The sequence below is a fragment of the Phragmites australis genome, chromosome 17 (genome assembly GCF_958298935.1).
Source record: "Phragmites australis chromosome 17, lpPhrAust1.1, whole genome shotgun sequence".
Classification (NCBI taxonomy): Eukaryota; Viridiplantae; Streptophyta; class Magnoliopsida; order Poales; family Poaceae; genus Phragmites; species Phragmites australis.
Window position 1 is genome coordinate 27,468,061 of NC_084937.1, and position 251,426 is coordinate 27,719,486.

Genomic DNA, 251,426 nt, shown 5'->3' on the forward strand with positions numbered 1-251,426 from the left:
CGTCTCCTTTATGGCAGTTAAGACAAGAATCGTAACCGCCTAAAAAAATGGCGCCTCGAGATTTGAACCGTTACGAAGAAGTTAAACCCTCTGGGCGTGCAAGGGGGGCTCCTTGGTCGAAGGTAAACCGCAGAGCGCGAGTCCTTCGACGGGCCGAAGGGGACGGCGTTTGTTGGTACCATCTAGTTCACGGGTTCGGCCCATCGAAGAAGAGTCTTGCCCGTGGGGGGGGGGCTGCTGTTGGGGCATGGTCTCACAGGCCCCTTCGGATGCAGGGTCGAAGGCCTCTGCGGCCACTGATTACTGACAAAGCTTACAGCTGTCGTGGATTTGTCATGATGCAGGAACCCTTCGGACATGCCGAAGGTACCTTACGGGCGCTCGGCGCAACCGGAGCGTGTGTGGGCGCCGGGATCTGCGAAGCCATTGTCGAGCCTTCGGAATTTGACCGAAGGCTTTCGTTGGGCTTCGCGAGGGAGTTAACTGAAGGGACGCCGGAGGTGTCGTCGCAGGCGAAGCATTTGGCGGGCCTTCGGAAGCCAGACGAAGACTATTGCACGGTGTCGCGAGAAAGTCGACCGAAGGTGCGCCGAAGGAGCCACGGTGTCGCGAGAAAGTCGACCGAAGGTGCGCCGAAGGAGCCATCGGTCGTTTACCTTCGTGATCCCAGGCGAAGGGAGTACCATCGCTGGTGACTGAAGACTGAGAAGGGCATGATTGTAAATAGGACAGATGTATCTAGAATAATACCGTATTGCCCCCGAATATACCGGGAATGTGGCAGTTAGAGGGGTATTACTGTACATTGTAACATATAACTGTTAGGTATGGTCTATAAATATGGTGGCACTGTAATAAAAAAAACAGATAACATTAATAGCAGTGCTCTATTCCCTAAACCATATGTGTTTTTCACTAAGCCTTCGGATCACCTTAAGGATCCGAAGGCCCACCATTTTATTCGGTTACACAAGTTTCCAACACATGTACCACCAGGATGTATATGATTGCCATCTCATGCTTATTTAAGGAGGAGCCTATTAGAGACAGAAACCCTTCTAAAGCAGTTTGAAAAACACAAACAAAATATATTGTCTACATACACTATAAATGGTAAAGTAAAAAAGCACATATGTAAAGAACGGGTGGCAAGCCTAGGATCCAAAAGGAGGGGTGAAGCCTGCTCCTAACTCACAGAATAAGTAAAATAATGGTAAAAGTAAAGGCACTTCACAGGCACTCCAAGGCTCCCATTTACCCTACAGACATTTGTGGCCATTAAGGTCATACAGGAAACTACTTCCAGAAAATGAATTTTATGCTCCTGCAGAAGTATCTACTCGTAACGGAATTTCAGGTGTCAAAGTGCGGATCTTATAAGAACACAACAACAACAAAGCCTTTTAGTCCCAAGGAAGTTGGGTAGTAAACTACTTAGAACAAAGGAAGTTGGGGTAGTAAACTACTTAGAACAGCGAAATAGAGTAGTGTGGATTAAAACATTCTGCATGCATGTCTTTGAGAAGAACGGGAACCTATGTAACCCCAGTACTTCAGTTTACAGAGACATCGAGATTTTGGGGCAATGTCATATCACTGTGTCAGCATAACCATATAGCGTATGAAGGCAACTTAGATGGGAACAATAACTCCATTTAGGATATGCTTCATGTTCATTACAACATACTCCATAGGAAGCAAGAGTAGTTCTGTAACGTGCATGCAAACTGTGTCCCCTTTGTTTGATATATATCTATATATATACATATTGTATGTATATTCTGCAGGTATGCTCATTGTAATTCATATCTGCGCACACCTCACAAGTTGTAACTCACAGTGTTTCGAGTTGTAACTCACAGTGTTAGCTTCTTGTGTTGCAATTATACATTTTTGGACGTGAAGTTGTAACTGGTCTACGGACGTGAAGTTGTAACTGGTCTACCTAACAAGTTGTAACTCACAGTGTTTCGGGTTATAACTGGGGATGTGCGTAGTGTGAATAATAAGTTGTAACTCATAGTGTTAGCTTCTCGTGTTGCAATTATGTATTTCTGGACGTGAAGCTGTAATTGGTCTACCTAACAAGTTATAACTCACAATGTTTCAGGTTGTAACTGGGGGATGTGTGCAGTGCGAATAACAAGTTGTAACTCACATTGTTAGCTTCTTGTGTTGCAATTATATATTTCTGGACGTGAAGCTGTAACTGGTCTACCTAACAAGTTGTAATTGGTCTACCTAACAAGTTGTAACTCACAGTGTTTCGGGTTGTAACTGGAGGATGTGCGCAGTGCGAATAGCAACTGCGCATAGGCGCAGAAATATGTGTGTGTGTGTGTATATATATATATTGTATATCAGATCAAATCATTAGCAAGCAAAGATCGAAACATATGATCAATGTGCAAAAGTTCAGGAGGAAATGACTAGACAATTAATATTGGCCTATAACATAATCGCAGGATAAGACATAATGTCTACTAAATCAGTGCATGAGTCGATAATTTATGTTCTCTACAAGGTTCGCGTTACCGACCGGAGGTCGGTTACCGACCTCCGGCGGTAACCGAAAAACCGCGGTAACCGCGATTACCGGTCAAAAATTTAAAAAAATTCGGAGAAAATTCATTCGGCAAATTTTAAATTTTTGCGAAAAAATCATGTTTTTGCCCTCTCGGTAACCGAGCGGTTTGGGTCGGTTACCGAGCGGTTTGGGTCGGTTACCGAGCGATTTTCTCGCATTTTCGATTCGGTCGGTTACCGAGCGGTTTGGCTCGGTAACCGCTCGGTTTTCTCGATTTATCGAGCGGTTTTATCGAATTTCAGCGCAGTTCAACAAAAAATCTAAAAAAGGGTTCAATCTTGTAAAATCAATAACTAATTCATCCGAGCTTCAAATCAAGTGAAACAAATTTTGTTGGATTCCTTGTAACATGATCTACATGATAAAAGTATTTATATTCATAAAAAAGTTCAAAATTTTCTGTGAGAAATTTTATTTGTTAAACCAAGGTAAATGCATAGTTTACTCTTTGCTAATCCAAAAATCATGAAACTAATTTTGTTAGTCTTCTTACATGATCCTATATCTTTTAAAAATATATGAACTCATGAATTAGTTATTGTAACATGCATGATTGTGTAAATGTGTTGCGACTAGATTAATTCATAACTGACCCATCACACCTTAAAAATTAGTGAAACCACTTTCATTAGCTTATTTATATTATGATTTACGTAGAAAAAATAATAGTAGACATGAAAAAATTAATTACAGTGATTTTTCTTAACATATTCACTTTATGCTTGTGAACTTTGTAAAAATCATAGAGAATTTAATAAAACTCTAAATAAAGTGAAATCAATTTTAAAGGTTCTCTTAAAATACGTTTTATACAAGAAAAATATGTGTTTGCATGTTACACTTTTCCTTAACGTGAGTTAATAATTGAGCCGCACGCTTCAATTTTTTTCATTTTTTTCAAACTTTCTCCCTATAGAATATGATGCAAACGACATTATTTTTGAAATTTTTTTTCACAGAAGTTCTTAGAATTGTGTCTAGTTTTTTTTAAGATTTTTTTTGATTTTTTTTTAAATTTTTTTATTTTTTCGAATTTTTCGAATTCAAATTTCGGTTACCGAGCGGTTTTTGAAATCGGACCGGACCGGGAAGGTCGGTAACCGCGATTTTTGAGCGGTTACCGACGGTTTTTTGAACCCTGGTTCTCTACCCCATAATTTACAAATGCACGATGCGTGGCACCAAAACACAAAGCTGAAAAAGAGTAGGAGTGTCCAAACAGTTGGTTCAAATCATAATCAAAAGCCATCATGTAGCACCAATCCAACCCGCCTGCCAATTCAGTTCACACAAGACCAAGACCAAACCCCTCCCAAATCTACTGTCCTCAACACCAAAAGACTTCTGCCCCAAATCACCAACCACCATTGCCCAGACCCTCCAGATTTCTGAAAGCTATAGAATAAATCAAAAAGTACCGTGAGATTAGATCATTACAACACTACCCCTAATACCATTAGCCCCAAATACTCCTAGATTCAACCAGCCACGAGTCTGCGTCACCAACCAGTAAAGGGTGCGCAGTCCCATCAAACGACACAAACAATTATTCTGCCAAAAATTCTTCAAAAAAAAAACATCAAAAGAAAAATATCTCGAATTTTCATTTACCTCAGGTATTTGTCTTTGGCCGGTCGCAAACTGCCGCCATTGTACCACATGGAAACCACTGTCACCAGCATGCAAAATGAGCCGCCGTCTAATCCATTTCTTTCCTCTCACCTCAAAACGGTCCATTGCAACCCCCTTACACTGAAATGCAATATAAGAACATTTCAGGAATAAAATATTTTGAATAATAAATTTTTTTGAGCAAATTATAAAACTAGACTCGAGCAACCTCACTAACCTTCATGTCGCCAAGTTGGTTTTCAACCGATTCCTCATTTGGTGCTACTTTGTACCCCTTAAGTCTTTGAGGCAAAGAACATATTCTTGAGTCGATCACACACACCAAGCTGTCTGCTTTGTCCTCTTCGCGGACTACACCAATCGAAAAAATTTGTGGATTGGAAATCAAAGCATAAGCTTCCTTTCTCGTGATCCATCTTGCAGGCCCCCTATTTATTTCAGCTCTCAGCTGATATGAAGTTTTGAATCCGTGAAGATTCGCTTCTAAGATATTTTGGTCTGCAGTAAGTGTACAAAGCTAAGTTATATGTAGACAAACTAAGTGAAGATAGATTGGTCATTTCTGCACCGAAGTTAGATTTGTGCACAGTGTGCACCTTATAAAATTCTCAAACAGTTCATACATGTGCAATGATGAACTATCCAACTCTTAGCCTAACCGGACAGAATACTATCATAACAGTCCAAGCTAACTTAAGGCTTAAAAATTAACTAATAGCTAACGTAGCTAAATTACTCGGCCTGAGCCTAAGGTCCTTGTGATGCTTGCTATAGGTGTGAAGGATCTCAAGGGAAAAAAAACAGAAGGGAAGCACAAGTGAAGGAGGCCCACGTGACAGTGCGAAGGATATAAGAAAATTGTATATGTAAACACAAGTAGAAAATGCACAAGCGTATAATGTAAACACATGCAACATGATAGTTCATTACCAGAGAAATTTGATGGGACCAAAAGTCTTTGGGGGAAATCTGGTGCCACAGAAGTTGATGTCTCAGCTATGTCTGCTGTGACAACCAAAACAATTGAATTGAGTATACAGCAGCATCATTTGCTATTGCAAAAGTATTTATGGGTTATGGGAGTATACCTGAAGCATTTGCTGCTTGTGGTGGAGTAGCAGGAATTCTTTCTGTAGGAGCTGCTGAGGTTAACACTTCGCATACATCAGGTTGGTTCTCTAAACCAAACTGGACCTGGTCTACATTGGAGCAAATAACTTGTCAGATTTGATGCATAACTGAGCTAAGAGCTATGGCTTCAGGAATTCAGCGTACTAAAAAGTTTTCAATCCGGAAAATTTGAACACAAGCAATGATTTGACTAGTAGGTCATACCTTCTAGGTTGGTATTTTCTGTAGGAGCTGTTGAAGTTAACACTTCGCACACATCATGTTGGTTCTCTAAATCAATAAGGCTCTGGTCTACATTGGAGCAAATAACTTGTCAGATTTGATGCATAACTGAGCTAAGAGTAATGGCGTCAGGAATTCAGCGTACTAAAAAGTTTCGACCAGAAAATTTGAACACAAGCAATGATTGACTAGTAGGTCATACCTCCTGGGTTGGATATGACATTTGTGCTTTCAGGAGCCTCAAGAAAATCGCTGAATTCTATAAATGGAAGTTCCCAGATACCGTAACTGTCTGGAAAATCCTGATTTGCAAGCAATAAAAGCATAAGGTTAAGTATATGATGTAAATAAAAAATTGTAAACAGTGAGAACTGTTATCTATAATTTCTTCACCTCTTCAGCAGCATCGACATCTAAGGCATGATGCATGGGCTTAGTGAAAATCTGCAAAAGAAACGTCAACATAAGTGCAAATGCATGCCTACCTATGAACATTAATATAACAGTTTCACCTCATCTGTCAAATTTTCCTGAAAAGCTGGTAAATTTGAGCTGGGTATAACTCTTTCCTGCCAAAAAAAAAAAACCAGAAACAACAGGTTACTTCATAAGAACATACGCATATTTATCCTGTAAGTGATGAAAGCTTTGTGGCAGAAAAACTACCTGTGGCTCTAGTGTAGCTATTATTGACACTGACATGCCAAGATCAAGATCCTTAAGCCATGCTGCATTTGCGAGTGTTAAGCCATTTTGCGACGCAACCAACTTTCTTATCGGGTACACATCACTTCCTTTGAGCCGTTCAAAGAAGATTTTCAGATCATACAGCTGTCAAGATGACAGGTAGTAATATGCTTATGCTCGCAAACTTATGCAAGAAAAATAAAGTGGCTGTGGACACAAAGCCTTGAATAGCTTGATGAGAAGAATTTGAACTGCTTTTGCACGGATCATTTTCACAAAATTTGAAACGCTTTTGCACGGACCATTTTCACTTTAGCTGCAAAAATACGTCAATACCGATGCTACCATTTACTGATCTAGTAAGTTCCTCCCCTAATTATCAAAACTTCCTCCTCACCCCTAACATGCTCGAGGAGAGAAACAAGACAACAAGCAGGGCTTGTGTAGCATCATCATTTCTGATTTGTTGTGCACTAATTTATACAGGGCTGCTTATGCAGTCTAGCTGTCAGATTCTCATGGCTGTGCTCATTCATATTGATATAGGTACAAAATAATAAATTTAGAATGATAATCAGACTGATATATTGTTACGACTATAGTTTCATATCCAAATCGACTTCTATTCCAACTCTTGCACTTCAGGATATTAACGTGAAATTATGTTTTTCCCTTTAGAATTACTGTGCAAAGAGGGAGATGCTATATTTTAAGAGTCCTCGTGATATAATTTCACTCACTAAATGACACTGACATGAATCAGCAGCCGCCCAAAATCTAGCTGAAGGCGGTGACTAGGAATCGTTTGTACTTTAAACAAATATGGGTGAAGAAATTACAGAAAATATTTCAATAAGATCATCTATTGGCTGTACTTTACATGGTTTGTTATGATGGTACTCAGTGTCGCTTTCCTTGATAACCAAGTATGTAAGGATTTGTTTTATCATACTGAATCCAAAGCTAATATAAAAGCATTATATTTGAGAACCCACAGGCATATTATCATTTTACAATCAGAAATGTCCTTGACAGATATGATTAAAACCTACCAAAGCTACATATAAAAGAAAGAACCTGCATATGTTAAAAGAGGAAATATAGTTTCAAGTGTCAACCATAACAGGCCTCTTTCCCCGTTACAAAGAACAATTTTCTATTTTTGATATGTTAAAAGTAGTTCCAGATTGGCAAGATGGTCTTTTAGTGGACCTACACTTGCATCGAAATAATGGAAGTAGGATAATACCGAGCTCCAAAGGGTCAAATACTTTTAATTCAGTCAATGAAATTTAACACAATGGGTTTAATGATACAATTCCTATGTCATTTATAACACTAAACTAAATGCTGAACTACCTCGCATAGCAGAAGAGAAGCAGTCTGACCTAAATCTGCATGTTAACGGCCATAAGAGCCATAATTCAATCTATCAAAAAGCACTGATGTAGAGACATTTCCTGTTTTCCTTACATAACAGATAATGTCTCGACTTTAGAATATAATTCTAAAATGCAATAGTTGTGGCTGTGGCTAACACATGAGCATAGTACAGTAATGAAAGGTACACTAGTAAACTATAATGTCAATCGGCAACCCTCTACAATATACAATTTTGTGTGTATGCCATTTGAAAACTCTGAAGAAGCATTGCATATGTGGCTATGCACAAGGGCAGGAACAAGTACCGTATGCTCGGAACTTGCATCAACCTCATAAACCTCGACTTCATCCCAACCAACTAAATCAACCTTTATCTTCAGCGCCGCCGACTCTAGGGTTGCACAAACACATTAGAATCACACATTAGAATCAAATGCACCACATAAATGGTAAGGTGACCGAGGGAGGAGTTGCATTTACCACAGCTGTTTCGAGTGCAGGGCAGCGATACAGCGATCGGCGGCGGATGGGAGCGGCCGGCGGAGGCCTCGGCGGGGTATGGACCCATCACGTGCGGCGGTGTGGTGGAGCGGTCGGCGAAGGCATTGGCGGGGGAGGAATCCATCACGTGAGGTGGCGGCAGCGGGTAAGAGCGGTCGGCGGAGGCCTCGACGGAGTATGGACCCATCACGTGCGGCGGTGGGGTGGAGCGATCGGCGGAGGCATTGGCGGGGGAGGAATCCATCAAGTGAGGCGGCGGCAGGGCGGGCAAGTGCGGCGGCGGCGGCGCCGAGGAGGGCTCCACGGCTCCGAGCCCGTCCGAGGCGGGGCATCCACTCGCTTCCATTGGGGAGAATTTGGGAACGTGTTGCATCCCTTCCCCGTGCCCTGATCAGAATTTGGGGGTAAAATTGCGTACAGAACTGAGACGGAGAAAAGCAACGAGAAAGGATTATACTTACTTGGGGAGGAAGAAATTTTTTCACTTATTCGTTAAACCTCCGTTAAGCCCTTCCCCGTTACACTGGCCTCCTGGGCCCAGCCTCAGCTAATTGGGTCCACCTCACTTACGATTACGCCTTCAAATGCTTCCGCCTTCTCCTTTAGGCAGCGCCGGTGCTTTAAGCGTAAAGGTATCCTCCCCTGACATCAGCTTGTCCATAAATGGTGTGCTTGATTTGAGTGATGTGATCATGGATCATCCCATCTATGATCAATTGACTCCTGAAACCGAACACACCAAAACTGTTGCATCTAAAAATATTTGGCCGAGAATGACAGTCTTCCTGCCATTTCAAGAGGCATGTTCGTCCAATTGACAAGGATTTGGGTAACTGCTGTGCTATAGTTCTTAACCAAATGGTGATCCAGAATTGCTTCAGGAGAAACCACCTCATCTTCAAGATCATGATCAGAAAGTGCAAGAATTAATGCCCAGAAACACTGGTATGTGATCCGGAACAGATGGTTTCAGCAGGATGAATGTGACTCGATGAATGTAGCTTTAATGTATATGCTGTTGAACCAAGCTTCTCCATAGTCTTATATGTGCCAAAGTACGTACTTAATAGCAAGCTTAGGAAAGGGATGGTTTTTTAGCACACTGTTGCAATTTGAGATAAACCATTTCACCAACCTAACATTGGCGATCCGATCGCCCTAATCAGCATAGTGCTTCATTTTGTTTTGAGCCTCGGACAAATATGCTGTTTAGGAATTCCGAGAAGAGTTACTTCTCATGTAGCCAGTATGACATCCAAATTATTGATAGTATTGACACGAGAGGTAACCAAGCCATAGTTAGGATCAACACCATATGGAGAGCATTTGAGAGCCGAATGGTACAATGTGTTTTAGCATAACTCGGTGTTCATGTTTTGCACTCCTTGACAAATTGCTCCACTTTTTGCCTGTGTGGCAAGTAGAAAGAATGCCAAAATGCCCTTCAAAAGGGCATGCAAAGCTGTGATGACTCTAGTTTGAAAACTTTGGAGTGCAGCATTGGAGCCCATCCAAATTTGATTGCTTTGATCGATCAAACCATCCTATAAGAAATTTGGTCTATAAAAGAAATCTACTTTGGAGGTTTGGGACTTTGGACAACTAAGTCAACAAGTAGTTCTTGAGCTTTTATCATCAGCGTGATATATAAGAATTAATGACTTATCTAGAGAGTAAAGAATTGGCCCACCATATATAAGACATCCGCCACTTTAATGTCACTTCCTTTCTTTTACTGAAACCTAAATTATGGTACGGTCACCTAGTTGATGAGAATATTGGCCCGATCTTCTGAATGGTAGCGATATGTCGGTAGTGGAGAACTCGACGTTGACGATTCAAAGGCTTCGACCGAACAGATCGTCTCCTTTGCAATCACTACACCACGGCTCTGATGGTTATCAACTGTGCGCACGACGTGGTTGACCTCACCAAGAAGGCTCAATCCCTGCAAGCGTACCAAGAACACAAATAAGAACATAGTTGTCAGAGGATGAACTCCTCAAGCGGGGATCTGAAGGGACTCCCTTTGAGATTCGGTCAGGGGGATGATTCTAAATCTACCTCGTACGTGAATTAAATGAGAGTATATGGGAGATGCAGGCGGGACGGATGATCGGATGCTAGTGAAGTAAATGCTCGAGGGATTTTAGACAGGTTTGGGCCGCACGGAGCGTAATACCCTACTTCTGTGTGTATGCTATAAATGCTCTGGAAATGTCTCTCTATGGATCTCTTGCGTTACAAGGATTTTTGTCTAAGTCTAGATCTTCGTGTGTCCTGTCTTCGTTAGCTTTTCTGCGTCTGTTGAACTTCTTGAGCTTGTCTCGGTCTAGCAAAACTTGTCCTCATCGTCAGGGTGCATCCCCTCCTTTTATACCGTCGGGGAGGCTTGGTGTGCCTAGAAAGGAGGCCGCGAGTCTCCATGAACCATAAATGGAAAGCAATTATCATGGGCTGCAGCTCGGCGTTACAGGGGTTGAAAAGTGTGTCCCCGGCCGGTCTTGTCGCCCATTACGCACGGCTTTAGCCATTTGCAGGAGGGGGGCCCACCGGGCAGCCGCCGAACCACCCCGCATGCCCGCTCGGTCAGAGCGGGTCTGACACAGCAGGGGAGGCAGGTGATAAGCCTCGAGCCCAGCGACGATATCCCCAAGCCGTGCCGGATGATGCGCGATGGGACCCGTCACAATAAATATCCCCACGCCTCCCTGTCAGGCAGTGGCAGGGACTGACAGCAGGCGTGGGGGGAGTGGTTGGAAGTGATAGGTCACGCTCACTCTTAAATGCAGCATCGGGCCTCTCACCAATTGACATCTCACCGCTGAGCCCTTGTGGGGTCCACCGGCAAGGGGCTTCTCAGGTCCTCGGGGAACTCTGGGTGCTCGGGGACTACTGTTCATAGCCCCGAGCGTCCTCTCCCAGATATGTCTCTTCTCGGTCCTCGGGGAACTCGAGTACTCAGGGACCACTGTTCATGGCCCCGAACGCCCTCTCTCGGAACTGTGTCTTCTCGGATCCTCGGGGAACTCGAGTACTCGGGGACCACTGTTCATGGCCCCGAGCGCCCTCTCCCGGAACTGCCTTCTCGGATCGTCGGGGAACTTGGGTACTCGGGGACCACTGTTCATGGCCCCGAGCGCCCTCTCCCGGAACTGCCTTCTCGGGTTGTCGGGGAACTCGGTTACTCGGGGACCACTGTTCATGGCCCCGAGCACACCTTCTGGAACTGGGTCTTCTCGGACCTCGGGGAGATAGTCCCCGAAGGAAAGCGCCACGTGGCATTCTGTTGTCCTGGCCTCGGGACTCGGGGACCCCTGGTTCACATGTCAACGACAATAGTAAATGCAATCTGAAAATATTACGAATTGAAATTAAGCACTTGAAGTTGAGATTCCACAAACAATTGTAGTAGTCTAGTTGTCGGTCCAGTACAAGAACAAATATCTCACAAATTGTGTATAGATCTAATCTAAACAAAACCCCAAACCCCAACATATGGCGGTGGAGAATATTTATAAGCAGTATGGAAACGATGGGTGGCGGCCAGGAGGTGGTGCACGACCTAGGGCAGCAACACGTCGGCCCTTGATGTCCTACTTGACTTACATGGCTATAGGCGCAGCCTGTAAAGTGACGAAGCACATGAAAACTCCTTTAAATTAATATAGCAGCTAGAGATAACATGCTGATCCTTCCTTTAATTCTGCATGTCTTCCTTGTGTACGTCAAGGTAAAAAGGGTGCTAGCTGGACTTTTGGTTGTGTGTACAGGTTGATCTTAGTCTCTTGTAGACTTGGCTCGGTGGAGACTTGGTGCTGCTCGTGCCTGAGTTGGTGTAGGAAAAGAACTGGTGGCGCCCATGTAAAGCTTCAGCTCCTTAAATCCTGAGTAGCAAAAGATCATAAGATTTAGGTAGTAAACTATTCTCTTCAATATTAATATTATGGTCAGCAAGAAACAAGCTCATCTTATAATTAAGTTTAAAAGGACACGAGCTCTTATCATGGGGCCTCGTAAAGGAGCAACAACAATCGGTTCTTTAGTACATATATCTGACGGAGTGATGTCTTCATTACTGATCATCCTCTTTAATATTACCAGTAAGACGCACGTGGAATCCACACGAAATGAAGAAAGTACAAAACAACAGAGATCAGTGATAATATGCATATATCCTCAGGCCAATCTTGTTTAAGCGTTAAAAGAAAACTTCTTGTCATCTATTGTGTAATCTGTCACCTCACAGTTTTAGGATTTATATTATTACTATGCCATATATATTAAAAAGAAGCTATTAGTTCCGTTAACACTAATGTTCCGTGAACTACTTTCCCTATAATGAACTAATAGTCAAATACCATTTTACGCTCTAGTTTGTGACTAGGATTTTTTTTAAACTCTCCTCAAATTTGCCTGAGATTCACGTTTCTAGAACTAAATATAAATGCTAGAAAAATTAGTAAACATATGGTTCATATTTACGCATACACAAGTTGTACTTCATACTTTTTTCTTAAAAATAAAATAATTGCATTGTGGAATCCACATTGCTAGCACAATCCTAATAAGCCATTGCTTTCTTTACATTTGAAATTCCTCTTATTAATTTATTAATAATCAGTTTGACAAACATGAACAACTTTGAATGTTTCTCATGTAAGTTCTTCAGTAGTTTATGGCATTTTTGGCTGTCATGGTCAATCTCATCATGTTCTAATGTTTGGATGTATTTCGTCATAGAGGTTACCTCACCTTCCATCTCTACTACTTCGGAAAAAACATTCCACATACAGCTAGCTACCGTACAATCAAAGAACTCTGCAGAGGCATGCTTGAGAAGCAGAAACACCAAGAACCCGTCCACGTCCTAGTCACCCAAGAAAGACGGCAACCCACAACAGGTAGGCTCTAGATGGGATCTTGCCCACCTCTCCCCTCTGAGTGCAGAGCCTCAAGATGGCGCCGAGGCATAGTCGCTGCCTAGCGTCGTTGCAAGTCCATCGTGTAACTTGGGCCTTGAAGTCCGCCATTACCCAAATGCCCATTGGGGATCACCACTGGTTCCCAGCTCTCTTCCATAGTAGGTCAGCATATCTTAGTAGGCTTACAATCACTAAGAGTAATTCCTTGTTTGCTTAGTGGATATTAAACAAATTTCTACAAAGTTATGACATAGTTGCACTTGCAATCATTTCTGTAATGCTTTGTATGTTAGTTTGCATCTCAATTGTGGTTGGTTTAGATGTAGGCTTTGATACACTTACGGTGTTTGCTGAAATGCCCAATTGGATGTGGAGGAGTCAAAGCAACAGAGGCCACCCACTAATATAGATTAAAAAAGGATCGAAATCGATCATTTTTCAGGCAATTGGCTCCTTCGTTAATTTTTGGTTGTATGTAGAGTGTTTTCACAATTTGCATTGCTGAAATCTAAATTATATATTAGCAGCCTCTAATTTTGATGAGAAAATAATTGTTATGCACCAAAAATTTGCCGTTTCTTTTTTTTGTTGGAGAATTGCCTTTTCATTCTTTACCATTTCAGCTTGTGAGACTTCTCAGCATAGTGGTTTGATCAGGTGCGTGAATTACCAGTGTTCGTTACAATATGTATGTGTTAAATTATTATTTTTTGCACTTTTCATGAATCTTTTTTTAGTGACTTTTCATGAATCTTTGGAAGTGAATGGTTGTTTGGCAATCAAATTTATGCACTACAAGATAGTCCGCAGCACCTTCAGCAATTTGTGCTGGTATAAAAAATAGTGGATGTTACATTACTATATCATTTGATATAATCAGCTTGCAAGTCATTTATTTCAACTACACCTTTTGTCCTTCTGCCATGCAGTTTTTTGGTCATCAGTTGTAAACTTGATGTTAAAGTAGGAGTTAGCTGAAAAAAGCAAAGCCACTGGGAAAAAAATGCTGTGAGATCTAGCCTTCTGGGTGCTTATCTTGACAGAGATAGATGAGAGGATACATGTACAGCACAGTAGGGAGAGAGGACGACTGTTGGGGGAGAGGTTGCTGCCAAGAGGATACATGTGCAGTAACAGTACTGTATCCCTCTCGCAAACAAAGGTGCTTCAAGGTCAAGTTTTCAGTGCTTCTTAGTTTATAATGAGAGACATCCGTTGAAGAAAGCGTAATAGCTTCATGGCACCGAAAATGTCTCAGGGCTCAAGTGATTCACCGGAACAACAAGACCTTGAAAGCTGCCTTTTCAAGTTTCAGTAGCGGGACGTTTAGGAATCTCTTTACATCAATGTATTCTTTCATCACTGATACCGCTGCGGGGTGAGTGGGAACTGTAGAAGTTTATCTGTAGCATCCCCTTTCCGCATACCATAGAGCAGATGGTCAACTAGCATCGGTGCAGAATGTAAGGATTTCCCCCTTTATATTTGCTAAGGGAATTACTGAATATTTGTGAATGCACATCCTTCAAGTACCTAGCATTTTGCCAAGCATGCTTTTGTAGGTATTGCTTCTCAACAGCACATCTACTATGATTTGATTGCTTCCACTGCCATGGATGAATTGTTGTGCTACCCCTTGGAAAGAAATTCCTTATGAGTTTTTGTCCTTGCTAAATAGAAATGCTTTCCCTCTGTTATTTACCCTTTGCACATGCTCCTCGAATGTTGCACAGATATCGCTTGTGTGAGAGGGGTTGTTAGACTATATGTCATGTTTAGTGTTTTCTGGCCATGCTGAAACACGCTTCGGAAGTAAGCTCAAATTCAGTTGTATGTTAGACTTGGCAATAACTCTGTAAGTAATGAATAATCCTGTTGCTTTAGCTAAATCCCATTGTCATTATCTGTAAATACTTGCCTAACTTTAGCTTCCAAACCGCATATACATGATGAATGATTACTCTGATTTGTTATTGTAAGCTGTACCAATCAGGAGTAAAAAGAGTATATATATGAAGAATATGATCACCATATATAGCCTGCATAATGAATAAATTGCCGAAATGGTTTTCGAGATTCAACTGTATACGTGATCAAATGCCCATTTTGTTTTCTGAAAAGCTTAGTTAACATTCAAATTAGTATTTTTTATTTTCCTCTACAAGTTGTTCCCAGTCTTCCAACACTGTGTAATACGGTAAGAAATTCTACTCATTAATTTCAAGAAAGAAAACATGTTGTACTTGCATATATAGTGACAAGTAATCTAATTGTCGTGTGCTTCTTTGCTCAAGCTAGATTGTATTTGTGTACGTGTTTATACGAATTACATGTTCCTTTCTCTTTGTAAGGTCCTGGTCTGAAATAGTTACTATGGATTTCTTCAGGGATTTCCTTGTCGTATGACAACAAGCTTACATGTATATCTGGTTAGAGCTTCATAATTTAGTTTCAGTTAAAACAAGGTTTTTCCCTTCTTGCCTGTTAGATAAATAGCTTTAAAATATTGCTGTCAGAGAATAATGGAGCTGCTTCTGCTTCCTGGACAAACTATTGTGTTTTGCTCATCAATTGTTATGTGCCTTTGGAGTGTCAGTCACAAGGGTTGAGAGTATTAAGAGAGGCGTTGAGAAGCTGCTTCGCGAAACAAGAGAAGTAAATCAAATTGAGCTTGCAGTTCAGCGATCAATGCTGCTGCTTTCATACCATTTTGCTCGAGTAAGATAGAATTGGAAGTGGCTGCAGCATCTGCTCCTCAGAAGCATATTGACCTACTGACCCACTGTATGCTCAGTTCCTTCGGACGATAGAACTTGCTTTGGCTGGCAGCTAACTGTGAGAAACCTTTGATGGAGAAAGGACCTGGGTAATCTGAAAGCAATACATCAGTACAACCATTGTCTTATACCTTCAAAACATAGTGATGATTATTACAAAGACCCAGATAAAGACTGGAAGTTCAGTATTGGAAAATAAAAGATAGAAAACAAATTCATCTCTACAGGAATACACAATAACACAGAATCTTGGCCCAATCACCATTCACCAGTAACCATATCATTCAATTTATTGAATGAGAACAAAGAGTTACTACATGGCACAAAAAAAGACACGGATAACGAAAATAATGCAAATGGTCTAGTACATTGGGTAGCTTAACAGATAAATAAGTAAACACAAGCATATGCTCAGTTCATTCGGTAAGGCATGCCACCTTCAGCAACTATGTCACTGTATGTCTAATCTGCTCACAACGTTGGAGGAAGTATCCAGGATGCACCAACCGTACCACGCCATCCCAAAATGATTCACTATGTTGTAAGCCTTAATCTGTTGCCACGATTCGTCCCCAAGGAAAGTGCAAATCTCAACAGGTCAGGTATCTCTAGCCTCTTCAGCTGGTCAACCGTTCCTCGCAGCCTCGGAACCACGACTTCAGAATCCTGTACAGCGATCCTCTTCCTTAGCTTGTCCCAATAATTGGGTATGGAGTAGAATTCATGGAACATGAGCCCTCTTGTCCACTCACGATGGTGGCAGTAGGTGATCAGATGATCAGCAAGTGTGAAGGGCTGCACAGAAGTCTGAGTCAGCACCGACTGGTCGTGTTCCAGGCACGACATCGGTAAGCTCTCAAACGAGCCATCGTTGAGCGAGTGCACCATAATGGGTTTACAAGCGTTGGACAAGGTGAAGTAGATGCAATTGCCGCTAATGGAAGGGAGGTCCCTGGCTGAGACAGAGAGGCACCGGTCGTCGCTGAGGAACAGAGCCCGGTCGCCTAGGCTAGGCACCCGAGTCAGCTCCGGCCTGCAGAGGTCCACCTTGAAGAGTGCAAAAGCATTGGAGCACTCGCCTGAGACCTTGTGCAGGACGGCGAGAAGCATAGCTCCCGTGGACTCCACAAGGTAGTAGCAGCAGCTCTGAGGGAGGCCAAGTTCCTTTGGCACTTCAGCGACCACTGGATCAACGTGTTTGTACAGAGGGTAGATCTGCACCAGCTGCCTCCCGACCCGTGTCACGCCGTAGAGCCGGCCATTGAAGGGCAAGGTGTTGGTGAACTGGATATTGATGTGGAGGATGACCCAATCCTTCATGCTCGGCTCCGCGCAGATCACCACAGGCATGTTGGGAAACCAGACAACGACGGCGATGGAGCTGGGGCTGGCAGCACAGACAGCAGCGTTAAGCCAGACGAAGGAGTCCATCTTGAAAGCCGCCTGCTTGCTGAGCACGCAGTGGAAGAAGCCGGCGAGGTAGGGCAGCTGGACGATGACGCGTGTGAAGGGGTGGAGGACACGGACGACGGTGGTGCCTGTGTCGAGCAGGAGGATGAGGCCGTCCGTGAACCCGACGATCCGCTGACCCTGGAGCTCCCACAGGTGCACCCGCCGGACCTTGCCGGAGGCGGCGTGGAAGAAGGTGATCGCCTCGTCGTCGACCGGACGGACTCCGGTGCCCTCACAGAGCGCAACCCAGCCACGCGGGTGGAAGCGGCGGTCGGCCAGCGAGGTGTCCCGCGGGCTCGGCGTGGACGCGCGCCAGTGCGTGCACACGGCGCGGAACACAATGTACTCCGTCACGTCCTCCTCCAGCAGCCGATCGGCGATGAGTTTATTGATGTCCGGGTGGAGCGAAGTCCAGTCCCGCTCCTCGGCCGCCGCCGCCGCCGGGCGACGCTTGCGGCCGCCACGGGGAAACGCGTCCCAGGCGGCGGCCTTGCGCTTGGATTTCGACGCATCTTCCATCCCTCAAAGGAAATCCGACAAAAAGGCGAGATTTTTTTCCCTTAAACAAGACACAAAGGCGAGATTTTTTACCCCTGCAAACGGGGACTAGATCTTGAGGGAGCGGATGATGAGTATGGATTGCCACCCTTTACCTCACCTTGGCTGCCGGTTCCGCTCTGCCGCCGGCGCCCAGACATATATAGAGCCACTAGCCAGAAATCCTCACCGCCATTAGGCTCCGGCTCCAATTCGACGCTGCTTCGAACTCGGAGGAGCAGATCAAGCGGCGAATCCCCACCAAGTCGAACTCGCGGAGATTCCGGCACCGAGAAGGAGGCAGGGTTTGAAAATTGGTTGAAAACCGTTCGGTATTCGTGAATACAGGTCAATTCGATCGGCACCGAAAAATCGATTGGTTTTTAAATTTAAATTCAAAAAATCGTAAAATTTTTAAGAATACTATAGATAATTCTAAGACCTTATGTGAAAAATATTTTAAAAATAATATCGCTTGCATCATATTTCATGAAGAGAAAGTTTGAAAAAAAAATATGCTGAAATAGGCTGTATAAATATGGTGATTTGACCTATCATATTAAGAAAAAGCTTAACATGTAAATACATTTTTTTAAATGTAAAGTGTATGTTTAGAGAATCTTTAAAATTGATTTCATTTCATTTAAAGTTTTATTAATTTCTCTATAATTTTTACAAAGTCCACAAGTATAAAATTAACATGTTAAGAAACAACATTATAATTAACTTTTTCATGTCTATCATTATTTTTACTGTATAAAGCATAGTATAAGTAAACTAATAAAAGTTATTTTACTAATTTTGGAGATGTGATAGATCAGTTATGAATTAATCTAGTTACAACACATTTACACAATAATGCATGTTACAATAAATAATTCATAAGGTCATGTATTTTTAAGAGTAAATTTCATAAACTTACAACTATTTGCATTAAAGTATCACAAAACTATAACTTTTGAGTCATATTTCACAAAACTACTTTAGCATAAGGATAAATATAGCGGTGAAGGATAAAACATTCGGCATATGAGGGATAAGCCTCATCCCGTGAAGATTAAAAATTCTTGCATATGAGCAATAAGAGCTTTCTCATGCGAAGGGTAAAACCTGTGTATGAGGAATAAATATTCCCTCTAGCGAAGGATAAGAACCTGCACTTCATCTTACGAATTTTTATTGCCGCGAAGGTGCGCTGCCTCTTATTGAGGTCAACCGTCACTTCGTCTTACAATTTTTGTAAAGGCGATGCCTCGGTTTTGAGGTCGATCGACGCTTCGTCTTTTCATTGTCGCGAATGCGCGTTGCCTCTTATTGAGGTCAACCGTCACTTCGTCTTACAATTTTTGCAAAAACAAGTGTTATTCGTCTTGTGCACTATGCAATCAGTGTTTCAACATAACAATATAGATAGAAGCGATGGATTATCAGCAAATGATTATTAGCTTCATCCTGCAAAGAGTATAGATTTTGGCAAGTGATTTGTGTTATGCTTTACAAGCGAAGGTTAAAACTTGTATATGGTCTTCAACAAAGGATAACAATCCTGCATATGCAAAGACTGCTCTAATTTTTTTAAACAATATAGGCACATCAAGTAAGCCTTTTGTCAATTAGCGAAGCATAGACACTTCGACGTTTTTATAGTGAAGGATAAAACCTTCTCGCGTTGATAGCCTTGTGATTTGCAAAAAACAAACGCTCCAATGCATTTATGCCATACAAATGCACAGAAGATAAATACTTCGACGTTCATACAAAAAGTACGTGCATCGGTGCAAATGTAATGAGAGCACGTGAAAAAAGCTTCAATACAAGAGCAAAGGGTAAATATCTTGATGCATATGTAATACCAGCGCGTGAAGAACACTTGCGTCGCACGAATGGAGGATAAGAATAGTTGCTTAGATGCACATGAGTAATGTAAGCGTAAAGAAAATGAGTACTTCGGCAATTGTGCGAAGGATAAACGCTTTGATACATACGCGAGCGTTCGAAAAAGTAAACATATGCGGAGAATAAATATCTCGATACACTTACCCAATGCAAAACATGCGAAAAGTATGCATTCCCGAGTGATAATGCTATGCACATATATGAGAAGTATGCGCTTCATCGCAAAGGAGTAATGAAGATATACACACATGTGAAGCGTATATATGCGTGAAGTATGCATTCATGCAGATGCAAAAAAAAACACACGTAAATGTGATGTATGAAATGTATTTTTCGCCATATGAAAAATAAAATACATATGAATGATGGATGCTTCGCTAAATCGAAGAATTAAAACTCTCAAGCGAAGGGTAAAGACTCTTTACGAAGGGTCAAAACCTGCAAGCGAGGACTGAAGTTTCTCGAGCGAAGGGTTAGTACACGTATTCGAAAGAGTAAATGCTTTGGCACGCGTGTAATACGAGTACATGTGATGCGAGTATACGAAGAGTAGACACTTCGGCATGTAATATTGAGTAATATTGAGCAATATCATGAGTATACGACTCGTTTATGCTATGCAAATGTATAGAAGGTGAATACTGCAGTATTCAAGTGAAAAATATGTGTTTCGATGTAAATGTAACACAAACACGTGAAAAATAAGCGCTTTGACATACCAGCAATGGACAGATGCGATGCACACATATGAAGATAAATACTTCGATAAAAAGCTCATTCATTCAGTCATGCATATAAGGATAGATTCATTCATTTGGAAGACGATCTGATGCACATATGAAGCACAACTACGCCGGCATGAAGCACGCCCGCTGCGGAATACTTGAGTGAAGTCATACAATCACGTTGAAAAACCTATTGCTTTGCACAATACAATGTACGTATAAAAATAAATGCTTCGGTACGCATATGACAGGTGATTAATTCGATGCGCAGACGCCATGCACACGTGCGGAAATCAACATCCTTGACATGCGATTGCTAGCGCAAAAAATATGAGGAAAGCGAAGGGTTACTCGGCCCAAAACCCGGCCGCACGCCTCGTACAAAATCATGAAGCAGGCCGAGGAGCGCATGCATGCTTTGAAGATTGAGCCGAAAGGTCTGGTGGTAGAACATTGTCCTGCCCTATAGCAGGCCGGGGCGTGACCTTTTTTGCACACATAGCTGGTGGGATGGCCGTATGGGCTTACCTCATGAGCCTTGCCCTTCGCCATCCGCCGAAGGCCGGGCGCGCATCCGCCCGCCAGCCGAAGTTTGGCTGGGCCTGGCCGCACTTCAAAAGCCGGATGGGCTCGCCAGTCAAAGGGCGGGCCTCCTTCACTCGAAGGCCGGCTGGCCCTTCACGCACCAAAGAGGGGACGGTGCGAAGGCCCACGCACGTGCTCCGTTTGGGAGTTTCTTTTTTCTTTTTATATTTTTTGATTAAAAATTTAAATAAATAGATTCATCGAAGCAACATTTGTAAAATAATGAGGATACCACCCTCTCAGCCTTTTCAGAGGACGGTAAGTAGTACTACGGTAGCGGGGCCACTCTTACCGCCCTCTGAAAGGGTGGGTGCGCCTAGTCGCCCTCTCAGAGGGTAGGTAGGGCGTAACCGCCAACTGAGAGGGTGGGTATGTTCCAACCGCCCTCTCACAGGACGGGTAGGCCTCACTTTGGTTTTTTTAATTGTACTTTTGTATATTGCTTAATATTTGAAATTGATATATTACAAAATTTGGAATTAATAAAAGGGAAAAAGGGGGAGAGTAGCTAGGTTGAGCTGAACAAAGTGGAAAACGAATTTGGCCCAGGAAGGTTTTGAGGATTAGAAATGTTTGAACATTTCTGGGAAATGAAGAAGTTCAATTTTGAACTGACATCAAATTTGAACTCAAAATCAGAAATGAAACAAAATTCATAAAACTCCTAAATGTATAACAACTTGGTCTGAGCGTTTTTTAAAAAACAAAATTTAAATTTGATGTAAATTTGTGATACTTTGCCCAATTTAACTCTCATTTGATTTGATGTGTTGATTTTTTTTAAAAAAAAACATCAAATTTTAGTGATATTTATTAAATGGAAAAAACACATGTGTTACAATTGGTGCATAAAAAATCGAATTTATGAACTTTTTGGGCTTCGATGTTGCACCCTCCTATTGCAAATGTTGCTTTCGCTCGTTATGGATGTTGTAGCGTGAGATCTAAAAGACTTTGGTTGCTCATGCCCTTTGTAGCGATTTATGCAATTTGTGTGGATACGTCCTTCCATATGAAACAAGATCTCCGACTTCTCTTCCTTTGAGGACGGGCGTTCGATTTCTTCTGCTGGGGTTGGAGAGTCGAGGTCGTCGTTCTTCCTATTGGCAAGTGAAGCTGAGTAGCAGGGAGAAGCGGAGATGTGGCAGCGACAAAGCGTCTTTTTGCGGTGGGATTTTCTCCTTTCGCGATGGATCCAACGCAGCGAGTTCGTTAAGTCGAATCGGACAACCGCAGGACGTCCGATGCTTAGCGCCCGGATCGGACGCTAGCAACGCCCTAAAACAAAACACACGTTCGGTGTTCTTTGGTCCCCACCCCACTATATCATACTAATGTAATCCTATGATAATCAAGAGCTGATTAATCTATGTACCACACGTTCGGTATTATTCTATTAATCTATCATCTCCAAAAAAAACTATATTATCCTATGCTAATCAAGAGCTGATTAACAACGACGTCCCCGAATGACTTTTCTTTTCTTTTTATTCGTGAAACGACGTCCCGGTGTGAATTTTTTATATTTTGACTTTTTAAAAAATATTTCTCACAAATAGACCCCTGAGAAATTATTTATAAAAATAGACATTTTAGCACGACGCCGTGATTAATAGCACGGCATTATGGCATTTGCCGACGTGACAACTGTCACATAGGATCCTGTTAGTTTAACACAGAAGATCATACATTCATACGTTACCGCTACCACGACGTCAAATATTATGATACCGTGCTATTCAACTATGGTCTGAAATTTCATGGTGCCGTGAAAAAAAATATCTATTTAAAAAAATATTTCTTTAAGAATCTATTTGTAAAAAAATGTTTCGAAAAAGATAAAATTGTAAAAAAAAAACTCCGACCCGGTCGCTACACAATGTGACACCAACCGCCCGAGCCACTTGTTGCGTGTGCACAGCACGGCGCAGGGGCCATGGAGGCTCACGGTGCCCGGCGAGACAGCGAGAGGGAGAAACATACCTACCGCGAATCGGAGCCTCGACACGTGCGCAGGGCAGCGGACGCAGGTTTCTCACTGCTCCGCGGCGTATTAGCCAGGGTTAAAAAACCGTCGGTAACCGCCAAAAATCACAGTTACCGACCTTCTCAGTCCGGTCCGGTTTCAGAAACCGAACGGTAACCGAAATTTGAATTCAAAAATTTCAAACAAATAAAAAAAATCAAAAAACATCTTACAAAAAAATTAGACACAATTCTAAGACCTTCTGTGAATTATTTTTCAAAAATAATGTCGTTTGCATCATATTTTATAGGGAGAAAGTTTGAAAAAAAATGAAAAAAATTGAAACGTGCGGCTCAGTTATTAACTCACGTTAAGGAAAAGTGTAACATGCAAACATATATTTTTCTTGTATAAAACGTATTTTAAGAGAATCTTTAAAATTGATTTCACTTTATTTAGAATTTTATTAAATTTCTCTATGATTTTTACAAAGTTCACTAGCATAAAGTGAATATGTTAAGAAACAGCACTGTAATTAACTTTTTCATATCTACTATTATTTTTTCTACGTAAATCATAGTATAAATAAGCTAATGAAAGTGGTTTCACTAATTTTTAAGGTGTGATGGGTCAGTTATGAATTAATCTAGTCGCAACACATTTACACAATCATGCATGTTACAATAACTAACTCATGAGTTCATGTATTTTTAAAATACATAGGATCATGTAAGAAGACTAACAAAATTAGTTTCATGATTTTTGGATTAGCAAAGAGTAAACTATGCATTTAACTCGGTTTAACAAATAAAATTTCTCATAGAAAATTTTGAACTTTTTTATGAGTATAAATACTTTTATCATGTAGATCATGTTACAAGGAAACCAACAAAATTTGTTTCACTTGATTTGAAGCTCAGATGAATTAGTTATTGTTACAAGGTTGAGCCTTTTTTTTTTAGGTTTTTTGTTGAACTGCGCTTAAAATCGATAAAATCGTTCGATAAATCGAGAAAATCGAACGGTTACCGACCCAAATCACTCGGTAACCGACCAATTCAAAAATGCGAGAAAACCGCTCGGTAACCGACCCAAACCGCTCGGTAACCTACCAAAACCGAGCGGTTACTGAACAGCTAAAATCGCAATTTTTTTTTCCAAAATTCAAATTTTACCAAATAAATTTTCTTCGAATTTTTTAAATTTTTGATCGGTAACTACGATTATCGTGTATTTTTGGTACCGCTGGAGCCCGGTCGATAACGTGAACCTTGGTATCAGCCGCGGCAGCGCCCGTGCACACCATCGTCAAACCAGAGACAGACCAGACCCTCTGCCGCCGCGCAGCGGCAGCGGCACAGCCGAGGCGAGAGAGATCTAGCAGGCAGGCAGGCAGGCAGGCAGGCCGTCCGCGCATCGCGATCGAGTACGCACGCACGTACCCCGCGCGCCCGTCCGGGTGTACGTCGCGGCTTGGGCGTCCGACACGTTAAATATTCTGCTTTCTTGTGATGGACTTCCGGCCTGCCCTGCTGGGGCCGCGGTACGTGCTCATGCATGGCACGCTGTACCTGCCGAGTCCGCGATGCCTGCCCCACCTTCGCAAGCTCACCCTCGCGGCCTCACCTCACCTCACCTCACCTGGATCGCCAGTCCCCAGCTACGACGCTACTGTAATCCTTCGAGCCAACAAGGAGTCAAGGACAGCTTGCTGTGCTCCAAGTATCTCTATCAGTACAAGATTCTCAATGGCGGACAAGCACACTGTACTTGATGCAAATACAGAAATACACTTCTTTTAGACCACAGCTGGATCCAAACATGCATCACTTTAGAATAAAGGTTTACTGGCTACGCTCTTACTATCAATATAACAAATATACATTTTGTTTTTTTAAAGACTATGTGTGAGTATGTGCGTGTACATGGTGGTGTGAGTGTGTATGTACATCTACGTGTTGTATTGATTTTTTTTAAAAAAAATGCATATAGTTTTCTTTGGCAAAGACAAATGATTCGGTGTAGTTTCATGCTGCAATATGCTTAGCCATGGCGGCATAAGTTAGGTGAGGATAAAGCTAGTCAAATAGGTCATATCTATGGGTCAGTCTGAGGCTCATCATTGTAGACATGATTCAAGCACGATACAGATCGGGTTGGCATGACACGTGACGATAGGCTGTGCCTGGACCGAGCATGCGACATCTGTGCCAATCTGACGTGTGGGCCGGCACAGGCACGACTCGACACGACAGCGGCCTAGCGAAGCACGACCAACTCAGCACGCTAACAGCCCGGCTAGGCACCCGAAGGAATGATCGGCTCGGCACACTTGGCCCGGTTACTAGTCGTTGGCGCATGGGGCTAGCCCGTCTGGGCACGAGCGGGCATGTTTAGGTTAACAGGTTGAATGGGCTATGCTCGCCGTTTAACATATTATTTTTCAATTTTTCTAATCGTTTTGTGACCGTTTTAGTTTAAAAAATTAAAAAAATTGCAAAACTCGTCATTTTTATCTGTAAATATAGCACCACCCTACCCTTTCATTTCACACCAGCAAAAATATTTGCTCTCTTGTTTGTTACTCTCATTCTTAATAATTTGGTAAAATTAGTTTGAATTATTGCCAAAAACTGAGAAATTTTAACACCATCATCCTGGTGTCTTGAAGAAATCTTGGTGATTTTTTTCATCGTTGTTCTTTCTTATTTCTTCCATTCTTTATTTTATTATTTGATTATTTCTAACTCTGAATATTTAATTTTTTTTAGTGCAATTCGGGATTGATCATGGACACCAGTGATTATGATCATGATATATATCTATCGATCATGATTTTTTCTTCAAGGACTCGTATGAGACTACGACCCCTTTGATAGCAGTGTTGTAGGTGAAGAAGGACCCGATGATGAACCTCCAGTTAGTTCACATGCAGTAGCACCTCTATCGTCATACTATATAAGTACACACACATTAGCAAGCAAACATGGTCAAATGGGCCATTCGGGCCGACCCAGCACGGGCCCGGCTCGGCTACGGCACAGCCCGAACGGCCCATCTACTGTAGCGGACCGTGCCGTACCGGCCCGCGTGCCTCCCCCTCGGCCCACGACACGGCCCGTCAGTGACCCGACGGGCCGAAATAGATATATATATATATATATATATATAATATATAGAAAATAGATAAAAATATAAAAATAGATAAAAAAAATAGCTACAAAATTAAAAAAATATATAAAAATAGAAAATAACTCGGTCGGGCTGTGCCGTGCCAGCCCGTCGTGCCGCGCACTCGGCCCAGGCACGGCCCGTGGTCTCGTGCCGTGCCGACCCGGCCCGTCGGTGATCGGGCCGTGCCGTGCCTGGGTCGTGCCTACAGTGCCGTACCTCGGGCTGGCCCAGTAGGTACGGCCCATTTGGACGTCTTTATTAGCAAGCACCAGCTCTAAAACACCAAGAGCCGCTACTTCCAAAGTTTTGCAAGACTTCAAAAGGATTTATAAAGAGGAAGACAAAGTAAGTGTCTGGTATGCTATGTGTTATATTTGCATACATGAATTATATGTAAAGTCCTCAGGTAGAACGAGACACTTGATGAGGTATGCCAGAACTTCCAAGTGAAAGATTGAAGCAGGCATGAAGCAGACGGTATTACAGTATAACCTCGATAACTCTATTTGTCATTAGAAGTATGACTTCGTCAATGTTCGAAAAGAGCTATGACACTTTATTACAAGAGCGGATCTATCACTCAATATCAATGAGTCTGTTGTACTTGAATATTATATTATGCAAGCTCATAATTCTAGGTTCACGTATATTTCTAGACAGATAACTACGATGGATATGGTAAAATACTACAATATGTGTCATAACAAGTTTAAAGAGATGTTGAAATATGTATATTTTTAGTTGCTTTGACCTGAAACATATGATCAAGTACGGCTAGAGAGGATTATCTCAGTGTGGTTGCTCATTTTGTTAATAATGACTGGAAACTAGAAAAGAGAATAATAGGCTTCCAGTTGGTTGACAATACGCATACCTGTGAAAATATTGCTGAAAAAATATCTCAAGTAATTAATGACTTTGGGCTCACAAATAAATAATTTTCTACCACTTAAGATAATACGGGTGCAAATTCTAGAGCAATGAATATTCTTACTCTGTTATTTTGTACCTATGTTCAATCTTTCTTGTTACAATAACATTATACTTGTCATATTATTAATTTTGTAGTAAAAATATGGTTTAAAGAAGTTGTTGCAATACCTAGATGTCTTTTACTGTAATAAATTTTGTGAACTTCTCTAACAAACGAATGCAACATATAAATAGTATTGCGTTCCAATGGATATCCGTCCATGTAAATTTGCTATGGATATATTGTACTCTTTTTTCTTTCTAGTAGAGAAGTTTTTTAACGAAGCAACCAATCAATAAAACTTTTTTTTATCTATTTTCTAAAAAAATAATTTTTAATTTGTAACTATTTTTTAAATTTTCTATTTTTAAGTGCTATCGGTCAGCCGTGCCTGTTGTAAGGGACGGGGTTAGAAGCCAAATAGGAAGAGTTGAATGTTAGGGATGCCAAATAGATTTTTTTTCCTACTTTGCATGGAAAAAATCTAGTAACATATAGGAGAAATCAGCAACTGTAGAAGGTATAAGTGCTCCCCTAGTCCCTTTTTGGTTTCGTCCCTACCCCTTGTGCTGCCTGGCCGATCATACCCGTTGTGTTGCAACTATACCCAGGCTGACTCGGCATGACTCGATGGCTGATGGGCTATGCCATAAACTAAAGATGTGACACACAAACCAATATAGCACGACCTATTAACCTGCATGACCTATTAACCTTACCCTACCCAACCTGTTAGGTTGTACCTATCTAAGCCATGCCAGCCCAGCGCGACGTACCCATTTGGACCACTCGTAAGATAACACAAATCCGGCTCGAGGCTTCTTCCATTTTTAAACCTTATGGTCAAAATCTGAAAAATCGCCACGAAGCAAATCGAGCATACGTTCTATTTGGAACATGTATTTCTGAACATGATCTGTGCGATCCTAATTTTTTTTTTGACTAATCAATGACAAGTTCGCGATACTAATTCAAAGGCCACTTTTTCCCCAGGAAATTCTAAGACCTACTTGAGGGTGAGTCTTGAACGTTGTCATCCATTTCTTTTTTGTACTAAAGTGCTGATTGCTTCAACGGTACTACTACTACACAAAACAAGATTCTCCACCCTAGATTTTTTTTCATGAAATTATATTTTTAGGAAATCCAGCTTAGATTTATTGGTCCCTATTTATGTATTGAAATTTTAAGCTAAACTAGTTTGCGTCTGTTCATTCACTTGGCACTTGCTCAGTAGCCAATCAGCTGTGTTGTCACATCTCAAAAACCCTTTTCAACAGTGATAGGGCATTTAAAATGTGTTCTTAACAGAAGTACTTTACTAGTAGCACATTTATTCGGCAAAAATATGATTTTGTACAACATACGTTACCGTATTTGCTGAAATGGACAACTATTTTCGGCACACCGTACGCCAAATACATGTGCTAAATTCGAAAATTCGGAAAATAGTTGTCCATTTTAGCAAATACGATCACGTATGTTGTACAAAATCGTATTTACCAAATACATTTATTCCCATTGGTAGAAAAAGAAAATATAGCTCTTTTAAGAGTACATGAGAAAAAAAAGAAGAAGAAAAGCAGGGACCGGACCGGGGCGGACACATGTAAAAAGACCACGGCGTCTTTGTGTGGTATGTGGTGCCAGATTTCAGATTTGCCACTGTTTTTCTTTCTTCGAGGCAAAGGTGGAACCTTTACTGGTACACTCTAGTACAGTGGTGAATATATTACACTTGCTGCATCAAATGTCTCCGATATAAGATCATATTTAAAATTCATATCGATCCAAAATTTATATAATAAAATAAACTGATTTAAATTTTTATTTTTAGTCTAAAATAAAAATTAGATGGTTCAGCTAAATACGCTCTATCCATCTATAATTTCAGATCTAAATTTTTTTAAAGTTAAGTTTGACTGGCGCACAAAAATCAGACGTGAAATTATGCTAAACAAACCGTAGTTTCACAAGATATCTTGCCGGCTGAAAGGATCATGATCAGGACGAACGCAGAGGAAATTATGGCTTTTTTGGATCTTGGGCTATCTATCTTGTACCCTGATGGCTTAATTTTTGAGAATGGGGTCCCTGGCCGGGCTTCTATAGGAGGACCTGAACTTTATCACAGTAGAAACTAGAAACCTGCTTCTTTTTTAAAGAAAAAGAGGAGTGTGTGTATATACATAGATTTTATTGGGGCGATGTTACTTATGCCATATACTATTTTGGAGTTTCTTGACGCTCAAAGCAAAAGTATTGGGATCTAAGGTGATGTGATAACATATACTGACCACCCTTATTTTTGGCGCGCGGTTTTAGCGATTCTTATAATTCGGTTTTCTTTTGCAAAAAAAGGAAAAAAATACTGACCAGCAGAAATGAGTGAAAAAACACAGGGGAGGGAAACTGACTTCTGCTGCAGTTCTGCCTGGGGTCCTGACTGGTGTAACACTATCCTATCTAGATAGGGAAAAAATTAAAGAAAGGCCCACCAAGTTATAAGCTCCTTCTCTGATGATCATGATTTGCAACAGATAGTCAACAATTTGGCATCACGAGATGTGAGCCACAGAGCTCGGTTCAGCTTCACAACCTTTTCTTTCAGAAAAAAAAAAGTGTCGGAGAATATGACCCGATTTACGAACATTTCGCAGAATTTCGCCATAAATGAAACGGCCCTTTCAAATGTATAATCTTTTCTCTACCAAAGTTGAGTGGCAAAAGGATCGTAACTTCTTACGAACATAGGAACTAACAGTGGTCCTCTCCAATGAAGGACCAGCGAAGGAGGCAGGGTGTTCAAAAAAATAAATAGCAGTGGTCCTCTCCTATCTGTTTTAGCAGAGATAGCATGAAAACACAGTATATGCTCCTTCAAGCTCAGGACCACTGATAGAACAAGAAACGCACCGAGATGATAAGGAAAAAAACAGCTAAAAATTATTCTGAAATAATGCCCGCATGTCCCTTTCTGAAATCGACAGGCGAACAAACGCACCGAGACGATAAGAAAAAGAAAAAGAAAAACATTCGCGCACCCATCAGAGAAGATGGAGAAAAAAACAGAACAAGAGGCCTGCTTCATGGGTTGTTCTTTCTTGCGCCCCAAAATGTCATTGTTCTAGGAAGCAATAGTTACCGCATTTGTACAAGCAGCCTCATCATCCCTCTGCCCAATCCCATGCGACAAGCTACACACAGACATATACTATATAGCAGCAGCCAGCAGGACATCACCATGGTACTGATGACAGGCAGGCAGCCTCGTCTAGCTAGGCAGCTGCCACTGTACAGATCCGATTAAGGCAAAGCTTACTACATGCCCTAGATGCAATTGAACATGAGACTCAATCTATGTACATGGACGGCAAAGCTTAGTAGATTACTACTGCGACGCATCTATAAGCTATGTGAGTAATTGTAGCAGCAGCAGCAGCAGCAGTACTCACTAATCAGTCGCTTGCAATCATGGTTGATTACCGCCAAAAGAACTCGGCGACCTGCTAAGGTCTTCGTCTCCTCCCTCAAAATGGCGCGGAGGGCGTCCTCTGCAGCGTCTTCTTCATCGGCACCGGCACCTCCACGGACACCCTCAGCTGCCGAATCAAGAAAGGCACGAGCTGTGAGGATAGATGGGTGTGCGGGAAGGTTTTTCGATCGCGTACCTGCTCGTACTTGACGCGGAGGCTCTCGTTCTCCTGCTGCAGGAGCTGCACCTCCCTCTCGAGCTCGAGGATGTAGGCCTGCTTGCGCGCGCGGGAGCGCGCCGCGGACTCGCGGTTCTTGATCATGCGCTTCTTGCGGCGGTCGTCGCCCCCGACGCCAGCTCCGGCCCAGGTGGCGGACGCGTCGGGGCCGAGGCACATCTCGTCCTCGAGCGCGCTGCGGGCGGCGGCAGCGTTGAGGCTGTAGGAGAAGAAGGACACCGGGAACGCGGCGGCATTGCGGAAGCCGCCGCCGAGGCCCATGTGGTGGCGGATGCCTCCGGCGGCACAGATGCCGTCGGCGCCGCTGGAGTGGGGCGGGGAGCAGTGCGCGCCGGCCGCGGCCGCGGCCGCGGAGGAGAGTAGGTGGATGTGGGAGTTGAGGCTGTGCTGCGTGGAGATGGAGCTGCAGCTGGAGGCCGCCGCCGCGGCCGTGGCGGGCTGTGTTCGCGAGGCGATTGGGCTGGGGCTGGTGGTGTTGACCCATATGTCCTCGCCGTCCTCCATGTCCATGGCCGCCATCCCCTCGCCGCGCCTGCCCGTAGGCGCGGCCGCGGGCGCGTTCTTTGCTTGTTTTGGGCACGCACCGGCGCCCCCACAGAGCCACAGGGGTGGGTGGGTGGGTGGCTTTAGTAGCCTCGGACTTGCCGAGGAGAGCTCACTATGTGACTGTGACAGGGAGCCGGGCAGCCGGCCAATGACCAAGCGAGCACTGTTGACTGGGGAGCGAGACGTGGCACTGGTCAAATGGAGCCAGATCACCCCAAGGACTCCTCCAATGGACTCACACAAGGTTTCGGCTCCCATTGGCCAGCGCCTCCTTTTCTCCTCCTAGATTGATCGATCAGACTAAACGGCCTCTCCTGGATTGCACGAGTCCACGGGACCCAGTTGTTAGTGACAGCTTGTATTCGTACAACTAGGGACCCTTAGGAGTTCCATGGAGGTGATCACGATGAAAAGCACGGCACAGCAACGGAAAACAAGGAAGCAGTACTGTACAAACGAGATTGACTACGAAAGGACGATGTTTTTGGATCACTAATATATCTTAAAATATAAGCGAAAGTAAAAGTTAAAAGAAATTATAATAAAAAAAAATTAAGACAATACGACTCTATAGATAATATATGAACTGTAAGTTTTATTTAAAACAATTTTATATGCCTTAGCACTCGAAAGATCATAACTAATAAAGAAATAAGAAAAGATAAATACCGAGTAATAAAACTCTCCAAATTGATTGTCTAGAGGTAAAGGAATTCAAGACTCTTACTTCCACGAGAAGTGCTCCGATGATGACGTGTATCATTCATCTTGCAATCTTGACCGCCGTCAAGTTTCTCTCGCTCCCGATCCCTCAGACCACCTTATCACTTGCATCGACATTCCATTCGCTTGACTTTATCAACACGTCATCTCTGTCCTCGGTTTCATACTTTGCTTGACCTTCATATGTACAGCTAGGATCACTCTTGACTCCGTCCGAACCTCTTTGATCATTTGGCGCCAAGCACCCGCTTAGCCTCGATCAACCGACGTCGATCGTCAATTTGCACATGTCACTTGCACACCTTAAAACAAGCAAACATATTTTTTCACACTCTTAAACATCTTCAGGTTAGCATTAAATCAAAAATTTCAGCTCAAAGCAAATAATGTAGAAAACGTAAACACCAGATATTCCGGTGTGTTCTGCTCTGAATATCAGACCATTCGGTGAGTGTAACACTATCTGTTCTAGGAAAACTTTGCTCTCTGCAAGAAAAAGTCCAGTGAAAACTTCTGATGATCTCATGTCCATCACTGGATAATCCGTTGTATACCAATCCACCGAACCAACCTTCTACGACCTCTCTGTAACAAAAGGTCCAGTGCATTCTTCAGTGTTCACAATCTCATCACCGGACTATCCGGCGTACATAATCAAACTTGGCACCAAAAATCTCATCTCTACAGAAAATACTCCGGCACTCAAAGTCTATCACTGAACTATCCGGTGTTTGCTTTTATTTCTGCTTTAGCACCAAAAATGCTCCAATGATATCCTCTGGTATAGCCACCACACTCATCAGACCTTCCGGTTTATTGATCTCTAATTTCGCTCAAAAAATTGCTCTATGTAAGAAATAGTCCAGTGAGTATATACTGCCCACACATAAACTTCCGATGAATACCGGAACATCCGATGTTCACCAGCACTATTGGTGTGTGTAATTTTCTGCATATAGAGAAGAATTCACCAATTCAAACAACACCAACTCGAGATAGATATGAATAAGAATAAACATCCACAAACACATGCTAACCAAGCTCAAGACACATCAACTGTTGTCGATACCTCATCACATATAAATCAAGACACCTCTCCACTTGGTTTCTCAGTCTCCCCTTTAATAAGTGCATTGACAACCCTCAAAGCACAAAGATTTGAGATAGAAGAAGTGAAACACATTCAAGTGATAAAAACTCGAGAAAGAGTAAACACAAATAACTTGGCATAAGACAGATTGCAAAAGGCCGAAGATAGGAAAAGACAAGCTAAAACCTTAAAAGAACAAGAAAAGCTCAAAAACTCAAACAAATGCTCCCCTTGATGAATGCATATTTTTCATTTTTCTTTGAGATTTGTTTCAAATTTTCTCATTTCTCCTCCTTTGTAGCATATTCTCTTCTTTGTGCATATACTCTCTCCCTTCAGCAATGCAAACATCAAAGATAAAATATTATGCAATGCATGAACGTGCAATCCTAGTGAGCTTTTACAAGTATACCATAAAGTATTTGTAAGTGCTAGAAATGTCAAAAGGGCTAGCTTTGACAAGTATACTATAAAGTATTTGTAAGTGCTAGAAATATCAAAAGGGCTCTAGAAAGGAGAGGATGGAGATCACAATTGCACAGAGGGTAAAAAGAGACAGTGACAGAAAACATGAAGCTTGACAAGCTAAACTCAAAGAGTTGGTTGGTGTATTTAATTTCACATAGCTGAATCATATGCAATATGACCATCACATAAGCATCCACTCGTGCCAAGTCAATACAAGCATAAAAACTAGCCAACTTCAATCTCAAACTAAGCAAACAAGTATTCATCACAATAAGCTTTGCAAACGCTCACATATGAAGCAAAGACTTAGATTGATTAAGTGATTAAAAAAATTAAACAATTAAGCATATTTCTTTGATTTTATTTTATCCTCAAGTTGACTCTTATCTAAACAAAGTGTCACGTGACTGGGTATGGCAAACAACTTAAGGCCTCAAGACAACTATATTTTTCATGATTATTCTATTCACACAAGTTATTAAGATGAACATAAGATCAAGTTAAGTAGTACCTTTACAACACAAGAAACATATATTCTTCTAAGGTTCTATCATGAGCTGAACATTTAACAAAGACAGAAAATATAGTGTAATATTCCCTAATCCACTGTCATAAACCAAGAAAACCTAGAGCAAGATATTCATCAGACTAGCCTTAACACAAGCATTGACTAAGCCTAAGCAATTACGAATATGGTGATCAAAAATGTAGCATTTTATAGCCTATATGATGCATAAAATTGCTAAATTTCATCTTAAGAAAAGCAAACTTACTTGAAATATATCATGTCAAAGTATCAAGAAGAGCCTAAGATTAAAAGATTGCTCCACACAATTACTCAGCTTAGTCAAGTTCAAGTCTAGCAATCGAAAATGCTAAAGACATACAAGTCAAAGCTCAACTGCTATAATTATCTTACATAATGAACAATAATACAAAGCAACAAAAGTAAGATAGGGTACGTACAAAAGATAACTCCCTCTCATACAATGCCATAGAGATGGCACACACTAACCTCTCCTCTCAAATAGGTAAATCTTGTAGCATCTAGAGGCTTGGTGAATATATCAGCTAGCTGGTGTCGAGTATCTATGTAGCTCTCAATGTCTCCCTTCTCATTGTGATATCTTAGAAAGTAGAATCTTATATCTATGTGTTTCGTTCTGGAGTGTTGAGCTGAGTTGTTGGCTAAGCTTATAACACTGATGTTATCATATAAAAGTGGCACACTCCTAAAATTTAACCCAAAATCTCTCAAATTAGTAACCATCCATAAAATCTGTGAGCAACAACTACATATTCAGCTTTAGCAGTAGACTACGCAACGCTAGACTATTTACGAGAAAACCAACACACAAGAGAAGTACTCAAAAAGTGAAAAAAATACTAGATGTACTTTTCTTGTCAATTATACAACCAGTAAAATCCGCATGCAGAAAACCTCAAAGAAAAAACAAAGAGGAACCAGAAAACCAAAGCCCGTACTCGAGAATGTACTTAAGGTACCTCAGAATGTGTTTCACCGCTTGGCAAAACCTGGAAGCGAGCACATAAGCAGACGATGAAGTGGATGTCGAGTCTTGTCGCTATCAAGTACATAAGAGAGCCGATCATACTCCTGTACTCCCGCTGGTCCACCTCCTCACCATCTTCATCTGTATCAAGCATGGTTGAGGTAGCCATCGGTGTTGTTAAGGACTTCATATCACTCATATCGAACTTTTTCAGGAAATCTTTGGTGTACTTCATCTAGTGGACGAATGTATCTTTCTTGCGTTGCTTGATTTGCAGCCCAAGGAAGAAATTGAGCTAGATCATCATCAACATCTCGAACTCTCTGCTCATAGTTTCTGCAAACTTGACCACAAGTGCATAATAAGAGCAACAAAAATGATATCATCCCCATATATGTGAACAAGTAAGAAATCATTGCTATGCCTGAAAGTGAACAAAGTTCTATTAGCTGACCCTACCATATACCCATACTCTAGTAAGAAAGACATAAGCCTATTATACCAAGCTCTAAGTGCCTCTTAAGCCCATACAAAACCTTTCGAAGCTTGTAAACTCTATGTGGGTAATGGTTCTCAAAACCTGGAGGTTGCCTTACATAGACCTTTTCCTAAATGAAAATATTTAGGAAAATACTCTTGACATCCATTTGATACAACTTGAAAACCTTTAGATGTTGCGAATGTAAGAAGGATTCTAATGGCTTCTAGCCTAGATACGGATGCAAAGGTCTCTTAAAAGTCTATCCTCTCAACCTGAGTGAAACCATGAGCCACTAGTCTAGCCTTGTTTCTCACTACAGACTCATCCTCCCCCTGTTTGTTTTTGAAAACCTATTTTGTGCCCATGGTGTGAACATTAGGGGGTGACTCTACAAGGAACCAAACTTGGTTTCTCTTAAAAAAAATTAAGATCTTCATCCATGGCATTGACCCAACTTGAAACAGTTAAAGCATATCCAATATCATAAGACTCAAAAGAAACAATGAATGCAGAATCAGTAAAATGAGCATGAGAAGCAGATTTGAACATCGTTACCCTTTCATTGATGTCACCGATCATCGTTTGTGGAGGGTGTCACCACTGAATGTGTTGAGGGGCCTCACGCTGTGAGTGTACCTCCCTGAAATACTGATGATGCAGGCTCAAAAGCAGCTGAAGTGGAAGTAGATGCTGCAGGATTCTCTACTGGAGTAGAAGGAGCAGGAGCTAGCTCTAAAGCAGGTGTGGTGGAGGGAAGTAGTGGATCATTCTTGTCATCATCAAGAGCTGGAAGATCACCATCTACAAAGATGTTCTTGCTCATCTCCTGATCACATATACACTCACTAACAGACCTAACACAGGGGGTTACTCATCAAAAGTCACATCATAAGATTCTATGATTGTGTTAGTATCAAGATTGTAAACCCTGTAAGCATGAGTATGAAGAGAATACCTTAAGAAAAAGTCATCGGAAGAACACGACTCGAACTTATCAAGATTACCACGTTTTAGGATGAAGCACCAACACCCAAAAACTCTCAAATATGAAATATTTGGCTTCCTCCCAAAACACAACTCATAAGAAGTCAAATTAAAGATCGAGCGTAAGAAAATTTGATTAAAGATATAGCACGCCATGCTAATAGCCTCAACCCAAAACTTCCTATGAGACATATGCTCATCGAGCATCGTCCTAGCTATCTCTACCAAAATTCTAAAAGTGTGAGAACACTTCATCCTTACTCACTAGAAAGAAGATGTAAGACCCCCCCCCTTACCAGGATCTCCTGTGCCTCATGTATCAGTCCCTGGATTACGTAGCTGATATGCACAATATAACAGTTGTAGTATCACAGTCAAACTTAGTATGCAAATAGTAAGGTTCTGAGTATAAAAGGCTTACAATCCATACCGAATATTACAAGTTTGGCCTAGCGGCTACCAAAACATATAATAGAAACAAAAGCCTAAGCCATAAGTAGCGAGGGTGCGAACACGACTTCAGAGACTACTTGTCATCCCCGGCTTCATCTCCGGCAAAGTCGGCATTGGCTTCTTCATCTGAATGATAGCAAGAATGAGTATAGAAGGTACTCATCGAGCCTTATACTACTTTAAGGTGTTGATAGATGTATAAAATGTTTATTCAATGATAAGCTTTACGGTTTAGATTTAAGCGTAAAACAGTTTATACAGATATCCAATTGTATTGACTATGATCGACTTCAAAACATTTTAAGTAGTTTAAAAACCAGTGACAAGCTGTTTCTGGGGTTTCTCGATCCTGGTACAGGCTACATCTCACTCCGCAGTTCCTATTATCACATCTGGTGTACCACTAGTACTACATAGTTTCTGGTGGATTGAGCCAAGAACCTCATCACACGGACATCTAGTCTACACACTCACTCATCAAGATGCACGCACCCAAAGTCTAGTAAAAAAGGTTCTGCCTTCGTATGTCCATGACCGTGGACACTGCTATTCGAATAGATTTACACTCTGCAGAGGTTGTACAGCTTTACCCACACAATATGCTCAGCCTCCAACCGTAGCTAGCGGAGGAGCGAATCATACCAAGATTCTCCAAACACCTTTCATGTCAGGATTTTGCACGAGACACGCCAAGTCCGAGAGCTACATGTTTCGAAGGCCAGCATCCCTTTTTAAGCCTAAGCCGGTCCCTGAAACCTCCAAATAGCAGGACATATGAACCCTTGGCTGCTCGTTGCTCTCATCCTCCTGGTATGATGCCTAACTCAGTCCAGTGAATGAAAGTCAAGTCATGTCCATACAGGACGTATGGTAGCACGGGGTCGCTAAGGTATGGCTGCGAAATGACTCGGTCCTTAAACGGTCGGGCAAATCATCTTCATGGGTAATGAATACCATCATGTAACTCAAGCCCCCAAGAGCATCCTCCCCGGAGGACCACTCTACCTGCCCGGGCCAAAACAGTTTTCACCCATTTTTACACATCATTATCCATATCCCACATGACATTAAGTATTTCACAACCATCACGAAATTTATAACCATCAAGGATTCATGGTATATAAGTTATCATTGATAACAGTAAACCTTGTCTCCGAGGAGACGCGTTTTAAAAGTGACGTCTCCGAGGAGACGTATTCAATCATAAGCATGCTAGATATCATGGCGTCGTCCGAAGTTAATATAGATAACGACATACAATTCTAGGGTGATATGTATTCTGGATGATAATATTCAAGACATGACATGTGTTTGATAGGATTAACTATTACCAATAGTTTGTAAAAGCGTAATATACATCACATGAGATAATAAGTCTGATTTTAGTTGATCATGTATATTATTTGAAAACATAGGTTTAATATGATCAAGGAGATAGGACTTGCCTTCTCCGGATTTTTCTTCGTAGTCTTGATTGTAATTAGGATCCTCCTCACCCCTAATGCTTCCTGCACAGCACTCGCGAAACTCTGGTTGCCCTGAAATCGCGACTACGATAAAAAACAACGATGCTAAAGAAGAATCAATTAACACAAAATGGAAAGCCAAATGAGCCCTAATGGATATCATAATGTGACAGATGAGTATCTCGATTTTAGTTGAATTTCGGCAAAAATATTGCCAAAATCGGAGTCAAAACGGAGAAGTTATGGCTCCCGAAAGATTTAATCAGAATTTTAATTAAAAAAATAAAAATTGATACTATTCATAGGTGGGGCCCATAGGTGGAGCCTATTGAACAGTAACTGGACCCCACATGAACAGTGACAGGTGGGATCCACATGAACAGTACATGTTTAGGCGGAATGGGTTTGGATGGGTCGGATTCGAGCCTAAATGGGCCTGGATAGGCCGGATCTGAGCCTAAATGGGTCCAGGCCGAGCTTGGTATACATAGTACTAGGTCGCACAGTGTTAGCCCACACGGGTCTTGGGATGGCGGTTCCTGGGCTAAGGAAGTTGAGCCAGAACTCAGAACACATCTTGTAGAAAACGTGAACACTAGATGTTCCAGTGCCTTCTGCTCCTGAACACCGAAATATCCGGTGAGTGTAACACTATCTGTTCTATAAAAACTTTGCTCTCTACAAGAAAATATATGGTGAAAACTTTCGGTGATCTCATGTCTATTACCAGATAATCCGGTGTGTGCCAATCTATCGAACTACCCTTCTACAACCTCTTTGCAACAAAGGTCCACTGCATTCTCCGGTGTTTACAATCTCAGCACCAGACTATCCGGCGTACATAATCAAACTTGGCGCCAAAAATCTCGTCTTTGCAGAAAATACTCCGACGCTCTCAAAGTCCACTACGAACTATCCAATGTTTGCTTTTATTTCTGCTTCAGCACTGAAATTGCTCCGGTGATACCCTCCGTTGTAGCCACCACACTTACTAGACTTTCCGGTGTATTGATCTCTAATTTTGCTTGAAAAATTGCTCTCTGTAAGAAATAGCCCGGTGAGTATACACTATCCACACCGAAATTTTTGTTGAACAACAGAACATCTGATGTTCACTTCGGAACTTCCGGTGTGTATAATTTTTCTGCGTACAGAGAAGAATTCGTCAATTTAAATACCACCAACTCGAGTTAGACATGAATAAGAACAAACATCCATAAACACATGCTAATCAAGTCCCGACACATCAACTGTTGTTAATGCATCATCACATACAAACTAAGAAACTTCTCCATTTGATTTCTCAAATACCCTCGGTATGGGAACACAAACAATTAATGTGCTTTGATTGAAAAATAGATGTTCAACCATAACATAGCCAATTAATAAGTCTACACCATAATATTGTCTCCAATCATAAATATTTTTTTTTCACGATCTTCGATGTACAACTTTGATCGTAATTTTCTATTAAAAATATATTTATAATATCTAATAAAAATATAGTATTATAAAATTATTTTTCAAGACAAATATACACATGTGATTTTTATATTTTTAAACTAAATATTTTAAAAACTATTGATGATCAAAAATTTAAAATTTTGATTAGATCTTTTTCAAAATAACAAATATTTATAACGAGATGAAGTAATCTAAACCCCAAAATGTGACAAGTGTTAATATTCCCCATGCCTTGCACCTAAGACGAAAAGATTAAGCTTCACAGAACCCATAGCTCGTATGATCGTACGAGTGCGTGTGTATTTACGAGTTATACCGTTGTTTCTTTTTTTTAAAAAAGATAGCTATTCCTACCCGAACCTAGGTAGCAACCATTTTCAAACCGAAAGAAGCCCGATTTTCCCCTGCCGGGCTAGCCAACCCTTGAATCGTACCACTAGTTTTGTATATAAGATCCCATTAAGCCTCCAATTTTCAAGGAATGGAAGAGATGCATTTTCACTGGACTAGTTGGCCAATTTCTACTAGCCTTAGACAAAATATGTTGAACTAAACGGGCCCTGTACCTCTCAGGTAGGGATGATAATTGAGTCCGGTAACTTCCAATCTACAGGCAAATACTCTAATATAGCCGGGTATGTTCTACTAGCCTTAGACAAAATATGTTGAACGAGCAGTTTTGTTTGATGGACAGACAAGCAAGGATATGAGTAACGCTTACACATGTGCTCCTACCACCCGTTTACCCGTATATTTATATGTTTCATCTATTTTAGTTTGCTTGTCACTGTTTTTCTATGTAGCAAATTTAATCGTGCGTTTTTTAAAAGAATTTATAGTACTTAAACTTTATATTATTGGATTATCATAAAACAAACTTTACTAGTATTATATATTTTTAAATATCTATAAATCGTTTAATAAAACGTTTAATTAAATTTGCTAGGGTAAAAATGAGTGATAAATAAACTGAAATGTAGGGAGTACCGAGTAGGCTCAAAAGTGAAGCCCGTAGTCCCTGACATCTGCCCCCCTACCCATGCCCGCGGGAGACGGACATGGTTTCAGTTTTTGCCCATCCCTGTTACCAGTCATGTCCGCGGTCAAGAAATATATGGTGGACATGAGTAATTGCCGTCCCTACTCTCGGCTGTCGGACTCTCAGGCGCCGTACCATTGTTTTGGTCTCCGGGCACAGAGCACAACGAGCAAGCAACCACACAAGCATTTTTTCCATCGGAATCCGGGACTGGCCGCAAGCCGTACTGATCAGACGGAGTAAATTAACCGGGGGAGGTTCCTTGACGACCTGCAGGAAATCTATGTGTGGACTGCAGTGCAGACTCGGCCCCAAAAGGGGGTTGCGCTGTGCTAGCGTCTCTTCTCCTTTTCGTGCGGTAAAAAAGTACAGCGACATGAGCGGCAGTGCCCAAGTGTCCAGGGTACAACCGTACAAGGCATCATGTGGGGAGGCATTATCTGGGAATGGCAACGGATCGGGTCACCGCCGTAAGAATAAAATCCCGCTTAATCCGAAACCGTCAGTCTTAATTCGATCCGATCATAAAATAATAAGATAGTAAAAATTGACACTCAAACACGTATCCATCAGGTGCCCATTAATATTCTGATGCCCTCGAGCGTCACTGTCTAGAACACATTTAGGTGCTGCTTCGCGTAGAACGGCCACAACACCATAGGCACCTTGGACGACAGGCTTTCCAGGCACAAGTTCTACCCGCCGAGCCTCATGAACACATCCACCACCGCGTGTGCCAGGATCTCCTGCTACAGTGTCCATTGTCATTCGTTCCAAGGACCCCTCCGGAACAAAGGCAGACCGATCTATAGAGTAAGATAGGGCGGCCCTACCTCTTTCTGACGGTGAGATCCCTTCCTTTTCATTTTATTGAGTTTTTCACAGTCGAATCCCCGATGTCCTGGCGGAATGGGTGGACGGCGGCCATGGCATCCGGTCTGTCGCGCAGGAGGAAGATGATGATCGATGAAGGGGATCAAATCGATTTGGGCCAGCCAGTGGCTCATGTGTCCCTCCATTACTCTGTTCGACACTTCATCCAACAGGACATATGCCCAAATCGAATCACTTTGTACTCTCCAGACAAATCGAATCGCTCTCCTCTCGCCTCGCTTATTCCTACGACTGTTCCTCATGCGGACACGAAGGGCGGAGCGAGGGCCCTAGCTAGCTGCCTGGCCATGCGTCGCCGCTCAGGGAGGCCGAAGTCGCACGCCTCCTCGACTCCCCGTCACGGCCAGCAGCTCTTCGACTGTCCTTTCGGCCTTACGCGGTTCCCCCTTCCGCTGGGCGGCTATGCCTATGCAAGAGGCGGTGGTGCGGCAGCGGGCTGCGGGCTGGGGCTCCAGCCTCCGAGCTTCCCTGAGCTCTAGTACCAGCTAGCATAGAGAGGAGCCGGGTGTCAGCACTTCTTCACTTGTCCGGTTGTGAGTTGTCCAGTTGTCCCCTATCCACCCCCTTTGCTGTACTGCTCATTTCTTGAGTGCTCAAATTTGTCACTGATTGGTACCAATTATAACGCCGGGCAAGGAGGAAGGCCGAAGCCAGCCATCTGGAAGCGCCAGAACTACCCTGCCAAGCAAGAAGCGCTACAAAATGCTAGGTATATTAAATTATACACTGTGGTTTGATTCCTTTAGAAAATGGGTAGATAGATGTGGGCAAGTAGTTTGAATACTGATTAATCAACAAAAATTAAATGATTTTGTAGATTTGAAGTCCTTTAGTAGTAATTTGTCGAGTGGCTCGGGTCCAAGTACCTATGAAAGTGGAAATGCTCTTGAATCTGAAGAAGGGCAAGGGGAGGTGGGTGACCTGGGATTGGGACTGGGAGATTCAGAACATGAAGTTGCAGATTCTGTGGCATAAGTTGTTGTTGAAGATGCACTATTACCAAATTTGCCATCATAAGATGTTGAAGGTGTTAAGGTTTTCAACTTGGATGCCCATCTTGTTTCTGATCCAGGACTTTGTATTCCTATTGAGGGATTTCATCCAAACATTAGAGATGATGTTAAGATGGCTTATTTGTTGAAGGGCCCGACACAACCTTTTGGTCATGATTTCCCTCGCAAGTTATGTTACAGTAAGGTATTTTTAGAAAGTTGGTTAAGGCAAAACGATTGGCTAGAGTAATAGTGTTGATGCTGAAATGAAATATGAAGTTCGTGTGACAACTTCTTTAGATGTTGCAAGCTTTCTCATTGCGCAAGCTCATCCATTTCGTGAACATGATGAATCTCCCTCTTCCTTAAATAGAGGGAATTTCTTAGAGATGCTTGAGTAGTAAAAAAAGGATTGAGGGTGTAAAGGTTGCATTTGAGGAGTTGTGTCCATTAAATACCCAAATGAATTCTCACAAGATTCAAAATGATCTTACTGAAAGTTGTGCGATAGAGTCTAGGGAAGTGATAAAAGAAGAGATTGGTGATAAACATTTCTTAGTTCTAATTGATGAATCTCGTGATATCTCAATAGCAGAGTAGATGGCTATGATTGTGAGGTTAGTTATTATTTATTTATGCACTCTATTGATTATTTGGGTCTTGCAACAAGGTAGTCACCTAATTGCATCATGTGTCTCGTAGGTTTGTGAACTATAAAGGAATGGTTGTGGAAAGATTTTTGGGTCTCAAACATGTGGAGGATACAACATCAAATGCATTAAAGAAAGCAAATAGATGTTTGCTGACTATGGTTTATCTGTTGCTAAATTTCGAGGGCAAGGATATGATGGAGCTTCAAATATAAGAGGTTAATTCAATGGTTTGTAAAAAAAAATTGTGATGAGAACCCTTATGCTTTCTATGTTCAATGCTTTGCTCATCAATTGCAATTGTTCATTATTTCTGTTACAACTTGTTGTTCATCTTTCTCTGATTTTTTCAACTATGTGAGTTTGATTGTGACTAGTGCTAGTTCATCTTGTCGAAGGAAAGATAAGTTAATTGCACATAATCGCAATACCATTTTGCAAAAGTTGGATAGTGGTTATATTTTTTTCAGGAAAGGGGAAGAATCAAAGAACAAACTTGATTAGACTTGGTGATACAAGATGGGGTTCTCATTTCACAACATTACTTCATATTGAGTCAATGTGGGATTCTGTAGTCAGAGTGTTGTCCATGATTCATGGTGATGAGCGTAATCCTGGTCGAGCAGCTGGTTTGGTACGTAAATTGGAGAGCTTTTCCTTTGTTTTAAATATAAAGTTGATGTTGCAAGTTCTTCGCATTACAAATGAGTTGTCTCTCTTGATGCAAAGAAAGGATCAAAATATTGTTCAAGCTATGTTATTACTTGTTGATGTCAAAACATGTTTGGTCACCTTGCGAAATGAAGGTTGGGAGCCGTTATTTAAAGAAGTCAAATCATTTTGTGTTGCCAAAAAGATTCTGCTACCAAATATGAATAAGCCCATACTAAGATAGGATCGCTCAAGGCTTGATGGAGACTTGATAACTCAAGAGCATCATTATCGTGTTGATAATTTCTTTAGTGCTCATGATGCTATTACCACAGAGATGGATAATCGCTTTAATGAGGTATCATCAGAGTTACTTGTTTACTTATCTTGTCTTCATCCAAAAGACTCATTCTCTAAGTCTGATATTGATAAGATTGTTCGTCTAACAGAGATCTATGATCATGATTTCTCAATTGTTGAGCGTTCACTTATAAGGGATCAACTTGAGACATTCATTCTTCACATGCGAAGAGTTGATGATTTTAAAGCTTGTCATGATCTTGAAAGCTTAGCCATGAAATTGATAGAAACTGAAAAATATCTTGCTTTTTCTCTAGTCTTTCGCATCATAGAGTTAGCATTGCTCATTCCAGTGGCAACAACATCAGTTGAAATATCTTTCTCGGCTATGAATATCGAGACAGATTTGCGTAATAGGATGTCCTATGAGTGGATCAATAACTTGATTTTGTGCTACATTGAGAAGGATATTTTTAGATGACTTCATTCGGATAAAATTAAGAAAACATTTCAGGTTATGAAAGATCGGAAAATGAGCTTGCCTAAACCTCCTAAAGGCCTAGACATTCTTAGTGTTTTAGGAGTGGTATGTCTTCTCGTAATATTCACTACATTTTGCAATATATGATCACATAATTATCACTCACTAATTGATTAATTTTTGAAATTGACTGGTTTGTACTATATCTTTTGATGTATGTTGATTTATATGGTGTAATAATTGTTGTTTACTCGTTATTTGAGAGGTACCATCTTGATTCTTCTTCTATACCATTTATATTCTATTTTGATGTTGCTCCAATTTAAATATGGTATGCGTATGTGGTTCGTTTTTTATTGGCTAAGTCTCCCATGCGACTTTGCCCTACCTTTATTTTTTGGCTGGGTCCGCCACTGCTCCGTGATCCGTGTTGCTATTTGTCGGATGGTGCGACCCCGCCACTGGCAGGCCACGCAGCACCCATAGGAACTGGTGCTTGTTACGCTCTAGCCCTGCCATGAGCTCTTGCGCGTGTAGGCCTGGCACAGAGGGGGTCACGTGTAAGGGCCAGCGCGGAGGAGGCCATTGTGGAGGGGGTGGCGCGAAGGGGTCGCCGATTGTGTCAAGGCCAATAGGGCGATTGGGTGAGACGAATGGATAAGGTGGGCTGAGTAGGGAGTGGCTTTTGGCTGGTGGGAGAATGAATAAGGTGGGCGAGTCAGATGCCCATGGGGAAATACTAAACCTGTGGCCGCACTCGCTATAGATCAGTTACCCAACCTACTAGACCCGTGGACATGATTTTGAACCCAAACCCACACCCGACAACGGAAACTCAAACCCACAGGTCTAACTACCATCACTACCGTCCTTTGTGTCATGTCGATTTACAAGCCATGTCTCCTCTCCTCCTACGGGGATGGGTTCATAAGGTCATGGGTACTGGTACCGAGCTGGGCTAGACAAACTTGGAGCACCGCCTTCTGTGTTAGATATATTGGCATAGCTCATTATGTTTAGAATTTCAAATAAATCTCAAAGTTCTAACTAAGTAGAAGTGGAGTGTATCTTTTAGTCCCATCTTACTGGTGGAGGTAGAGGGAGACCAATCTTTTAAAAAATCTCTTAGTCATCCACTTAGCATATATCGATGAGATGACTAGGAGAACACACGCATATGCACACTCGTCTCACCGGGCTGTGGTCGTGGCAGAGACCGAGGTGGGGGCGAAGGGTGTGGGCGCACGTCATCTGCATGAATGATCTGTCAAAATCGGGTCTAATAGTTTGCGTAGGTGTGGCCTTCTCTTTGTAGTTTTATTCTTTTTGCTACATGAGCAATTATATATATATATATATGTGTGTGTGTGTGTGTGTGTGTGTGTGTGTGTGTGTGTGTGTGTGTGTGTGTGTGTGTGTGTGTCAGCCACCGCTACAAATCATATACGTAATTAGGGTTTTGCCTATTTTCTCTCGACTGCTCTATTGCACATAGTCTACTTCATCTTACTGTGCCGACGTGCACCAACAATCAGTAAAGTAGATTTTTAGAACCTGTTGCTTTTGGGATCCTACCAGAAGAGGATGAATAACGTTGTTAGGAAGCACTCATCGCGACCGCTCACGATATGCTTTCTCTGCATCATCTTCGACGTCGTTTTCTGCATCGCCATCACGAGGACTTGTGTATTTTATATTGTCATCGGGTACGTACATTATGATCTACTATATATTAGATAACCTTGTCGGAGCTTGTTGAAAGTTTGTCGGGCTTGCTCTGACCTTACTAGGGATTCATTGTCAAAAAATTAATTAGATCTAGTCGGGATAAGTCGGAGCTAGTCGTGGCTTGTTGTTTGCATCTATTGCTATTCGTATTATATTTAGATATTAAATTAAATATGAAAGTGTTATTTTTCTAACTATGTTCCAGAGGTATGTAGGGGTACGTTCGTAGCATCATCACATGCTCTCAAAGAAACTTCAGTTTATTTCACCGTTCTTGCCACCGTTCATGCTCTCAAAGAAACTTCGAAAGAAGAAATTGCCTTCGAACGCACGAGGCAATGTTCTTTAGGAATCTCATGAAAATTCGTGCTCTAAACAGCTCTTAAACTGGAAATGACGAGGGCAATACGGCTAATTCTTTGTCATGGATCGGAGAAGGTACTTATACTACCCTGGGGTTGTTCGTATCCAGAGTTGGAAAGCAGCAGGCAGCAGCGACCAGAAATGGAGCACCAGCAGAAGCATGCTATGCAGGCAGCAGCCCCCAGATACCTATCACGTGAAGGCCGGCTGAGTCGTAAAGCCACCGGTGCCGCCGGTGGCCGTGGCCGTTGCCGTGGCACAAGCTTGCCGGTGCGTGGCCACGCCTGCCTCCCTCGTTTGGGCGTCCCGTTTTCGACAGTACACTGCCAATTAAAGAGCGGCACATACTCGACTGATTTGATTGATGCGACGTGAGGCATGCAGGAATTGGGGCAGATGCTGGTGGAGCACGACAGTCTCCGTCCCACCGCCGTACACTGCGACACGAGTAGCTATAGCTGGCCTCTATACCTCTAGCTCTAGGAGTATCTATCTGTGCATGTGTAGCCTTCGCGTTTCCCAACAGCAGCGCAGCGTTGCACACTGGCACGGGCATGGCTGGTGATTGCAGGGCGGGGCACGCGCGGTGATTGACTGCGACCACGAGTGTGACCACACGGGGCAGCTGAGCTCAGCTCGGCTCGGCGAGCAAAGCGTCCGGTTCGTACGTACGCCGTACGCGCGCGGCCGCGGAAACCGAGTCCTCCTGCTCACGCGCAGCGCGAAGGCCACATGCGCGGGGAGGCAAGCGGCACCGGCGAGGCGAGCGCAAGTTTGAAAATGGACGGTTATTAAGTGATTATTGAGTTTATCGAGTCGTACCCTTTTTATAATACGATTAGTTATTAAATTTGAATTAAAAAATTGAAATCTGATTTGAGAAAAATAAAAAATATCTAAAAAACTATAAAAAACTAGAGGCAAATCTGGCGGAGATAGCACACATATTGGGAGAGAAGGGTTGGTTATCGACCGCATTGAAGCGGTTACTGACTGCTTAAGCGAGCGCCTGACGACCGACGATTTTCGACGTGATTCGTTCGGTCACCACACAAAACCTAGCGATTTTTCGCGTGATTCGTTCAGTATGCGATCTTAGGAGGTTGGTAACTTGATGAGTGGTTGATTCGGCCAAGCCAGACGAATTAGTGCTTGATTCCCTGGGTTATCGGCCTTATGGCGTCGGTTTTGGGCTCGATACGTTGGGTTAATACCTTGTACTGGTAAGGGTAGTTAATATTGATGAAGTTTGTTTCTTGAGACATTTATGCATAACTAGTAACATGATAGTACATGTTTATCAGGTTAACATGTATGGATATAATTAATTTCACTTGAAGTTTCTTTCAAAATAGATTGATATATTCCGTTCACCGAGTATTATTAGTAGGCTAACCATTGAACTTTCTTCTTTCAACAGAGGCAATACAAACTAGTTATTGTCGGTTATGATTCGTTTTAGGTTGTTAGGGTTTGTTAGTCTAGTAGTTGGTTTTATTCAATGTATAATCGATGTTGGAATTTAAGGAGTGCTAATAGATATATGTTGTTTTATAGTAATCGATGGCGGGTAGAGATGTGGTGTGGTAACACGGTGACAACTTAGCCCCGGGATTTAGATGCCACAAGGTTGAAAAGAAAGACGGTGGTGCCACAAGGTTAAAAGAATATTTGGCAGGACGTGGAACGAATGTTATAAGTTGTGATATGGTGCCTCCAGATATGCGTGATTCCTTCACGCGCGAGCTTAATAGGGCAAGAGATAAGAGGAAGGGAAGATCTAAGGAGAGGCTTCAAACACAAGAGGTAGTTGCTCACATAGATTTGACAAGCGATAATGATGAGGCAGAAGAGGAACAGGTGCAGCGTGCTATACTTTGTCTAGGGAGGATGAACAGTTCAGGAGGTGGGAAGGTGATTCTTACGAGCATGGAGGTAGTAGTGGAAGTGAGGAGGCAATGTTTAAATAGAATGCTTAGGAGCGTATCTTCAAACAGGGAGCCACCAAGTGTTAGGGATTACAATGTTGCTATAGCAAAGGCCATTATGCAGCAGAGGATTGACATCGGGTCATGGAAGGGAAGAATTCAAAGGTAGCTATTTGTTTTGTATGCTCCAAATTTTTCTACACTTTAGGTATTCCTAGTAGAAGGGCAGATGACACATTCTTTGTTGCTGCAGTGAAATAAACACAGAAATGGGGTGAGCGATGAAGTTTGTAATGAATTTTATTGTTGTCATATTTCTTTCTTTTGACTTATGACATCTGCTCTATAACAGGAGAGGGTGTCGCATCTTTAACTGGTCGCGATACAGATGGTAAGTAACTGGACGAGAATGAGAGTGCATTGAAGAAGATATTTTACAAGTGGAAGTTAGAATGGCTAGAGTATGGTGTGACTATCATGTGTGATTCTTGGACTCAACCGACACATATGAGTATTATTAATTTCCTTTTATATTGCAATGGTCATATATTTTTCCACAAGCCCATAGATGCGACTAGCTATAGCCAAGATGCCAAGTATCTGAACAAGGTAATTATTTTACTGAGTTTGTAACTTAGTATTGCAATTGTTGTATATTTAGTTGTTCCATCTCGTAGGTTGCACGTGATGTAGATACTATGTAAACTACATTTTAAGCATTTATCATCACTTTGGTAAGTATTGATGTTATGGCATATGATTGTGTTTCTAGTTTTTTACAGACAATTTGACATATTTGTTAATTTGAAGTGTTACTTATGTAATATATGCATATATTTGTTTCCTTGGAAATGTCCAAAATATAGCAAATGTCATGCCAAAATTGTCTCCGATTAAACAAAACATAGAAAATCTCATGCCATATTTATTTCTATTTTTTCTAAATTCTTTGTGATTTTTATGATTTTTTATTTTTCTTTAACTTCATAGGGATTCAAATAATTCGGTCGGTTACCTTTGTAATTTGGTCGGTTAACGACAAATGCAATCGATTTTTCTAGTTTCAGTTATCGAGAAAACCGTTCGATAAATCGCTTAATGCGGTTGGTAAATGGTCCAATTCGAGCGGTTACCGAACATCGATTCAGACGATTTTCTCCAAATTACAAATTTGATCAAGTGAATTTTGAAAAAATTCTCACCGAATTTTGAGTGGTTTTCATGATAACCGCGAATTTTTGGTTACCGCCAGGGACCGGTTTATAGGCCTCAAATGATATTGTGGACCTTGGGTGCGACATAGAGACTGGTTCATTTGCGGCTTGCACTGCCACGCTTGTTGGGCGGAAGCCAGGGTTTAAAAAATCATTGAAAATCGCTTGTTATTTGTGAATATTAGCCAATTCGATCTGCACTGTATTTAGAAATCGATCGATTTTTAATTTTGAATTCAGAAAATTCAAAAAATAAAAAATCTAAAAATAATAGAGATAATTCTAAGACCTTATGTGAATTTTCTTTTTATAAATAATATCGGTTTGCATCATATTTCATGGAGATGAAGTTTTAAAAAAATGTTAAAATGGGTCGTTTGAACATGATGACTTAGCCTTAAGAAAAAACTTAACATGCAAACATATATTTTTTTTATGTAGGACGTATCTTAAGATGATCTTTAAAATTAGTTTTACTTCATTTAGAGTTTTATTAATTTCCCTATTATTTTTACAAAGTTCACAAACATAAAGTGAACATATTAACAAACAACACTGTAATTAATCTTTTCATGGCTACCATTATCTTTACTACATAAAGCATAGTATAAATAAACTAATAAAAGTGGTTTTACTAATTTTAGAGATGTGATGGGTTAGTTATGAATTAATCTAGTTGCAACATATTTACATAATTATGCATGTTACAATAACTATTTCATGAGTTCATGTATTTTTAAAAGATATGCGATCATGTAAGAAAACTAAAAAAATGGTTTCATGATTTTTTTATTAGCAAAGAATTAATTATGCATTTAACTAGGTTTAGAAAATATATTTTCTCATAGAAATATACAAATTTTTTTACAAGTATAAATACTTTTATCATGTATATCATGTTAGAAGGAAACCAACAAAATTTGTTTAACTTGATTTGAAGCGCAGATGAATTAGTTATCTATTTTACAAGATTGAGTTATTTTTTGTTTTTTCTAAATTTGAGTGGTTTTCGATAAAACTGAGCGGTTTTTGATCACAAACGGAATGCAGAAAATGTGGTCGGTTTTTTATGCAATTCAAGAGGTTTTCAGTTCAAATCGAGCGATTACCAAATCGTCAATTTGGTCGTATTTTTCCTCCAATTTACAAAATTGACTAAATGAATTTGAGTGAATTCTCACCGAATTTTGAGCGGTTTTCGTGATATTCGCGAATTTTGGAAAATTACTGGATAGCGATTTCTGGATCTCAAATGATTTTATTAACCTTGCTTCCACCCCGCGTGTACGGCGGGAGGTGGCTATTGCTTTTCTACCGTATCGGGTCTATTTGGTGTAGAATCCTCAAGGATGAGATCGTGCAAGATGAGGGCTCGTCCACACATTTGGATGTCTGAATCGTCCATAGTTCAAGATGAAGCCTCGTACAGATTCCAAATATATTCTCCTCGTATGCCGAACCAAACGGTACTCAAAATGGGTCGCACCAGATCCAAGTCACAACTGTGTAGTGGATACAAATTTCTCCCCTTCTTCTCGAGAGCTCCTAAATAGCAACTCGACCTAGTTTTCTTCCTCACTGGCTAAATCCGGCCCCTCCCCTCCTTCTCCGGCTAGTCGCCGGTGTTGTGACGGGTGAGGGACCCACCCATGTACAGTATTACTAGTAGATCTATAGTTTTTAGGTTCCTTGATGCTCATGCCCCGGCCCTAGCCATTCCTCGCTGCTGCCTATGGCGATTTGCTCATCGTTGGCCAAGTTTGTTGGTAACTAGTAAGCCTGCTTGTCCGGTTCTCCTATATGGATGTAGGCGTGATGCCTTTTGATTCCGCCATCGGATTCCTCCCTGGCATGTGTGGTTCCCCCCTTTCTTCTTCCTCCATTACTTTGGATCGGTACTGGGGAGGGACGGTTCTTGCTGGATTCATGTTGTTCCAGCATTCATCTCAATCATGGCTAAGACTTCTTCAACCTTTGGTGCTGCTTTTGAGGCGATCACCGGGTGGACCGCCAGCGTGCCAATCAGGCTGCACAACAAGGCTCTTTGCCCATCCTAGCTATGGTGTTTCATCGACCTCTAGTCATGCACACCGTCTGGTCCCAGCGAGGGTGGAGGTTCCTTCATTTGAAGCGCTAGAGCCGGAGCACAGGTAGTCCTCTCTTTCTATGGACGACAGTCTTCCATGGCTGCAGCGTTCTTGACTCCGTCGTTAGAGGAGGCTCTCCTCTAAGGACCAGTTTGTAATTTTCCTTTTCCTTTGTGTCCTCTTTTTAATGCTCAATGACCTCAGCGGAAATCTTGATTCTTGTAAGGGTCTTTGTGCTAATGCACCAAAGTTTCCATGGAGATAAACCTAGTCCTCTCGGGCGTATTTCGTTAAAAAAAAAAGGAGAAAGGGGCTGCACCACATGCTGTCCTGAAGAGTCACCTGTATAAACAGTAGCTCCAATTTCCTTCTGTTTAAAATATTTTCAGCCTTAGGTTAAATGAACTAATTTTTATCATTTGTAGTTAGCGATGATTAGTGACGATCAGTGGTTATTAAAGATTTTTAGTTAAACAATAGTTACAATTAGATGTTATTAATTATAACTAATTGTAGGTATTTAGTGATGATGATTGACAACTTAAGTTATGATTAACTAAAATTGTAATGATTAGTGCTGATTAACCCAGTTAGTTGATAATAACAAATATAAAAGTTATTATTTCTATAAAATAATTAAGTTATATACGGATATAATACATGACTTTTAAGCAACTAAATACATTCTCATACCATCCCATATATGCAACCAAAATACATTCTCGTAGCATCCCAAACATCTAGCTAAACAATCATTTACTTCACCTCATCCATAACTATTCCATCCAAAACCATATCATCAAGAATCATCCTATCACATTCAACTTTATTTAACCAATCAAACACTTACTCAAGCGACTCCGACGCGGCTGTGGCGGTGAAGTTTCTTTGCCTTGCTGGTTTCGCGTGCTTGCGATCAGGGCTTTTTAACGGCACCAACTTGCATGGTTGCAGTTGAGATTAGTAGCCAGTTTGCAGTTACAGAAATTTAGCCGGGACTGGGAAATGCCTGCCCTCCAATGCCAACGTTGCGTGGGCTGGTGGATGGATGGATGCGTTTAGAATTTCTTTCCTTTCCTACGTAGTACTCCTGCCAAGTAGCACGATGGCTCTCCGAAAAACAAAGAGTTGCATGATGGCCTCAGCGGGGGCAGGGCGCGCGCGGCGCGATGGACGTCGGTCAGCGGTGCATCTCGCGAAGGCGCGACGGCGACATATCGGAATTCGCCCTTTTCCTTTCTCCTTTCGCGTTGGAACGTGACGGCCAGATTGACAGGGCGCAGCGAATGATTGAGATGTGGTGGAGCAGCATGTTTGTACGAGCTCAGCCAGGCCAAGGGTTTGTAGGAGCATTAGTTCCTAACACCATCAACGCATATGCAGATCAGATGCACCAGTGCCCACGTACCAGTGATCAAGTGAGCACTGGAAGAGAACCGATCAGGATTCAGGACTGACAAAAGCTCAATCAGACAAGAATCAGACTTAGGGTAAAATAGAGACAGGGATAATATTTGTTAGGAGTCGCTACTTATATAGATATCAAAATTTGGAGGTAAACACAAGTATCTCGAATCCTACAAGTTAACTGCATAAAATCCCTCCAAAGACACCACAGAACAGGTGGGTATCTCTTATGCGGTGGGACACAAGTCATTATCGTGCGGATTTTAGTCATCACCGTAGATGCTTTCTGCCATTTCCCAGATCTGCAGGATGTTATCTTCAGCCACGCTGGCAAGGACCCATTTCTCACTAGGATTCCACGACAGCTCTGATATCTTGGCTGTGTGGCCTCCATGAACGAACAGCAGCTCCGGTGGCCCGTCATTTGCATCTTCCTCTGACTGCTCATCTCCAATCCTGAATGACAGGAGACAGAGAGAATCAGAGAACCAAAAAAGAAAAAGGCAAGACGGTCAGTAAAGAGGCGAGCAAAAGAAATTGTTACTAATAAGACCCGAAGCTTTACTTCAACTGTATAGGAGTCTATCATGCCGATGGAACATACCAAGCATAAAAAAACACTACGGGTTCGATTCAACGAGTATGAAAATTTAGCAAATCAAATGAGCTCATACTCCTAAAAAGCTCTCAAAGGTAACTCCTATAATAACTAGATTTAGCCCTTGTACAGTTAGCAATTGTTGATGTGTTGACCATGTACTCCTAGAGCCCCTGATCCAAGCTATTGTCTTGGGTAAATCTCATACCATCTATTCTGTCTCTGTTGAAAATGACATATTGGTAGTTAACAATGTCACAGGACTAAAAATGAAACATTGACTGCAAATGTAAGATAGAACATCAGAGCTGATTTGACTCGACGTACCTATTAACATCCCATATCATCACTCTTTTGTCTGCGGCAGATGAAGCTAATACAGTAGCCAAATTTGGATTCCACTCAACCTGAAACACCTCCCCCCTGCATGTGCAAATTGCACAATGTAAAATTTCATACTCAACAAAAAAAATAAGCTGCATGTATCAGTAAAGTTAAAGAATCGCAGATAAGACTGACTATACAGCGTGATTCATGCCAACAAGTTGATTACTTTCTGAAGGGAACCTTTTGAACCAAGAATTTTGCGCATTCAAAAAATAAATGTTGTAGATCAGCTATAAGTAATGACAAACAGTGCCATAAATAGTGGACTTTTTTGTAAGTGGAAGGCTGCCACTGCCCCATTAAGATACTTATTATTTCCAACACATTGATTTCCAGTGTTACATGAGATATAATACCAAACCATACCATAACAATACAGAGAGTAAAATAACAGCATACATGCACCTGAAGCATTCTATGACTAAGAAAGTAAATTGGATAGGGTACATTCTATGACTAAGGGGACTGAAGCACACAGGCCACAGGCCACAGCAAGAAAATACGTACTCATGGCTGTCGAAAGTGTGCAAGCTTCTTGATAATATTCGCAAGTCAAATAGTTTAATAGTAGCATCACCAGATGCTGTAGCCAAGATCCATTCATTAAATGGATTGAATGACAAAGAGTTGACCTGGAAAAGTGAACCACGCACAATATGAACAATAAACAACCCATGAAATATGACAAGAATGAAATAATGAACAAATAATAATTTTACAAAAGCAAACACGGCATAAGAATGTGCGTTATTTATTATTGCCTTTCAGCTCAGATATAAATGAATCATGTGTGTTATTTCTTATTGCCTTTCAGCTCAGAATTCCACAAAATGTGAAATCATCACACCAGCAAAATTTAGTAACATGTGTAGGAAAGGCGAATACATAATATCCAACTATCTATCTGATGGAGATGACTCATGACAGAAGCAAGACATCAGGAGTGAGCATATCTTATAGCTTTAGAAAACTTGTTTCACATACAATTCCTATGTACAAAACAAATGGTGTTGGTTAATGAAAATGTAAGGGTACTGTGCAACTGCAACAATGTGATCCTCAAGACCTCAACATTAAAAACATACGGTTTGATAATCCTTGATAAAGAATGCCTACCTCCTTTTGGTGTGCAGCGATAGATTGTTCTGGTTTATTCGTACGCAAGTCCCACATCATCAACTTGCAGTCATCCCCAACAGATCCAAATATATTTCCATCTTTCACATGCCAAGCAACATCTTCAACAAAATCCTCATGAGCCTGCAAAATCATAAATCTATTATTCATGAGATTCTCTGAATAGCAACGAGATAACACTGTCAGGAACAAGATGATTAACATTGATAGCAAAGTTAAAGGGACAGCTTATGCACTTCCTTATGTTGGATATATGAAATAATGCTCATGCCATTCCAGATTTGAACTTCTGACATCTTTTAAACAAATGTTATCTCACAGCAGTACTTATTACTTACTAGATAAGTGTGCTAGGAATAAAAGTACAAACATGATATGGCAAATCTATACTAACAATAATTATCCTGATATCTACATTGGAAACAAAACAGATACAACAAACATAGTCACATTTTGACAGGAGCTCTGTTCACAATTCTTTTACATGAGAAGAAACATGGTACAAAACCAGTACCACACTAACAACGCAATGAATACTCCTCAGATATCCAAAAACAGACAGAAATGCTCAATTTCAGTAAGTTGGTACCAATTAATACGAAAAATAATTTCGTCTGAATCGATTTTTTAAGTAAAAAACAAATGCAAACAGCACATAAATTCCTTTTGTCAAGTAAAAGGTTCAATTTGCTGGTACCACATTTCAATTGCTTAAGAAGGCCAATGAGGGTTTTGTTGAGACTCAACTTTCTCATTTAATCAAGAAGGTTCATTAATCTGGTTTATTAAGATGGTGCTTTCTTGTTCTTAATTATTGCCGAGTGACTAACAGGTTGAAGTGCATATCCTCCGACTCTGAGCAAATTACTATTTCAAGACTAAAAAATAACAGAAACACTTTGTTCTCAAAAAGGTCTGAAATGGAGGAGAATAGCATACAGAGCCATTCTGTGGCACGATTGATGCGTTCTCTACCTTGATTTACCAATTGATATGAAAAGAGTAAAACGTATTAGATTGGCAGCTAGTGAATAAAGTAAAAGAACAAAGTGGAGATTTGAAAGGTAAATAATAAAGTCTACTGTATTCTTTTAAACCTATGTGATTCTTGAACGAGGACTAGATACGATTGTTGCTATTCTCTTCTTCGTTTATCTCTTTTACCTTTTCTCATATAGAGGTGTGGTTAACACACAAAAGAAAGAACACAAAAATCCAAGGTTAATTTCCTTGGCAACATAAAAAGGAAATCATAAAACTCACTTAAGTATGCATATAAGATATGTCAGAAGGTGATATGAATTGGGTTGGGGGGTAAGGGTCCGAGGACCAAGGTGGAGTCGAATTCGCCCTCCAAGCTCGCTGGACCTGTTCCAGAACCAGGAGGCTCTAAACAGCTGGCGGAACGAGATAACGGCGAGATCGACACTGACAGGGTTTGTCCCTACAGCAGGAAACTCTAATCACGCCGAGGACTAACTTGCTTATTTCTTTGCTTGATGCCAGAGGATGTGACGTGCTCTTTATATAGAGAAGTCCCTAACAGATACGTACTAACCAATTAGTGCATGGATATGCAACTAACAAATAGATAAAGCAACTAGCATGCAACTAACAAAATATCCACGTGTCTGTGTAGCTAACTGATGCATACATGCAGCTAACTTAAGTCGTGCTGCTTGTTGGCCATGCGCCATGCTGCTACGCCTTGCCGTTCGTCCACCTCGCAGCCGCTACTCCTAGGCCATAGGCCCATAGCAGGAGAGAGGAGTTGGAAAGTTTTTGTGTGGCAAGCATGATCATATGAACCACAGATCATAGTTCTTGGAAATCATCACAAGGAACCTAAGCTACAAAGTATATTACTGGAAATAGGAATATCCTTAATTGTATACAACGAGGCAAGCTCTTGTATTTGCCGGGATCAGGGGCAGCCGGACAGGGCCTCATGATTACCCAAGTGACAATTACTTTTGCTTCAAACAGAGATATGGGAAAACTGCACTTGGGCTTCAAATGGACCTGCAGGAACAGAGAAAATATTCTCTCCTGGATTGATTAGTGTGAGGAACCGTCCAAATAGTATTCTAATTAATCATCAGGAGGATCATTATTCATAATCACAACCTCGACGATTAACCAGAATACCATTCCGGTAGTCCCGGCACGTGTTTTGTGCCCAGGATCGGAACACATGCCTTCCAACTCAAATATCACAACACAGTTTAATAGAGAGCAAATAATTAAACTGGATTACCATTGTTAAACAAGCAACTGCTTCCACAATTTACAACAAAAGAGGAACAACAACAACTATGCAGCGGAAGAAAAACCTATACAACAAAAGAGTATGGAGCCGTATGCCCTTAGGCTCCATACCCAAAAGCGCCGGAGTTCGGAGTAGAAGGTGCTACTCCTGCCCGCCACCCTGATCGGCAGGCACAAAGTAGCCGAACACTGCCTCTTCTTCGCCAACCTGCGAACCTGAAAGCAACTTAAGGGCAGCACCCTTAGTACGAAGGTACTAGCAAGTCTTACACAGTATGAGTATATATATTCTCGACTCCAAGGATCATGCATTTAAAGCTGTAGCAAGGATTAAGACATGTTTAAGTTCATTAAGCGGTAAGCAACCTAGACTCTAGGTGTAAGCAACTGACTTAACCAACCACCAACTCAAACCCTGCCAACCAACTGATCAAAACAGATATATAACAACAAGTGTATAAAAGCAAACCATTCCCACCAAACCACCAACCACATACCGACCAAGCCACCCCAATCCAACCATGCCACAACCCACATCGAAACTCTACGACCAAAACATGGTCGCTCGGTGGAGATAAGCGATAGCGATGCTCATGACCGAGAGCGCGGCAGCTCGAACTGATTATACACCCTGCAGGGGGATACTCCTGGACCCACACGACACAGGGACCATACGGCTTGTGCCACCCGCTAAGATGCGCACAAGGGGGTACCCGTGACAACCTTTCCCAACCAGGCCCAACCATGTGGATCAACCATAGCTCGGCACGGCGGTATTAGAACTACTCCCCGAGCAAACTAATACCGCTAAAAGCCCGGACTCAAACCGGACTCACACCGTCTATGACGAGGCCCACATGACCACGTCTGCGAAGGTAATCAGCTCGCCTACCATTATATCAGCATGTGGTGAGTAAGGTATGTGCTAAAGCCGACTACACCGATGATCGGTGCTTAACCGGTGCAAGCGGTCTACGGTGTCCGGGTTCCCTCCCCGAACTGCCTGAGGACTCCTCGTGAGCAGATGACACCCCTAACACCGCCCACACCTCGTCTCAACTCACCACTCACCAAACCGACTCATCATCAACACAACCATAAGTGCGAACAAGTAATAAGTCCTAGGCTCGCGACAACGGTGGACGCCGTCGTCGACTTCTACCGGAAAGCCTAAGTACCACTAAGCATAGCGAACTAAAATTAGACCTCGATGACACCACTAGGCTCCTAGGAACAACACATGACACGTGACCGAAATGGGATAATGCATCGGCATAGGTTCTACCCAACTCAGTACCCGACACATGCAATGTATACATAAGCGTAGATAACATATTGAAATTTCAAGTAGACACGGTGCAATATGAACGATGCTTGCCTTGCTGCCCTGAATCAGAAAGGTGGGACACCTCACGATCGCCCACGGCCTCCGGGATCGACGGATCGGCGTTCACTACAGAGAGCAACACGTGCAATGTAATGAGCATGTATGAAATGCGATCATGTAAGAAAAATATGCTCCACAATACATGACAACATTATTCCAAGATCGTACTGTCCAAACCAGAATTTTCCAAGTGGTCTCAAAAGTTTGGAGTTTCTACGAATTAACTACGAATTTTACAAGCTATCAGCTATCAGGAAAGCCTGATAAACCGTGCTCGGGGTGCCCGGGATGAACAGTACTCACGGGTACCCGGGGTGAACAGTACCCGGGGGTCCTCGGGATCGACCGTGCTCGGGTGCTCGGGGTGAACAGTATAGGGGTGCTCGGGTCGTCGGGTGAACAGTACCCGGGGGCTCGGGAGTGCTCGGGTGACTGTACTCGTGCTCGGTGAACAGTACCAGGGGGTGCTCGGGTGAACAGTACCAGGGGGGTCGTCGGGTGAATAGTACCCGGGGGTCGTCGGGAGTGCTCGGGGTGACCGCGCTCGTGCTCGGGTGAACAGTATCAGGGGGTGCTCGGGTGAACAGTACCGGGGTCGTCGGGGTGAACAGTACCCGGGGTGCTCGGGAGTGCTCGCGGTGACTGAGCTCGTGCTCGGGTGAACAGTACCCGGGGGTCGTCGGGTGAACAGTACCCGGGGTGCTCGGGAGTGCTCGGGGGTGAACAGTACCCGGGGGTCGTCGGCGAACAGTATCAGGGGTGCTCGGTGAACAGTACCCCGGGTGCTCGGGTGAACAGTACTCGGCGCTACAGTAAAATCAGCCTCGCGCAGCTCCAGAACAGCAGCCATTACGAAGGGAAAAATTGGGCTAAACTAACCTGGGAGTCTCTCTAAATCAAAAGTAAAAATGCCTAGAAGGGTGTACAGGGTCTAGACTTTGCTCAACCGCCTAGCAACATGACTCCTAACTCAAATCCACATAAATCCTCATTTGTTCCCAGACTGCAGAACTTTAAGAACTTTGCAACCCTAGTTCCAGATTCAAGATCTATCCAACCAAAAATGAGCATACTTGCCATGGGAGCCTAGCAGACTCACCTAAGGTCCTTTGCTGAGGTTGGTGACCGCCAGTTGAAGGAGGAAACGACGGAAAATGGCTTGGAGAAGAGAGGAAAAAACTGCTGCTTCCTTGCTTCTCCCAAAGAACACCAAACAAGTTCAGAACCAGCTCGAATTCCTTCGGGGAAACTGAAAATGAATTGGATGGACGAGTAGTCCTTGAGCTGGTGGTCTCGTGAGTACCACATACGTACCTTGATCTTGCTCCCGGAGGTAGGGATCCAAAGGGGAAAAAGGGAGCCTAAGAGAGAGAGTGAGAGAGACAGCCAACTCCAACTTGCTTCCTCAAAAAGCCTTATGTGGTGGAGTGGGTGAGGAGTACGTATGGGCAAGTTTGAGGGGAGAGAGAGCTGTTGCCCACTTATAGAGAGATATTTTCCACCCAAGTGGGCCCCATTTACCTAGAGGAAAGTTCAGACTTGCTTCCAGCTCCTTTATTTCTCTTAGTTTTTCCTTCTCCCACCTCATTGACTCAAAGTGAAGTGCTCCAGTGACCCAAACTGGAACATGAAGCTGAAATTGCATGTTTTAGGATTAAAACACACAATTATGGATTTCGGGACGTGACAATTAGTCACTGGGCATGGCCCTTCTCTGTGCAGCACAGAGACCGCCAACCAATTAAATAAATTAAATAAGGGAAAGAGAGAAGCAATGACATGTCCGGGGATAGGTGCATCGCTGTGAGTCACTAGCGAAACGGAGGAACCAAACAATTGGTTGATTTCTAATACTGTACCATCTTTGAGCACTTAAAAAGAAATGACACGGAAGGTTCTTTCTTTTCCGTTTGTCAGACAGCACAAGGTGAACGAGTATCCTACTGAGAATGTAACCGATCGGTCTAGTGAATAACGTAAACATCAACAGTATGAGTTACGCTCTAATTTCCTCGTATGTACTTAAACTCGATACTTTTCTTAAATTATATCTCAATTTTATCAATACATATAATGAAAAAAGCTAGCATCCTGGGTAAAACAATAGATGCCATACAATCAAATTGCTCCACTGCATCATATTGTACAATTATCAAATGACTGTAAATATATAACACAAAAAATGCTCGTGGTAGTGAATAAAAGAACACGGGAATTGAATTGAAGAAAAGGAAACAGCGCAGGAGCATCCAACGGGGCATTACCTCAAACACCTGTTGCGCATCCAGAACAGGAGCTCCACTCCCAGCGCCAAGATCCCATAGGCAAACCTTCTTATCATACGAGCCACTCAGCAACCACCCCTCCTTCATCGGGCTCCACGCCAATCCATACCCCTCCGCCTCATGACCCCTGAGAACGAGATCGGAGCCGCTCTTCTCGCCGCTGTCGCCGTCGCCGAGATGGTACACGTGCACCTCGTCCACGCAAGTCTTGGTGGCCACCCTATAAGGCCGCTGCGGCATGCACCGCGCGCGGTTGACCTCGCCCCGGTGCGGCGCCACGCGGGAGACGGACACGGACGGGGCCGGAACGGCGCCGCCTGCGGCTGCGGCGGCCGCTGCGAGGCGGGGCGGGAGCGGGAGGACCGCATCCAAGAGCATGAGGTGGTTGGGGGACTCATCGGAGGTGTGGGTGCCCACGACGAGTCGGTGGCTGCGGCCTGGGGATTCGGAGGGGAGCCACTGGACGGTGAGCGACGGCCACTCGAGCGGGTGGGAGATGACGAGGTCGTAGAGCACCGCCGCGTTCTTCTTCCAGTTCTGGTACTCCTCCATCTCCTCTGCAGACGCAGCCGGCGGTGGAGGGCTCGCTGGCGAGGAGGAGCCGCCGGCCATGGCTGCTTTACTTTGCGCGGGAAGTGGAGGCGGCGGCGCGGCGCAATGGTGGTTTCCCGCCAAAGGATTGGAACGAAGCGGCGAGATGGTAGACGAGGGATTTTTAACGCGGACTTGATGGGCTTCTGAGCCCAATTGAAATCTCAATTGGGCTCAGTAAGAGGAAGGCCTCACGCCTAGACCTTGTCGAGCGCAAGCTTCTTCTCGACCTCGCGTCCGCTTGCTGCGTCCACCGCGCCGCCGCCGAGATGATGCAATCGCACCTGCCGTCCCCGGCGAGGCTGGGTCTCACCGCCTCGTCGCCGTCGCTCCCGCCAAACCCGACTCCCCTGAACCCCACCTCCTCGCCGCCACACGGCAACCTGGCCGCTAACGCAGCCGCAACCGCTGCCCCAACCCTAACCACCTCACCGTCGCTCCTGCCGCTCCTGCCGCCGCTCCCGCGCGCGCAGTCGCTGCTCCACCTCATATCGTCGCTCGCCTCCAACCTCTTCGAGCTCTCGCCCAACCGCGCCGCGTGGATCTCCGCGTACCGGGGGTCACTCCCCGCATTCCTCCCCTCGGCGTCGTCCTCCGCGCCGCTCCCGTCCCCGATCTCCTCCACCAAGGACGCGATGCCGCTGCTCACCACCCTCCAGACGCAGCTCTTTGAGGCCGTCGCCGAGCTGCAGGAGACCCTCGACCTGAAGGACGCGCGCGCACGCCTGGCCCACGAGGCGCGTGCTAAGGACGCTGCACTCCTCGCCTTCGCGAAGAAGCTGCGCGAGGCCCACCACGTGCTCGACCGCCTCGTCGACGACTACGCCGACTACCGCCGCGACCCCAAGCGCCCTCGCGGCGCCGCAGCGGCTGACGACCCCGAGCCGGTGTCGGAGGGCGACTTCGGCGCGTCCCTCCACTCCAGGCTCAACCTGGACGACGTTCTGACCTACGCGCACCGCATAAGTTACACTACTTTCGCTCCACCGGAGCATGGTGCTGGCCTGCCTCTGCGCGGGGCTTTGCCACCTGCACCGCAGGAAAATGAAATGCGGATGTCGCAGCTGTATCAGTTTGCGGATTTGGATGTTGGGGTGCCCAAGAAGCCCTTGGAGGCGAAGGAGGGGATCACGGCAGAGGTGGAGGCCGCGCCACTGTTTGAGCCTACACCTCCACTGGAGGAGCCCCCACAACCACTGATGCTACCGATCACTCTGCCACCTGGGTTGCTGAAGGAGATGCCTAAGCCACCGCCTGGATGGAAGCCTGGGGATCCAATCACGCTGCCGCTGGATGGGATACTACCTGGTATCAGGGGTGAAGAGCCGCAAGCTACTGTGCTACAGCCGCTTATCGCGGTTAAGCCAGTGGCACCAACGGGCCCAGAGCCGATACAGGTCAAGCCTGTTCAGCTTGACTTTGAGAGTAGCAGCAGCGATGAATACAGTAGTGATGTCGGGAGCTCAGAAGAAGATGATGAGGATTAGTGCTTGGTAAGCTCCAACGTTTCATCATTCATGTGTTTTCATGCCATTGTAGCCATGCAATAGCAAAACTACGTAACAAGATCATTAGCTAATATTGTTTGTGCCTGTCTGTTCTAGTTATTTCGGCACTAGATTTACTGCTGAATACATATGGTTTAAATCTGTTCTAGTTTAGTTGCCGGGTCACAAGTTCATTTGTTCTCATAAATGTAACATAAATCCTCGTGGGGTTCAATTGCCTTGGCTTTTGTAGTCAAGATGACTGAATGTTGTATTAATCTGAATCTTGGCTTCTTTTATGGCTGCTGAATGTCACGAGTTTAGTGATTGATGGCTGATGCTCCTCTTTGTAGGGTTTCAGTTATGTTGCCTTGCCTGCTAACATATCTTTTGTGTTCTTGATTAGTCTTCCATGTTCGTGTTTTGTCTGCTCAGATCTCAAGAGTTTAGTGTTTGATGGCTGATGCTCCTCTTTGTAGGGTTTCAGTTATGTTGCCTTGCCTGCTAGCATATCTTTTGGGTTTTTGAGTAGTCTTCCATGTTCGTGATTTGTCTGCTCAAATCTTTCTGACCACTTATGCACTATGTAGCTTGTAACACCCACGAAAAATTATGGAGATATAATGTGAAAATTATGAAAGTAAGACGTTGACAGCTCAAAATTCAAATGTCTGAAAATTTGACTTTTAGATTTGTTGCTAGGATGAACGACTACGGAAGTTTGACTCCATACTTTTTGGACCAAATCAGTTAAAATGGATTGCTTATGAATTATACTCCCACCACAAAAATTTCTAGAATTTTTTGAGCTCGAGAAGGTCTCCGTTTGAACTAGCAAAGAGAAAAAAAATTAATTGAGGCTCGGCACTGTTCGTGACGGCACTGTTCATCCGAGTGTGTCTGCCTCTCGATAACTATCCAGACTGTGGGCGTGTTTAGTTGGTGATCTCTGAGAAGCTATGCTAAAATTTGGTCATGTTAGAGCAATTTCATCAGGATATTTATATTTTATTTTTATAGATTGTTATCTATTAAGATTCTTTCTTTATATTACTTCATCACTTTAACAGTACATCTATATTTTATTCTCTATATTCCCTCTTTTATTTTTTAATAGTATTTTATAACTAACATTATATTCGTAATGACTATTTTTATAACGATATATTTCTAACGAATTTTTTTAACAGATATTTTTTAATGGCTATATTTTAACGGATATTTTCTTAATGGCTATATTTCTAATGGATATTTTTTAATAATTATTTTTTTAACTGTTATTTTTTCAATAGCTATTTTTGTAATGGCTATTTTCTAACGACTATTTTTCAGATCTATATATACAATTTCATTTGCCATTCCTAAGTTGTCTCCTCTCTCAGCTCTCTATATTTTCTCCTATATTTCTTTGTCTCCTCTTCAACATCACAATGAGGCATCGCAACATCTTCAAGTAAATTCTCATGGATTCATCGTCGATCTCATCCGATGATGACAAACTCATTGTTGTTATAGTATTTCAAGTGCATGGTGAAGATCAACATTTGAATGCTCGATGTCATAGCGGTTCTGTGCCAAGACAACGAGTAATTCATCGCGATAGAGAAGTCGGAGATGCGAGACTAACTAAGACTACTTTTCATAGGCTTCCACCTACAGCTCGGCTATCTTTCGACGCAGGTGTAATTAGTGAATATGTATTTGTTCATGCTTATTTTTATCCTTCTGTGTTATTTTATTATTATTTGTGCACAGATTTAGAATGACTTATCCTCTGTTTCTTTGTATAGTGCAATCTGTAGTAGGAGCATTATAGCTATTTCGTGCAGAAAAAAAATAGTATTGGGGTTATTTGGTTTTCTCCTTTGCAGAAGATTATCATTGCATTTCGTATGCTAGCTTATAGAGTACTAGCAGATGCTACTGATGAATTTATTCGGATTAGAGGAAGTACTGCTATAGAGTCTTAAAAGGTTTGTACAAGCTGATGTAGAAGTCTCTGGAGATGAGTACCTGATATCTCTAAATAATATTGATACTGTTAAGTTACTTGAAATGGAAGGTGCAAAAGGTTTTTGTTCTATGCTAGGAAGCATAAATTGTATGCATTGGAAATGAAAAAATGTCATACGACATGGCAAGGAATGTATATTAGTCATGTGTATGAGCTCACAATTATTTTAGAAGCTATTGTTTCACAAGATCTTTGGATTTGGTATTTTTTTTTTTAACTGGGAGTCTCACAATGATATTAATGTTCTTCATCATTCCATTACATTTGCAAAGCTAGCCGAAGGACAAACTCCATAAGTGAATTGCACCATCAATAGTCATAACTATACAATGGACTATTATCTGTCAAATGACATATATCCACCATAAGCAACATTCGTGAAGACAATATCATCTCGGCAAGGGAATACGAAAAAAATTTCTCGCATGCTCAAGAAAGTGCTACGAAGGTTGTCAAACGAGCATTTGGAGTTCTACATACTCGCTTTGCCATTGTCCGTGGACCAGCATGGTTTTAGGATCAAGAGACACTCGAACAAATCGTGACGGCTTGCATCATCATGTATAATATGATAATTGAAGATAAGCAGGAAGACTTCGATTATGATCATGAGCCAGAAGAGTTCTATTACGATCACGAGGGAGAAATGGTGATAATTGAAGATGAGTACACCCCTGAGTTGTCTCGGTTTATAGAGTTTATTAAAAGCAATTATCATATTGAGGACCGACAAACTCACTCTCAGTTTCAAGATGATCTACTATAGTATATATGGCAACTGTATGTATAGTTATAGTTCTTATAGTGTAAATAGTTATAGTTCTTATAGTGTAAATATTTATAATAATATAGTCGGAACTTATCAAGTAGTGTTTTCATTATAGAAGGGTGTAGTGTTTTCAAATTATGTATGATGATGTATATAGTTCTTTCTGAATTAATGTACCATGTTCTTTTGATATAACTTATAGTTCACAAAACAAATAGCTCATACAACAAATGACAATATGGTTTGGTATGTCATAAGATCATAAGATAAACATCTTTATAGTTTGCAAATACAATTGTCATGTGTGATTTCAAGAGACAGCTAAAACTATTGTAGTCAGAACCTGGAGTTACAAATACAATAACACATATCAACTAAGTCGTGCTGTGGAATACCGCTAAGAACAAGTTCATGTGTCCTTGCTATGTATCTTAGTACAACAACCAGAGAATATGCTTGTTGTCACATACAAATCCATTTATTTCCTCTGACTGAATGACATGCGTTGCTGAACTAATTTCATGTTTGGCTACTAAGATGAACTAATCTGTATTGCCATCCAACTTATGCAACAAAAATGCACAAAGTTTGTCTTCCTCGGATCATCAGAAGCAAAGTGGATACTTTACATGCTATTTCAAGATCAAAATCATCAGGAGATATCACTGGCTCAATGAAGATCAGCAGAAGAGAATTGGAGATCAACCACGAATCGACGATCATACAAACTCAGTACCAACACAAACAAATGAAGTCATCAAATCAATGATGCAAACAGGCTAAACATGATCTCTATGATCAAAGATAGAGACAATTCAACGATTTAGCACACCACTCAACACAAGTTGGGAACTCAAGTTATCTAAAATTCAGTAAACCACTCATCAGAAATTAAGGCTCTACAAAACACTCGAATGACAAGTAAACAAACATTGTGCAGCACATATTTGCTTAGAACATTCACCCAACATCCAGGTTATGTAATAAAATGTCAAAAAATTGCCTTCCAGAACCACATAGAATATATGAATCTACATTACATTAACTTGCTACTAATCACACAACATACTATACTCTCATAACTACATTTCACGAATATATTTTACTCGATGAAAATTGCGATATCCTTCCATCATCCACATCCCTCGTCTATACACCAACCTACCCACAAGAACCAGATGAAATGATAAAAATTTACCAGGCACGCAACAATGTAAAATTCCTTAGCTTGGGCATCATAGCAATCATCAGAACCAACCATGCTCTAGGCAGGCAGGCCTACGAAGAGTGGGCCACATCTTCCGACGGCGGCTTCCCTTCGGCCGTGTAGACGATCGCGCATGTGGCGCATACATCATCTGTGGGTACGACTGCACGGGGTGCGGGACGTCGTAGACACCGCCCATGTCGCCAGGTGCCTCGCTTCCTCGATGGTGGGTCGTCGGTCGCCCCAGCCGCCAATTCGATCGAACCCCGGGGAGGTCCGCCGCAGTTGTTGTGGCCGCTTCCTAGCCGAGATCTCGAGTAGGCCGCCGCTGGTGAGGTCGAGCCGAGGCGCCCATGGCGCTCCCCTGCCTCGGGTGGTTGCTGCTCCCCACCAGGAAGTCGATTTGGTTGGGGGCGAGCTCAATCTGAGGACCAGGAACTCGATTTGGGTAGACAAGAACTTAATCCGGCGACGATGAACCCGATCTGTGTAGGGCCGAGCTCAACCCGGTGTCGAGGAACTCGATTTCTATGGGGGCTTAGGCTCCAATTTTGGAATCTGGATGGTGGCGCGAGCGCACGGGAGGAGCGGCAGTTGGGGGATGGCATGAGGAGAGAGACACGCTAGATTTAGTGTGCTAGAGCCTGGCGATGGAGAGTGCGCTGTTTTAGCGGGGAATGATAGCGGTTCTACTAGAGGTCGTCTTTAGTCGAGCTAGTTAAAAACTAGATAGCGTATGTGATAGTATTTTTCTTATAGATGCTTTTAAGATTACAATCATATCAAATTAGGGGCAATAAATTACGTTTGACTTAGGCCAAGCTAAAAATTTGACTATGCCAAAATGGTAGAAGAAAATATGGAGTTTGGATTGCAGCTACGTCAAAATTGATTAAAACTCTATATATGACATAGGGTCTATATGCTGTTAAATTTATTTTTTTGTCAAAATATAGTCAAATGAAATCTTTTTTATAGATTTAATGGCAAGGAATATTTGGATGCAAACAGTTCACAAATTTGATACATGGTTTAAGATATATTTTCATTTTAAGATACTTAATCTCAAAATCTTGGATTACGTAAGACTACTGAAGTGCTGTGGCGTTAGCTCTGCCCATCATAAATTTCCATGGGCAGGACAAACTTCGGCCTTGAAGCAAACAGCGTCCAATTTTTACGGGCAGAACAAATTTCAGGTAAGGCTTCCGTAAACACGCCCTGAGTACAGGACGAAGTCGCCGCGCGCCGAGCACCCTGCCACGTTGCCCAACAGGTGTCGGGACGCTGACCAAATTTTATCTCGTGGCCGCCCTCCTGCTCCTCTCGGAGTCTCTCGAGTTCTTCTCCCTGTCCCTCCTTTCTCTCTACGTGCCTGGGTCTTCGCCGAGAAGTACAACACAGAGAGGAGCAGCAGCTCACTGCCTCCATTAGTTCGGCCGAGCAGCAAACACAGCACAGCTGCAGCCTTTTTCCCCACTTTGTTGCAGTCAGGAACGGCAGGAAGGTCCGCGTCAAGCTCCTGCGTTTTTCTCGCGCCGTCTGAGCTCGCGCGCCACCTTCTTCCCCGAGACCGGCAGCTACCTCATCGAGTTTGTGGTCGCTTCGTCCATCATCCGACCAGGCCAGCCGCTCGGTAAGCTCCCTCCTGCCACGGCGAGGCTCGCAGCTACCTTCTTTTTCTCCTTCCTGTGCCTTTTTCCTCTCTGTGCGCCGGCTACTGCCACCATGAACAGAACGCCGCCGTCGCTGCTCCTCACCGCCAGCCAAGCTCTGGCCATCGCCGACGGCTACAAGTGCCTCAAATAGAACCCCGGAGGCTCTCTGATACCTCTGCTGCCCTTAGTGAGCCGCGCCGCGCCGCCGTTCGTCGTCGGCAAGACCGCGCAGGCCGCTAGCGGCTAGCCATGGCTTTCCTGTGTGCAGTGCAGCCATGGCCATGGGTCAACAGGCTTGGCTCACTTTCATTTCTATGACTAGCTAACTGGTGATGAAAAAGGTTAGAGCCTTTAATATTCGGTGTATTTAAGGAAATGCGAAATCCTTTATTGATGAACTATCAAATGGGCTGAATCTTTTAAAATGTATAGAAAAATGATTATAGCTCCCAAAATTATGAAACCAGTCCGGTTAGCTTTGTATTGTCATACCCTACTTGTTAAAAATACTAGAAAACCATGAAAATACCCGCTGAAGTTCCTGTAATTAGTTAAATGTGCTTAAACTTCAATAATTCATATCTAAACCCTGACATGTCCAAAATTGGTGAAACCAGTTCCGTTAGTTTCTTATATTCTGGACTAACTGGGAAAATACTTACTCTCATGATAATGTTGTTTATCATGCCTTTGGATTTTTATTATCCATTCAAAGCTCGTTTAAATTCGAAAATTCATAAAGAAATAAATAAGAATATAAATTAAATAATTCTTGATGCAATGCACTTGTAACATGTTGCACTACATCTCCATAAAATGTCATGTCATTTGGAGCATTTCTCAGGGCATTGCATCATGTTAAATACAACCCATCTTTCGTTCTTTTAGTGAACCACGAACTGGAAAGTGATGAGGGGATTATCGAGGTTGAGCCAGAGCTCGAGATTGATTGTGAAGCATCTGATTATCAAGATTTTGGAAACTTTGGTGTAGAGCGAGTGGCGATGGTTTCTCATCACGGTTAAGGCAAGTGCATGATGAATCTATTAGTGTGTGTTATATGGTTTGGCCTTCTCTTTATTTTGCTATTGATTCCTTCATGATTAATGTGTTCGTATCATTTTATAATTTAAGTTTTGATGTGATGTTTCATGTTCCAGATTCCTGTTTCCGTGATGAAGCTTTCATATGGTTCATGTTCCATGGAGTGTTCCAATCCATAAATCTGACGCTAATACTTATTGTGCGATGGCATGATTTGTTGTTGTTGGATGCACTTTCTTAATAATTTCAATTATATGTATTCAATATTCGTATTTTCAAGTTCTTATTGGTTGAATTGTCACGAACACTTTCTATCTAAAGATTTAAGTTTCAAGTGGCTCATTTACAATTCATTCAAGTGACAGTGATACCGGAGGTGCAATTTGACTATTATGTTCAAGATCCTATGAGTGAGTGCTACCCCACTTACTCGGTTTTACGGGTAAATGCAAGGATATATTCACGTCTGTCTTTCTCAGACGGAAATTACTGTCTCATCGTTGTTTTCAAGAAAAAGAAAATCTTTGTTATTTCTCGTTGTTCATTTATTTCAATGTTATATGTTCTTTCAGGTTTTAAACTGAATTTGCTTAGTATTTTTACTCACTATTGTGTTTTATTTGGTTTTTAGGTGTCAAATAGCTATGGCATGCAGGGAAGGGTTAGCATCACGTCAGCACATTTACACCAACATTTGGTCCTTTCAGTAATGTCATAAAGTGGTAGTTACCAACTTGGACCGTTAAGCGGCTTGCGGGTGCGTTGGTCAAATTTACCAGGTCCCATCTTTGGTTGTGAGGCTTTCTTTTTGCTTGTATAATGCCTGTGGAATTTTATGGGTTTTGATTGTCCAGGCAAGAGGTAGTTTCAGTGGAGATTCTTCCAAAAAATTTGAAAGTTCCATATTTAGTGGGATTTAGGTGTTAGGTAGTGATTTCCGGGTATGTGGATACCCAGGGCGTTACATAGCCGATTCGAAGAACAACGTGATTGCTTTTTGCTGAACTTCATGAGCCATTGTATTGTACTATTTATCTTTTTACCTGATTTCATTATGTTCCTCTAGTAGAGTGGTGAGCCATTGTACTATTATTTGCACAAATTGTTCCTTTTCTTAGCAAATAGTGATAACTGAGAATGATCTTTGTATAAGTGATATGACAAGGGAGGGGTTTTTTTTTAACCATATATGACAAGGGACTTACAGAGTGTTGTGAACTTGTAACTTTGCGCTTGGGATGCATGTTACAGTTTTTTTTTTTTAATCCTGGAAGTATCATGTAACCTTCCATGTTCAAGCATTAGTTTACATCTTCTTTTCTACATTTCCAAGCTCATCGTTCATGTTGTAAAGTAGAAATAAACTCTTTAAGTATAATAGAACAACCTGGCAGCAGAAGTCTTTCTCCTTTTGTAATCTAGCAATGTCGTGATCGTGTTTCATTCAGTTGTGATCTTTCTAGCTGTCATGAGAGGCAGGACAAGTTAGATTAACATGATTGTTTTTCTTTTTGTAGCTTTTTGCAAAGAAGTTTACATCATGCAGAGTTTCTATTGATGCATCAAAACTCAAAAGAGTTTTGAGTTTTATTGGTCAGTGTGCTGCTGTTACTCTGTTATTATGTATTCTATAATAGTACTACATTACTGCATAATCTCTAACAATCTAAACTCTGTCGCATTCCCGGCTTGTGAGCTACTCCATGTCATCATTTTTTTCTATGGTCCGTCAGATACAAAATAAACGGTCAGGTTATCACCTGCCCTGGCTCTGACACGTTCTCTAGATTTCTCTCTCTCTCTCAGGGCCTGCCTCCTCTTCGTCGCCTATCTACACCGCAGGACGACGTTGGTCGCAGGGATAACACGCGACACCTGCGCGCTCGCTGTGGGACAGGGACAAAATAAGGCAGCACACGGATGTGGCACAGACCTCGTGCGGCGGAGCACGCAGGCGATTTACATGCACATGCCGGAGGAAAAAAAGAAGAAGCACCAGTACTCTCGCATCCCCTTCGACGTTGTCGCCACATCCATGTCAATCCGGTGACCACGCTAGAGAAGTTCACCGCCGTGTAGGAGCTTGCCCCGTGCTGGTAGCACTCAACCCCGTCGCGCCGTGGAGGAGGTGGCCCCTGCACTGCTGGCACTTTATGTCGTCGCGCCATAGAGGAGGTTGCCCCCGCGCTGGTAGCGCTCGATCCCGTGGAGGATCTCGCTACCTTGGAGGAGGTCGCCCCCACTGCTCATGACCATCATGTCCCCTCCGTGGCCCGACCACTCCCACTGCCGACAATCCAACTCAACGGATCGACGCACGTACAGATAGCGGTGATGCCACCCCTCCTCCCGGCCACTCTTCAGACACTAAAGGCACGGTGGCACAACTGTACGCGAGCACGACAGAAAACAGTCGGCGTGAGAAGGCGGATGGAGGTTTTAAGACAAGTCATCCACGAGCGGCGCCCGATCATGTAGAGGATAGCCTCGTGGAGGGTCTCCTCACATCTGGGTGGGTTGAGCGCTGGCGACGACGTCGACGCCTCAATAAGAAGCTGGTAGATCTGAGGAGGGCGACCCCCACGGTGGCGGCAGGCGGAGGATCACCTCCCACATAAGATGTTGCCTATATCTGGCCGATGCCCTCACCACCCTCCTTCCCACCGACGAGGGCGATGCCGTCGCCATCTTCTGCTATCGGGACAACACTGCCTTCCCGTCCATCACGCTGACGCATGTTCCCGGAACGGCGTTCGCGGTGCTCAGCCTCCCCTCCAACATGATCCATCGCACTGTGTACGTTGCTGGCGGCCACGACACTCAACTTAGCAAAATGGACTCGCAGGCAGAGTGACGACGGTTACCACCTATGGCAGCACGCTGCTGCGGTGACTACAAGCTTGCGATAGTTGGCTCAGAGGCAATGACAGTGGGCCGAAAGGAGGGGGCACAACCCTAACCCAAACCACCTTCGCCCTCTCGCCTTTATATGGGGCTCCCCTCTCAACCTGGGGATGGACCAAAAAGGCCACCTCGGCCAAAGCCCAGGTTGTCTCAACCTTAGGCGCCACCTGCTTGCGCGGATCATCTGAAAGGCCTAAAAGGCCGTAGCCCAAGTCCCATAACCGTCGAGTGCTTTTATTGGCCGAACCCTGCCAGAGCCACCTGGGCCTCAAAGGCTGAATACGCCTTGGCCCAAGATGCCTAAACCCAGTGACCGAAACTGGACCCCACCTGGGCCAAAAGGCCAGCCAGGCCTCAGCCAGCAAAATTGCAACATGCCTCCAACATTTTTTTACAAAAAAACCCTTTGTGTTTTTATAAAATGGCAAAACAGTCATAAGAAAATTAATACAACATTCTTCTATTATCTCACATTTCAACACTCGGCTTTTCTCTAAATTATGTTACTCATGATTTATTCAAAATACTTAATTATATGCCAGATATCTCTACTGATTTGCATTGTAATTACAAATTCATTTGTTATTTCATCTATTGTATACACCTGATGCCTAAAACATGTATATATAAGTGCCAAAGAAGCAAAGATACCAGCTCCTCAGATTTTAACCAACTCTTCGGACTTGACCAGCCCCTCGGACTTGACCGGATCTTCGGTCTTGACCAGCTCCTCGGACTTGACCAGCTCCTCAGAATAGACCAATTGCCTGGTTCAACCACGTGGTCAGAGATCACCTGGTCAGAGATCAACGTGGTCGAAGATCACCTGATCGGGAATAACTTTAGCTAGAGACCACCTTAGTTAGAGAACACCTTAGCCAAAGACCACTTGGACGGAGACATGGTCAGAGGCCATCTAGACGGAGGCCACCTGATCGGAGACCACCTGGCCGGAGACATGGTCGGAAGCCATCTAGACGAAGACCACTTGATCAGAAACCACCTAAATGGAGACTACCCAACCGAAGACCTAGTCGGAAACCACCTAGATACCTTTGACAAGCTTTGAGCTCCATTGTTGTACCTTGTCATCATCCGTAGTTACCCCTCAATCTCATATAGCATTTATTGATCAGAGCACTCTGCCTTCTGATTCAAAACCGAATAGTAATTGAATCAATAGCAGCCTTAAATTCTTATTGTTAAGGTAATCAACACTGCAATGACGATCATAGATTTCAAATCCTATCATCAACACATGCCCCTTGTTTGTCGGTAAAGCTTGAGTGCCAAAAAATAAACCTAACTCTCAAGCATGACTACAAGCCCAAGATGATTACTACTCAAACATCGGCTCTTATTCCCTCGGGCGACCAAAACAATTCATATTTCTAGTTTAGATATCCCTTTGAGCATACTAATATAACCAAAATAAAAATTTCTAACAAATGTTTCAGCTTTTAATACACAATAACAATGTTCTAGATGCGATAGTAACAACCTATCACATACCTTCCCTTTTGGATGATATCCAACTAGAATATGAAGACTGATAACGGCATACAAGGACCATACCCAGTCCATAATGGATATTCAAACATATATGGATAAGGAATCAATGGCATCTGCATTGGCAGAATAGATGATAAAAAGTGATGATATGTGTTGGCGTATAGAATAAGAGGGTCCCCTGTCAGGGAGAGTCCACACAAGGGAGTGCTAGCTGGCGTAGATATTTTTTTCAAAGAGCGTGGCCCTATCTCGCGACCAGGCAAGGCTCTCGTGACCAGCCCTTGGTTGTGGAGGTAAGCCCTATGACCAGCCTCACTGATCGCAGGGTAGATATTTTATCTTAACCTATCAAGTCACATTAAATGCTATTTACTTAAGTGTTTTTCTTCCTCTGACACCCCCTCCAGCGAACGAAGTCTTGGCTGACGCAGATGGACAGTGTCCCATCCTGTAGCTTTTACAGGCAGGCGTGGCGCCACACGGCAGATGGGATGGCGCCGCATGCAGGCATGCGGCGTGGGGCAAAGAGATAGGGCAGGCCGATCGACTAGTGCAGGGTCTGCATACCTACCATAGCTAGGGGTAGTTGGTTTCGTCAGGGTTAGATCGGTCACATTGTTGGCACGATCTGTTTATATGTACACTATTGCAGCTATATAAATAGAGAAGGATCGGGCTTGTAAGGAGGGAGAAACACATCTGTAAATGGTTTTATACTATCCATAAAAGAATACACATAGCGTAGGGTTGTTATCCTACGGGAGACATGAAACTAGATAACCCTGGTGTTCTTGAGTTCATACACACTCACACCGAACACATCGATCACACACCCATTGTTCGGTATACCCCAGAAGTATTGTTAGAGATCAACTCTTGGTAGTTAGCGCACTAGTTAAGGGGCGCGTTTTCGTGTTTTGGTAAGTGCTAATAACTTGATTGGGCTACCCATGGCTAGATCCACGGCAACCTGCTGAGTCCCTCTCTGAGGACTCCGATCGCCGTGAGGTGTTCGTTATGGGGTATGACCTAGATGAGCCCGGTATGCTCTAAGCATAGGACATCGAATCGGAGTTTGAAGGCTCTGAGACTCAACGTGAAGTTTGCATGGCTGACCATGCAGTAGGAGGCAGTGGAAGCCCTCATGCTCTGGGTATTGTCAATGAGCCCTAGGCCTTGCGCCTAAAGGGAAACTAGCTCAACACCGAACAGGGAGGTGCTCGGGTACAGCCCCATCAACTACAGTGCCATCCAAAAGAACTCCCACATAGGGCGCATTCTGTGGCAGCGTCATCACCTAAGCCGTCACACCATGTGGGCACTGGGGGCTCCCTTCCTCACGATATGTCGCCGCTCTACGCTCAGTAGCTTGACTACGAGGCCATGACAATAGCACAGAATTATAGCATCATGCTATGTACATATTTACTCTATAAACAAATTGTTGAATGTGTATTATTTCTTTTACTACACACTTTATGGTCTGCAAATAAATGCAACTAGTTATTATTTTTAATTAATAACTAGTTATTATTTTTAATTAATAGTAACTAGATTTATAATTGATATAAATTATGAAGGATAAATTATTTTTTTCTCACAACTACATAAAACATTGATGAGTTGATGGGATAATACAGATAATATTTCATTAAATTGATTGACTAATACATGTAATGATTGAATAATTAAAATTCCTTCCTCTGCTCTGTTGCATGAAACTGGTCATTAGTGATGGGTTGAAACTTGATCCGTTACTAATGACTCTCTAGGACGACCCGTCACTGATGAGTTATTCATTGATGATAGATAACAAATTGACCTGTCACTTATGACTTGCCCAGGATGACCCGTCACAACTTGATCCTCACTTATATCTGACCTGAGATAACCCGTCACTTATTTCGTATCTCATTTGTCTGTTTTTCACGTCGTGACAAAACTTATAATAAGAGGTAAGTTCACTAAAAGATCATCATAACCAACTCAGCTCGTACAATCCATCCAAATAAACAGAAAATTGACTCATTCTATTCACTTTAATCTCACCAACCAAACAAAAAGTTGGCTCATCTTATCCATCCATACAACTAAACAGAAAATTGGATTATTCCAGCCTAAAAAAAAAGATAACCTTACCCCATTCAACCTTGCCCTCGAGCCTAATACACTCTAAATCTAACCGTCCGGTATTATCCTGCCATTATTTGGTTGCTGGACTGCATCCTCGGATGTGTTGCATGCCAAATGATGCATTGTAGCATCGCAAAAATCCACATGAATGTTTAAGTCAGCATGCATTGAAGTAGTTGTGTTTCAACATAAACACCTGTGGAAATGAAACCATTATCATCTCGGGTTCATGGTTCAGCCAATTGTCCAACTGTTGCTTACTTGCATTTTTAAGGCTCGTGTTTGCCTTTTGGCTGAGATAGATTCATTTATCGGCTTCGGTCGTACTCCATTTTCCTATTCCGGGTGCTGGAATATGACGATGTTTCTTGGCAGGACTGGCGCAGATACAGAAGGCTTGGCACATCTGACCCGTGACTTGAACATGATTGATTGTGTTTGTAGTACTCTGCAAAGCAGATTGGAGCAAATGGCCTCCAACCTTCCATGTGCTCCCCTCCTATTATTGGAGCATGCCACAGATTGTGTCAAACCGTGCCGGTTCGTCAGACCAATCAGGCATCGGTTCTTCTCAGTCGGCCTCTGTATGTCTTGTGTACCTGTGTAGTTTGCTCTGGTGCTGCTTCATCTCGTTTTCACGGGTCATTTGCTAAGCTACATGTATTACCCTATTCGTTCGTTCTTTGTTCAGCTGAACCTTCAGAACGATGCCGCATGTTTGAACTGATTCTTTCTTTCTTGTATAGCTGAACCTTCAGAATGATGCTTGTACATGCGAACTGCATCTTCATAGGAACTATGGCGCATGTAATCTGAATAATACATTTCTGTTTTGTCCAGAAACGGTATGGTCCCATGGGCAGGTTGTCCAAATGTTATGCACTTCGTCACGGACGTTTTTGCTGTCCCAGATCGACGCACATGATTTGGAATGATTGGTGGCTAGATGATCTGGAACGATTGGTGTCTGGAGTTCATCAAACGGCTATTACCGATGAGGAGATAGAACCTCCCTTGCTCTGTTGCCGACGCCCACTTGTGTATCTTGCGAGCTTGTCATGCGCCGAAAGGCATCTTATGCCAACCGATCTCAGCGGCGCGAATGGAAGCCAGAGAAAGCAACAAACTGCGGTAGTTACAGTACAGCTCATGGAGCATGGAAGCGCCACATTGTTGCTGCTGCTCGTGCTCGCCGTGTCGTCATGGCAGGTCGGCGGCGGCAGGCCGCGGGTGCCGGCCATCCTGGTGTTCGGCGACTCCATCGTCGACACGGGAAACAACAACGCCGTCCTCACGCTCACCAAGTCTGACTTCAGGCCCTACGGGAAGGACCTCAACGGCGGCGTCCCCACCGGCCGCTTCTCCAACGGCCGGATTCCCCCGGACTTCTTAGGTTCGTGTGTACTGCCCACTCCAACTCAAGCATGCGGCTAACGAACAATCAATAGAGGAACGGCTGTAATTCACAATCTTGCCATGACTGCACGCTTGGCAGCTTCACGGCTCGGCTTGAAAGACCTGGTTCCGGCGTACCTTGGCACTGACCTCACCGACGACGACCTCCTCACCGGCGTCAGCTTCGCTTCAGGGGGCACCGGGTACGACCCCCTCACTTCCACTCTCGTGGTAAACAACCAAACAACCCACTCATCTCCCGCTCTAACATCATATCACCTCATGTCACGCACCATGATATCGAGATGCTCAAGTGCTGTGCCATGCGTTCCTCGTTTCAGGCTGTCCTGCCGATGCAGGAGGAGCTCAACATGTTTGCCGAGTACAAGGAGAAGCTCGCAGGGGTCGTCGGAGATGAGGCCGCCGCAAGGATCATAGCCGAGAGCCTGTTCCTTGTCTGCGCCGGGACCGACGACATTGCCAATAACTACTACCTCGCTCCTGTCAGACAACTGCAGTACGACATCTCGGCTTACGTAGACTTCCTAGTCCAACAGGCTTCCGATTTCATGAAGGTGAATTTTTTCCCCGCTCACATTCTCATTCGATTCAATCGTTCGAGGTACCGACTTCGTTGATCGATTTGCATTTCTCGTATCCGCTCACTGTAAATACTGAAGATTTCAGGCTATCGAAACAACGCTACCTTCTTGTTTGGTCATGCGTGTTGTTGTTGTTGGCGCTGCAGCAATTGTACCAGCAAGGGGCCAGGAGGATTGCAATCCTGGGGCTGCCGCCGATCGGATGCGTGCCGTCGCAGCGAACCGTCGCAGGTGGCCTCGCCAGGAGCTGCGACCCGGCTCGCAACCGCGCGGCGCAGCAGTTCAACTCCAAGCTGAAGGAGGAGATCAGGCGGCTTCAGAAGGAGCTGCAGTGCCAGAGAATAGGCTACGTCGACATCTACGACGTCTTGCAGGACATGATCACCGACCCCTGCAAATACGGTGCCGCGAACTTCTCACGTCTCTTGGCTGCCATTGCGTACTGATGATGCTCATGGAATGCAATGTGTTTGCAGGGTTTGACGTTTCCTCGAGAGGATGCTGCGGCACCGGAGATTTCGAGGTGTCCCTTCTGTGCAACCAGGTGACGGCGACGACATGCCCGGATGACCGGAAATATGTCTTTTGGGACAGCTTCCATCCTACTGAGAGAGCTTATGAAATTATGGTGGACTATCTGTACCCAAGATACGTAGAGAAGCTACTGTGACTATGAAGGTTTCTGCTTATGATGGCATCTCTTGCTGATTTCTTGTCCCAGTTCGTTAATTGCATTGGCTCTGAAATTTCGTTTCAACTACTGCTATCTCTTCAGCTGTTATGTCTGTATGATTATGAAGTGTCAAAAGAGAAAAAGAAATTTGTTTGTGTCAGTAAAAGTACGTTACAAACTGTATGTCTGTATCCATCGTTTGAAAATACAGAGCACCAAATCAAACAGGTCTTGTTTGGTTAAGAGCACGCGTGGCGGTAGCGGCAGATGACAAAGCCGGCTGACACGACGGAGATGCAGAGCAGTGTCACGGCCCGTTTCCAAAAGAATAATTAGGTAAATTTTACACGTGTGTCAGGATCAATTTTATCATATATACGATAATAATATAAATGATATATTGTTCTATATCGAAGAAAACAACTTTATTGAAATAAATACCAGAGTTTTTAAATAGCAGCGGAAGAATAAGAGGGAACTCCAACGAAAGTTTCAGGGCATACCACAGGCAATCGATTAAGGGCAACGCGACCTAGGATTTTCTGTCTTCCTTATAGTCTTCAGCTTCATTGATCTTCGTGTAGCCTTCTCTAACTGAGTAGCATTTATTATTGAAGATAGCAAGTGTGAATACATATCGTACTTCGCAAATGTGGGAGAGCATGACATGAGGGATTAAGACAAAAACGACTTGACTTAGGTTTACTGCAACTAAGCCATAACAACCTAAGACTCAAAGAAGATCTAGCAGTCCTATTTACTATATGTGACGACACTGACTCCACAAGAACAGCTCATCGAATTCCATTCGACTACCAAACTCACCAGATATTCCATACCTAGCTACCAACTCATCAGGTTACCACCTCCCGACTACCTAAAACCAATCATCCAAGATCCCCACTAATCATGAAGAATTCCAAGCCCACTCTTTACCGTGAGCACGGTTGATCGATCATTTTTATACTCTGTAGAATCTGCATACCCACAAGTCATAATTTCATCACCCGCATTACCAGGTGACAGCCTCCATGTTACCGTACCGATCAAACACTTACACACTTCCAATGTGTGCGCCGGGAGATCACTACAAGACCGTTACAAAACTCTCGCTGAACTGTAAGCACCCACTGGGGTTTCACCGCTAACAGTTATTCCACCACTACTGAAGCTTCCTTTTGTGTCACTCAACCGTCCAATGGTGCCCATAGAACCGAATGAGTGGCTAATTAATTGGCTAGATTGTACCCATAATGGCCTCGTGGTTGTGTTGTTATGCCGGGTTACATGTCCATGAACCGTTACTTAGGATCTCAAGCAGGTACTCGCATGTCACCCAATGCGTACACAACAACCATACTGATCAAACAACATGCCTAGATCCCTATGTTCCATGTTGGTAAAAAAATTACCAAACATGTTCATGTTGCATAGACCATTAATCAAATTAACATTTATCTCACCTGACTTGACAGCACAACTAAGTATTTCTACCCTTGATACCTAACTACAACACATGCGACAAGGATAATCATGAAAAGTACTAATAAACCATAAACATGGGATTCATATTGACAAAACATGCAATTAGAAAGTAAAAGACACACTATTCGACATCAGGTTCAACGTGATCAAAGACACTTGCCTTATCCGAAGTACTGCTCAATGTCTCCAAAGTCTTGATCTTGTAGATCATGGATTCTTCTAGACACATCGTACTCTACTCGTGGAAATATAAAAATAAAAGCAAAAGTAAATAAATACAAAATAAGACCTAATTTGCAAATAAAAAGGGGAAGAACAATAGATTGGGGCTTTTCGACGAAGAAAGAACTGGATTTAACATGAAGACGACGGAAACTAAGGTCTTATCGGAGAAGAACGTACAAGGATGTCTAAGAATATTGATATATGATATCTTATATAAATTTATAAATATTATTTTAATATTGAATTTATATCCGATGTGCAACGATATGTGAGCTCTTACACATCGAAGTCATATTATATGCATCTAACTATTAAAATAATACTTAAAAATTATATAGTGCTACGCAACAAAAATTAATTATCGGACATGAAAGAGTACGAACCGCTGAAATATGATGAGTAAGATGAATATCTAGAGTGGTGTTTGAATTTGGATGAAATTCGAGAGAGAGAGAGAGAGAGAGAGAGAGAGAGAGAGAGAGAGAGAGAGAGAGAGAGAGTAGAGCAAGAGCTCGGCCGTGCTTTCCCTGGCGACGGTTGCCGGTGATTGGGAGCTCGGGAATGACGAGGAGGGGTGCTGGCGAGGTCACCATGCTGTGGTGAGACCGTGGGGCTGTGGCTCGACCGAAATCACAGCAAGGCGCGTGCTCGATGGAGGAAGGCGGTGGGAAGGCAGCTCGATTGACGGCGGTGGAGATGCGAGGCACGAGACCGATATGGGGCTGACTCCATGGCACCACGCCTATGTGACGGCGCCGCAGGTGGGCTTAGCTCTGTCGGAGATGGGGCAAGGTGCGAAGAGGCGGTGCAACGTCAAGATGTGGTCATCGATAAAGATGCTTAACTGGGAGACGGTTCCAGTGGCAGAGGTGCATCGGGAAGCACTGAGGGTGGCTCCTCATGGTCCTGTGGTGCCAGAGAGCCACTCGGGGAGGACGAAGGCGGCTTGTCGGCAGAGATCGAGCGTGGTGGCGCTTGGAGAGGGTCATGCTGATGAGGATGGCGAGCGATGGCGCACTGGAGGTGGAGGCGGGGCAAAAGACGGCAGATGGGTTGCAGAATTGAAGGGGGAAGGCTCGGTTGTGGCTTAAATGGAGAGGGAGGTAGCGGGTGACGTGGGCATGACGTGGAGGTCGTGCGTGGCGATAGTTGTGAGCGAGGTGGCAGGTGAAGGATGATGAGAGGGTACGGCATGGCACTGAGAGGAGGGGGTGACAGCTGCCAGTTGGGCCTCGGGCCGGTTGCGCCCAGCTTCGGAGAGCGCGCGGATAGGAAGCTGGGCTTCGGTCGGCTCGGCCCAAGCTTAGAGAGGGGCCAGGGAGTGAGGCTGGGTTGGGTTAGATTTAGGTGGACTAAGTTTAGAGTTCGGGCTAGGTTTAGAATTTGGGTTCGGGTTCGAGAGGATTTTAGGATTTTAGGAATCAAAGTATTTTCAGAAAAACAAAGCAAAAAATAGGGTTCGAATCCTCTCCGGTGACCCCGCAAAGGCACTGCCAGCAAGGTCTGGCGATCTAACCACCGCTAGGGCTGGTCTAACTGCTAGTTGGGGATCAGAGAATCCTAGCTAAAAACTTATACAAGAGTCTGACCGTCACTTGGGCTGGTCTGACCTCCACTATGCCTACGGTCAGACCACCAAAGGCCAAAACTATCTGCTAGCCATCGGTCAGACCGCCACCTCTACGTCGGTCTGACCGCCAGCCTGTTAAAGCTAGGTATCCTTAGATTAGCTTATCTAGGGTTTCAAACTTCAAAACCCTAATCCTTTAGCGATCCTTTGCAGATGTTTTTGAGTCATAGCGCTCTACTATTACTTGAGCATGCATTTTGCATTCTTTTTGCATTGTACGTTTAATTATGCATTGCACCCGTGTTTCTTTAAGAGAGCGTCGATCCGACAGTTCAAGCAAGCAAAGACGACACTGATCTACCGCACTTCTGTGAGTTTTTTGCGGGTAGTATCAAGCAACCGATAGAGCAGCAAGGCAAGCATCTAAGCATATTGCACCCTTGGTTCAATTGAAGGGAGTCTAAATTGATAAACTATGCTTTATGTATGTTTGCATGTATTGAGTCAAGTGTCAAGCTTATTCAGGTAAACCTATGTTGAATTGCATATCCTCTACCTTGAGTTGTTAATTATCCTCATCCTTGTCGTCTCGGTAATGTTGTTGATGTCTAGCTTAAGAGTTGTTCAACATGCTTAGCTATTCATAGGTCCTCTATAGAAGTCGAGCGACAGTGATGCCGTTGTTAGTGAGCATAGTGCTCACTTATGGTTTACGAATACATTTATGATGTTGAGATGGTTGGATGAGTGGTGAGTATGAGATGAGATGTGGGCGGTATTAGAGGTGTTTTCTGCTTAGGAGAAGTCCTCGGGGCAGTTCGGGAGAGAAACCCGAACACCGTAGACCGTCTGCATCATTTAAGGCCATCCATCGATGCAGTTGTCTTTAGCACGTACCTTACTCACCACATGCTGATCTAATGATAAGGCGGGCCGAATACCTCTATAGCTATGATTATTTAGGACTGAACATCGATGGTGTGAGCGGGTGGGCTTGTAGAGATATCTAGTTTACTCCGGGAGTAGTTCTAGATACCTTCGTATTGAGCGATGCACAATTTAAATGGTTATAGTTTATTAGAAAAGGTTGACACGAGTACCCTTCTTTCATCTTCCTCTCTCCTGTAGCAGCACATTTCTTCCATGCCGATGTCCCACCTCGCTCCCTCCCACCGCCCCTCCTCCCACAGTCTCTGATAGTGCCCTACTATTGGATCCGCGCTCATAGCATGTCACCGCCCTAACCTCTCCATTTCGAAACTCCCCCGTCCTGGATCCTCCGCTCCCGCCGCCTTATCATTATGGCCCCGCGCACGCCTCCTAAATCATGCCAACCTTCTTCTCTAAAAACTCTTCTAAACCCGGCGATAAAATAAACCTTCCTCCCAAATCAACCCCTCTCCAAACTTTACCGCATCTTCACTCTTGATCGTCTGATAGGTTGAGACATCGATCTTGTTCTCAGACGCGTGATATTCAGAGGTGTGTTTTTCAAAACCACTTCCACATTTCGCGACGACTTCGGGCAGGTGGGCCCGGTCGAGGCGGAGCAGCCCATGCATTTCGCGTCACGGGCTGGGCCTCGTGAGCTCCGCCCCCGCCGTGCCTCGATACGACCGATGCCCAGCTCCGCTTGTGTCCCCACCCCGATATAAAGGACGCCCGCCACATCCCCCACCCTCCCGTCATCTAGTCAATTTCTCACGACGCGCACTGCACTCTCGTCGCGCCGCCACCGCCGCTCAAGCTCCGCCCCATGGCCTCCATCGTCGGATCCGCCGTCTCCTTCGCGAGGCCCGTCAAGGTATCGCGCCGGATAGCCCCTTGCGTTACATCGTCTGATCCGTTGGCTGGTCCGAGTAGGGTTTTAGCGGCGCGGGGTTTCGGTTGGTCACCTCTTGCGATTTCTCTGTTTTGTGTTTGCGTGCTCAAGCGTTGATCTGCCGGCCTGTGGTAGTTGGAGTTGGTGTGTTGGCTCTTGATAGGAGACGCCGTTTTGGTGAGTATTTGAGGGGCCATTTCGGCTATCGCGTCGCTCATACAGTTGATCTCCATAGATCTGCGCTTTTAGTACCTGATTTTACCTTTTTTTTCCCTTCTAATTTCATCCGTTAGATTGTTACTGCAGCGTTCGTGGTGTATAGCTGCGTATGTGTATGAACTTGTATGCAAATGAGTCAGTTCTGTCATGGGGCGTAGAGTCAGCAGCTTGGTAACCGTACAATTAGAGATTTGGGTTTTCCTAATTTGGACTTTGGAGTCAAGTCAGTCAACTATAATACTGTCTCACATAGCTCAACCATTGTAGTAGTATATTGGTGACAGATTTAGTATACCTTTTCATTTTTATTACCTCCTAAGTATGCACCTCCACCTTCATGCTTATTTGTGGCTCTTAACTAGGAAAAGTTAATTATATAAATCGTGTCTAATGAGGCTATCCTCGTGTATTATTAGGCAATTATCTGTGCATTCATGATTTAAGACATGCTCCTTTTGTGTGGACCTAAGTGTCACCGATACTTGGCGGAGGCCGACGTACCCATATCTGATACGGCGGGATACGCCGATACAGCGTGATATGGCGCAATATGGGTATCGGAGAGTATCGGGAAATTACGATCTAAAAACAAAAAAAATCGTGATACCTCCTTCTGATACTTGCGGCGAGGTACTCGAGGACGTCAAAGAGGTAGACGGGCGCCCCGCCACAGACGCGCTTGGCGTACTTGCCGGTCTTGAGGTAGCGCGTGATGCGGATCGCGAGACCGGGACGCTGTCGAGACGAAGCTACTGTCGCCCGCCGGGAGAGGATGGAGCGTCAAGCCGTTGGGATGCCGCAGAAACGAAGCCACCGGGACGAAGTTGTCGTTGCCTCCTGCCGTTGGATAGCTTGCTCGTCATGGGATGCTCCACTGCTGTAGAGAGAGAGAGAGAGAGAGAGAGAGAGAGAGAGAGAGAGAGAGTTGCTACGGGAGGGAGGGAGAGAGAAAGTTGCTACGGGAGAGGACTTGCACAGGAGAGAAGAGAGGGCTATTATGTGTGGTGGAAGGAAAGGAGTAGATAAGGTTTTGAGTGGGCTTGTGGAGATGTTAAGCAGTGTTTGGTTCGTAGGATGGGATGAGACGGAGCGGATCTATCCCGTTTTTGAGATGTTTAGATGGAGAGTAGCGGAATTGAATGGTTCGGAATCAGGGAATATTCTTAAAAGATTCGGGACGGAGCTGTTCCAAAAAAACGGTGGAACGCAGCTGTCTCACTTCAAACGTGACACTGAAGGGGGGCTCAAGGTACTAAAATAGACTCGTTCCATCCCACCCACCAAACAAATATATATATATATGAATGAAATCATCCCATCCTCAAATATATGAATGGAATCATTCCATCCCACCTCGCTCTCCAACCAAACACTACCCTAATGGGCCACTCAATGTATTTTATTATCGGTCTATTATCATCTCTGTACAACATGATTCATAAAAAATATATACATCAGTCCACACCTAACAATGGAGTCAGTATTTACTTAGGTGTAAATACTTAGGTGTGGACTGATGTCTACATTGCTTGGTTCTAGTATGAAAAAAAAAATAAGCTTGATCCAGTATTTAATAACTTAGAGGTTAGTTTGGTTTATGCAATCTGACCTTAACTTTTGCATATCTAAATATTTTATTTTTTGTGTTTCACAGGCAATCAACTTCAACCCGGTCTCTTTCTCTGGTTTGAGGAAGGATAATGTAGCCTTCCGATTGCAGCCAGTGCCACAAAGATTTGCAGTTTGCTGTTCTGTAAGTAACTAAGTATTGCCATCTGGATTTGGAATCACATAGAGTAACCATTGCATGATGCTTATGCATCTCCATTTAATTTCTGTTATATTTCATATTCCGGATGTTTCAACTCAACTAGCACTCTTTTTATTTGGCTCCTAAAAGAGATTTTATTTGCCTTTTGCCATGATCGTGCTTCCATAATATACTTCAATTTTGTTACTATGTGCATACGTCTCTGATGGATCATGCTTCGTTTTTTGCATTTAGCGTCCCTGGATTTGTCGTTGATGTAAGTTAGCTGCTAATATAGCTGTAAAACATGCTGTAACCATTGTGTGGCTTATGGTTTAAGCTGGTAGAGCATACCGGTGCAATGATCTTACCCTTTGCTATTGGTGATGTAAAATATGCACTTGACCAGGCTAAAAAGGAGACGGTGGACAAGGTTTGTGATATTGTCAAGAAGCAGCTTGCACTTGCTGATGACACTGAAGTTTGTGGCTCCTCAAAGTTCCAGGATCTTGGTGCTGATTCATTAGATACTGTAAGTCATCTGGATACCATGTGTTATGTTTTATCTTTTTTAACAAACAAATTCAACTCTGTATAAGTTTTCAGTATGATTCTTGGATTGCAGAACAACATTTGGCCGTCGTTTCCTTGTAGTCTGTACCTATACCATTCATAATACCTTTTGGAGAATACCTTGTAGGGAGCAATCCGCTGGCTCTCTGTGCAGTCTTGAAGTTCACTGTCCTTCTAGCAATAGATCTAGTCTCTTTTGTAGATGTGCCATGTTCTTCTTGTTGTTCCTCTGGAACAGTTTTTTGTTTCAGTACTTCTGGACTGAAGTTTATGCCAACCTCAATTGCCAGTTATGTGTTTTGAAGTAAACACTATATTGCTAAACTGGGTTTGCTGTCTCATGTTGTATTTTCTTCAGGTCGCCCATATTTCCAAAGAGACTAAAGCTTCCTGTGGATCTGTTTTGTAGGTTGAGATTGTTATGGGTCTTGAGGAGGCTTTCGGGATCAGTGTAGAGGAGTCTAGTGCGCAGTCAATTGCGACGGTGGAAGATGCTGCTAATCTCATTGACGAGCTTGTTACTGTAAAATCGTCCTAAACTCGTGGCCCCCAATGCTTTGGGTGCTTAGACTGGTACTGTACCAGGGCATTCCTTGTTCTATGCCCCTTCTCTGCTAGACTTTACTCTAGAGAGCTGATTACTTTGTTACGACAATCATTCCGGATCTTGCGATATTATTACATTGAAGCTTCTGCACTTGCGGAAGGGAAATTTTGTTGCTGCTGAATACTAAAGGGATTTAAATTTCAGGATGGGGGTAATGGGAGTTTCCTTTTGCGACTTTCATTTGGGCCTTATAGTTCTAGAAACCCGGATTCCTGGAAGCTTATGTGTCTTGGGGGTAGATGCTAAACTTTTGTGTTTTGTGGGGGAGACGCTAAGTTTGTGTCAACGAAATGCACATGGACCATGCCTGGTTATATTCAGAGATCCGGACTGTTCATTGGTGAATCGCCACTTGTAAATGAAGTAACTTTTCTGCGTTGCTTTACCATCTATATACTTTACGATGGTTGTATGAAACACATATCGACTTCATTTCAATCGATCACTTATTTCCTGTGCTCTACTTTCTGATGGTATATAAGTTATTTCCTAAGACTATCTCTAACTATATTCTCTTCTCATTTTGTCTTTTTTTTATTCCTTTTTCTGTTTCTATTCTTTTTATTTTGTCTCATCTTTAACAGCTTCTCTTCGAGAGGAATCGTGAAGGAAAAGAAGAGATAATTTTGTTCTGAAAAGAATGATCTTGTAAATCCCTTCATGATAAGAACCGTGAAAGGAAACTATAGAAACACTAAAGAGAACGAAAATTCCTTCAGATGGAATTTTCGTCTTCGAAAGAAAGCCATTGGGAGTGGCCTAAAAGCTCCAGGAATCGATTAGCTCTTCGGGTGTTGAGCTCCTATAGCACGTCGGTCCCCAGCTCCCGCCCACGTAAGTCCAGAAGAATCCAGCGATCCCCTTCGCAAACTCCAGTCATTGGCCCAAGAATCCCTGTTACCTCCTTCTACCGCGTTTCCCACGCTCGCCGAGGTCCAGCCCAGTAAGCCGCCTGAGCTCCTCTACCGGATCCCCGTCCTCCCGAGCCGCTTGACCTCCCGAGCCCTCGCGCGCTTGTCTCCCTTCACACCAGCCGAGCACCACTTCCACCTCGCTGATTAACTATGTACTACGAGCTCTCCCCGCCCCCGACTGAGCCACGATAAGCTTTGCCGTGCTCTCTTGAGCATCGCGCGCCACTCCCCCCCCCCCTATTTGCTGACCAGTAAATCGAAATTTGATGCCTCGCCTCTTTCTTCTTCCTCTTGCCGCAGCTGCTTTCTCTGGACCACAACCTCGCCCCTGCCGCCGCTCTGCTTCGGCGGGGTAGGGTATCGTGGAGCACTGGGCGATACTTTACCCCACTGAGGCAGCCTCCTTGCTGCCCCTCCTCCCCCTGCAGCCCCCGACCACTGCCGTCGTCATCCTCGCCCCCGCCCTGACACTCCCTTACAGGCCGTTCTCCACCACCCCGGCCGGCAACGCCCTCGCCCCTCATCGCCCTGCCCACAAACCGCCTCCACCGTCGGGCCATCGTTCCTCCTCCGGCCCTTCCTCTAAGGCCGCCGGACTCCGGTGAGCCACCAACCCCGAACCCTAATCCTAATCCCAACAATAACCTCGCCGGAGTCAGGAATGGAGCTCCTTGATGCGCCAGAGTCGGGGATGAAACTCCTCAACACAAATCGTTGCGCACATCGGTCGGCCTCAAATTTGGGTGAACAAGGCCTATGTTTTTGCCTGGGAAAATTATAGAAATAGCGTAAAAGAAAGGTATTTTTTTTCTCTTGGCACAATAAGATAAGAAAAGGAGAACAAATCTACTTTAGCACAGCTACTGAGTTGGTCATTTGGAGGAAAAGCAAACTTTTGGACTTGACAATTTACTTTCTGATTCAGCAAAGTGGAATTTAAATTTCCTTTCCATTGAGGATTAATGCTTTTTTTTCTTCTATAGGTGCCATGTAGCAGATTTATTGGTCCAAAAGAGCATCTTCCAATGGATTGCCATCTTTCAGTTGATAAAACAGAATCTTCAGAGCTACAGATTATGATGAGGAGCTCGAGCTCAGTGAATTACAAGCAGGACCTTATCCATTATGATGTTCAGGCTTCAGCTCATCTTTCTTTAACTGGGATACATGGCTGCTCCCTTTGTAAAGGTTTGCAGTGCCATCTCATATCTCTATGTTCCCATGTTCTGTAGCAATTTACGCAAGTATTAACACCTTTGTCTTGCAGATTTACTTGGCAATTTCCTCCACAAAGTGTCAAAGATGAAACAGTTATTCTCTGGGAAACTTTGGGTTCCTTTCGTCACCTGAAATAATCCATTTCGTTTCGTACACAATTTTCAGCTGTTCATCTAATTAATTCAGCTCTTACACCTTAGTGAATGGTCTGGAGTAATTGTTGAGTGGTTTGCAAAAAAAAATGAATAATTTTGACTCATCTGATTAGAAACAAGATTGCTTAATTCCCACATGTTCTATATCAGCATATAATTAAGACTAGATGGATTTATCGATATAGCCATGGTTATTTAGTGCAAAAAGAATAGCACTTCTTTACAAAGATCATGTATTTCTTAGTGCTCGCTGCCTGAAGGAGGTATATGTAAATTCTACATTTATTTGCTCACAATGTTATTTACTCACAAATGTTTCATCCTGCTTTTCTTAGTGCCGCTGCATAAAGGAGGTATATGTAATTTCAGCATGGGCGAGAAGCTGTAGTTTATTTATCTATTTGCCCCCTTCTTAAATATCGTTTGATTTATTCTGTATTTCTGTTATGTTCCTGTCAGAGCAGTGCTAATTTATAGGATGATGTTGAAACTTCCCTTCCAAAGCACGATCTTGCCCTGCTGAGTGCTGAATCAACTCCAGCTGAACATCAAGTGGGAGCCCAAATCCTCAGGTGGCAGATGCTTACTGATCTTACGATCCATATTGCGAGAAATTTTGTTTGGTATATGCCAAATGTTTACACTTTAATTGTCAAAAACTGTAATAGTATCCTCTCCAACAATCCATATTGCAAGAAACCTAGTTTGGTATGTGCCAAATGCTATATTCTTCCCTTTGTATACATGTTCTTCTTATGCAATGAAACCAAACACTGTTTTCTCATAGCATCTCCGTGATATAACCCACCCTGCCCGGTTTGTCTCATCTATGTTCACCATACATGCACCACAAAAAACATCGCTACTTGGGAACGGGTGCGGTGTAGGGCGCCAATCTGTCTAGTGATTAACTAACTCATTCTAAGTCTGCAAACCGAGGAAAAGATTATCATTTTGTTCATAGGCGGTCAAGCATGTGCACGGGACAAACGAAAACGCATGGGCCTCAGCCGTGCTTCCCTAGCTCTACTCATAGGCAACACAAAAACTATACACCTCTCACGATGTGCGCATGCTAGATTAAGGCAGCTATTTCATACAGGTCAATGGAAAACATAAATAGTAATATAGTATTATCCCAGTTTGTTTTTGCCTTGGACTGTCATAATCTAGATTTTATAGAGAAACTTTAAATAGTAATATGTGATTTCGTAGTATGATTTATCTCGTGAATTGTGACAATCAGTTTTTAGATTAAGATTATTTTTTTTCTTTTGTTTTTACTTTTGGAGTGAAATCTATAATCAAGTAAGACCTTATAAAAAGATAAGCCACGTTTAGACATGCTAGGAATATCTTTTTGTTCATCCGATTCCACTGTCATCAGAGATGTTAGACCATGAGTGATCCTGGTGCCGTCCTGCAGCGGTGCTGGCGCCGGCCATGGCAATGGTCGTCGTCAGGCCGAGTGGTGGCTCTGCAGCAACAAAAACATTACTTGTCGGAGGAAATTCCTCGACAGCTAATTTATAACTTGTCGGAGGCCATTGCCATTCGCACGGACTGGATGGCTGTCGGCGCGGGCGCGACACCCACTGCGCTCAACTCATCAATCGATTAGCTGGTTTGAAGAGAACGAGCTTGCGACCGAACGGTTGGCCGCGCTCAAGTAGCACTCAGTTCTTGCAGCCATTCAGGTCTCGGATTCGAGCTCCGTGGGAGACGAATGACTTCAGACTAAGGTCTGTTTGTTTGAGTTTTTGTTTTTAGTTTTTTTAAAATCTTAATTTTAGTTTATTTTTCTCGGAAGCAGTTTTCTAATATTTTCATAATCCCGTTTTTTCTTACTTCTGTCAGTAGCAGAAGTAGAATCAGATGTAGGAAACAAACAGAACCTAAAAGTCAGCTACTCTCTCAGTTTCATAATATTTGTTAGTTTTTATTTTTACCGTATTTTTTTACTCGATTTTAGTATTTCTTAATTTGTATATAATGATAGATATGGATAAATATTGTGAAACAAAGAGAGTAATTTATAGTCTTTAATGAAAACAGAACTGTTCTTTTGAAAAAATAATTTATAGTTTTTAATAAAGATCGGGATAGTGATTAATAATTAAGCCTTTTAAAAAGATAACTGGTCTGAACCTTTTAGCTCCCGAACAACTAGCATATAACTAGCTCGGACTCGGTAGCTCCACCGCAAAGCCGAGCAGAGTGGCGAGAAGTGGCAAAGGCGAGCTGAGCTGAGTGTGTCAGATGGCGGAGGGCAAGAAGGCCCGGCCGAGGGAGGAGGAGCTCGTGGAGGCCGCGCTGGCAGCGGCGGCGGCGGCGCTGCTCGTGTCGGGCGTCAAGAAGCTGGTGGCGCCGGCCGTGCTCGTGGCTCCCTGGTTGTGGCCCGCGTCGCTGTCGATACCGTCGCCCGCCCTGTTCCTGCTCCTCAACGTCGTCATCGCGTCCATCGTCGTGGCGTCCGTGCAGCCGCGGCAAGCGGCAGCGGCTTCGTCGGCGGGCACCGTCGTCCGGGAGGCGTCGGCGCGGGGAGACGGCGCGAAGAGGATGAAGAGGAGGCGGAGCAAGAAGCAGGAGTGTGCGGAGCCGGCGGCAGCCCACTCCGTTGCGGATGGCTGCTGCATGGCGCTGGTGATCACTGACGGGCCGGTAGAGACGGCGGCGGCGAAAGAGGTGGAGGCTGAGGACGAAGCGGCCGGCAACGCGGAGGAGGTGAACAAGCGGGCGGAGGAGTTCATCTCAGCGTTCCGGCACCACCTCAGGGTCGAGTGGTCGAATCCTCCTCGTCCGGAAGTAGCCGGCGAGGCAGCGCTGGAATTAGAATGGCAGCTTGCTCTTGAATGGCGCTGTGGTTGCATACATTCGTGATGCGAACTTGCAACCATTTTTTATTTACGGTTTTAAACATGTTTATTTTGCTTTACCTGTGTTTCTTTTTCATTTGAGTTGTAGTTACTCTCTTGATATCAGTCTGATGGAAATTAGCTGACTTGGTTTTCTCGGAAGACTGAGAAATAAGAATCTGTCATCTTCATTTCTGGTCCATAGGAATTTGACACTTTTGTCTTCCAAAAAATTATTTTTAGGTAATAGAAGTTCGTCTTCCAAAAACTTTGGGTTATCCCATTATTGGACAACAAGACTAGAATCTATTTGAAAGGTCGAATTCATCCAAATCGACGAATGATTGGTTCGCCCAGTCAGCTCGCAGATCTGCTCTGAGATTTCTTTAGGGTTTCGTTCAAATCTGTATCAAATTGCAAGGATTTGGATCCAAATCCCTTTTACAAACAGGCTTGTTGTAAGCATCTATTATATTATTATTTGAGAAGAAAAAAATATATTATGTTCGCTAAAGTTAAAAAATTATCACGTTAATAAAAAAAAATCTAGATCACTCATTGTTACGACTTACGAACATCTAACGGTTTAAATTAAACCAAAGAATTCATATCAAATACTATTAATAAATAGCTAAATTTAGAGAAAAAAAAAAGTCCATATCAAATATGATTAGAAAAATACATAAATTCTGAATGAAAATTATAAAAAAGTAGGAGTTCATTTTCATACGGTTTGAGAAGAAAAATATCTAAATAAAAAGTCCAGATAAAATAAAATTAATAATAATTAAATTTGGTATTAGAATAAAAATAGGGATCCATAGCAAATATAGTCTTATAAAAAAATCAAATACCTAAATAAAGAGTCCTGATCAACAGCTAAAATTAATAATAAAAATAATAATTTTTTTTCAAATTTCTTACTAATATAATAGATTAAGAAGCATCGTGTATCTCAAGATCATCACATTAATGAATCAGCATGCAAGACAAACATATTCTTATTTTGGTTGGGCTACCTATATTTGACGCATAATTTTAACAGTTAATCAAAATATATACGAATCGAACCAATATGTATATAGAATTTGGTATTTGGAGTATAAATAATTTTCTTTTTCACTAATATAAGTTTTGTTTCTTCTTATAATTTTATACATTTTGTAACTAAATAACACTAACCTCGAAAAAAACTAAAGAGACTAGCTTTTAATCAAATATTATCATAATAAAATATTACAGAAAGGATAGGCACACTATTAACGTGAGCCACTCTACTAGTTTATATTAAAGAGAAGGAAAAATGTCATATTTAGTATGCAGGAGAAAAGAAATGGTGGAATAAAAGAGGACCCATTCAGTCCTACTATCATAGTTCACCGAAAGGCTAGCCTCATCCTACGCGACTTTACGGCCCATAGAACCCACCACTCCTCACTGTCCAAAGCCCAAATTACGGCCCAGCCTAGATTCCGCAGCCCCCTTGACCTTTTTTATTTTTATTTTTAAATCCGAAAATTGCAAATATATGTGTTGGTTTAAAATTGTGCAGCTCTATACTCATATTGCTCGTTGGTAGGATTATTGTTGCCCTTCCAATGAGTGTCAACTTTAAAAAATAAAAATACTGTGTTCCAATACTCTTAAAATTCAAGACACTATCTAATTTTTTTATGTAAAATTCTAAAAAATGATGTAGAGGATATTATCATCTAGTTAAAAAAAATTAGATAAAATATGAGATGAGAAAAGGATAAATTTTAGCATCTGGATGTAAACGCATCTTAAGATGATTAGGGGTGAGTGGAGTCGAGATGACAGCGATGGCAGGTGGGTGGCGCGATGAGGCAGCGAGGATGGCCTCCGGTGATGTAGGAAGCACGGGTGGGATAAGGGAGAAGATGCATGATCCAATATTGTTGGGTCGCTCACCACCATGTATAGGAGTCTAGCACCCAGATCGCTGGTGTTGTTGTATTTTATTGGGCTCAATCGTTCGTTTGGAGGCATTCAGGGCCATACCGGACATTTGGGGGCCATGTGCTGGAAATGTAAAAAGCTCTTAATATTATTACCCCAAGCATACGGTGGTTAATCATGCATTTTGCATTTCCTTTTGATAACCTTAATACTTGCTCTTCAAAACTTATGTAGCTATCTACTGTTCGTACACTTTTTTTCCTGACCTGATAAATGTTTGGAACACAAGGATTTCAAAGGGATCTGGTAGGAATTTTATATGAAACAGTTTAATTCCCTCACGAGTTCCAAATTTCCTATGTTCCAAACAGGGAATAATGAGTGAAAAAATCATTAGAAAAGGTGAAAAAAAGTTTTGGCCTCATCATGAACGCCAGAATTTCATAGTAACTTGGCAAGTCAAGAACCATTACAAATCCCTTACAATCCTATGAAAATCTTGCATTGCAAACGAGACTTACACTATTTGTTTTAGAATGTTACACACACACACACACACACATCACATAGCCACTGTGTTTTATTTTTTTAATATCTTTTTTTAGTATTTTCGTCTCTCATTCTCAAAGATAAAAGAATTATTTTTAAATGGATAAAAAGATTTCAAGTCAATGAAAGGGTGAAAATGGAGTAAGTAAGACTGATACTGAATCTTTATTTTTGGGGGGGGGGGGGGCTAAGCATTTTGGGGGCAAAAAAGACCTGTAACCGCGCGCCGGCTTCTAGACCCTTCTCCCCTCTGCAACACCGGGAATAAAGTCGTACCCGTCCCCTTCCCCTTGAACCACGGTCACTTCTCTCTTAGGCTTTGTTTGGAAGCAAAGTAAGGTAAATTCAGGGTAGGAAATCCCTAAGAGGGATTTAGAGTGCACTTCATTTTCCTAGGGCGATTCCCTTCCTTCCCTGCCACTATTTGAGGTGGAAGGGATAAATCCCTAGAACAAAAAGAAAGAACGAGCACTACATTGGATTCCAGTTGTGATTCCAGATTCTAATTCAGTAACATTACCACCAATTTCCAAGTCTCTATCGGATTTCGTGAGCAAAAGGAGCAATCTTTCTATCAAATCATGCTGATGCTAGACATGCTCGCTGGCGCACACACCATCGCCTCCAGCTCCAGAAGCACCAACGAGTCGTCCTCCCCTTCTATAGCAGCGACAGCCATTGCGGTCGGCACGCCTCCGCTTGTGCCCTGGCCCCGGCATTGTCATGGAGCGGTCGAGTAGGAATGCGGACGTGTCCAGTGTCGGGAGCACGCACGCGGGGAGCGCCATCCAGCTGGGAGTCGTGGCGGAGACATGCTCCGAGACAGAAGGGTCGGGGCCGGGGAAGCCGGTGGTCTCCTACACCATGCAGCGAAAGTTGGTCGGGTCAGCGCTCATGTAGGTGGTCGGAGTGCGGCGGGATAGCTGCGGCTTGGGCTTACCGACGCGGCCGGCCTTGGGCCACCCCAGGGCCATCGGGTCAGGCCTGCTCGTCAGTGTAGGAGCGTTGTGGCTTCCAGAGAGGGGCTTGGATGCCGAGGAGGTTGAGGACAAGGACAGGGTGGCTAGGTACGAGGCGACGGCGGTGGGCGACATGGATGCCCAGAGCGCGAAGGTGAGCGCCTCGTTCTCGAAGGTGGCAGCGGGGGTGAGCCAGGCAGAAGAGGAGTAGTAGTGGCTGGCGATGACGTGAGCCGTGTGAGTCATTGCGAGCATGGCAAGGAAAGGAGGTGAAGACGATCACTCGCATCAGGGGCGATAGAGGCGGAGGCAGTTGAGCATCGGGGCTGAGAGAGAGGCGGAGGCAGTCGTGACTCGACGGGGGAAAATTCCCGATCTGCCGAGGTGTGGGTGCTTCTCTCGTGCAAACGAAGGGGATTGAACCGTGGAACCTATGTTAGCCAAGTATCCAAACAGCGAGGTCAACTGACCTGGGAGAGCTCGCCCAGGGGGCCACTGGAAAATGGCTAGGATCCCCACTGGAATTAGGGTTTCCAAACAAAACCCTAGGGTTTTTGCCTTGCATCCTCACCAAGCTACCACCAGAACCCATTCCTACCGGAGATCGGATTGATGATGTGGGGCGTGGTAGTGGAGGTGGGGAAGGAGAAGGTGCTGATGCTGCATAGCTGCGATGGCGAGGAGTTCGAGGTGAAGTCGGTGGCGAGGGAGTCATAGACCATCATGCACATGATCGAGGATGGCTGCGCCGACAACAGCATCCCGCTCCCCAATGTCTCCTCCAAGATCCTCTCCAAGGTCATCGAGTTCTGCAGGAAGCACGTCCTCCCGCACAAATATCTTTGCTTGCTCGCCGGTGTTGCCGTGTTTATTTGGGTTCAAGCGTTCTGGTGTGCCACATCTGTTTGGTGGCAAGTAACAGAGTATCACGATTGATTTTGATTGCTGGCTGTTTCGGTGCCAGAACTCCAGAAGCCTGGCAAGCGTGGGACACCGGATAGCCAAAGTTAGGACCGGCCGTGGCGCGTAACTGAAGCACCATATGTCCGTATGCAACAAAACACGAGATACAGATGCTCACCGGGAACCACGTCTTGGTGCGCTGGTGGAGACATGTGACTCCCTGCACCAGGTTTTAAATCTTAATGCTCACAATTTACACACACCAAGTGCTTTTAGCGATATTATATATAAGCATGTGGTAAGAGCATACTCTGCGTGTAAGAGTGTGGTGTGTATTAAAAAAAATTCAGATGCTCACCGCCTCAGTAACAACAAAACTTGTTTATCCTCGGATACAGCATGTATACAGGAACCAAAAATGATGGCTATCTGATAATCACTTGTCAATCCTCAGATACAGCATGTGACAAAGGGTGTGACACAAAACTATCCTAAATACATAGTGAAAGGCGCTGAAAACAAGGGCCTTCAAACACACCCTTGTTTACTCGTTTTTGAGTACATTCACAATTCACAGTATATCACTCCACTATCAGCGTCGAAGTACTATATTGATCTCATCATCGTCTGAGCTGACAGCATCAAGCTCAATTGTATTTTCTGGAGGATTATTCACCTTTCGTCTCTTGATATCTTGCTCTGATTTCTGCAATCCCTGCTTGGGTAGTGCTTTAGCGCCAGATGATGCCGAACTACAAAGAGAAGCTTGCTCACTGATAATAGAAAAGTAAAGAACCATTCTAAGCAAACCGCGGTGTATTGTGACTGACCTTTTGTTTAAGCTGACCTTCGATTTCTGTTGGTTCATAGAACCATTGCTTGGGACACTTGGTTTCATATTTTCCATATTAGCTGATTAAATAATGTAGACGGGAATTTATCAATCAGTGATAGGAGCCAACCTCGTAATGTTTTCTTTCAGGCAGTTGGTGCTACATCATTTAAGTAGTGCAGCTACTTACGAAAGGGGGAAATAGGTTACCTGTAACATGGGAAAGAAATCTGATACCCTGAGACTGGTTCTTAGTAGTCACTCTATCTGCATTGCTGCACAGTAAAATAAGAGTTTAAACATGACAACACCAATCATTTCATCCTATCCCAAAGGCTACTACCTAATTTTAAACAGAAGCCGGTCTACATTCAGTAAAGAATCCTTCTGGATATCACAATTTGAGGCAAAACGTTTGTGGGGCAATTCAATAGACAGTACCATTATATGACACGGGTAACCTCTGAAAGGTGTAACTACAAAATTGGATTCTGTTTATGCTTTCTCTAGAATGACAGGTTCTAAACCATATACTATAAGCCATGTGCAAATAACCTTGAAAGAAAATCTCAGAGCTACTAATTGTGAGAACTACCAACAGTGCAATACCCATGGTGGAACGGTGGCAAACGGTTCTTTTTTTAAAACACACACACACACACACAACACCATTTTTTTTGTGATCATACACCAAACATAATTTAAAAGAACAGTAAATGCAGACTGGTCAGATATCATGTCAGTTAAATATTACATTATAATCTGCATATTTCACATTATTGTTTGATTCAACGTTAAAGCTTATTTTTATCAAAGAAAAAGGGAGAAAGGGTGAACAAAAGGCTACCCAAACATGGCAGCTGAGATCAAATAGTGCTTTACCAACCTTAAAGCCCTTTTTAGGCCATCAATTGACATTACTTTAGCTGGTTGGGATGGCGTTCTTGAATTGGGTCGCTCTGAGGAAGGATTGACCATGTAAATCCGTTCTGACCGAAGTTTGGAAGCAAACTGGAAGTTTCTGTGGGGAACATCATTCGCATAGAATCAAGCATGGCCCGAAAAGATATTGTAGAATTATATCAAGACCAACAAAAGAACATAAGATGTGGAATCGTTAAGGAAAGGTCTAGAGTACTCTTTTGGGGCTTTACTTACCCGCCCTTAAGCTCCACCCTGCCAGTAGTGTACTTCTGTGACGTTTTCTGCAAAAAGGAAGCATAATGAATCATGTCGCGTGCATCATCTCAACTGCAGAGTGTTGACAGTTATATATCCTTACCGACGAATGGAACTTGCAGTATGATCCTTTACTCCTGAAAAGAGACAAGGAAAACTCAGTATCGAACGCCATCTATGATACATTCTTGTGGTTTAGACACAGGGGATGTCTTAGGCAGTCTAAAATAGCCATAATATAATTACCCCATCTTGATAAGGGTCTGACTCTAGCAGCAGGAAGGCAAGCACACAGCCACATAAATTAAAACGTACCGCATTAGCATTACCTCACTGCACTTCATGCTGATATTTTCGAAGTGATGTGGTGATCACTGATCACAAAAGCTTCTCACCACTTTTGTGTGCAATGTAGTTTCATAATTTTCCTCGGCTACTGGCTTAATGGTAATGAAGCTACAACTACAATGTCAAAACAAAGTCTCATAGGGTGGAGATGCATACTTATTTATCGCCATGGTGCAAGCCATCCCGTCTTTCCTCTTCCCTTTGCAGAGACCAAAGTCTGCTGCGACTCCCATCTTCAACATCTGGCCCACTGAAGCAACACTCACAGAGAACCCTCTGCCCTGCACAAACAACATAACCAACACACAATCAAATCAGCATCAGAATCACCCGAGGCACAATTTGCTCAAGCGCTCAAAAAATCAAAATGCCAGAGCAAAGTACCCCATTGTCCATGCGGACGTTGCCGTTGAGCAGCGCGAACACCGCGCCGACGGCCGCGCCGGAGTAGTGGGCGTGCGCGTCCCCGAACAGAAACACGGACATCTCGGCTTCGTCCAGCGCGCCCATCTTCCAGATGCTGTAGGCGTTCCCCTGCGCACTAACCCGCGGCACGCCCTTGTCCAGCACCACGCCCGCCGTCGCCCAGCAGCCGGAGAACCTGTCGCTCCCCACCAAGTTCCTGCGCACCAAGAAGAAAAATTCCCCAAATTCGATGAGCTATAAACCTATTGGCCCATCGTAGAAAAAAAAGAGAGCTCAGTTGGAGGAAAGATCCTCACTTTATCGCGGAGATGCGCACGAATCGGATGTCGGCGAAGCGGTTGCTGATCTCGAGCGGTGAGAGCGCCAGGTGCTTAATGCGGAGGCCGGAGTATTTGTCGAGGAGGGTTTCGGAGGGCTTGGGGCGCTTGGGGCGCTTGGGGAGCGGGGAGGTGGCGGTCGGGGCGGCCTCGAGGTAGTCCTTGACGGCGTCGCGGAAGATGGACATGTCAGTGCCGCCGGGGCGCGCCGTCCTTGGAGGGGTGATGGCGCCGTCGGACTCGGAGACGCCAGTGGGGCGCGGGGAGGAGGGAGGGGTCTCGGGGACCGCCTCGCCCAGGGAGAGGAGGAGGTCCAGGTCGTCGCCGGCGGTAGCCATGGCTGCTGCGAGGTGTGCGGGGCACTGGGGAATCTGCGTGTGCGAGGAGAGAGAGAAGAGAGAGAGAGAGAGAGATGTAGATGGAGGAAGCGAGGGAAACCAGAATTTGGGTGGGAAGAGGGGAACTTTTGGAGGGAAGAGAGAGACAAATTCGTAGTTCGCTCAAGTACTGAGAAATAATGTTATTAGTCGACAAATGATATCAAAGTTTGTGTGGTCTAGTGTTACGAAAATCCTTTTCAGCGAGCGCGCGCTAGGAGCTTAAGTTGTACGTCCGAGTGAGACGGTTTATAGAATCCATTAGTGCTCTGATATAAAACTTTTTTCGTTAATTTTCTTAAAACTTTTCTCGTTTAATTTTTTTTAAAAAGTTTTGAGTTAAACTTTTTCTTAAAAAGGTTTTTTTTTAAGTTTGAGCTAAACTCTTTCTCAAAAAATTTGGTGGAAAATTTTTTAGAAAAGTTTTAAAAATAGAAAGATAGGGAGGGGAAAAAATTTCAAAAAAGAAAATGAGGGAGGCTGTCGAGGGGGGTGCTAATCAGTAGCGTCCCTAGTGGTATAATTCTCGCAACGCCCTCTATTTATTTGTACTGTATTTTCCTTCTGTTGATGATAGAAATTGATATTTTTTTAAAGTCTCGGATCTAGAAATTTTAATATATCGGACCTTCCGATGTAAAGATCGAAACTTCCAATGAAATATTTTTGTCCAATCAGGCATTCCAATAGGATTGGAACATCTGATATTAGAATCAGAACTTTCAATTAAATATTTTTTGTCTAATCCGAAAGTCCTATGTTTGGAAAAGTCAAACATTCTGATATGATCAGAACATCCGGTCAAGGAATCGAAACATCTGATCCAAGTCGAATCATGATTTTTAGAAAGAGATCGAGTCATATTTGAAGACATAGTTTAATAGATTCCGACTTAAACGGGACAAGACCCACCCATCCTATAAATATAAGGGACTATGACCGATTGAGAACATCCAACAAACAATCGATTAAATACAATTTAATTTATCTTTCGTTTTTATCCTAATTCTCTTTCCAACCTCCATTGCTTCATATTCTTGATCTCGACGACCAAGGGCAACCATCAGCCACCTGCGTTATGACGGGACCCTCCTAAACGTGGATGATGACAAAAATCTAACAACATAGCATCACAACTAGGGTTTACTAGGTGCTGCCCATTGAATACATAGATCGGAACATCCGATCTTAACAGGAAGTTCTGGTCAAATTTTACACAAGAGATGTTCAGTGTTTGATGTGTGACACCTTAACACTTCACGTGTCAACACCTTTTCTTTTTGCACCCATCCTAGTTTGATCTTCATGTTTCTACATGAACAGATTCCTTCGCTTTGTGTTGTATGGAAATCAAGTGCTAACCCTTAATTAGCTCATTGGTTCTTAATTGAACTGTACAAATCAAGCAGGAGTAAGTTCGAGAATAACCCCATGAACATCAAGCTGGAAACACGGGAACAACTCATACACAAACATACTGAAAATCTCCATTGGATTAATTTTTTAGTCATCTCCATGTTTTTGGAACTGAATACTCATCTCCATGTTGCAGGAAGGAATCATTCGGTTAGTCCAACTCCAACAGTCTTTTGCTCAGAAGCTGGAATGCTCTAAATCTATACTGTCAATCATGATTAGTCGACATCTATACATCGTGATGGTTACATGAAACAACAGAGCACAGAGGAAAGAGGGAGAAACGCATCTTCGGTCTGATCAGCATCTACCCTTCACTCATTTCATCTTAGTTCCCACGGTCCCGATCAAGCATGTTCCAATCATATCTCAATCACAATGGGCCAATGGGGGCACAAATGCATAAACACGAGTGCCGAACCGAAGGGATGAACAAACAAACAAGTTGAGGACTCAATCAGCAGCATCTATCACGTTATTCCGAATCACTCTTCTTTCTTCCCTGATCTGTTGCATCTCACCTGCACTGCCAGTGTGGCAGTCGTTGATGGGCAGTTGATGTCCGCGCCGTACACCGTGTGCACCACGGGCAGCACGCAAGACGGATTGCCGAGGCATTCCTGTCCATTCCATTCCACACAGGTCAATATCAAACAAGAAGGAGCGAAACGTGATGCATGCGTCATGAGTAGGTTACCAACATGGCAGATAGTAATACTCATCTGCAGGAGGAAGGGTCTACGTACCTTCTCCACGACCTGCTTTGCGTTAGGAGTATGGCAAGTACCCACGGTGAAGTTGCCGCACGGGCCCTCCGGGTTGCCAAAGCTGGCGAAGACGACCTCCTGGATGGTCTTCTTCGGCGGGCAGGTCAAGATGCCCCGTGTGCTATGATCTTCGGCGATGAGCTTGATCTGGTCACCCTCCGTTAGCCACGTCTTGATCTGCGCCGGGTTGTGCTCCGAGAGGAGCACGCAAATGTCGTCTTTTGTCACCGTCTGGATGTGGATGCCGTCCGGCTTGCCCAACTCCTCCTCGAACACAACCAAGAGGTTGTCCTTGGATTTCAAGAATGGACGCGGAATATGGTATCTGAAGGGAGGGTGGGAAAGGAAAATGAAATGACTTTGGAGTGCAAGTTTGCAGGGCAAGAACAGAAGGCCTTCTTCGACAATGGTGAACTTGCTTACTGTGCTTGAGAAGGAATTCCAGCAAGAGTTCTGTATGAGGTCCAGTAGCGACCAATGCCTTCACCATACACAAACATCATGCCCTTGCTCATTGAGCTCATGTCGAGAACAACGGGATCATCTCCGTCTGGCTCGTCAAAGTATCTCTAGCATGGCATCGAGCAGATAGTGACACTGAGAGTTGCAACCAAAGTTGAAATGGATGTATGATGTTTCCAAAATCTCAAGTGTTCCTATTTGTGGTTCAACCTACCTTATACCAAGTAGCTGCCCGGTCATTCTGGGCCGGTTTCCACTGAACTTTGCCCACACCTTTCTCCGTGTAGATCTCCTTGTCCTCACCTTCCAGTGCGGCCTGTTTGAAACCAAGTGTAGAAGTGATCAGGTCTTAATACACCATCGCATTATGCTTCCATGCTGCAAGGAAATGCGTATCCTTTCATCAACTTAAGGGCAACAGCCTTACCTTATGGCCCCAGCCATTGACTTGTAAATCCAACGTGCCAGTGTTGAGACCCTGGATTCTGCATTCCTGAATGCCACCTTTTAGTTCAGCAAGTTCACCGCCACTGTCCTGCAGACAACAGCGAAATATGAAAATTTTGATCTGATATAATTAGATTCTTACATTAACTGACGCATCCACCACACTACCAGATATGATATGAATCAGGTATTAAAATTTTGCGAAATCCGGTTATTCCGGAGGTGAATGAAAAAACAAATTTCTGTTAAAAAAATTCGGATGCGTTTGAATTTTATCCCGATAATATATGTGAAGGCCCCTACAGAAGCACGTCATTGCGTTTAGAACAGTGGTCATTAATCATTATCTTTTACTGCATAAAGGGCGTCATGAGATCAAATCCCAGTTTCCAATCTGCTTTTTCCTCAATTTACTCTCACTGACAAGTGGGGCCCATACCTGCAAAGGAAGGAAAAAATTGCAGATCGTGGTGCTGGGCATCTAACCGGGGACGTCATCTATCGAGCACCAGAGCAGAACCGCTAGGAGCCTAGGATACAGGCTTTGTTGTGTAAACAAAACAGATAGCACAATATATAATCGTCAAAAAAATTAAAATTTCAAATTTGATCAAATCATCTGACGGAGTTCGGAACGAAAATTACAAAATTCGCAAATTCCAGTGATTCCGCTGGTGAACGAAAAGAATGGAAAACAGAATTGAAATCCCTTATATAAACTATATAAAGCCATATTTTTATCACTTGGTTATTGCCTTTTAGAAGACGGTAAATTCAGTCATCTCATGTTCCAAACACATTTTACAGCTTAACAGACTTTTACCTTCATCCCCATCGTCGACGACAGCATTGTGAGATGGTTCGCACCTACTTTCAGATCAATGGGGTTTTCGAACATGAAACCCTTTACCTGCTTGCTTCCGCGCCCACTTCCTACATAGACAGTGATTTTGATTCGTACAAGTGTTTGTACTTGTAACAGGTAAGTGGCTTAGAAGGAACACGATTGTTATAGAGTTGGTCCAAGTTACCTACGAAAGCATCGTTGGCAAATCCAATCATTGAGTGTGCAGTACTTTTGACCTGAAGCACAGGCCGGATGTCACTTCTAAAGGGCAAATCGTCCGACTCCAAGCGAAAGCTGCACGTGATTCTAACAAAAATACAGTCAGGTGATTTTTTTCTGCTTGTGAAAAATTAAAGAGAAGAGGTGATTATATTGAGCTAAAACTATAAGGTGTGATAGACGAAGCAATACCTTGTGGTGTACCACAAATAGTCACTAGCGTCCTTGGTTTGGTTATATTGCTCCAGGGGTTCCTTTGTCCTGACTTTAGTCTTGCGAAACCTCGGAATCGATTCTGAGTACATCTCCCACAGATTATTCTTGTTCGTCACATCTGCGGTATGGAATGACCTTTCACTGTGTTGTACAAACACCTGCCATAGCATATGTAACACAAGTCAGGGAAGTATGTTCTTTGTCACCTTGAAGCTAGGTCCTAATTCAGTTGTGGTAAAGTGTATCCAAACATACTCTCTTGGTATTGTAAACCACGTTCTTACACCCTGCAAGGATGGAGACAGAGCGGCTAGGCACAAAGTACTTCTCCCCTCGGAAGATCACTGTTCCATCTTCCCCCGTGTTGTTGTTGGAGAGGAAACATAGGCATAGCTTTTCATCAGGTAACTCAAAGTTGTGTGCCTGCAGGTATAGAAAAATAATCACTACATGGAAGATTGAATTGTAAGTTAGAGAACACTGTCAAACAAAGATATAAGTTTTCAGGTGCTGAAATGATGGAAGAAGTTGTTCCCAACCTCGTACCCATGACCCAATATCTCAAATGATTGTTGCCCCAAGAGGAAAGCTTTTTGGTAAGACCTTATTAAATTGTGCAAGTCCCTAAGATGCCCAAATTTGGGCTCCTTGTACATACCTATAAAGTACATGGACCAGATTAGATGCTCCTTAAGTCAAGAGAAGCATAGATGCAGGGCTGCAGGCATGCAGCAGACAAAAACTAATACAGAAATATAATGGTCAACTGAGGCGATCTAACCGTATTCATCAATGGGAGCTTCATCGTAGTAACCGGTCAGCACATAAGAAGCACCAGTCCTCCCAAAATTTGTTCCACCGTGATACTGTTCACACCAAGTTAAAGCGTAATTCCATAATAAATCCTCATATCTTCCCTGTAAATTTATATTAACGTATTTCATTGCAGAAATAAAAGTAAATTGATGTACGTACCATGTAATAGTTAACCAATGACCCACCCTTTGCAAAAAATCGTAACACAGAATATGCTATGTCCTCAGCTAAACGCTGAGCTACTTGATCACCAAATGCTCTGAATCTGTTTATTTTTAAGGAAAAATAGAAGAGGAAATTACTTCATTGTGTATGAAGCTTTCGTGTAGGCAAGGATGGGGTCTGATTGTTTAAAGAACGGAGACTGGCTTCTTGATTTAGGCTCCGTTTGGCATTGCAGTGGCTTTTAAAAAGCACTTATTTGTTCCTAATTTTTAATGCAATTGTTAGTTAAGAGCATCTTTTGTGGAGATTAACAACGAAATCTTACTAGAGTTAGTAAATATTACCCTAACTAGCTAGATTCTTCAGCGATCTAAAAAAACTAGATTCTTCAGCGATCTAAAAAAACTAGATTCTTCAGCGCAGCAGAGCATAGCAACCGCAGGCTGGCCCTTAGCTTTCAAGTTACGGGTTTTGGTTTTGTTGGCGCACTGCCAGTTTGCTCTGTTGTTTCTATGTTGTCCATGTTAGAACCTAGCCTGAGGATCGCTATCTCTCTCTCGCCGGACGGAGGTTGAAGACGATGAACAGTAGATACGATTTTGGCGACGACCGCCGTACGGCCTGTATCTTGGCTGTTATTTCACTCAAGGACTAGAACACAGAACACAACGATTACATCCGGCTTTATAGCCATGGCAACGCACCACCCACGCAACTACCAAGCCGATCACCATGCGCACGAACGCTTCTTCTTGGCGCCCCCGAACTCCTCGCCAAGCCGCTGCTCTCCACGGGACTCGGTCTCCAGCTTGACTGCGCCCCTTGTGCATGCCGCATCCCGCCTCCGTCGCCACACGCCGAAGACTTGGCCATCAACCGAACCGACCTCAACTACCTAGATGACGGACTCGAATGCGAGCACGAACTCACGCGTCGTCGAACACGCAGACACACACACTCACGTCCATGGCGCCGGCACACACACATGCCCCATGGCGTGGTTTATTCTAACAAACTCCCCCTAAACCACGACACCGCCGCACGTCCCGCGCTACAGGAGCGACGGCTCATCGTTGGCGTCGGCGAGCAACGCCTCCTCCTTCCTTAGCTTGGGGCACTCCCTCGAGAAGTGGCCGCGGACACCACAGTTGAAGCACTTGCCCTTGCCGGAGCTGCGTCGGCGCCTGCTTGCGCCCGAACTGACGCTGCTCCCCCCATCATCGTCGTCGTCGTCTTCATGGCCGCTGTTATGGCCTCCCTTCCTGTCGCCATCGCCATGACGCGCGCCGCCGCTGCGCGCGCTCTCCTTCCCACGACGCTGACACCAGCGCGCCTCCCACTGCTTCTCGGTGAGATACAGTTTGCCATCCGCCCGTGCCGGGGGCGGCTCGTCGTCCTCCGTGGCGCGGTCCTCCGCCGCGCGCAGCCGTCCGCCGACGTCCTCCAGCGTTAGCGTGCTGAGGTCGGCGGTGACTTCAATGGCGACGGCCACCTGGGAGAGGCGCTTGGGGACGACGCGCAGCAGCTTCTCCACAGCCTTCACGGGCTCGATCGTCTCCCCGACCGTGCCGAGCGCCGCGACCAGATTAGACAGGCGTAGCGTGAAGTCGTCGACAGCCTCGCCGTCGTTGAAGCGGATGAACTCGAACTCGCGTCGCAGTTGCTGTGCCTTGGTCTTGCGCACCGATTCACTGCCGATGCGCATCAACTTCACCGCCTCCCACGCCTCCTGCGCGGTGTCCTTCACCGCCAGAGACGACACCATCTCCGACGGCACGGCGCTGGTGATCGCGTCCAGTGCCAGGCGGTCCACCTGTAGGCTGACGCGGCCAGGCTGGATGGCGTCCCACAGGTTTCGTGCTTGCATCTTGATCTTCATCAGCAAAGACCAGTCGGTGTAGTTTGTCTTGGTGAGGAGTGGCCAATTCGCCGGTCCGCCGATCTCCCGCACGACGCGCATGACCTCCTCCTTGCCGCTACCACCAGCACCATTGCCACCCTTGCTGTGGGCGCTCTTGCCGGGAGAACTGGGAGGGGTCTTCTTGCCGTCGTCGCCTGCCATGAGCGCAAATCGGATAGCACAATCTCGATTCCAGCGGCGGTACCGCGCCGCGATCGAGTCCAGTCCCTGCCGACGTGGCTCTGGTACCAATTGTTAGAACCTAGCCCGAGGATCGCTATCTCTCTCTCGCCGGACGGAGGTTGAAGACGATGAACAGTAGATGCGATTTTGGCGACGAACGCCGCGGCCGCCGTACGGCCTGTATCTTGGCTGTTATTTCACTCAAGGACTAGAACACAGAACACAACGATTACATCCGGCTTTATAGCCATGGCAACGCACCACCCACGCAACTACCAAGCCGATCACCATGCGCACGAACGCTTCTTCTTGGCGCCCCCGAACTCCTCGCCGAGCCGCTGCTCTCCACGGGACTCAGTCTCCAGCTTGACTGCGCCCCTTGTGCATGCCGCATCCCGCCTCCGTCGCCACACGCCGAAGACTTGGCCATCAACCGAACCGACCTCAACTACCTAGATGACGGACTCGAACGCGAGCACGAACTCACGCGCCGTCGAACACGCAGACACACACACACTCACGTCCATGGCGCCGGCGCACACACATGCCCCATGGCGTGGTTTATTCTAACAGTCCATCTGCTAAGTCGGATGAGACCTAATATTGCTTTACTATTGCAATTCGAGGTGTTACGTTTTTATGTTCTAGTATGTAAGTAAGAACATGTTGGCTTCCTTAATGAAATAGGGGGTGGAACCCCTTATTCGAAAATAAAATATAAAGTGCCACTTCTAAAACAAAAAAGTGAACATGGCTCATGGTTAGAGTGCTGCAAGAACTAATATAAGGTAACCACACACATGCAATGTTCATCAGATCATTAGATTTTTTATTAGCAGTGCCACATGTTCCATCCCACTCCATTCTTCCTATCGTGTACTTCTATAAGTAGTAATGTTGGCGCAATTGGTGAATAAGAAGAATGTTGAGTGTGAATTACTTGAACTTACTGTGCAGTCCAATTCTCAGTCCAAAGGCGAGGCTTATTGTTGTCACGTAGAGTCCATGTGTCTCCACAATGCCTTCCGTTGCAAGTAGGGATCTAGTGAGAGCGAGACATAAATTAAAAGATCGAAATAACGTAATTCATCCATTTTTTTTAGAAAGGAGCATGTCACTTCAAAGAGATGTAGTGTTATTCCAGTTCTGAATAACATTTTATTTCAACTTTCAAGATAGCACTGTGATAAAAAAAACCTTGCGAGCCATTAAATAATTTATGATATTCACCACAGATCAGAAAGTTACCACTTCACCAGGAGCTGAAGATTGCTTACACATTATCCACGGAACTCCAGTATGTGTGCTAAGTGCCATTTGAGCTGCCCATTCGAGGTATTTGTCACCTTCTGTTACACGATCTTTTTTTATGTTCCCGTATTCATTCTCGATCTGAAGCATCCATGCAAAGAGTGAATCGTCAGCGTGTGTTAAATGCATATGTAAGGGTGACAATAAACAGATTTAACAAATGGCATATGGCACAATTAAATTGGAAGTTAATAGACCTGTGTTAGAATGATGGGTCCTCCTTGAGATGCAAATAGCTCAGCATCCTTCAACTTCTGCACTATGAATCTCACGAATTTCTCCATTTCTTTCTGCGTGAGAAATCCAAGTACCATTAGTCCAAAACTCTTCAGCACATATCCTTACCAGACATGAAAATCTATTATTACCTTGAAAGGGTCATTATTCGCCCGGAATATTATGCGGTCGATCTCTCTCAGCCAATAAGGCAAACCACTGGGAAAAGAGTAGAGAAAATAGAAGAAACATGAAACAACCGGATGAACGAGCATACGAGATATCTAAGAGACAATTAGTTGGCCGCACGAACCCATGGTTCCATTCTGCCTGGATAAAGGGCCCAATGCGCACAATGGCGTCCATGTCGTGCTCCTGGATCATCTTGATAAACTTGATCAAGTCGAACCGGCCTTCGAAATTGTACTGCATCGCATGCAACAGATGAGCTGCATTAACATCTATCTATCTGTCTAGTATCTATACAGCACAACCAAAATTAAGGACGGCACGCTCCTTAATTTTGCAGTGATGGATTACCAAAGCGTCCGTGAGGACAGTGGTCCTATACCTTGCCCGGCTCAGGCTCGTGTGCATTCCAGAATACGTATGTCTCGATGGTGTTGAGCCCGCCCTCCTTGGCCAGCTTCATCAGCTTCGGCCACATCTGCGTAACAGCAACACATTCCCAGGATCAACCAGCCAGCCGGCACGAGCACAAGCACTAGCGGCAGCGGCACGCCGCGACACCAATCGGTTCGGTTCGTCGGCAGGAGAGGCGCGCGCGCGAAATGTACCTCGGGCGGGCTCCTGGGGTAGTGGATGGCGCCGGAGAAGAAGAGATCCCGCTTGCCGTCGATCATGAGGGAGCGCTCGTCGTAGGAGACGACGGTGCCCTTCTTCGTGAGGCTCCACTCCGCCGCCGCCCATCCCGGGAGGAGGAGCGCGAGCGCGGCGGCCACGAGCGCGGCCGCAGCCCGGACGGTCATGTGAGCCGGAATTGCGGGGAGGGGGAATGGGAGGGGGATGGCGACGCTAGCGAGGGTTCAGGGGAGGAGGTGACCGCTTTGAAGGGGGTGAGCAGCGAGCCCGCGGCGCGGGGCGTTGCCGGGGAGCGGACGAGCGGAAATGGAGGGTCTGCGAGTGGAGGTGGTGGACGGCCGCGGGGCGCTGCTGCCTCGGGGGATCGCGGCGAAGGACAGCTTTGCGACGACAGGTTCGTGCAACGGCACCCCGGTGTTCATTCCGTCCGTGCGCTGCTGTTGAACCGAACGTGCCCATCATGGCCCAGCTGATCAGGTTGTCATGGACTTAGGACTGTGAACCGGGCTGCAACGGGTAAAGTGGCTCAGCTGGTTGGTTCGGCAAGGAGTGGCTCCTTTTTTTGTCAAGCTCTGATCTTCCATCATGCTAGTTTCTCTATTCTCATATATGCTTCTTCTTAGTCTAGACTGCTCTTCCTAGTCTTTGCTTCCATTTCCCCAATTTATATCCTAAATCACCATGTATCCAGTTGGGATTTTAGCAATACAACTATTATATTTGCGTTGATCGGTGCTTGATTATCAAGTACGTGACACAGGTGTCGGAGACCATCGTAACTATACTGAGCCTCACGATCCATGTGAAGATAAACGTGCGAAGCTTGAGCCCAGTATCCACAAAGGGTGGGGCTAACATGTCTGGAGGTAACATGACTACTTTTAGTTTTTTTGGCTGGTGTTTTCTTAACTACAGATGGCAACCCGTGATGAACATAAATTCCCACTACAATTCCCATACACCTCGTACGAGTAACATGCATCCAACAAGTTCTCCACACCCAATGACTTGATCAGAGGCGACGACTCGGATGAGAGGTAGCGGTGGAAGGGTTGGAGGAGCAGGTGTGTGTGCGTCCTTGTCTTTTGTCGACCCTTCCATTGTAGAACATCGATTCCCATCGTCGATGATGTCCTTGCCTATTGTCTACCTCAATTCACACCATCACGGGGATCGTTGTGGTAGTTTGCACTACCAGCGAGCTTCGATTCACACCATCAACAAGCACATCGTCGCCATGCCCATCTACCAATGCCCGATTGGGGATCTTGCCGCAATTTGCGTCTGGCGGCTAGTGGTGCGGCATGCAAGGTTACCAGTGATGCGGTGTGTGGTGCTAGCAGCCGAGCAAAGTGGGAATGGAAGGGGACGAAGTGGTGGTCGAGTGGAGTGGTTGAGTGGATAAGGGCCAATGTAGGGGTGACCACGTGAGGCTAGGGTTTGCTATTTGGGCTTGGGCCTCAACAATTTTTAGGTCAAGGGATTAACTAGTGGCCTGCTGGGAGGTCTACATATGCATAAGTAGTAAGAGAAAGAACCCACGCCTGCTCCAGCCAATGAGTGATGATTTTGCCCGTTAACACACCTATGGGAATGAAAAGTGACCCACAACTAGCTCATAATGGAATAATTATCCACTGGGTTCCAAGTTTCAGGGCGTGCGATACTAATTTGGCTTGTAACATTTCAAATTGTCCAGCTAGATCTTCAAAATTTGTCTTTTAGTTCAAGTATGTCTCTGGACCAACGTAGAGCGCTTGAACAAGCTAAAATAGCAGTTAGGAAAAGTTCACTTTACCTCTTTGCTTAACAACAAGAAGAAAGTGTATGGACCGACTATATCTGCTTGGGCTTGTCCCCCTCCCCCCTCCCCCCCCCCCTTCACACACACACACAAAAACTATCACCATTCAATCGAGCAAGCATAAAAAACATAAGGTTCGATGGTGTTGTGGGTGGGCAGGGGTGCTAAAGAGTCAGCTTGTGCGCTCGTGGGTGAAGTTGTGTGTGGGTGAAGCTTTTTGGACAATATTGGTATTGGACGGAGAGCATACTCACATTGCCATCTAAGGCCATCAGCTTCCAGTAGATAACTTGATGTCGCCATCCGAATTAGGAGTTACCATTCCTCTCTTTCATTTCTCCATTTCCTCTTGTAAGTCTCGAGATTGATGACATACATACTAAAAGCGACAAATATTAACACAGTGCGCCTCAAATCAAAATCCAAAACACTCCAGGCTTCATGACATAATGAAGTAGAGGGAAGGAAAGTTTTTTCGCATACATGCAGGCAATCCTAACATGATGTTGAGTTAGTTCTAATTCGATGTCCATGCGATGCTTCACGTTGATCCAAGGACACATTTAATTCAAAAGACAACTTTGAATGTTTGAGGACCTAGGTAGGGATGAAAATGGGTGGGAGAAATCCCGGTCCCGTCCCGTCCCGTTTTCTACATTTATCTTGACCGTTTTCAGATTTTTGGGACTTACGCAGAAACGGGAAACTAAATTCATAAATGGGGCCAAAAATGGTTTTGGTGTTTTCCCGACCATATTTTTGAAACCCTATTTTTAATCAAGAATTTCCCGTGAGATTCATGTTTTTCATTTGAGCCCACAACCCAAACTAGTCCACAGCTCCCGTCAGCCGATCGGCCTAAACTTGAGCCCTGTGCGTCGCTGGCCATCACCCGCTCCGCCCATTCACCATCTTCGGCTTGCTACCTAGGCGCCCGCTCCAGCAAGGTCGCTCAGTTGATGCCCGTCTCCTGTCATGGTGTCTAGTTGCTACTTTTCCTACCCACCGACCTGTCATGGATGCTGGTGAGGGACCCCAAATCGAGCACAAGCATACAGTCGTTCTTCTTCTTGCCGTCGATGAAGTATGAGTGTGAGAAACCGTCCAAATTGTATTAAAATAAATCAAATCGGACAATCATCCATTAAGATGAGAGCTAGCCCACACCCTCCTCTCAATATGCCACATGGTAACCCACATCTCAAAACAACAATCGCAGTCATAAATGATTAGGTGAATTCAATCCCATTAGTCCCGTTATGTGTTTTATGTCCAAAATCGGAACACACACCTTTAAAAAAATATCATTATACCAAGGTGTAATAAAGAGCGAGTAATGTAAATATATTGCAAGCCTTTAAGTCATTACAAGTTCAAAAATTTAAAATACTATCTGATAAAAATTAAAGAATGAGAGCTATTTAAATAAGTTTGGGCTCTCAACATAACATCAACAAGTGCTAGAAGAAATCAATACTACAAGTTTAGATCTTAGCCAAAGATCAAACTACGGAGTGGGAAAACTTCTATAAACAACAAAAGATGTGGCACCATTTGGCCTAAGGCACCATCGAGTCACCATGAGTAGCCCACCACTACTCTTGACTGTCACCGACATCGGTGGGCATTAAGTAACCATATACTATTTCATCCTCACTGCAAAAGCTCAACGATAGTAATGTGAGTGCGAAAATACTCGCAAGACTTACTCATAGTGGTTACATATAATAACCTGACTCAAGGATAATGTATTTGGATTGAGTATCAAGAAATCGGCCACAAGGTTAAATAAATTTATACACAAAAATAATTTATTGACTCAAGAGTGTGAGCACCTAACATATCTCAAAACCTTTGCTATCCTATCATGAGAATATAAATATAAATATAACCAACTCAAGAACCTTCTCATCTCATCATACACATACTCTAGTTACTTCCTAACATCTCATGTACAACCACATTAACCTAACATTGGAGACTCTACAATTGATGCGGATGGACATAAGTATGCTCATAACCAAGAGTGTATCAATTCGAATTGATTTTACACCATGCAGATGGGTACATCTTTACTCATATCATATGAGTCAGGTCCATCCACTTGGCCCCCGAGACAACATTTCTCATACCTGTAATTACCCACTTAAGCTTGCCCATATGGCATCGGGGTTACCGCGAGTATGCCTCGGACACCTCCAGCTCACTACCACCTTGCTTCTCCTCATCATTTTCCTCTTGCACGTCAAAGGCGACAAATCAAGTGTTAGCATGGTGTATGATAATCGGCTCATTCTTACATTTATTAAATATGTGAAAATACGAACAGTGCTTAAGCCAATAGCAAATAACATTTAGTGCTTAATTGATGCAAGCGGTTTATGGCATTCGGGTTCCTCTTTCGATATGTCCCTAACACCACACATATCTCGTATCCTCACAAACTCGTCATCCAAACTTATCAAAATTTGTAACCAATAAATAAGTCATATAGCTCATGAACGATGGAACGTTCCACCGCTCGACTTCTACCGGTGATCTGAGCTTGCTAAGCACAACACATTAATTTTAAGTTGGACAATTACATAATGACACCCTGGGTTACAATGGATCAAGATATACACAATGTCAAGGTAAGGAAATGCAACAAGGTAGGTTATACCCACAAAACCCGACATCGACTTGCTAAACATCTATGACAAACATAAATGATAATTTATCAAAATTAAATGCACATAGATCCAAAGTAGAGGTGAAATATGCATAGATGCTTGCCTTGATCTCCGCTAATTCGCTCACGTACACGTCCAGTTCGATATCGACCTCAACCTTGTGAACTGTTAATGCGTCACTCTCTAACCAATGGAACAACACATCGAATGAAACCCTACTCGCCTCTCCTATCACTGTCCAAGCCCTAGCACCATTGTAACATTATGAGTTTTAGCATTTTAGAAAATAACAAAATTCACTCTTTTAAAAAAATTCCTAATTATTTAAACCACATAAAATCAAGGAAGTATATATTTGAATATAAATATACTTGTGTGTACATATTCAAATATATTATCTTAGCTAAGTAATCCAGAGAGCACCAGGTTAATATCTAAATTAATCCAAGTGATAATTTGAATCATATGCATTTTGGTTTATTTTATTTTTCATGGTTCTTTGAGTAGAGTTTTGAATTTGAATGTCTCCCAAATTCAAATCTAATTCTTACTTTCAATTAAACAGAAATCTAATCAAATTCAATTCTTTTGAATTGGAACCCCTCTCAAATCTTGAGGTTTCAAGTCCAAATCTTTTTCAAACCCAACTTCAAATATTCTTTTTGAATCAATCTCAAATCCTATCCAAATCTAGATTCATTCAAATCATCGTAGATTTGATATTCGAATGTGAATTCGGATCGTCTGAGATATATTCAAATGCTTCCGAGTTTAATCGCTTCGCCAATTCAATTCAAACCAAATCCAGTTTGAATTGCCACCAAATCAATTCAAATTCAAGTTATTCATTTATTTGAATTATCATACAGCTCATTTCTAAATTCAAATACATTCAACTTGAATTATTGTACATCAAATTACAATCTCAATTACATGCATTTGAATTTAACATCCAAATGTTCTCTTTCTCAAGATCTTTTCACCTCTTTCATCTCTCTTTGTTCTATCTCACTCTCACCCAAGCACAACCACCAGCCCATCTCCCTCCCTCTCTACTCTCTCCTCTCTCTAATCTTCAAGAGAGCAGCGAAAAGGCAAATTGTCTTCCTTTACTTCCTCGAAACAAAGCACCGGCCAGCTGCTCCTCTCTCTCGCTCCCTCCACCTGCAAAAGGCTCCCCCACGCCATATACAAACACATCAGCAGCATCTCCTCCGCTCTTCCTCTCCCTCCCCCCTGCACAAGCACAACCACACCCACTGCCCAAGCCTCACACACAGCAGTAGAGCCAAGGCCGTCCAGCAGCCTTGGACCTTCACTACATCGTCCCACGTCACTTCCCTGAGCTGCTCCGCCGATTCCTCACTGGATCGAGCCACCCCGAGCTCACCTTCCACGACGTCGTTCCCGCGTGCGCTGCTCCCACCACCACCACCAGCTCATCATGCACATCATGCTCCCTGCCGCGCTCTGCTCCTTGCCATACGTGCCACCGTTATGCGTACCATCGCTCGCACCGTCATCGTCTGCCCACAGTGAGCACCACCTCTTATCCCTCCTTTGTTCCATCCCGCATGCACGACCACCACACGATCACCACGATCATCGCCATCCACCACTGGGCGTGCTCCACGATGTAGCCCTAACTGCACCACCAGCGCGTGCTACCAGCAGCTCTGATGGGCTTTTGCCGCCCAACCTCAAGCCGAGCCGTCACTGTCACACCGCATTATTGCTCGCATGCAGTCGCTTGTGCACATCCTCCCTTGCTGCCACCATCGCTGCTCACAGCATGCAGCCACAGTCGCACTCCTCTATGCTGCCAGCTTGGCCCCCTCTTTGCACCGTTGGGCTGAGCCCTGCTCAACCTAAGGCCGCTGCTACCGGGAACCCTCCTTATCCTTAGCCAACCTCCCTCCTCTCCTGGCCCCTCCTCCGACCATATTTGCCTTTCCCTTCCCTCTATAAATAGCATGCCCAGTCTCTCTCTCTCACCCCTTCCCCGTTTCGCCATCCATGCCATTACCATCGTCGCGACCTCGCTGTCACCAATCCGCTGACCACGTACTGCCGAGGAGCTTCAGGACCTTGCCGCCGTCCTTGTACCATCGTCCAATAGTTGGAAGCCCGATGGGAGCCCGCCCGAGCCAGTAGCCGAGCGGCGCTGCCATCGCCCCTTCGACAAATCTTCAGCCGCCACCCTGCCCATCGCCGTTCCTGCGCTTGGTGAGCCTCCCAGTTCCACTTGCATTTGCATAAGTGCCGTGTAGGTGTCCCCGGGGCTCCCTCGTAGCTTATCGACCCGTGCTGCCATGTGACTGGCTCCACCGCCGTCACCATTATCGCCATTGACGTGCTTCCTCTCTATAAGTGTGGACGGTCGTCGCACCGCGATACTTAGAGGCGCTAGGCCTCTCTACTGTGCAGGTTGGCCCCTTCTCGTGTAGGGGAGGTGCTGCCCAGCTTTGGCTGCGCCATTGCCCCTCTTCGGCCACCGTCTGGTGGCGCTCTCACCGCCGATCGCCGTCGACGTGCTCCCCGCCGCATCCGCTGTCCCGCGTACAAGCCCGACGTCAACTTCCCGTCATGAAACCACGATTGAATCCTAACGCCGGCAAGCTTCCATGTGCGTGCCGCCATGAATTTCTCGCCGCCAGCCATTCCTTCCCCTCCTCTCCATCACTCGCGCTGCGCCGGCGCGCCGGCGCGCTCACGTAGCTCGGCCTGGCTGGCCCAGCCGCTAATAGGCTGTGCCCATGGGCCAGCCCAGCTCCCTTAGCCCATTAACCACCAGCCCAAGACCTGAGTGGGCTAGCACTGTGCGACCTAGTATTGTGTATACCAAGCCCATCCCAGGCCCATTTAGACCCAGATTCGGCCCATCCAAACCCATTCGGCCCAAACCCAGTTCATGTGGGTCCCACCGGTCACTGTTCATGTGAGGCCATATTACTGTTCAGTGGGCCCCACCTATGAACAGTATCATTTCTTAATTTTCCGATTTTAATTCTGATTAAATCTTTCGGGAGCCATAACTTGTCTGTTCTGGCTCCGATTTTGGCGATTCTTTCGCCGAAATTCATCTAAAATCAAGATCTACTCATTTGTCATATTATGGTATTCATTAGGGCTCATTGGCTTTTCATTTGGTGTTAATTGATTCTTTTTTAGTATCGTCGTTATTGATCGTAGTCGCGATTTCAGGGCAACCAGAGTTCTGCGTGTGCTGCGCAGGAAGCATCAGAAGCGAGGAGGATCTCGACTACAATCAAGACTTCGAAGAAAATTCTGTAGAAGGCAAGTCCTATCTTCTTGATCATATTGAACCTATTTTTTCAAATAATATACATGATCAATTAAAACCGGACTTATTATCGCATGTGCTATGTTTTACGCTTTTACAAAACTACTTGTAATAGTTAATCCTATCAAACACATGCCATGTCTTGAATATTATCACCAAGAATACATATCACCTTAGGATTACCTATCATTATTTATATTAACGCCGGACGACGTCATGATATCTAGCATGCTTAGGATTGAATATGTCTCCTCGGAGATGTCACTTTTAAAACACCTCTCCTTGGAGACGAGATTTACTGTTATCAATGACAACTCATATACTATGAATCCGTGATGGTTGTGAAATCCTTGATGTTGTGTGGGATATAGAGGGTGATGTGTAAAAATGAGTGAAAATTGTTTTGGCGCGGGCAAGTAGAGTGGTCCTCCAGGGAGGATGCTCTTGGGGGGCATGAGTTACATGATGATATTCATTGCCCATGAAGATGCCTCGTCCGGTCGCTTAAGGATCGAGTCTTGCGCTGGCATATTTAGCCACCCCGTGCAACCATGCATCATGTATGGGCAGGACTTGACTTTCTTTTACTGGACTGAGTTGGACATCATACCAGGAGGCTAAGAGCAACGAGCATCCAAGGGTCTATCTGTCCCGCTGTTTGGAGGTTTTAGGGACCAGCTTAGGCTTAAAAAGGGATGCTGGCCTTCGAAACATGCAGCTCTGAGACTTAGCGTGTCTCGTGAAAAAGCCCGGCTGGAAAGGTGTTGGGAGAGTCTCGTATGATTCACTCCTCCGCTAGCTACGGATGGAGACTGAACATATCACGTGGGTAAAGTTGTACAACCTCTGCAGAGTGTAAATCTATTCGAATAGTCGTGTCCACGGCCATAGACGTGCGAAGGCATAGTCATGCTTGAATAGACTCTGGGTGCATGAGTTTTGATGAGTGAGTGTGTGGACTAGATGTCCGTGTGAGGTTCCTGGCTCACTACGCCAAAAGCTGTGTGGTACTAGAGGTACTCCAGATGTGATAAAAGTGATTGCGGAGTGGGGTATAGCCTCTCTCAGGACTGAGAAACCCCAGATACAGCTCGTTGCGGATTTTTGAACTAGTTAAAATATTTTGAAGTCGAACATAGTTGATATAATTGGTAATCTGCATAAACTGCTTTACGCTTAAATCTAAATTGTAAAGCTTATCCTCGAATAAACCCTTTATGCATCTATCAACACCTTGAAGTAGTATAGAGCTCATTGAGTACCTTTCGTACTCACTCTTACTGTCATTCAGATGAAGATCCGATGCCAACTTCGCCGCAGGTGAAGTCGGGGATGAAGAATAGTCTTTGAAGTCGTGTTTGCACCCACGCTGCTTATGACTTAGGCTTTTGCTTCCGTGATGTGTTTTGATGGCCGCTAGACCAGGCTTGTAATATTTGGTGTGGTTTATAAGCCTTTTGTACTCAGAACCTTACTATTTACATATGAAGTTTGATTGTGATACTACAACTAGTATACCGTGCGTATCAGCTACGTAATTCAGGGACTGATACATGAGGCACAAGAGGTCTCGGTAGTGGGGGTCTTCCATCTATTGTGGGTCCTTGTCCACAAGACCCTCTTTTGCCACCTTCAAGTAATCATTTTTATTCAAAATATGTATTTGATATCATTCTGTTAAATTCTGTGCGTATCAACTACTTGATCAAGGGACTGATACATGAGTCAGAGGGGAACTTGAGGTCAAGGTCCTGGCAACCGCCATCCTCCAAGCCTGAGTACGAGGAGAGAGAGAGAGAACGAGAGAAGCAAGGAAGGGAAAAAAGGAAGAAAGAGAAAGGAAGGGAGGAGAAAAGGGAAAGAAGAAAGAAAAGGAAAGGAAAGGAAAAAGAAAGGAAAGAAAAAGAAAAGGAAAGGAAAGAAATAAAGGAAAAGAGAGAAAAGGAGAAGAAGGGATTTGTTTAAGAATTTTGTTAGTTTTGTTTAAGAATTTCGTTAGTTTTGATGTCAATCCGAGATCTTCTCACTTAAGGTAACATCTTCGTAACCCCTATTTGTTCGAAAATAGAATTTCGATGACTAGACTGGTCACCAAAATTAGGGATTATTAAACCAATTCATATATAACAGTTTGGTATGAAATCTAGGGTTAGTTGAGGTCAAATTCAACCATGTGATTAAGAGCAACCCAGATTATTGGTCCAATTTTCCGAAAAATGATAGAATCAGTGATTTTGGGATTCAGATAGCAAGCGTAGCTCAAACACTTAATGTATAGTCATGTTGATTTTCTCGAATAAATTCTGAGTATAATATGTTCCTTGGATTTAGGAAGTGTCGGTGCTAATGGTGCGAAGCTGGATCCTGGCCACGATTAAGGCAAGTACATAATGAACTTGTGTTATGGCATGATTTTCTCATTGAATGTTTTATTGATACACCTTAATTGTGTTCGTTCAATATTCATATTTCTTTTGTATTTCTTTGTGTTCATGTGATTTAAGTTCATGGTTGTGTTCATTTCAAATGATCCAGTTTTAAGTTGTTCCTTTACATTTCATTCAAGTGCCGGTGATACCGGAGGTACAATTTGATTCTTATTTTCAGGTTCCTGTGAGTGAGTGCTGGACCCACTTACTCTGCTTTACCGATAAATATAAGGATATATTCATGTCTATCCATTTCAGACGAAAACTACTGTTTCATTGTTGTTTTCAAGAAAAGAAGAACTTTGTTGATTCTCTTCTTCACTGATTGTGGTGTTGTATTGTTCTTCCAAGTTCTAAATTGTACTTGCTGAGTATTTTCACTTATTATTGTGCTTCGTTTGGTTTTTAGGTTACCCTATCATTATAGCATGATTTGTGTATTGTTTTTGGTTAGCTTATCGGATCATTATCCTAGGCAGTGATGTTTACTTTCTGCTATATATATCATGCCTGTGAATGTAGTGTGTTTATTTGTTTGGAAAAAAGAGCAGATACAGAGGAAACTCTACCAAAATATGTCAATAAACTATTGCTTTGGCTAGAAATAAGTGTTAGTTGATAACCTCCAAGTATGTCGATATCTTGGGCATTACAAGTGATGTCTTCCTCATTTTTTTTTTCTACCAATTCTTTTCCCCTATCTTCCTAAGTGGTTTTGAGTTATCTAAACTATTTTGAAACAATTCCTACTCATAAGTATATGGTGGGAATACGAGTCACTTATCGACGCACATTTTCAAAATGTTTGAGCACTTAAAATAAAATCAAAAGCAGGAAACATGAAATCATGATGCATGTGCGTGCTTGGTGACTAGATTAGGGTATTTTGGGTGTGACAATGAGAGCCCATGAGCCTATGCACATGGACAAAAAGGGAGAACACATGAGCATGTTGTTGTTGTGGCATTTCAGCGAACACCCACCACCCCGCCTAGAAAGAGTCCTTACCCCCTTTCCGAAGCCGAAGATACTATGGACGAGGACGATGGGCTACAACGATCCGTGGAGCACGATGGGCGTGGCGCCCCTCCTCTAGTCATCCTCCCCGATTGCTGTTTTCATCCTAGGCATGGAGGTAGTGCAGGATTTGGCCGCCAGTTGGCACCCAGCACGGCGTGTTGTTATTGGTCTCGTGACCTGTTGGGTGGGGCATTGGTGGTCGTGAGGGCTGCAAGTTTGGCCATTCACCGAGGGTTGTTTCATGTGGCTGGTAATTTTGTGGTGGATGGTGTGTTCTAGATGGCAACAGTTGAGCACCTCCTAATCCAAAATACTACTCCTAATAGTAAAAAGGCAGATTAAGCTCAAACCAAAGCAACGCCACAATATTCCAACGCAAGATGGGTATGTGCTATTATCTTTCAGAAGTTTCTACGAGCATAAAGACAGCTACTGCCTTGAGCGACCATTTAACATCTCTTCACACCTCACAACCCATCGCATCATAAATTTCCTCCGGTTAGGGTTTTACAGGTCGGTGTTCTTGATTTGAATTATCGGTTCCCGACCGTTACCGATGTTTTTCCATTCGGATTGATTCGTTTTTATATCCCAATATTCCCGAGTTCATACCTATTTCTAGCTTTCTAATTTTCAATTCTATTTTTAAGAGAAAATGTGAAAGTGAAAATGAAAATAGTTAGAAGGTTTTTTCTGACAGTTTTCATTCGTAAACCTAGGTGGTTAGTTTAAAAGAATCAATGATCAACTTGAGTATTGGATTAACGTCGAGTACCAAATTGCTATTGACCCCAAATTTCTCCAAACTGAAAGGAGCTCAGTTGGTGAGATGGATTTTCTCGACGCCGACAGCCCAAAGCCGCCATCCTTCAAGCCGACACCTTCGCCAACCATCCCCAGCCACGTCAACTCACCTTCCCCCATGGCCGCGCCATCCCCACCTACCAAGTGCAGATCCATCTCATCCGTCCACCCCCTCGATCCAACCGTCCAGATCGACTCCTCTCACTCCTCCCGTGCTCCTCCCCCCAGACCTACCGCGCTCCACCAGCCTCAAATCCCCGCTCCGTCAGACACAATCAGACAACCGCCGCCTACCACCCTCCGCCGTCGCCGTCGCCGTCGCCACCACTTCGCAAGCCATCCCATGGCGGCCTCCCACTCCTCCCTCCTCGCCGCCGCCTCGTCTTCCTCCTGTGCGACTATCGCTCCCCGCCTTCCCCGCGCAACTCGAGTCGCCGCTTCCCTCCCCTCGCCGGCTCGCGCCTCCTGCCCTTCTCTCCGCGCCGCTGGGAGGCCCCTTCGGGGCCGCTTCGTCGCCAGCGCCGCTCCCACGATTCAGCCACCGGCGGAGTCCAGGGTCTCTACTGTGGTCGACGTCGACCTCGGCGACCGTAGCTACCCGATCTACATCGACTCCGGCCTCCTCAACGAGCACGACCTGCTGCAGAGGTAGTCAAGAGCTCCGAACTTTACTCGATCGTTGAATCGGTGTGGTCGCTTTGTGATATTGATTTCAATTTGCGCAGGCATGTTCATGGGAAGAAAGTTCTGGTGGTGACCAACACAACCGTCGCGCCGCTGTACTTGGAGAAGGTGACCTGGGCACTCACCCACAACAACCCGAACGTGTCAGTGGAGAGCGTGATCCTACCCGACGGCGAGGAGTACAAAGACATGGTGCGTGTGTGATTCAGCATTCTGGGAGACTATTACATTTGTTTCAGCTCATTTAGATGGAATTAACTGGTTGTGATTGGCAGGACACGTTGATGAAGGTGTTTGATAAGTCAGTTGAATCTCGGCTGGACCGCCGGTGCACATTCATTGCTCTCGGGGGTGGTGTCATTGGGGACATGTGTGGATTTGCAGCTGCCGCATTCCTCCGTGGCGTCAATTTCATACAGATACCAACTACTCTGATGGCCCAGGTCATAAGCTCGATTTAGATTTGCACTATAGTTGGGTACATACGGTTTGGTGCTAACTGTGAGCTGGATGACTTGCTTTAGGTGGACTCGTCTGTTGGAGGGAAGACCGGGATTAACCATCCACTTGGGAAGAACTTAATTGGGGCATTCTACCAACCACAATGTGTGCTAATAGACACGGACACACTGAATACGTTGCCCGACAGGGAGCTGGCTTCAGGCATAGCTGAGGTCGTGAAGTATGGGCTCATAAGAGATGCACCGTTCTTTGAGTGGCAAGAGAAGAATATGTCGGCATTGTTAGCAAGGTATCATCTGGTTCCAGAGTTGATATTCGCATTACTGCTGTCATTGTTTCTTTTATTCAATATGTAGTAGGACCAGACAGCAGTTTGCAATTGCATTAGATTTGTGGTTCTTGCAGACAAATTACTCAGGTGCAAGGAATGTGTAGTCGCTTCAAGATTCCAATTATTTGTTCAATCTAATACCGTTTGGTGTTTTGTACCATATACCTTGCCAAGCCTTATTTTCCTTTTCCACTCTTGAAATATCAAATATTCAGACACTAGAAGTTCTCAGCATCTTGGCTATTTGAATCATGGCCTTTTTCGTATGTATATTTCCTAAAATGGATAACTGTTAAGTGCTGTGACCAAATGAAAGAACATTATCCAATTTTTGGGAAGTTCTTCAATGGTTGAATAACCATTATCTGAGATGCTTGCCATCCTTTTAGTTTGGCTGAATAGAGTGATAAAACTATTGTTTAACCCTGTTAACTTGAATCAACTCATCACTGTTGTACATGACATTTTTAGGTCAGGTTTGCCATAGAGTTGTTCCATTCTTCTATTATTCTTGTTAGCCGAGAGAATGTTCTGTGAACTGTAATTTGGTAGAAGGTTTGCAGACTCTAGTTTAGCTCTTATGGTATTAGATATAGCATAATTGAAACTTATCTTTTGCTCAAATATGCAGAAAAGCTTTCTGCCACGAATCGAGTATAACTATTAATTTTTCATGTTGCTGTCAATCTCTAATTTTGAAATTCATATTTGCAGAGAACCAAGCGCTTTGGCCTATGCTATTAAGAGATCATGTGAAAACAAAGCTGAAGTGGTTTCGCAAGATGAGAAGGAAAGTGGTCTTCGAGCGACACTAAACCTGGGTCACACATTTGGTCATGTAAGTATTGTCATTAATTACTTTTGGTTTTTATGTTAAAGTAATTTATACTGACATAGATGAGTTTCGGGTACCGCAACCCAAAATGCCTTACCGCAATAGCATTCATCGGATTTTCATAGGAACCTTATGTTTTTCATGAATCAACTATTATTTACTGATCATTGCATTCAATTGCCAGGCTATTGAAACCGGGACCGGATATGGAGCATGGCTCCATGGGGAGGCTGTTGCAGCTGGAACAGTAAGTTTTCTTAATATTTCTATACAGCCTCTTAGTAATAATTTTAATTTCGTTTGCTTATCTTTTGCCTCTGTTTTTGGAATTCCACTGCCCTAAGGTTATGGCAGCTGACATGTCTCACCGCCTAGGGTGGATAGATGAGTCAATCAAAAAGCGGACAGTTGACATACTAGAGCAAGCCAACCTTCCCATTGCACCTCCGGAGACCATGACAGTGGAGAAGTTCAAAAACATTATGGCTGTAAGTAGCTTGAGACTGCCAGTAGCACTTGATTCAGCACTAAGTTAGCTTCTGCCGTCGCACAAAATAATATTGTTCTTATAGCACTTGCACATTGCTATTTGCTGTATTTTAATGCATTGCTGTGGCACACTTGGACATCTCTAGATTGCATTGTTTCTCTTAGAAACAATCTTACCGGATTCCTGATAACACATCAGGTTGACAAGAAGGTTGCTGATGGATTGCTGAGGCTCATCCTCCTAAAAGGACCTCTTGGAAGCTGTGTTTTTACTGGAGATTATGACAGGAAAGCTCTCGATGAAACCCTCCATGCATTCTGCGCCAGCTGATGTTTCTCGATTTTGGATTTTAGTGATTCTGTATACTAATAGCTACATTTCATTTGAGAGAATAAAACACACTGTATATTATCCTCATCGATATCCTTTTGTCAGGAATAACGGGGTATGGTTAGGGGTTAGTTTGAGGTTGCAGATGATCGTTTCTGATAAACTGTGAGCAGCTATCGTTGAATAATGAAGCTTTACTGCATCCTTTTCCCTGTCACCTGTTCTTGTGTCAATTCTTGTTTATCTCTAGAAAAGAATTGCAATTTTATGGAAACTGTACAGCAATGCACGTTGTTCAACACAGTATGTTGTTGCATGTTATCAGAATCCAGAATGAAGCAACACTTCATGTATGATGTCAAGTTGTAATGTGCTTTGATACGTTCCATATGGACCGAGTCACTAAGATCTTACGTTCCTGTTTCTTGTTGCAAGCTTGCAGTTTTTAAAAATCACTGGAGACTCTGCCACTTGGTGGTTCCATCTTGTGAGCGGTTCAGAATTCACAACGAATTCCAGCCAGGTCTAGAAATGCTTTGCTTGGCCCAGTCAGGAAAGACCTGAAGCCAGCATGGCAGCATCTTCAGCGGTTCAGCCCAACGACGAACAATTTTCAAGGAAGCAAGAAAAGCAGAGACGGAAAAAAAAAACCAAACTGCAACAATCTCATACAATAATGCATGGCTCGGAACACAACACATGGAACATATTGGATTACCAAATTATACTACAACTTGGGTGACGACCTCATTATGCTTTGTTATCTCGGGCATCGGGGCATGTTAAAACTACCCATGAACGCAGCTCGCTAGCTTTGCCGTTGCATACGCCAGCAGTGAAAGAAACCGAATACAGATCACATCCTATTGCCATTATCCGAGTACAGTGGCTAAAGCCGGAGCAGCCGCCGGAGCTCGTCAGTCGCACCGATATCCACGCCACCGCCGGCGCCGGCCGCCACTTCCACGGCGCACGCGGTCGGCGCCTTCCTGCCTGCCGTGACAGTGACCAGCAGGGACGTCGGCATCGGCACGCTGCTCGGCGGCGGCGACACTGAGTACAGCGAGTCCGTCTGCGTCCACTCCACCTCCTCCAGTTCAGTTGGCGGCGTTACCTTCTTGGACGGCGGCACGACAGTGATCGGCGCTGAGGCAGTCCTGGGTTTGAGGAAGGTGACGTCTTAAGAGGTCCTAAATTAGGATATCTAGAAATTTAAATCAAAATAGCTATAAAAATTTAATAAGATAAGACTATGTTAATTTCTATCTATATATCTTTTAATTTATTTAGTGTGTTTACTTTACCGTTCAAAAATATTGTAAACTACTTAGCAAAATAAATTACAAATATGTAAATACGGAAACGTAAATAAAATAGAGAGACAAACTCGACACAGGTGATTTTTATCTCATAGTATCGATAACATGAATATCAACCCTAATTCACGTTAGAGGTTCACAAATAATGTGCTCCTAGTCGTCAAGTCTTTTCCAGTCACGACTCTTGAGCTATCAAGTCACCAAGATAATGTCTCAAGCACGATGAGCTATCAAGTCAAGGTGTCACCACTAGTCTCTCTTCCAATTACTTGTCGTCGCGATCACTTCGAAGCTTGAATCATCAAGGTAAGAGTCTTCACGTCCCTATACACGTATCTTGCCGCTGCTTCACACCAAGTCGGAGGGTCAACAAGTTTGAGCCATTAAGACTCAAGATGCCGATGAGTCACTAAGACTCCAAGGTACCGATGTACCACTCGACACAAACTAGGATCACTCATTGATCCCTTCTTCAAGCTGCAGCACCTAGTTACAACTCACTCTATGCCTATAAGCATTAAGCACTCTCTAATCTTGTAATTAATCGTCTTGAATGATCACTTTAAGTATTTTGGTGATTTGGATGTCTTTTCAAGTGTGTATGAGCTTCCTCTAGACTCTAGTAGCATACTACACCTTTAAATGACTAAATAAAGGAGTATTTATAGTCTCAAACCCGTCAACTAGCCGATTTTCCAACAACTTAGAAAAGCTATTAACAACAGATAATCTGGTGAGAATAATAGTACTAACGCTGGATCATCCAATAAGTATAATCTCAGAAACAACCATTAAAACTCCTCGTAATACCTCTGTGAACACTGGACACTCCATTGTACCTTCAAATTCACTACTGGACCTTCCAGTTAGTTATCTTGAGCCATCCGAGCCTTTACAGTCTCTTCGTGTAAAATGCTCTGGTGCATTTATCCTCAGAGCACCGAACCTTCTGATGGGTTATTCTTCATTCTTCAACACTTGTAGTCGTCTCTACAAGAAATACTTCGGTGCTATAATCTAGTGTGCACAAACCAAACACTAGACCATCAGGTGGGTTGATCTTCAGTTTTTTGTACTTACATTCTCTCTGCAAGAAATACTTTGGTGTTACCCAGTGCAGATCACAGGACTATCCCGTGAGATCCTCAGCCTTCTCCCCTTTGTCAGAACTACTCTGGTGAGTTTAACACACAGAGCACCAGATATTTTGGTGAAATCATCAGTCTTCACTTTGCCTCTGGACAAAATACTCCGGTGAATTCATGGGCTATCAGCCTTTGTGCATAATGCTCCGGTGGGTGCAAACTCCTCGGCACCGGACCTTCCGGTGGAGCAAATCTTCCTATGACTTTTCCAGTTTAATCAAACTTTGTCTCGGCTGCGGTGACTTCTTAGTATATTGCATCCATGACACCTACTATTATATATTCTTGACAAACATGTTAGTCCTAATGATTATATTATCATTAATAATCAAAATCATAATCATAAATCTAATATGCCATTTTCGCTATAATCTCCCCTTTTTGATGATTGATGACAACAAAACCAAAACAAATGATAAATAATAAATGATATCAATCGTAAAGAGTATAAAACCTTACCATATTGCTTGGATGCATGTTCTTACTATTTAGTCCCCTTTTGTTGTAGCTCTCTCTTTTTCCATTGCAACTATCTCCCTTTATTAACCCACGCAAGAATTTCTCACATTTGTCAACCTAGGTGCCTTATGTTGCTTCTTGTATCTTTTTCTTCTCATTCTTTATTAACTTTGACATTCCTAGATATCTTGTATCTTATTTTTTGCTTTGGTCATCAAATTTCTCCTTCTTTATTAATAATCTCAAAAGGGTTATAAATATATATTGAACTCGAGGGAAAACGTTAGAGCATAGGGGGGGGGGGGGAGATTCATAAAACATGATTCATATAAAATGATACTAATTGAAAAGATAAATCAATTGTAAGGATGTGATATTGATATCAATTGAAAACAAACAAACAAGGATCATAAAACATGAAACTCACAGGATGTAATCTGAACTCCCTCTTTATGTGTGTATACATATAATGAGACTCATATGTAAATATCATATGTAAAAATGTAGCAATATATGCATATCTAGACATTAAATAGAGGTAGAAAGTTTAAGTCATATCATGCATGAAGGTAGCTTAAATATAGAAATGAATTGACAATAATACCAATTGAAGCATTTAAGTATTGCATATCTTACTTGCAATACATATGTACTTGTTTTTTTAACAATAGAGATGATACCCTATAAATTAGTTCATGACACATGAAAGATACCAATTGTGAAACTAGTTCTATAAAAAAAAGTTATAACTAATAAACCATGTAGGTTGCTCATAAGAAAGAGAGAAACACAAGCAACCTACCATATGAAAACCTACACTATGTATTACAATAAATTAGAATATGCATATGCAATTCTAGACAAAGCAAATAAGCTACAATAATTAAAAGTTTTCACATCTAGCTTTATTACCCTTTTTTACCTTTAGATAGGGATTTGGGCATATGATGATCGTAATCTTCATCAAAGCATCCAATCTTATATACTTGGCTTCTTTGCTTAAACTTTCACTTTATTTTATGAGCTAAGTCTTCAAATTCTCATAGCTGCCTCGGGATTCAAGTCTTCTTTGAAACCTAAATCTATTTAAGCCCCTTCATATTGGTGATGACTTCCTTAGATACCCAAACGAGTCGGTTCCACCCTGGTCATTTCTCTCAACCATATGTGCAACCATCTTGTCATTTTTCTTTTTCTTAAGATTGTAGTGGTTGCTATTTATCTTGTTCTTGTAGTTGGGCTTGGTGTAGATATTGAAGGTTTTTTTGAGGTTCATTATTTTCTTCTTCTCTATCTCCTTATTGACTTGCTTGTATTGGAAGAACTTATGATCTTCTTGATGATATTTGAAGCATATCACGGTGGATAATTATCTTGAGGATGTCAGATATGGTTTTTTCTCTTTAATCTTGTCAAATCCTTCTTGAGTTTTTCCACTTCTTATTTGAGCTTATCATTTTCTCGTGTAATGAGTTCATTAGATGGTTCTACGAAACATTCTCAACATATATCTCATTGCAAATAGGTGAGCTAGATAGATCGATCAAATCATCATAATAAGTGCACACATCTATCTTAAGGATTAAAATTAAATAGAGAGGTAGATTTATTCAAAAAGACATTAATTTGAGATTCAATACACCAAAATTTAGCCTTAAGCTCATCATGTTTCTTGTTTAGTAAATTAAATTTGTTAAATAATTATTCATAATTAGAAATAAAAGGTAGCATGAATGTCATTAAATACATTAAATTTTTTAAGTTTTTTTTATTTTTTTTAAAGACTCTTTGTTGCTCATTGTTCAAATGAAGAAATTCATCGTAGAAGGAAGAATCCTTATCGAATTTGTCATCACCTACATCACCGGTGTCAAGAGCCTCGAATGTGGATGGTGCGGATGCAACAACACGTATTGCTCAACTTCGCTAGATGCATCTTCTCCAGGATATACACCATTGTTGAGCCCTCCGAATGTAGGAAGTGATGTGTTCTACATGATCGTTTCCCCTTCCACGAAAAGCATCATCTATGACAATGGTGAAGTTAATAAATACGTAATTTGCAAATCGGGTATTCAGAATATCTTGAGTACTGGCATTTGCCTGCGCTTTGCACTGAATTGGCTGCGACGTCGCACAACGAACTACTTCAAAGCCCCAAAAGATGTCCATGTCTGTGGTTTTAGCATTTCGGCAGAACGTCCACATTGCCTATACCTTGCAGATATGCTCAACCTTTCTATCGCCAGACAGTTCGCATCCGACGTCATTTTCGAAGAAGAGGCAATCACGTCCAACATTGCCGTTTGCCGACACTGGACGGACGACTTGAACTGTTTGCATGATTGGAGGGAGAAACACACCGAGAGCCATTTCTGTCTTGCGTGAACCGATGCAGACAAGCGGAGCTTCCGACCAGGAACCATGGAGAACAGAGAACCCAGTACAGTTCGGATGTCAGTGGAGGTAGTTTCTTCTTGATCTATTAAAAATTAAATTATATGTCTAGTTTTCTTATATCTAATTAAAGTGATTTTTTTTTGTATGCAACATTTTCGTCTGACAGTAAGCTGTTTATAATAATTTCATTAATCTTCAAACTTTGTAGCTTTGGTCTTTAGCCGTTGCTGAGTAAATACGTATATGTGGTTATACGTGTGTGCGGGTTGTAAAAGTATTTAAAAAATAAGATATCATGCAGACCAGGCAGCGAGCAGATGATCAGCACTTCAGCAGAGATCAAAGGAGAGCGTTAGTTTCGTTGGGAGGAGGCATTCAGGACTTGAAGCATCCACCTGTCCCTGGCATGTCGCGCGAGGTGACACGACACACGAGTGGCCATGCGTTGTCAGCGGTGGCGACAAAATAACGCCTCGATATTACAAACCGATCTGTCAGCACAGGTCTCCTGAGTCCCCTCACTCGCAACTCATGACGCACACGGAGTTGCCAAGTCCAGCGGACACGCCTGTCCGACGGATGGACATGGATGGATCACGGTGGATAAGGATGAATAGTAATAATAATTAAATTATTTAAATTTTAGAGATTTTACTTTAGATGGTAGAAGGGCAAAAGAAAATATAATTTTAAAAACAACTCGTATTTTATATCGTAAAAATTTAACTTAATCAATGAATCGATAGGGACCTTAATTAGGCACTTGCCCCCCTAGAATTATTGTTAACCCCACCTTGGATCGCGCCTGTGTCCGCGACTCCGCGTGCGCGAGCAGCAACGTGCCGGCCCTGAGGAGCAGGCCTCCTCCCGCTGCGCTCCCCCCAAACCCATTCGACTCCGCCCCGCCCCAACTCCGGAAAAAGTTTCTCCACCGCCCACCAGAGCCCCGACCCCGAACGTTCCATGGACTCGACCTCCGAATCATCGAGGGATTAGCCAGCCTCGCCTCGCCGCCCCGCCCCAGTCATCGAGGGATCAGCAAGACTCGCCGCGCCGCCCCAACGCCCCGCCGGTTCGTGTCTCATTCCTCGTTCGTTTCGGTTCCCCACCCTCAGCGTTCGGGTGATCCGGGTCTCTCCGTCGTTCGGATTTGTACCTCGGTTCGATCGTAGGGTCGACGGCTTGAATCCGTGGGGTTTTGCTCCGGGAGTTGCTTCCGTAGATTTCACTTGGTTTTCTCGCGCTAGTGATTTTGATCCGCCCCGCCTCGCCTCGCGAGAACAAGACGCAGGAGGGCCGGCCGATGAAGCCTGTGGTTCGTTGGTTTGATAGAGCATTTCTCTGCTTTTTTTTTTAATTTCTGATGCGTCGATGGGATTACACAAGCCTGTGGTTCGTCTGCTAAGTGGTGTGTTTCTCTGCGATTTTTTTTCAGAGGCGTCCTCACTTGATTTTCAACGCAGCGATCAAATCATATTTGGCCATGATAAACATGATCAAATGTATGCGCTACCACTGTTTTGTTGTCCATTTGAACGATTGTTTCTTAACAGTACGGATTTTCTCTTGGGGAGCGCATGAGACCTGTAATTTGTGAATCTAGCCGCTTAAAAATGATGTAATCTGATTCACGTTTCCGGTCCAACTCGATCGAGTCCAATTTTTTTTTTACGAAACATAGTCCTTTCGGTTTTTATTGACCCCCCCCCCCCCCTGAAGAATTACACCCTTCTTCACCAGATCACCACTCTTGATTTGATCCAATCTGAAACCTGCCTCAAAAGCAAAACCAACCCGACCCTCAAGCAAGAACAACCCATAAAGATGCCAGTATGCCACCCTTGATGTTCTTTTCCTCCACTATATGTATCCACCTTTTGTCTTCTCAGTTAATTATTTAATAGCGTACAGTAACGTGGTGGCACTATATTATTCTAAAATCCGCGTGATCAACTCAAAAGTTACAAGTATCCTCCGTGCCCCCAAGGTCCTTATACTCGTGTTATCGAACCAATTTGGCATTAGCTTTGCTATGATTTGTTATTGTCGTAGTTTATTTACCAGCTACCTGCCTGTCACTTTCACGAAATTTTTGAACCTTTTTAACGCTATTCTTTTGTGATGTGGGCTAAAACATTACTTTCATAATTGGGGAGAACCTTGATTGATGAGTCCCTCCAGTTTCTAATGTGAGAAATTGCCTTTTGTTGCTTGGGAGATTTGTTACAAATATGTTTGCCCTAAGGATCTTGGTGTTGTTTCGTCCCGTGAGTGCAGCAAATTGAATAGGATCTTTGCACAAGAAAGAGGGGTACTAGCTAGTGTTAGGAGGTCAGATCACTCTGAGTGTTCCCTCGCAATTTAGCAGGGTGAAATGTTTTCAGTTTATTGTTTTTGTTGAGTGCAAAGTTTAATTGAGTATATCCTTTTTATGTTTGTTTTGCGACTTTTGGTTGAAAGCTGGTATTTTGTCTGAAGGTTTTGGTAGGAATCCGAGATGGGTCTGGTCAGCACAGTGCTGGGTTTCTCTGGATTTGGCTTTGGATTCTCGGCTGGCATTGTTATTGGGTACTTCCTCTTCATCTACGTCCAGCCAACTGATGTCAAGGTGAGTTATCTTTTTTCTTTGGTTCATCTTTCTTTCGTACTGTATATAATTTCACCTCATTGCTATATAATGAATAGTTGAATACTTGAATTATGGATAACAATTTTGCCAATATACGTCGAAATAGTTTAACCAAACTATCTGGGGACAATTTGAGATCTTTCAGTTAAGAAGAAACAAAGAGGCGTGCAGCCACTGCTGGACAAATCAGTTCCTTCTGACCAGCATTGTTGGCATAAGCCATGAGCCAAGTAGTATGTTGTTTTGTTGCTTATCTTTCCTTGTGTTGTATTCCATCCTGTTTGAACTCTACATGTGCATGTGCAATGTGCACTTCATACCTTGTGTACTGAAATACTCTCGGAGGGTTGGGACCATGGTGTTTGCCTCCCAAACTTATGCATTGCTTGGCGGTGGCACATGTTGCACCCATGCAGGAAAGGGCCATTTTATGAAGGAGATGCAGACCTACTGACCTAGAGAAATCATATGATCCAGTCTTCGAGAAATCATCTGCTTTTAAGTTCATATAGTCATTTGGACAATAACTAGTTCAGTGCTTCTTTAGTTCATGCAGCATAGTTGTATCATTATTTTGCGGCATTCAGGTTTGAGTAATACCTGCAAGGATTTGAATCTTTGTTCTTTGAACAAAAGATGTTTCTTCTGCTGAGTTCTGCTATACACCATCTGTTTTTCTCTTGCTTCTACTTGCAAGTTGCAACGGATGAGCTATGTTTAGGGTCAAACTCAATAATAGTGTATGGGGTCATGGGGATAATTCTTTTTCTTCCTACTTGCCTTTCAGGATGTCAAAGTTCGCCCACTTGTGGAATATGATTCAAAATCTTTGGATGGCATCCTTCCCGAAATTCCTTTGTGGGTTAAGAATCCAGACTATGATAGAGTATGTTCCTCCTCCAATAAGCTAGCAAGAAACTATATTAATGCTAGTTGTACTTTTAGATCCTCATTTTCCTTCTCTTCTCTAGATTGATTGGCTGAACAGATTTTTGGAGTTGATGTGGCCTTATCTTAACAAGGTACTCTATCTTGTGATTTGCTCTTGAGCATGAGATGATTATGTCTGATTGACATCAAATTTGATGAGCTATGTGATCTTTATCCTGTAGGCTATCTGCAGAACTGCACGGGATATCGCAAAGCCAATTATTGCCGAGAATACTGCAAAGTATAAGATAGACTCTGTTGAGTTTGAATCACTTACATTGGGTAGCTTACCACCCACCTTTCAAGGTTAGTAGTGCTGCATTCTTATGTTTTCTTTACATGCATGCATATGTATTTCACATGGTTTTAAGCCTTACTTTGAATTAGAACATTTATTGGATGCAGCATATTTTGCATGACTTTTAAGCCCCTATTGGTAACATCGCTGCACCTCAAAACTTTGCATCGCTGCTGATATGGGATATGGAGACATTGTTACAACTTTGTTCCAGATAAGGTGCTATATATTAAGTTTATAATTGGACATTGCATTAACTAGTGATACATCACCGTTGGCATGTCTTCTGCCTGGTTATGTACAACTGGTGACGTTTATAATTCAACTTTTCCATGTATATCTGATAGTAATTTGAGTGAACTCTCTTCGAACACTGGCTTTACGTTACATTTGACTTTATGTGATGCTAATTCTTTTACTGCTGATGTTGTAAAAATGAATTTTGAAACAATCCATGTTTTTCCTCCCAGGGATGAAAGTCTATGTCACAGAGGAGCAAGAGTTGATAATGGAACCATCTCTTAAATGGGCTGCAAATCCAAATGTCACTGTTATTGTAAAAGCTTATGGGTTGAAAGCTACTATCCAGGTATACATTTTTCTGTCATAGGTTGGATTCTTAAATTGATGTCTGCTTAATGATCTGCTTAATCTGAGCCAAGTGAGATTGTCGAGATATTTCAGATTGTGGATCTACAAGTCTTTGCATCACCTCGTATTACTCTGAAGCCATTGGTGCCTACATTTCCTTGCTTTGCAAAAATCCTTGTCTCTCTCATGGAGAAGGTATGGCAACTGATTACTGTGTTTGAATCCTGGTGGACATTTCTTTACTAATTATGATTTGTTTTGCAGCCACATGTTGACTTTGGGCTAAAACTTCTCGGAGCAGATGTAATGGCTATTCCTGGTCTTTACAGATTTGTTCAGGTATTCCCACCTATTCCGGTCCTTCTCATGTGAAGGTTGGTTCATTTGTCTCACTTCATTGTGAACTAAATGTTGAAGTCTCAATTTTCTAAACTTAGTAATGGCTTAAGTTTCACTGTCATGTTTCTTTTTTGAAAAGAAACCATGAAAGAATTATTGCATCCCTTTTGATATTCACAACAAACTTTTTATGTAATTCTTTAGCTTGTTCCTGTTATTGGCCTCCATGTGTTAAATGCATATGCATCTGTGTACCCAAAACATCCTTGCTATAATTTGATGGTTGATGGATTTAGTGTTATTCTTCTGTAGTGCCTAGCTTGGTCCCTACAATGGATGTCTCGTGTGGTATCTAATTCACTCCTTTCAGTACAATTAGCTCACTTTGCCATGCTATCTTTCCTGCCTTTGCAGGAGACAATCAAGAAGCAAGTTGCGAGCATGTATTTGTGGCCGAAGACACTAGAAGTACCTATAATGGATCCCTCAAAGTAAATTCTTTAGCACTTTGTCTGTTATGGTTGTATACATCAAGCCATAGGGTTGATTAGAAATGAGTATGCTAATGGTTTTCACATTCCCAGAGCATCAAAAAAGCCTGTTGGAATTCTACTTGTGAAGATTGTAAGAGCTCAAAATCTGCGAAAGAAGGATTTGCTGGGTAAATCAGACCCATATGTGAAACTTAAGATGTCAGATAACAAGCTTCCATCCAAGAAAACAAGTGTAAAGCGCAGCAATCTCAATCCGGAGTGGAATGAAGATTTCAAATTTGTTGTGACAGATCCAGAAACTCAGGCTCTTGAAATTAATGTCTTCGACTGGGAACAGGCATGCCTCGCTTTCTTATTTAAATCTACTGTAGTTTTTCTGCTGAAATATTACCAAAGAATATGCAGTTGTCTTTTTATTGATATATATAGGTTGGAAAGCATGAAAAGATGGGCATGAACAGGATCTCGTTGAAAGAACTTCCACCAGCGGAGACTATAGTTACCACCCTTAACTTGCTTAAGACCATGGATCCAAATGATATACAAAATGAGAAGTCTCGTGGTCAGCTTACTCTAGAGCTTACTTACAAGCCTTTCAAGGAAGAAGATATGGAGAATGAAAGCACTGAGGGTACTGATGTGACAGAGAAAGCTCCAGATGGTACTCCAGCTGGTGGTGGGTTGCTTTATGTTATTGTTCATGAAGCTCAAGATCTTGAAGGGAAGCACCACACAAACCCGTATGCGAAAATAATTTTCAAAGGCGAGGAGAAGAAAACAAAGGTATTATGTATACAAATTATGCATTCAAGTGTAACTTTATGGAGTGGTTATGATTTATCTCACTCTGTATTTCTACGTCATCCCCTATACTAGGTGATCAAGAAGAATAGGGATCCACGATGGGAGGACGAATTTGAGTTTGTGTGTGAGGAACCACCTGAAAATGATAAACTACATGTTGAGGTCCTAAGTAAAGCTCCAAAGAAAGGACTGATTCATGGCAAGGTACACATGGCATTCTGACCCTCTATTTAATTTAGTAATTCACTGCAGCCTTTTGGTTGCTCTGCTACTAGTTGATGGGAAAATGGTGACAGTAATACCTGGCAGTATGACTGCACCTGTTCACTGTTTGGTATAAGATCACTAGTGTCGGTGACTTGGGACCAGGGGTCTTTGAGTCCCGAGACCAGGATAGCAGAGTGTCACGTGACGCTTTCCCTCAGAGACTTTTCCCCGAGGTCCGAGAAGACCAAGTTCCGGAAGAGAGTGCTCAGGGCTATGAACAGTGGTTCCCGAGTACCCGAGTTCCTCGAGAACCTGAGAAGTACAAATCTGAGAGAGGACACTCGGGGCCATGAACAGTGGTCCTGAGCACCCGAGTTCCCTGATGACCCGAGCAGGCACAGTTCTAGGAGAGGGCGCTTGGGGCTATGAACAGTGGTTCTCGAGTTCCCCAAGGACAAGAAAAGGTATATCCGAGAGAGCACTCACAGTTCCCCGAGGATTTGAGAAGCTCCTTACCGGTGGACCGCACAAGGGCTCAGCGGTGAGGTGTCAATTGGTGAGAGACCCGATGCTGTATTTAAGAGGGAGCGTGGCCTGTCACTTCTAACCACTCCCCTCGCGCCTGCTGTCAGTCCCTGCTACCGCCTGGCAGGGAGGCGTAGGGACATTTAATACGGCGGGTCCCATCGCGCGTCATCCGGCGCGCCTCGGGATATCGTCGCAGGGCTCGAGGCATATCGCCTGCCGCTCTGCTATGTCAGGCTCGCTCTGACCGGGCGGGCACGCGGGGTTGCTCGGTGGCTGTTCGGTGGGCCCTCCCCGCTGCACCTGCTGAAAAGCGGGATGATGACGACAGGACCGGATGGGGGCGCGTTTTCAACCCCCGTAGCATTAAACTGCAGCCCATGATGGTTGCTTTTCATTTATAACGTTTTGGAACTCGCGCTCTCTTTTCTAAGCACGATAGGCCACCCCGATGGGGTATAAGAAGGAGCTTGAGGTCAACAGAGGAAAAACAAGTTCTTTAGGACCGAGACAAGCTGACGAAGAATAAGAAGCACGAAGCTCTAGACTTAGATAAAAACTTTTGTAACACAAGAGATCCCCAAAGAGGTATTTTCAGAGCATTTATAGTATACACACAGGAGTAGGGTATTACGCTCTGTGCGGCTGGAACCTGTCTAAAATCCCTGTAGCATTTCCACTAGCATCCGATCATCCATTCCACCTGCATCTCGTTTTCTCTCATTTATTTCACGTACGAGGTAGATTCAGAATCATCCCGACCGAATCTCAAAGGAGTCCCTCCGATCCCCGCCTGTGGAGTTCATCCTCCGACAACTAGTTGTTGCATTATCTCCTTTTGGAACCTCTGCTCTCCAGTAGTATGTAGAATTCCTAATGATGGAATATTTGAAGAGACCGTATCAAATGTCTTCTATACTGATGCCTGTATTTTCTTGATCCAGGAAACTTTGGGCTACATTGATATCAGCCTTGCAGACGTGATCAGCAACAGGCGGATAAATGAAAAGTTCCATCTCATAGACTCAAAGAATGGTCAGATCCAAATTGAGTTGCGGTGGAGAACTTCATAGACGCCGAGGAAAGAGCCAAAATGCTTGAATGTAGTACAGGAAACATATGAATGTTCCTATACTCGTTTGCGAATATCTGTAATTGAGCTCATGTAGATATTTCCTTTGTTTCTAGACATCTGTTGATCTTGTTGATATTGTTTTTCTTAATTGCTCAAATTTACCGGAAGAACTATGTAAGCATTCTGGCAGATCGAGAATTGAAAACATGCTCCAAATATTTGTTTCGTTGGAATCTTACCCCGTTCTTACATAGTTGCTTAAAATGCTTGAATTCTAACGTTGAATTTGCAAAGTTGCAATGGCTAATTCGAATTCACTGATCATAATCTGAATTGCACGGGGGGAGCCACAATCACGACGGAGACGGCCTATTTCTGAATTACACAGAAACAGCTGTTATCGGTCACCATCCAAGTCTCTTGACAGTTGACATAACCAGTAAACGTTCTGATTAAAAAACCAGAGCTTTTCGAACCTGCTTCGATTCGATTCCTACAACCGACCAACACCACATCGCTACCAAAAAAGAAAGAACGAGGCCTTAAAGTTCATTCACAGCAAGTAAATGAACTCAACGGCATTTTTGCGCCTACTATAGTGCCATTAGAACCTGATACCACCCACATAAATTTTGTAAGTTGACCTCTCTTCCACTCTACTATTGTACTAGAAGTCTAGAACTGTATACATTTTATGCAGTGGCCTACGAAGTACCAACTGGAGGCAATATTGCTTCAGGTCAGGAGCCTCTTCATGTCAAGGATCCGGTCTGAGCTGCTCTTGAAGTTGTACACCGACTCAAACGCCTCCATGCAGACGCTGGCGAAGCCTGTCATCGCCTGGAAAACATTAGGGAAGCCTGTCTGCAGATTATTCAAGGTCATTGCTCTTGTGACCCCAACGCTCTTCTCATACTTGCTCTTCTCCTCATCTGCGCGGCTCCTCAGAGCCTCCACCTTTGCCCGCTTGTCAGCTACCGGTGATTTCCGCAATAATTCGGGGTCACCTTCAGCACCAAAATACAGCTCATATTTTGCCTCTAGGGATCTCAGTTCCTCTGTCTTCTTCTCGAATTCCTTGAATGCAGACTCAGACCTCTTCTTTTGCTTTTGTTCCTCAGCTTGTTGAATGACAACAGCGTGGATCACTGTCAGGAGAGTTTTGATCCCTTCTGAGGCCACCTTGTCAGGGATTCGATCAATGGCTAGCTGCCATTCCTCACACAAGCTGTAAATATCAGAGTTCTGATGAGCTTTGGTCAGCGGGTCGTGGTGGCAGAAGAGCGATAGGCGAAGCCAGCCGGTCAGGGAGTAGACATAATCTCTCTGGGACTTGACCAGACTGCAGAAGGCTGAATACCACCTGTCGACCTCTATCTCAAGTTGGAGAGCTGCTTGCCGGTGGACATTGGAAGTTGGGTTAGTACTCAGAGCATTATTGAGGTACTCGAGCTGCTGCACGATGTGGGTCTGAACTTGATGACACTCATACATGCCCCTCCACATGCTCATCAAGCTGAAATTCACAACAAAAAAAGTGCGCATGAGAACGGCAAAAGCACAAATTTCTGAAGAAAGGGAAGGTACTGACAGAAAATAACGATGCATTAGACATTTTGATGATATAGCGCTGATATTTACAGGGAAGACCCTTCAAACTGCCACAGGGACTAGTTTGAAACAATCAGCACCACCGCTGATAAACGACGAAGACAAACCACACAACTAGCATTTGAAGGTTCTAGTGTCACCAATATGCCCAGGCTGATCAGGTATCATTGCCTGAGATCTCCGGGACAGATCTAGTTTGACCATATCAATGGTCAGAAGATTCAGTCAGAAGAGTCAAAACTCCAAGATCCCACTAGCTCTGCCGTACTGTATTGCTTCCCCCAAACTCCACTACTTTAAAGGTGAGCTCCAATCAGTTAAAGGTGCCTTGTACAGTGACAAAGTTCAAAGTTGCTTTACATGGCTAAAAAAAAACAAAACAGGAACATGACGTGCAGTAATGGCTGGCAGAACCAAAGAGTAAAGAACAAACGCCACTAGTGTTCTCGATAGCTACCTTACACTTAAGCATGGGTAGAAGTCCGTACCATGGCCATACGTCCAGCCTTACTCTCAGGCTTATATGCAAGTATGCAAAACGACAGGTACAGGTGGATGTGGAAGTAGAGAGCATGTGAATCGCCCTAGAATATTGCTACTAGATGCAGATGGGAAGGATGATGAAGGGAGCATCGTACTCACCCAGCAACCAGCTCAAGAAGCTGAGGAAATAGCTCGGATTCTCTCAGCCTGATTATCTCAGAAGTGGTGGTCTCGATGGACTGGGTGGCAACTAGCATCTTGGACTCCAAGCTCTCAATCTCCATCCTGTTCTTCTCCATCTTCAAGTAGTCCACACCCTTCACCTCCTGCTTCCTCAGCAGACTCACCTTCCTATCATGCTCATGCTTATACCCCTCGTAACTCTGCTTGCAGTGAAAGAAGAGTCAAATCCTATTAAAGGAGCACAAAGATGCTATCTTTAAAGCTGAAGATAAAGCTACCATTTCATGATTGATCACTCTAACTAGATGTAATCAAAGGAGCATAAAAGTCCTATCTTACCATGGCAAAGAAATTAAACAATCAGAAATCAGAACTAATTTGGTCAAGGATTATGGATAGTGACATGGTTATCGACAAAATACAGTTGAACATAAAATCCAATCTTTACAGCTCAATTCAGACTAAGCCTTTCATGGTTACACAATTAGGATAAAATAAGCATGACGGTGATCTACTGATCTTTCTACTTGGAAGACTCCGAAAGCATGGTGCGTTTCAATTTTACAGAAGCTCCTGACAGAGCGGAGAAATAAACTAGGGACAATGCAAGCAGTATCCATGTGCATTACGCACTACTCGTCCTTGTGCCCACTACCTTTTTTCAGACAAAACCAATTGCCACCCCACTGAATCCTTGCTAGTATATCCAACCCCCATCACAGCACAACAGATCAATCTACGAGCAACACAACAAAAGGAAGGACTCTCAAAAGCACCACGCCACTCACTAACACAGTCACACTCCGTACGCTCATGCTAATACTAATTGAGAAAGCAAAGTTAAATCCACTGTCACTGCTAAAGTTAAAGATCAAGGAAACACTACCCACCTTGACCTCAAGAAACAGCTTCTTCTCCCAGGCATAGAGCTTCTCCACGGTGGATGAATGGCTAAGCATCCCACCGCCTCCGCCATTGCCCATGGCCATCCCTTCGTCTCCTCTACCAAACCTTGAGAACCCATTGCTACCTTTTCCATACCCTCCGCCGCCGCCGCTCCACGACCATCCCGTGGGCTTCAAGCTCTTGCTGTAACTCAGCACCTTCCCTGCAGCGTTAGTCAATCCCATCGAATGTAAAAAAATGATTCTTCAGAAATAAGCAAAATGCGGGCAAGATCAAACAATCAATTGATTAGTTAACTGATTTGTTGAAGAAATGGCTTGCCTGGGAGGCTGTGGTTTGTGGTCTCGGGGGGCTCGCAGATGGGGGCCTCGAGCAACGCGGCGACGCGGGCCCCGGCGTCGGCCGCCTTGAGGAAGTACTCGTCCAGCTCGGTGGCGATCTCGGCGAGGTCCTTCTTCCCGGCACCGCCGCGGGGCACCGCGACGACGGTGAGCTCACTGGGGGTGGTGGAGGTGGTGGTGGCGGTGACGATGGACAGGGGCGCGGCCACCGCGGCGGCGGCTGTGACCACGGGCGGCGCGGCGTTGGGGGCTTCGACGACGGTGGCGGCGGCGTCGTCCCAGTCGGCATCCTCGGTGGGGGAGCGGGAGGAGGAGGGCGCGAAGGGGTCCCAGAAGTCCCAGCTCGACGGCATTGGAGGCGGCGGCGGAGGGGGCAAGATCGCGGACGCGGAGGTCAAGGAGGAGTTGATCGTCCAGGACCTTGTGGTCGGGGTGGGGCTGAGCGGCGGCGGCGGCGGGAGAGGCGGAGGCAGCGTCGGAGGCGGCGGCGGGGAGGGCGGCGGGTGGTGGTGGGCGGAGGAATGGAGATGCGGGTGGTCGGCCTCGGCGCTGGCAAAGTGCAGCATGGAGGCGCCCGTGGCCCGGAGCGCGCGCAGGTAGAGCGCGTGCGCGGCCGCCATGTCCCGCCGCGCCTGCACCAGCTGCTTCGTGTAGCGCCTCCGCGCCTTGCACCGCGACACCGCCTCCAGCCGCTCCAGCCGCGACTGGCAGCAGCCCATCGCCGCTCAGCTCCGGCGGCCGCTGATCACGCACCACACCAGCTCTTCTTCCTCTCACTCCCAACCCAACGCCGCAGCAACCCAGCTAGTAACCGTTGCTTGCTTCACTGCCTTTGTACTCCCAGAGCAAGAGCCTAGCAGTGCAGCACACTCCTCACTCCTTTTACCGTGCTTGCCATTTCTGCTGTGCAGATAGAGAGACAGAGAGAGACCGAGATCCTTTGTACGCTTGTTGCCTGTGACAAACAGGTGTCCAGCAGCCCTGCACGGCACCGGTCACCACCGGCTCGCGTCGCATGCAACACGACGGCGCAGCGGAGCGTAAAAACGGAGGGGCATGAGGTTTCGGGCAGCGTGCGCGACCTCGGTCTTTCTCGGGCTCCCCAAATCCCCGAACCAACCCCTCCTTTGCCTCGCAGCCGGCGGCCAGAGCGAGGGCAGCGTGGGAAAATCCGCGGCTCCAACGGTCGCGCGGCGCGGCTGGGGGTTTCGGGCGTGCGGCAGGAGGGGCCGGGCGGTCTCCGCTCGGCGTTGGGCAGGGATTAACACATTTCACTAAAATTTGGAGAAAATTTCATGAGTTTTAGAAGGAACATATCTAATTTTGAAATTTTCTCATTGATATATGGGTTCCACAGAACTGAGAAAAAAGACCAAAATTTTATAAATTTTGGCCTTTTCACGTGAAAAAAATTGTAAAATAAAATTGAAATCCCTACCTTTTGGTTTGGTGCTAGTCGAGCTCTGTCGTTCTCGGCTCAGCGGAAGTGGAGCAGGCATTTTGGTGGGTTTGAGACTTTTGGTAGGCTGTGAGGCGTTTTGGGCTCATTTTTGCTGGTTTTCAGTCACGTCTTTTGGAGTTTTTTATATTTTAGAATTTTTTATGACAATATCGATAGTGTTTAATTTTGAAAGCGATGGAACGTGACATTTTTTATTTTTAAATATGTTGCATGTTGAAAGGGTGACAAGTTTATTTTTTAAACCTTTCGCCATTATAAGGATGACAGGCACATATTTTTACATTTTTTTCAAACGAATGTAAATAGTCTAGTTTTACAATTTTTCAAACAGATAATTTTTATAATTTTTTTATTTTTAAAATATAAAAATAAAAAGCTATCTTTCGTTATAGAAACTAGAAAGCGTTTCGAAATGGACTTGGCGCAGAGGCCATGGAGTGGGAGTATTCAATGCCCTCCCTCCCCTGGTCATAATTGGCAGTTTCTTATGTGGGGCTGCACGCTCTGATTTGGCAATGACATCTAGAAGGCTACTCTCAATACAAGTAATGTCTTAGTTTTTTTATATCATTTAGATATTAATGTAAATATAAACTATCATAATATTTAGATCGATTAGTGGGACTGGTCAATAAATATATATAGACATTACTGTAGAAATTACGTTTACTCTAATGCATTGCGTTACTTATGTGCTCAAGCTCCAATGTATTTCTTAGCTATTTATTCACATTGGATTTTGTGCTCACCTTGTTTCTTACAAAACTCTCTTTTCTTTTTAATCAATTGCCACATCATTTTTTATCTTAGACATTCGCACTGAGAGTAGCCTGATGATCGACCGGTTCGGTTGGGATTTGAACTTGGGGACGTGCTGGTGATTTTGGTTCGAGTTCGGGAGGATTTCGTGGCGTCCGAGTGAGTGAATGCGTTGGGCTCCGCATGGTACCCGTGTAGGTGTAGCCGAGCATGCATGCGTGCCTCGGCTTTTATCTCTCCTTTCCCAAAGGCAGGCTGAACGCTGCTATCATTTGCTTTCTTTCGTGACCGGTATGGGAGGTACGCAGTGCTCCGTGCGTTTCCAATTCTCAAACTCCTGCGGTCCTACAATACACGCTCAAGCTACAGAGACCGACGCCCAAACATTTACTCTCTGCTCTGGTTTCCACTAGGTTTCATGGTAGGGTCACTCCTTGGCTTCGATATGGAGAAATCCATGAAGTATTGTAATTTTCTCTTTTATAAAGGGTTTTTCCTATACGGTACGGTGTGTATCAAAATTCGTAGCCGCCAGAGGCTAGAATCAATTTCTCTTTTATAAATATAGTTTTTGGAGATATCTCATTAATTGTATGGTACTAGCACCTCGCGCTGCCTTCAATCTCCAACCCACCAAAACCACAGTTGACATAGTCATTTGTGTTAGCCCCTATGCTCTTGCCGTTACTCGTGCTCACATCAGCACTTTGCTACCTCTTCCCCGCCTAAGCCTGCTACTATCCCGCACGACCTAACCATTGGTCTCCTCTCCCGTCATGCCGCTTGAGCCCTTATACCCTTAGGCTAATTCCCGGTAAACCCTAACCCTAAAACTAGGACATGAGTTGATTGTTGACAATTTAAGTGGGACATAGATTGTTACAAGTAGCGCGTAAGACTTGTTTATCATTTGTATCATATGGCACACTACAATCATATATATCCCGATCAGGTTACCTATGAAACAACTCAGATAACAAAAAGAGAAGATGCCGATCACAAAGCAAGTTTTAAGACATGCACAGATCCCAAAACCATGATGCAAAGCACCATCTGTTCTGCATGAATCATGATACTGACTTTAGATGGAGGAGTAATTGTGAAGGCTGTCCTAGACTTATGTACCTTAGCCATTCTGACTGGGTCTACCAGGGTTACATAAAGCCATATATAGGCCATAGCCCATAGAATGAAAAAAAAAACGGCCAGAGCTCTTCTCTTCTCTTCTCCGCACATCCACCTGGGCTCTGAACTGAGCCCAAGATAAAGAAGGCTCGAGCCCCGCGATGACAGGACAGGGCGTAGCAGTTCTGTGGGCCTTCAGGACATGAACGAGCAGCCCAACAACCAAAGCCTATCGACCCACACGTTAGCTCGCCGCCGTTGCCTCCGCCGCCGCCGCTGCCGAGCTGCTGTGTTCTCTCGCACACGCCATCTGCGTCAAGGGCATGGCATCCAAGAGCTGCGCCCGTACGGAGTTCGTGATCGTGTGGCTCATGTACAGGGAGTTTGTGAGGTTTGTTATCGTGGCAATTTGTAATTGCGGAGGCTGCATTTCCAATTTGGTTGACTGAACGTTTCAATCAAACGAACGAGCTTAGTTTGAAAAACGAAACTTGGTGCTGTAAATCAACACATCTCCCTCCAGTTATCATCGTTTGCAGGAAGAAATAGAATGAAAGAACACTGCAGTCAGCTGTGGAACTCGGCAGTAGTCAGCAACTCAGCGCATACACGAATGCAGTGAACAAGTTTAAAACATAAAACAGGATGCACCAGATAAAAAAAATGAGACACTTTTGTTATTCAAGTGTAAACGAACTTAGGACAGGAAGAGCCTCGTGGCAAGGAAGCAGGAAACACGCTAGTTGCTAAAGTGTCAAGCTGAAGAAGTGAACAAAAGAATCAGCTGTTATTTGAGTATGTTAAATTAAATCGAATCGAATCCCTGGTTAACTTAGTTGCCAGGCAGGAGCTACCAGGGGAACAAGACCATCTCCTTCGTGGTGTTGCCACCTCAACTCCTCAAGCCTGCCTGCTGTGAGTAAAGAAAACCAAAACGAATCAGAAAGTGTTCACTGTCTGTGTGATGTCCTGGAAAATCCTCAGCCTCTTCCCGATCTTCTCCTTCATCGCGGGGCTCGTGTTGCAGCTTGCCTGCTGCTTGCCATTGCCGTTCCCTTCGGTGGCTGTTGGTTCCTCGTCGAGGACCGGGGCAAGAACCGCCGCGACCGGAGCTGTGGTCGGGCAGCTCCGGCCATCTTGCCTCGGCCGAGAGCGAATTCCTCCTGCCGCTGTTCTCGTCGGTGCCCTGCTTTTTCTCCACTGCTCCTGCTGGTGAAGGATCGGTAACATTTTAAAAGAGAAGTGAATTACAATATTTAGAATCTATTTGACTCTAAAAACTATATAAATTAAACACATATTAGTTTTTATTTAAATGTGTTTTAGATTTATCTAGTGAGTCTACTCTATTGATAAAAAAAATTACAACTTATCTACGAAGGTAAATTATAAAAAAGTAAATACGGAAACGTAAATAAGGTAAAGAGAGTAAATTTAGCATAAAAGATTTTTATCATGTAGTGTTGATGACATAAATGTCACTCATACTTTATGTTAGAACTTCATAAATGATATGTTCCCGATCGGTAATCAGTCACGGCTCTTGAGTCAGCAAGTCATAATGACAATACCTCTACTCAGATGAGCCACCAAACCACTACGGTAAGTTCTCACCACTAGTCTCTCTTCTAGTTTCTTATCGCCGTGATCATTTTGGAGCTACCACCAAGGCAAGAGTCTTCACGTCCCCGTACACGCTTATCGTCACCGCTCCACATCAAGTCGGAGGGTTAACAAATTTATCGGTGAGTCACCAAGACTCTAAGATACTGACGTATCACTTGGTACAAGGTTGAATCACTCCTTAATCCACTCTCTAGGCAGCAATCACCTAGCAACACATTCTCTAGACCTATAAGCACTAATCAATCTCTAATAATATGCTTAATCACTTTGGATTATCACTTTAAACATTTTGGTGGTTTGGATGTCTTCTCAGATGTACATGAACTTTTCAGGACTCTAGCAGTATACCACACCTTCAAATAACTAAGTAGAGGGGTATTTATAGTCTTAAACCCGCGCACTAACCGTTAACCGAACGACTAAGAAAAGTTGTTAACACTGGATGATCCGGTGAGAACAATAGTACTAACATTGGATCATCCAGTGAGTACACTCTCATAAACTAACCGTTGGAACCTCACTCAAGCCTTTGTGAACATCAGACACTCTAGTATATACTTTATCTCCATCACCGGTCTATCCGGTGAATATATATTTAGCATTCGAGTCAACTGTATTATCTCTGTGTAAATTGCTCCAGTGTAAGCATCCGGTGCACATCACTTCATAATCGGACTATTTGATGTCTTGAACTCTGTTCTGCCTCTTTGCTCATTATCTAGTGTAGCTTGCTTCATCACCGGACCTTCGACATGTTGATCTTCGATCTTCTATGAATGTAACCTTCTCTAATAGAAATACTCCGGTGTGTATCTTTATTTGAAAAAAATTATGTTATGGAGAATACTATCATCCGGCTCTTAAAAAAAATTTAGGCAAAAATATAACATGTACAATAAGAGAAAAAAAAAACAGGATTCTGTTACGCGTTAGAAGGGCAAAACAGAAGCATATATTTATAATTTTTGGATTTAAAAAATATAAAGAATGTCGTGTATTCACGTGTCTCCTTATCTTGTCCCTCCTCGTGGCGCTCGCGCCTAGAAGTAAACCATTTCCTGCGCTGAATCGCCCCGCGCAGCCACGTTTCGCGCCGAAAGTCTTGACGGTGTGGAGTGGACAGTGCGGATGTGTGTCACCACTCACCAGGCGATGTTTCTTCTCTCGCGTGGCAGCGCGGTCGGCCGTGGCTAGGCCTCACGGGGTGTTCGACAAAATGCCGGAGAGCTGGGGGACGAAGCGCTTGCAGATTTGGCAAGGTGTTCACTGTCCTCTGTTATCGATATGGGGCTATGGTGCTGTGTCAGGAGAACGCATCATCAGATGGGCATTGGTGCCGGCCGGAAGGGATTGATCACGTGTTTTGTGCAAAATTAGAATGGGGACGATTGGTAAAAGGGCACCCACACGAAGGCATTAGGTTCACAACATTGTAAATGGTCCAAATTCACATCCCAGTGATGCTTACGATTGGTAAAAGGGCACCCACACTTCCATTAAAGATGTAGTTCTTATGCTGCTTTCCTGTATATTTGCTAACTTGTCAGGTCGGATGAAGTGGGTTTGTCTTTGCAAGTCTGCATTATTTACGCCGTTTTACATGTCCTACTTGATCGAATATGCCAGTGTTATAATCTGTTGTCCTAGTGTATAATGGATCCCCGTGATAATCTACTGTAGCTATATAGAAGATAAGAGTATCCCTGTTCTATACAAAACGTTTTATGATACAATAGTAGTTCTAGAGTCATATATGTGTGAACCAAACTTCTGAGCAAGTTGCATGCATTGTGGTTATCTTGCAGTTGTATGTCGACATAACTCATCTGCTATAGATGACAACTCTAATAGTATGATGCTAAATAACCTAGATAGCTTATCCTAAAAGCCTTTTCGAAAAAGCTTGTGGCTAAAAGTTCATCTGCAGGTAAGTATAGCGTGCTTTTTCTTATTTGACTCTGTAGGGTTGCATTTACTGATAATACCATTGTACCTTCACTGAACATTGTAACAAGCTGTAAGAACAAGTAACAATGTTTTATGTATTCTATTTTACCAATCTCCTTATATATTTTTTTTAGAAAATTTGCTTATTTACTTTCCCCAGGACCGCTATATGATATGTAAGCTCTTGAGACTCGGTATTAACAGCACATCTGATTCCCAGACTCACTGCTGCTGTCCCTCAGAGAAATTTTAGAGACATGCCTTAAACGGAAATTCCTGACACCAGAAAGATATTTCAAGTTTATTAAAGCCGCTTCAGATGTAATGCTTCCATTATTGAGATCATATGAGCATTGGTGCCGGTCCAAAGGGATTGATCATTCGTTCGCGTGCAAAATTAGAACAAGGATGATTGGTAAAAAGGCACCAACACGGAAGCGTTCGGTTCACAGAATTGTAAGTGGTCCAAATTCAAATCTCAGTGATGCTTACATCTCTCGTTCAATTAGACATGTAGTTCTTATGCTGCTTTCATGTATATTGTGGCCTTATGGGTGCAGATTCTGTGCATGTATGGATAATTAACAAAGATTTTCAGTAAAAGTCTGCAACAAAAGTTCATCTGCAGGTAAGTATAGCGTGTTTTTTCTTATTTGACTCTGTAGGGTTGCATTTACTGATAATACTACACTATGATAATACCACTGTACCTTCACTGAACATTGTACCAAGCTATAAGAACAAGTAACAAAGTTTCATGTATTCTATTTTACCAATCTCCTTATTTTTTTTAGAAAACTTGCTTATTTACTTTCCCCAGGACCGCTATCCGATATATAAGCTCTTGAGACTCGATATTAACAGGACATCTAATTCCCAGACTCACTACCGCTGTCCCTCAGAGAAGTTTTAGAGAGATGCATTAAACGGAAATTCCTGACACCAGAAAGATATTTCAAGTTTATTAAAGGCACTTCATATGTAATGCTTCCATTATTGAGATCATATGAGCATTGGTGCCGGTCCAAAGGGATTGATCATTCATTCACGTGCAAAATTGGAACATGGACGATTGGCAAAAAGGCACCAACACGAAAGCGTTCAGTTCATAGCATGTAAGTGGTCCAAATTCAAATCTCAGTGATGCTTACATCTCTCATTCAATTAGAGATGGAGTTCTGTAGGATCGAATATGGTAAAAGACCCAATCAGAGGGGGGGGGGGGGGTGAATGATTGCGGAAGCTAAATTCAAAATTTAAATTATCCTAAACAAATATTCGATTTATTCACGAAATTCAGTTCGGGACAGACTGGTATCTTATCACTAAACGTGATGTACAGAAAGATCCAACCGTTGGATTGTCCTCAAATTTTTACTGTAGAAATTAGATAATCATACGAAACTATTTCCACAAGAATCAGGTCAATCGGACTTCTGGATCTAGAGATATTAACGAAACAAGATCGCTGTCACAGATGGTGACGCAAATTGATTAAGCCCTAATTTCGCGATTAAGCAAAAACCGTAAGGAATTAACCAACTAAACTTTGCAGATCACTAACTTGATGTCCTAGCACAGTTTTAAATGAATCAAACCAAGACTAAACTTGAAAACAAGAAATTAATCTAGAAATAACACCAAGCACACAAACGCAAAGATCAAGAATTGCACGAGATTGCCAACACATTGATTTGCAAACCTTGACCTTTATTGCGTAGATGTGCTTACAAGATGCTTCTCCAAAGCATCTAAAATTTCCTCACGAAACCCTAATTTTTCTCTGTTATAATCTCTCTCTCAAAATTGTCTAGCGGCTGTTCTGTTCTGCTCAGTCCCGCACGCTACGGAACACGACTCTTTTTATAAGCCAGCCGACCGACTCCGGATCGAACTCAACTGGGCCAACACAGCAAACGCCTGCGAGCGTGTTGGACTACATCAGCCAGCCCAATCCCTTCTTGTCCACGTGGTCTCCTCAGCACTACGCGCTAACCAACTGGCCTGCTACCACTGCAGCTGGGCTGCCCTGCCTCAGGTCGCAGCGCCTGGCCTCCAGCTCACCTGGCCGCAGTCTCCACTAGCGCGCCCGCACCTCCTTGTAGCAGCCTCCTCAGCCTGCCACGCTCGACAACGTGCCTGTGACCGCTCCACGTGAGCCTCTCTAGTAGCCCACATGCAAGCATCAACTGCCCACACATCATTGAGCCTCAGGATGCATGCCGTTCCCTGCACACACACAAATAACCACACGCGTACATGCACATGCACACAAAACAATTTTCTTTTTCTTTCACTAAAATTTATATTTCAATGTTCCAATATTTTTAAGCACAAAACCAATGTTCCAATATTTTAATCACACATGATCTCACAATCTCCCCCTTGATGAAAACATTGGCAACACCACATAAATAATGAACATTGGCATTCACATTCACAAGAAAATTGTTGTTGAATCAAAAAAAAATCTCCTGCTAGAAAAGAAGAAAATAAAAACACAAATAATGTATGCGTGTGAATACCCAATGTGTGTACAAAATTCTCCCCCTTTGACAATGGAGTCATCAAGATCATAAAAGAGAAAAAAAAACTTTTTGTTGTTTTCTATGTTTATCAATTTTTATGTAATGAGCATCATAGATAATTCACATATGAGCAAGTTCGCACCCAAGCCATGCTAGAAAATATGTGCACCCTCACATCCATACATATATAATGTAATTTAAGCACAACTAGAAATCAAGTACAATTAACAATTTATTGCATGACATGGTCTCCCTTACTTGACTACCTCAATACATGAAATCATTGAATTTTTTCACTTAATTGGTGCTGGAAAAACTGATGTATTGATTTATTGCAACGAGATAAAAATTGCAAGGAATTATATGCATCATCAGCCTTATTCTATCCGACCAAGCCAAACCTATGTCAACAATTAGACAATCAGAAGCTTAAGGACAAGGTCACAGTCATACACAACTTCTTCCAAGTTCATATCAAAGTACAATGATAAGCCGTCTCAAAAGAAGAAGTGCGATAATGCATATTTCCTTGATCTTGTATCTATCATTTATCACTTTTGCACTTAACATTGATATTCAGTTAGCACTTATTTTAAAATAAGATCAAAGCAATCAAGTAAGTTCAACCATGACAAGATTTAATTCAAGTTGTCATTCCATTTAGACAGTTATGACATAAATGACATCATACATGCAAGATATGAAGTTGCATTTACCTTGTAGCATAAATATGGCTTCAAATGTCATATATGTATCACATACAATGCTCATTACTTTTTCACATTTTTCTACAAAAGAAAAATATTTTACAAGAACACAAACTCCCCTTCAAACCAATCCAGTTGGATGAATAACCCCAAGTTCTCCCCGAAGAAAAGCAAAACGAGAAGAATCCAAAGGTTTTGTAAAAATGTCTGCCAACTGATGTTCAGTATCTATATGATGAAGCACAATATTTCCTTTATCCACATGATCTCTAAGAAAATGAAATCTTATATCAATATGCTTAGTTCTAGAATGTTGCACTGGGTTCTTAGCAATACATATAGCACTAGTATTATCACAGAAAAGTGGAACACTATCCAAATTTACCCCATAATCTTTAAGTGTAGCTATTATCCAAAGAATTTATGAACAACAACTAGCAGCAGCTACATATTCAGATTCAGCAGTAGATTGTGCAACAAAAGATTGTTTTCTAGATGACCATGTAATAAGTGAATTACCCAAAAAGTGACATGAGCCAGATGTACTTTTTCTATCAATTCTACAACCTCCAAAATCAGCATCAGAAAAAGCTCTTAAGCTAATACATGAGGAAGCAAGAAGCCATATGCCAAAATTTTGAGTACCATGTAAATACCTGAGAATTCTTTTGACAGCTTGTCGATGTGAAGCACGTGGGGAAGCTTGAAAATGAGCACATAAACACACAGCAAAATGTATATCTGGCCTCGAAGCAGCAAGATATAAAAGTGAACCAATCATACTCCTATACTCCTTTTGATCAACAGGCTCACCATCTTCATCAAGATCAAGTGTCGAAGTAGCTCCCATAGGTGTCATAATAGGCTTGCAGTTTTCCATCCCAAAACGACGTAGAAGATCCTTTGTATACTTACTTTGATGCACAAAAGTACCATCATTTATTTGTTTGATTTGCAATCCCAAAAAGTAAGTCAACTCGCCCATCATACTCATCTCAAATTCTTTACTCATTGTAGCTGAAAACTCAGTCACCAAAGCATGAGAAGCACACCCAAAAATGATATCATCAACATAAATCTGAACGAATAATTGATCATTGCCTTGCTTAAGTACAAAGAGAGTTTTATCAACTTTTCCCATGGAAAACCCCTTTTCAATTAAAAAGTTTTTCAACCTATCATACCATGCTCTAGGGGCTTGTTTCAAACCATATAAAGCTTTTGACAATTTGTAAACATGATTAGGAAACTGTGGATTTTCAAAACCGGGCGGTTGCTTAACATAAACCTCCTCATTTATGTAACCGTTTAGAAATGCACTTTTTACATCCATTTGATATAATTTAAAACCTTTAGATGCAGCAAAGGCTAACAAAATTCTAATAGCTTCCAATCTAGCAACAGGAGCAAAAGTTTCATCAAAATCTAAACCTTCTATTTGTGTAAAACCTTGAGCAACCAACCTAGCTTTGTTTCTGACAACAACACCATCCTCACTTTGTTTGTTTTTAAAAACCCATTTAGTGCCAATTAAAGAATGACCAGGAGGAGGTGGAACAAGCTTCCAAACCTTATTACGTTCAAAATTCTCTAATTCCTCATGCATGGCATTGACCCAAGATTCATCAGTTAATGCATGAGATACATCTTTGGGTTCAAAAGAAGCAACAAAAGCTGAATGAGCATGAGAATCAAAATCATTAAACCTGGATCGTGTGACTCGCTCATGAAGATTTCCAATCATTTGTTTAGGTGGATGTCTCCTCTGAATGTGTAATGGAGCAGTAACCTCAGGAGCACTTTCTTGTTCATTTTCAGCAAGTGTAGATGATGCAGTAGGTTGAGGATGACCAGCTGTAGCCGAAGTAGTTGAAGGTGTCAAAGACGCTACAGGTGGTTGTGTAACAGGAGCCAAAACCTCATCATCATCATCGTCGTCATCATCATCTACAAAGATGCTCTCCCCCTGAACATGTGCACTTGTACCTGCATCACATAGACTAGTGCAAGGACTAGTCTCATCAAAAGTAACTTCACAGGTTTCTATTATTTTGTTAGTCTCCAAAATAAGCACACGATAGCCACGTGAATGAGCAGGGTATCCAAGAAAAATACCATCAGTTGATCTCGCTTCAAATTTATCTAAGTTTCCAGATTTTAATACAAAGCATTTGCACCCAAAAACTCTAAAATGAGATATACTAGGCCTATGTCCAAACCGAAGCTCATATGGAGTTTTACAAAGTTTAGATCTCAAAAACACACGGTTTGAAATATAACATGCCGTAGATATAGCTTCAGCCCAAAACTTCCTAGGAGTATGATATTCATCAAGCATTGTCCTAGCCATCTCAACCAAAGTTCTATTTTTTTTCTCAACTACACCGTTTTGTTGTGGAACATATGGTGATGAAAATTGATGTTCAATTCCTTTTTCAGAACAAAAGTGATCAAAAAATGAATTTTTAAATTCAGTTCCATTATCACTTCTAATAGCTCTAAGAGATCCTGGGTGATCAAGAGATAATCTAAGAACAAGACTTCTAAAATGACTAAAAGCCTCATCTTTAGATGCCATAAAGTAAACCCAAGAATATCTAGAGAGATCATCAACAATCACAAGCACATACCATTTACCTCCAAAATATTGAACACGAGAAGGTCCAATCGTGTCAAGGTGTAATAGTTGTCCCGGTGCATTTGTCATCACCATGGTAAGAGGTGGATGTGAACCTGCATGCATCTTACCATGTCTACAAGAAGAACATACCAACTCGCAATCACCCTTAAGCTTAGGCAACCCACGTATAAGATCTAAACCACTAACACGAGTGAGATGATCAAAACCAATATGACCAAGTCTACGATGCCAAAAATATAAAACTTTAGAAACATTTGCAACTAGACACCTATGCTTAGAAAAAGGTGATGCATCAAAAAGCTTTAAAAACTCTTCCAAAGCTTGTAATCCTAAACACAAGATCACCTGAAGCATCTAACACTTTGCATTCATCTTTCTTAAAGCATACCTCAAGATCTTCATCAATCATTTGTGAGACAGAAAGCAAGTTATATTTCAAGTTCTCAACAAGAGCCACATCCTTGAACATAAACTTGTCATTTACCTTCACTATACCTTTTGCCACAATAATAGAAGTAGAAGCATCTCCAAATGTAACAATTCCAGCACGAGATGCACGTGTGAGGGAGGAGAACCAATTTTTATTACCGGACATGTGACGTGAGCATCCGGAATCCACTAACCATATGTTCTCGTTCCTCGCTCTAGAAGCCTACATAGAAACAAAAGATGTCGAGGTCTCAGTACTGGGGTTAGAAATAAAACATTTAGGAATCCAGTACTGAAACACACGACGAGCAACAGTAGGCACAACACGAGTATTCTTAAAAGCAAAATCAGATTTAGCATATCTCGTGTTTCTAGCAACAAAAGGTGTTTGCTTCACACTAGGCACATAATGAGAAGTCAAAAAATTATGAGGAATAACACGTGCCTTTTTCAAATTAGACAAAGCTTTAACCCTTTCTTTCCTTTGTTGCTTAGCTAGTCTAAAGCAAAAATCTACTAGATGTCCATCTCTACCACAATGAGTGCAAGTGTACTTAACATGATGTTTAGATCTAGAAGTAGAAGCTATATTTGCATTCATAACAGTAGAAGATAAAGTTTCAGCAGACTTAAAAACAACCTTCTTAGGCTCATCAACAGTTTCAAATTTTCCACTACCAAGAGCCTTAACAACAGTGGGAGCATGTGTTTTATTATGAGTATAAGGATCAAAACCTAAACCTTTCTTATGTGTGCTAACCTTTGATTGATCTAAAATCATATTCAAGTTTTTCTTTCCTTTAGTGAAACGCACTAAAGCCCCATTCAAGTAGTCTACCTTTTGAGAAAGAACTAAACAATTATCACTAGTAGCATCTACTTTTCCCTTTTGTTTGCGACAATTAGAGCAAGAAAGAACCTCATGTGTGAGCAAAGCATTTGTCAATTGAGAAACTCTAACATTAGCATCATGTAACTTCAATTCAAGAATTGAGCATTTATCACAAGAAGTTGAATCATGCAAATCAACAGTGGAGCAACTAGCATCTTTAATAAGTTTCTCATTTTTATCATGTGTAACTTTAACTTGCTCTAACAGGGAAACATGCTCTTTTCTAAGAGAAGTAAGCTCATCATAAATCAATTCACATGATTTGCAAGTATCATCATCAGGAATCAATAATCTAAGTCTAGCAATTTCAGCATTCAAAGATTCAACAACAATATCATGTTTTTTGATTTTCTTATCACGTTTCTCAAGCAATGTACCAAGTTTAGCAACAGCTTTAGCTAAATCATCATAAGTAGGTTCTACCTCATTGTAGTCGCTGTCAAAATCATCCTCGGTGGAGCTTTCTTTGTTGCTTGCCATGAGACATAACCCCGTCAAGTCACGCACCGTCTTGCCCTTGGGAGTTGCATCATCCTCGCTGCTCTCTGAGTCCACATCGCTCATGTTGATTTGCTCAAGTGCCGAAAGTACACGATGCACAACCTTTCGGTTCACAAAGCTCTTCTTCTTTTTATTGTCCTTGAGTGTGCGTTTCTTACTTTCTTTTTCATTCTCTTCTTCATTCTCCTTCTTTGATGATTTACCTGAGAGCTTAGGACAATTATAACAAAAATAATTAGTTTCACCACATTCATAGCATCTTTGAGGACCTCCACTTCCTCTCCTTCTCATTCTCACATTCTGCAGAGCTTTAGAAAAATGAGTAGAGAGTAGTGCCAAATTATCTTCTGGAATTTGCTCTAGCTATTCATCAGTCAGTGAAGACAAAGAAGACAAAGTATAGCTAAATGAAGAAGTATCGTTATTAGACATGCTAGGTTGTGAGACTAAAGCAATTGATTTACCTCCATGCTTCCTAGCAAGAACATCTAATTCATGAGTTTTCAATTTAGAATAAAGCACATCTAAAGTAAGAGTACTCATGACAGTAGATTCTCTAATAGATGTTACTTTCATCTCCCAAATAGACATGTCTAAAGCTCCAAGTAATTGACGTGCATTTTCAGCATTAGTAAAATTAACATCAACAGCATGTAAATTGCTAAGGATTTTATTAAACCTAGCAAAAAATTCATCAATAGATTCACCAGATTTCATCTCAAATTTCATGTAATCTTTCTTATATAAATCCTGCCGTACTTCCTTAATAGTAGATGAACCTTCATGATAATCACAAAGAGCTTTCCATACCTAGTACGCTGATTTGAGATGAACAACCTTATCAAAGTCACTTCGTCCAAGACCTTGGATGATCAAGTTTCTCACCTTGCTATTTAGCTCAACATCTGCCAAGTTTAAATTTGTTACTTGTACCGGTACCTCAAAAGGAGTGCACACCTTCTCCCAAATAGCATAGCCTTGTGCTTGAATGTAGGCCTCCATCTTAGCTTTCCAATACTGAAAATCAACACCATCGAAAACACAAGGTTTCGTAGAATAACGTTCCATTGCTGCTAAATCTAATCACCAGTTAAGATTAATTAGATTAAAAAGCTAGCTCTGGTACCACTTGTAGGATCGAATATGGTAAAAGACCCAATCAGAGGGGGGGTGAATGATTGCGGAAGCTAAATTCAAAATTTAAATTATCCTAAACAAATATTCGATTTATTCACGAAATTCAGTTCGGGACAGACTGGTATCTTATCACTAAACGTGATGTACAGAAAGATCCAACCGTTGGATTGTCCTCAAATTTTTACTGTAGAAACTAGATAATCATACGAAACTATTTCCACAAGAATCAGGTCAATCGGACTTCTGGATCTAGAGATATTAACGAAACAAGATCGCTGTCACAGATGGTGACGCAAATTGATTAAGCCCTAATTTCGCGATTAAGCAAAAACCGTAAGGAATTAACCAACCAAACTTTGCAGATCACTAACTTGATGTCCTAGCACAGTTTTAAATGAATCAAACCAAGACTAAACTTGAAAACAAGAAATTAATCTAGAAATAACACCAAGCACACAATCGCAAAGATCAAGAATTGAACGAGATTGCCAACATATTGATTTGCAAACCTTGACCTTTATTGCGTAGATGTGCTTACAAGATGCTTCTCCAAAGCATCTAAAATTTCCTCACGAAACCCTAATTTTTCTCTGTTATAATCTCTCTCTCAAAATTGTCTAGCAGCTGTTCTGTTCTGCTCAGTCCCGCACGCTACGGAACACGACTCTTTTTATAAGCCAGCCGACCGACTCCGGATCGAACTCAACTGGGCCAACACAGCAAACGCCTGCGAGCGCGTTGGACTACATCAGCCAGCCCAATCCCTTCTTGTCCACGTGGTCTCCTCAGCACTACGCGCTAACCAACTGGCCTGCTACCACTGCAGCTGGGCTGCCCTGCCTCAGGTCGCAGCGCCTGGCCTCCAGCTCACCTGGCCGCAGTCTCCACTAGCGCGCCCGCACCTCCTTGTAGCAGCCTCCTCAGCCTGCCACGCTCGACAACGTGCCTGTGACCGCTCCACGTGAGCCTCTCTAGTAGCCCACATGCAAGCATCAACTGCCCACACATCATTGAGCCTCAGGATGCATGCCGTTCCCTGCACACACAAATAACCACACGCGTACATGCACATGCACACAAAACAATTTTCTTTTTCTTTCACTAAAATTTATATTTCAATGTTCCAATATTTTTAAGCACAAAACCAATGTTCCAATATTTTAATCACACATGATCTCACAAGTTCTTATGTTGCTTTCATGTATTATGGGCAGAGGTGACCAAATGGGCGGCCCGGCCCGATGCAGCACGGGCTCATTGAGGCACAACCCATTTAGACACAACCCGTTTAGGCCAGTTAGCTAAATGGGCCGTGCCGTGCCGACACACGTGCTGTGACTCCAGCCTAGTCATGGCCCATTTAAGACCGGGTCGTGCCCCGCGGCACGGTAGGCACGATGACTTTTTTTAGCCCGTTAGCCCATCAGCCCACAGAAAATTGGAAAAAATCATAAAAACTTGCTTTCACCCGAAATTGAACACATGACCTTCTGCTTGGGAATCAAACACACTACCATTGCACCACATATCCTATATTGTATTAGATCTAAATAAATTATATAAGATATTACAAAAATAGAAACAGTTAAATGGGTCGTGTCGTGCCGGCCTATCGTGCCGCGGCTCCGGCCCAGGCACGACCTAAGGCATCATGCAGTGTCTGGGCCGGGCTGAAATGGCCGTGCCTCGTGCCAGCCCATTTAGCCCGGCCCACTGGCCACCTTTACTTATGGGTGCAGATTCTGTGCATTTATGGATAATTAACAAAGATTTACAGCAAAAGTATGAAGAGTAGTGTTTTGGGTTCATAGTCATTGTTCATTTGCTCTCTTATGTGCCTCAAGTACTGCTTTGTAGACCTTACGCTTTCATGATAGATATGGGTTCAATTGTTCAAGTGACAACCTTTGACCTTCCATTAATAGGGTGGGATATTAGGGAAGCCCAAACAAGAATAAATAATTACACTTGCCTCTGGCTTGAATTTAGATCATAAATGTTCTAGGATCGGTTGTAGCTGAGCCTGAGAAGGTTGTTCAGGAATGACATTTGTTATTCTAAGCATGACTCTTTGCCTGTCCATCTTGTTGGTGTAGGAAAACTGTTTGATGACAACAATTTCGTTGGAGGATATTTTTAGGCGAATGTGGTAGATGTTATGCGGGAAAAAAACTTATTGCCCATCATGTTGGTTGGATCAATATAGGCACTCTAGTCAAGTTGGATAGTAAATCATTTGTGCTTCTGCGTTCCTGGGGGTTTCCTTTGGCTATACTTGGGGCATTCCATTGTTCAACTAATCATACGATGCAGATGCAGTTGAAGGAAATTCTGTGCATTTTGTTTTATTTGAACATGCATTTGTAAACTTATAAGAATCTTGCCTGGTGGTAGTTAAAAGAGGACCACTTACAGGCAAAATAATGGTATATGTGATTGGTATTAGCTTGCCGATGGACCAACCTGACCAAACATCTATATGTAGATAAATTTGTATACTGGGCTTTATTTCAGCTTTGGTGGGTTATGATAATCTATTAAGTTGATGTAGTTGTAAAACTTGACGTTCTTCAGCAAACCATATAATTTCACATTCCATTAGTCGGTATCAGGCGAGGGTGATATATTTACAGATTACATCTCTTGGTAAACTAAATACTCCATTAGTCAGTATGTCCCGACCGGAAGGAGGCATTTTTTTAGTTTTCATTTGAAGCTAATTCTGTAGGAGACAAATGGAATTAGGGTACATGGTGAAATTTTGATTATTTCTTTCTCTATAGAAATCCACTGTTTCAGACACAGTCAAAGGAGCACTTGAAGCTTTTTATGTCATCTTTATGATGGTTGCACTGGAAAAATGAACTCATGGGACACGGTAAGCATGATATTGTGTTGGATGCAAGCACTAGGTTACTTTAAACCTTGTGTTTTATCTGCTAGCTATGTAGACTTTGTACACGAAGTGCTTTGAATACGGCAAACTAGAAATAGTTAGTGATCAAGAGCAAGAAGCGTTCTGGCACCTAGGATGTTAAAAATATATAGTAACTGTTGAAGTATGAAAAGATTACCCACCTTTACTCAAACAAATTAAGCTTTTGATTGTTTTCGAAAACAGGTTATTGGAAGTCAAGTTTGTAAAACATTATCATTTCTTTCAGGAGTCCAAGTTCATGCAGTTTTTGGTCTATTTGTCTTCATTCTAGTGGCGAAGTATTATGTGTGTATTGACTTCTGTTTGACCTCTGATTTGGAAATTATGAACAGACATCTAGGACGCATGTTTTTTCCTTCATCTTTTTTGACCTATTTTAAGACAGTCAAAGTCTCTCTGGTTGTCAGGTAGTGTACTAATGTTGAAAGTTTTCTAGTCAATTAAGTGACCTAGAATCGACATGAAGACTGAAACAATGTCCGTTGAAGCCAGAACAACACAAATTTGATGATTCTGACTTCTGAGGCCAAACGTAGAACTAGCCAGTAAATTCTTAAATTCGAACTGTCAAACCTGTTTCTTGCATTTCGGTATCTTATATTTACATTACTCCAAAAGCAACAGTGGGATTTGGTAAGATTTGAATTCATGGTCAGCAAATGGAAACTGTTAATTCGGGTTGAAGTCCTGGAGACCAACACCACACCTAACCCAATAGTAGCCAATGGCTTGGAAGAATACGAGGACTGGTAGGTAGAGAGAAGATTATGGATTAAAAGGATTATGCCTGCTGGGAGTTTGGAGCTTTATACATGCCTATATAGAGGGAGTTGGGACAGAGGAGTTATGGATAAGTGCTGTTCGTGCTTATGCTATGTGGTGGGGACGACGAGTTTGCGCATGACCCCCTTGCAGAGACGACAACAAAAGAGCGACCTAATCTACATCTCTCCTTACCTTCTTTCCCTTCCCCCTAACCCAAAACAGCCCACCTTGCACAAGGAGGCTTGCACCACAAGTGTGTGGCAAGAAGTGGAAGGTAGAACTAATGCACATAACTGACACCGCCTCTCAACTACAAACCATTTCCCTACCCTCCTCTTGCCTGACTTCATGCTTTTCAGAACTAGTGCCTACCATTTAACAACTAAAAGGTCTGATGCTAATGCGTTTTGTTCAGTGATTGCAACCCTTTTGCTAGTGAAGTAGTAACGGTGGTGATCAGGGTACAACCGGAATGGTTTACTTTATAAAACTAAATGCACCAAAAAGGGAGATATTAGAAGTGTATTGAATCAGTGGGTAACAAACTTTTTTTGAAAGCCAGTGGGTAACAAACTGACAGGATTGTAAACTCGATTTATGGCTAACTAGCTTGTTGCTACTTAAACTGAACAATTGATACTAGCTATTGACAGCTAATTAGATATGGAATAAAGCAGTTTGGTGGCTAACACTCTGACTCGCGATTGCATGGTAGGCAAATTGGTAGGTTCACCCTTGCTTGCACTTTGTTGAAATGCTTAGTTTTCAAATACACCTCTTGTTATAGATATTTTATAGCCTTAGGCTGCTTGCCAAATGATACAAATTGCTCATCGATCTGTTGTGAAATGTTCCTTAGTTTTGCCTTAGTAAACCCATATCCATAGATCCTCAAATCAGCAAGAAATCTCAGGTATAAAATCAAGTCAGCCTACCCATCCACTAAAAAGAACAAAATTTAGAGTTATATCTATAGCTATGATCACTCAATGACAACAAAAAAGAAATAAGGGAGAGACACCAGAAACTTAAACAGTGCATATGGAGGACCATTATGGAGTGTGGAGTCCCAATCATTCTGGCCCCAACTGAAGCTAATGGTTTGGGATATTTCCTCTCCTTACACTCAACCAACCATGGTCCATAGTTGGGTAACCATCCCAAAAAGAATATATTAGGTAGACAAATATTATGCAAGCCCATCTGGATTTTGTCATGGATATGTAAGTTCCTCCTAACAAGTAACAATTAATGGTACACATCACCAAGTCATAATTTCATCTGCTTCCAGCCTTCCACACAATGTGATGCCCACAGCCTTTAGTGATGCAGAGTAGATTCTAATTTTGTAGAAAATTCTGTGTCCTGATAAATTCAATATTCATATTACTTTTCTTCTGTGACGAGCAATAGAAATACACAAATGTTAAAGAAGTGGAAGAGGTCCTGATCATTATTGATGTATTATTAAAGGATCACAGATAATGTTTAACTATTGCCATGTTGATTGGCCTATATAAATATGATATACGCATGATCTGCCTTATTATGGAAAGATGGATGATACAGATGCTGGAGTAATGCGTTTGGTGAATTTTTAATTTATGGTTGACCAAACAGATGAACTAATCTATATGAGATTATAAGCAAATGTTCCACAGGAAAGTAGGTGATCTTTCCGTGACGTTATCTATGATTCTGGAAACAAAATTATACTAGACATAATAAAATTAAAAAAAATGGTGGGTGGCCAATAACATTTATTTAGGCAGTGCCAGATGCCAATTCTGATTCATCCTATTTTATTCAAGAATAAACTAGGAATTGTTTTGGACTGTGTCCTGTTTCTTTAGTGCTCATATCAGCATATGGGTTTGTGGGTACACCAAAACAGTGGCCTTGTTAAAGAAAGAGGTGTCAAGATGAGTAGAGCTGGTGAGATCAGACCTTTTTTTATACATGATTTTTTTAGTACATGAGTGACTCGTATCCAACTGCTACTCTGCCGTAGTATACGGCAGAAATCATTTTCATGTTGACATAATCGTGCCCTAGGACAGAAACTGCCTGCATGGACTCCATCTGATCCGATCTGATAAAACTGCACTGAATCTGGTTCAGGTTATCTCACAAGAGTCGACATAATCTTACCCCTCTTGTTCTAAAGTTACCTCCTGTGCAGGGCGCCTGTGTTTCACGGGGTGGGAGCCATGCAAATCGGCATCAGCAACAGGGAAAGGGAGGTGAACCTAATCCATCTCCATAACCATTTTATCCCCTGGAAAGGATCCCATAACCAAATCAGAAACAGGTTTGCATCAGAGGTGGTGGAGGTGTGGTTAGTTAGCTGTTAAAACCGAGCGCGCCAAGGGGCAGGCATCCATCCATCCATCAGCACCGTCACCACAAGCCCACACCCACACACACCGTTGGCGCGCGCGTCGCGTAGCTCACTTTACACCTACCTTGAGGTTCCGTTCCACGGCCGTGGCGCTGTGCCCGGCGCGGGGTGGCTGCCGCCATGGCTTTTGCTTTGTAAAACTGGTGGTGAACCAGTGGCAGTGATGAAGTCATGACCAGGGGAAGAGGGAGGCCTGCCAGCCTAAACCTTTTTCCCACCAACTCAGCCCTCTAGAAGGCCTCCCCGATCCAGTCAAGTGCCTATAAAATCCAGCCCCTTCACCCACCCTTCGCTCGCAGCAGCAACAACCTCCACTGCTGCAACTCACCGAGAGGGAAGGGAAAGAAAGCGGCGGCAAAAGGGAGGAGGAACAGCGGAGGAAAAGGATCAAGAAATCATCGGCTGGTCGGCGTCGGTCGTCATGGGGAGGTCGCCGTGCTGCGAGAAGGCGCACACCAACAAGGGCGCCTGGACCAAGGAGGAGGACGACCGGCTCGTTGCGTACATCAAGGCGCACGGCGAGGGGTGCTGGCGCTCGCTGCCCAAGGCCGCCGGTCTCCTGCGATGCGGCAAGAGCTGCCGACTCCGGTGGATCAACTACCTCCGGCCCGACCTCAAGCGCGGCAACTTCATGGAGGAGGAGGACGAACTCATCATCAAGCTCCACAGTCTCCTCGGCAACAAGTACGTCACGTCTTCTTCACCAATACTTCATCACTCATCACCAACAACATTTGCATCATTATTACACGCATGCATATGGCTAAAAATCCTAGCTTTGACGCTATTTACTGAACGGTTTGTTGCTGTGTCTCTGTTCCACACAGATGGTCCCTGATTGCTGGGAGGCTGCCGGGAAGGACAGACAACGAGATCAAGAACTACTGGAACACGCACATCAGGAGGAAGCTGCTGAGCCGGGGGATCGATCCAGTAACCCACCGGCCGATCAACGAGCACGCATCCAACATAACCATATCGTTCGAGGCTGCGGCGGCGGCGGCGGCGGCGGCGCTGGAGGAGAAGGGCGCCGTGTTCCGGCTAGAGGAGGCGAAGGCGACGTCGATCAGCCGCGACCAGAACCTCGCCGACTGGGGCCAGGGGAAGCCGCTCAAGTGCCCCGACCTGAACCTGGACCTCTGCATCAGCCCCCCGTGCCAGGAGGAGCCCATGAAGCCGGTGAAGAGGGAGACCGACCTCTGCTTCAGCTGCAGCCTGGGGCTCCCCAAGAGCACCGAGTGCAAGTGCAGCAACTTCCTGGGGCTCAGGTCCGCCATGCTAGACTTCAGAAGCCTTGAGATGAAATGAGCATCTCCTTCCTCTCTTCGTTGTCACTTGGATATGTGGTTAGCCTGTAGGTGAAATTGTAGTGAGTGAAAGGGCGATAAGGAAAAAAAAAAAGGTGAGGATTTGTGCCTTGTGTCGCCAACATCGTCCCTGCTCGATCTCGATCTCGATCTCGATACTCCATTGTCTCTCTGTAATTACCATCAACAACTGATCATGGGCAATAATACTTGCTGCTTAACAATCCAATTCCCAGTAGGCAAGGTTCGTGTGGCCGTGTGGGTATTGTAAAAAATACTGGACCCGCATGTGACCATTGCCCAACCCTGCAGTTTTGGTAAAGCGCCTCGTGAGTTGGACCCTCCTTTTCTAATCTGACCTACTTTACATACAAAGACACAACACAAAAAAGATAGATCATAGGTGTACACTCATTATGCCTCTTTCTACCGGTCTGTAGTCTGTTCCTGTTCGACTTACCCACAAAGAGAAAAGAAAAAGGAAAAGTGAGCCTCATTCTTTCCTTGCTGCTTCTTATCCTCACCAAGTCACCAAAAGGGCGTTTACCACTGTTGGTAATGGACGAGTAACCAAGCGTAGAAGGAAGGCAATGAGATCATACAAAGGACACGGAAACGATCATCTATGGGGCTTGTTAGGTAAGAGGAGGCTGCAACGCCTTTTTGCAGCCCCCGGCGAGGCGACGGGGGGCGGCGTGGCCAGCGGAAAAAAAGCAGCGGCTTCTGGACGGATTCCGCGCAACTTGTCCGTGCGCGGCGCGGGTATACGCTCGGCCTCGGCGTCATGAATGCCATCGGTGGCAACGTTGGTAGCGGTGACTCGGTTGGGTTCGTTTTGGTTGCGGCGAACGAGGGACGGACCGGAGGAAGGGAAATCTACGTGGACATGCGGACCTAATGTTTATGAGGACGATTTATTTACGCGGGAGAGATAGATAAAAAAATTATAAAGTATATAAGAGAATAAACGAATAAATAAGTATTTTATTAGAAATGAATCGTGCGTTTAACAAGTAGTAGTATAAACGAATAAGAAATTATATTCGGTGGAGCCTTACCTGTTACCGTGGATTTAAACCCCGACGTTTGCATGCGGGGTACTATCCCTTCGTGGTGCATCTCTGTGTCCCTGATGAGTATCGCCCACCCTAAGTATCCATAGGCCTATGAAGCTAAAGGTGCGATCTAGTTCGTGAAAAAAAAAACGAATAAGAAGTTACTTCCGAGCGACCGTGCGTTTGCTGCTTTTTCGCGGAGATTGCGGTGGGCGACGCGGCTCCGCCGGTTGCTTCTGCTCGGTGTGTGTAGCGCACGTGAGAGCGTCTGATGGCAAAAGCGTCTGTGACGTCTAACAAGTAGTAGTATATAAGTGTATAACCATCGCAAGACGTGTTGTCGCTTCCAAAATCACACTACGTACGTCCACAGGAATAAACAGCCACGGAACTCTAGCCGCTGCCGGCCACAAAACACTGGGGCCACGCTGGCCGAAGTACCATATACTGCTAGTAATTTTGGTTCTAGTCTTCTGTGATATCTAACCTCACATCACGTATCGATTAACGATTGGATTGTTACAGAGAAGAAAGCAGAGCCGACACATGCTGAGGCCAATACACAATAGTGTTTGCTTCTTACTGTTGACTTTAAAAGATTATCGCCTGTTTTCATCTAACCTATGATGATCCCATACATGCACGGAAGTCTAAGATGTGATTGGTTATTTGTATTTAGAAACTTTACATGATAAATATATATAATTTTATAAAAAAATGTGTTTGTTAGTTCACATCTATTATTCTATTCTAATCTAACGAATGTAAATATAAATATTCAGCCTGACTCAATGGATGCAAGCTCCTGCATCCACTCATATATGTGGGCTCACTTATTAGTGCTATAAAATCATCTTCACGCAATTAGTCAATCACAATCTTAACTCTTACATCCATCCATATAGCCTCAGATCAACCAAACAGAAACTTGTTTTTGCTGAAATTGTACGCGTCGAATATTCTGACATTCACAAAGAAAAAGCTCTGACGTTCGAAATGAAAAATACTCCGGTGTTCACAAAAATTCTGCAGTGAAGTCCAGCGTTCACAAGAAAGAAAGTGAAATTCCAATAGCTAATTTGTAGAGAGTACATGCCGGATGTTCCAACACTTGTAATGTTAGACACGTCGGACCATCCGGTGAGTACAACAAAATGTGACTGTTAGGGCAACGGCTAGTCCGCGAGGTTGAGATTATAAATACCCCTCCACTTGATCATCTTAAGGTGTTAGAGTACAGAGAAGCTCACATACACTTAAGAAGACATCCAAGCTACCAAAGTGTTTAAAATGATAATCCAATGTAATTAGGCACAAGATTAGATAGTGATTAGCGCTAATAGGCATAGAGAGAGTTATTTCTAGGTGTTGCTGCATAGAGAGTGGATCAAGGAGTGATCCTAGAGTGTACCAAGTGGTACGCTTACACCTTGAAGTCTTGGTGACTCGTCGGCACATTAGGTCTTATTGGCTCAAGCTTGTTGACCCATCGACTTGGTGTGGAGCGGCAACAAGACTTATACGAGGACGCGAAGACTTTTGCCTTTGTGGCTCAAGCTCTGAAACGAAGATAGCGGCAAATGACTGTAAGGGAGGCTTATGGTTAAGTCTTGCCTTGGTGGTTTGGTGGCTCTACCCACTTAAGGTCTTAGTGACTCAAGGGTTGTGACCGGGTGCCATCCGAGAGCTATAGCCTAGATGGCTATTCCAACGTGAACTTAGGTGGCATTTTATGCCATCGACACCACAAGATAAAATCCCTTACACCGAGTTTGCTTTCTCTACCTTATTTATATTTTCATATTTTCATATTTACATATTTACAATTTACCTTTCTAGATAGGTTGTAATCTCTTTTGAACAATAGAGTAGGCATACTAGATAAATCTATAGTATATTTAGATAGAAATTGATATAGATTTATTTTAAGAAGTTTTTGGAGCTAATTAATTTTAAATATCCTAATTCACCGCCCCTCTTAGGACGTCATCGATCTCTATAATTGGTATCAGAGTCTCGTGCTCTTGATAGGTTGAACCGCCTAGACTTGTGACATTCAGGGTTGGGATGGATACCCATAACTCTCCACACTTTGACAGCACAAATATTCTCCAATAGAACTTCCTAATGACTTGTTATTTGTAAGTCAAAGGTTTAGATGTTTAGAGAGTCACTGAGGAGGGAATGAGGCCACGTCTCACAAACAAGGAGAGACAATGTGATGCATTGGCAAAGAGTACCCTTTTATTATCTTTAAATATTGATGCATTCAATTGTGTTTATTCTCTCACTAATACACATGATATTTGGACTGATCTCATTGAAATACATGAAGACACAAAGGATATGCGCAATGAAAAATATCATATGCTAGTCTCTAAGCTCAATAGTATCAAACAATTTGCTCATGAAAGTACTACTGACATGTACTTACATTTGAATATTTTGTCAATGAGATCAATGGGTTAAGTTTGACGCCAATTCGAGACGATCAAGTGGTAAGAAGAATACTTCAACCTCTTTTTTCAATGTACAAGTTAATAGTCTCCATCATCTACGACAACAACAACATCGCCAAGATGACTCCAAGCTAAGTACTCGGTAAGATAACACCTATGAGATGACTATGAACATGGGGTGAAAGTTTCTTTCTCGTCCGATACCAAGAATCTTGCTCTCACAAGCAAGCAAGCACCATACTCATAGATGAAGGTAAAGACGAGGAGACAAGAGCAAGAGTCAAGCTTAAGCAAAGATGATGGTTATGAAGATGAACATAGCAATGAAAAAGACGAGCAAAGCACTTCAAGTGATGAAGAGATTGATCCTAAGGTCGCCAAGCTCATCTCACAAGTAGAGAAGAACATCAAGAAGATTAATACCAAAATTGATCATCGAATCTCTATGAAAGATTAGGTCGACATAATTGATCATATCAAGAAGGAGAAGAATATCAAGAACAAGAGAGAGACAACGGAAAGAGGCAAAACATTTGCAAGCATAGAAAGATGTGTGAGTGAAGATGAAGATGCAAGCTAAGTGATGAGAGTTTCATCATACACTCCTCCAAAAGAAGCTCTTCCTCAAGGTTATCATCATGTAAGTCATCATTGCATAAATTATCACATAAGTGCCTTATGGCCAAATGTTTGAAAAGCGATGTAAGTGATGATGAGTTCAATGAGGATTCACCATCTCAAGAAAAACTTCTTGAATTGATCAATGGGCAACAATGGGTCTTAAAGAAATAATCTAAAGAACTTAAGAAAATCAATGCCCTTAATGATATTTATGTTACCTCTGTGTCTAATTATAAACAATTATTGAGCAAATTTGAATTACTAAACAAGGAGTATGAAGAGATTAAGGCAAAATTTAAGTGTATTGAATCTCAACCTAATGTCTCTTTGAAGCAATCTACCTCTCTCTTTAATTTCAATACTAAGGTAGACGTTTCTAACTCTTGTGATGATTTAATTGATTTATATAGTCCACTCATTTATAATGAGACATGTATTGAAAATATTATTATAGAGCCATCTAACAAACTCATTGCATAAGAAAATGATGAGCTCAAATAAGAAGTGAAAAGGCTCATGAAGGATTTGGCAAGATTAAAGTACAAAGAACATGTTCAACCACCTCAAGATAGCCGTGAAAATATGGTGAACAAGCTTACAGAGGTGTAAGACCCTAAAACCGGGATCTCCTATACCTCCAGTATCAATCCTTGGATCAAGTAGTTGATACACATAATATAACAATTGTAACATCACAGTCAAACTTCATATATAAGGTATTAAGGTTTCAGAGCACAAAGGGGTACAAACTGTACTATATTACAAACCTAACGGAACAGCCAACAAAAACACAGCGGAAAGCAATGACTCAAAGCCACAAGCAGTTAGGGTGCAAATATGACTTCTAACACTACTCCTCATCCTCGCCTTCATCTCTAGCGAAGTTGGCTTCAATTTTCTAATCTGAATGACAGCAAGAGTGAGTACGGAAGGTACTCAGCAAGTCATATGCTACTTCAAGGTGTTGATAGATACATAAAGGGTAATTCAAGGATAAGGCTTTACGATTTAGTTTTAGCGTAAAGCAGTTTTATACATGTATTCACTTGTATGTTCTACTCACTTTAAAATAGTTTTAACAATAAAACCAAGTAGCAAGTATATCTAGGAGGTTTTCGGTCCTGGAAGGGGCTACACCTTATTTCGCAGTCCTGTCATCATATCTAGTGTACCTCTAGTACTACACAGCTTCTGACGAAGTGAGCCAACAACCTCATCATACAGACATATAGTCCACACTCACTCATCAAGACGCACACACCTTGAGTCTAATCAAGACAGTTACTACTTTCACATGTCCATGGCTATGAACATGACTATTCGAATAGGTTTACACTTTGCAGAGGTTGTACACTATACCCACATGATATGCTCTGCCTCTATCTGTTGCGAGCGGAGGAGAAAATCATACCGAGACACTTCAAACACTTTTCCAGCCGGACTTTTCTACGTGATCCATCAAGTGCTTCAGGTCTTGTATAAATAGCAAACCCCTCTGAGATCAGCTGGGGTGGAAACTCCTTCACGACAACATGAAGACATTTGGCTTAGCGTTGCCTCCCAGGTCTCCTAGTATGATGCCCAACTCAGTCCTGTGAAATAAAGTCAAGTCCTGCCCATATAGGTACGCATGGTTGCACAGGGGTGGCTTAGCATGACAGCGCAATGACTTGGTCCTTAAGTGGCCAGGGTGGACATCTTCAACATTGGCAAGGACTATCACCTCAAGCCCTCAACGTATGAGATAGTCTCCAACTTTCAGAGTACTATCCCGCTTGCCCCTGTCAAAACAATTTTCACCTATTTTACACATGTCCTACCATTATCCCACATGACATCAAGGATTTCACAATCATCACGGAATTCACAAGGATTCATGGAATACGAGTTTAACATTGATAATAGTAAATCGATGTCTCCGAAGAGATATATTTTAAAAGCGACATCTCGAAAGAGGTGTACTCCATCCAAAGCATGTTAGATATCAAGGCGTATTTCATCCGATGTTAATATACATAATGAGATGAGACATTTAAGGCATGGCAAATGTTTGATAGGATTAACTACGATAAGCAGTTTGAAAAAAAACGCGATACATAGTACATACGATAATAAGTACAGTTTTAGTTGATCATGTAGATTATATGAAAACATAGGTTCAATATGATAGTCTACTTCAAGGCCTTGGTCGAAGTCAGGATCCTCCGGGCCTCTAATGCTTCCTGCGCAGTGCTCACAAAACTCTTTTGGCTCTACAAACGTGACTCTGATCAATAACGAACTATACAATAGAAGAATCAAATAACATTAAATGGAAAGTCAAATGAGCCCTAATGGATATCACATTGTGATAGATAGGCAAATCTCGAATTTAGATGAATTTTAGCAAAAGAATCACCGAAATCGGAGCAAGAATGGAGAAGTTATGATGCTCGGAAGATCTGCCAAAAAGATAAATTTGGAAGAAAAAAAAGATGTCACTATTTTGGTGGACTCGGTCCGGTGAAATTTGTGAACCAAAGGGGACTGTTAGGGCGGTGCATGGTGAATCGGATCCATGGGTTGGTGGGCTGCACTGCTTTGTGAACTCGGCTCATGGGCTGGTGGACCGGGGGCAGCTCGGGTGTGTAGTCCACCATGGATCATGGCTGGTGGACAGGGGAGTGGTGGGGCCCATGTGTTAGAGAGGGAGGCAGGGGATAAGGGAGGTGTCTGGCGTTTTCATGGGCGGCCCACAGAGATAGATGGAGAGGCAGAGGGAGCTCAGGGAGGGGCAACTAGAAGAGAGGGAGTCAGAGAGGGTTGAGGGGGCCCCGGAGAGAGACATAAGATAGCCGGAGAGAGCAGGAGTAGAGGGAGGCTCTGGTGGGACGGCGTGGCGGTGCGGTGGTTATGCGTGCTGCGAGGGAAGGGTGAGACGACGTCGTATGTAGTGACAGCATGGGGAAGGATCGGGTTGGCACGACGGCCTGGCTACGCTGTGGCGTGGTGGCTCGGCAGCAGCGCGAGGGAAGGCACATCAGAGCGAGACAGTGACGTGAGCCAGCAGTGGAATGGCATGGTGGCTCATGCACAGCAACGGCACATACAGCGGGAAGTCCAGGATGGCATCAATAGAAGTCAACAAGGCTACGCGGCTCGAGATTAGGAAGGAGGCGAATGGCGGTGGCTAGGGTGAAGGGGATTCTCGATGCCTCGATGTGCTTGTGTCGTGGGAAGTTGAACAAAGGAGGATTAGGGGAGCGATGCTCACCGAGGAAGGTCAATGACAGCGCTAAGGTCGGGGTGGCTTGGTGCCGTGGCGGGCTCTCGGGACGACGTGTGCAAGCGGTGCAGCGCGCACATTTGTGCACAATGGCGAAAGGACACGGCGCAACTGAAGGACACTTGCTACTACGCGAGCGATGATGACACGTGCAGGAGGACCAGTTGTGGTGCGGAGGAGCGCATGACGGCTCGAGCCAGTGGGGTGGATGAATAGCACGTAGGCGGGGTCGGCTAGCTCGGCCAACCGAGCAGCGGTGATGTGACACGTGTGGTGATGACGCACAGGCAAGATGACAGGACGAGCCGATGGGCTAAGCGGCCAACTACGTGGGCGATGGCTCCGTGTTTATTAATATTTGTGTGTGAGGATGACCTTCTGCATGGAGAATGGAGAGCAAAGGACATGGAGTTCTATGTGTATGTATGTATGGATGATTTCTTGCAGGTGAAGGAAAAGAGGAGGTGGAAGGCAAGTTGGCTTTTGCAGCTCTGAGAATGCGGCAGCGTGATCCATTTTGGCTGCTCGGTGAGAAAGATCAGGGAGAGGAAGGCCGGTGTTGTGGGTGTGATCTTTTGTAGGTGAAGATCAAAGAGTGAGAGAGATGAGAGATTTGTAATAGCTCAAATTGAATAATTTGAATTTGAAATTGGACTTTGAATAATTCAATAAATGTATATGAATTAGAACTTGGATGTATGATGATTCAAATGAATAATTTGAATTAGATTGGATTGGGATAAATCAATTTAGATTTGAATTAGAATTCATTTTGGAACAAGGATTTGAATATGAGATTTGAAATTCGGATCAAAAGAAACTAAGAAATAGATTTGAATTGAGAGACCCTCAAAATCAAATATCCACTCGAAGAACCATAAAAATAATTAAACCAAAATGCACATGATCAATTTATTGCATAGATTAATTTAGAAATTAATTTGATGCTCTCTGGAATACTTAGCCAAAATAATATATTTGAATACACACTTACAAGCAAGTCACTGGTTTAATTAATTACAAAATTTTAAATTTGAAGTGAAACTTGGTATTATTTATAAGTTAAAGCTCAGGATGTTACAAGAAGGGTCCATCGTGACATGCTTCAAGTGTCATCAAGAAGACTACAAGTCTTTCCAATGCAAGCAAGTCAAGAAGGAGACCAAGAAGAAGAAGAAGATGATGAATCTCTTCAACAAGACCTTCAACCTCTATACCAAGCCTAATTACAAGATCAAGATCAAGAGCAATCACTACATGCTCAAGAAGAAGAACAATTGTTGGCAACATAGGAACCGGGGGCTCCCAAGTCCCGAGGCCAGGACAGCGTAGTGCCACATGGCGTCATCCCTCGGGGACCATCTCCCCGAAGGCCCGAGAAAAGCCAAGTCCAGGAGGGGGTGCTCGGGGCCAAGAACAGTTGGTCCCCGAGTACCCAGAGTTCTCCAAGGACCCAAGAAGAGACAAATCCGGGAGGAGATGCTCAGGGCCAGGAACAGTTGGTCACCGAGTACCTAGAGTTCCCCGAGGACCTGAGAAAGCCCCTTGACGGTGGACCCCACAAGGACTCCACGATGAGGTGTCGCTCGGTGGGAGGCCCGATGCTGCATTTAAGGGAGAGCGTAACCAGTCACATCCAACCACTCCCCCCCCCACGCCTGTCATACTGAGTACGTCAGCCCCTGCCACCGCCTGGTAGGGAGGCGTGGACACAATTAATGCGACGGGTCCCATCGCACGTCCCCCCGCGGGGCCCATAAAGGAAGACGGCTTGAGGATATCGTCGATGGGCTCGAGGCGTATCGTCTGTCGCCCTGCTGCGTCAGACCGTGTTAGATCTACTCTGACCGGACGGGCATGCGAGGATATTCAGTGGCTGGCCGGTGGGCCCCCCTACACCTGCTAAGGTTGGGGTGTAAAGACCGACGGACCGTCCAAGGGACGCATTTTCAACCCTTGTAACATCAAACTGTAGACCCATAATGGTTATTTTCCATTTATGATTTATAGGAACTTGTGCCCCCGATCTGAGCACGCCGAGCCTCCCCCCGATAGGATAAAAGGGGGGGGGGAGCACTTCGTAGAAAGACAAGTTGAAGTTCAACAAGTTCAGAGAGACCGACACTTGAAGATCGAAGCTCAAGACTTGATAAATAGACAAAAAACCTTGTAACACAAAGATCCAGAGAAAGGCATTCCAAGACCATTAATAACACACCAGACACACAGAAGTAGGATATTACGCCTCCATGCGGTCTGAACCTGTCTAAATCTCTTATGCATTTACTCCTACTAGCCGACGATCATCTGTCCCGCCTAGGTCCCATACATTCGCATTAACCCCACGTACGAGGTAGATCCAGAATCAGCCCCCCGGCAGAATCTCAAAGGGGGTCCCTTAGGATCCCCGCTTGCAGTGTTCATCTACCGACAACAATGCAAAGTGGTTCCACATATGGTTTGAAAAAAAGAACCAGAGGTGGAACTAATCCATTTGGGTGGCTAAGGAAGTCATCACCAATACGAAGGGCCCTAATCGGTTTGAATTCTAAAGAAGACTTGAAGGCCCCAAGTCGGCATTAGGGATTTGAAGACTTGGCTCATAAAATAAAGTGAAAATTAAAGTAAAGAAGGCAAGTATACAAGATTGAGCGTGCTGATCATGAACATCATATACTCAAATCTCCATCAAAGGTAAAAGAAGTAATGGTACTAGATACAAAATCCTTTCAATTGATGTATACCTTTGCCTTGTCTAGGATTGCATGTGCATATTTTAATATATTGTAATGCCTAGTGTAGGTCTTTCATATGGTAAGTTGCTTGTGTTTCTCTCTAACCCATGAGCAATCTATATGGTTTATTAGTTGTATGTTCTTTATATGGTATATTTTTTTAATTAATATTTTTTATATGGTATGATATCAATCTATGGGATGAATTCTCTATTGTTATCAATGATAAGTACATATCTCTCATAAGTATTTAATACTTATATGTACTTATTTAGAGGGAACATATCCTATGGGTTGTGATTTTAAAACTAACATGTATTGCAAGTGATACCTTTTGTAGTCTTATGGAGTAATCTATAAGTCTCTGGAGGTATGCAATGATTATTTGTCAACTGGTATCATTGTCAAATTCATTTGTACGTTTAAGCTACCTCCATGTATAATATGACTTAAATTTCATATCTCTTCGTATTATCTAAGTTGTGCATATGTTTCACCCTTATCATATGTATGCACACATATAGATAGAGTTTAGACTATTTTGTGATCTTTATAAATTGTTATCCATGTGATTTCATTTCAAATGGTATCCATATAGCTCATTTCAACTCAATTGGTATCATATCTTTAAATTGAATCCCTACAATTGGTATCATTTTATTAGATCATAATTCATGAAGATCTTTCACATGTGCTCTAACATTTTTTCTTTAGTTCAACATGTGTTTGTATCTTTTTTGAGATTGTTGATAAAGGGGGAGAATTTTAGTGACCGAAGCAAGTTCAAGTTATATGAACCAAGATGGCATGCCTAGAGGAAGAACAAGCAAGGAAGCAAAATGCCTAGGGATGTTAAGGTTGACAAAGGGGGAGAAGAAGCAACAAGCTCTTGCATAGGTCGGTCAAGGGAGATAGTGATGATAGAGCAAGGAGGAGAATTGTCTTCATGACAACCACAATAAAAGGGGGACAAAGTGAAGGTAATAACAATAAATGATAAGATGAGATATTTTTCTTACATTTGGTATCAATTAGTTGTTCTTACCTACATCTAAGCAAAGAGGTAAGGCCTTCTGTCCTTTACAATTGGTATCATTTATGATTTGCTTCTTGCTTTAGTTGTATTGTCATCAGTCATCAAAAAAGTGAAATTATAGCGAACATGACCCTCTTAGAGCATGCATGTAATTTTGGTGATTAATGACAACATAGTCAATAAGACTAACATGTTTGTCAAGTATATGCTTTAGTAGCTCTCATGGATACAACAAAAGAGAAGTCACCGAAACTGGAACAAAGAGAAGAATGAATTGAACTTGTTCCATGAATTTTGATGTGATCAAATAGGATGTATTTCTGTAAAATCTTGTAGATCTCTTCACAAGATTTACATAGAGTCCAAGTTCATCAAAATCGGAGTTCAGACTGAAAAGTTATACCTCAAATACAAATTATTGTTTCTACTGAAATTGTACACGCCGGATATTCTGGCACTCACAAAGAAAAAGCTCCGACATTCTCAAAAAAATACTTTGACGTTCACGATGGAAAATACTTCGGCATTCAGAAAAAGTATGCAGCGAAGTTTAAAACATGCAGGATGTTTTGCGTTTATAAAATGAACACGTCAAACTATTTTTTTAGAGAGGTTGCAAATGGCTCGGTTGGCATCGTATGCACGTTGGATGTTCCAGCATTAAAAAAGGACATTACGCCGAACCTTCTAGCTTTCACAAGAAATGAACTAGAGTTCCAACGGCTAGTTCATAGAGAGTACACTCTAGATATTCTGACGCTTGTAATGTTGCACATGTCTAACCATCCGGTTAGTACAACGAAATGTGACTGTTAGGGCAACAACTAGTTCGCGAGCTTAAGGCCATAAATACTCATCCACTCAGGCATTTGAAGGTATTGGAGTACAGAGAAACTCATATACATTTGAGAAGACATCCAGGTCACCAACGTGTTTAAAGTGATCATCCAATGCAATTAAGCATAAGATTAGAGGGTGTTTAGTGTTAATAGGCACAGAGAGATTTATTGCTAGATGTTGCAGTCTAAAGAGTGGATCACAGAGTGATTCTAATGTGTACCAAGTGGTACGTTAACACCTTGAAGTCTTGATGACTCGCCGGCACTTTGAGTCTTAGTGGCTCAAGCTTGTTGTTCCTCCGACTTGGTATGTAACGGCGACAAAACTCTTGTACGAGGACGCAGAGACCCTTGCCTTGGTGGCTCAGCTCTGAAGTGAAAACGGCGACGAGTGATTGGAAGAGAGGCTTGTGATGACGCCTTACCTTGGTGGCTTTATGCCTTTACCCACTTGAGGTCTTGGTGGCTCAAGAGTCGTGATCAGGTGTCGTTCGGGAGCTATAGCCTAAGTAGCTACTCCAACATGAACTAGGAGTTACGTTTATACCATTGATACCACAGGATAAAAATCCTTTGCGCCAAGTTTGCTCTCTCTACCTTAGTTACATTTTCGCATTTACATACTTACAATTTAGCTTTATAGATATATTGTAATCTCTTTTGAACAGTAGAGTAGACACATAAGATAAACCTATAACACATTTAGATAGAAATTGATATAAGTTTATCTTGAGAAATTTTAGAGCTAATTAGTTTTTAGTGTCATAATTCACCGTCCTCTTAAGACGTCACCGATCCATACAAGTTTAATATATCTAACTAAATAAATATAGCCAATTAAATATTTTTTCAACGAGTATGATTCGCTTAGCTTACATATAGATCTATATATGTAAGACCTACACAAATAACCAATCACATACTACTGTCTGCCATTGTAAAACATTAGTGTCACCATATATAGTTACCGCAGCATCTGTTTTACTCAACACTGATGTACAGCGACACTATTTTGTCATATTCTCAGTGTAAGCTTCCACTTACGCATCACAGTCGTCCAAACTGGTAGAAAAAAGAATATTGAGTTACCTTGGTAAAAAAAAAAATGAAATTTCAATACCCCCCACCTTATCTATGGACCCTAGCTAGCATCTATCTAATCGCTATCACATTCCACCGAAAGCAAACCGCCAATGCCTATCCAAGTTAAAACTCGGCTAGTATATGCAGTTACTGTGGCCGCGTTCTTGTTCTCTTGCTGCCGCTACATGCCAAGCAAGATTAAACGACACGATCAAATCAGAAATGCATATGCACGCCACTCTTGCACCCGCTCCTGGCACCCCTTGTCCCTGGCCGCACCGCTTCCACTCATAATTCTAGCAATAGACTGTCTGTTAGCATGTAAGATTTATTATATGTGGTCTGGTGACATATAACGTTATACTGTCAGTCAGCAATAGACTCACTAGTTGGTTCTTCCTATTCTAATTCCTTCTTTAAAGTAAAATGTGTTATAGAATATGATGTGTTGTATGTGGTCTAGTGATATATTCATGCGTCCTGATTTTTTCTATTTTCTATTTTTTTTATTTTTTAAAAAAACTAATTTTTTTCTTGATTTCCCTAATTTTTATGATTTTTTCTATTTTTCTAATTTTTTTAAAAAATCAGATTTTTTTTCTTGAATTATAATATATTTTTTATTTTCTGATTTTTTCAATTTTATTATTTTTCTCTAATTTTTATGATTTTTCTTTACTTTTTTTAATTTTTCTGTATGTTTTTGCCATATATGTATTATATGGTATGCCATGTCAGCCGTCTGCGCTATGTAGTCACTACCTGATATGTCAGGTCGGCGTCAAAATCTCCTCTGAAACAGTATAAATTTGATGGATACGGATTGACAATATAAATAATCTAAAAATATAATTTCAAAATTTACGGATCTAAATGACATGTCAAGATAAGTCGGAGAACTGATGGTTCATTTACCTCTAAATCTTACACTTGATTTGGTGCAGAAAACCTGACAAATCACGGGGAGAGAGATAGCTGCGCAACGAAGAACTGAGCTAGATAGTACTGCAAGTGCCAACACTGTCGGACCATGCATGCTTTCATCACATCACGAGCATCAGCTGCAGTTCCAACAAGGAGTACAACATGGCGCTGTGGACCGGACGTACGGGAGATTGCAGGGTAGGTAGCAATCCCCAATTATTAATTGCCGACATGGATGCATGATGCATCCTCCTGGCTCGGAGAGGGGCAGCAGGCATGCATGCCATCATGATCCGTTTTACTACCAACTACTCCTAATCAAATGATTATCCTGATCAAGTTGTATGGCTGGGACACTAAGTCTTTATGAGATTAGGTAAGTTTAGTTCTCTATTAAACAAAGAATCCAGTAACGGATACGGATGAGCTAAATAGGAACTTCATTCACCTCTCTCACTCTTCCTTTTCCTCAATCTCTTTTTCTTCCTCTTTCATCATGACAAAAAAAAAATTGTTAGGAAGAAGACTCGGAGGGACTTCCATTGATGTGGTAGGACCCTGATCCGCCCCTGACACCACCATCACCGAGCTGATGTATTTGCTGTATAATGGTAACTGTTCATGAGCCCCCCTACCAAGGCCTGTTTAGATAATGCATTTGTAATTTCCTTTTCCGTCTAAAAATTCCTAGAACAATCCCCAGGCCTGATAGTATTTGTTTTCGAGAACCTAGGCTTGATAGATAATATTGGACAAACTAATTTATGAGTATCTGTTCCATGGGGTCATCGCAGCTTCAATCTTATGTGAGGATGTAAGATTTACGAACTAGTACAAAGTTATCGCGACTTTTGCACTTGTGTGATTATCTCCACCAAAATTCATATCTGGTCAATACCAATATTCTCGTCCATAAATCATAATCCTATGAGCATATGACCTTTAAACAGTGGATGAATAAACTCATTTATTGATATTTATGGATGGAATGGGAAAAAGCGAAATTTATACTGTAGCTGCAATATTCTCTCAAACTTGAAAGCGGTTGGCGAGTAGACCAACTAAAACTTTTCATTTTTGCACTGAGACATAGTTTGTGTGGTATTTGATCATAAAATTTCTCGGCGTGTGGTTGGTCATTTATTGTTTGATCCAAAGGAGCATATCATTATTATTCCTGCAAATACAAAATTGCAAGAGTAGTGCATGTAAACGTGCACTGTACTCATACAAAATTCGACTAGCAAGAATTCATTTTTCATGGACACAAAAATCCTGATTTTTTGTTAAGTGTACAATGCTCACACTAATACAGAATGTCGGTTCAAAAACGATATCATCGATGTCATTTTTGAACTGACAGTGATACCCAGTATTATAACTGTCGGTTTTGGAACCAACAGTAATAAAATTATCAATATTGGTACACAAACCTATAGTGATATTCGGTTCCATTTCTGATGTTTTTTAGACCTATTTTTTGCACTCGACAAACGAAACCCGTGGCTTTTCTAACATGTGACGACACCCGTGGCTTCTAAGGGAGTCGAACACATAAATATAGCAATTTACGCGCCCGAGTAGTTTGTGAGATTCAAACCCGTGACCCCTATCTCGCGCGAAGCTTTTTTACCATCTCACCTCACGGTCTTACCTGATGGTTATGTGGTAATTTATTGTTTTGACCTTTGCTGCTAAATATTTAGATGATTATTTGGGCATATATATGACTTTAAATGAACATGTTATCAACTACAAAGTTATGCATCTCGTTGAGAGCTACAATTTTCATATAAAGTTTGTCTCTATCCGACTCTGTATGAAAAAGTTTGTCTCCAATCTACGTATTGTCCAGTAAAACAACAATAACATTTGCATATAGAGCCCGATTTTGATGTTCAACCCTATATTCAAAGCTAACAAGAAGACGCATCTGAAAAAATACATATATTTACACATGTCCCTTTCTTGACCCCATAAAAGGCTCAGAAAACCATCGATATGACATTTGAAGTTTTTGGTCAAAAATTTACCTTCTCCAATTTACCTTAAATTTTTAGAGACATAGCTCTACATCTGAAAGTCATTGCTGCACAAATGTTTTATCAATCTGAGGTACCAAACTCATGATAAAAATCTTTGAAGTTACAATTTTCAACTTTGTGGCCATATGTGTGGTTTTTTCAATCATTTCTATTAGTGTTGCACTAGATCTGTCAATTTAATTTGTGATCAAGTGCGTGATTTTTCCTTGAATAATCTTTAGATAATTATTTGATCATCTATATTGCTTTAATTAAAAAAGTTATCAAATATAAAGTTGCAGATATCATCGAGATCTATAGTTTTCTATAAAGTTTGTCTACATCTGACTCTGTATGAAAAAGTTATGAATTTTCGAAGATGAGCTACATTTTATTATCGCTGTCGATTAATATAATAAACTGGCAGTGATAATACCTCTATTATCACTGTCGTTTCATGACTAGAACCGATAATAATATTTGATTATCACTGCCAGTTTTTATCATATGAACTATTATTGTCAGTTTTTGGTAAAAATCAATATTGATATTTTATCATTACTGGTTATTTTTGAATCGGCAATGAAAGAGGGGCACATATGATATTTTCTGTAGTAGCGTAAAAAAAATAGAGAACAATTTCTGGAAGGCTTTGACCTGATCAGTCTCCCCCCCCCCCCCCCTCTCTCTCTGTTTTCTTGCTTCATAGTTGGTGTTTATTGGACTCGAGGCAGCTCCAAATAATTACATTGTACATTGATACATTGTAAAATGGTTATGGTCTATGAGTCTAAGCAGATCCAAATTAAAAAGACCATGTGTACATGTTGCTTTGTAATATGATACCCCCAAGAATTGCTTAGTTATCTATCCATTCATCTATTTATTTAGCTTGGTATGTCCAAACAAAGATATGTATCATCATGCATATCAAATAATGTAGTGTTCAAACCCCAAAAAAATTATTGGAGCTGAGTACAAAGTACTATATGGAGAAATAAAGAAAAAATGTACAAGCGACAAGTCATTTTCTTGTGGCTACCTACCAATACATCACTCCAAGCCGTCGATTTTGGGCAAGTTCGGTAGGTAGCAGATCAAAAGCAACACCCACGTTGCCTTGCGCTGTTTTCAATTCGATTTCTCAGTTACTTCTATATTATCTTTGTCTGTGGTACTCAATCGCAACTGAACTAAAATACATGTACACATGCATGCGTCACAGTATTTCTGGTAGCTGATCCGTATGAAACTACATGAATAGACAGAAAGATATATATATATATATACACACACGTATATACATAGCTGCGGAATCGCTGTCATGACATAACGGTGAAATAATCAAGTGTTGATACCTGCCTTCGTGTCAAGTACTACTCAAGTTGTTAGGCGAAAAACAAATCAACTAATAGGGTCATTGATTTGAAGAGATTTATTCCATTTCCCTCTGATGCGTGCATTGTATTTTGGTGGTTGCAGAAATTGAATGGAAACAATAATTCTGTGCCTGACCTGACCTGACCTGTGAGCAAGTGTGGCGATGGCAACACCAGGCCTCCTTGATTCCTTTTCTGGTTGGTACCAACAAGGCTCCCAACTGTTAGTACCGTTCGGTTTTATTGCCGTGCTTGGTTTTTGGTGTTTGTTGTGGCCGTTGTTGGAGTTATTCCTCTCCTCTCTACGTCCAGTCCACCGAACGGCAGGGGCGGACAAGGGGAGGCCCGGCCAGTGAGGGCATACGTCTCATTCAGATTCTTGTTTTTTTATGGATTTTAGTGAATTTGTTTTTTTAAGTTGCACAGGTTCTGTCACTATTATACTCCTGCTAAAATGTTAGGCTAGATCTCATTCATACATGTCCAATTTTATGACGGTTTAGGATGTGAAAATTTAGCCAACCGACCGCCGGATAATCCATCCGGTGTATCTCTTATTGGCAGAAATGGTACGAAATGTTTGTCATGACAGTACACCAACCACAATTTCTTTTTTCGAAACCAATACCAACCATAAAATGAAGTGACGAAACAAGGGCGCTGCTATTGCACTTAAATTGTGCCTGCAGCCCTGCAGGGAAACGGATAGGGAGGTCGAATCAGATAGGGGGCCGTCAGGGCATCAGCCATGGCCATGGATGCAGCTGCTTGGAAAGAGAGCAAAAGTACAGGGCTCCAGGCCTCATGGCCTTCCCTTTTCTTCTTCAAATATTTCAGGTTGGTGGAAAAAGTACTGCTATGTAATAATGATCTGCTAGTTTGTCCAACAACGTGTGCAGTACCGGGTGAAAACTGATCGATCACTTCACCACGGTTAATTTTTCAACGCGTCAGAATCTTCAGAGATCCAATGAAACTAACACCCTTCGTTCCCATCAAGAACCAACTGATTCTTCCTCTCCATACAGCAAAAACCACCAAGTTGTTGGTACAAATCTACACCACGACTACTAGGTACAAAGTAAATAAAACAACGCTGCGCAGTGCAAAAAAAAAAAAAAAAAAAAAAAAAAACTGTCACCATTAGATCACGACATTGTTCAAAGATAATGTGTGTAACTTAAAAGTGGGGAGCTCTCACATCTCACCTCACCGACTAGTTTTTATGGTGTAGAGAGCTATTTCGATCCTACAGCTGCGCACACGGCGCATGTTGGAGTTTGCCTTGCCTGCCCTGCCACCCTTATCCCTTTCTACACGGAACGGCCGGGGCCGGCGGAAAACGACTCAGCTGCGGCCGCAACGGAGCCAAGCTTATCTGCTGCACTCTCCCCCCGTGCCCGGCCGCCAACCTTGTCGCGGCCGCAAAGGTGGCCGTGGTCGCTGTTGCCCGGCCCTGCCCCGCCGTGGTTTTCTTTCTCCCCCGTTCTGCAAGGATTCGCGCGCAGCAAGCGATCGAGCGGCCGGCTGGGAATCTTGACGAAATCTGCGAGATATTTGCCTGGAGTGTGCTTATGGAAGTTCGTTTCTCCCCTTGTCAAGTAGGCGCTCGATCCGTAGCGAGACTGCGAGAGTGATCCGACAGGACGAGGTTCAGATCCCTGGTGAATTCTAAGAACTTTTAAACGCTTCCTCATACGATTTTCCAACACTAATTAGCTGACTTCATGCGATCATGTCCTGAAACCCAAGGTTACGAGAGGTATACACACATGACATACATACGTCTAGTGCGACCATGGCCTTTGCCAGACTTGCGGGCAAGTGCAACTACCCATATCATATCACTATCTTCTCCAGGTAGACGATAGCAAAGCGCGGTTGGGTATTGGGGAAAATCCAAAAATACACTCACAAGTCTACAGGTTTCAATTAACCACCAAAGTTTACTCTTCTTTTATTTCCCCACATCCACCTAGTTTTCTACCTTTCCTTTCCCTTTTTCTTTTTCCATTCCATCTGATGTCTGTCAGATCGTTTCCGTCTCCACTCCTATAAGGTACCTCAGTATTTGGTTATTAGTCAAAATACATATTTTACAACTACTATAATACATTAGTATTTGGTCATTAGTCAAAATTACCACCAACAGTCAAAAGTTGATAGGTGGAGGTGGGGAAACTCGACCGGACATGCGCCAAATGGAAATGAAAAGGGAAAAGAGAGAAAGCTGTGTAGAGGTGAGGAATAAAAGAAGAGTGAATTTCTGGATGAGTAATTGAGGTAGTGTTTGGTTCGTGAGATGGGGTGGGACGGAGCGGATCCATTTTATTTTTGAGCTGTTTGGTTGGAGTTCAGTGGGATGGGATGATTTTGAATCAGAGAATATTCTTCAAAAATTCGGGACGGATCCATTCCAGAAAAAAGACTGAACGCAGCCATCCCACTTGGGCCCAAAATCTAAAGTGGGATGGTCACTGACGGTGGGCCCAAAATCTAAAATGGAGTCGTTCCATCCCACCCAACAAACAAACATCTGATTCTGGACCATCACATCCCATCCTTAAATATATGAATAGAATCATCACATCCCACCTCGCTCTCCACCAAACACTACCTAAAATATATTGACTTATAGGTGTGTTTTTAAAAATAGAGTTTACTTATAGAAGTATTTTTGGACTCTCCCCTGGATATTTGGATCGGGGTGCCTAGATTGGTACTGCCCACAATTTTCCCTTTCTGTCCTTGTCCTGTTCTTGGAACAGCGGGGCCCACGTGACATGGAGAAAGGCAGTGGTTGGTTAGGTTGCCATGCCAGCATGGGCCCTCCAGCTCACCGAAGCCTCTTCCTGTTCCCTACTCCTCAGTCTTATCCGAAACAATGGGTTCCTCCTTTTTCCTGATTTGGCAAAACTGTCAATCAGTAATCGACATGGATTAACCTGAAGCGATAAAAAATTAAGGTTCCCTACCTATCTGTGGACATAGTGGCCATGTAATTCTTCATCAAGAATGAGTGGTAATTTAATATTAAACTATCGGTCCATGATTTACATTCACATGGTTTTTTACAATTTTATTTCCTTTAAACTTTTAACTATATGCTGAGATAGTGTAATAATATATCAAAGTTGTATATATCACACGATAGGAAGAACCAAAACTTTTTTTATTATTAAAAAAGCTATCTACAGGAGACATAATGGAACACACCTCCTTCCCCACTGGCCACTGCTTCCATCGATCCATTGCAGTTTTTTTTGGAAAAAAAAAAGATGCATTGCAGGCTCTGGTCAACTCTAGTTGCCTCCAACGTGTGAACGCTTAAGAGTGCTCGATCTTTTCCAAGTGCTCTGTAGCTAATTGGCCAGGCTAAGAATGTTGTGTGTGATGTCACAAATGGCAAAAGGTCTACCGAGATATCCAATCAGTGTTGGTATTTGTTCATTTGTTTCTAGAAAAGTAGTGCCAGGGTTAAATCGTGCATGGTTAGTAGGTGATCGTACAAAGTGCTAGAGGAGCCGGTGCCGGTCATGTCGATATCGATATGATAGTGTACAGCCCGAGTGCCCAACAGATAGCTACGCCTCAACCTCGCCAACCGTCCTAACTAGAGAAAACATATATGGTGTGTTGCTTTCATATCATGCATATGCTAATCTTCTAGTCTTTAACAACCAAATGTTCCATGATTACAACTTGTGATCCGGAACGCAGCTATTTCACAAACCAAAATAATATTACAGTGACGGTGGGAATCAGGAGAAATTCCTACGTTACAAACGGGCCGTAATTCTTTGTTCTTTCGTTCTTGCACGCGCATTTTAATTGGTCTAGATATTATCACTGAGACGTCCTAAGAATTAGAACCACAATTTTTCATCCCAACGACATCCGGAATTCTTTTTTTTTTGGTGGAAATCGGCAGGAGTTCTGCCTTAATTAAGAAAAGACAAGGTGTTCACAATATTTACAAGACTCGGCGCCAGGAAGACGGCGGTTGCTCTCTCTCTTTCTCTCTCTCTCTCTCTCTCTAGAAAAACTCACCCCTCCATAAACTATAGTGAGCGATGCCACCTTGCCTGGCTGGACATCCGGAATTCAGGAGCTTCATATCCAGTGGTCAGGTCTCTCTGCTGGTTCAGAGATTTAACGGCTTGCTCTTAGCATATGCACTTTGAGTCTTTGAGCGAGCTGTAGCTTGCACGTCAAAGAGTTTCAGGTCTTCATCCGTTCATCGTCGACTGGATGATGAGCAGGTGACAATCAAAACATTTGTGGTCAACCCACAGAAACGAGGTTAAAATTATGCATGCATACATCAGTAAATCGATGACGCTTCACTAGTGCTTGTGTGCAAGCTTGGTGTACATAACACGATACGGCGCCGTATGTGCATACATGCTGTTTTTTCAAAGTAGTTAGCTGCTCATGTATTCGAGCACGTCAGGTTACTCTTCTTTTCAATTCAACCGGCCACATGTGACAGCAAAAGGATAAGGCAGCTGGTGATGCATTCACGCTAGACGTGAGCTGGCTCCCAGATTCACCCTCATATATGATGTTTATAGGTGAATATAAGTATATATTTTTAATCTAAAATATAAATAAGCGACTCACATAAATACTCTCAATGTATATTTAGCTTCAACTCCATAAATTTCTCAAACTGCTACGGATACCTTGCTTTGGGAATTACTGAAGCTGCATCTATGTCAAACAGGCCATAAGAAAAAGTTCCATGGCCTGACGAAGCATAGCAGTTCTGAATTCGTTGGTTCCTGCATCATAACAAGTAGAGAAAGAGTCTGCAAACAATTTTATTCTTTTTCTTGTTTCTCGAATCAATAACGATGTGACCTGAAAGAAGAATAGGATCTGTGACTACAGTTTGCAACTTGTATGTTGACTCGTAAGGGCAAACACGACAGGTAGAAAGCAGCAGCCTTATCAACAAAGAATATTGTGAACCTCCGTGACATACCAAGAAAGCACCATCCTTATCATCTGACATTATTGTGAACCGAAATGACATAACCTAGCACTAGAGAAAATATATGGTATGTCAGCCTGTTTAAATATTGATTTGCCAGATGCGTAAGGCTCAGTAGATGAATAAACCTGCTCCAATTGAAACCGTGGAATCACAGCACCGCTGAAAGGCACAAAGTAATCCCCAGCCCACAAGACAAGATGAACATTCTCTGGCTGCGAGATTTTAAAACCTGCTGCCCACTGACCCAACAAAGCTATCGCGACATTGTCAAATGCAAAACCAGCATACTGCCAGAGAATCAGGTAAAAGGGGTTTGTACTATCCAGATAATATAGTAAACGAAATCGAAGGCATGTAGATTAGCACATTACACGGCATTTGAGTGTACAGGGACCTTAACGTGCGGCTTACAAGCATACAGTTTCGCCTAACAATCTAGCATTCCTCTAAAACAGTTAAAATAGTGCTATGGAACATAAAAGGTGACATGCTAAAAGTGTTGATGGAAGGACGGCATAGCACAAGCCAAGAATTAGGTGTCCCTCGGGGCACCCTTCTTTGCAGCCTCAGCGGCAGCCTTCTCAGCCTCAATCTCGGCAACATATTCATCAATCTCGGCCTCCTCAAGTTCACGAAGGCCATCCTTCTTTGTCATTACAGCAACCTCGATGTTCCTCCCACCACTTTCAACAACCTAAAACGGTTGTCAGTGTCTTAATAATTGCTGAACAAAAACTGAATTAAGAAGATGAACTGAAGATACAAATCACAGCATAATGACGAGAAAAGGCTTAACCAAATTTGAAGAAAGATCAAGCAGTTCCCTTTGGAATTTGGATACTGCAAAGAAATACTATCCAAGTATAAAATCAGGTAGCAACTAAATACAATCCCAGTAAAGAATATGGGTTTGAAAATGCTCTACTCGTTGAACATTGAAATCGGTTGTGATGAATTGGTTGGTAATAAATCTCCTTGACCTGGTACTGACACTAGCATCATTACATCAGTTCAACCCACAACTTCACTTTTCGAAATAAATAAATAAATAAATAATAACACACAACTTAACATGCACAAAAGCACTTGCTACTTATTGCATTTATAAAGCTCCGCTTATACTACCCAGGAAGCACAGCCATTCTCTGAGCTCATCAAAAAATTTCAGAAAACTACCTATTTGACATTATCTAAGTGTAAACACTATAGGTGTAAATACTATAGCATCCTGAATATTTCAGGCCCCCATCCTACACACCCACCCCCTGCTGCACCATGTATATGGTGTAAAATCATATGTAGTAAGCAGTTCAGGTATTTTGACAAAGGTTCTGAATGAGGTTTTCATTCACCACGAAAACAATAAAACAATCCATCATTACCTAGATAACGGAAATTTTCCTAGCTTTTCCAATCAAATCTAAAATTACGGTGTGGTACTAATTAAGATAGCTTTTAACAGTTAAAAGATAGTCGAAGTAATTCAAGAAAATTCTTACAGAAGACATAAAGCTGAATTTGTTCACAAATCAGCTCAGTACACCCCAAATCACTTTTTTCTATCAATATGGTAAAGTTATACCAGTAAATGCTAGATTTTCAAGAAAATCAAACATCATGCTACCTAACTTGCCAAAAGAAGGTCAAATAGATGAACACAAGCTGTCACAAAAAGATAGTCAGCTTCCATAGGACGGAAAAAAAAATTAAATGATTCCACAGTTGCTGTGCACGTTTAGCAAACATTTTGGAGAAAAGTACACTATACACTTCAGCACCAATCTGGTGCGGATATTGTTTCAGTTCCTTCATATATTTTACCTAAGTTGTTGAAAGGAGGTGCAAGCAGATCATAGTTATTATGACGGTAAGGCGAGGCGAGGCGAGGCGCGGTGCGGCGCTTGACCACCTTCACACCTTTTAGGCGAGTATGGCACGCGGCAAGGTGACGCCATACTCACTTCACATGAATGCACAGAGCAGTATCAATTACTAGCCACATAGCAATAAAACTTATGGGCTTTTACTGAAAGTTGCTTATGGCTTTTACGAGAAATTTTTAGGTTCTTAGCACACCAAAAGCCAAAGAAGTCACTCTCAGCCAGCTTATCAACTTTTAGTTCATTTCATCAAAAACCAGCTTTTCAACTTTTTAAAAACCAACAATAAGTCAGCCTGTTTGTTTCAGCTTTTGACTTCTGAGAAGCAGAAGCCAGCAATAAGCTGAACAAACAAGGCTAGAGCACAACTAATAACAAGCAATGGAACAATATCAAGTTATCAGCAATCAGCACAAAACTATACAGAGCAAAATATTACCAGGGTCGACAGAGCAGAGCAACTACACAGAGTAGATCAAGTTAGAAGTTACTCCACAACTAAACAGAGCAGAGCAAGTATCTGCGGAGAAGTTGACAAGCTACACCGACACCACTGCCTCCGGAGGAGTCCATGGCGCATGGATCCGTTGTAGGGGAGCAAAGACCCGGCGGACTGGGCGGGGGAACGGCGGCATAGGTGGGGATGGGGAGTTGGGGACTGATCACTAGGGAGGCAAGAGGTGGACGGCGGTGGATCTAATTCTGGGCTTGAGAGATGGCAGTGCGCCTTGCTCTGGAGTCTGGCCTTAGGTAGGTCTGGTCCCACCATCCCGCGCTCTACTCTTTCCCCCGCGCTCTGTGTATTACCTTTCCCGTGCACACGTTCCCAGCTTTTTCGCCTCGCGCGCATTGCTCGATCTTGCGGCGTCTGCCTCTCTCAATATGGCATCAAATCGCGATTAGGCAAAGCCTAGGCGTCGCCATATCCGGCAAGGCGGATGCCACATCTCAATTAGGCGAGTTGAGAGTCGCGGCGACCTTCAGTGAGTGCCTCAACGACTAGTCGACGCCTTAATAACTATGCAGTGGATATGATTGTAGTTTCGTGTTAAGTTAGCCATTGCATTACTCAATGAGAAACATAATCTCGAGGATGTAATACTCCATTTTTTGAAAAGAAACTTGGACACTACTAAGACCAACCTTATTAGATGAGTATATTAAAGACCCAATGCAATGTCTAGACTGACAAATTGACGAGGTAGCTCCGGTAACTTGCGCTTAATTAACAACTCAAGACAAGAAATCACAAATTTATCAACGGATAAACTACTGGTCCTAGAACTTGCTATGATTGCCAGCACCAAACATCATTAAAGTTGGAACAACACCACCTGATAGGAGATGAACAAAGATTGATACCGAGGACAAGTTTGCCATGAAAACTTGTTTGGATCGCTCTGGTCTTATGAGGAAAAGTAACACTATTCGTTATTCCTGACTATGTTAATTGTGCTCTACAAGTGTCATATTGTAGTCCTTAAACAGGAAAGACTTTTTTTTACAGTGAATCAAGAACTTTGCGTAACATCGACTAAATAAGGTCTGTAGGCTGTTGCATAAATTACGGAGAAAGTAAAAATGGCATATATGATAGGAGTATACCTCTAGGAGTGCGCGGATTGCGAGCTTGATAGTCTCCTTGCCGGATGTCTCCTTGTAGTTCTTCTCCAGGAACTCCCGCATGGAGTTGGAGTTCCTCCCCGTGGCGTTGGCCTTCCACGCAGAAAACGTGCCGGAAGGGTCGGTCTGGTACAGCGCCGGCTTGTCGGTGTAGGGGTCGAAGCCGACGATGAGGGTGGAAAGACCGAAGGGGCGGACCCCGCCGCTCTGGGTGTACTTCTGCTGCAGGCCGGCGATGTAGCGGGTGATGTACTCGACGGTGACGGGGTCCTCGACCGTGAGTCGGTGGCTCTGACACTCGACCCGCGCGCGGTTGATGAGCACGCGCGCGTCCGCCTTGAGCCCCGCGCACGCCAGCGCGATGTGGGTGTCCAGGCTCGCGATCTTGCGCACGGACCTGGGGAGATAGAGATTTGACTGAGGCTGGGATCGCGAGATCTGTTGGGAGGGAGGTGAAGGGAGGGTTAGCTGAATACCTGGAGTCCTGGAGCTTGGGGGTGGACTTCTTCTCGACGCCGAGGACGACGGTGTCGGCGCCGCGGACGCCGACGGCAGCGTTGCCCTTGCGGACGGCCTCGAGGGCGTACTCGACCTGGAAGAGGTGGCCGTCGGGGGAGAAGACGGTGATCGCGCGGTCGTAGCGGGCCATCCTGCTGGCGTCGCCGGCGGCTTAGGGTTTGGAGTTCCCGACCGGCGGTGGTGGTCGTGCCTTTGCTAATTTGGTGAGCTCGTTCGTCAGGGGCGTTTGGGAAGAGGGGATTTGTTCTAGCTGGGATTCGTGCTTCTTTTGGGTTGGCTGGGCTAGCCGGCGGCTATGAAAGCCCATGATTCTTGCCGCAGCGCGGAACGAAGGGGGTTGCCGGAGCCCACTACGAGTCTTGTTGCCGCGAGAAGCCTAGCCCAGTAACGGAGTTTCTTTTATTTCTATATTTTTTATTTCCAGAATATACAAATGTGTGCGCCCATTTTGCGCCTGCCATTGGATGTGCGACACGTCCACATGTGCATGTAGCAGAATTGCTAAAATCCTGGTGGGTACCGGCTTAGCAACGCGTGGCGCACGGTCGAGCGCATTGGTAGCGCCTAGCAATGCGTGGGCACAAGTGTTCTCAAGACGTGGTCGAGTGTACTGCCTACAGGTCTTCTACGGCACGAGTGAGCCCCGCCCTGTGATCGACGGAGGTTGAGCAGTGTTGAAAGCCATCGTCGTGGGATCGTGCATGCTGGCGGTGCTGAAGGAGCAAAGCGATAGGCAGATCTTGAGCGACGACAGATTGGTCTCGAGTTAATATGAGCGGACTCTAGCGACGGCAGGTAGATCTAAGATACGGTGCGATGATCGGCAAACGACGTGTTTTCGAGCGCGACAGCAGACCAGGCAATGTGAAGTCGAGGCGGTGCAAAGATGATGCACAACGATGTTGGCCCAGCAACAGGAGAACCGACGTGAAGTCTAGCGACAATGGCAACATGTAGATTGCGGGCAGTGCGATGCACATAGAGGTCAACAAGACCATGGTGACCCTAACAAAACATGATGGGACGTGGTCCTATCCATCTTCCAATAGGCGACAAGCGTATCTCTCCTACTTAAAAAAATCCTAATCCATGTATCGGTAGCTTTGTTAGGCCCCGCTCTTCGTCAGCCCGATCGCCCACACGCCTGCCTGACATGTGGTCCCACCTCTATCTCCTCTAGATCTCATTCGTGTCACCGTCACCTCCTTTCCATGAAATCTGGGTCGCGATAGAGCCCCTTGCTTCGATCGTGTGCTCTCGACCCTGCCGCCTCCCTCTACCACTCTCGATCAGGTGCCTCCCCTGTCCCAATGGGAAGGCGGACGTTTTCCTCACAATGACATGCAACCAAAACTAGGATGATATCACATGCGAGCTCTACCCTGGCCAGATACCCCATAGGCTTGGCAAGGTGAAGACCTACATCTATGTGGTTGAGTTTCAGAAGAGGGGTCTTTCGCATGCACATTTCCTTCTCATCATGCAAGGCTGATACAAACTCACGTGTCTAGAACAGTATGATTGTCTCGTCTCTGTGGAGCTCTCTTACAAGCATAAGTACCCAGAGTTGTACAGGATGGTCATCAAGCATATAATACATGGCCCTTGCGGTGTCTCAACCGTGATTGCTCATGCACAAAGGACCGTACGATCATGTAAGAATCATTATCCGCGTCCTTTCAACGCGACTACCTTACAAGGTAAGAACTCCTACCTAGTGTATAGGAGACGTGAAGACGGTTGCCTGGCAATGGTTCAAAAACACATGCTAGATAATAGGTGGGTTATCCCTTACAACCCTTACCTCTTGCGGCTGTTCAACTGCCACATCATTGTTGAGGTGTGCTCTTGCATAAAAGTCATTAAATGCCTATTCAAGTACATATATAAGGGCCACGACTGGGCATCTATGATTGTGAGCAAGGCTGACAATGCAGACATCAACGACAACATTGATGAAATCAGGCAATATAGAGATGCGAGGTGGGTGACCCCTCCAGAAGCCTTGTGGAGGATATACGGCTTTGAACTGAGCAAGAACTCACCACCTGTGATGCAACTGCAACTTCATCTCCTAAACATGCACATGGTTTTGTTTCAAGAGGGCGAAGATATCCAAGATGTGGTTAATCGTAAAAGTGTTGAGAAGTCATTGCTGACAGAGTACTTCAAGGCGAACAGAGTACATGAGCATGCTCGGGGTATCTTATACCGAGATTTCCACAAGTGGTATACTTGGTAGAAAGGCAAGAAAGAAAAATTCTGGCAAAGAAGGAGACGAGAAGGTAGACATGTTGGTAGAATCGTGTCAGCTCATCCGGCCGAGGGGGAAAGCTACTATCTCCGAGTTCTCCTAAACCATGTGACTGACTCCACCTCCTACGAGGATCTAAGGACGATTGATGGTGAGATCCTACCAACCTTTCATGAAGCCACGAAGAGAAGGGGCCTAATCAAAGTACACAACACATTGGACGAGTGCCTTACAAAAGCCGAGTTGTTCTAGATTCCACCATCTCTCCGAAGGCTATTTGCAACAATACTAGTATTTTGTGAGCCCAGCGATGTACGTTGACTCTAGAACAAGCACCTAGAGGCACTATCGGAGGACTATCACCACACTAATCCATGCACAATCACTGTAGAATAGATAGTTTTGATAGATATCAAAAATATGCTACAGTCGATGGGTAAGTATTTAAGGTCGTTCCATCTCCTCGAGATTGACTAGGCACATGATATGGCAAACGATGTGCCTAGGGAGATCTTCAAGGAGTCCACAATTGAGCTTAACATTGAGGACGCAACTCTGTCGGACTCCCTCAAAACTGAGCAGAGGGCTGTCTACAATGAGATTCTTTTTACTGTTGACAGTTACAAGGGTGGCTTGTTCTTTGTGGATGGACCAGGAGGCATAGGGAAGACTTTTCTGTACAAGACATTGCTTGCAATGATACGTGGGCATGGTAATATTATTGTGGAAACAACTACGTCTGATGTTGCAGCTTCCATAATGGCTGGAGGAATAACCGCACACTCGCGCTTCAAGATACTACTGAGTATTGATGATGGTGTGTTATGTAGTTTCATAAAACAGAGTAGGACTACCAAGATCTTGCTGGCGACTTCACTCATTATTTGGGATGAAGCCTCCATGACTAAGAGAAATGTGGTGGAGGCATTGGACAACAGCATGCCGACATAATGGAACAACCAGATCTTTCGTTCGGTGGGAAGATAGTTGTGTTTGGTGGAGATTTTAGGCAGGTCCTCCCTGGTGTCCGAAAGGGGTCAAGGGCTCAGATAATCAATGTGTCATTGCGTAGGTTGTACCTATGGGATTGCATGCGTCACCCAAAGCTTGTACTTATGGTTTGCAGAATACCTACTGCGTGTCGGTGGTGGCACCGAAGAGGTCAATGGTGACAGCGACGTATGTCTTCTTGATGATATATGTGTGTTGTATACAAGGAAGGACACAGACCTTGATAAACTGATAGAAAACATTTTTCCAATGCTCGATAAGAATTTGTCAGATCCAAACTTCATCACATCGAGAGCCATCTTGCCCGCACGAAATGATTGTATGGATAGGCTTAATATGAAGATGATCAGTCACTTCTGAGGGGATGAGATGATGTATCATAGCTTTGATCATGCAAAAGATGATCCCCATAACGAGTTCCTTAACTCGTTGACTCCTAACGAGTCTCCTCCACACATGTTGAAGCTCAAGATTAACTGCTCTATCATATTACTCAGGAACATTGACCCTGTAAATGGACTTTGCAATGGGACGAGGCTGGTGGTCCAACGGTTCCAAAGAAATGCCATTGATGTAGAGATTATGTTGGGGCAACATGCTAGCAAAAGGGTTTTCCAGCCTCGGATCCCCCTGTGCCCCTCTGATGACAAGATGTTCTCTTTCCAGTTTAAGAGTAAGCAGTTTTCTGTTAGGTTCAGCTTCACCATGATAGTAAACAACGCACAAGTACAAACCATCCCCAACATCGGCATTTACCTGCCCAAGCTAGTGTTCTCTTACGGTCAGTTGTACGTCGTGCTATCTAGAGCCACCACCAGAGCGAACATCAACATCCTTACCATCGCAACTGATGACAAAAAAAAAAGTGCTCAAAGCAAAGTGAGACATATACGAAAAACATGGTCTATAGAGAGATCCTTACGACATAGGTGAGGTATTGATCGCTTATTTGCCAATTACTTTCCACTACTCATGCTTTGCTCTTTTTTTAATTCTATTAGCTCCTTTCTTTCACCCATTACGTTATATTGTAACAATTTTCATGAAACATAAATTTCAATCCGCTAGACTATCACATGTATATAATTGTATTGCAGTGCAATTCATATCATTTTCACATTTAAAGTCTTTATCAATTCAATATGATATTTGACCAACTATATGCAGGAGAGTTCAAGTGAAGCTGCAGTAGTTCATTGATCATATGTGAAAGAATGAGACGGCCAAGTTCAGCATACCAGCAATATGAGTGCCGCTTGCTACTAAGTTTTTGAATGATTTATATATCAAACAAGTTTGATGCGCTTACGTGCTTCTATATAATAGAGAGATTTGCAAAAATGCACTCTAATTGTGCTTCGTTGAAATACCACTATGACTCATATGTCATTGACACGGGAGTGATATATTTCATTGAAGCACCCATCAACTGAAGTGTATTTCGGCAATTTTCCCTATATAATGTATGATAAGTGATGAATTTCTAACGAAAAATTTCATTTTATGTGCTTCTAATCATCTAGCGCTACAACAACTTGAGTATGAATTTCTTATTAATTCTTATAAAACAATATATTATCTCGTGAAAAATTTTATATCCCGTTACAAAGTATAAGCATTTAACTAGTAGTCTATAAATTTACAAAATGGGCACTCATATTCACAAATTCCGAAAATAAAAGGGGTATTTGCAAATACCTCTCTGATTTTTTTTATTTTTTTTGTAAAGATGGCACTCGAATGATAGCTTTAATGATATTTTTGTAATTTTTTATGGCAAGTTTACAATAACATCAGAAGGTAGAAGTAGTGATTTTTTTATAATTATCCTAAAATAAAAATATAGAAATAAAAAATCCCCAGTAACTGCCGTGAGGGGAGGGCGAGGCCGAGCCCCACATGCCGCGTGCGCTGGACGGTGACGCGAGCACAGCAACCACGACGCGCGCGGGTCGCAGCAGAAGAGAACGATCCATGCAACGACGCGAGGCGAGGGGGGGGGGGGGGTGGGGACCACTCGCGTGGCGTCGTTTCGCGCACGTTTTCGAATGGCCGACCGCCGGGTGGTGGCGCGTCGCGTCGCGGCGCGTCGTACTACAGACAGTCTTCAATTTTTGCGCGGTGGTAGTTGGCGGTGGTCCGGTGGCGCTTGTGCAAGCTATCCTATCCTGCACAAGAGATTTTTTTAGTTCAAGAGCTTCATTATTACTACTTGGTTTTCGTTTATTTATTATTAATTTTTTACTATAGTAATTTTGATTTTATGTTTTTATGAAATATTTAAAAATGTATAATACTAATGAAGTACATTTATGATGAATCTAATGATAAAAAAGTTTTAGATATCTATAAACTTCTTATAAAAAAATATAAAAAAGTTTTAGATATCTAAATAATCACAGAGGTGTGAGGACATTTCAGAATGCCACACACCCTCGTCAACCCTTTAGCATAATTCCAAAACATTGTAGCCACAGAGCAGTCAATTAAAACATGTTTGATGCTCTTCCTCAGCACCACTAGGTGAAACATCAAGTTGCCAAATCCTCTTCCAATCCATTTTTGTGGAGCACCCAAGCAACGATTCCATTTCAAACTGTAATAGTTTATCAGCAAGCAACCAATATGCCAACTTGGCATAATATGATCCATACTGTTCCAACCACGAAGACCCGAAATCTTCAACATCACCACCCAGCGGAATACATATGATACCATTTGCCTCGGTCATATAGAAGACATCATGAATCAGAGCCTCCATTGCCCGCTAGCAATGCGGAGTTCAGCCACCAAGGGTGCGCTTGGTCGATGCGATCATTCCTGTTTCTTGAGATGAAATGATCCAATTTTTTATTTAGTTGGATGAATAAGATTATCTAGTTTTCTGTTTGGTTGATAGGATTATATTAGATAGGATGAGCTAATTTTCTATTTGGTTGGATGGAATGTATAAGTTGAATTGGTTATGATGATTTTTTTTATTGAATTTACGCCTTGACTGTGTAGCATTTGGATGAATTTGTGTACGTTTAAATTCGTTTGAATTCAAGTTGAATTAAAAAGATAATGTCATATGAAATGATAAAAATGTATGTAAATGAAGTATTACAAAGGAACTTATTTTTTCACCAAATAACTTAGGATTGAAAATATTTTTATAAATTAGTGCATCACATGAGAAGAATATATGTGATTTTTCCCTGATTGTTGGGAATTTATTTGAGGCACTAAAAATGGCTAGAATTTATAACGGCAAGCTTCTTTGGAGATTTTTATCTTGAAATTTACAAGTGGTATTAAGTTTAATCTTTTTAAAATAAATTCATCATGAATTATAGAAACTACAGAATTTTTTATCATTTTTAGGTACGGAAACCTCACTGCATAAATAGTGAAAGAGAAGACAAATTTAAAAATAAATGGATACTGTTCGTCCGACCCCACTCGTGATCCGCGTGGGAGTGAGGACTCTCGTACGAACGGTCTGCCGATTTCCCCGGATCACCCGCATAAGATCATGAACCAATATTCTCATCTTCCATTCACTCTCATCCACCAAACCATCCAACCAAACACTCTAAAAAAATGGCTATCTCCCATCCACCCTCAACAACTCAACCAAACACACCCAATGCACGGTTTCTCATCAGCTCAGGCGTGTGGCTCACGAGTGCAGTACCGGCACCGCGCGCCCGAGCTTTAGCGTCGCTTGCTTCATGGGCAGGGTGTGCTCTGTCAAACGCCTCGTTTTTGCTGTGAGGTATCATCAGATCGATCCGGTGCATTAACAAGCCGTGCGATGGCATCCTAATTCGATTGTTTGTTATTGTGGGAGAGACTAATGGGGGCGTTTGCTCTTAGATGAGATGGTCCACGATGGTTTCATTCCATGAACTTTGGTGAGATCGATGACACAATTATTTAGGCTTACCCTAATCATGCACTTGTGAGGAATGAGGTGGTGATTGTAACACTGTGTTTGTTGTCATGTCTAAACAACCCCAAATGAATCTAGGCAAAGTAACCCAATATATATAGCTCAAATTTGATTTTTGAAAATTGGAAACATGCACAAGTCCATAATTATGCATTTATGGATTTTATGCGGAGTTTTGTTTGCCGATACAAACACAACGTGAAAAACAGATAAAGAAGACATAAAATTAATGATGAGTCATAATAGGACCCGTTACTATGATAATAGTGACGGATCATGGTTGGTGATACTTACTTATCCGTCACTTATGACTAGTCAAGAGTGATGGATACGAGATCCGTCATCTATGACAGTTATTACTTGTTACTTATGACTTATTCACGTGGTGAAATTTAAATCTCTTTATTTCTTGAAAATGTTCAAACAAAATTAAAAATACCCACAAGTATAAAAAAAAACATGAGACATTTCACAGAAAGTACTAAAATGAGGCAAAAAAAAAAAAGAACACTAGTGGCACGTAGGCACCTTCGTTAGCCTATAAGTACCCATGAGACCGCCGTGCTCCTCAGTGCCATTTGTTGGTCACCAAAGGCGATTAGTGAATAGCTAGCCATTCCTCTTGGTGTTTCGATATGGCTTCCAGGATAGCACTCTTGTGCCTTCTTGGCTTGCTAGTAGCTTCATCTGCAAGACCCGATTCCGGTATCTACTACCAGATTGCCTTTATGGTATGGACATGGAGCTAGCTATTTCATTCACTGTATATGTACATGAAGCTATCTAATATAATTTCATTGTCTAACTCTAAATATTTTTACGTAAAGGAAGGGATACTGTTATTAGAGGATTTATCAGACTCAGTATAGTAGTACTAGCAAATGGATGCTTCCATAAACTTCTTGTTCCTAGGAAGAGGAAACATGAATGCATGTTTAAAATGTACTATAAACTAACAAGGTGTCATGAGCAGCTTAACTGATGACATGGACAGCTAAATAATCTGAATACGTGTCATGGACACCGGCCCGTTTATCCAGACACTGGCCTTGTCCACATGGCATGCATGGACATTCGAGAACGACCACTTTTGTCTTGCAGTCGTACAGAGACTGGGTTGTCATTTCATGGCTAATCGATTAATCACGAGCTTGTTCATCAATTATTGTTAGTAACATGACTAGATAGATACTGATCATTTCCTTACTCTTGTACGTACGCGTGCTTGTGCGTGGTGTTCATGGACGCAGTGGCCAGGAGCGTACTGCGAGCAGACCAACGCCGGGTGCTGCATGCCGACGACCGGCGTCGTGCCGGCTCGCGATTTCTACATATCGGGCTTCACGGTCTACAATGCGACAACCAACGCTCCCAAGACCCGCTGCAGCAAAACTCCGTTCAACCTTACCGAGGTACGTACTCATCAACTAAAGACTCGCTCGAACTCTCCATGCATGTCAAATATCCATGTCATGCACATTATTTTGTGTGTGTGGATTCTTTTAATTTGTTTATGTCATCTTACAAGAGTTTGGTGTGATAGCAAATTGGTAACTGTGTGCTATGCTACACATTGACAGATTATCGAGATCGAAGGCCTGAAGCAGTACTGGAGCAACATCAAGTGCCCCAGCAACAACGGCCAGAACAGCTGGAAGACCGCCTGGAAGAAGACCGGCGCCTGCTCCGGCCTCGAGGAGAAGGCCTACTTCGAGGCTGCCCTCGCACTGCGTAACAGGATCAACCCCCTCGCTCGCCTCGTCTCCAAAGGTGCGGCACTCGTGCCTGCATCGCAAATGAGTTTCATGCACCGACCAGCGGTCGAAATGATGACCTGCAACACGTATCATGCTGTTCTTGGCTTACTGCAGGGATCAAGCCGGACTTTAGTCTGTACAGCGTGAAGAGGATCAAGAAGGTGATCCAGGCGGGCATCGGCGCGACGCCGGTGATCCAGTGCAGCAAGGGCCCGTTCGACAAGTTCCAGCTGTACCAGATCTACATCTGCGTGGCGGATGACGGCGAGACGTTCATCGACTGCCCGGCCGCGCCGAAGTACACGTGCTCCGACGAGATCCTCTTCCACCCCTTCGAGAAGTGGATGCTCAAGGAGCCGAAGGAAGGCGAGCCCGACGAAACCTTCGAGCTGCCGAGCGTGGCCATGGATCACTGATCAGCTGCATGCATATCGTCGTAGAGATCGATCCCCAGCTCGTCTCCTGTCAGTTTACGTGCGTTTCAGTCACGGATGCATGGAATAATGTTCCTGCCTTGTTGATGTTCCTCTGGCGCGCGAGCGCGGCACTGTCTGAATAAGTGTGGCCTTGTTTCTTCAGTTTTCTTTTCATGCATGGAAATAAACTTTCTGTTGTACTTCAAGTACATATCCTCCAATGATATGTCTTCCTGACTTAGCCTCATGTTCATTCGAGTATACTCAAAATTGTTGAGATATTGGATCGATCTTCGACAGTTTGCTACATTCCCACTCTTGGTTAACTATAGTATGTTCAGAAATGGGTCTAGAAAAATCATGTTCGTAAATGGATGTTGCTGCAGGCTCATAAATCTGAACGAAAGAAGGCCATGCATGCATATAAAAGTAAATGACAAGAAATCAAGATCGACCACATTAGATAGGGTGTGTATAGTTTTTGGTGAGTATGCAACCCCTTTCCTACCAAAAATAAATGCAACTAATTAAGGCACCTTTCGTGAACCATATTGGATAAGATCCAACAGTCCAGATCAACCGCACGCTCACCCCTATCATACAATTAATCCCTACAAGGTTTTTAGATGGGACACCGCGCTTAATGGGAGTATCTATTCATAAGTAAAGTTTACTTAAATTTTCTTAAGCATAAAGTCACATTTCCCGTCCATTGAATCAACAATTAGTCAACCAAAATATCAATCTATATACAAAATCTAATGGCCATAAAAAGCAACTTACTAAGAAAATTCCGGACAACTTATAAGTAGATAATCTGATGTTTTTTGTACTAGATGTCCGCACAGAACATGAAGGGAAAAAAAGAGCTAACTAGCATTAGATCGTTCTCAAGAATTGTTTTCCTTGCTATCGCAAGCCATGTGAACTGCATAACACCGTTGCAAAGGCAATGAATTGGTAAAGTGAATCTATAATCTATATCTATATAATATAAAAGGCACGAGTTGGGACTGCAACATTTGATCTTGACCATCCACAGTTGTTTGATCTAAAGGCCAACGTTACTCTAATGTCATCGCACCTTATTTTTGGAAACCCCCAATCACATTGGATCCACTCTCAATTATTCACGACATCAACATTAAAAAAACTTAATACACCAGTATTTCATTCTATCTATATCCAATAATCGGAATCAATCATCTTATGGTGGTTGTGGAACTTATCATATCGGGTTAATAACTCATGTATGATGGATACCCGTTCTAAGGACATATCATATTTATATTAAATATATAATTATTCATTATTCATTCCTTGTCGGCCGTAGATGACACAAATTAGTGGAAGCGATAGCTCAATTTGGGTAATTGTTTTGCTAAAAGCCTTGTTTAGTAGAGCTCCGATCCTGGATTCTACTTAGAATGTCAGAGTATATCCAACTATTATGGTATGATACGATTTGTTATGATTGATTTTAATTTGTATAGTACAATTTGATCCTATATTTATGCTTGCTTTGTGTTGGTGCAAGAAATTGTGCCCCAAACAGAACACGGCGAGAGCCCCTCCCTACAAAGAGAGGCTCAAGCTTGGAGATGTTCAGGAGCCTTGAGAGGAAGTGAGAGAGAGAGCGTCTGTGTTGTGAAAGGGGGAAAACCATCCCCTCTGCTTGCCCTTATGGACTCATTTTATAGAGAAGAGAGGTAGAGGAAATTACTATCTTGCCCTCAAAGATTGTGTTACAACCATATGCTTACGAGGGTATTTTGGGCCTTTCATCCTTTTACATGTGATGTGATAACTGGGAGACTATGATTGATATAGCAACGCCACGGCACATCATCTAAATATCTCAGGCTAGGGCGTTTCCCCAACACTTTGCGATCCAAGTCATACTCTATATAAAGATACCCTTAAGGCTCGATACAATATCAACAACTACGTAATATATTTATCTTTCTACATGGTAGCAGGCTGGCATCGTTCATGAGCCGCCGCATCCATAGCTTCTGTCGCGCCGCCCTAGGAGATGATCCAATCTCCATGATCTCTCCCGGGGGCTATGCAACCCGTGGTTTAGTCATGTCGCTGATCATCCGATTGACTCCAATTATAGTTTTTCCTAGTCATCTTCAGACTGAAATTTCTCAATTTTTCCAATCATAGATCGGTTTGCATTTCCATGCCGATCTGTCGGCGCTCCTCGACTCTGGAATTTATTGCTTCGGCTTTCACCTCTCTTGTGCCACCTCTCGTCCACTGACACGGCATGCGCGTTAAAACGTCACCCTTCTCCGCAACCTTCCGAGTGCCCTATCTACACGTCATCATCACGTCAGATCGGCGGTGGCGTCCTGTTGTCCGTGAGCATGAGCCTCGAACTACCAAGACCAAGGTTGTCATTGCATGCCCTCCCAGTCTATAGCGTTGACGCTCATGATCACACCATCATCGTCGGGGTCGCCACCTCTCCAGGCAGTGCCTCCACCGCATGTTGCTCATCTTCGTCACCATGCCAGCTATGGTTCCGAGTTAGCACCTTCCTCTGAAATCTCCAGGCTGTCACCGCCACGACCCTATTGAGGCTACTGTCGCTGCTAGTCGAGGTCCTTGACCGAATTAGCATAACTTTGTGCACTCATGTGCTCATGTTGGTGCTTTGGTCCTGCACCCTCCTTCACGGCAATGATCACGATCACCTCACTCTCGGCTACCAAGGTAACAATAAGGCTATCATCCACTTGAGTGAACTTGTCAGCTTCCACTCCAGTTTCAGCATCCACATCGCTCACGCTACAACCACAAGAGAATTTTAGAGTATATCAAACTATTATGATAGGATACGATTTGTTTTGATTGATTGTAATATGTCTAATACGATCCAGTCTTGTTGGGGAAATGCCTCAACCTGAAGGTATTTAGACAATGTGCTGAGGCTTCACTATAGCGATCGTAGTTTCTCAACCACCACGTCATATGTAAAGGGGGTGAAATACCCAAAATACCCCTCTATGCACATGATTGTAACATAATATCTTATGATCAGGTTGGTAATTTTCCCTTCCCTTTACTCTATAAATAAGCCCTCAATGGGCAGAGGAGGGGGACCAGATTTCCCCCCTCCAAGAACACTAACTCTTCTCCCCCCCCCCCTCAAGGCTATTAGCTATCTTTAGGGTTGAAAACGGACGGGAACGGTCGGGAAAATCCTCTAACCGTTTTCACTTTCACATTTTATCTCGAAAACGGAATCGAAAACGGGAAAGTCGGAAACGGGTACGAACTCGGGAATGTCGGGATGTCGAAAACGAATTAATCCGAACGAAAACACGTCGGTATCGGTCGGGAACCGATAATTCAAACCGGACATAACCGATCAATTTTCATACACTAGATGTTTGAATACTGTCACACTAGTACACCACATTCAACCGTGTTCGTTCACATAATGACATATGAGTCATAAATAGATAAATTCACATACCGATACAACATAGTCACAATAATAGCCTAATAGGAATATAGGATAGCAAAAGTGCAAAACACATAGGCAAATATTTTTTCACGTAGCCGACAGCCCATCACTCATCAGCATCATTCATCATATCCATCTCTTGATATTTAGATTAATTCAACTGAACTAATTAAAAAGAAAAATCAACACCACCAATGCAAAGAGCAAGGTTTGCAGTCTTGCCGAAGCCAGTAAGCACACTGGATTCATAAGAGTTTCTGCCAATGGGATCATATACAAGTAGGCACAGATATGCTATTAGCATAATGAATAAGATATCCTTTTCTCTTAATAAAAGAAAAGAGGATTGTTAGGCATGTGTGCTTCAGCTTGCAATGCCTGAATCTGAACAACATAGCTGAGTCCTTAAGACCTTAAGTCAGAAAACAATGTGATGATAACACTCCATCTGTTTTAGTACATGTACATTTTCTTGGGGATTATCCTTTTGCAATGCAAGTCCACTACGAAATAAAGAGTAGCCATTGTATTTTTTCCAACCACGGGCCATGCTTCCAAGGCTGTGTGAGAGAGAATGAGTGGTTAACCATTAAAGTATCTATTAATAAGGGTAAACATGACCCAATTATTAATCATTTTCTAGTTACTTCACCTAATTGATTTGTTAGCAAAAGGTTACCAGATATATACTGTGAAACAGAGAAGTTAAATAAAACAATAGGTAAATAAGAATATCTTGCCTTGCTTCTTTACAGCTAACAGGCCGTCAGCACATGGGCCTTAGTGGGCTAGGATTGATGTATTCAGGCTTTATCCCGCGAAGGAAAAACGGGAGGAAAACGGGAATATCCCGTATAAAAACAGGAAAATAACAAAACGGACGAAAATAGCTCAAACCGTTTTCGGTACCGTTTTCGCCAGACCTATACCGTTTTCGTCCCGTTTTCGAATAAGAACCGAAAATACGAAAACGGTCGGGAAAAAACGGGATACGGTACCGGAACGGGACGGGATTTTCCCGTTCCGTTTTCATCCCTAGCTATCTTCAAGCTTGAGTCCTCTTTAGTAAGTAGGATTCGTGTTGTGTGTAGTTGGAGCACATTTTCATGCCCCAACAGCTGGCGTCGTCCATGGGGAGAGGCACAAAAGGCTCCGTTAGGAAGGAGAGGAGCAGGAAGAATCCTCACAAACCAGATGCATGTGCGCACCCTCGCGAGCTCGTCATCACCATTGCGGGCTCACCGCACGACATGACGCGCATAGGTGGAGCACCACCATGGCTACAGGCACGCGGACTCGTCATCACAGTCGTTGGCGCACCACGTAGAATGGGCATGTGAGGGCGACCACGAGCATTGACTCGCCATCTTCCTCCGTAAGACTCGAACCTCTGTCTCCCCCGCGCTAGCTGCTACGGTCATCGGCTTGTTGTGTGGAACAACGCGTGGGCAAAGATGGCCACCGTGTCACTACATGCATGCCGATTGCTTGATACGAAGTCACAAGGCATGTATGCGTGTCACGCCCGATTTTTCAAAATAATAACCAGGTGCATTCCACATGTATATCAGGATCAGTTCATCATACATGCGGTGAAATATCAGTGATATACAGTTCTATATACTATCATTATCCACATATTAGGAGTGAAAGGTCCTTGCTGGCCACAACGCGCCAACAGTCCCACTACCACCCGTGCACAGAGAGTAGCACAGGCTGGCTACTGCCACCACCGTGCCATCTTTGTGTTGCACCAGCTCTGTTGGCCCTGTTGCCTTGTGAGTTCGTTGGCCACGACCGCGCTGAAGGCTCCGAAGGCCTTGCTCTGCACCTCACTCCGATCACCTCTTAAGCCAGAGACAATGCCCGCGCGTCAGGGGATGTGCCCCACTCCGTCCGTTGTTCGCACTCTGTCCACCTCCGCGCTAGAGGTAGACACACAGGGTGTCGCACCTTAGGTTGCCCGAGCGCCAGTGGCCACCCTCCGGCTCACCTTTGCGCCAGAGATTTTAGCCACTCTGCACCTTGGCTCGTCCCATGCCGGAGGTCACCATCCGGCTCACCTCTGCACTAGACCCTCCGCTGAGGGGTAGTCGTGGTATTAGGGCCCGCAGCTCCGTTTGCTTCTCCAGTGCATTCATCGATGGTCAATGCATCCAACAGAACACAGATGAATCCGGTTGCCACCCCAAGGCCCCGGAGAAGTGACAACACGATGGGATTTAATCAGCAACAGCATGGGGGATCTAATGGTTGACAAGGATGTAATGTTTAGTTGGAGGTGCTCCATAAGCTACATCAGGAGCTTGGTGAGTTCTTGCGCAGCGACGGTGTCATCCCTCACGACATGGCCAAGGCCAGCGAGTGGCACATATTCTTCCTAGTGGCGAACCACTCCGTGAACCCAGCGTGGCTCACCGAGGCATATCACTGTCCCAACACCTTATTTAGGTACCAAATCCTTGTCGTACTGCTGCCCTCTCTAGTTCAACATAGTTGTTTACTTTTGACCTTTACATGGCTTGCTCAAAACCTTAGGTTGACGTGTGCCAAGAAAAGCCATCCGACTTGGTCGAGGTCTCAAAACCCTCCACCATGAGCGTCGAGGTCTCAAAACCCTTTGCCATGAGTGTCAAGGTCTGAAAATCCTCCACCATGAGTTTTGGTGTCTAAAAACCCTCTGCCATGGGTGTCGAGGTCTCAACACGCTTCGCCATGAGCGTCGAGGTCTAAAAACCCTCCACCATGGGCCTCGAGATCTAAAAACCCTCTGCCATGGGCGTCTAGGTCTAAAAGCCCTCTGTCATGGGCGTCAAGGTCTGAAGCCTTCCATCATGAGCGTCGAGGTCTAAACTTTCCGCACCTTGACAACATAAGCCTCAGTCGCGACGGAGTCCAAATCAGCTTATTGATTAATCCTAGAATTACTTCATACATACATACATGTTGACGTTTACATATACATACATGTGGCATAGCTGCCTTAAAAGCTACCTCGCCTTGGCAAAAGCCCACGACGATGGCAAAACACCATCATAATGGCATTCCCTTCGCCATCTCGAAAGCCACAGTGACTCCGCTCACTCCGCTCGGTGGCAACCGAAAGACGTGAGGGGCTGGGGGGGTAACACTCCGTGTAGTACATCGAAGTATGTTGCAGGACGCGCCCATCACTTGCTCATGAACAAGACGTGAGGGGAGCCGAGGGTTAGATGCCCATGATGGCAAGCACCACGCAACGCTGGATAAGAAATGATGCAAGGGTTGAGATCCTGAGAAACTTGAGTGAGACTCAGAATAGGTTGGCTCCGGTGCTTCACCGTCATCATAACGAACCCTCAGCCTTGCCTCCGTTGAGCATTGCCACAACCACATGCTGAGGGGGTCACGAACTACCCCCTCCCCTCATGTTTGCCATCGACTCTAACTCTGGCACTCACCACGACACTTCGGGTGGCCAGCCTCCATCGAGCATCGGCACAACCACATGCAGAGGGGGTCATGAACTTCCCTCTCAGCCTCGACATCGACTCTGACTTCGGCACTCCAGACGGCCAGCCTCAATTGAGCATCGTCACACCTATCCACTGAGGGAGTCGCAGACTACCCCCTCAGTCTCGCCGTTGACTTCACCTTTGGCTCCCACTGTGACAATCCAGAGGGTCCCGCCGCCATCGAGCATCGCCACGCCTGTCCACCAAGGGGGTCGCAGACTGCCCCCCTTAGCGTCGCCGTCAACTTCACCTCCAGCTCCCTCCATGATGCTCTAGAAGGTCTCGCCTTCGTTGAGCATCACTGCGCCTATCCGTTGAAGGGGTCATAGACTACCCCCCCCTCAGCCTCGCTGTCGACTTCACCTCCGGCTCCCGCTGTGACGCTCGGGAAGGTCCTGCCTCCATCTAGCATTACCGCGCCTATCCGCTGAGGGGGTCGCAGACTACCTCCCTCAGCCTTGCTGTCGACTTCACCTCCGGCTCTCGCTACGACGCTCTAGAGGGTCCCACCTCCGTCAAGCATTGTCGTGCCTATCCGCCGACGGGATCGCAAACTGCCACCCTCAGCCTCACCGTTGACTTCACCTTCGGCTCATGTTGTGACTCTTCGAAAAGCCCTACCTTCGTCGAGCATCACCGCGCCTATCCGCTAAGGGGGTTGCAGACTGCCCCCCTCAGCATCACCGTCGACTTCACCTCTACCTCCTATTGCGACACTCCGGAAAGCCCCGCCTCTATCAAGCCTCGCCACGTCTATCTACCAAGGGGGACGCAAAGTGCTGCCTCTGCCTCGCCATCGTTTCCACCTCCGGCCCTCGCAGTTGTGTTCCGAATAGCCTGTTGCCGTCAAGCCCCACCACATTTGCTCTTCGGGTGATGCAACTCCATCGAGCTACGCTCCATTGCCCCCGATTTGTGACATCAGTGCGCTTTGCGACACTTCATCCTTGTGAGTATGCTACCCTGGCGTGACTTCAAAAGGGCCGAAGCTAGTTCTATATACATCCGCTCGCACCTCGGGACCTCAGAACTGGCAGATGAGGAGGTGTTGTTGGGGGGACGTCTCATCCTGGAGGTATTTAGATGATGTATTGAGTCTTCACTATAGCGATCGTAGTTTCTCAGCCACCACGTCATATGTGAAGGGGTGAAATACCTAAAATACTCCTTCACGCACATGATTGTAACATAATATCTTATAAACAGGTTGATAATTTTCCCTGTCCTTTACTCTAAAAATAAGCCATCAAGGGACAGAGGAGGGGATCCAGATTTCCCCCCTCCAAGAACTCTAACTATTCTCTCTCGCTCGCTTCCTCTCCTCAAGGCTATTAGCTATTTTCAAGCTTGAGTCCTTAGTGAGTAGGATTCTCACTGTGTGCAGTTAGGTCACTTTTTTTTTTGCCCCAACAAGTCTTATTTATAGAATTGCTTTATGATCTAAGTCATGTACTCTATATAAATACTCACGAGGCTCAAAACAACATCAATAATTAAGCAGCATATTTATCTTTCTAAAGAGAATTCAGAAAAGGTGTGTTTGTACCACTCCCTGCTAGAATCAATGAGAAGCGATTCCATTCTTTTGCAGGGCGCGGAGCAGGCTATGGGGTGGCAGATTCGTGGTTCTAACGGGGGTGCTCGTTGGCACTGTACATCATCTGGCCACGCTGCTCGATCGCAGAGGGGACAACTTGTTTCCCCGGCGAGTAGCCACAGCAAACAAAGCAAGCTTTGAACCAACACGCTCTCCCACCCATTGCGAACATAAAAAAGCTTGAAAAACTTCCATTATTGTCTGTCAGGTGAATATACTGCAACGGCCTTAAAAAAATCTATCCCATTCTTTGTCATTATGTTCTGCGAGCAGCTAGTTGAGAATTCTCTCTATCATGCACAATGCTGGGTGGACACGGCCACCCTGCCCACAAAGAATTATCGCCCTGTCCCTTCCGCCAGGTTGCTACTAATCTACTGGCCGAGCGATCGGCGCCGATGCACAGCCACGGGTCCGCGTGAGTCCCACTGGTTCATGTCCTAGCTACCCAGCCAATGTCCTCCGGGTAGGCTCTCTTGTTGGTTTTCGGCATCCAGGGCCATGCGCCTCAACCATGCGAGCGACCAGCAAAATCTGACCATCCTAGCGACCAGTAGTGCGTGTTGTGTTTGAGCACACATCCGCCGAGTACGAGCTCGAGCAGCTACTCGCGAGTCGCAAACTTCCTAGCAAGAAAACAAGACTGGAACTTGACGATTCGACGAAAGCAAAATAGATCGATAGTTTGAGGCAATTTTTTGACTCTATTAACTCACATCCTTTCTCTAACTTCCGTCATACATCTCAGGATCCCTAGCTCTGCTTATATGGCCCCACGCATACAGACTTCGACTCGCCTACGACCTGGACTCCACGCAAACTAGTATAACCGGCCAGCACAAGTTATCCAACTTATAACTGGACTCTAACTCGTTTGCAATAACTAACACACATAAGCATACGACTTGGACTTGATCGGTTGTCGTGTATTTCGCAAACTCGTAGACCTTCTATATATACGGCAACTGACTAACTAATAACATCATAGCTTTCTACGTGCATGCATCAACTTGCCTATACTAATACAATATCTAGACGCCTACTATCGATCTTTAACTTACCTAAACATACCAAAACAAGATTAATTTCCAACATCTCTGGCTTCATGCTTTCACGCGCACACGACCACTCCTAGCCAGTGCACGGCGCCATGTGCCTAACTGATATCTTCTATTATTGTATGTTGAACTTAATCCTAGCGTGGGCGTTGGGGACTCGTTCCATGCGGTACGGAAGCAAAGAGTGCGTATATGGTTCGTATATGGCTGGGGCATCATTTAGGACTTCATAACGTGTGGTGTGCACATGTATAGTTCGAGTTGAAGTCTGAATCATGGGATGACATGATTCGTGTTAGGATCATGTTAGCAGGTACTATAAGTATGAGTTGTAATCTCTAGTTTTAAAAGTGAAAGTCAAGTCGCAAGTTCCATAGAGTTGTAAATTATTCTCTAGAGAGTTTTCATCTTGCTTCTTCTGTTTCATTGTTTTCGTCGAGAATCTAGTTCTCATCAAGTATCAGGTACTTCTCGTCGAGTAATACGCGACTCACACGTAGCTAGTCGATCAATGTGATCATAGAGTAACACGTACAAGGCGGACATGTGCTCAAATACAACTCGAGCTAGTTGGTCCTTTGCATGGCCTGAACTAGCTAGTCGCTCTTGTGGTCGGAACTAGCTAGTTGGGTGCGTGGTCAAGGGAGCGTGAGCTAGTCGGGCGCGTGGTCGAGGGAGCGTGAGCTGGTCACTCGTGTGATCGTGGTTTGGCGGACTAGTCGCGCTCGTGATCCTTGGAATCGTAACCAACATCATGTATCAGAGCCGGAAGAATGTAGCACCAACTCGTGAAGATATCAATCGTTCCTCAGAGGGAGGCGGCGCGAGAGAGTGGATATGGGCCATTTTAGTACTCGTAGTTGACGGAAACAAACTACACGAGCTGGGTGATTCACGTGCAAGTGATGACAGAGGATCAAGACATTTGGGAAGCAGTCGAGCAGCGACTGGTGCGACCAGCAACGAGAAGAAGGACAAGAAGGCGAGATCGCATCTCTTTCAAGCGCTCCCGGAGGACCTCCTGATGCAGGTGGCGAAGAAGAAAACTGCAAAGGAGGTCTAAGATTGTCTCAAGATAAGGTCATTGCGCGGATCACATCAAGAACACTCGGCTGCAGATGTTGAAGAGCAACTTCAACGCCATGCGCATGCAGGAGGGAGAGACGCTAGACCAGTGCGCCAGAAAGCTCAACGCCATGTCCATCACATATGCCAATCTGAGGGAGATGCTCGGCGACGCTGCATTGGTCAATAAGTTGTTTGACACCGTGTGGGATCATTTCTTGAGTGTGATAGACGGGATCGAGCAGTTCTACGACCTCGACACCATGCCATTCGAGGAAGCCATAGGGCAGCTGAAGGCTTTTGAAGAACATGCTCGCCCACGTGTATCCGGCAGCAACAACAATGGTGACACAGTTAGCTTCTGCTCACTCGCCCGAGTGGCAAGTGCGGCAGAAGAAGGACGATGGAGACTCATCATCAAGCAACAAGGGAAAATACTACCCTCTTGTAGATAGCAATCATGGTTAGGGTGGTCTTGGTCGCGGCAGAGGTCGTGGCAAAGGTCATCGCAGCGGTGCATCGCATAATGAGAAGGAGAACGGCTTGGGCGATGGTCGCTGCAACAAGAGTCACATCATGTGCTACAATTGCTACAAGATGGGGCACTACGTGAACGAGTGCACGACTCCAAAGGAAAAGGAGGAAGAGAAAGGCAAAACACACGTCACATGTACCGATGACATCGAGCCAGCCTTACTACTAGCAGTGTCGGAGGAGATTGCACCGGGGTTGCAGCAAAGGTGGGATGTTGTGTTGCTGAATGAGAAGAAGTTGAAGCCAAAAGTGTGTGACACCTCGGAGGGAGGCTCTAGCTCTGAGGTCTGGTACCTAGACAATAGAGCTAGTAATCACATAACCGGTGATAAAGAGAAGTTCAGACAGTTGGACGAAGATATCACTAGCAGGGTGAAGTTTAGGGATGGCTCCATGGTATAGATCATGGGATTAGGGTCTGTCGTGTTCAGTTGCAAGAGTGACGACAAGTGGTTGTTGCAGGAAGTCTACTACATTTCAAGACTATGCAGCAATATCATCAGCTTAGGACAACTTACCGAAGTTGGTCACAAGGTGATCATGGATGCTGAACATCTACGTGTATATGATGGAAGTCCTGCACGTTTGTTGATGGAAGTGAGATGAACTCCAAATCACCTCTAAAAAATTGAGCTACATCTCCGACACTAGTCTGTCTTCTAGCTAGTCTTGAAGACCCGACGTGGGGCATGCGAGGCTCGGACATGTCAACTTCGCAGCTCTGAAGCTACTTGTTGATAAGGAGATGGCAGCGGGCATGCCACCGATCACGCACCCAAACCAGCTATGTAAAGGGTGTTTAGTGGCGAAGCAGGTGAGGCATTCGTTCTCAACGGCTACAAGTTTTAGGGTAGAGAAGCCACTTGAGCTACTACATGCGGACATGTGTGGTCCAATCACACCCTCGACCGTCACTCTATGTTCAGAAAGTTTGAGCTGCAAGCCGAGAACATGAGTGGGCGGCGCGTCAAGTCATTGAGAACAGATCGCGCTAACGAATTCCTCTCTACCAAGTTTACCTGGCTCTACGAGGAGGCTAGGATCGAGCGGCACCTCATCGCGCCGTACACGCCACAGCAAAATGGCATGGTGGAGCGGAGGAACAAGACCGTGATGACGATGGCAAGGTCCCTTCTCAAGAGCATGAATGTGCCTAGAAGATTTTGGGGGGAGGCGGTGCGGCACGCGGTGTATCTAATGAACTACTTGCCGATGAAGGCGCTGGATGCTCGCACTCTGTTTGAGGCCTAGAATGGAAGGAAGCCGCATTTGGTGCACCTTCGTGTGTTCAGCTGCACAACGCATACGAAGGTGACAACGCCACACTTGAAGAAACTCGACGACCGAAGCCAACTTATGGTATATCTTGGCGTCAAGGACAGCTGCAAGGTGCACCGTCTCTTTGATCCATGGCACAGGAAAGTTCATGTAAGTCATGATGTCAATTTTGAAGAAAATATGGAGTGGAGTTGGAGTGCATGCGTTGGCCATAGGGATCCATTGGACTTTATCGTCGAGGAGGAGTTCAGCACCGAACCAATAGTTGGTGGCTCTGTGCCTCATGCGGGTGGCCTAGCAGGCGTGCCAGCGCTCACAGCAAAAGGCGATCTAGCTCCTTCATCAACACCTCTAGCCGGCGAGCTGACACCAAGAGGGCTAGTAACCAGGGCGTGTGCTGCGACATGAGTGGCAACAACCTCCCCGACAACTCCCATCACTCTATTGATGTCACTGACTCCTAAAACACCAGTAGATGATCTATCCACACCGCTACCAAGTGGGAGCAGCAGTATAGATGAAGGGCCATTTCGTTACAAGCATATCGACAACATCATGAGAGATGCTCAAAGGGTGAAGCTTGATGAGGAGGACATGGAAGAAGAGGTCATGCTCGTGGAGATGGAGGAGCCATCTTGCTACCTTGAGGCTGCTGGGAAGAAGGTCTAGGAGGATGCCATGGCTAAGGAGATCAAGTCCATAGAGAAGAATAATACATAGACTATCACAGCATTGTCGGCTGGACATAAGCCGATTGGACTCAAATGGGTTTACAAACTAAAGAAGAACACAAAAGAAGACGTGATCAAGCACAAGGCAAGGCTGGTCGCGAAAGGATATGTGCAACGACAAGGAATTGATTTTGAAGAAGTGTTTATGAGTGTGGTGAGGTTGGACACCGTGCATATCATCCTTGTTGTTGCAGCCAATTAAGGTTGGCAGGTTCATCATTTGGATGTCAAGTTTGCATTCTTAAATAGCGAGCTCGAGGAGGAAGTATACGTGGCCCAGTCAGAGGGTTTTGAAGTGAAGAATAAATAGCAAGTTGTGCTCAAAATTAGCAAGGTGTTGTATGGACTCCGGCAGGCTCCACGGGCATGCAATATTTGGCTTGATAGGAGCTTGAAATAGCTCAGATTTGTGAAGTGTGCTCAAGATCATGCCGTATACAGAAGAGGATCAGGTCTTGCAGGTGTGATAGTCGGAGTATATATTGATGATCTCATTGTGACAAGAGAAGTCTATAAGAGATCATGGGATTCGAGTAGCATATGATGAGTGAGTTCGAGATGACCGATCTCGAATTGCTCAATTACTATATCGGGGTTGAGATAGCGCAAGAAGATGGGTGAATTACAATCAAGCAAACAATGTATGCGAAGAAGGTCCTTGGTCAATTTGGTATCCTGGATTGCAATCCCACAAAATTCCCCATGTAACAAAGGACGCAGCTGCATAAGGATCTAGATGGATAGCCGGTTGATGCGACTGAGTATGGTAGCATCATTGGTTTCCTAAGGTATTTGATCCATATAAGACCTAATCTTTCTTTTGCTATTAGGTTGATAAGCAGATTCATGGAGAAGCCCATAGTGATGCATCGTAAGGCAGTTAAGTAGATTCTTCGGTATTTGAAGGGCACTGTGCATTATGGTCTTATATATACCATAGGAGGAGAAATAAAGGAGATCACACCGGCTACACAGACAGTGATCTAGCTAGTGACATAGATGGCAGGAAGAGTATCGGAGGTATGACCTTCTATATTAATGATAGTCTGGTGTTATGGAACTTGTAGAAGCATAAAATTGTGGCTTTGTCTTTGTGCGAGGATGGATTCATGGTGGCAACGGCGGCAACATGCCAAGCACTGTGGCGTAGAAGTCTGTTGGGGGAGCTGGCAGGAGAAGAGCCAAAAACAATGAAATTGTTTCTTGACAACAGATCAACAATTGCATTGATGAAGAATCTAGTGTTTTATGACCACAGTAAACACATTGACACCAAGTTTCACTTCATACGTGAGTGTGTTGAAGGAGGCCGGATTGAGGTAGAGTTTATCTGCACGGAGGAACAGCGAGTCAACGCTCTAACGAAGGCATTACCGGCGATGAAACTGGTGATCATGTGACATCTTCTGGAAGTTCGTGATCTTAGCCCACGTCAAGATTAGAGGGAGTATGTTGGACTTAATCCTAGCGTGGGCATCGGAGACTCGTTTCATGTGGTATGGAAGCAAGGAGTACATATATAGTTCGTATACGGCTGAGACGTCGTTTAGGACTTTGTAACATGTGGTGTGCACTGGTCTAGTTCGAGTCGAAGTCTGAATTATGGGATGACATGATTCGTGTTAGGATTGAGAGTTAGTAGGTGCTATAAATATAAGTTGTGATCTATAGTTTCAAAAGTGAAGTCAAGTCGTAAGTTCAATAGAGTCGCAAATTATTTTCTAGAGAGTTTTTATCTTGTTTCTTCTGTTATGTTGTTCTCGTCGAGAATCTTGTTTTCGTCAAGTATCAGGTACTTCTCGCCGAATAATACGTGACTCACGTGTAGCTGGTTGATCAACCTGATCAAAGAGTAGCACGTATGAGACGGAAGCATATTCGAGTATAGTTCAAGCTAGCTGGTCGCTCTTATGATTGGTACTAGCTGATCGGACACGTGCTCGAGGGAGCGTGAGCTCAGACTCATCGTGCTCGTGATCCTGCGAGTGGTGATCAACATCGTATGCACATCGCCGCGCTCCTGTCCGCACATTACGATCGAGGACGATGACATGCACTGAGACACGTTCTCGGGGAGGCTAGAATGAACGAGTAGTCTAGTATGGAGTGGCCGGTAGACACCATACTGTGATTTTCAAGTTCGGCCCCGCGCCTCGACCTCGATCATCGTCGATCATCGTCGTGTGCACATCGCTTGCGTCCGTGTCACACACCGGCCGGCGTTTGGGGCCTTGATGTACGTGGCCATCCGATCATGACACTCGTACTGCGGGTGAGTGCATTGATGTCACCCGGCCCTGTCGTGCGATCACTACACGCCGGGGAATTTCCGTCTGGCATGCGCGTGCACGCGACGGGTCGGGCCCGGCTGATTGTCACCGGCCTCCATGTCTGCGTCAGGGAGGAAATTATGCATTTATATCCCCATCCGCTTGCCTTGCAAATAAACGAAGAAAAGGAAACGAAAGGGGGGAAACGTCGTCTCATGTAGTGCTGGCCTTGCTAATTCTTCTCCACGCATCAAAGATACCCTTATCAACTCCAGCAGTAAAATGGCAGCCGTAAAAATGTCGAAATAGAAGCCAACGGATATGAACAGAATATTAACTCTAGCCGATCAAATACATGGGCATGAAACAAAATAATGTGCGTCAACAACACAAAAGAGTGCTGGATATTTAACCCCAACTGTTCTTATATACGAAAGACACAAGGCGCCAACTACAGACGAGCTGGACCATAGCATCTCGAGAAGCAGCACCTTTCAATTTCGCTCTCAACATTATTTCGAGAGATTATGTGAAAAGGTCGGAATGGACACGTGCGTATATGTTTGATCGAGCCCCATGAGTACGTAGGTCGACAGGCCCTTCTATTATATATGACGCGACATATTTTGAAAGGGAAGTTTCACCTTTCCTACATAATAGTAGTATGATTTAAGCTGGTGCAAGGACGGTATCTAATATATACCATCTCGATCACCCTCAATTACATTGTGGCCTCACCCATCGCAAAAGCTCGAAATTACAAGAAAATGGGATCGTTGGAAGGTCTCCATTAAATAAATTATTCGGTGCTAGTGATTTTTCCCTTCCAGAATGCCATAGTTGTGTTATCCATTTCATCATCCTATCACACAGCGAGCTAACCCTATATATTCTCTCTTGCTTTCTTCTTTCTGTAGGTTGGAATCGCCCTACTCATGGTACTTCTAAACCTTTTGCCACAACCAGTGGTGCACCGGTGCCAAGATCTTTTCCTCTCCATCACTTGCGCTGCGGTTGCCTTACTTCATACCTATTGTTCGCTACCCCGGCTACCCCGCTCCACCCTCAGACTCACTACAAGCCGACGCCAACAGATCCTGCTCCCTTGCTCCTCTCATTTGAGGTTTGCACAATGGCGAGCTACGACCGCCATATATGACAATTTTGAGGTTACAAATTATTAATAAATGGGTGGTGTGTTTATGTAGAATACTAGATAAGTGTTCCAAAGACATTAGGCCACTCCCAATACAAATATCTCAGAGCAATGCTTATATTCTTTCACCTCACATGGACACTAGTGTGGGAACTATCTCTTCAATGCAAAGTTTCTTCCAAATCTCAAAAAATATGCCACGTAAATATTTCTATTGGTTCTTGTTTATTTGCTTTGCTTCATGGAACACAAGAATTATGACATTGACCAACCCAATGCATTTCGTAACTTATTTCTTGTGTTGGATTTCGTGCATAGCTTATGTCTCGTAGAAGACACAAACTCCCTCTCTCTTTTCTTTAATTCTCTGCCACATCATTAAAAATCATATGTGGCACGGTCATTTAATGCTTAAGAAATAAACCAAGGTGGAGAATTAGGAGTTGTCTTGTGTCCTCTAGGCTTAGATTTAGATTTGTTGTATATTGGATTCAAACCATGGGTTGCATCCATTATTAACCATGCCCTCTGGAACAAGCAGCATACACAAGGAACAAATACACACACATTCATCACAAAATCATACATTCACATATATTCAAGAGCATCATCAAGTTCAATAACACAAGAGCATCAAATAAAGATTGAAATCGTTGTCTCCACTTGCTATTGTTACAAATTGATCGACTCATTAAACAGATAGTCTGCACTAGTTACTGTTATAAAACTCACTTTTAGGCTGACATCCTGGCTCAGTAGGAAGTAGCACAACTCTCTTTGTGGAATTTTGAAAGCTCAGACTCATCCAGGTCATTTTGGGAAATGAGCTTACACTGTGTAAAAGAGAAAAAAAAACATGTAACATTAAATGTAAAGATGAGAAGGTGATAATCTGCTCTTGGATGAACCCTATGACAATAATGAAGATAATCTGATCAGTTCTAGCCACAAACCAACTAAGATAAAATCTAGTCAAGACTAGATTCTGGGCTGGAACTAATTGTGATAGGTGGTTAAAAACCGACTAGGACAATCTGAGAATGCAATGGAGTAAATAACCGACTGTAATAGCTGTGATCACAACTAGTTTTTTAAAACCGATTGCGATCATAGTAATTGTTCTGACAGTACTTAGGGTTTTTATAGTAGTGATCTTTATAGTGAAAGAAAATAAGCCATGCATTTCACTCAAATTTTTGCCGTCACATATTTTTATCTTGTGCTACTTACAGACCTGACATGACTCAAAAAATCTTCAAACAAATTTGGAATACAAATTTGATAGATAAGCAGAATAAAGAATCACTTAACATTTAAAATAGCGAAACCATTAAAATTTTGAAAGTATATGGTATATGCAAGATATTTTCTAGGTTTAAAATCAACATATATCTATTTCGAATTAGAACTATCAGTGTACCTCCTTTTGTGTGTGTGTGCACGCGCGTGCGTGTGTGGCTACAAAGAATAGAACAAATGGTGTCTTTGCAGTAAAATCCATTATCAGAACCTTTTTTGTTTTCTAAAAAAATCCTTCTAGTAAAATGGTTGTATGCAAAAGGTTTATTAAGCTTCTCTAATGCATGTTGCGTTAGTTCATCTAAATTGTTGTGATAGGAACTTTTAGCCTAGAGAATATGTGTACATGCCAACTTTAATTTACACAGGAATCAACTCTTAGTGGATTCCACCCACCACGGTTCAAACTTTGGTGTCTTATATACATGTGTTTCTCAATTGTGAAGCGTATATGTCCACGCTCACCTGGTTGCTTTCTCCCCGGCCTCCTTGTATTGTTCTAGCACTATGCTAGGGGACAAACATATACATATATACCTTGTACATAATCCAAAGAAACGAATTAAATGTTTGTGTAAGAAAACGTTTGATCATGTTCTCGGAGGAGAAAAAAAAAGGTTTATTGAAGGGTCGCTCATTTGCGTTCCATGTGAATTCGACTTGTATGGAGGATGTTTCTCTGCTCCGTCCTTGGCACTCGATCTCTGCCTATAAATACCACCTACAGGATCACTTGGACAGCCAGCCAGTAGCAAACTGCTCTTTCCCATTGCAAAAATAGCAGAGCAGAGATGGCACGTAGAACAATTTTGTTGAGCTTAATCCTTGGCTTGCTAGCAGCTGCCAATGCGGTGCCCTTTGATTTCTATTACCTTATTCTCATGGTATGAACCTTCAAATGCTTTCTTTCTTAAGTCTGAAGACTGTACACGACACACATGCTCTATGCATGAAATTATCTTCTTCACTTTTCTTGCCAGAATAATTATCTGCAATCACGATATTTCTTATTGAAATGTTTGTTATATATTTATTAACTTTCTCTTCTATTACACGCACACGTACACACACTCGCGTGTATTTTATTACATTATGTATATGCATACGCCATCACAGGCTCGCAGCTGCATTAAGCAAAATTGTCAGTTTGCACTTTGTTTTCAGCTGTACTACAACATGGCCAGCTTTGAGTCAAACAAAGAAGCATGAGTAACTCTTCTATAAGTTGAAGTTCTAAATCTCTTTAACACGGTGATCCCAACAATACAGTCACCATGTATCATGAAAAAAGACAGTAAGTACGAACATCATACATGTGCATATTTGGACGACGTAGTTTCAACAATATTTATTTCAACATAATCCTATGTTATGCTGTTATATGGATAACCCCGACAGAGTCTAGACACAGTTTAAAACCTACGGGCCTTCCCAATTATTGCCTCACCTCCTTTGTACTAGGAACCAAGGACCATTTTTTCTCCATTGTTATCATGGGGACTGATTGTTATACATTTGAAAGAAACTGTCCTGTGAATCTGCAGGCTAAAATGAGCCTGCAGAAAGTCATTACAGTTTTCGTAGCTAAATCGATGGATCAATTCTTGTTTGCAGTGGCCTGGAGCATACTGCGAGGACAGCGATAACGGTTGCTGCGTGCCTAAGTACGGTTACCCATCGGAGGATTTCTTCGTCCGCAGCTTCATAACCTTCGACTTGTCGATCAACAAGGCCGTCGTGAGGTGCAAGAACGGCAGCCCCTTCGACTATAACAAGGTTAACTCACGTCTGAATCCTGTCATGCAACACCTATCTACAGCTCTATCTTACATCCACTACATGCAATCCTAGATACTAGATGCATGTATGTATATATGTCGATGGATTTGTAATATGCGTAACCATGCATACTGGAACGATGGATCGAACACAGCTAGACAAGATTGAGAACAACCTGAACCACTACTGGAGCAACATCAAGTGCCCTGCCACCGACGGAGTCAACACCTGGAAGAGCGCCTGGAACAGCTATGGCGTCTGCTCGGGCCTCAAGCAGCTGGACTACTTCAATGCCGCCCTCCAGCTCAGGAAGCAGGCCGACGTCCTCTCTGCTCTCTCCGACCAAGGTACGGATCGTACATACATGCATACACACATCGAAGCTGATGAGAGCCTGAGAGACATGAGAAACTAACATACACATGACATGATGATCGAGTAGGCATCAAGCCGGACTACAAGCTGTACAGCACGGAGAAAATCAAGTGGGCGGTGAGCCAGAAGCTGGGCGTGACGCCGGGGGTGCAGTGCAGGGACGGACCGTTCGGCAAGAAGCAACTGAACGAGATCTACCTCTGCGTCGACACGGACGCCAAGACCTTCATCGAGTGCCCCAAGCTGCCGCCGGGGCTGCAGTGCCCCGCGGAGGTCGTCTTCCACCCCTACTTCAGCTGGATGCTCAACACCACCTCCGCCTTCGACGCCAACATCCTGCTGCCCACTGAAACCATATGATGATCGAGAGGATCAGAGCGCCAGAAGCTTGCACTGCTTGCACACGCACGCATGCTTGTAAGCGTTCTTGGAGTAATCGTCGTAAGTACGTCCTGTCCTGATGAAGGTTTGCTCCGTTCGACCAACGACCGTACCAGGCCGAGAGCACCGTGCCTATTGCTCTCGGTGAATAAATCGTTGCATAATTGTTGTTGTCCTAAATAAATCATCCCGCCTGTATGCATGGTTGCTACCTATGTAAGATCGTCAATGCCGTGTCTGCTACATGCATATGTAGTGTAATAACTACTAATTGAGGTGAATGAATATGTGTCGGTGTCTTTGTGTCATTGCTGCACTAATTATCACTACCACACAATATAGTTATATGAGATCTCTTGTCTCTGACGGTTCCGATAAAAATATCACATACGGTTCTGACCGGAAACTATATTGGATATAGACTTATCTCAAACGGTTCCAAACACAAACCGTTAGGATAATATTTTCACAATTAATATTTGTAGTTTCAAGTATGCAGCCCATCTTCAGAATTTCGTAATTTTTTCATATAAAGTTGTATATAGATAAATTTTATATAAAATTGTAGCTTTCAATTAGATCTATAACTTATTTTTAGTTGACAACTTTTTTATTTAAAGACATCTAGATGCCCAATCCTTGTTTGCAATCACTTTGGTATCCCTAACTTATTGTCTAGGTTCACTCGTGGGAGTACGTAGAACGCCTAAAACACATGAAAAAATATAAAACTAATGATAACATGGTGAAATAGTAATATATGCAATGCTTAAGTACTAAAAAATAATTAGCGTATTGTAGATATGAAATGTACTCATCAAAGCTCTTCTTTGACTTTTATGTGGGCCAACTCAGTTTTAAATTGGACGAAACATGAAAGTGTACAAAAATATAGGTTTGTTATTAAAGGATAAATTCTAATGACAGTAATTATATAGTTGATAATATATGTAATGCTTAAGTAGATTTATGATGAAGATGAGGGAAATAAGTGTTGGCTTTGAAGTGTGGGCCATGCTTAGCAGTGCATTTGATAGCCGGCGAATACACGTCGGACTTTCCTGAAGGGACAGTAACAGGCACAATAATCGCAGGTAGGGCTATACAAACCCATTCCTGCAAGATAATTTTTAAATTCATGCCTGCACCCATTACCCTCCATGGGTAAGAAACACCACCCTATTGTTGACATCATGTACCTACGTGCGCATCTGCATGCCCACCAGCATGTAAACATACTATGAACATAGCAAAAAGTATATAATAATAATCTCATTAATTTAAACATGCATCTCAACTCTCATTGATAACGAAGTAATGAATAAGCATATCACATAGTTAATTCACTTCACATATACAACATATTCAATAATTAAACAAGAATACATGACAGTGCTAAGTGCAACACAAATGAACGATGTTCAACAAGACAACTCAAGTCTAATCATACAACCAAACATTAATAAAACCCTGAAAAGGGAATGAGATAAGAGGAAACCCTGAGACTCATCTGCTAGTTTATATAGCTAATGACTTGGGCCCACATATCAGGTACTTGGAGCGGATACATGAGCCAAGTGAGAAAGGTAAGACTTTTTCATACTCGTTTCTCTTTGTCTGTTGGATTTAGAATCAAACCCGCACTCAGACCCATGGATAAAGAATACGACTCAAACCTGTGTCCATTAGGATTTTGGTCTGCGGATAATATGTAACCATTGCCATCTCATAGCTCCTGGGCTGCCAGGGCTGGTGCCTGGTGGAGTGGTGGAGCGAGCCGTGGGCTGTTTCTCCGGTCTCCGCAGGGCGTAGAAGAATTGAAGAAGGCATGCGAATATTCAAGTCGAAGGAGCATCCTCATGCATTCATGCGTAAAAGTGTTGTTTTCGATTCGCGGTTTGGAGCGTGTGTGATACTGGCTACGACCTGATTTCTGAGTCCTGCGAGGACAAAGGCAAGGAAGCTCGCTGGGACTGTCGATCTACATGGTGCGCACGTCGTCAGGCCGCTGTATACATCCTGTAGAATTCTGACGTCTCCGGCCCATGCTCATCACTAATACCGTAATACGTAGTTTTGTTAAATTGCTTGGACGATATAGACACTCAACAACTACACAACAGAAAACAACACCAATAAATGATCTCTGGAGTAGTATTGAAATCCAGCAAGAAGTTTAGCTCCATATCACGGATTCACGGTAAGAAAACCTGGCTAAAGCATTGTCTGAAGATGTGCGTGTTCTCAAATCACAGCACCATTCACAAAACTCGAGTGATCTGGGTAAACAAAGTGGGATTCGACTGACTATAAACTGGCTACAATGTACAACATTTTAGACGTCTTGCCTTAAACTGTGGCACATGAAGGCAGGTAAAAATGTATGTGGTGATCCGGTGGGAAGATGTCGTGGTGCCCACAGGGACAGAGCAAGCAGACAGCCTACATTTCCTCGCCCCATTTCTCCTTGGGTATCTCACCAGAGTCAGTGATCACAGCCTTCTTCCTTGGCTTGCCATTGTAGGTACCAGCACCCCCTTCAATGGCATACACATAGTCCATTCCCTGAACCACCCTGCCGAAGACAACATGCTCCCCATCCAACCTACAAATTTACCACTTCAGGAGTTGTACTGTCTGCCTGGATTAATCACGGGTGAGATGTGGTATAAAGGAATTTACCAGCTCGTCTTGATTGTGGTTATGTAAAACTGGGATCCATTGGAATCAGGTCCGGAATTCGCCATAGCAACAACACCTGCAAGATCACAAGGCAGGGGTATAGTTAGAATTGACCGCTCTAACTTCGGTAGATTTCTCAGATGGATACTTGTCAGAAGCTCAATCAAAGATTCAAGCTTAAGGATGTCAGGATGAAAGAAATAAGACAAAGTAAGGGGGAAAAACACTGGAATAGTGGCACTTGGTGCTGACAAATAACTCAGATGGGTGTAGCAGCTACAGATTCTTTTTTATAGCTGAAGTGCAGCTAAATAGTGAGTCAAACCACTCTATGTTGTAATCTAAAACATTATCAACCGCCTTCTTCCATAGGCTTTTGGCAGTTGTGTTGCTTATTCATCAACAGGTGTTTTTTCTTGAAAATAAACGTGTACTTAGTAGATATAAACTCATGAATAAAGGCAAAGTGCAAACTGGATGGTACAAATCACTAGCCGAACAGTCTGACCTGGATGTGTATGTTTTACAGTGAAATTCTCATCTGGGAAGGTGCCACCATAAATAGACTCACTTCCTTTCCCATCGCCTCTAACTATGTCACCACCCTGAATCATGAAACCAGGGATGATACGATGGAATGGTGTTCCTTTATAGTGAAGAGGTTTGCCATTGGGCCCGACACCTTTTTCACCTGAAATGATAAACAAATAAATATGAACAATCAGCTCCGGTGGGGGGGGGGGGGGTCATGGCAACAAAAGAAGCCATGTAAAGACAATACCTGTAGAAAGGGCCCTAAAGTTTTCTGCAAAATATATAACAAAGAAAATTAGTGGCCAAACTACAATTCATGAAGGATATTTTTTCTTCACATATATTACCAAATAGTTCACTTTCACAGGATAATTGGAAGTTTGAAGCAGTGAGATTGGTTTTAGCCAAAAAAAAGTCTTTCGAAAAATTCTATAGAGACCAGTAATGAAACAATGAAAATTGAAAGTGTGCTAACTACTAGATCTTCCTTAACTATGCACAGCAGCTCACTGATCGGCATGAAAAGTTGGAAGGCATGGATATGCATCCACTAAACTTCTTCTATTTCTTGGAACGGCGTAACACGATAACCAACATAATAGGAGAACTTGCAAATACGTGGCTATGCCATACATCAAAAGTCCACACCTGAAGCACAAGAACTCCCAGGCCGTGCAACTAAGCACACATATATCTTCAAAAATCAAAATCAATAAATGAGCATGATGGAAAAGGAGAAAGAGCTTAAGAATACCAACTGTTTTTGGCACAACCTCCCCATAAAGACCAATAACAATTCTACCTGCAGTGAGGGGGCAAATCAAGCATTAGCACAACAAGGTAATTAAGGCTAAGCTGAGTGACACATGAAGCAACAAGAAGTAACCAGATTGTTTGAGACCAAAGTTTTCCGTTGAAACACCGGAACAATGGTGTATCAATTGAGATATACCTATGTGCTGGCCATCAATTTCTACATCTAGGTAGACCCGGTGAGTAACTGCTGGTAACTGAACCTCTGCAATCCTCTGTGTGACATGAGAAAGAAGAAAGCATAAATCTTTTGTAATCCTTAAAAATCATCACAGTACTACCAGAGTAGTACCCACAATGCATCTCCCTAATCTTGTTAAAGGTGCATGAACAACAACTCCAAATGTCAGACATACACTGCCTATACCTACCGTTTAGGTGGCACCAGCGAGATCCAGCTAAGTTAAGGAACTTTTAGGTGGCACCAGCGAGATCCAACTAAGGTAAGGAACTTCGTGCTGCGGCTGCGGAGACAAGTCAAAGAGCTAAGAATAAAAGAAAGAATCTTTCGACGACTAGGGAGGCGTCACCCGAGGCCGATTCCTGTGGATCACTATAGAATCTTCTAGAAGCAAGCTAGGCTATCTTCTGTCTAGCTCTGCCATCTTAGAAAAATTCCTTCGCACTTAGAAAAAAAGACATACATATTACGCATCATTCAAAATCTCGCACAACACACATAGCTCAGCACAAAGTTCAAACTTTTCAAATCAAGGCCAAACAAGAGCTACTCTTCCTACACCTTTTTCTATACCAAGAAAGGGGGGATGACAGTAGAAACTGAAACACAGTTCAAGACAGCTGCCGAAATTAACTGGACGGCGGGCTCATCAAACAGCGTTTTTGAGCTTTCTTCAGGATTAATGAGCTCCAGTGATAATAAATGATGGATCAATGCACACAACAGTTTCAATGCTGGAGTTAGCCACCACATGTTTATAATCGCTAGTAAAACTATGGTTTCACACGATTCAGCGGTAAAGATAATGGCATCAACAAAATAGAACATGGACACCAGCACATAACAACATTTCACATATATTCCTTACTTATTCTTCACTACAACCATCGATGGGCGAACCCAGCGGCATAACTTTACTCGGTAACATCATACAAGCAGCACAGGCTCACTAACAAGGCAACGGGCATACTAATTGCAGACATCGCATTGCAAAATGCTACTACGAGCAACTAGAGCTCGAGTCCCTACAGGATTAACCGACCCTTGCACAGAAAGATCCGATATAATTCCACCTTCCCTGTTGCCACTACGATTCGACACCCTAATCAATCCGAACTAACTCAGAACACCAAGGATAGCCAGCCAGACTGCCAGACATGTTAACGACTACACCCGCTCAGACAAACTGGAGAGCGGAAAGCCGAACCTGGCGACGGGAGTAGGCGGAGAAGGCGAGGTAGAGGGCGGCGCAGGCGAGGAAGGCGACGGCCACGTTCCGCAGCATCGCGAAGCCCAGATTATCTTGGCTTCTATTCTCTCTCATCAAATCGCCGCGAGCTCGGTGCGAATCTGCACGGAAGCTGCTCGGGGTTGGGGAGGGATTCGCAGCGGAGATGGAATCGGCGACGAACCAGACGCCCTCCGATCCGTCAGAACGGGCCTGGATTTTCTTTTCTTTTTTTCCTTTTTCTGAGGTGAACGGGCCTTACATTTTGGTTGGCTCGAGTGAGCTCACTCTTATGGACTGATGGGCCAAAATATTTAAGCCCGTAAGACTTGGACAATCAGAGATAGGAACTCAACCCCGAAGCCCAAATCCGGGTTGTATCTCCCGTAGCGCGGCCCATTAGGATGACAGAGCAGAAATTTTTGTTTTTATATTTTTTAAACCAAAAATTACAAATATATATGTCCGTTTTGAAAATTTGAAATTCTAGGCTTTTATCGTCCGTTGGAATGTTGTGTTTTTTATTTAAAAATTTTTAGGTAATGAATCCTATTGCTCGTTGAAATGTTGTGTTTTTTATTTAAAAAATTACAAATAGTCTAGATTTGTGAATTTTCAAAATAGACATATATATATGTATTTTTTTATTTAAAGATATAAATAAATAAATTTCAACAATGCAGTCCGTGAACCAAGTTTGAAAGTGTAGAAGGCGCTCTAATATTGTCTAAAAAAAGAGAAGAAGCTATAATACCACGTTAGTTCCACTATCTTTTGCATCGATCCACACATGTTATGAACGATGCAATACAAAAGCTCCTGGCAAAACAATATCAATCTATGTGCCCATGTGGGTGTGGTATGCATGTCACACACCTCGATTGATCAACAAACAATCCAACTCGATGGCACTCAATCACTATATCGATATAAAGAATATAGGGATTTTTCACCGGGATGGTTCGTAACGACCAGTTTTGGCAGTATCCGTTTTCGTTCTCTGGCTAGGCCCATCGCGCGAACAGTCGGCACCAGTGCGACCACGACCCTGGCCTTCGTGGGATTCTCCGCAATCAGTCCTTGCTAGTTGCGGGACAGGTACTCGTCTAACCCGTCAAACCTCATTTTAATGTCGCTACTCATACCGTTTTCCTTCCCCATACATTTTCTCTACAGGTGAAGCAGCATGTCCAGTGCAGGGTTACCGTGTCCCGTCCCTCAATATTAATTGTTGTGGGACGGGTTCGCAGACGTAGCAGAGGGTATGGCAGACGCGCGTAGGAAAATGTCTATGGGACAGGGCTGGCCAAATGACCCGGAGGCGATAAGCAGGGACGCAGCCGACGGATGGTCCTAGGTTACACATGTAGGATTCGATCGGCTGACACCAATGTGGCTTACGATCTGTTTTTTAACTTGACTGCTGGGAGGAATTACTCGGGGCGCAAAGGGACCTAGAACAGGTGACCAGGGAAAGTGCTCAGCAGAGAGAGGAGTTCTACAACTGCCTTCGCCGCTGCCGGGAAGATCTGCATGCGGTGCGAAAAGAACTCGAGCGGCTGACCAAGGAAAGTGACGAGCGGTGAGTGGCATTCTACGACCAACTCAGCCGAGCTTTTACCCCTTTTGACTCGTTGCTTCGGTCCGCCGGTGTCCAAGTTCGCCTGACCCCTGGGAACATCATGACTGGTCATATCAAGTGGTTTCTGGTGGCCTCGAGCAGAGGATTCGCGAGACCGTCAGAGACCATCTTTTCAAGGTTGGAGTCTCCGACGCCTGCCTGACCCTTGCTTGCGTCCGCGACCACTTCCCCGACCAGGTCCTCTAGCCAGTAATTGGCGCCAGTTTTGAGGGTACTCGGATGACCACGAAGGAACTCGGCGTCCGGGCTGATACATTTTTGTATGTCTTTCGTTCCTGTCTTTGGACCGTCCAGTTCGACCCTCTTAGGGGTATTTTTTTGTCCTAGGAGGAATGTCGTAGGTTTGTCTGGAACCAACCTCGGGCTTTGTAATGACAGGTACTGGCCTTTATGTGGGTCTTTTCCGTGTTTGGATGATGAATAGCCTTCGGAGTGCATGTAGCGCTTTAGGGAGGATCGCATCAAGTCGCTTGCAAGCAACATTCCTATTGCTGAGGGAGACCCTTAGCACGATGAGCCTTTCGGTGGAGACCAGCGCTCGACCCAATCTAGGGCTTGCGGTCTTGTGGTCGTTAACCCTCGGGCGCATTTACCCTGTCATCGTGCAGGCGGGTTAGCTTTCGATATCATCCCATCAACACGAGGAGCGGACTAAACAAATCTTGGAATTTGGTGGGAGACTGCGTTTGTCCATGGAGTCCTGCAACATAGAGAGTTCGATTACTTGGATTTGAAAAAACTTACAAGTCATGTCCACGCTCGTCCGGAAGGTCCTGCAAAATAGACAAACAAGCTCATCGCCAAAGCAGCCTTATACACAGAGTTGGTACTCCGCGAGCTATATGATCGGCAGCAGACCACTCTGCTAAAACCCGACCGTGTGAGGCCGGGAAACTGGAGGTCGCTAGTGACCTGCGACCAGTTTCGCACATGGTGGTCACGGTCGTGCCTGAGGGTAGGAATTTAGGACCGCCTGGGGCTTTAGAGAACGGTCCCATGATGTCCAGCCCCCAGACAGCGAAAAACCAAGACAGTGGTTTGGTTTGCAGTGCTCGGGCGAGTAGGTTGGTATTCCGGTCGTGGTGCTAGCACGACCATTACCTTTTCACCTGCTCACGAGCATCCTGGAGGGCGGTGGGAGGTTCGACCTCCACATCTGCCTCTGAGGATGTTAGGGAGCGCTGTGCTCCTCCTATCCTGAGCGATGTATTTCAGTAAAGTGTCGTTGCTTCCTTGGTGATAGAGGCATCCCTCAATTAAGAAAGATTCTCGCGGTTAGCCCACATGACCTTTTCTGCTGACACATCGTCGTCAGGGGTTGCTTGATTCTAAAGGTAGTCCAAGATCTTATCTACCCAGGTCATACCCGATCGAGTAGGACGACCATATGATGGCCACCAGAGGTCGACGACACCGAGGGAGGCGTTGCCTCCAAAGGTGTTGCCTCTGGTATTCCATTTCCAAGCGGAGCATCCCTTCCACGTCGGCCCGATACCGCAACGGGTAGTCGTGCGAGTCTTTTTCTCAAAGACTCCAACCAGGACAGGTTCGCAAGAAGAGGCTAGACGAGCCAGCCCATCGGTTAGTAAAGAAATCCTTGCGAGGGACGTGAGTGACTTCCCGGCCGATGGAGCATTGCTCTAGCTTTCTCACTTCAGAGAGGTATGAGCCATCGTCTGGTCCAAGTACTGAAAATCCCTCGGCGACAGGGTTATATCTAGTAGCGAGTCCCTCATCGCTAGTAGGTGTTTTTCCTTTGCGCAGGTGATGCTCATGTTCCAATTAAGAGGCCCTCATACCCCGCTTCGCATTTAATAATTGGAAAAAACATAATTGAACCATGTACCTGACGATACATGATCCTGTTGTCGCTCCTTCCTGGTCGGGGAAAGCATGTATCGCTTAGCGACCAGTACCAAGTCTGTGATCCTTTGAAATCCTGCAAGGTAGGACAAGGATTCCCCCTTCTGATCGAAGGGTGGTCAACACCGGAAAAGGAGAGGGTTACCTTTCTAAGATTCTGGTAAGCTACCTTCCTTACTAGTACCCTATGGGGAGTGGTCGTTACTTATGCCAAAAGTTCAAGGTGTAGACCCTTATGTTCGTCCTTGGGTTGAAACTGCTCGGAGAAATGACACACACGATTAGTTCCCGGATATTCTTTTGCCATATCGAATCATACATGTCTGATGGTTTCGGTTCACATCACGAGGCTGGAGGTGGCAGTCCCGGTGCGGTGAGCATTCTTTCGGGTGGGGAGCTTACGGTCCGTGATCTCTCCTTGGCGCCGGGATCATGGATGCCTCTGCTACTTCTCGTTGCCTCCCGAAGCCTTCGGATCCTGATCCGATGTCCTGAGCTTAGGACATATTGGCTCCGTCTGGGTCGTACCCAACGAAGAACACCTCACAGCAACTCGAATCCCGAACTCGGAAACGCACCCCCTACCTGGCGCGTCAAATGGCAGGGAAAAATCCCTGACACTGATTCCGAGGTGTATCGGATGATGGGTGCGTGATCTTTGTTCGGGGAGTGTCTATTAAATTTGTTTGTGTATGTGCAACTCAAGAACACCAAAAGTTATCCAGGTTCAAGCCCCCTTTAGGGTAATAGCTCTATATCATGTGTATTCTTTTCTTGTGGTCTCAGTTGGTTACAGATGATGTTCTTGCTCAGCATCCTTGGCCTCCCCCTTTATATATTAGAGGGAGAGAGGATTTACACATGAGTCAAGACATAGATTCAGGACTAGCTAGAGCTTTCCACCTAGGCCTATCACTACTAAGAGTAGACATATCCCACTTTCTCTATGACGCTACAGTAGCATGTCACATTGCTCCACCGCCTGTGTCATCCCGGTCGTCTGGATTGCCCTATCCCGTCCCCACGCGCCGCCTGCGCACCTGCAAAAAACCTCCTGGCATGCCTGTCAGGCCGTCCCGTAGCGTTTAATGCTACGAGACGGGACATGGTAGCTCTGCGCCGACCACGCCCTGGTCGACTAGAAAGAGGACCTGGGAAAGATAAATACTTGAGTGAAAAAATATTTACTGTGATTAGACTGTTTAGACACATATCTGTCCCGTGAACAGAGGAGACTGGTCGCGGAGCTTGATCGGAGAACCTGGTTGCGTGGTCGCTGGCTGGTCACGCGATCACTAACACGGACAAACATATAATTAGTCACAAACAAATAACATTATATACATACAAAATGACTCAAATAATTTCAACTCACTAATACATCTAAAATAGGATCATGCTCACAACTAAACAGACAAGCTTTCAGTGAAGAGGCAGTCAGATTGTCATCGTCGTCGAAAACACTGTACGCGCTGCAGGGAAAAAAAACCGAAATTGCAGATGCGAAAATCCAGACGGCTTATCTGCACATGTCAGGGTCCGGATCGATCTGGTTCTGATAAGACCTGCAAGCTATTATAGCTGCGGGCCTGCGGCTGAGCAAGCGCCGATGGTGCACACGGGGAGCAGGTGCACTGGACGTATCGGCATCTCGACACATTGAGATGCCTTTTCTAGCCGTCAAACACGGCGGGTCGGCGGCGTAAGCTAGTCAGTGTGCCGTAGTCCATGACCGAGAAACTAGCAAGATTCCCCTTACAAGCAGATTAGTGTGACTTCCTATGGAGCAGTACGTTTTGGTTTTGGCTGAGATGGAGAAGTTTTGTCGCGACAGACGGAGTATGTAGCACACAAGAATCTCTATTGTTTAGTGACTTTTTTTAATTAGCAAGATGATTTATAATAGGGGTCATTGTAATTTTATCACTATTTTGAACCGTTATTGTAAATTTATCATTAAAAAATTATAAAAATATCACCAAAATAATCATTCAAGTGGCATTCTTGTAAAAAATAAAAAATCAGTGCCAAATTTGCAAGTGCCCCTTCATAATAATAATATGACTAGTCTCACTGTAATATTTTATCATGATAATATTTGATTAAATTTATTTTTTTTAGTTTTTTTGAGATTAGTATCATTTAGTTACAAAATACATAAAATTAGAAGAAAATATAAAAATTATGTTAGTGTTAGAGAATTATTTATATTCTAAACTTGTAGCTGAATCGTATGTATGTATTGTTTCGATTCGTACATGTTTTGATCAACTATTAAAATCGTGTATCTAATGTAGGCAACCGAGCCAAAATCAGAATAGATTTGCTTTATCTGTGTATTGTGCCTTGTCTACTGCATGTGTGATGCAACAATCTTGCTACATGGTGCTTCTTAATTTATTACTTTAGTAAGAATTTTGATTTTTTATTTTATTATGAATTTTAGCTACTATTTAATTGTATTTTACATGGATTTTTTATTTAGGTATTTAATTTTTATAATAAATTGTTTTTTCTAAGATAATATTTGATGTGGATCCTTCTTTTGTCTGTTCTAGCCCTATTTCAAATTAATAATAATAATAATAATAATATTTTATTTTTATCTTATTTAGTATTTACTCATGCGAGCAACAGAACATAATTTATTTTCAACCAACTAAGCACATATAATCAACCAAACAAATAACACTATATACATACAGACTGACTCAAATAATTATAGCTCACTAATACAATCTAAGGTAGGACCACACGAACAACCACATGAACCCTAACATGCATTGAGATCAAGCTTTCAGGTGAAGAGGTAGTCAAATTATCATCGTCGTCGAAAACATTGTATGCACTGCAGGACCTTAAGGGTCTATTTGTTTGAGTGCACATGTCCCAACAGGATGCAAAATCCGGGTGTTTGGTTGCTTATAGCACCTCTGGTGTCTGGCTTGATAGATACAAAATCATTGTGCGAGCCTAGCTCAGCTAATAATGTATTAGCATATAATTACTGAGTATTAACTCATATTAGTATATTTCTAATTGGATTATGATTTAATATGACAAATTAAGTACTATTAAGTGTATTTATGTAAAATAAATATTATATTAATATTTGCTTTTTATTTTAATCTTATATGATATTTACTTATGCGGATACAGAACATAATATCTTCTCAAACGGCTAAGCACATATAATCGACTAAACAAGTAACACTTTATATACGCTGGCTCAAATAATTTTAGCTCACTAATACGATCTAAGGTAGGACCATACGGACAACTAAATGGAGATCAAGCTTCCAGTGAAGAGGTAGTCAGATTGTCATCGTCGTCGAAAACACTGTACGCGCTGCAGGAAAGAAAACCGAAATTGCAGAAGAGAAAATCCAGACGGCTTATCTGCACATGTCAGGGTCCGGATCGATCTGGTTCTGATAAGACCTGCAAGCTACTGGCTGCGGCTGAGCAAGCGCCGACGGTGCCCACCGGGACCAGGTGCACCGTACGTATCGGCATCTCGACACATTGAGTGAGAAACCAGCAAGATTCCCCGTACAAGCAGATTTGTGTGACTTCCTATGGAGCAGTACGGTTTGGTTTTGGTTGCGGTGGAGAAATTTTGTCGCGACAGACGGAGTATGTACCACACACAAGAATCTCTCTTGTTTAGTGAATTTTTTAATTAGTGAGATGATTTATATTAATATTGTAACTAGTCTCGTTATAATATTTTATCACAATAATATTTGATTAAAATATTCTCTTTAGTATTTTTACGAGGTTATATTCATTTAGTTACAAAATACATAAAATTAGAAGAAGAGATAAAAAATATATTAGTGTAAAAGAATTATTTATGTTCTAAATTTGCAGCTGAATTGTATGTATGTATTGGTTCGATTCGTATATTTTTTTTATCAACTATCAAAATTGTATATCAAATATAGGCAACCGAGTCAAAATCAGAATAGATTTGTTTAATATGCGTATTGTGCCTTGTCTACTGCATGCGTAACGCAACGACCTTGTTACATGGTGCTTCTTAATCTATTAAGAATTTTGAATTTTTTTTTATTTTTTTATGAATTTTAGCTACTAATTAATTGATTTTTATAATAAATTGTTTTTTCTAAGATAATATTTGATATGATCCTTCTTTTGTCTATTCTAGCCCTAATTTTAATTATTATTATTTATTTTATTTTATTTGAGCTCTTTATTTATATATTTTGCTTTCTAAACCATATGAAAGTCCAACTCCTAATTTTCTGTAATTTTTAATTCCGAATTTTACTATTTATTAATCATATTTGATATGAATTTTTTGTTTAATCTAGACTATGATATGTTTATAATAATAATTATCTAGATACTTTTTTTTATTAACGTCATAATTTTATGATCTTAAGAGCAAGCTTTTTTAACACTTAAATAATAATATAATAGATAGATTTTGGGATGAAAAGTCTGAGTTTCGGACGCAACGTAGAAATTGTAAAAGATCGACCATCAGTACCTAGCGATCGTTCACCGGTTACTGAGTAAACCAAACGCCAGAAGGGCGATTATTACCATTTCTGCTCGTGATTATGCATCCCATAAAATTCCGACTGTTCAAACACCGAAAGGCCGGCCGGCGGCCGCCGTTCACCAGGAGACGCCCTTACCAGGAAGCGAGGCGCACTGTCGTTGTCCAGTACGGCCGACGCGATCTTTGGGATATCTTGCCACTTCCTCGTTTGTCCGGACGTCCCGTCACCGTCACTCGATCTCTTGTCTCTCTTTAGTCTTGTTGAGGAAACTCCATCGTCGTCTGCGGTGAAGATAACGCTCATCACAGGCTCTGACTTTTGCCTCGATCAGGCCTTGATTCGACGCTCCAGCAGCGATCTAATCTACAACAAGACCACACCACACTGTGACTATGTACACTGACAGAACTGGATTTAATTTTAGCTTTTGGCCGGGCCTTGATGCCTACTGCCGGCAAAAGATTCTTACAAACCACCAGGTCTACCGAGCCCAGCTTGAAGTGTATCATCCATGTTGTCGAAACCGTCGGCATGAGAGCGAACGCCCCCTGCCTCGGCGGTCAATCACGGCTGCGGCGGACGCCCGGCCGGCATGCGATTCCGACCGTGCTTTGCTTCCCCGAAACCGGGGCGCCGCGCCGTAGCCGCGGCAATGGTCGGTCAGCACAAGCGTTTCACGTCAGGTCGTCTTCGTGGAGACATGAACGGGTTTCGAACAAGCAAGCCGCCATGCTCGATCGATCTATCGGGGAGGACGGAGACAGCAGTAGTAGCACTAGCGAAGTCGGCTTCTTCGCCGGTCCAAACCGGTACAGCATGCGAGAAACTGAAGCTTGGAGGACATGCCTGATGATGATGATGCCTCGTGCGCGCAGACGCGCAGTTTCCTCCTCACGTCGGCTGCTAGAAGACGAAAGAGATAATTCCCTGTGCTATTGAATATTAGTGAATTTCTCGATTTTCACTAAAAAATCACGATATTTTTCATGGCATCACTTTTTTTTTTCTTTCGCTATGTGTCATCGCCATCGTAATGAGGGTGACGATAATACTAATTAAGCGATAAAACTAAATTGATAATATAAAAGAGATCATGATTATTTTAATAACTAATCAAAAAATTTGTTAACGTTCAATGGTACACATGAAATTATTAAAAAAAAAAACGACGGACGCGGTGGGAGGCAAGCCGAAAGCATGTGCACCAGGGGAGACTACCAACATGGCACGTTGCGACCCGTACCTTTTCCACGGTAGGCCCTCTCCTTTCTTTCTTGTTTTTTAGTCACCGGGGCAAGGCCTTCTACTTTCTCACCGGAGGCACCGAGGCCGTGCTCTGGAAGATTAACGATGCCTTTCCCCATGGAAACCGGAAAGCGTCATGAAAAGAAAGAACAGTAAAAAGAAATGCCAAACATACTTTTTTTTATCCGTGCTTCTCCACGGCGCTATCTTCGTTGGAGATCTGAGGGATACGGAACGGAGGCTCGAACCTTTGTAGACTCGGCTCCATAACTCTATACTGGTCCACGTATACATACTTATCTTTGGGTTCACCCGATGCGAGATCGTGACGGTCAAGCCCTAATGGGCGGTGAGATCACAACCCAGGTTTGATTCGGGGCGTAAGCGAGGGTACAATGCCCGTTTTAAAAAATACTTCTCTTTCGGATGCTTGGGGTTGCGGCCCTTTCCGGAGGTAGAAGAAACCAGCCAGTTTCATGCTGCAACAGACCATGCATGCATGGTTTCAGATTTTTTTTAAAAAAAAATCTGTTGAAACAGCTACTATCAAGAGTAGATGGCAATGTGCTTGTTGCTTGTGCATGGAATGTTGCGACGAACTTTGTTCCGAAGATTCACGCAGTCATGAGGACGCGGAGACGAGGAGGAGATTGGCTAAGCTTCCATTTTCGAAAAAGAGATTGGCTAAGCTTCTAGCCAACACTTCAACACGCTTTTATTCCCCGTAATGGTTGCCACGGAGTACAAGCCAGAATACGTCGTTTTCTAAGAGTTGAAGCGAGGGTGCTGGTGCAAGTTGTTGACACATATCTAATGTCCACTATATTTTCCAGAGAAGTAATTAGTTCGATATAGAAATCAAGTTGCTATCTAATACGTAGTTCTGAATTATCACTAGGTTTATTTTTTCTTAACTAAATTAAGATATAAATAAATCTTTAGGTTATTTTTTAAAAAGTTTTAGATTGATCCAATAAAAAAAATACAAAACTAGAATGATAGCCCGATCACCGCATGTATGTAGTACCGTATTACGAGACATTCGTTTTTTGCAACCGATAATCTCTGATGTCATTCCATTTACCACCTACCCCACATAAATAAATTCAAAATGTTCCACCTATCATCTTCAGTAATTGACACAGAGCATGACAACTAAATAATTATCCACCGTACTGCAGTAGCAGTCCAAGCAACCTTTCATCGGAGACTCAGCCGCTATAAAACCGACCGTGGCCCGCCTGCCTGTTGCTTACGCCCCTCCTAAACCCCAACGGCGCCGAGCGGAACGAAACCCAACGCCCCCGCACGCACCGTGGCACCGACGCAGCAGGCGCGGAAAGCGACACGCCTCCACCGCCCCTGCTTCCCGCCTCCCTCCCATACCACCTCCTCCTCCCCGAGACGCGGCCAAGCAGCAAGCGCCGAAACCCAAGCGTCTGTGGCTCTGTGCGCTTGGGGATCCAAAGGCGTTTGAGCGAGGGACGCGATGGTGGCGGCGGCGCTGAACGCCATGGCGGGGACGCGGTGGGGGCGGTGGCTGGGCCTGGTGACGGCGGTTTGGGTGCAGTGCATATCCGGCAACAACTACACCTTCTCCAACTACTCCGACTCAATCAAGACGCTCATGGGCCTCACGCAGCTGCAGCTCAACGGCCTCTCCGTCGCCAAGGACGTCGGCAAGGCGTTCGGCCTCCTCGCCGGCCTCGCCTCCGACCGCGTGCCCACGTGGCTCCTCCTCGCCATCGGCTCCCTCGAGGGGCTCCTTGGCTACGGCGCGCAGTGGCTCGTCGTGTCCCGGACCGTCGCGCCGCTCCCCTACTGGCAGATGTGCGTCTTCCTCTGCCTCGGCGGGAACAGCACCACGTGGATGAACACCGCCGTGCTCGTCACGTGCATCCGCAACTTTCGGCGGAGCAGGGGCCCCGTGTCCGGGCTGCTCAAGGGCTACGTCGGCCTCAGCACGGCCATCTTCACCGACATCTGCTCCGCGCTGTTCGCCGACAACCCCGCGTCCTTCCTCGTCATGCTCGCCGTCGTGCCGGCCGCGGTCTGCGTGCTCGCCATGGTGTTCCTCCGCGAGGGGCCGTCCGGCGGCGCGGCGGGCGCCACCGGGGACGAGGAGGAAGACGGGCGCTGCTTCGCCGCCATCAACTCGATCGCCGTGGCCATCGCGCTGTACCTCCTCGCCGCCGACCTCACGGGCCTTGGCGGCGGCGGCGGGGTCGTCTCGGCCGTCTTCGTGGCCGTGCTCCTGGTGCTCCTCACGTCCCCCGCCGCCGTGCCGGTGCTCTTGGCGTGGAAGTCGTGGACGAAGACGCTCAAGGCGGCGAACGCCGACCTCGAGGAGGCGGAGTCTGCGTCCGCGCCGCTCCTCCTCGCGGCGAAGTCGGCAGAGAGGAATGGGGAGGAGGCTGAGGCGCGGGGGCCCGGTGAGCGGCCGCGGCTCGGGGAGGAGCACACGATCGCGCAGGCGCTGACATCTCTGGACTTCTGGCTCATGTTCGCGTCATTCCTGATGGGCGTTGGCACGGGGCTGGCCGTGATGAACAACCTGGGGCAGATGGGCGTGGCCATGGGCTACACCGACGTCTCCCTCTTCGTCTCCATGACCAGCATCTGGGGCTTCTTCGGTCGCATCGCCTCCGGCACCATCTCAGAGCACTTCATCAAGTACGTTGCTCTCTTTCCAACCTCCCATGCATCTATCTTTCTCCAGATACGCCCAGACGAGATGGAATCATAGAACTTGAAATCCTCCGTGCCCAAATGAAAGCATGATGCTCCTTTCTGGGAGTGGGCACGGACGGACGGAAAAGTCAACAAGGTCAATTTACCACCAACTCAGTTATTTTTATTGTACTTATTGACGTTTTGCGGTCTTGGAAACGTAACCTTGACAATAACCTTTTATAACTTTATATCAATATACACTAATAAATTTGTACTTTTATTGAAACATTTGTTAGCACAAATCTAGTGATATAATTTTCATATACTCAATCTTGACAACTTTAAACATATTAATGGTCAAACATTTGTAACTTTGACCACATTAATCCTAAAATGATAAATAAAAAAGTACTAAGGGAGTAATAATCTATGCCAGAGAGAGCAAGAAGGTGTTAAAAGATTTTTTGAGGACCTTTGTTTTAGATTATTCGGTGCTCCGTAATCGCACGCAAGTATGCATTTGTTTATCTCCAAGCTGGGAAATGCAGAGACAAATTGCCTTGTTTTAGTGTAATTTATTCACATTTAGAATTTGGAATGGTCATAAAGCAGTACCGGCTGTACCGCCAAGGGTATAAGGTGCGTTAAAACGTGCCAAGTGAATTCCTCTCTCGCAGTACCCGACTCTAGGCGTTGGCAAGAAATATGCATGTCTTTCCTTTTCCTGTGGTAGTGGCACAGTGTGTCATATGTAGCTTGTGCCCTTTTCCAGTGGGCAAATGCTTGGCAGACCATTGCCTTCGTACCAGTTAGAGCTTTTTTAGCTCAGGCGAGTTGGCTTGCTAATGGTGATGTTACAGAGAGATAGTACCGCTTGTGTTTTGTTATGTGATGCGCCAATGTGTTCTTCTGGGGAAAAAATGGGTATCGCTTTCTGGAAAACTTTTACTGCTTGACATTGTTACGGTACTGCCAATTTCTTTTGGTGCCTCTATATATTGTACTAAGGACGAGCAGTCCTGCTCTTGTTCGTCTGACCAAAAAAATTGCATTGTACTGCATGTCTATGAATGGAGTCGATGCATGTTTGCAATTGTGTTTCGTTGGACTCTGATTTGTCTGACCACCTGAACATCTCCAAATTTTCAGGACAAGAGCAATTCCACGCCCATTTTGGAACGCAGCCTCGCAGATCGTGATGGCCGTGGGCTACATCGTGATGTCTCTCGCCATGCCGGGCTCGCTCTTCATCGGCTCGGTCGTCGTCGGCGTCTGCTACGGCGTCCGGCTGGCTGTCACCGTGCCGACGGCGTCCGAGCTGTTCGGGCTCAAATACTACGGCCTCATCTACAACATCCTCATCCTCAACCTGCCCCTCGGCTCCTTCCTCTTCTCGGGCCTGCTCGCGGGCCTCCTCTACGACGCGCAGGCCACTGCGGTGCCGGGTGGAGGCAACACCTGCGTGGGCGCGCACTGCTACCGCCTCGTGTTCGTCATCATGGCGGTCGCCTGCGTCGTCGGGTTCGGCCTGGACGCCCTGCTCTGCGTCAGGACGAAGACGGTGTACGCCAAGATCCACGAGAGCAAGAGGTCCAACAGGTCGGCAGCGGTGCAGAGGGTGAGTTAGCCGCTGCTCCGTGGAAACTCGAGGGAACAGCTAGCTCGCGCCGTTAGCGTTGGAATTCAGCAGTAGCATTCTGGAGGTACAGGCACTGTAAATTTTTGTGTGAATAAGGGAATTCATGTCTTGATTCTCTGGACAAGATGGATGGATCCATTCAATTTTATTAGTGCATTGCCACGGAAGTTTCTAATGGCTGGTACGAAGGAAGTGTTGTTTGTGAACTGTTGGTACTTACTACTGAGTAGTACTGACTGAGAGGTCTGCAGATTTTGTTAGTCTCCCTTCAGTTCATATCGGTGTAGTGCCCTAAAGTGCAACGAAATGGATGTATGAAAGCGTTAGCGTATAAATGTATCAAGAGAACAGTGTAATGGTGTAATACTTAGGTCTATTAGTATTTCTGATTTTGGCTCGTGTGAATCAAATATTCCGGCATGATAGGTTTACTATCACTTTAATAGTTTAAATAGATTATGATCAGCTTATAAGTCTTCATCTTTTAAACATAGCGAGATGAAAATGTAAGAAATGTATCATACATATATGGTTCATTCCATAGGTGAATTGAGCTGTAATTAAATTTTACAAATGTTGCTCGGCATCTTTTAAACATATCGATGTGTTACAAATGTTGCTCGCCATCAAGGTCGAGCGCACGTCCTCATCTCCCGGCCGTTCGCTGTCTCAGCTCTCAGCAGAACGCCGTCTCTTCCTGCAGCCCGGTCCTCGTCGCGGGCCTGCTCCGTCGCCATGGCCCATGGGTGATGTATATGTGATATTTTTGTTTGAAGAAATCCCAACGAATAGTGCAGCAGGGTGTGTTTCTCGCCAAAAGCCCGTCGCTCCGCTCGCCGTCCCGACGGAGCTCCGTGCCGACCGGCCCCGTACTGGCGCCGCGCGCGCAAGATCGGCGCGCACGACCTCCTGAACGCGGCGAGAGCGCATACTGAATTTTGAAGTCCGTAGGAAATGGGTCGAACATGACGGAGTCCTGCTGTACTTAGTTTTCAAACTTAGAATGTGTTCGGTGTTCCAATTTCAGATAGTACAGAAATCACAGGGATTGGTTTCCGAATGTAAAACCATCTGATGACTGTCAGATCTACCCCCATGCTTACAGCTTTTCTTACATTTGCTTCGTGTCATTCTTTCTAAAAGGAAAAACTTTCTGCCATTTGGACATTTGGTGATGACATCCATGATCAGAGATTCAGATCAGCGGACATGAACTTTCAGAGTCACGGCTGTTTCATTACCACGCCGGGAGCCTCGAGCAGCCGTCGCCTCGCCTTCTCTAACACATGGACAGCGTCACATCGACCTCTATATGAGGTAGACAATATACTTGCCAACATTTCTCTGTACGAGGACCCTAGAGGACTCTAGTGTAGGAACAAGAATGATAACTAAAAAAAGATGAATAGTCATCTCATAAATTTATTTTGGAACTAATGGTCCTTTTCTATTATGGTCACTCAAAGCATCTCAAAATGGAAGCAGAAGTAAAACTTAGAGATAAACAAGTTGCTATAGAAATCATAAAGAAAAACAAACACTAAGATCCAAACAAATAGACTCCGGTGAAAAAACTCTTCAAGTTCATGATTTAGAGACAAGATAATTTAAAATCCACTTATATACATTTGTATGTAAATTTTATGTCTATAGCAATAAGAAGAGCAACTTCAATGAGACAAAATTTCAGTACTTAAGTAAAAATAAAAATTACAATAAAAACTGAAAAACTCGCAACAAAGTAACGAAGTCAATAGAAAGAGATGAACACAAGTATGAGAGAATACTTAATCTTCATTATTTGCATAGGTCAAGCCTATTTTTGATAGATACAAAGTATTTTGTTTAAAAAAGCTCACACCTAATATATAGGCTAAATTATTATCTTCTCTAAAATTCTAGCACTCAAACTCAAAAGACTGGCTCACTTTCTCCCAACAGTCTTACCCCTCTATTTATAGACATTAAGAGTTTCCTTGATGCTAAGTTTTCTTATTCCTAAAATACCTCTTTTTATAGTACACTACAACTTATCACTAAGGATATTTTGGTTCATTTTCTCATCCATTCATCAAACGATCATGGTGTCTTCATGACTTAGCTTCACCTCGACGTAAGCTTCGCGCTTATGTCACGTGCACTCTATCCTTCTATAATTTTGAGACCAAACCATGAAACTATCTCTCACACTTTTCAAAGCGTGACTCACTGTCACTTGCTTTCACCTCAAACAAGTATCTCGATGTTAACACGTGTACTACATCTTGTGATCTTGACCGATAGCAAGTCTCTTCCGCTTCTGATCCTTCGAGCTATCTTGTTACTTGCACCAGCATCTCCTTCCTTTAATTTTGTCAACACGTTATCTGCATCCATCTTCTCATGTTTTGCTTGACCTCCATGTGCACAGTTAGGATCACATTTGATTCCATCTTACCTCCTTGATCACCTATCACCAAGCATCCTATTTAGCCTCGATCATACCGTCATCGACCGCCATTGCATCCATCACTTGCACAATATAGGACAAGCAAACACATATCTCTACCTCTATTATAGAATAGTTATAATTAAAATCCTCACTTAAAAGCACATCTTAGAAAAAACATAAACGCCATATGTTCCAGTGTTCACTCCTCCTGAGTGCTGGACCATCCGATGTGTTCAACTCACCAGACCGCCTATTTTGCAACATCTCTGCAAATATTAGTCCGGTGTCCATTTTACCCTATCGCTGGACCATTCGGCGAGTGCAAGTCCACAAGAGTCGATATGCAACCTCTCTGGAACAAATGCTTCAGCGTGTTGCTACCTAACATCAGACCATCCGATGTTTACTTTAACTTTTTTTTTCTGAGTTGAATGCTCTGGCCTAAAATTCTTCTGAATGTCGAACTATCTGGCGTGTTCAATTTTTCAAACGTCGGATCATCCGGCGTGTACAAGTTTCATGCACAGAGACAAAGACACTCTAACTCTATTTCTCTCTACAACTTTGATTAGTCATAATCATAATTACAATATATAAATATATTCATATAATCCAACAAATTATAAAATCAAAACAATAACTTTATCAATTATTCATCATGTATAAATCAAGATATATTTTAATTTAGTTTCTCACGTAGAGAATCTTATATTAGAACATGCATAAATGAAAGATCTTAATTCCCTTCAACTTGCTTATTAATGAATGCACCGCTTGATCTCAGCTTCGTAAAGAATCTGATATATAGGACATCTCTACAGATTCTCGGGTTTTCCTTTGAAGTAAGTGAAGATTGAAGCAAATTCATTATCAACATGCCAATCTGAGTCTCCTTAAAAGAACGTAGAAAAGGACGGCTCAAAATTGTCTGTCTATGACTTTTTCGGCTGTTTTCTAGGAGCAGCAATATTGTCTGAATATGATTGATTTTAGAGGCCTCTATGTTGTTACCTTTTAACAATACTGAATGATCAATAAGAAAAAAAATTCAGAAGATCTAGATAAAGGTCTGTTTGGCAGAACTTTTAGAGCAGCTTATTAGTTAGAATTAGAGGAGTTTTGTCAAACAGCAGCTTTCAGCTTTTAGCTCTGTAAGTAAAATCTGTAAAAGTGTTTCTCTGAAATAAACTAGAAGGTGGAGAGATAAAAAAAAAACAGTTTCCTCTTATTCATTTCCCGCACAGAATCATTTTCTCTATATATTTTATGTTAGAGAATCACTAAAAAAATCACTTTTAACTACAGATTCACTTCATCTAGAAAATCACTCCCTACAAAAAATTTGGATCAGAAAGAGTTCTACCAAACAGATCTTACTCTGGCCAAATGAATGAACCACCGGGAGCTGGTATGAGAGTCAGTTTAATTGCCTAACTATGGCCCAATATTTCTGAGATGTTAACTGGTACATTTAATATTCAAATTATGCATATTACTCCATTTGCCAAAAAAAATGCATATTACCCAATAGCACACTAAAAACAGGAAGTCATTTTTGCTCTGAAGATGAAAAATGAACAGCAAAAAAAAAAGTACTCTTACTCAGATTATGAGGTGTAACCCCCTATTTTCCTAGTAATAGCTTCCTAGCGAGTTCTAACTATTTTAGCTGAATCTACTGTACTTAATTTATCGGCATTCTGCCAAAACATTGCTTATTCTCAATACTTAACTTTGAGGGTTATGAGTCTGTGCTATTCTTCCTTTTCTTTCTTATATGACCATATCTCCATGGGCCATCCAGAACCTTTTGAAGTCGACATCTGCCCCCCATTTTCTTTTACTGACTCACCATATCTTCAGTTTTCCTTTACCATTGCCTTAAAATAGCACTTTTCCTTTTCCAGTCAACCGGTCTCACATCATCAGAATAAATGGTGATAATCACTCCATTAACCGTATTGATCAAATCTCACGCTTTTTGAAGATATTTCTGTGTTTACAAACATGAAAAAACTGGTATAAACATGACTACTATATTTCTTAACTTAGAATATACTTCATGTGACAAGAAGATATATAAATAGAAACAATGTAAAAGGAATCGGAGTAACAAGTTTTTCTGGAAGGGAATAAACTAATACAGAGCATGCTTGCTGACCGACACCATCACAATAGCACTAGAAACTGTAGCTGCTACCTTGTCAACCCCTCGCTCCAATCTTGTTTTCAATCCAAAAGCGACTCCGGTCACTCGTGCCAATCAAGAAGCGCCATCTTGCTACGCCAGGGCTGCTGGTCAATCCGGTACCGTCCGGTGTCATAGAAGCAAGGCCATGACTGCGGCCGCAGCTAACGCGCCCTGGAGCAGCAACGACGCCGCCGTCGACGCCGTCGCCGCGCCGTCCAGCTCGCCGGTCGCCAGGCTAGCCAGCCACGAGTCGCTCTCGAGCTGCACTTCGCTCGGCCTCGGCGAGGGGTCGTTGGTCGACTTCTGTCTGCAGAAATGGTCACCATGACCCTGATCAGAACGATTCAACTGAATGATACAGTATGTTCATAAACAAAGATCGATCAACGCCATGCACGATGCAGCTATGGAAGCACTGCAGATGGTTAGTTAATTTGATCAATGGAGTACTGTGAGAGATTCAGAGCTTTTTTCACAGGTTCTCGATAGTTTGTTGTGCCAACCGGGCATGGGCAGCTTTTAACTCAACAGCCACTAGCGAGGGGACCATGCAAGGTGGGGAAGGAACGAAGGCCAAGGCGCAGAAGTGAGAATAATTTAAAGCGGCTTCCTTTTTCCTCGTTTCTATAAGCTTATCCTTATCATTATCACGATTTATTTGGTAGAGTTTTTAGACTAGTTTTTAAGTGGAACTAGTCTGAGCTCTATTAAACGGTAGTTTACAGTTTTTAGTTTGTAAAGGGATTTTTCTGAAATGAACTTATATGTTTAGAAACTAAAAAAATCAATTTCACTTTATTCACTTCCTATATAGAATCACCTACTTATAAAATTTACTTTCAATTATAGACTCAATTTTTCCAAAAATTACTTATCACCGAGAATTTAGATTAACGAAGTTCTACCAAACAGGCTCGGACTCCATCTCACCTTATGCTTCTTTTGTCAAAAATATATTTTCTAAGCAATCCGGAAGATGCTCAGATTCTCCAGCCATTATGTCCGTCGGTTTCAACTCTGAAATTCTGCCACGTCACCCAAATGCAAAAGAAAACTCCCAAAAGTGTTCTTCGTTGTAGTGCAGCACAGAAATGCAAAACCGCTTGTATAATCATATTGTTGAAATGTCTCTGAGATTCGTGCTGGCGCGAAATCATTTTTTACTATATGTTGCATGGCAAAGCTCCAGCACGAATCAAATGAATGCAGTAGAGGGTGAATGGTGGCCTGTTCCTTTGGCTGTGTTTGAGCCGTCCGATTTTCAATCAGACGGCCAAGGTTCTTTGAGCCAAGAAAGGCCTGGTTGGAAAGGGAAGCCTAGCCCCGGTTGTGCAGTGAAGAAGGGTTGGACGGGAAGCAGAGCGTGCGTGTTTACCTGCCGGCGCGAGGGCAGAAGGTGATGGAGTAGTCGGTGCCGGTGCAGGTGAAGGTGGAGGTGGCGTCGTCGTAGGCGTAGCTGTACGAGCGCGGGCACGCCGTCTTGAACATCTGGGAGTAGACCGACGGGCGGCAGGTGTCCGGGTTGCTGAACTGCCCGCTGCAGCAGTACTCGGGCCGGCCGAACGCCTCGCACGCGCTCCGGCACGCCTGCGCCTGGCCCTGCCCGGCGCGCAGCTCGGCGGGGCATCGCTCGTTGAGGTCCACAAGGCACCCCGTCGCGGGGCACCCCGGCGCCGCCGCCTCCACTACCATGGGCAGGTTGTACCCGTCCACCAGGCTCACGTCGTAGTAGTCCTTGCCGCCGCTGCCGTTGAGCGTGAACTCCACCAAGGTGGCGGGCGGGGCCGCGCCCTTGCCGCGGCATTCCACCTCGCCCGCCCCACAGTCCCCCGTGGCGCACGCGCCCTTGCCGGACGCATCGAACGCGCACCCCGTGCGCGCCCAGAACCGGCCCGACCACCCCGCGGGGGCAGTCAGCGACCGCGTCTCCCCCGCGCCCAGCGTGAACCCCGTCGTCTGCAGCGGCGAGCTCCCCGAGTTCGCCAGCACCCCCGGCCACACCGTGCCGCCGCACCGGTTCGTGAACGTGAACGTTATGTCGGCCACCGCATCTGCATGCACCCACAAAGCATTCGTAAGGCTTCCGCAAAACACAAAAACCCAAATCCAACAAGAAACCAAGATCGGTTCACCATTGCCAATGACAAATACCTTGAAAGAACGATAGAATGACCAACGACAGACTAACAGCTGAAGCCAACGAACTGGTCAAAGGAGCCATTGGACACTGCTATGAAATCGAATCGAATTTGCACCAACCAACTTCAAATGTGTGTTCTCGAGTAAGGAACAGGAGATGATCAATTATGGCAAGAGTGGCCGAGATATTCTTGAAATGGCAGTTTCAGCTAACTAAATGAAGCAAGCAGTCGTTGTTAGGGAGGTGAAGCTGGATGATGAAGTGGCCACTACCACCAGCACTGGTCAGGTCGTGCAGAATGGGTCGGGCTCTGGTCTGGAGGAAGGGGAGAAGAGGGGAGGGGAGGCGTGCACTTGTGTAGGCTCACTCGCTTGCACACCTAGCCATTTTCTTTCGCTACTTTACCTCCTCTTTACTTATTCCATCGCTTTTCATAAAAGATTCTTTTCTGTTCTTTTCTTTTCTTTTCGAAAGAAAAAGAAACTGACGACTTGGTTAGGATTGGCATGCATGTTTCGTGGGAAACGAAGCATGCGGCAAGGCATGGCTGAGGAGAAGACGAACAGACGATCCTGCGCGATTTGTTTCCGCGGGAGCATTCGATTCGTTCGGTCCATCGATCCTTCGTTTTCTCGGCGCAATACTGATGAGTCCGTCCGTCCGTCCGGTGTTGGTGGACATCTGGGCTTGGCGTCTGCTGCTCTGCTCTGCTCCATTTGGGCGTGGCGTCTGCTGCTCTGATCAGTACCAGTCTAACCAGAGCATCGCAGAACTGCCTGTTCTGACAATGCAACAAAACTACAGATATGTGGATGAGAATGTGACAATAAGATAACTAAGTTAAAATATATTGGGATAACAAGTCAAAATATGTCTTAGTTCGTATGTAATGAGTTATTAATAATATTAGATTTAAAATAATTTTAGTTGGTATAAACTTATTTATGTGTGATCTTGTTTATGACTAACTAAAGTTTGAATTAGAGCAGATTATTTCAAAGTCTAAAAAATTATGCCTCACCGAACATCTGGTGTGTGAGTTTTTGACCACACCAAATAGTCTGGTGTTACAGTGAAGTGAGTATCAGAACATTTTTAGTAGTGAAGCAGAAATAGAAGCAAATACCGGATAGTCCGACGATGGACTTAGAGAGCGTCGGAGTATTTTCCGCAGAGAGGATATTTTTGGCACTAAGTTTGAATATGTACACCGGATGGTCTGGCGATAGACTTAGAGAGCGTTGGAGTATTTTTTGTAGAGGGGAGATTTTTGGCACTAAATTTGAATATGTACACCAAATGGTCTGGCAATGGACTTAGAGAGCGTCGAAGTATTTTATGCAGAGAGAAGATTTTTTGTGCTAAGTTTGAGTATGTACGGCAGATGGTCCGGTGCTGTGTTTGTGAACATCGGAGAATGTGTTAGACCTTTTTATTTTAGAGAGGTTACAGAAGGATGGTTTGATGGATTGGCACACGTCGAATTATCCGATGATGGATATGGGATCACAGAAATTTTTTATCGAACCTTTTTTTGCATAGAGCAAAATTTTCTGAGAACAGATAGTACTACTCTCACCGATGGTCCGGTGTTCAGAGCAAAATACACCGGAGCATCGATGTTCATGTTTTCTGCAAAATGTGCTCTAAGTTGAAGTTTTTAATTATTATACGAACCTAGAGATGTGTTGGAGCATGGAGAAATATATTTACTTGTTTCATGTTGTGCAGGTGATGGATGCAACTTGGTTGTCGACGGTAGGTGATTGGGGCTAAGAGAGTGCTTGGTGCTGGACGATCAAGGAGGGTCGGACGAAGTCAAGAGTGATCTTAGCTGTACACATAAATGTTAAGTAAAATATAAAATAGAGGATGAAGACGGTGTGTTGACAAAGTTAAATAAAGAAGATGTCGGTGTAAGTGATAAGACGGTCTGAGTGATCGAGAGCGAGAAAAACTTATCAGTGGTCAAGATTATAAGACGAAGAATACACGTTATCATCAGAATACTTGCTTCAGATAAAAGCATTTGTGTAGCCACCCTGGATGATAAACTAAGAATTGACTTGCCTGTATGCATTAGTAAGCTGAATAATGCGCATTCTCTCTCTCCTCCCCTGAACTCTGATCGATTTTCTTTGTCTTCAGGCGCAAGCAAAAGGGACGACGGGAGCACCAACGTACACAAATTGCTGCCGTATATCTCCGATCCCTCCGCCTTTCAGATCACGTAGTACCTTTTCTTCTTCGTCTCTCTTCTGTCAGACAGAAGAAAATGGACATCCTTTGCTTGTCGAGGAGGAGAAATGGGTAGAATTGACCTTCAAATAGTTGTCCACGCTGCTGCTAACGATGCTATAGTAGATATATATACTCCCACGTTTTTGGACACATGGCAGGGGGAAAGCTAGACTTGAGCACGGGCCAGGCCGGGCCGAAGAAAGGGCCAGTTTGCTTCGGGCTGAAAAATGATTGTCCAGCCTGATCCAATAATCCCATTAGATAGCAAAGTCGGGCTTAGCTTGCGCTACCCGGTGAATTTTATATGTAAATATAATTAAAATTTATATTTCGAGCGGGCTCGTGCTGAGCTTTTTTATCTCATAAACTACTGGCTAGGCCCGTCCATAGCGGCTAACTGGCTGAGCCAAAATTGGGCCGGGCCCTGGCCGTGTTCAGATTAAGCGGCATGCGCTCACCAGCTGCACTAAAAAGGCTAAGCTATTAGGAAAAAATAGACAATTCAATTATACTTACACACCCCTGACATGAAGGTTCTCTCAAAACTCAAACGCGAAATAGGAGCATGCGATATCATGTTAAGTTGCACGCATAATCAGTTGCACCTAAAAACCTAAGTTAATGGAGAAAAAACAGCAATTCACTTTGTACTTCAACGGAAATGATCAAAGGATCACATCTTCAAAAGAGGATGCTGTTTCACTTTCACCTGACCTTGACGCAAGTCAAGTCAATGCGTCAGTGCTGCTGAGGTGGAGTCCGTGCTGTGCATGCCTAGTCGATCTTGACATGACTGCAGCAACGGGTAGGCAAATACACTTCGAGCACCAAATGTTTAAAGAAGAACAGCATAAAGCATGTATGATTATTTACTTTCTAGATAAAATTAGATGTTAGTATATGTATTGAACTATAAGTGAATTGTTCGTCTAAAAAACCGTAAGATATGTTAGTACATGTAAGAACACAGCTTCTGGTGAGCTGATGAAGGAGAGTACGGGAGGACGATAGACGCGTCATGTCAATCCATGTGAAGCAAAGAGATAAGCGAAGTCAAGTCGTATACTAAAGAAAATCAAAGGGTGTGCCTGCATGGACCAGATGAATAGCGAGATTTAGGGAGGCACTTTTAGCTAAGATATAAAGCGATTACGCTTGCCATGTCGGCCATTGCACAT

At 43.6% G+C, this 251,426-nt stretch overlaps 18 protein-coding genes and 3 pseudogenes across 20 annotated transcripts; 11 read left to right on the forward strand and 10 right to left on the reverse strand.

The window, feature by feature from the left end:
* Positions 1 to 30,212: 30,212 nt before the first annotated feature.
* On the reverse strand, positions 30,213 to 31,471 carry LOC133896684 (bZIP transcription factor TRAB1-like). Its single transcript, XM_062337278.1, has 2 exons — positions 30,825 to 31,471; positions 30,213 to 30,755 (listed from the first exon to the last, which is right to left on the reverse strand). The coding sequence occupies exons 1-2, from the start codon at positions 31,383 to 31,385 to the stop codon at positions 30,684 to 30,686; spliced, it is 633 nt and encodes a 210-aa protein (XP_062193262.1). The 5' UTR covers positions 31,386 to 31,471; the 3' UTR covers positions 30,213 to 30,683.
* Positions 31,472 to 53,890: 22,419 nt separating this feature from the next.
* Positions 53,891 to 62,715, reverse strand: LOC133897293 (WD-40 repeat-containing protein MSI3-like). Of its 2 annotated transcripts, none has more exons than XM_062337959.1 (5): positions 61,831 to 62,715; positions 55,891 to 56,034; positions 55,282 to 55,406; positions 54,715 to 54,810; positions 53,891 to 54,245 (listed from the first exon to the last, which is right to left on the reverse strand). In XM_062337959.1, exons 1-5 carry the CDS (start codon positions 62,461 to 62,463, stop codon positions 54,053 to 54,055), a joined length of 1,191 nt encoding a protein of 396 aa, XP_062193943.1. In that variant the 5' UTR covers positions 62,464 to 62,715; the 3' UTR covers positions 53,891 to 54,052. The 2 variants fall into 2 exon arrangements, with proteins under 2 accessions (XP_062193943.1, XP_062193946.1); XM_062337962.1 differs by lacking the exon at positions 53,891 to 54,245 and adding an exon at positions 54,260 to 54,609.
* Positions 62,598 to 64,265, forward strand: LOC133897294 (mediator of RNA polymerase II transcription subunit 4-like). Its single transcript, XM_062337963.1, has one exon. The coding sequence runs from the start codon at positions 62,712 to 62,714 to the stop codon at positions 63,927 to 63,929; it is 1,218 nt and encodes a 405-aa protein (XP_062193947.1). The 5' UTR covers positions 62,598 to 62,711; the 3' UTR covers positions 63,930 to 64,265.
* Positions 64,266 to 78,143: 13,878 nt separating this feature from the next.
* Positions 78,144 to 80,023, forward strand: LOC133896696 (GDSL esterase/lipase EXL3-like). The gene is made up of 5 exons (XM_062337289.1): positions 78,144 to 78,563; positions 78,666 to 78,796; positions 78,907 to 79,140; positions 79,314 to 79,569; positions 79,644 to 80,023. The coding sequence occupies exons 1-5, from the start codon at positions 78,248 to 78,250 to the stop codon at positions 79,835 to 79,837; spliced, it is 1,131 nt and encodes a 376-aa protein (XP_062193273.1). The 5' UTR covers positions 78,144 to 78,247; the 3' UTR covers positions 79,838 to 80,023.
* Positions 80,024 to 84,766: 4,743 nt separating this feature from the next.
* On the forward strand, positions 84,767 to 88,234 carry LOC133897769 (acyl carrier protein 2, chloroplastic-like). The gene is made up of 4 exons (XM_062338591.1): positions 84,767 to 84,924; positions 86,816 to 86,914; positions 87,321 to 87,443; positions 87,894 to 88,234. Exons 1-4 carry the CDS (start codon positions 84,877 to 84,879, stop codon positions 88,020 to 88,022), a joined length of 399 nt encoding a protein of 132 aa, XP_062194575.1. The 5' UTR covers positions 84,767 to 84,876; the 3' UTR covers positions 88,023 to 88,234.
* A 4,380-nt stretch (positions 88,235 to 92,614) lies between these two features.
* LOC133896675 (uncharacterized) lies at positions 92,615 to 93,390 on the forward strand (annotated as a pseudogene).
* A 2,902-nt stretch (positions 93,391 to 96,292) lies between these two features.
* Positions 96,293 to 96,907, reverse strand: LOC133897042 (calmodulin-binding protein 25-like; annotated as a pseudogene).
* A 1,049-nt stretch (positions 96,908 to 97,956) lies between these two features.
* On the reverse strand, positions 97,957 to 101,069 carry LOC133897579 (uncharacterized). Its single transcript, XM_062338360.1, has 9 exons — positions 100,646 to 101,069; positions 100,308 to 100,545; positions 100,080 to 100,204; positions 99,679 to 99,712; positions 99,555 to 99,601; positions 99,283 to 99,417; positions 98,607 to 98,671; positions 98,395 to 98,476; positions 97,957 to 98,316 (listed from the first exon to the last, which is right to left on the reverse strand). The coding sequence occupies exons 1-9, from the start codon at positions 101,002 to 101,004 to the stop codon at positions 98,157 to 98,159; spliced, it is 1,245 nt and encodes a 414-aa protein (XP_062194344.1). The 5' UTR covers positions 101,005 to 101,069; the 3' UTR covers positions 97,957 to 98,156.
* Positions 101,070 to 102,547: 1,478 nt separating this feature from the next.
* Positions 102,548 to 111,209, reverse strand: LOC133896644 (beta-galactosidase 12-like). The gene is made up of 19 exons (XM_062337243.1): positions 110,806 to 111,209; positions 110,580 to 110,675; positions 110,322 to 110,434; positions 110,161 to 110,227; positions 109,990 to 110,082; positions 109,730 to 109,873; positions 109,432 to 109,523; positions 106,393 to 106,498; positions 106,199 to 106,283; positions 105,957 to 106,075; positions 105,673 to 105,840; positions 105,394 to 105,575; positions 105,167 to 105,276; positions 104,959 to 105,068; positions 104,116 to 104,223; positions 103,903 to 104,004; positions 103,650 to 103,795; positions 103,206 to 103,551; positions 102,548 to 103,079 (listed from the first exon to the last, which is right to left on the reverse strand). The coding sequence occupies exons 1-19, from the start codon at positions 110,995 to 110,997 to the stop codon at positions 102,945 to 102,947; spliced, it is 2,514 nt and encodes an 837-aa protein (XP_062193227.1). The 5' UTR covers positions 110,998 to 111,209; the 3' UTR covers positions 102,548 to 102,944.
* An 11,878-nt stretch (positions 111,210 to 123,087) lies between these two features.
* LOC133897381 (3-dehydroquinate synthase, chloroplastic-like) lies at positions 123,088 to 126,212 on the forward strand. Its single transcript, XM_062338096.1, has 8 exons — positions 123,088 to 123,511; positions 123,589 to 123,739; positions 123,823 to 123,990; positions 124,072 to 124,298; positions 125,055 to 125,178; positions 125,360 to 125,422; positions 125,520 to 125,663; positions 125,864 to 126,212. The coding sequence occupies exons 1-8, from the start codon at positions 123,207 to 123,209 to the stop codon at positions 125,993 to 125,995; spliced, it is 1,314 nt and encodes a 437-aa protein (XP_062194080.1). The 5' UTR covers positions 123,088 to 123,206; the 3' UTR covers positions 125,996 to 126,212.
* A 5,920-nt stretch (positions 126,213 to 132,132) lies between these two features.
* Positions 132,133 to 139,448, forward strand: LOC133897154 (synaptotagmin-1-like). Its single transcript, XM_062337764.1, has 13 exons — positions 132,133 to 132,390; positions 133,797 to 133,926; positions 134,735 to 134,833; positions 134,919 to 134,969; positions 135,060 to 135,183; positions 135,646 to 135,764; positions 135,860 to 135,961; positions 136,031 to 136,105; positions 136,520 to 136,596; positions 136,690 to 136,936; positions 137,029 to 137,382; positions 137,476 to 137,607; positions 139,080 to 139,448. Exons 2-13 carry the CDS (start codon positions 133,816 to 133,818, stop codon positions 139,206 to 139,208), a joined length of 1,620 nt encoding a protein of 539 aa, XP_062193748.1. The 5' UTR covers positions 132,133 to 132,390; positions 133,797 to 133,815; the 3' UTR covers positions 139,209 to 139,448.
* On the reverse strand, positions 139,443 to 143,789 carry LOC133897153 (protein ALTERED PHOSPHATE STARVATION RESPONSE 1-like). Its single transcript, XM_062337763.1, has 4 exons — positions 142,715 to 143,789; positions 142,378 to 142,595; positions 141,464 to 141,687; positions 139,443 to 140,726 (listed from the first exon to the last, which is right to left on the reverse strand). Exons 1-4 carry the CDS (start codon positions 143,451 to 143,453, stop codon positions 139,946 to 139,948), a joined length of 1,962 nt encoding a protein of 653 aa, XP_062193747.1. The 5' UTR covers positions 143,454 to 143,789; the 3' UTR covers positions 139,443 to 139,945.
* A 3,230-nt stretch (positions 143,790 to 147,019) lies between these two features.
* On the reverse strand, positions 147,020 to 164,714 carry LOC133897043 (uncharacterized; annotated as a pseudogene).
* Positions 164,497 to 166,021, forward strand: LOC133897689 (MYB31 transcription factor31-like). The gene is made up of 2 exons (XM_062338486.1): positions 164,497 to 165,276; positions 165,420 to 166,021. The coding sequence occupies exons 1-2, from the start codon at positions 165,014 to 165,016 to the stop codon at positions 165,898 to 165,900; spliced, it is 744 nt and encodes a 247-aa protein (XP_062194470.1). The 5' UTR covers positions 164,497 to 165,013; the 3' UTR covers positions 165,901 to 166,021.
* A 22,595-nt stretch (positions 166,022 to 188,616) lies between these two features.
* Positions 188,617 to 192,591, reverse strand: LOC133897424 (proteasome subunit alpha type-7-B). The gene is made up of 3 exons (XM_062338158.1): positions 192,298 to 192,591; positions 191,804 to 192,218; positions 188,617 to 189,012 (listed from the first exon to the last, which is right to left on the reverse strand). Exons 1-3 carry the CDS (start codon positions 192,468 to 192,470, stop codon positions 188,851 to 188,853), a joined length of 750 nt encoding a protein of 249 aa, XP_062194142.1. The 5' UTR covers positions 192,471 to 192,591; the 3' UTR covers positions 188,617 to 188,850.
* Positions 192,592 to 200,119: 7,528 nt separating this feature from the next.
* LOC133897974 (ribonuclease 1-like) lies at positions 200,120 to 202,024 on the forward strand. Its single transcript, XM_062338815.1, has 4 exons — positions 200,120 to 200,273; positions 200,793 to 200,954; positions 201,123 to 201,312; positions 201,414 to 202,024. Exons 1-4 carry the CDS (start codon positions 200,178 to 200,180, stop codon positions 201,713 to 201,715), a joined length of 750 nt encoding a protein of 249 aa, XP_062194799.1. The 5' UTR covers positions 200,120 to 200,177; the 3' UTR covers positions 201,716 to 202,024.
* Positions 202,025 to 212,463: 10,439 nt separating this feature from the next.
* On the forward strand, positions 212,464 to 213,346 carry LOC133897044 (uncharacterized). Its single transcript, XM_062337629.1, has 2 exons — positions 212,464 to 212,763; positions 212,879 to 213,346. The coding sequence occupies exons 1-2, from the start codon at positions 212,464 to 212,466 to the stop codon at positions 213,344 to 213,346; spliced, it is 768 nt and encodes a 255-aa protein (XP_062193613.1).
* Positions 213,347 to 220,403: 7,057 nt separating this feature from the next.
* On the forward strand, positions 220,404 to 222,521 carry LOC133897350 (ribonuclease 3-like). Its single transcript, XM_062338054.1, has 4 exons — positions 220,404 to 220,562; positions 221,293 to 221,454; positions 221,612 to 221,804; positions 221,900 to 222,521. The coding sequence occupies exons 1-4, from the start codon at positions 220,470 to 220,472 to the stop codon at positions 222,190 to 222,192; spliced, it is 741 nt and encodes a 246-aa protein (XP_062194038.1). The 5' UTR covers positions 220,404 to 220,469; the 3' UTR covers positions 222,193 to 222,521.
* A 1,892-nt stretch (positions 222,522 to 224,413) lies between these two features.
* On the reverse strand, positions 224,414 to 227,892 carry LOC133897393 (peptidyl-prolyl cis-trans isomerase CYP21-1-like). 2 transcript variants are annotated; one of them, XM_062338121.1, is made up of 7 exons: positions 227,631 to 227,891; positions 226,382 to 226,457; positions 226,184 to 226,231; positions 225,677 to 225,700; positions 225,404 to 225,586; positions 224,896 to 224,971; positions 224,414 to 224,818 (listed from the first exon to the last, which is right to left on the reverse strand). In XM_062338121.1, exons 1-7 carry the CDS (start codon positions 227,745 to 227,747, stop codon positions 224,656 to 224,658), a joined length of 687 nt encoding a protein of 228 aa, XP_062194105.1. In that variant the 5' UTR covers positions 227,748 to 227,891; the 3' UTR covers positions 224,414 to 224,655. The 2 variants fall into 2 exon arrangements, with proteins under 2 accessions (XP_062194105.1, XP_062194106.1); XM_062338122.1 differs by lacking the exon at positions 225,677 to 225,700 and having other exon boundaries at positions 227,631 to 227,892.
* A 10,278-nt stretch (positions 227,893 to 238,170) lies between these two features.
* Positions 238,171 to 241,710, forward strand: LOC133897124 (protein NUCLEAR FUSION DEFECTIVE 4-like). The gene is made up of 2 exons (XM_062337695.1): positions 238,171 to 239,606; positions 240,756 to 241,710. The coding sequence occupies exons 1-2, from the start codon at positions 238,423 to 238,425 to the stop codon at positions 241,231 to 241,233; spliced, it is 1,662 nt and encodes a 553-aa protein (XP_062193679.1). The 5' UTR covers positions 238,171 to 238,422; the 3' UTR covers positions 241,234 to 241,710.
* Positions 241,711 to 245,779: 4,069 nt separating this feature from the next.
* On the reverse strand, positions 245,780 to 248,349 carry LOC133897394 (thaumatin-like protein 1). The gene is made up of 3 exons (XM_062338123.1): positions 248,019 to 248,349; positions 247,243 to 247,918; positions 245,780 to 246,174 (listed from the first exon to the last, which is right to left on the reverse strand). The coding sequence occupies exons 1-3, from the start codon at positions 248,086 to 248,088 to the stop codon at positions 245,997 to 245,999; spliced, it is 924 nt and encodes a 307-aa protein (XP_062194107.1). The 5' UTR covers positions 248,089 to 248,349; the 3' UTR covers positions 245,780 to 245,996.
* Positions 248,350 to 251,426: the final 3,077 nt, after the last annotated feature.

Excerpts from the sequence above, each read along its gene's own strand:
- LOC133897579 (XM_062338360.1), bottom strand. The coding sequence starts at position 101,004 with ATGGCTACCGCCGGCGACGACCTGGACCTCCTCCTCTCCCTGGGCGAG. Across the intron at positions 99,418-99,554 it reads AGGGTGGAGCTTAAGGGCGG|AAACTTCCAGTTTGCTTCCA; the intron begins GTAAGTAAAGCC and ends TGTTCCCCACAG. Across the intron at positions 98,317-98,394 it reads AAGGTCAGCTTAAACAAAAG|TTCGGCATCATCTGGCGCTA; the intron begins GTCAGTCACAAT and ends TTCTCTTTGTAG.
- LOC133897124 (XM_062337695.1), top strand. The coding sequence starts at position 238,423 with ATGGTGGCGGCGGCGCTGAACGCCATGGCGGGGACGCGGTGGGGGCGG. Across the intron at positions 239,607-240,755 it reads ATCTCAGAGCACTTCATCAA|GACAAGAGCAATTCCACGCC; the intron begins GTACGTTGCTCT and ends CCAAATTTTCAG.
- LOC133897294 (XM_062337963.1), top strand. The coding sequence starts at position 62,712 with ATGATGCAATCGCACCTGCCGTCCCCGGCGAGGCTGGGTCTCACCGCC.
- LOC133896684 (XM_062337278.1), bottom strand. The coding sequence starts at position 31,385 with ATGGCGGCCATGGACATGGAGGACGGCGAGGACATATGGGTCAACACC. Across the intron at positions 30,756-30,824 it reads TCCGCGTCAAGTACGAGCAG|CTGAGGGTGTCCGTGGAGGT; the intron begins GTACGCGATCGA and ends TTGATTCGGCAG.
- LOC133896644 (XM_062337243.1), bottom strand. The coding sequence starts at position 110,997 with ATGACCGTCCGGGCTGCGGCCGCGCTCGTGGCCGCCGCGCTCGCGCTC. Across the intron at positions 110,676-110,805 it reads ACCCCAGGAGCCCGCCCGAG|ATGTGGCCGAAGCTGATGAA; the intron begins GTACATTTCGCG and ends GCTGTTACGCAG. Across the intron at positions 109,524-109,729 it reads CTTCAGCTCCTGGTGAAGTG|ATCCCTACTTGCAACGGAAG; the intron begins GTAACTTTCTGA and ends CGCTCTCACTAG.
- LOC133897154 (XM_062337764.1), top strand. The coding sequence starts at position 133,816 with ATGGGTCTGGTCAGCACAGTGCTGGGTTTCTCTGGATTTGGCTTTGGA. Across the intron at positions 135,184-135,645 it reads CTTACCACCCACCTTTCAAG|GGATGAAAGTCTATGTCACA; the intron begins GTTAGTAGTGCT and ends TTTTCCTCCCAG. Across the intron at positions 136,597-136,689 it reads CCTATAATGGATCCCTCAAA|AGCATCAAAAAAGCCTGTTG; the intron begins GTAAATTCTTTA and ends TCACATTCCCAG.
- LOC133896696 (XM_062337289.1), top strand. The coding sequence starts at position 78,248 with ATGCCAACCGATCTCAGCGGCGCGAATGGAAGCCAGAGAAAGCAACAA. Across the intron at positions 78,564-78,665 it reads GATTCCCCCGGACTTCTTAG|CTTCACGGCTCGGCTTGAAA; the intron begins GTTCGTGTGTAC and ends CACGCTTGGCAG. Across the intron at positions 79,141-79,313 it reads AGGCTTCCGATTTCATGAAG|CAATTGTACCAGCAAGGGGC; the intron begins GTGAATTTTTTC and ends TTGGCGCTGCAG.
- LOC133897394 (XM_062338123.1), bottom strand. The coding sequence starts at position 248,088 with ATGGCTCCTTTGACCAGTTCGTTGGCTTCAGCTGTTAGTCTGTCGTTG. Across the intron at positions 247,919-248,018 it reads CATTCTATCGTTCTTTCAAG|ATGCGGTGGCCGACATAACG; the intron begins GTATTTGTCATT and ends GGGTGCATGCAG. Across the intron at positions 246,175-247,242 it reads TTCTGCCCTCGCGCCGGCAG|ACAGAAGTCGACCAACGACC; the intron begins GTAAACACGCAC and ends CCATTTCTGCAG.
- LOC133897689 (XM_062338486.1), top strand. The coding sequence starts at position 165,014 with ATGGGGAGGTCGCCGTGCTGCGAGAAGGCGCACACCAACAAGGGCGCC. Across the intron at positions 165,277-165,419 it reads CACAGTCTCCTCGGCAACAA|ATGGTCCCTGATTGCTGGGA; the intron begins GTACGTCACGTC and ends TGTTCCACACAG.
- LOC133897769 (XM_062338591.1), top strand. The coding sequence starts at position 84,877 with ATGGCCTCCATCGTCGGATCCGCCGTCTCCTTCGCGAGGCCCGTCAAG. Across the intron at positions 84,925-86,815 it reads CCTTCGCGAGGCCCGTCAAG|GCAATCAACTTCAACCCGGT; the intron begins GTATCGCGCCGG and ends TGTGTTTCACAG. Across the intron at positions 86,915-87,320 it reads GATTTGCAGTTTGCTGTTCT|GCTAAAAAGGAGACGGTGGA; the intron begins GTAAGTAACTAA and ends GCACTTGACCAG.
- LOC133897350 (XM_062338054.1), top strand. The coding sequence starts at position 220,470 with ATGGCACGTAGAACAATTTTGTTGAGCTTAATCCTTGGCTTGCTAGCA. Across the intron at positions 221,455-221,611 it reads GCCCCTTCGACTATAACAAG|CTAGACAAGATTGAGAACAA; the intron begins GTTAACTCACGT and ends GATCGAACACAG. Across the intron at positions 221,805-221,899 it reads CTCTGCTCTCTCCGACCAAG|GCATCAAGCCGGACTACAAG; the intron begins GTACGGATCGTA and ends ATGATCGAGTAG.
- LOC133897381 (XM_062338096.1), top strand. The coding sequence starts at position 123,207 with ATGGCGGCCTCCCACTCCTCCCTCCTCGCCGCCGCCTCGTCTTCCTCC. Across the intron at positions 124,299-125,054 it reads ATGTCGGCATTGTTAGCAAG|AGAACCAAGCGCTTTGGCCT; the intron begins GTATCATCTGGT and ends TCATATTTGCAG. Across the intron at positions 125,423-125,519 it reads AGGCTGTTGCAGCTGGAACA|GTTATGGCAGCTGACATGTC; the intron begins GTAAGTTTTCTT and ends CACTGCCCTAAG.
- LOC133897293 (XM_062337959.1), bottom strand. The coding sequence starts at position 62,463 with ATGGCCGGCGGCTCCTCCTCGCCAGCGAGCCCTCCACCGCCGGCTGCG. Across the intron at positions 56,035-61,830 it reads ATGCGCAACAGGTGTTTGAG|GCTCATGAGGATTTTGTTGA; the intron begins GTAATGCCCCGT and ends ATGATTTTGCAG. Across the intron at positions 54,246-54,714 it reads ATGATATGGGATGTTAATAG|GATTGGAGATGAGCAGTCAG; the intron begins GTACGTCGAGTC and ends CCTGTCATTCAG.
- LOC133897393 (XM_062338121.1), bottom strand. The coding sequence starts at position 227,747 with ATGAGAGAGAATAGAAGCCAAGATAATCTGGGCTTCGCGATGCTGCGG. Across the intron at positions 226,458-227,630 it reads CCGCCTACTCCCGTCGCCAG|AGGATTGCAGAGGTTCAGTT; the intron begins GTTCGGCTTTCC and ends CATGTCACACAG. Across the intron at positions 225,587-225,676 it reads CTTTAGGGCCCTTTCTACAG|GTGAAAAAGGTGTCGGGCCC; the intron begins GTATTGTCTTTA and ends TTATCATTTCAG.
- LOC133897974 (XM_062338815.1), top strand. The coding sequence starts at position 200,178 with ATGGCTTCCAGGATAGCACTCTTGTGCCTTCTTGGCTTGCTAGTAGCT. Across the intron at positions 200,274-200,792 it reads ACTACCAGATTGCCTTTATG|TGGCCAGGAGCGTACTGCGA; the intron begins GTATGGACATGG and ends TCATGGACGCAG. Across the intron at positions 201,313-201,413 it reads CGCTCGCCTCGTCTCCAAAG|GGATCAAGCCGGACTTTAGT; the intron begins GTGCGGCACTCG and ends GGCTTACTGCAG.
- LOC133897044 (XM_062337629.1), top strand. The coding sequence starts at position 212,464 with ATGTTGAAGAGCAACTTCAACGCCATGCGCATGCAGGAGGGAGAGACG. Across the intron at positions 212,764-212,878 it reads GCAACAACAATGGTGACACA|GGTGGTCTTGGTCGCGGCAG; the intron begins GTTAGCTTCTGC and ends AATCATGGTTAG.
- LOC133897153 (XM_062337763.1), bottom strand. The coding sequence starts at position 143,453 with ATGGGCTGCTGCCAGTCGCGGCTGGAGCGGCTGGAGGCGGTGTCGCGG. Across the intron at positions 142,596-142,714 it reads CACAAACCACAGCCTCCCAG|GGAAGGTGCTGAGTTACAGC; the intron begins GCAAGCCATTTC and ends CTAACGCTGCAG. Across the intron at positions 141,688-142,377 it reads AGCTGTTTCTTGAGGTCAAG|AGTTACGAGGGGTATAAGCA; the intron begins GTGGGTAGTGTT and ends CACTGCAAGCAG.
- LOC133897424 (XM_062338158.1), bottom strand. The coding sequence starts at position 192,470 with ATGGCCCGCTACGACCGCGCGATCACCGTCTTCTCCCCCGACGGCCAC. Across the intron at positions 192,219-192,297 it reads CCCAAGCTCCAGGACTCCAG|GTCCGTGCGCAAGATCGCGA; the intron begins GTATTCAGCTAA and ends CTATCTCCCCAG. Across the intron at positions 189,013-191,803 it reads CAATCCGCGCACTCCTAGAG|GTTGTTGAAAGTGGTGGGAG; the intron begins GTATACTCCTAT and ends CAACCGTTTTAG.